The sequence below is a fragment of the Aquarana catesbeiana genome, linkage group LG13, assembly GCF_042186555.1.
Source record: "Aquarana catesbeiana isolate 2022-GZ linkage group LG13, ASM4218655v1, whole genome shotgun sequence".
NCBI lineage: Eukaryota > Metazoa > Chordata > Amphibia > Anura > Ranidae > Aquarana > Aquarana catesbeiana.
This window is the reverse complement of record NC_133336.1, coordinates 88,377,963-88,666,320: the sequence shown is the minus strand read 5'-3', so window position 1 is coordinate 88,666,320 and position 288,358 is coordinate 88,377,963. Positions and strand designations below refer to the sequence as shown.

Here is a 288,358-nt window from a genome sequence, read left to right as displayed (position 1 = left end):
GATCGGAGGTGCAGTGTGTCACAGTGACACACAGCACCTCCAATCGCCGCACTGCGAGTCCCCGTGGGCACGAGCTGGCATGTTATCCTGCTGGACATAATATGACGGCCAGTCAGGATAACAGAATCACCGCGCGGCCATTAATCTGCTATAGGCCAGGCAGGAAGTGGTTAGACTAAATCTTGGGCGTGGCTTAAAGGGGGTGTGGCTCAAAGGGGGTGTGGTTAGAGTCTGAGATGAACAAGGGATGGAGGGAGAAGGAAAGGGAGAAAGAGAGAGGGAGGGAGAGAGAAGGAAGGAAAGAAGGAGGGATGGAGGGACAGCAGGCCCAGATCCTATACCACAATAGAAATATGTGTATTCCAGAATGTTTAACAATTAGCAGATAAAGATACTACAAACACCTGGTGTTAGAGCTTCAATCATCACGGCACCATGGTTGTTATGGTGTCAGGATGATTGGAGCACATTATTTCTATTATTACATTGTAATATAAAATGAAATAGTTCAACTCACCATAATGCAAAATCAGTGGGAGCCCTGAGCGTGTCACTTGTCATCGTCACCAGATGCCATCAGTTGTCCCCAATAGAGTCCCTCCTTACATCAGGCATTCCCAGTAGAGTCCCTAGTTACATCAGGCATTCCCAGTAGAGTCCCTTCTTACATGTAGTGTCCCTAGCAGAGTCCCTCCTTACATCAGGTACCCCCAGAAGAGTCCCTTCTTACATCAGGTGCCCCCAGCGGAGTCCCATCTTACATCAGGTGTCCCCAGCAGAGTCCCTCCTTACATCAGGTGCCCCTAGTAGAGTCCCTCGTTACATCAGGTGCCCCCAGCGGAGTCCCTCGTTACATCAGGTGCCCCCAGCGGAGTCCCTCCTTACATCAGGTGCCCCCAGCGGAGTCCCTCCTTACATCAGGTTCCCCCAGCAGAGTCCCTCCTTACATCAGGTGCCCCCAGCGGAGTCCCTTCTTACATCATGTGCCCCTAGCGGAGTCCCTCCTTACATCAGGTTCCCCCAGTGGAGTCTCTCCTTACATCAAGTGCTCCCAGTAGAGTCCCTCCTTATATCAGGTGCCCCCCAGAGGAGTCCCTCCTTACATCAGGTGCCCCCAGCGGAGTCCCTCCTTACATCAGGTGCCCCCAGTAGAGTCCTTCCTTACATCAGGTGCCCCAAGCGGAGTCCCTCCTTACATCAGCTGCCCCCAGCAGAGTCCCTCCTTATATCAGGTGCCCCCAGTAAAGTCCCTCCTTACATCAGGTGCCCCCAGCAGAGTCCCTTGGCTCTGCCTCTCATCGGATAATGCATGATTTGATCTCTGCCACCATTACAGAAGACCAGCTCTCGTGGAGGCCGAGCCCGACTTTCCAAGGGGAAGAAACAAGAGGCGGAGCCTGGGTGGCTGCCAATAGAAACGGAGCTGCCACCAACCCCCCGCCCCGTGGCCTTTCCCACAACAGGTCACAAACCAGCAGCAGGCCATGGGACAGGGGGTTGGCAGCAGCTCCATTTCTATTGGCAGCCACCTGGGCTCCACCTCTTGTTTCTTCCCCTTGGCGAGTGACCGGGCTCCACGAGAGCTGGTCTTCTGTAAAATGGCGGTAGAGATCATTACCAGTGCTGACCCTGGACCTCTAGTGGCGGCTCTGGTGATTCTCTGGGAGTCAGGACAAATGAAAATTTCCCATGATTTTTCCAGGGACGACTTAAAAACAGGACAAGGGTCTTAATCCCGCGAATGTCTTGGGAAAATCGGGACTGTTGGCATGTTTGCGCATGTTACGGTTTTGACGGCCTATTCATTTCAACAGCCCTGGCTCTGGTGCCTGAGTTTAAGGGCTCCAATATTCCTCAGGTTGAGTGGGAGAAGAGAGTAGAAAGGACTGCGCACCTGTATCAGGTTCCCGCTCGGCTGACCACGGAGCTAGCGATTGTGGTGCGTCTGGAGGACCTGTTTGGAGCCAGTTGAGGCCGAGCTTCTTGTCAAGAGGCAACAGGAGGACAAAAGCCTCACCCACTTGGCGGTAGCACTTTAGAATCTTTGGAAATGCCTAGAGAAGAGGAATGTGCACAGCTGTGCCGATATATCTGCCGACTGAGAGACCAGTTTGTGGTAGGATTGAAGGCAGCGCCAGTCAGGAGAGCCCTACAAGAGTGAATCATAATGCAACCTGTCATCTCCTTCCAGGATACTATGGTGAACGTGGCTGTACAGGAACAGGAAGATGTGGAAGCAACTGTGACAGTGACAAAAAGGTATGAACCTTTACACCTGAAAGAGGAGGCTTTGGCCCTTTCACCTCTGTTAGCCATAGAGACGACTTTAAGGGAACTCGCCCAGGACATGGCCTCCTTGAAACAAGAAATGTTCACATTCAAACAGAATTTGGCCCACCCCTCTAAGGTTGAGAATACGTTGTGGAGGGACCAAGAGGAGGACTGGAAGTGCTAGTGGTGTTTGGACATGTAGCCAAGAACTGTGGTCGATCAGAATCCAAAAGTACCACCATTAATCTAGTGGCTCCCAGGGCAGAGGGACAACCCTCAGGACCATCCTTGGCCACCAGGTCCAGTAGTGAATGCCCTTGTCAATGGTCAAGAGGGCCCTTGCCTGATTGACACGGGATCTGAGGTCACTGTTATGAAGCATGACTTCTACGCCCAGCAGTTCGGGATGCAGGATCAGCTGGATACCTCTTGGCTGTATCTTAAGTCGGTCAATAACCTGCCCATCCTGGTAGAAGGTATCACCTGAGTGAAGATTCAGATCGATGACCAGACTGTGGCGTGAGCAGGGGCCGTGGTGACCCACGGCTCAGTAAGTTTAGCAGTACTTATTGTTCTGGGCATGAATGTGCTGAAGGACTTGGACTTACCCTGCTTACTGGCCAAGTTTGAGCATTTAGGCCAGCGAGCATGGAGCTGCGGTCTGCGGGCTGTCTGGCTCAACGTAATCCAGGCCTACGAGTCCTATTAGAGGGCAGCGAGAAAACAGCTGGGGGTAGTCGGCATGTTCCCCAAGAAAAAACGACTCTTGGCACCCCTTCCAGAAGTAATCTGGTCTCTGCCCATTGGGGCTCACAAGAAACGACAAGGCGTCACAGTAATGGTGGACCCCTCAAAGACTCAGTGGGAGCAGATATAGAGGTCTTCACAGACAACAACTTCCTCACCTACGTGGAAACAGCTAAACTGGGGGCTTTAGAGCAAAGGTGGATCGGTTCAAATACAAGAACCACTACAAGTCTGGAAGGCTTAATGGACGTGATGATGCACTGTCTCACTATCCAGTGGAACAAACGGGGGAGGATGTAGACTCCAGCCAGGAGAACATTGAGGTAGCCCCTGTCCTACCTACAGCAGCCACCTCACACTCCCTTAAGGAGCGAGCCACAGTCACCCGGGCAGAACCCACGGAGACCCACAACCAGGAGGAATGGGCTCTGATCTAACAAAAAGACCCCAATTTCATACAGGTACAACACTTCCTCTCGTGGCGACGTAAAACATCCTCTTGCAAATACCAGAGACTGTCCAACACAGTCAGAGTGATCCTGAGACAGTAGGAATGGCTTGAGATGCAGAATAGCATGCTTTACCGCCAGGCGCACATCCCTACTAAACAGTGGACATACAACTGGTTGTGCTTCCCCAGTCGCACATTCTTTAAATCTGTCAGGTGCTGTATGCTGCGAGTGGGCACTTTGGAGCTGACTGAACCGAGACCCTGGTCAGGAGGTACTTGCTTTGCCTACGGCTGGTTGATTGGGTCCAGAGGAATGTGAATCCTACTCCATGCATAAGGCCCCTCCTGAAAAGACAACACCCATGACTATTACCATCTCAGAGCCCTTTGAACTGGACACCATGGAGTTCCTGACAATATACAGCTCCCCTTCAGGATATCGTTATGTCCTGGTTTTTGTGGACCACTTCACCAAGCTTGTGGTGGTAGCCCTCACCAAGGTCCAGACGGCCCCGACCAGGGCTAAACTGTTTTAAGAACACGTGGTACAACAATATGGCTGGCCTAAATGCATACTCTGGGACCTAGGCCCAAACTTTGATGATCACTGATCTTTCACAGATCATGTTCAAACTGTGCCGACCTTAGTGGTAACTGGAAGTAGCATACCATGGGAGCCGTGGTGTGGGCCTACAACAACACAGTACATCAGACCAAAAGTCACAGGTCATTCTTCTTGATGTTCGGGCGATATGGCAGGCTACCAGTAGACCTCCTACTGGGCTCCCTAGAGAGTTTGATGTCCCTCACAAACAGCACCTGGTTGCAGGAGCACTGGGATCGAATACAGACAGCTAAGCAGATGGTACTGGATAGACACAAGGACTTGGCTGAGGGTTCCGCCCTTGAAAAGCTGCCATTGCGACCAGGTGTTGGTGAAAAATGCCAAAAGCAACAGAGGCAGAAAATGGGACCCCAAATGGGAACACACTCCCTATTGGGTTGAGAAACAGCACTTCCCTCCAACTCCAGTATATGATGTGATCTCGCAGGGTCCCAACCCCACCAAGAGAAGGCACCACTGCAACCTGTTGAGACCCTGTGTGCTAAATAGCGATTGCTCTTCCAAACCTGCCAGAGATAAAGAGGTCTCAGACTCCATTGATTTCCCACTAATACAAGAAGTTCTCCACTAATGGTACCTGCCTTCTCTAATGCTAGAGCCTCCGGCCCCTGCAGGCCCAATTGACCGTCTAGACTCTTCCGAGGAGTCAGCCTTGATCCTTGGGGGGGGTGTGGTGGTCCTAACAACCCTCATGTACCCAATACTCCTGAACTTCCAACAGAAGATGACTGTGTACGAGGTGACTCCACAAAGGACATTAAAGCCTGCTGCCCCATGCGTTGTAACCATGGGCAGCTTTCTGCAAAGTACTGTGGTTTAAAAAAAAAATTTAAAGCAGTGGTAAGCAGTCTTCCAGTTTCGGAAGGGAGAACAGAGTGCCCCTGCACACCGACCAACAACAGAAGGGGCGGGAGCTGACCCACTGACCAACAGAGTGAATAAGTTGTCTCAGCAAATCAGCAGGGGTTTCTTTGATCGCTGAGCATGCTGGGATAGTCTATCTATTTGGAAGGAGTCAGGTGATCGGGGTTCTTTCCACCTGGGCTGCGGCCTGGGTGGGTGTGTGTGGAGCAGCAGCCGAGGTGTAAGCCTGAAGCCTGGGACCTAGCCACGTGTAAAAAGGGCTCAGCCTGAGGGGAGCCTGATCACTGCCAGGAGGCAAGGGAGAAAAAGTTGCCAGAGGGTCAACCACTCTTGTTGCCGGTGACAGGTGTAAAGGGATGGAGTTCTGAAGGAGTACCAGAGCAGGCGCTTTACTAGCCGGGGACGGTGAAGTAAGTGGGAAAAGCTTCAGTAGAGACTCATCCAAGAATATAGCTGGTAGCTGTGAGTAAAGCTTGAAGGAGTACAGTGGGTAGCTGTAAGTAAAGCTTGAAGAGAAGTACAGCTGGTAGCTGTGAGTAAAGCTTGAGGGATCCAGCGGGTAGCTGTAAGTCCAAGAAACCCAGTGGGTAGTGTGGGTGAAGCTTGAAGAATACAGTGGGTAGCTGTGAGTTGAGCTCAAGGTATCCAGCGGGTAGCTGAGAGTCTGTGAAGTCCAGTGGGATACTGCGAGCTGAGCTTGAAGAATACAGCAGGTAGCTGTGAGTGAAGCTTGAGAAGTCCAGCAGGCAGCTGGGAGCTAAGCTTGAAGACCTACAGTGGGTACTGTGAGTGAAGTTGCTGCCATAGGAGACAGCAGTTGCTACAAGATACAGATCGCTGAATTCAGCTTAAAGGCCCCTTTTCTGTATTGCTGTCTGCCTAGTTCTAGTTTTGTCTGCGGAGTCTGCCAAGTTGCAAATGCATTTGCTTAAGGGTGTGCTGTGCCCTAACCCTCTCTCCCCTGTTTCTGTTAAGAGAAATAAAAACTCTCTTTGCTCATTTTAAAAGTGACTGGCGCCCATCTTTCCATCTTGCACTACACCCACCATGTCTAGTAACCTGCACCCTGAGGAGGAATGTCAGCTCTCCCTGACTCTAGGGGTCACCACTAGGCCTCTCGAGGTCTGGGAGACTGCTACATTTTGGCACCCAACATGTGGCATGACGTCATTTTTGCTGTGGTCGCCCCTGGCAACTACACAAGGATTTTGTCTGGCTCCGTGGGAAAGTGGCAAGTAACATCTTTATTCGACAAAAACTGTGTTATTATCCTTTTGAACCATGTGGGAAAGAACCAACGTGTCTTTTTGCTCTTGGGAGAGTGTTAAACTGATCTTTTGTCACTTTACACCAGTGCTGAACAATAGCAAAGGGGTTTGGGATGTTAAATAAGGCAGATGATCAATGGTCAGATATAGAGTTGATTTATTCAAATGGTAAACATGTCACATTACAAGAAATTTAAAAAAGTATTAAAAGACGATTTCATATATATACATAACACGAGTACTTTACATATGCATACATGCATGAACATTGAAGCAGTCCATCCCAATGACCTATCCTTGTTTGGGTAAATAAAGTACCAATCAATATGTTTGTATCCTGTCCAACATTGGTGGTGTATAATACTTATATCATTAGCGTATCATACTTGGGTGATTAGTGATTTTAGTATATGTTGGCATCCCATGTAGCTCGACGCGTTTCATGGTTAAAACCACTCATAAGGAGCAGATGCCTTTATATGTCTAAAAAGAACATAATGGCAGATCAGGTATATGGCAAAAAAGCACCATAACAGAAAATTATTCTTGGACAGGAGAGAGGATGACCCATTCCAGTCACTTACATGACACTCGAATGGGGGAGATATGCAGTGTGATGAAATGGGGACCGCTGAATTGGCCTGTCACGGGAACTGAGGTGGCAAAACCCACACACGAAGCTAGCACGCACACAATATCCCCTGGGAAGAAAGAGTCTCCATAAATAATAAGTATTAAAGATGTCTGAAAACAATCTTTGATTTGATTCAGTAATGAAGAGTGTGGGTGGTGAAGGGTGTTGAATGCACCACTATACCCAGGAGAGTAGAGGAAAAAGCCACAAGAATGTGGGGTTTGGAAAGGTGATCAAGGCTGAGTATAGAACCCACAAACCAAGAGTAGTGAAACTGCAAACTATATAGTTGATAACCAAAGGAACCAATATTGTATAATATAGACATGTTTATAATTTGAATAAATCAACTCTTTATCTGACCTTTGATCATCTGCTTCATTTAAAGTCCCAAACCCCTTTGCTATTGTATTGAATTAGGGATGGAGGCCTGTGTTCACACGGGCTTCATTTCAAGTCCCAAACTTTTGTTTTGTATACGCCAGTGCTGAAGGGATTAAGGCAGACTCCCCAACAGTTTTGGCATGCTTCTGGAGACAAGAGGCAGGCGTTGAAGCTTCTGAAGAGCATGTGAGTCAATCCCTTGGCGGGGAGGAGTTGTCACTCTGCAGAGGAGGAGAAGGAGACGCTGCTGTGTGCACCGCCGGTCTGTTTCGAGATACTGTTACCAAGCAGAGAGTATGGCGCAGTTCGAAGTCTCAATGTCGGATTGGAAAGTCTATGTACCAGGCATCACTCCTGGCCCGGGTGGGCTGAAAGAGGTCCTTACTGATGCCGGAGTGCGGTGAGTACCAAGAGATAGCCTGGCGCTTTATACGGCGGGAGGCTATGAAGCAATCGGATGTTGTGTGCCAAGTGTTCTGGCCTATCTACTAATGTTCGGCCCTGGATTACCTGCGGGCACTGCAGGGAGCCACTACTAGAGTCTCCCCAGCCTTACCCCCACGGGTGCTACAAGTGAATTGGGACAAGTGTGTCTCCATTCTAGCTCCAGAACAAGTTCCTGTGAACACTGCTACTGTCACCTTGCTTGCTGAAGTCGCTGCTCTTTCAGTTATTGTGACAGTTTCAAAGCCAGGTGCAGTGGTAAACTCCCGGGGCCACCTATGTTCCTTGATGGTGGAACCTCCCAGAGAGAAGACGACTGAGCCGGGTCAGCCTGATGCGAGTAAAGGCAGTGTGTCTGTGGGGAGTGTAAAACCTTTAGCCACTAAAGGAGCAGAATTTGGAAAGTCCATAGTTGTCAACATTGCAAAAAAAAAATGTGGGACACTTTTTTGGCTGTAGGCGGAGCCATACAATAATTAGGGGGCGGGGCATTCATTTGTAGGCATGGTTTAGAAAAAAAACAAACCGTGCACCGCCGCAAAAAATGGGCGTGGTTTACGCGAAATAGTGCGCGTGGCTTAAATGGGCATGGCTCAAGAGGATGTAGTTAGAGTCTGAGATGAATGAGGGATGGAGAGGGAAAGGGGGAGAGGGAAAGGGGGTAAGGGGGAAAGGGGGAGAGGGGGAAAGGGGGAGAGGGAAAGGGGGAGAGGAGGAAAGGGGGAGAGAGGAATGACGGGACAGCAGCCCCAGATCCTACACAATAAAAACATGTGTATACTAGAAAGTTTAACAATTAGCAGATAAAGATACTCCAAACACCTGGTGTTAGCACTTTAATCATCCCGGCACCATAGTTGTTATGGTGTCAGGATGATTGAAGCGCATTATTTCTATTATTACATTGTAATATAAAATGAAATCATTCAACTCACCATAATGCAGAATCAGTGGGATCACTGAGCGTGTCACCTGCTACGTCGCCTGCCACCAGATGCCATCAGTTTCCCCCAGCAGAGTCTGTCCTTACATCAGGTTCCCCCAGCAGAGTCTGTCCTTACATCAGGTGCCCCAGCAGAGTGCCTCCTTCCATCAGGCATTCCCAGTACAGTACCTCTTACGTCAGGTGTCCCCAGCGGAGTGTTGGCTGCAGATGGAGTGTTGGCTACAGTCTAGCTACATCTCCTCAAGAGTGGTGACAAGGGGAGAGAGGTGTGTGGGTGGAGGCATGGTGACTTTGGGGTGTTACAGGCTGACTTGGGGAAGGGTGGAGACAGGGTGGTGATTTGGGGGTGCAGGCATGATGGTGACCTGGGGGGTGCAGGCATGGTGGTGACTAGGCCGGAGGGGGTGCAGGCATGGTGGTGACTAGGCCGGAGGGGGTGCAGGCATGAGGGGAGGGGGATGCAGGCATGGTGTTGTCATGGGGGGAGGCGGGTGCAGGTATGGTGGTGATATGGGGGAGGGGGCCAGGGCTGGACTGGGACAAAAATGTGGCCCTGGACTTCATCCAGACCGGCCCAGGGCACAACACATCAGGGTACGGTACATTAGGCCACATCAGGGCACAAAGCACATCAGGATACAAAGCACATCAGTGCACAGCATATCAGGGTACAGCACACCAGGCCACATCAGGGTACAGGGCACAGCACATCAGGGTACAGAGCCCAGCACATCAGCGTATAGGGCACATCAGGGCACAACACATCAGGGTACAGAGCCCAGCACATCAGCGTATAGGGCACAGCACTTCAGGACACAGCACATCAGGGCACACGACATTGAGGCACAGGACATCGGGGCACATCAGGGCACGGGGCACCGGGCCACAAGGCATATCAGGTCACGGGGCACATCAGGGCATAGGAGATCGGGGCACAGCACATCAAGGCACAAAGCACATAGCACATCAGGGCACATCAGGGCATATAGCACATCAGGGCACATAGCACATCAGGGCATATAGCATATCAGGGTACATCAGGGCATATAGCACATCAGGGCACATCAGGGCATATAGCACATCAGGGCACATCAGGGCATATAGCACATCAGGGCACGGGGCACATCAGGGCACATTATGGCACATCAGGGCACATGGCACATTATGGGGCACATCAGGGCACGGGGCACATCAGGGCACATGGCACATTAGGGCATGGGGAACATCAGGGCACATGGCACATGGCACATTATGGGGCACATGGCGCATCAGGGCACATAGAAAATCAGGGCACATTATGGGGCACATTATGGAAAAATCAGGGCACATGGCACATTATGGGGCACATCAGGGCACCATATGGCACAATATGGGGCACATCAGGGCACATCAGGGCATATAGCACATCAGGGCACATAGCACATCAGGGCATATAGCATATCAGGGTACATCAGGGCATATAGCACATCAGGGCACATCAGGGCATAAAGCACATCAGGGCACATCAGGGCATATAGCACATCAGGGCACGGGGCACATCAGGGCACATTATGGCACATCAGGGCACATGGCACATTATGGGGCACATAGCACATCAGGGCACGGGGCACATCAGGGCACATGGCACATTAGGGCATGGGGAACATCAGGGCACATGGCACATGGCACATTATGGGGCACATGGCGCATCAGGGCACATAGAACATCAGGGCACATGGCACATTATGGGGCACATTATGGAAAAATCAGGGCACATGGCACATTATGGGGCACATCAGGGCACCATATGGCACAATATGGGGCACATCAGGGCACATCAGGGCATATAGCACATCAGGGCACATAGCACATCAGGGCATATAGCATATCAGGGTACATCAGGGCATATAGCACATCAGGGCACATCAGGGCATATAGCACATCAGGGCACATCAGGGCATATAGCACATCAGGGCACGGGGCACATCAGGGCACATTATGGCACATCAGGGCACATGGCACATTATGGGGCACATAGCACATCAGGGCACGGGGCACATCAGGGCACATGGCACATTAGGGCATGGGGAACATCAGGGCACATGGCACATTATGGGGCACATGGCGCATCAGGGCACATAGAACATCAGGGCACATGGCACATTATGGGGCACATTATGGAAAAATCAGGGCACATGGCACATTATGGGGCACATCAGGGCACCATATGGCACAATATGGGGCACATCAGGGCACATTATGGGGCACAGGGCACATCAGGGCACGGGGCACATTATGGGGCACATTATGGGGCACATAGCACGTCAGGGTATATAGCACATTAAGGCACGGGGCACGTCAGGGTACATAGCACATCAGGGCACATAGCATGTCAGGGCACATAGCACGTCAGGACACATAGCACGTCAGGGCACATAGCACATCAGGGCACATAGCACGTCAGGGCACATAGCACATCAGGGCACATAGCACGTCAGGGCATGGGGCACGTCAGGGCACATGACACATCAGGGCACATAGCACATCAGGGCACATGGCACATTATGGGGCACATAGCACATCAGGGCACGGGGCACATCAGGGCACATTATGGAAGAATCAGGGCACATGGCACATTATTGGGCACATCAGGGCACATTATGGCACATCAGGGCACATTATGGGGCACAGGGCACATCAGGTCATATAGCACATCAGGGCACGGGGCACGTCAGGGCACATAGCACATTATGGGGCATATCAGGGCACATTATGGGGCACATAGCACGTCAGGGCATGTAGCACATCAGGGCACGGGGCACGTCAGGGTACATAGCACATCAGGGCACATAGCACATCAGGGCACGGGGCACGTCAGGGCACATAGCACATCAGGACACATAGCACGTCAGGGCACGGGGCACGTCAGGGCACATAGCACGTCAGGGCACATAGCACATCAGGGCACATAGCACGTCAGGGCACATAGCACATCAGGGCACATAGCACGTCAGGGCACATAGCACATCAGGGCACATAGCACGTCAGGGCACATAGCACATCAGGGCACATTATGGCACATTATGGGGCACATCAGGGCACATTATGGGACACAGGGCACATCAGGGCATATAGCACATTAGGGAACGGGGCACGTCAGGGCACATGGCACATTATGGGGCACATCAGGGCACATTATGGGGCACATAGCACGTCAGGACATATAGCACATCAGGGCACGGGGCACGTCAGGGTACATAGCACATCAGGGCACATAGCACGTCAGGGCACGGGGCACGTCAGGGCACATAGCACGTCAGGGCACATAGCACGTCAGGGCACATAGCACATCAGGGCACATAGCACATCAGGGCACATAGCACGTCAGGGCACATAGCACATCAGGGCACATAGCACATCAGGGCACATTATGGCACATTATGGGGCACATCAGGGCACATTATGGGGCACAGGGCACATCAGGGCATATAGCACATCAGGGCACGGGGCACGTCAAGGCACATGGCACATTATGGGGCACATCAGGGCACATTATGGGACACATAGCACGTCAGGGCATATAGCACATCAGGGCACGGGGCACGTCAGGGTACATAGCACATCAGGGCACATAGCACGTCAGGGCACGGAGCACGCCAGGACACATAGCACATCAGGGCAGATAGCACGTCAGGGCACATAGCACGCAGGGCACATAGCACATCAGGGCACATAGCACGTCAGGGCACGGAGCACATCAGGGCAAATAGCACGTCAGGGCACATAGCACATCAGGGCACATAGCACATCAGGGCACATTATGGCACATTATGGGGCACATCAGAGCACATTATGGGGCACAGGGCACATCAGGGCATATAGCACATCAGGGCACGGGGCACGTCAGGGTACATAGTACATCAGGGCACATAGCACGTCAGGGCACGGGGCACGTCAGGGCACATAGCACGTCAGGGCACATAGCACATCAGGGCACATAGCACGTCAGGGCACATAGCACATCAGGGCACATAGCACATCAGGGCACATTATGGCACATTATGGGGCACATCAGGGCACATTATGGGGCACAGGGCACATCAGGGCATATAGCACATCAGGGCACGGGGCACGTCAAGGCACATGGCACATTATGGGGCACATCAGGGCACATTATGGGGCACATAGCACATCAGGGCATATAGCACATCAGGGCACGGGGCACGTCAGGGTACATAGCACATCAGGGCACATAGCACGTCAGGGCACGGGGCACGCCAGGGCACATAGCACATCAGGGCAGATAGCACGTCAGGGCACATAGCACGCAGGGCACATAGCACATCAGGGCACATAGCACGTCAGGGCACATAGCACGTCAGGGCACATAGCACATCAGGGTACATAGCACATCAGGGCACATTATGGCACATTATGGGGCACATCAGAGCACATTATGGGGCACAGGGCACATCAGGGCATATAGCACATCAGGGCACGGGGCACCTCAGGGCACATGGCACATTATGGGGCACATCAGGGCACATTATGGGGCACATAGCACGTCAGGGCATATAGCACATCAGGGCATGGGGCACGTCAGGGTACATAGCACATCAGGGTACATAGCATGTCAGGGCACGGGGCACGTCAGGGCACATAGCACATCAGGGCACATAGCACGTCGGGGCACATAGCACATCAGGGCACATAGCACGTCAGGGCCCGGAGTGACGTCAGGGCACATAACACATCAGGGCATGGAGCACATCAGGGCACATAGCACATCAGGGCACGTGGCACGTCAGGGCACATGGCACATTATGGGGCACATCAGGGCACATAGCACATGGCACATTAGGGTAGGGGCACCTCAGGAGGCACATTACCAACTAGCCAGTATGCAGAGTAGCGCAGGAAGCGTTTCTGTAGTAAATTCTCTCTCTCATGTGTCACACTCACGAGCGGCTGCTCCCCGGCGGCCCCCCCTCTCTTCTCGTCAAAGACGAGACACTGACACACACGGGGCAGAGCGGAGGGAGGATTTCCTTGTGTTCAGTGGAGAGGGGGGAGGGGTCGCTAATCCCTGTAGCCAATAGGCTTCAGTGTACAATAGAATTTTCTATTTGTACACTGAAGAGAGAAGCCGATTGGCTGCCCCTCTCCCCTGCACTGAACACAAGGGGAAACAACTTATTGACTCACTCGTGGGGCGACGGCGGCCATTTTTGTGGAGCCATTGCCGTTTTTTTACAAAAACACTCACGATTTTCTCGGGACAATCCCAAAAATTAGGGGAAAAACTCTGGAAAAGATTAAATCGGGACAAGGGTCCCAAAATCGGGATTGACCCCGGGAAAATCGAGACTGTTGGCAACTATGAAAGTCTTCTGTTGCAAGTTCAAAGTGTAATCTGCTCCTGGCTGAAGAGTTCTTAACAGTCAGATTCGGATATCCTGTCTGAACGGATCTCTGAACTGTTTTCTGATACTGTGTCTTGGCCTGAGAGATGGTCTGAAGGTGGTCAGCAGCTTGAGCCTACAGAGTAGGAAGTTCTCTCAACTATCCAAACCTCCAGTATTAGGCCTGGGTTGTCAGCATCTGCATCTCCTGTTCTTTGTCCTGCAGGTTCTTTGGAAGAGGAGCAGTGGGCTCACTGTGTTGAAACCCCTGATGCAAGTGTCCTCTTTATCCACCAGTGTATCTCAAAAGCCTTACAAAATTGCAGGCTTTCGTGTCAAATGTGCTTTAGATACTCAAGTGTTACCTAGTTGTGGGGATCCAAAAGTGCTGCTAAGATTATCCTAACTGCAAGGAATTGTTATGAGGAAAGTGGCTCAGGAGTATGGCTACTTGTATCCACATGTGCCAGAAAGTCTGGAAGCTGAAATCCAATGCAAGTGGGCACAGTGAATTGATACTGCTATTCGAGAGTACCTGAAAATTCCTGCTCACTGTGATATAATAAATCCCAAATTTAAACTCTGCGCTTCCTCAGTGATTAGCAGCTAACACAACAAACAGACTATTTGCTGAAAACGGCGGATGTATCAAAGTGTAGCGCTAATCACTGTGATCATAGGTGTGCGCAGCCTATTGTATTAGGGTGTGCACCTCAAAGCTCCAACACATATGCCTTTGTGACATATTAACTGGCCTCTTCCCCACTGGTCATCCTAAAACAAAGGAGGGCAGCAGGTGAGCACACAGGGGGACCTGGGCAGCAGAAAGAAAAGGAACTGGGACAAAAGGGGTGGCATACATTGGTACCAATCCCCTGTATTTTCCTCCCGTGGCAGCTGAATATCGGAGACAGGAAGAGGAGGAGAAGCCTACTTTCAGCTGCTGCAGAAGAAAATACAGATCGGTCCCTTCATTTCCACTCTACCTGCCTATCCTGTCCAGGTTCTGGGGGTCGGCAAGTAAGGGTCACGGCTTACCTGTCACCTGCCCACAATCGATGGGTTGCCAACTCCAGGATTAGGGTGTGTCCAGGCACACCTGGCACACCCCTTGTGCACGCCTATGACTGTGATATAAGAAAGTTGTTACCCCAACATGCCGGGAAGTATACTCATGTTCTGCAATCCTGGGACTATGGTTGCCATATCTACCCAGACTGTGCTGTCATTCACAGGCCCAATCAAGTAAATGTGCAACACTACATTACTACTATTGGATCATCTGGAAAGCCTGTTCAGCTACCTGATCCTTGTTACTATTGGTAACGCCATTTAACCATTCAAAGCTTGTGTCAAGTCAGTGTGGAACACAGCAATGTGCCCAGTTCGGCTGTATCCATTCCACAAGAAGCTGCTCTGCATTTGAAAAAATGTTGATGTGGGGACACTCCTGCCTGTGCTGTTTGCTGCTGGACTGTGCACCTGATACCAACAGTTGCAGGAGGTGCCCTAAAAAGTGACATGCTGGCCTGTGCCCTAGAATCGCCAGTATGCCTTGCTCTGGAAAGTGATATGCTGACCTGCTGCTCCAGATTGTCAGTGTAATGAAACGTCCTACACTCCGCTTGAGTGCTTTCGTCATATACTGCTTCCTCTCAGTTTGAATATAGATATCAGTTATTCCAACCACTGACAACAAACAAAACAAGACAATACTCGTTTGGTTGCTGAACATGGATTGTTTATTAGAACAAAAATACAATCTTATACAGTTGAAGAGGAGGTTACCCCCCCCTCCTGCTCATATTACTCTAACAATACACCTGTAAACAGAAACCTAATTAACATGAGCTAGTTATCTAATCATTTACCCAGACTTGGTGACTCAGAGATATGACCTTTCAGGGTAGACTTGCCCTCTCCTCACTCAACTTACAATACACATAAGTATAAACACATCCCCCAATAGCTTGCTAGGAGACAAAGGTGTGTTAATGAGCACAATAAACTATTGGGTGAAAGACCCGGGCTTTCCAGATCTCATTATTCAGCATTCCTTTCACATACATCTGTCCACTGAGTCCCAAGCTGGCAGAGACCATCATGGCCTCCTTAATAATGTCCTTTTGCATTTCATAACAGAATATCTTCCTAAATGCTTGTAGCTCCCTCAAATGCCAGGGCCCATAGTCAGTAGGCAAGAGGCTAGCATTCAGTCCCCTCCAAAAGCCTCTGTCCCGGTCACAGTCAGCATGTTTTGTTCTTCACATGTGAGGAAAAGTGATCCCAGTCCCTGGCCATGATAAAGAAAGGCTGAGATATGTTCTAAGTGCAAGCAGACTTTGTTGATCCGGAAGATGTAAAAGTTCTTCATTGTTACAGTCCCATGCATGCTTGTGTAGCTAAAGTGCTTTTGTGAAAGTAGCCATGCACACAGTCCCGGTGTTCGTTCCTAGGAAGCGGAGAACTTACTGGGAAGTTGGCTAACCATGTTTGTTGCAATTCCAAGGAAAGTGCCCATTGGACAAAGGGGCAAGTCTTTACCTATGATCTGGATCTCATGGACTTAAATGTTTACATATGGACTGTTCGAGAAGAAATAGGGGTATGAGAATTAAATAGTGTGCTAGCCTGCCAACATCCTAAATAGTATTATAGAAAATAGAAAGAGAAAATTGCAACAAAGTGCATAGAGGAGACACCCCCTTGGACTTTTTAGGGCAGAAGAAGAGTAGTGGAGAGTAAATATATGTAAAAGGCATAAAGGTGTCAACTTTATTAGTGTACAAAAATAGATGTTTAAAAACAAACACAGTTCACTCTTAAGGACAATATATCAATGAGTTGATGTAAAATTTAAACATACAATATGTATCACCCAAAGCTAACAATCCCTATTGCTGCCTCAATGAAAATTGGGTTCAGTTTAGGATTGGTAGCTGTTATTTACATCCCGACATGTTTTGGAAAATCACATTTCTTCACATATCTTTCCTTCTTCAGGGAGGTTTATACAGTTGGGTAATAATATACTTTTGTCTGAAACACAAATATGTATATATATAGTAATATTGACACAGTATCATAGCAAATACATCAAAGCATAGTCTATAGCTTATTATGCCATTTTACAAATTAACAGGGTTTAGAGTACTTACATGTTTAGACTCATTGGGGGTTTAATAGATAAAAGCAAACAGAAAAGCACATGCTGGCTGCATAAGTCCACACACACACGAAAAAAATTGTCTGTGTGTCCATAAGCTAATCCGCTGAAGCGCATTCATAAGAGACGCCTGATTTTTCCAACAGCGATCAAATTAATGCCACTGTGGGGAAAAAATATAACAAGAGGGTATTTTAAATTTGACTTCCTCTTATTATAGAAAAGGTAAGGGGAGTAAGAGAGATTACAACAGATGTAGAGACATAGAGCCATGTCTGTACATGGCCTGTCAAAACCATAGTGTTTACCTCAAGTTGAAAATCTGAGTGTGCTGCTGATATCCCAGTGGCGGCCAGTGAACTGACATAAACCATCCGGGTGTGAGCGTTTAAATACCTGATCTGTTTAAACATAAGGCAATAGAACAATCCATTCCGCCAGTACAGCTGCATGTAATGCAGCTGATTGTGGAGATCGAAGCGTCTCTCTCTGGCGGGGGGTGCACGGCGCAACCATGCCCATAAGGGCGTAATGACGCCACGCGTCACCAGCGGGCAAACGCTCACCGATCGTCATGGAGACGGTGGCAAGAGCGTGAACACACTCCTCCTGGTGCAGTGAACAAGAGCGGAGACAGAAGCTAGTCTGTCATAGGCCCATACTGCACAAGTGGAGCTTACCCGCCGGGTATCTGCGCAAGAGCAGAGCGGCAAGGGTACAGGACTAGAGACCATCTGGTGGGAAGGGATGTAATAGCAGCCAGCAAGTTTACATGGAGAAGAAGGCTGAACAAAAAAGAAGAACAAAGACAACAGAATATATGCAGTATTATTGGATGAAACATAATATTTAGGCATCAAAAGCATATAACAATGGAAACCAAAAATAACTAATATGTAAAGGAAGAGTTATTATAGTAAAAAATTGAAAAGAACAGTAAAAGCAATGTGTTATTGTAGCCAGGATGAAAAAGGATCTCATACCATTCCTGGAATTGGTTTCTCATTGTAAATACAATTGTAATTATACATCAATACCCAAATAGAGAGAGAAGACTAATCAAATAAAAGAAGTGAAAGAAAGAAAGGAAGACCTCAAAAGCTTCATTCAGAGACTATGTTTCAGAACCAAAAATCTCAAAGATTCAATTCACAGACCCCAGAGGTAAATCCAGGAAGGAATGATCAAAAATTGAAAGCCTCATTTAATCCAGGTGGTGAAGTAGCCTGTAAATTGAATATCCACCTTAGTTCACATTGGAGGAGGCGTTTATAAAAATGGCCACCTTTTGAGTGAAAGTGGATGTGATCAAGTCCCAGGAAATGAATCTTGGGAATTGAGTGGGGATGTATCAAGGCCATATGTCGGTCAATCGGTACATCCGGGTCTCATTTGCGGATAGTCAATATATGCTGGTATATTCTTTTCCAAAATACATTAATCGTCTTCCCGATGTAATAACACCCACATTCACATGTGAGTAAGTATACCACGCTAGGAGTCTTACAATTAATGTAATGCTTTGGACAAAAGTGATGTCCATTTGGTAGATATATATTCTTACTTCTGTCCATGTATTGACAATATGAGCACCCTCCACAAGAAAAGGTACCTAGCATTTTGCATATATTCCCTTTATGTGATTTGTATTCACTCATGACCACCTTATCACCAACAGAGGGTGCTCTCCTATATGTCACAGCGGGTGTATCTGTTACAAATGGAGATAGTGAGGGGTCCATAGTGAGTAAGTGCCAGTACTTGTTTAGAATTTGTTTCAATTGTTTATGCTGTGTTGTATATGTAGTGATGATTCTAATTGTATCATCAGTAGAGGGTTGTTTTTGTGTGTCAAGTAGAACCTGACGGGACAACTTTGTCATTTTTCTATATGCCTTTTTGAGGCAGGAACTAGAGTACCCTCTTTCGAGGAGTCTTTCTCTTAGTTTGTTAGCCTAATCTTTGAAAGTGATGTCATCTGAACAGTTTCTACGTACGCTAAGGTACTGACTGTAAGGTATAGATGCTAGCAGGGGTTTAGGATGTAAACTAGTCACATGTAATAGCGAATTCTCTGCTGTGGGCTTGCGATACAGCTGACTTGAAAGGCTACCATCTGGTTCTTTTTTCACAAGCACATCCAGAAATGTAATCTCTGTTGTGCTATGTGACATCGTAAAACTAAGGTTGAATTTGTTGTTGTTGATAGCAGCTCGAAACTCATATAGGAGCTCAACTGAGCCATCCCATATGAGGAACACATCATCTATATATTGTCGCCATGTAAGTAAATGGCACATATAGATGAATAACGAATCATTGGTAAGCAGTGAATGTTCCCACTCCCCCAGGTACAGGTTGGCGTACGATGGGGCACAGCATGTTCCCATTGCAACGCCCTGTACCTAGAGGTAGTGGGAACCATCAAAGCAAAAGGCATTGTGATACAATATGAATTCCAAAGAATTCAAAATAAATTCTGTATATTCAGGCTTACATTCACTAAGTTATAGCAATGAATGACACATGTATAGGAGTCTGATATGGCTGCACACCCCGGTACAAATGTTTAAACGTAAGGGGAGAATTCCCCATGGGGCTTTTTAGCAGCAAATAGGAGTCAAAATAATTTTTCATAAAAATTATTATTTTATTCACCAAGAGACAATTGGACATCAATGTGATACAAAAGTTAAAATATGAGCTCTGGTGTACACAATGCGAGACAGTTTGAACTATGAAGGGGAAGCAAACAGTGGATAATACCATATGATATAACTGATAAACAATATACATCAGAGGGTACTCCCTCACAGTGTTGATGAATTGTAATTATACTATCCGATGTTTATGAAATAATTGTAAGATTCCCGGCATGGTATACTTACTCACACGTGAATGTGGGTGTTACTACGTTGGGAAGACTATTAATGGGAGAAATCAAAAGTGCTAATTTTAAAGGCTTATATGCATGGTATTGTCATAAAAAGTGTTTGGGGACCTGTGTCCTGCCCCAGGGGACATGGATCAATGCAAAAAAAAATTTTAAAAACGGCCATTTTTTCGGGAGCAGTGATTTTAATAATGCTTAAAGTGAAACAATAAAAGTGTTATATTCCTTTAAATTTTGTACCTGGGGGGTGTCTATAGTATGCCTGTAAAGGGGTGCTTGTTTCCCGTGTTTAGAACAGTCTGACAGCAAAATGACATTTCAAAGGAAAAAAAACTACTCGTGGCTATTAATGAATTGCCGGTCCGACAATACACATAAAAGTTCATTGATAAAAACGGCATGGGAATTCCCCACAGGGGAACCCCGAACCAAAATTTGAAAAAAAAAATGACGTGGGGGTCCCCCTAAATTCCATACCAGGCCCCTCAGGTCTGATATGGATATTAAGGGGAACCCCGGCCAAAATTTTTTTTAAAAATGGCGTGGAGTCCCCCTCAAAATCTATACCAGACCCTTCAGGCCTGGTATGGATTTTAAGGGCAACCCCACGCCAAAATTTTTTTTAAAAATGGCGTGGGGTCCCCCCAAAAATCCATACCAGACCCTTATCCGAGCACGCAACCTGGCAGGCCGCAGGAAAAGAGGGGGGACGAGAGAGCGCCCCCCCCCCTCCTGAACCGTACCAGGCCACATGCCCTCAACATTGGGACGGTGCTTTGGGGTCCCCTCAAAGCACCTACGTCTGCAGTCTCTGAGCATGATAATGTGATAATGACATTGTCGAAAAGGGGCGGTGCATGAGTGACCCTAAAATGATGCCCCCCCTGAAAAAAGTTTTGCGGACGCCCATGTTTGGCAAGATAATTCAAAATTTGTAAGTACAAGGGGTCCATCCAACCAGTTAAGTTGATCGTACAAAATAAATAATCTGATTTTATTGAAATAGTTTGCCGGAGGGCATCTGAAACGTGTCTTTAAGATGTTGCATTGAGTGCGGTTGATCTCCATTAAGGTAGTCTCCTATCCTAAGAAGCCCTTTGTTGAGCCGCCATAGGAATAGCATTGGAGTCATTCCGGAGAGAACTCAAAGAGGTGGCGATTTTAATAAACGCCTCCTCCAATGTGAACTAAGGTGGATATTCAATTTACAGGCTACTTCACCGCCTGGATTAAATGAGGCTTTCAATTTTCGATCATTCCTTCCTGGATTAACCTCTGGGGTCTGCAAATTGAATCTTTGAGATTTTTGGTTCTGAAGCATAGTCTCTGAATGAAGCTTTTGAGGTCTTCCCTTCTTTCTCTCCCTTTTATTTGATTAGTCTTCTCTCTCTATTTGGGTATTGATGATTAAATTACAATTGTATTTACAATGAGAAACCAATTCCAGGAATGGTATGAGATCCTTTTTCATCCTGGCTACAATAACACATTGCTTTTACTGTATTTTCAGTTTTTTACTATAATAACTCATAGATCATGACAATGTTGTTTAGTAACTTAATATTAGTTATTTTTGGTTTCCATTGTTATATGCTTTTGATGCCTAAATATTATGTTTCATGCAACAATACTGCATTTATTCTGTTGTCTTTGTTCTTCTTTTTTGTTCAGCCTTCTTTTCTATGTAAACTGGCTGGCTGCTATTACATCCCTGCCCACCAGATGGCCTCTAGTCCTGTGCCCTTGCTGCTCTGCTCTTGCGCAGACACCCGGCGGGTAAGCTCCACTTGTGCAGTATGGGCCTATGACAGACTAGCTTCTGTCTCCGCCCTTGTTCACTGCACCAGGAGGAGCATGTCCACACTCTCGCCGCCGTCTCCATGACGATCAGCAAGTGTTTGCCCGCCAATGACGCGCGATGTCATCACGCCCTTATTGGCGTGGTTGCGCCGCGCGTCCCCCTGTCAGAGATACGCTTCGATCTTCGCAATCGGCTGCATTACATGCAGCTGTACTGGTGGAATGGATTGTTCTATTATGTCTAAACAGATCAGGTGTTTAAACGCTCACACCCAGATGATTTGTGTCAGTTCACTGGCCACCACCGGGATGTCAGCAGCTCACTCAGACTTTCAACTTGAGGTAAACACTATGGTTTTGACAGGCCATGTACAGACATGGCTCTATGCCTCTACGTTTGTTGTAATCTCTCCTACTCCCCTTACGTTTTCTATAATAAGTGGAAGTCAAATTTAAAATACCCTCTTGTTATATTTTTTCCCCAAAGTGGCATTAATTTGATTGCTGTTAGAAAAATCAGGCGTCTCTTGTGAATGCGCTTCAGCGGATCGGCTTATGGACACACAGACAATTTTTTGTCATATGTGTGGACTTATGCAGCCAGCATGTGCTTTTATGTGTGCTATTATCTATCAAACCCCCAATGAGTCTAAACATGTAAGTACTCTATACCCTGTTACTTTGTAAAATGGCATAATAAGCTATAGACTATGCTTTGATGTATTTGCTATGACACTATATCAATATTACTATATATATATATATATATATATATATATATATATATATATATATATATATATATATACATATTTGTGATTGAGACAAAAGAATAATTTACCCAACTGTATAAACCCCCCTGAAGAAGAAAAGACACGTTTTCAATGCGATTTTCCGAAACATGTCGGGATGTAAATAACAGCTACCAATCCTAAACTGAACCCAATTTTAATTGAGGCAGCAATAGGGATTGTTAGCTTTGGGTGATACATATTGTATGTTTACATTTTACATCAACTCATTGATATATTGTTCTTAAGAGTGAACTGTGTTTGTTTTTAAACATTTATTTTTGTACACTAATAAAGTTGGCACCTTTATGCCTTTTACATATATTTACTCTCCATTACTCTTCTGCCCTATAAAGTCCAAGGGGGCGTCTCCTCTATGCACTTTGTGGCAATTTTCTCTATCATATGGACTGTTCTCGCTTTACTGACCACTAGATGGTGTGAGCGTGCCACTCTGAGTGAGTTATAAGTTCTTACTGCAAAGTATCTACAGTAAATATAGGTTGCTAAGTGAGTTTTATTTTTCAGATATGCTAGAAATGTTTTGGAAAACCGTGACACTCTCACAGGAGTGGGGCCCTTTTCCACATGTACATATTTCTAGGTATAGTTATTTGCCAGGAATGTATATATATATATATATATATATATATATATAACAGTTTATTCTGTATAGATATTGCTATACTAGTAGAGTAGAGTAGAGCAGAGTAGAGTAGAGTACTATAGTGTGTTGCTAAAATGTCATATTTATTTATATTGCATAATCTTGTGTTTTCAGGTGTTCCTATATCCTCTGCATTTTCCTCGGATGAGGAGAGACTTCATTGTATACAGTAATGTTTATCTTTAATTGCAATATCGTGTAAATATTAGATAGATAGATAGATAGATAGATAGATAGATAGATAGATAGATAGATAGATAGATAGATAGATAGATAGATAGATAGATAGATAGATAGATAGATAGATAGATAGAAGGTTGTTGTTCATTGCATTTTTTCCTTTGCTATTGTGTGGTACGCTACACATAATTGTAAATAAAGCCTCATATTTATCTGTCATCATGTGAAATCCCATTTTCACCTATTTTCGTGTGGAATGCAGTACGTGTTTGTTTTTATAGTTCATCCTTCCCTGTTACCCCTCCTTATCCATTTTTGCCAGAACATCCACTCTCAGGCTTGAGAGCAATATTTTTTGTTTTGCAGACTCCAGTTTCTTTGGCAGGGGGAGATTGTAGCACCCTTGTCCTAAACAGGGCTGCTAGTAAATTTAGTTGTGCTAGGTGGTAACTAGCCTGGCTAATTTGTAGTCTTGCTCAACTGGTTTTTCTACTAAACTTGAGTTTAATTGTAATCTCTTTCTTCTGTCAATAGCATGGTAAGCTTACTACTATGGATAACATACACATGCAACCTATGCAATGTATGTGTATTGTGACTGCTGTTAGTCATATTCCACACTATAGGATAGATATTGTATACACATATGTGTCTTTTGTGATATGTGTTTTAAAATTATGATACAGGGCTGTTACTTGATCGGTGGACTGACATTTTATACAGTATATATATTATCCTGTCGGTCTCTCTCCTCTAACACATGGAGAGTAAAAATCTTCCACCTGTTTATCATTTTAAAAAATTACACTCTGTAAACCATCAAGAGATATACATATATATATATACATTTAAACCCCGTTACCCATTAGGTAAAGGGTATAGTCTCTGTAGTGAGTAAGGCAATTACAATAGAAATAACAATTGTGATACATATTTCACTCGTATTTATTCCTGCAGCCTATCACTGCAATTAGGGAAACATTTCATTGTGATTGGGTCTAACTGTGAGGGGGTCCGTCCGAGGTGACTCATACCTGCGACTACGGTGTGTTATAAAACATATTGCCATCCGTGGCTGAGCATGTTTGCTCAAACTCCGTTATTTAAGTCTTTATCCACGTTTCCTATTTTTGCTCTCTTCTCTACTAGGGGGAGGGATCTGTACCCCTTGGTGTGGGATTCCCATGCTGGTCAGGGCAGACTTGTACCCCTTTTGGGCTCTGTGCGGGGTGTTGGCACTCTGGGTAAGACGGCGTGCAGAAAGCAATGTCATGCATGTATTGTACATGATGTTGGAATTATGTAATTCAATTTCCTTTTTTTCTTTTTCCTATTTTCTTATTTGTAGCAATAAAAAACACGATGTTCGCTCTATAAATACTGTACTACAAGCTCCTGAAGAAGTGGTGGTGTTCCCCGTGAAACATGTAGAGCATTAATAGGTATTCAATAGATGGGATATGATTTGGGTGATTATCATCCCCTGCTGGTAAAACCCATCTGTAACTGTATAGAGCTGAATGTGCAAGATATGCCCTTTGGTATATATTTTTTAAGATGTTTTTGTATGGTTTTAAAAAGATATTTGTATAATAAAATACTTTTATAACATATTGGTTATGTTTAGCCTTTGTACGGTACCATGAAAGTCCAAACAGCCTCAAAACCACTCTTTCTCTATTAGAAAGGACGTAGGTACCACCCCCCTTCTTTCTTATGAACTTTTATCTATTGCCACTCATTTTCTCTTCAATAGGTGGCACTGTTGCCTTTGCCATTAGGATGATAGATTGCAGTGAATTCAGGTTATGAGTGAATATGTTGTCTCAACAGGAGTTTCTTTGGCCACTGAGCATGCTGGGATAGTCTATTTATTTGGATGAGTCATGTGATCGGGGTTCTTTCCACCCGAGCTGCGGCCTAGGTGGGTGTGCGTGGAGCAGCAGCCGAGGTGTAGGCCTGAAGCCTGGGGCCTAGCCACGTGTAAAAGGGGCTCAGCCTAAAGGCACCCCAATCGCTGCCAGGAGGCAAGGGAGAAGAAGTTGCCAGGGGTCAACCACTCTTGTTGCCGGAGGCAGGTGCAAAGCGATGGAGTTCTGAAGGAGTACCAGAGCAGGCGCTTCACTAGCCGAGGACGGTGAAGTAAGTGGGAAAGCTTCAGTAGAGACTCATCCAAAAATACAGCGGGTAGCTGTGAGTAAAGCTTGAAGGAGTACAGTGGGTAGCTGTAAGTAAAGCTTGAAAATAAGTACAGCCGGTAACTGTGAGTAAAGCTTGAGAGATCCAGCGGGTAGCTGTAAGTCCAAGGAACCCAGCAGGTAGCATGGGTGAAGCTTGAAGAATACAGTGGGTAGCTGTGAGTTGAGCTTGAGGGATCCAGCGGGTAGCTGAGAGTCCGAGAAGTCCAGTGGGATACCGCGAGCTGAGCTTGAAGAATACAGCGGGTAGCTGTGAGTGAAGCTTGAGAAGTCCAGCAGGCAGCTGGGAGCTAAGCTTGAAGATCTACAGTGGGATACTGTGAGTGAAGTTGTTGCAATAAGAGACAGCAGTTGCTACAAGATACAGATCGCTGAATTCAGTTTAACCACTTCCCGACCACCCAACGCAGTTATAATTTGTTTTTTTTGTTTTTTTTGAATATGTATTATAGCAGAAAGTAAAAAAAAAAATAGTTTCTTTTTCAAAATTGTCACTCCTTTTTTGTTTATAGTGTAAAAATCGCAGAGGTGATCAAATACCACCAAAAGAAAGCTCTATTTGTGGGAAGAAAAGGACGTAAATTTTGTTTAGGTACAGCATTGCATAACCGTGCAATTGTCAGTTAAAGCACCAGAGTGCTGTATCACAAAAAAATGGCCTGGTCAAGACGTGGGTAAATCCTTCCGGGGCTGAAGGTGTAACCACTTACAGACCGCCCGCCATCATTTTACATCGCTACTTTCAAGAGTAATATTGTTATTATGGCAGCAGCTAGTTACCATAATCCCGGTATCCTCTTCTTCAGCGGGCTGTAAGACTGCTGCGCAAATACGGTGTGACAGAAAGTATTGCAACGACCCCCATTTTATTCTCTAGGGTGTTAGAAAAAGATATATATATATATATATATATATATATATATATATATATATATATATATATATAATGTTTGAGGATTCTAAGTAATTTTCTAGCAAAAAAAATGTTTTTAACTTGTAAACACAAAATCTCAAAAAGAGGCTCGGTTAAAGGCTCTTTTTCTGTATTGCTGTCTGCCTAGTTCTATTTTTGTCTGCGGAGTCTGCCACATTGCTATTGCATTTGCCTAACGGTGTCCTGTGCCCTCACCCTCTCTCCCCTGTTTCTGTTAAGAGAAATAACAGTGACTGGTGCCCATCTTTCCATTGTGCACTACACCCACCATGCCTAGTAACCTGCACCTTGAGGAGGAATGTCAGCTCTGCCTGACTCTGGGGGTCACCACCAGGCCTCTAAAGGTCAGGGAGATCGCTACAATTATTTTCCCAATATATTTTTCCTTAGCTCGTATATTTTCTTTATTGTATACACATTGAGATTAACCCCATTGTACTATACTTATTCCATGTCTTGTGGCCCTCAGTAGAAGCCCCTACTACCCATCTTATCAAGTGATATAATTTAATATGGTTCAGAATCTTTCCATTTATCCCGCTATATATATATATATATATATATATATATATATATATATATATATATAAATATAGATATAAATATAGATATAGATATAGATATAGATATATATCTATATCTATAGATACTGTATCTATCTATCTAGATATAACAGGCGGTCCCTGGGTTACAAACAAGATGGGGTCTGTAGGTTTGTTCTTAAGTTAAGTTGAATCTGTTGGAAGTCGGAAAAGGTCAATTTTTTATGTGTAGCTGCAGTCAAAAAACAATTTTTAAGCTTTCTGGATAGCACAGGGAAGGGTTAACACCCCTGCAACGTTTGCTTTGCTGCCTGTGCCCCTGTTCAGAAGATTTCACCTCACTTTCTGTCCCAATGACAATTGGATTTTGAAAATTGTGGGTTGTTGTGAAAACAAGCCTTGGTGATAAAGCATCAGTGGAGACACCCTTTTCCCATAATAACTCTTATACCCCGTACATACGGACGGAAAATGTGTGATAGGACCTTGTTGTCGGAGAGATGAAAGCTATTGGCCACTGCCCCGTTTATAGTCCCGATGTACGTGTTTTACGTCACCGCGTTTAGAACGATTGTATTTTCCGACAACTTTGTGTGACCATGTGTATGCAAGACGAGTTTGAGCCAACATCCGTCGGAAAAAATCCTAGAATTTTGTTGTCGGAATGTCCGAACAAAGTCCGACCGTGTGTACAGGGCATTACAGGAGTGAATTTCCCTTCCTAGGGGTAGATTTCCTGTTGTCTCCCTCCGTTTGTAAGTAGGAGTTGTTTGTAAAGCAGATGTTTGTAACTAGGGGACTGCCTGTATATACAGTATCTCACAAAAGTGAGTACACCCTTCACATTTTTGTAAATATTTTATATCTTTTCATGTGACAACACTGAAGAAATGACACTTTGCTGCAATGTAAAGTAATAAGTGTACAGCTTGTATAACTGTAAATTTGCTGTCCCCTCAAAATAACTCAACACACAGCCATTAATGTCTAAACCACTGGCAACAAAAGTGAGTACACCCCTAAGTGAAAATGTCCAAATTGGGCCTAAAGTGTCAATATTTTGTGTGACTACCATTATTTTCCAGCACTGCCCTAACCCTCACCAGAGCTTCACATGTTGCCACTGGAGTCCTCTTCCACTCCTCCATAACGAGAGCTGGTAGATGTTAGCTACATTGCGCTCCTCCACCTTCCGTTTGAGGATGCCTAACAGCTACTATAGCAAGGCAGTTGTCATCTTGGAGGTGTGTTTGGGGTTGTTATCATGTTGGGATACTGCACTCAGCATCATATACAAAAATGTGAGGGGTGTACTCACTTTTGTGAGATATATATATATATATATATATATATATATATATATATATATATATATATATATATATATTATGTGTGTGTGTATATATTTCTTGTTCATACATCACGGGACACAGAGGCTTGGTAAATACTATCCTTTAGTAACTTTATTGTGGAGAATACTTTATTTACAGAGCCGCTGGGTGCTCACGTGGCGGAAAAGGTCTCCGGCGGGTCACGTGAGCACCAAGTGGCGCTGTAAAAAAGGTATTTTCCACAATAAAGTTACAAAAGGAGTCACACTGCACATTATATAATCTCTTTTCAAAACGGATTACATGTTTTTACAATGACTTTAACTAGGGCTTATTTTCGGGGTAAGGCTTATATTGCAGCCATGCCAGAAAATAACGCTAGGTCTAGGTCTTATTTTTGGGGCAGGGCTTACTTTCAGGGAAACAGCATATATATGTATACTGTATCAATATAATGGGATTTTTAAATACAGCTTACCTGTAAAATCCTTTTCTTGGGAATACATCATGGGACACAGAGGCTTGGTAATTTCTTAGTGGGTTAGATAGTACCTTCAGGTGACTGGACATTGGAAACCCAAATTACAAAGTGAGTTCCTCCCCTAAAAACCACTTCCATATAGAGAGAACCTCAGTTTTGTAGCAAAGCAATAAGTATCCCCACGTATAATCCCGAAGAGGGGCGGGAGCTCTGTGTCCCGTGATGTATTCCCAAGAAAAGGATTTTACAGTTAAGCTGTATTTAAAAATCCTATTTTCTTGTTCATACATCTTAGGACACAGAGGCTTGGTAATTACTTAGTGGGATGTCCTAACGCAATGCCCAAATTGAGGGGAGGGAGACACAGATCAGAAAAAACATAGACCGCCAACCGACAAGAGGATCTATACTGCTGCCTGCAGCACACTGCGCCCGAAGGCGGCATCCTCGTGCCCTCTTACATCCACCTGATAGAATCTAGTGAATGTATGGACTGAAGACCAAGTTGCAGCCTTGCAGATCTGAGTCATGGAGGCCTGGTGATGCACTGCCCATGAAGCACTAACCGCTCTAGTTGAGTGCGCCTTAACCTGAAAAGGAGGCATCTTCTTCTTTATAGCATAGGCCTGAATAATAACTTTCTGAAGTCATCTGGAAATAGTGGATTTCAATGCTGCCTGGCCCTTTCTAGGGCCTTCTGGCAGAATGAACAGACAATCAGTCTTTCGTATCAGAGTGGTTGCCTGCTCTTACAACATCTAGAGAGTGTAATAACTCCTCTTCCGTGGACTGCGGATCTGGAAAAAAGGACGGTAGGACCATATCTTGATTCAGATGGAATCCTAAAACCACCTTAAGTAAAAAAGTCTAAGGTGGTTGGTCACATTGAAGATGTGCTAAGAAGAAAGCTCTGTTTGATGGTCTGCGAGGACCTAGGAGCTATACAACTGGATCCATACCTCGGGCCAATACTAAAACGCCTAAGATGGATGGTACCCAGGCCTCGTGATAAGAAGAAACGAGGTTTTGCCTGTAATGTCTCTCCTTGGAGGTCTGGACTCTGGGATCCAGGCTTTGGTGTAGTAATATAACAGTGGCACAAAAAGTTTCTGGCAGAGTCTTCTACAGGTCCAGGGAAGAGGATCCTGTGAGTAGGATCCCAGAACCCTGAAGGTTGGCACAACGCTACCCGCCGTGATGGGTGAAGGCTGGAATCTGTCTGTTCTCAGCAGTTCCTGCGACGAGGATAAGTTAAGTGAAGACAATCCTAAAGTTTACACATTATGGATTATCTTCTGTGAGTAGTTGTATGTCTTACCAGGTTTCCGCCACTAGAGGGAGTAAGATTCATACCTGGTGTATACTTACATGCTTTCCAGGATACACGCTCAGTGAAGCTGGTCTGTGAATGTCGCTAACCTCCTCCGTTGCAATTAAACAAGAAAGGGGGATCCCACACAGTCCAGGGGTCCCACGCAGTCCTCTGATGGTCTCCTTTCCCCCCGCCTCGTCCCGGCCACCACCATGATGGCCCTACGTGCGCGCTTTTATAGCAGGGTCGCTGGGGAAGGAGGGTGGGTGTGGTCGCGGCGCCGTCCACATGTGGCGTGCACGGCGCACCAGTGCGCAGGCGCAAAGCTGACGTTTTTTAAAAGCCCCAAGCGCCAGAGCTCCTGTAAGTGGTGGGACACAGAGCTGTGGGTTTAGTAAGCATCCCTGTAGATCGGATCCTGGCAAACCTAAGACACCTACTCGGCATCAGGTTGTGCAGTTTGTAGCTAATGTTTATATTCTAAGACTATAGCACAACAGTGATTGCAATTTACACTAGTACCTCTGCTTTGCAGCTTAGGACTATTTCTCCTCATAAGAGGGCTTCAGGGGGAGGTAAAAGAGGCACCAGAAAATCACCGCCTACATCTAGGGGTTCTGGACATGCCTGCAGGATACCATCCCCCCCTGCAAGACTGGAGGCAGCCTCCCAGGATGAGTCTGTACCCCTGTCAGGTTTTGCAGCCTCTCCCAATGTTTCAGTTCCTGTTTAGGTCACAGAAGACGCTTTAAAGGCTGCATTGGATGGTTTAGAAGGAAGGATTACTACCTTTGTCACAGCTTCCTTAAAAAATAGCATGAAAAGGGGTAGATCCCCTCCCTCTGCTTTGGGTTCCCTATCGGATGGGCATTCTGATAATGAGGAAAGATCCCTATCTGATGGTAGGGATCAGGTGCAGTCGGACGAATCAGGGGAATTGGAGAAGCTCTCTTCTACCTCCCAGGCCCTCAAAGCGCAGGTGCAATACTATACTGAATTGGTGCAATCCACATACAGATTGCCCTCTGCTGAGGCTGCCATTTCCCCTGTTTCCTCCCTGGGGTCCCAGAAATCCCCACAGGCTGCGTATGCCTTCCCAACTCATTCTTTACTGGATAAATTGTTGTATGAGGACTGGGGTCACCCAGATAAACTATTTAATCCTCCTAAAAGGTTTTCTATGCTTTATCCGGTGGAGGAAAGTTTCACCAAGAAATGGGGAGTCCCAGCCATAGATGCAGCTGTTTCTTGTGTGAATAAGAACCTGACCTGTCCTGTGGACAATGCTCAAGGGTTTAAGGATCCAACTGACAAAAAGCTGGAAACTTTATTTAAAGCCTCTTTCTCTGTGGTGGGTGCTGGGCTCAAAGAACAAATGAAGCAAGTGCTTAGCCTCTTTTCCACTGAGGAGGCAGAGGTTTATGCAGAACTTCCTAAAGCCTTGTGTTTCATGGTTGATGCCATTATGGATTCTGCTCAGCAAGCATCTTGCCTCACTCTCCTGCTGGTACACATGTGCAGGTCCCTTTGGCTTAAGCGTTGGGCAGCTGAAGCTTCATGCAAAAAATATTTAACTAAGTTCCCGTTTCATGGAGAACGCCTGTTTGGGGATGATCTGGACAAATATATCCAGAAGATTACCAGGGGTAAAACCACGTTGTTACCGGTCAAAAGGAGGAGTAAACGTCTTTCATTTAGACGGTCTCTGTCCCCAGCCCCTGGAGCCTCATCCTCCAGGCAGTGGCAACGGCCTCCTCAATCAAATACTAGGGGAAAGGTCCAAAGTCAAGCCCAAGGGCAAAAGAAACCTTGGGGTCCAAGTTCTGGTAAACAGAACCCCAAAGCCTCCCTATGAAGGGGTGCCCCCGCTCGGCCGAGTGGGGGGAAGGTGCTGCAGTTTGCACGTGCCTGGCGGGAAGAGATTCAGGACAGATGGGTAGCCTCCACGGTGTCTCTGGGCTACAAGCTAGAGTTCCTGGGAGCTTCTGCCATCTCATTTCCTAAGGTCAAGAGTCCCCAGGGATCCAGAAAAAAGAAGGTCCTTACTTCTGGCCTTAGAACGTCTGTTATCCCAAGGGGTAATTTTAGAGGTGGCCCCGGAAGAGCAAGGCTCAGGGTTCTACTCAAATCTCTTTACGGTTCCAAAACCAAATGGAGATGTCAGACCTATTCTGGATCTAAAAAACCTGAATCAATTTCTAGACATTCGTCCTTTCCGCATGGAGTCTATCCACTCAGTAGTCTTCAGCCTTCGGAGGGGAGAATTCCTGGCATCAATAGACATCAAAGATGTATATTTGCATGTGCCAATATTTTCTGCTCACCAAAGATTCCTAAGGTTTGCGGTGGATCAGCGCCACTTTCAATTTGTGGCCATTCCTTTTGGTCTAGCTTCTGCTCCTTGATTGTTCACAAAAGTTTTAGCCCCACCCCTGGCAAATCTAAGGGTACAGGGCATAACTGCGACAGCTTATCTGGACGATTTGCTACTCATAGAACAGTCCGTAACACGCCTAAGCCACAATGTGCTCTGCATGGTAAAGTACTTAGAGTACCTAGGCTGGGTCCTCAATCAAGAGAAATCCTTCTTGCAGCCCCTAAGGAGGCTGGCGTATTTGGGCATGGTCATAGACACAGTCCAAAGCAGAGTGTTCTTACTCAGGTCAAAAGCCAGGGCCATAAAAGATTTGGTCCGGGTAGTCTCAGCAAAGAGAAATCCCTCTATCCAACTATGTATGAGACTATTGGGGAAGATGGTCGCCTCCTTCGAGGCTGTCCCTTATGCTCAGTTTCACTCGAGACCTTTACAAAATAGCATCCTCTCTGCCTGGAACAAGAGGGTTCAAGCCTTGGATCTTCCAATGTGCCTATCCCCAGGGGTGCGCCAGAGCCTCAATTGGTGGTTACTTACCAAGAATCTTTTAAAAGGAAAGTCCTTTGTCCCAGTTACTTGGAAACTCATAACCACAGATGCCAGCCTAATGGGCTGGGGAGCAGTTCTGGAAGAAGCTTCCACCCAGGGAAGATGGTCCAGAGCCAAAAAGCTCTTGCCCATCAACATTCTGGAAATTGGGGCAATTCGTTTAGACCTCAAGGTCTGGACTTTCAGACTACAGGTCCATCCTGTCCGGATACAGTCCGACAATGCCACAGCTGTGGCTTATATCAGTCTCCAATGAGGCACCAGGAGCCTGGATGCCCAAAAGGAGGTGAATCACATTTTTTTCTGGGCAGAAGGGCATATTCCTTGCCTGTCTGCGGTCTTTATTCCAGGGGTAGAAAATTGGCAGGGGTGGAAAATTTTCTAAGCTGCCAGAAGATGTGTCCAGGAGATTGGTCTCTACACCTCGACATATTTCAGACCATATGTCAAAATTGGGGTATCACGGATGTAGACCTGTTTGCATCCAGGTTCGACAAAAAACTGGAAAGCTTTGTGTCAAGAACAAAGGATCTGCTAGCACAAGGTTCAGATGCCTTAAGATTCCATGGGATCGTTACTCTCTGATTTATGCATTTCTTCCAATTCAGCTTCTTCCGCAGTTCCTTCGAAGGGTCAAAAGGGAAGCAAAGTCGGTCATTCTGGTGGCCCCCGACTTGGCCCATACGACCTTGGTATGCAGATATCATAAAGATGGCAGTGGGAAGACCTTGAGTTTTTTCGCTGTGTCCAGATTTACTCTCACAAGGCCCAATATTCCATCCTGCTTTACAAAGTCTGAATTTAATGGCTTTGCTAATGAGACCAACATTCTGAAAAGCTGTGGGCTCTCGGAATCAGTCCTTTTCACTCTGATTAATGCTAGGAAGCCGGCCTCCAGGCTCATCTACTACAGAATCTGGAAGGCATATGTTTCCTGGTGTGAACTCAAGGGGTGGCATCCTAGAGAGTATGCCATTAGCAGGATTCTTGCCTTTCTTCAGTTAGGCATTGAAATGAGGCTGGCTTTAAGCACTATCAAGGTCCAGATCTCGGCCTTATCAGTATTCTTTCAAAGACCACTTGCCTCACATTCCCTAGTCCGGGCCTTTGTTCAGGGGGCACTGCGCTTGAATCCGCCTGTAAAACCTCCTGTGTGCCCATGGGATCTGAATTTGGTTTTGTCAGTTTTGCAAGAACAACCCTTTGAACCATTGCACCATGCTTCTTTAGTTCTTCTGACAAAGAAACTGGTCTTTTTGGTAGCCATTTCCTCGGCTAGAAGGGTATCAGAATTAGCAGCTCTTTCTTGTAAGGAGCCATATTTGATTATTCACAAAGACAGGGTGGTGTTGCGTCCTCACTCGACTGTTTTTACCTAAGGTGGTTTCAGGATTCCATCTGAATCAAGATATGGTCCTACCGTCCTTTTTGTCCACGGAAGAGAAGTTATTACACTCCCTAGATGTTGTAAGAGCAGTCAATATCTATCTGCAGGCAACCACTCTGATACGAAAGACTGATTGTCTGTTTATTCTGCCAGAAGGCCCCAGAAAGGGCCAGGCAGAGTTGAAATCCACCATTTCCAGATGACTTCGGAAAGTTATTATTTAGGCCTATGCTATAAAGAAGAAGATTCCTCCTTTTCAGGTTAAGGTGCACTCAACTAGAGTGGTTAGTGCTTCATGGGCAGTGCATCACCAGGCCTCCATGGCTCAGATCTGCAAAGCTGCAACTTGGTCTTCAGCCCATACATTCACTAGATTCTATCCGGTGGATGTAAGAGGGCATGAGGATGCCGCCTTCGGGCGCAGTGTGCTGCAGGCAGCAGTTTAGATCCTCTTGTCGGTTGGCGGTCTATGTTTTTTCTGATCCGTGTCTCCCTCCCCTCAATTTGGGCATTGCTTTAGGACATCCCACTAAGTAATTACCAAGCCTCTGTGTCCTGTGATGTATGAACAAAAAAATTGGATTTTTAAATACAGCTTACCTGTAAAATCCTTTTCTTGGGAATACATCACGGGACACAGATTATACGTGGGGATACTTATATCTTTGCTACAAAACTGAGGTACTCTCTATATGTTAGGGGTTATATAGGGGAGGAACTCACTTTGTAATTTGGGTTATAAGTGTCCAATCACCTGAAGGTACTATCTAACCCACTAATAAATTACCAAGCCTCTGTGTCCCGTGATGTATTCCCAAGAAAAGGATTTTACAGGTAAGCTGTATTTAAAAATCCCATTATATTCATACAATATACGTATATATGCTGTTTCCCTGAAAGTAAGCCCTGCCCCCAAAAAAAGACCTAGCGTTATTTTCTGGCATGGCTGCAATATAAGCCTTACCCCCGAAAACAAGCCCTAGTTAAAGTCATTGTAAAAACATGTAATCCGTTTTGAAAAGAGATTATATAATGTGCAGTGTGTCTCCTTTTGTAACTTTATTGTGGAAAATACGTTTTTTACAGCGCCACTTGGCGCTCACGTTACCCGCCAGAGACTTTCTCCTCTCCTCACGGCTGACATCAGTGCCCCCTCCGTCTTCAGTGCTCGGAGTGGGGAAAAAGAGCTCCGGCGGGCCACGTGGGCACCCAGCGGCGCAGTAAATAAAGTATTTTCCACAATAAAATTACTAAAGGAGACACACTTCAGCCCATCCGCATATTGCACAGCTAGCCAGGGAGAGGAGATGAGCACTGTGGGGGTGAAAAGAGGAGCATGGGGGAGTCCAGAGGAGCCCGGGGACCAGAGGAGCATGAGGACCATGGGGGGAACAGAGAAGCAGGGGGGACCAGAAGAGCAGAGGGAACAGAGGAGCAGTGGGAGACCAGAGGAGCAAATGGGGGACCAGGGGAGCAGAGGGGGAACAGAAGAGCACGTGGGGGACCAGAGGAGCATGTGGGGGACCAGAGGTGCACAGGGGGGACTAGAGGAGCACAGGGGGACCAGAGGAGTATATAGGGTCCAGATGTGCACGTGGGGGACCAGAGGAGCATGTGGGGGACCAGGGGAGCCCAAGGGACCAGAGAAGCATGTGGGGGACCAGAGGTGCACAGGGGGGACCAGAGGAGCACGGGGGACCAGAGGAGTATATGGCGGACCAGAAGAGCATGGAGGCACCAGAGAAGAATGTGGGGGACCAGAGGAGCATGAGGACCAGAAGAGCAGGGGGGGACAGAGGAGCATGTGGGGACCAAAGAAGCATGGGGGGGAACAGAGGAGCAGGGGGGAACAGAGGAGCAGGGGGGGACGAGAGGAGCACAGAGATTAGAGGAGAATGTGGGGGACCAGAGAAGCATGTAGAGGACCAGAGGAGCAAAGGGGGACCAGAGTAGCACGTGTGGAATCAGAGGAGCATGTGGGGGACCAGAGGAGCACAACTGACAGCGAAGTTTATGTGTATTTCTTCTGAGGGTTGCTCGCAAGATATTTGTATTATTTACACCTCTAAGATGACACCCAAATCTATCTCTCGACTCCTCAACTCACCTCCTCAATCTCCACATGTATCACAAATTTACTGAGCCATATATCAGTATGGATGTCACACCACTTCCTCAAACTCAATCTTTCTAAAGTTGAGCTTGTAATATTTCCTCCTCCCCGATCTTCTCCCCATGACTTTTCCATTGAAATCAACGGCACAACCATTGATTCCTCCACACATGCCAGGGTGCTACATGTAATCCTAGACGCTGGCCTATCCAATCACTGGCCAAATCTTGCCGCCACCTCCGCAACCTTTCCAGAATTTGCCCCCTCCTAACTAACGGCACCACAAAACAACTTATTCAGGCTGTGGTTATTTCCTGCCTTGACTACTGCAACATCCTCCTCACTGGCCCCTTCTGTCTGAATCATGAATGCTACTGCTAGACTAATACATCTTACTAACCAATCCATGACTGCTGCCCTTCTCTGACAATCTCTTCACTGGATTTCTCTACCCCATCGTATAAAATTTTAAATACTAACCACAACATCACCCCCATCTCCAACCTCTTCTGCAGATATTGCCCAAATCGTCCAATCCTCCCAAGACCTCCTGCTCTCTAGCTCCCTTGTTACCTCCTCCCACAATCGCCTCCAGGACTTCTCTTGAGCCTCTCACATCCTATGGAACTCCCTGCTCCAGTATGTCCTATCAGCTCTTACCTTGTCCGCTTTCAGGCGATCTTTGAAAACTAATTTATTCAGGGAAGCCTACTCCACCTCCAACTAAGAACTATACTTGAGTCATCTCCATCAGATCATCTCCTGCAGCTATTACCACCTCCCCCTCCCATTAGATGGTAAGTTCCATGAGCAGGGCCCTCATATTCCTTCTGTATTGAACTGTATTTTAATTTTACTGTCCCCCTTTATATTGTAAAGTGCTGCGTAAACTGTTGGCACTATATAAATCCTGTATAGTAATACTAGTAGGGGATCCACCTGACAGATGCCTGTCAGCTGGAACAGAGTTTTGGGAAATTCTCACAGTGCAGGGGAATTGGCCACTGGAGGAAAATTGGCTGCCTCTGCAGCGCGGGGTCATCTTACTGAAGGGCCATTCAATTTAGATTCCATTGAACATCAGTTATTAGGGAGGAACCTGAAGTCTCACTATGGGAATAAAAGGATAAGAGTGGATCCTGCCGTGGTCAGAACGTCATGTTACATCCATGTCCACCGTGTATATTGTAGGCATAGACACCTTGCAGGTAGACTCCTCAGCTTGCAGCATATAAACACAGGAGACATGGAAGGCATACTTCAAGTAGTGTTAGTTGCAGGGCTTCAACCACAGGAGTTTCCTGTTGGGACAGAACCTTTCCTTCTTGTAGCTGGGTCTTGGCTCTCAGCATTATTAGGGTTGAGGTTTTTGCCATTTCTGTTCTGTTTCAGAGACCATTAGCCTCTAACTCTTTACGACCCTTAAAGAGGGGATCTCCTATGTAGCCTCCTTTGTTTGTTCCCCTGTGACTCTGTGTAATATCAATCTGGTTCTCTCTGTGTGTAGCGCACCCCCTTAGGAGCCGCAAGTAGAGAGGGCTCCCCCACCCTGCACAGCCAGACAAACCACATCTTAAAAGCACCCTTGAGTCAAGAACAGTCCAGTGCTTTGTTTTATGTTTTGTTGAGGGGAATAAACTTGGATAGGGGTTGGGGTATTATAGGATGCCCACTTGACTTTCAGCAAAGAACTCTTCAGGGACACAACTATTTACACTCCACATGTACACTTCTCTTCTGCCTGCTGCACAACTCTTGGTTGCAGTATTACAATTCCTAGGTCAAGCTGGCACACTGTTGGGTGATCTGACAAAAGGCTCAGTCAGAGCAAAAGCCCTTTACAGGCAGGACTATGGGCCCCTTGTTTGTGTAGCAAAGTTCTAGTGCACAGCAGTCCTCCTGTGGCTACTGATCCCAGCACCACCTCTTCAGGCACTGCCAGCCCACCCGACCGCAGCTACCCCTTTCTCCAGCCCTCTTGGCTGAACTTCCACAGACTGACTCTGCATCCATCCCTCTTGGCTGACCTTCCTTCCAGACTGACTCTGCATCCATCCCAGACTGCTCTCTCCCAGTCCTCTCAGGCATGACTCTCAGTCCTGACTGTAACACTCACCAGTCCACCTGGCTGTCTTCCTCTCTGGAGATTTGCCCAGCAGTTTTCTTCTGCTGTCCTTCTCCTGCTGCCATGCCTCCCGTCAGGATACCCCTGTGTGTCATGCAGAGGGTCCCTTCCGCACCTGAGCCCAGGCCTGAGGTCACCCCTTTAGACTAGGGGTCTACCCTCAAGGGCCACCAACAGCCTAACACTCCAGCTCCAGCTTCCACCTGAACTCCACTGCCTCAGCTGGGCTGACCCAGAGTATTTAAGGGGACTTGCCCCATGCCAACCCATCTGTTGGGGATTGGTCAGGGACCTTAGAATACTCCAGACAGCTCCTCCTCACCTCCACTCTCATTCTTCTGGAAGTTTCCAGCAAGTTCCAGAAGTAGGGGGAGGTCTCAGAGAGGCTGCCTGTGAGTCATCTAGCCTCCCCTGAGTCACTCACCCGACCCAGATAAAATACACAGTTTTCGCACCAGACAAGCCTAACAATTTACCTACACTACACAAAAATCCTACTTTAGCACACTAGAGGGTGCTACATGTGCTTCAAAAAAACAGCAGTTTGTACACATTACAGACATTCCTCCCTCTACTCTTACTCCTAAAGTAGCAAGTGTCTGAACTGGTGACCTTGTGCTGCAGTAGACGGGTTCAGGTTTTGCACAGGGACAAGGTAGGATTGAGACACAGAATTTCCTTCTTGCCTAAGGTAGTCTTCACCTTTTCCTGGGAGCCAAAGGACTGTTCTTCCTCTGTCCAGTTCCAGTTCACCAAAAGGTAATTTTTCTCCATTGTTTGAATTGGGTTGAGGCTATTGAGCCTACCTCACAGCCACTGCTTCTTTCAGACTGAAAGCCTTTTCTTCCCAAAGTGATTTAAGCTTTTCACGGGAATCAGGGAGAATTTCTGCTTTCCTTCTCTTCTGATACTTAGGGCTCATTTACATTTGCTTCAGGTTCAACACACATAAAAGCGCTTACCGCTTCAACATGCTTTTTTTATGTGTTTTTGATGCTACGGTGGTTCTTCGATGATGCTTCAGTGGTGCTTCGGTGGTGGTGCTTCGATGATGCGTCTATGATGCTTCGGTGGCGCTTCAAGTGAGCTTTGTCATTCTATGGAGGCTTTGAAGACTTGAAGCACCACTAAAGTAACATGGAGTATAATTTTTGAAGCGAAGCCAAAGCAAAGCAAAGCAAAAGCAAGGTGTAAACAGGACTGTAAGATAACTACTTTATTTAGTGACAGGGGCTTTGACTGGCATTCACAGAGCTTTAACAAAGCAGTTCCGAAGCCTTGTTTTGAAGCAAGTGTAAATTAGCCTTAAAGGAACAAATTTGGAACTCGAGGCATCTGCAGGTGCATAATACAGTATATAAAGACTACCCAGGGCTTCAGGAGGGTATGCTGTGCATTTCAATGGGAGTAATAAAGGAAAGGAATTTGGAAGAATACTACATCCCTATACATCTTTCATCATAACAGTCACTGTACATCTGTTAGTCAACATTAGTAAAAATGTACAGTAAGGCATTTCATCTCTCACCAATGACAGCATCCTTCATAGGCCATTAACGTGTCCTGTTCTATTCACACTGTTCTCACCCTGGCAGCACGATCCTCATTACCTACTCCGTTATTACCTCAACATTATCCTTGGCAAGAAGAATGTCCCTCACCACCAACTCTTCCCTCAGCCAGCAGCCTCTCTCTTACTGCCAGCTCATTTTTTCAGCCAGCAGCCTGTCCCTCACTACAAACCCAATTCTAGGATTAACAGCCTGCCCCTCATTGTGTTTTTGGCAACCTGTCCCTTGTCACTGGCATCTTTATTGGTCTAGTCAAAATTTAAAACCTGATTTTAAAGGTCCTCACTCAGTAGCTGAAACAAGTCTCCCACCATAGTGGAAAAAAAAACAAAAAAAAAACTGTGCTAGGCTGATAAATAAAGCAGCTACATACAATGTGACAAGCAAAAATACAAAATATATAAAAAATGTAGCGCATAAAAAATGTGATATGTAATCATCACAGACACCTCAAATTTATAAACCAGGTGTAGTGGAATACCACAAAGAGTAGGGTGGGGATGGGGTGAAGTCCATATGAATAAAACCAAGGAAAAGTGAAAGTCTCCAAACAAATGTGCACATAAAAAGTCACTGTGGACAGAAGATTGGGTTGGTCAATGAACGGATACGGCTTCAACCTGCAACAGCATCAAATCAAAGAATGGTAGGCATGAACTCTTACTGGATCCTGTGGACTCCCCTGTCATATGACATGGAGTCATATAGGCATTTCGCCACTCAGGGCATGTAAACCGATATCCAGACCGTCAGGGCTCGCAGATGTCAATTCCCAAAATCCTCGCGGAGTCGTCGGACGGATCTTCGCAATGGGTATAAACGAAATTCTGCCGACTAGAATATGCAGTAGGTAACGGAGATGGGGTATTTACTTCTCTCCCGGTATTATGTAAAAAGAAAAGAAGAGCTTCCCCATGCTGCAGATAAAAAAGGTGATATCTTTTATTGTAATAAAACCAGATACATAAAAACAAAGTGATCACTGTAAAAAGGCAAGGGCAACTTGAGAAAAGGTAAGGAAGCCCGACATGTTTCGACCCATAGGTCTTCTACTTCTACTTCTACCACCATAATCTCAAGATTTGTTCTGCATTTCCCGAGACCTCAGAGACTTGGGTCACCTGGTTCACCAACCCCCCATTACATCCCTGCCTCCTGCTTTTCAGGCCACCAACATAGTTTCTGCAAACTGTGGGAACAGGAAAAGGCTTGGCATCTGGTATGGATAACTCTAACTGTGCACATGACTGGGGCATACTGTGAACTTGCTGGAAACCAAAAGCAACCCTGTACTGACAATTTAAACAATGGTTGCCGCTTGACTAATTATTGGCCTGATGGAGGCCCTTTGTATAATATTTTCATCTGCTGGCCATATGGAGTATAGATGGTAAGGATTGGGTGGGGTATTCCAAAAATATCAGGCAACCATTTCAATTAAAGTGCAACTAAACTCTCTCAGTCAGCATTAATGCGTTTTTCTGTTTTTAATGATTAACAGTTAGCATTAGTATATAGATGGCAAGGTATATTACATTTTCTTGTTTTAACCTTTTTTGTTATATTTCTTCAGTTTCTTCCTTTTTTTGGCCTAGGCCAAAATTATGTCATACATCCCAGGAGTCTTTCAACTGGAGGAGGGGTTTTCTCAGCTAAGCACACCCTCCTGCCTGTATGCCTGAGCTAAGGGCAGATTGACTCAAGCAAGTAAATGCTACATGAATCATCTGCCCATACTCAAGATGGTCACAGCCAGAAATGTTAGGGCGGAGTTTTTTTAGCATGTGGTGTTTTGGAACAGTTTACTTCTGCTTTAAAGTGTGTCTAAAGATCTAAAATGCATTTTTTATAATATTTTACTATTTATTCCCAATAAAAACCAAGAAAGGAGCAGAAATTCTGGAAAGTAAGGGCTTGTTTACACTAGCTGCAAGGACTGCCACTCCTCTGAAAAGTGATCCATGCTCAGATCATTTTTTAGAGGCATTTGACAGGTGGTGAGGAGGTGATATTTCACCCCCACCCCTCCTGTTTTAACGTCTTAAATTCAACACAACATAACGGTGTGCTTTGCATGTGGTTGCAAGGCGGTTGCAACACAGCTCTAATTACTTGAATGGGTTACAGGGTATATAATTCCTACCATGGCCGCAATGCCATGTCTACACCCACAACCACAGTCTTTGCAGCTTAAAAAGGAGCATTGGAAAAGGGGGGGGGGGGGTGGTAAACACGTTTTTACTATTTCCCTACTGTGCTTTTTCCAAACAACATTTAAACTTTGCAGTTCCCTGTTTATAGCTATACATTCATGTATTCACGTATGATTATTTTAATAGTACTAACACGTCATACAGTATTTCAGTATAGTATATAATATAGCTATGGTTATTTAAAAACTCCATATAAAAAATATCCACTAGAAGGCAGTATAATACTGTTAAAACAGACCATTTAAAGCATAATCCATAATAGTACTGAAAATAATACTTCATAACAAATGCTAAATATGCGTGAGCACCTAGTCATTTAGCTCTCTTTGTGGAAGATTCTTCAATGTAAAGGTCAAGTCCCAAATACAAGAATATCTACTAAAACTAAGATAAAGTTTGGATTGATTGTGATTTGCATTACATCTAATTCCTTTTTTATGAAGATGGTATACTACTAAAGATCATTATATATATATATATATATATATATATATATATATATATATATATATATATATATGATGGCAGCACCTTATATGTTACTTCAGCACCAATCAGTCTTCATGAGGTTTTGTGTGACCGGTTTTGCATTCTTTTGTAGGATGTAGCCCAGCCTAGGCTGCCCTGTGCAACCAAACCTCAACTTTAAGGCCCAGTTCACACGTATACGAATTGGATACAGATTACACCGCATCCAATTCGCATGACATTTTAAAATACATTCATTTGAATGAGGCTGGTTCACATATGTGCGTTGCATTCGCACTCCGCATTGCATTTTCTGGGCATTGCTGTGCGAATTGCAAGCGCATTATCTTCTATGGGAACGCATCTGATTCGCAGATGCATTCCACTGTGAACAGGATAAAATACTGACCTGATCCTGATGTAAATCTGACCTGATACTGATGCAATCCTGACCTGATCCAGTTTAAAAACTGACATGCAATGCTGAACAACTGATTTTTCTCTTCGCAGGGAAACCTGAGCTTCAATTCGCACCGCACGTGCGTGAACTGGGCCTTAAACTCAGCTGAAAAGCAGCTGAGACATCTGATTCCTCTACATGGCACTGGGTTTCCCATTTTCAGCTTGAAAGTAGAAAACTTCTTTAGAAAGTATTACTGCCCCATATTAGATCACAAATAGAACAGTTCCAAAAGACTAGTTAGCCTACCTAAACTCTATAGGACATATATGTCAAACACAAGGACATCCGGGGCCTGCCAGGCCTTGTTATGTGGCTCATGTACCAGGTATTGCAGCCCGAATGTGGCAATACTCCATTCTTCCACATCCGGCTCTCACCCTCATTCCTACTCCCCGTTATTACTTGTAAACATAGAAGCCTTCTGGGTTTACAAGAGAAAGCTTTGCTCAGCGGCTCCTGGATCTAATGGATCCCTCCATGCGCGCACCCTTCACCCTGTACACAGCGCACCCCTAAACCCTGCATTCTGTACACAGCGTACTCATACCTCCCAACTTTTTGAGATGGGAATGAGGGATACCTATTAGCAAAAGTATGTAAGCATAGGACACACACCCTGCCACACCCTCTTAAAGGAGGATTTTATTTTAAAAAAAATTGTTAAACCCGCAAGCAATTTTGTTTAACACTTCTATTCCTTTATATTGGCTTTTGAAATATACAAATGCAGCAATTTAAAAATTGGATGAAAGGTTTAGCACTTGGAAACACTTTTAGAAAGATGAATAGTGCATTTTATATACAACTATATAGATCAGACCAAAATGAGGGACAAATGAGGAGGAAAGAGGGATAGAGGGACATTGTTCCAAATCAGGGACAGTCCCTCGAAATCAGAGACAGTAGGGAGCTATGCGTACCCCTGAACTCTGCTGTCAGAGAATGGTTCGTAGAAGAATTGGCACACCTGCAAATGCCCAGGCCCAGCAAAACCAAAGATTGGCACTTAGAAATTCGCCAATGCGACTGCGCATGCGCGGACGGGCGGGAACGGCCGAGGAGAATTCATGTGCCAGTGCGCATGTGCGTACACTAAAGCGAACGCAATGCATGACAGATTCTGGCGCCCAGTAGCCTATATACAGCCAGCAGCATGAGCCATTAGTTACTGGAAGATCGTCAGCTTTCCCTGTGAGTTCCTGTGTTGCTGTTGCTGATATTATTAGATTTCCTGTTACTGACCTGGCTTGCCTTTGACCTGTCTTGTTTGCATTCCTGGCTTTGACCCTTGGCTTGTTCCTGTGACTTTGCTTCTAGCTGCTGATTCGTGTTTGACCCCTGGCTTCCTTGTGACATGTTGGGTATCAATTTACTTGGCGTAACATTATATTTCACAATATAAAAAAAAATGGGCTAACTTTACTGTTGTCTTTTTTTTTTATTCAAAAAAGTGAATTTTTTCCAAAAAAAAGTGCGCTTATAAGACCGCTGTGCAAATACGGTGCAAAAAAAAGTATTGCATTGACTGCCATTTTATTCTCTAGGGTGTTAGAAAAAAAACAACATATAATGTTTGGGGGTTCTAAGTAATTTTCTAGCAAAAAAAACTGTTTTAAACATGTAAACACCTAAAATCCAAAACGAGGCTGGTCCTTAAGTGGTTAAGAAAACAGCTTGCCAAAATGATCAATAAATCTTCACTTCCCCCTTTGTCACCTTCTGAGCCTAGTTATTCATCATTACAAAAAATAAAATAAAATCCAGCTAGCAGCAAGAGCAGAAAACCTAAAAATTCCAAACTTTCAATGAAAACATTTTTTTTTCTTAAATTTCCAAATACACGTGAAGCTAAACTGCAGTGCCAAGGCACCTCTGCAAATGTACTTCCTAACCCTAATGCCTAGTACACACGGGTGGACTTTTCGACCAGACTGGTCTGACGGGACGAATCCGTTGGACAATCCGACCGTGTGTGGGCTTCATCGGACCTACAGCGGACTTTTTCGGTCAAAAATCAGACGGACTTTAGATTTGGAACATGTTTCAAATCTTTCTGATGGACTCGAGTCCAGTCGAAAAATCCACTCGTCTGTATGCTAGTCCGATGGACAAAAACCGATGCTAGGGCAGCTATTGGCTACTGGCTATGAACTTCCTTATTTTACTCCGGTCATACGTCATCACGTACAAATCCGTCGGACTTTGGTGTGATCGTGTGTAGGCAAGTCCGTCAGAAGTCCGTCAAAAGTCCATCGAAAGTCCGTCTGCAAGACCGTCGGACCTTTGATGCCGAAAAGTCCGCCCGTGTGTACACAGCATTAGGCTCCATTCACACCATGGCGTTCCTGATCGCACAATTCCGAATCTCCAGAACTTCTTTTGGGCAACAGGCATCCCACGATTCTGTTTGCACAATTTTACCGCAATTCGTTAGTCGACAATCGCAGCAAAAGCCAAAATCGCACTGCAATTTGGGTGCCATTGAAAGTAACGGGGATTGCAAATGCTTCCCACGTTTTGCAGCAATTAGGAATTACAGGCAGAATCGCAGCAATTCCTACCGCGATCAGGAACACAATGGTGTGAATGGAGCCTAAATTATATGAGTCCCAAATCAAGGACACATAATGGAATACATTGAGAGCAGGCTTATTACAGAGGTAGCCCTATGCTCCTTAGCCACTTGTGGATCTTGTGTGTCCAAAAAAATCTGATCTAATTACCTTGACTATTCCTCGGAAAAAGTGTTTCACAACAGATACATTAGGCAGAATTGTGAAATGCTTTTTCCAAGGTTATGTATAGCAGGAGCGTGACCCTGTGTCATATGTAATTCCAAATGGCGTTTAGAAAAGATTTGGCACTTGTTAAATTACTGGCAAACTGCAAGGAAAAAAAAAATCATGTTTTGCAATACTAGTAATTTTTTTTCTTTTAAATAGAACAAAACAGACATAGCCATTGTTATCAAAATTATTTATATATAAAGCTCAAAGGCAGAAGACACAGCAGAGAGATCTTTGTTTATGCTGGTTGATGGTTTTATGTTATGAGAACAGATGAAAGACAATGAATTATTTGAAAAGAAGAATGGTCGTTTGTTATGACCTTAGAATACCTGAGTGGAATCAGGTAATTAGTACGTAGAACATTTAAGTTGTTTGCATGCAGAGAGTGTAATTCGAATTTGGAGGATAATACACTATTGTTAGTACAATGGGCTCTGGTATGTTTCAGATAAACAATTTATAGATATATATAAACATTTTGGCAATATATAAAACATTTTAGCAAGTGTCCATGGGTCTGTGTCTCTAAAAAGTGTCCTGCATGTTTTCACTCGACATGTGCAATTCGTTTAGTTACGAATCAGAATTTGGACAAAATTTTCATTATTCATAGATTCGAAGGTATCTGAACCTTAAAATCACAATAGTAACAAAATTCAACAAAACCAGAATACATTTTAATGAGACAATTAATGGGGGCGTGTCCAGGATGGCGAGGTGAGCAGTCGCCTGTTCCAGAGCTCCGCCGGGGCCTACTTTCTAATCCGAGCCATCGGCACATAATCTGCTCATAAATTGAGATCTGAGGCGACCTGGAAGACTGTGCACCTGACAAGCTGCTCCCTGAACCCTGAAGGGCTCGCACAGGGGCGAGCAGCCATCTGTTTTTTAGAGGCCTGGTCCTCGTGTCTGGCGGACTTTCCTGGGCCTACAGCGGGACAGCACTGGGAGCCTGGAGGTCGGTGGGGGCCCCCTGCTAGCGGACACTCTGATTCCCTCTCCCTCTCATCACGGCCGCTGCCAGTCTAACATCCTCCGGACCGGACTTCCCCTTGCTGTGGGCACAGGGCCTACGACTTCCACTAGGCCCCAGGTGAAGCCGCGGTCTCGCGTAGAAGAACGGCCGGAGCTGTCGGAGGAAGAGACGGCGCTGACTGGCTCTCCTCTCCCTCCCATCGCGGCCGCCGACTGTCTGCCATCCCCCGGACCTGGCCTTCCCTTGATGTGGACATGGAGGCCTACTTCCATTAGGCCCCAGGTGAAGCCGCGGTCTCACCTAGAAGGGCGGCCAGAGCCGCCGGTGGAGGAGACGGCGCTGACTGAAGAACCCAGGGAGCCCTCTCTCATCCTGCTCTAGCATCACCAGGGACACTCTGATCGGACCTTCAGACGCAGGGGACCCCAGTGGATCCTGAATGAGGCGACACCAGTCGGGCGCAACGGCCGGTAAGGGGAAAAAATATAAATTCCCTCCCCAGAGATACCCCCCCGCAGCCAGCACCCTCACAAGCACCCAGACCCACTCGCAGTGTACACAGGGACTCACAGACTGCACTAATGGAGGCTGCTGAGGCCAGACCCCCCTGGCTGGCAGAAGTCATGGCAGCCATAGCCACATGCCAATCCACGCTCACTGCAAAAATAGACGCAGTGAAAATGGATGTGGGCCTCTTACGACAGGACATAGACAGGTTCCGCTCCAGGGTGACAGAAACAGAACAGAGGGTTAGCAACGCAGAGGACACAGTCGCTCAACACAGCGCAGCACTCCATACTCTCCAAACTAAGGTTAAGGCCCTGGAGTACAGGGCGGAGGACGCGGAGAACAGGAACAGGCGCAACAACCTGCGCATTGTGGGCTTGGCGGAGGGGGCTGAGGGCAACAACCCCACATGCTTTGTGGAGGACATGCTACGCAACCTTCTACCGGAGGCTTGTTTATCCCCCCAATATGCAGTGGAAAGGGCGCACAGAATTCCACCCAAACCTGGCCCTCCAGGGGCCCCTCCTCTTACCTTTATTCTTAGACTTCTCAACTTTCGGAATAGGGACGAGATCCTGAGAGCCTCTAGGAATGTGGGTGACTTACGGTATCAAAACAACAAATTGATGATCTTTCCTGACTACTCGATAGAAACACAGAAACTCAGGAAGTCATTTGACCATGTGAAAGCGGCATTGCGGGCGCGCAACATCCGCTACAGTGTCCTATTTCCAGCGCGTTTGAGGGTTCAGGATGGTGAATCAGTTCGCTTTTTTACCTCCCCCAGGGAGGCATCCGCCTGGCTTGACACACTGCCCCAGGACCGACAACCGAGAGCCTGATATGGAATTATTGTTTGTTCATGTTTGAATACACTGGGCCCTGAGCATCAATATGAGGCAGTCCAGTTGCACCTGCTTACCTGATCTTAAATGTGACAGCCTCCATGAGGGACCCACAAGTATTAAGTCAGTGCCCCTGGTGGCGTACACCAGGAGAACTTTCAAGTTGGAAGGAGTAATGTTCCTCTCTTACAGAGACTTCAGGGTACCGGATCACCACACACATTCAGATGGCGGAATTACCCCTCTTTCTTTCTAAAAAAAATCTTTTTGTTTCACCATTTTTGCCCCTTTTTTTTTTCCTTTTATTTTTCTTTTTGTTACATATATATGCAGGGATGGGCCCAGCCCAATGTTTAATTGACTGGTTTCAGTTACCCTCCTCATTGCGGGTCCCCCCGACAGATTTGGTGGTGCTCCGGCGGAGCCCCAAGTTAGAGGACAGCGACTCGGCTCACCTGAGACCCCCAAGGACTCTTGAGGGGTCGAACCGCCTTTTGCACAGGACCCCCTTTTGCAGCCGGCGTGCTGATTTTTGTTGGGATGGATGCCTGCATCAGTTTCAAGGGGTTGGGTGGGGTGGGGGGAAGGGTTAGTGGCCCCATAAGGACAGATTTATTGTTTTGGGTTAAACTTTTGTTTTTGAAAAGTTTGGTTTTGCAAAAATGTTTTATAAATGCATTGCAAATGTCAGTACTGTGTGGCCTCGTATGTTGTATCCTCCGGGTCGGGGTGGCAGCCTCGAGGGAAGAGCATCCTTTTAATTTGTGCATCCCCAATTTACCGTACAATTATGGCACCCCTTAGTATTTTGTCCTGGAACACCAGGGGTCTGAACTCTAAGGTTAAGAGATCACTGGTGTTCCAATTCATCAAAACCCACAGCCCACATGTCTGTATCTTACAGGAAACCCACTTAGTGGGTAGGAAAACTATGGCCCTAAAGAAACCCTGGATTGGATATCATTATCACTCCACGTACTCTAACTTTGCGAGGGGCGTAAGTGTCCTAGTCCATAAATCTCTCCCCTTTTAGGCTGCTGGACCTAGTACTTGACCCGGGGGGTAGATATGTGGTGGTTCATGCTCAGATACATTCTATGAGATGGGTGATAGTGGGGGTGTATTTACCCCCCCCCGGCATCGATACCTCTCCTGCACCAGGTGGCTTCTAGTATAGCGGAATTTCAAAGTGACAATATAGCTATTTTGGGTGATTTTAATGTGGCCCCCAATCCGGAGGTGGATAGGATGTCCAGCTCTGGGCACCCCCACCTCGGCTTGGCGGACTGGGCGGAGCTATACGGTCTGACGGATGTGTGGCGGTGGAGAAACCCTCACTGTAGGGCATACACCTGCCACTCAGCCTCACACAGATCCTTTTCCAGGATCGACTTGGCCTATGTGGACCGCTCGGCCCTGTCTAGAGTTAGAGACATCAGAATCCTTCCCAGGGGCGTGTCTGACCATGCACCGCTCCTCCTGACACTGGAACTGTCTCACACTTCAGGACTATCCCTGTGGAGACTGTCCAGATTCTGGGTGTCGGATGAGACGGTGGATGGACACTTCGGAGGGGCTATGAGGGAGTACTGGGATACCAATCCTGGCACGGCCAGCGCAATGACGGTTTGGGATGCCTTCAAAGCATACACCAGAGGGAGATACCAGACTATTATAGCCAGGGTTCGTAGGGAGAGGCGAGCGGACTTGTCTGACGCAGAGAGGAAGGCAGACTTGCAAGAAGCACGGTTCCTTAGGACGAAGGATCCTGGTGACTATGACATGCTTCAACTTCTGACCGGGGAGGTTGTCCGTATTCGCTCTTCCCTCACTCGAAAAAGCCTTCTCGCCCAGACACAACGCATATTCTAACAGGGGGAGAGGTCAGGGAAGCTGGTTGGCTTGGTTGTCTAGGGAACAACAGGGGGGGATGTGCATACCACACATACAAGGACCTGACGGACGCCTCACATAAGACTCAGACGAGATAAATGACAGCTTCGCCTCCTTTTATAGGAATCTCTATGGCTCTAAGGTCACATACACTAGGGACGAACTGACCGATTACTTGGAGCCCATTGACTTCCCGGTTCTGACGGTAAAATATCGTGACAACCTTGATGCCCCCATCACCACGGACGAATTACTGAAAGCTCTTAAGTCTCTCCAGTCGGGCAAATCTCCGGGTCTGGACGGGATACCCGTCGAGTTCTATAAACAGTATGCTGAGGAGCTGACGGGGAAATTACAGGCTATGCTAACGGAGGAAATAAAAAAACGATCAAGGGGTTAATATGGCGCACAATGGAGGTAGCCGAGTACATATAACTAAAAATGGTGGGGGGAAGGGGGTGGGTTGGGGGTTCCGAGAGGGGGAACTTGATGGTGGTAGTTAATGTTTCACAACAAGTTCGGGTATTAGTCCATGTAAGGATAAAATGATGCTGAATAAATGGAAGGCAGCCAGTCTATAAAAGCTAGAAGAAGCTCTGGAACAAATAAAAAAGAAAGAAGGACGGCGCCCCCTAAGCTAACGGAGGCGCAACGACTGGAGACACTTCCAAACTCATTAAGTGAGGCGGTGATTGTTGTAATCCCCAAGCCAGGTAAAGATTCGTCTCTATGCTCATCTTATCACGCCATCTCCCTAATAAACGTTGATGCTAAGCTCCTGGCCAAGGTTTTGGCCATGAGACTTAACACAGTAATAACAGCCCTAATACACCCGGACCAAACGGGTTCACGCCGGGGAGGGGAACGGACATCAACATCAGAAGGCTTTTTACCCATATGGATAGGGCGCAGGCAGAGTCAGCAGGAGTGGTGGTCTCCCTTGACGCCGAGAAGGCCTTCGACTCTGTAGAATGGGTCTTTTTATGGGGGGGTCCTCTCGAAATTTGGATTTGGGCCTAATTTTCTAAAATGGTTACGGATGCTTTACGCCAACCCCACAGCTAGGATTCGTACTAACGGAACCCTCTCTGATTCTTTCCCCCTGGGAAGGGGCACCCGTCAGGGTTGCCCTTTGTCGCCGGGGCTTTTCGCCTTGGCGATAGAACCCCTTGCCATTGCCCTGAGGGCGGAGGTGAGGGTGAAGGGAATAACGGTAGGCACAATTGAAGAAAAAGTGTTCCTATACGTGGACGACACATTACTTTATCTTGCTGATCCTAATCAATCATTGCAGGAAGCTCTAAACTTATTTGAAAACTTCGCCCGATTTTCAGGTGTCCGCATAAATTGGGATAAGTCGGTCTTGTTTCCGCTTCATCCCATGCTTCCCAGAGTGGACACTGCCACCCCACTTCAGTGGGTGGACGAGTTCACGTATCTGGGTATTAAAATTAGAAACACTACCCACGAGTTTTTGGAAAAAAATCTGCAGCCTCTCATCTCCCAACTCAAAGTAAAATGCACAGCCTGGCGCACCCTACCGCTCACCCCCGTAGGCAGAATCAATTTGCTTAAAATGGTATTTCTCCCGAAATTTCTGTATTTTTTCCGTAACACACCATCCCATATACCCAAGTCCTTTTTTAGATGCCTAGAGGGGATTCTGACCGCTTTCATCTGGGCTGGGAGACCCCCCAGAGTGGCAAAGAGGGTGCTTTACCTTCCTTTGTCAGGAGGGGGACTTGCCCTTCCAAATTTTTTGATATACTATTGGGCTGCTGTACTGGTTACGGTGCGCTGGTGGTTCTCTCAGCCCAGACAAAACCCCGCAGTTAGACTCGAGGCTGCCATCTTAGGCTCTTACGCGGCCCTGTCGAACCTGGTGTACAGGGATCCCAAGGCACCCTACCCTTTGACGACCCCAATGAAAACTACCATTAGAGTGTGGAGAGAGGCCAGGGCAATATATGCTGAGCCAAATCGCATATCTCCTCACACTCCATTTTGGGGTAATCCTGCCCTACCCCATCTCTATGATATTCCAGATCCCTCTCAGTGGGCCACACGGGGAATAACCACTCTAAAACATCGTCCTTCAACGACCTTAAACGGCAGTACTCTCTCCCACGAACTTTTGAGTTCAAATACTGGCAATTGAGACACGCGATGAGGGCGCAATTCCCAGACAAACTGACTCTGGAACCGGACTCAGTTGAGCGACTTCTGACCTCAAGTGCAATGGGGAAGCCCCTATCCACATTGTACATATACCTGACGGTAGCATACGACATTACCCCCACTCGTACTTTTGACAAATCGAAGGAGGATATTCAAGCACTGGGGGAGGAGGAGGAATGGGAGGATTGTGTCTCGACCTACATCCCAACTGTGATAGCAGCTAAGGACAGGTTCATGCAGTTGAAGTTTCTTCATAGAGCCTACTTCACTCCGCATAGGATGGCTAGAATTTATCCCCATGTTGACCCATCATGCCCTCGGTGCAGGAGAGGAGAGGGGACATTTTGGCACATGGTGTGGGCATGTCCGAAGCTCGGACCATACTGGGAAGGGGTTACAGGGGTGTTAAACGACATATGTGAAACTGAGTTGTCACCTGATCCCATGCTGCTTCTGTTGAGCTACTTGGGTGATGTAGAGGGGGACAGATACACTAAACTTTCTATAACACTCATGCTGTTCTATGCAAGGAGGGAGATAATGCTACACTGGAAGTCAGCTGAGCCCCCCACCCTCGGGTCCTGGAAGAAAGCGGTAGACTCAGTGCTGCCACTGTACAAACTTACATATGAAAGCAGGCAGTGTCCTGCTAAATTTAATAAGGTCTGGTCGGCCTGGATGGCTGCGCGTGGTTGAGGGACCTGGAGCTGGGGACCGAGTGACGGATTCCCTGGTCTCGGCTTGGGGCTTGCCCCTCCCTCCGACAGGGGGGGTCGTCGGGTCGTGCCAGATGATGATCATATTTAACCGGATGAACTCTTCGCACATGTACCGGATCTTGGGGGGTAGTGAATATGCCACTTGCTGATCCTCAGAGCTGGCTCCAGATAGGAATATCCTACGATCCCATCGGGAGACAGGGAATACGTGGATGAAGACTAGAGGGGAATTACTAATAAGGTTGCCTAATACTTGGATGTAAGTTGTAAGAATAGGATAGAATGGGTTATATGTAAAATGCGCAATATTGTTGTTTCATTGTCTCTCTATATGCTACAAGATGTACAGGAAGTTAGTAAATATGCATTTGTGAGATCCTGCACTTTAGTGGATGCTTTACCATAATGATGTAATGACTGAATACTAATTGTCGTACACTGATGATTTTGTAATGCTGATTTGTTAAATAAAAACCTTTACTGTTAAAAAAAAAATGAGACAATTAATTCATTTGTATTCATTTGTTTCATTTGGAAACAAGTTATCCAAATTGATGCAGCCCCATTTTGTTTTTTTGTTGCATTAAAGTGGTTTTAAAGGCTCAAGGTTTTTTACCTTCATACTTTCCATGCACGAAGGTAAAAAACCTTCCGTGTGCAGTGGCCCCCAGCCCCCCTAATACTCACCTGAGCTGCCTCTCAATCCAGCGATGTGCACAAGAGCTGAGCTTCTTCCGGGCCTTTCATTCCTTATTGGCTGAGACAGCAGCAGAAGCCATTGGCTCTTGCTACTGTTAATCCCAGACAGTGAGCCAATAAGGAGAGAGAGTGGGGGGCAGGGCCGAGCAGCAGCTCTGTGTGTCTTATGGACCCATAGAACCTTTAATGTCACTTTAATATTTTTCATTATTATAAAAAAGGCACTACATATGAGATGGAAACATTGCAATAAATATAGTAAGGTGAAAAAGTGAAATAAAATGATTATTCCTACTTATTGTATTTGGGTTGGATGGAGGTAGATCCATCAGGATCTACAAATCATAACATAACTGTTGTGGAAATTTTATTATGGGTGTTTTATGGATTGTTGTCTGTCTCCCTGTGTCTGATTTAACCAAGGAGCGCTCTAGCAGAGCGCACTTGGGTTAAATCGGGACCAGCGGTAAAACCGTCAGTATGAAAACCTTCTCATGGGCTTGGAGACGTGTTCTCTGTGTGTGTGGGCGTTGGGCTTTTTGCCTTCAAATGTTTATGCACATTAGAGAAACAAAGTCCGCATAACGAGAGAAACATATTATTATATCTCTGTGTCTGGCTACGCTATCCCTTTTGGATACATATCTGCTTTAATAAGAGGGCATTGATATCTGCCTTGTTAATATACTAGTACCGTATATTGACAACACCAGTAGCAATGTCCCCTCAGATCTTCTCAAGCCTGTAAGAACAAGTAGAATGATCTTACTAGATACTGGTTACTCAGAGCAGTATTAATTGGGCTCCATGCTGACTAAGATGGTGGATGTGGCTGGGCGGAGAGCAGTGTACATGCCTTAAGTGGATGAGACATGTGCACTTCTCCCTCCCACTCCCGTGGATGCCCTCCCCATTAGTGTCATTTCCTGTGTAGTGTCATTTCCTATGGAGTGTCATTTCCCGTGTTATCATTTTGTATGGAGGAAGTGATTGGCTGTTGGGGCCATGACTTTCTGTTTGTCACTTCCTTTTGTTGTCCATGAATAAAAGCCAAGAGCCTCTGCCCAGGAGAGGCAGATGAAGCAACGATGGAGCTAAGATGGTGACTGTCTGTTTACTGGGGGAAATGCGGGAGACAGGGTTTTATTGAGATGCATTATACTGAAAAGCTAGAAGGGCGCTTAATAGCGCAAAAGAGTATGGTGGTTTATCCACGATAGTTAAGATGGCAGGCCATTGTAGGAGTGAACAGAACCTCCTTCATATCGGATCAATATCTGTCCGATGCTTTAGGTAGGTTCTGCTTTGCAAAAGAACACATTTTACATCTTTTGGTATAATGCCAGGATTTTAATTGTATGTTTGTTATGTGTAAGTAACTGTATGTTGTGTAATATGTTTGTCATGCATATGAGAAATAGAAATGTATGAATTGTGATTAAAACCTTTGTATGGGATCAAGTCAGTAGTGTATATTATTTCAAGATACATGTCCCCATAATTGTAAAAATATTGAAAATTAAAATTAAAATAGTAAAGGGTTTGTTTTGAGGTTGCGCTCCTAAATGGCTGCTGCACATTCAAGTGGCCATGTGGCTGAGCAGGGGAAGAGGGCCATGTATTTCTGAAACCCCCTACAATAAGATCTGTTTCTTGAATGGGCTACGCCCTGTGGATGGTCTCAGGTTCCTAGGTAATAGTATGGGGGAGCTCTATTGTTAGCTGTTTGTATTTCTCAAAGTCTTGTTCCTGTAGAAGCTGACATGTTCTTTATTTAGGAACAAGAGTGTAAGTTTGAATCAGTGTTATTTTGTGTTTTATGTAACGTTGGGGGTTAGGGATCTGTTGTTTGATTGGATAGCCTGTGTCTATGGTTATGTGTCGCTCAATTGTTTTAGTCAGTTTTTGTGGAGAAAAATGTTGGTGTTTTAGTGAAGAAATCTTGGTTTGTGCTGGTTTTGGCGGGATCAGCAACTGCATTTCAAATGTTTGTTTCACCAAGTGGTCCGATTGTCGTTGGCCATTCTTGTAGTCACCATTAGGGATGGGCCGAACGCTCCCCCCCGGTTCGGTTCGGACCAGAACATACCGAACAGGCAAAAAATTTGGCAGAACACACGAACACCGTTTACGTAACCGGGTGGCCCGCCCCCTCTGACGCCCCGAGAAAGCCATGGGGAAGTCCCTGTGCATCAGAGGGGGTGGGGTCACTCAGGAACATCACCGTGTAGCCCCGCCTTCAGTTATAAAAGAACTGTCACCTGCGAGGACGCGTCATATGGCGGGTGCATCCCATGGAGGCGGGTTGGTCGCGGCTTTGTTTTTTGTTTTCTTTTTCAGTCTGTTGGCGGCGTGAGAGAAGAAAATGAATGGACTTCATTTTTATTTTTTTATTTTTTAATAAAGAACTTGTCCCAAGTTGTGTCTTGTCTTTTTTCACCATTTTGACACTTTTTTGTGAAATGGTAGGGGTACATTTGTACCTGTTAACATTTCACACAGGGGGGAGGCCAGGATCTGGGGGTCCCCTTGTTAAAGGTGGCTTCCAGATTCTGATAAGCTCCCCACCCGCAGATCCCCACAACCACTGGGCAAGGGTTGTGGGGATGAGGCCCTTGTCCCCATCAACATGGGGACAATGTGCTTTGGGGGGCTACCCCAAAGCATGCTCCCCATGTTGAGGGCATATGGCCTGGTGCGGTTCACGAGGGGGGGCTGCTTTCTCATCCCCCTCTTTTCCTGCAGCCTGCCAGGTTGCTGCTCGGATAAGGGTCTGGTATGGATTTTTGGGGGGACCCCCATGCCATTTTTTTTTTATTTTGGCGCAGGGTTCCCCTTAATATCCATACCAGACCTGAAGGGCCTGGTATGGAATTTGGGGGAACCCCACGCAAATTTTTTTTAAATTTTGGTTCGGGGTATCTCTTAATATTCATACCAGACCAAAAGGGAAGGAGGCTCCTATCCCAGAAGCTAAGAACCTTTTTGTTAATGGTTCCAGGTATTACACCCCAGATGGTAATCCACGCAGTGACCACAGTCATTGAGTTAGGTTTGTTTGGAGGTCAACCAAAAACAGGGTTGTACTTTCCTCAGCAGTTGTCAACATTCTCAGCTGATGAGGTAGGTGTAACATGAACTTCAAAAAGTCCACCACAGGGTTCATAAGTCCCTCCTGGACCCTGACACAATAACCGGTTTACATTCTTTACAACCAGGTGACTGGGCCATTATAAAGAAGCTTGAGGGACGAGACAACTGGATCCACGCCAGCCACTGCAAGAAGCTGCTCAACTACACCAAAGGATGAGGAGTATCTTTGTTTATTTATATTTTTTAGTTTAGTAAATTTCGGCAAGGGTAACGATGAAGATGAAGTGCATCCCAACTTATTGTTTAAAGCGTATTCTCCAACTAGCTAAGAAAGCGAACAGGACCAATTGCTGGGTCTACTCTGAATCTCCACCGAGCTTTAGTACGCCAGCGATGACAGCGGTACATGCTATGTTCATATTGGTATGAGGAGTTTTGACAAACTAGTAAAAACTCCAAACAGACACTTGCCAAAATAATTTAACAATACATTTCTAGAGGGTAAAATTAGTTATAGATTTAACAATAGCTCTGGTTCTTGCCAGCTTTGGTATCGGGACAACTAGGTAGCCCACAAGTGTGCTTCAACTTTAGTTTGGTATTAATGTGGATATACAGCTTATAAGGTAATTCCCCTAATGCAAGAGGTTCATGTATGCTGGTGAAACTCGTCCCAGCATCTTATGTCACGGCCGATTGTGAGGATCAGATGGCACGAGAAAAGGTAAGAATGGCAGGGACAGCTAGAAGGGAATTGTTCACCAACCCCGACCAGGTCTGGGCATGGTTTCCTGCTTGTACACGGTGGGGGCTTGAGCTTATGAAACGGTTGAACAATTTCTCATCCATTGTGGATGGGATGTTTAATGTAACTGTTGAAGCTACAAGGAAGTTCCCACAGGAATAATGGCAAATCAAGACCTTTTTATTAAAAGATGGCCCACGATTATCTGTTGGCATCCAAGGGGGGTTTCTGTGAATTCATAGGTAAAGATTGTTGTACCTGGGTCGGGGATACTAGTGACAAAGTTCGGGCCCATATGTTTAAGGTTTAGATCCCTGCATGGCAAAGCCAGAGCTATAGCTAGTGAAGGTTGGAAGTTCCTTTAAGGGTCTGCGAATCTTTGGGGATCTTATTTTTTATTTTTCAGGAGATCATGGCAGAGGGCACAGAGTATCCCAGACTGACCGGCCTTCATGTCCCCCTCTAAGTCACCCCTCCTGAAGAACAGAGTCTACAAGTCAAGCCATGTTTTCTTTTTCATGGACTTAAGGACTGATTAAGAAGAAGATCAAGATTCATCGAAGGACACATGGGAGCATATGACAAAAAGGAGGACCTGTTGTGGAAATTTTATTATGTGTGTTTTATGGATTGTTGTCATCTGTCTCCCTGTTTCTGATTTAACCAAGGAGTGCTCTAGCAGAGCGTACTTGGGTTGAATCAGAACCAGCGGTAAAACCGTCAGTATGAAAACCTTCTCATGGGCTTGGAAACATGTTCTCTGTGTGAGGGCGTTTGCCGGTTTGTAAGTATCAAGCGCAATGTGCTGGGCTTCTTGCCTTCAAATGTCAATGCACATTAGAGAAGCGAAGTTCGCATAACAAGATAAATATATTATTATATCTCTGTGTCTGGCTACTCTATCCCGTTTGGATACATAGCTGCTTTAATAAGAGGGCATTGATATTTGCCTTGTATATATACTTGTACCATATATTGGCAACACCAGTAGCAATGGCCTCGCAGATCTTCTCAAGCCTGTAAGAACAAGTAGAATGATCTTACTAAATACTGGTTACTCTGAGCAGTATTGAGTGGACTCCATGTTGACTAAGATGGTGGATGTGGCTGGGCGGAGAGCAGTGTACATGCCTCAAGTGGATAAGACGTGCAATTCTTCCTCCCACTCCTGTGGATGCCCTCCCCTTTAGTGAAATTTCCTGTGTAGTGTAATTTCCTGTGTTATCATTTTGTATGGAGGAAGCGATTGGCTGTTGGGGCCATGACCTGTTTGTCACTTCCTTTTGTTGTCCATGAATAAAAGCCAAGAGCCTCTGCCCAGGAGAGGCAGATGAAGGAACGATGTAGCTAAGATGGTGACTATATCTGTTTACTGGGGGAACTGTGGGAGACAGGGGTTTATTGAGATGCAGTATACTGAAAAGCTGGAAGGGTGCTTAATAGCCCAAAAGAGTATGGTGGTTTATCCACGACATAACGAATGAATCCGAAATGAATTTCATTCCATTCATTGTTATAATTCAGAGATTCTGATGGATCCACCTCCATCAAACCCAGAGTGCATAAGTAATCTCTCAAAATAACAGATTAACACATAATATGAATATAGCCACTCTTTAGAAAAAACTTCCAAAATACAAATCGATTCAAAACAACGAATATGCTAAACCAAATCTGAATATAGGAAACAAATTCCGAAAAGGAATCATTCTAACATGACGAATATGGTGAAACAAAATAATTACCTTAAAGCGGAGTTCCACCCAAAAGTGGAACTTCCGCTCATCCGATTCCTCCCCCCTCCGGTGCCACAATTGGGCGGGGGGGAGGTGCAGATACCTGTCTAATACAGGTATTTGCACCCACTTTCGGGAATAGACCCCCGCGGGAGTCACGCTCCTCCCCCCCCCCCGCTGTCTCCTGGGAAACACACAGGTCCCAGGAGATAGCGGGGACCAGTTAGGATGCACAGCGCGACTCGCGCATGTGCAGTAGAGAACCAGGAAGTGAAGCCGCAACGCTTCACTTTCTGATTCCTTCACCGAGGATGGCGGCTGCCGAGACCCAGGCGATTGATCGGCTTCGACTGCCGACATCACTGGACCCTGGGACAGGTAAGTATCCATTTATTAAAAGTCAGCAGCTGCACTTTCAATCCAGCTACATAATTCTGCCTCTAATTTCAGCGATGTCCATTGTGGAGAGGCCCATTTTGCAGACATACAGTTTGCAAAGTCCACAGCCGCTTGACCAGTTCTAGCAAAAATTAAGCACTGTCATGTTAATTGTAATGTACATGTTCTGGGCACAAAAGAAACCATTTATTACATTTCGGATTCTATTCAAGTAGCAGGTTTGGAAGAAATTTTAAGGACTTTCAAACAAAATCAGTTGACTCAGACAAGATTGAATGCTCTGACGAACAATTTTTCAGAGCTTCCATGTGTACATTCAAATTCAATTTTACCTATGTATGACCAGCTTTAGTTTCCAGAGCAAGCCCACAGCTGGAGCTCACCTGCAGGAGCAGCTCCAGAATCTGAGCTGGCAAACATTGAGCACTGCGAACCCTACATTAGGTATTGGGATGGTAATTATTATTGTGATTTCACAGTCAATAATATGGTGCCATTGTAGGCGCTGTTATCTCACTACTAGTATTTTGATGTCACAGTCACTATTATGAGCAATTTGGCAGTCTGTATTGCGAAATCAGTCATTATTCAATTTCACAACTAGTATTATGCCATTGTGGGTATCATGATGTCAGAGCTAAAATAAATGTCATAATGGTTTCACCATTCAGTTGGGCCTATGGTTGCCTGACGTCTTAACACAACCCTGTGAGTGTGCATACTTTAGAAGTGAGCAGACCCTCCCAGGGGTGACTCAATCTCAAAAGACTAACATCGATCAATAGACACTATCTCCTTATTGACCTGACTATAGTATACTGTAATGTGAGTTAATGTATGTTGTACCGTCTTATTGCTTTTGGTTCTCTGAGATCGATCTTTACTGGGCGAGACTGATAATGTTGCTGTTAATGTGTCAAAGGTGTCAGATAGCCAGTTCACTTCAAAGAAAGAATATAACTGAAGCTTTACAGGTTTCCCTTTTCTTTTTCTGTCTATAAAGAGCCAGTATATGTTTTGTATTAGATTAAAGTAACTGGCTCCAAAAATCTTTGTTCACCCCAGGGCTTTGGTGACGTATGCAGATTGTTAAAGTAAACTAGCTTTTTTTGTTTTTAAAGAAATAGGAAGGGAGGTCTCTGAGTCTGATCATAAACCTGATCATGATCCATGAGATGTAGGGGGTCAGACTGCTACCCAGACAATATGAATTAAAACAGTATAATGGAAAGGTTCCCTCATGGGTTTTTTAGCAGCCAAAAAATTATTCAAAGATCATTACTTAAAAATTCTTTATTGTATCAAAAAGCAATTTGACAGTTACATGTGAGTTGAAAAAAATCGTGCTCTGGCATTCACATGAAAATGACGAAGGGAAACAACAGGAAGTGAGAGGAAAAATGATGAACTGTGCCCTAGCTTGGTCATTTTTCCAGTTTTATCCATAACCCAAATAGGGAAAGAGAAAAAATAAGGGAGGAGAGAAAAAAGCATTAGAATCTTTATTTTTTTAGTTTAGGATAGAGTAGCGAAGGGTTAACAACCCTGTCAGGCTTCTTTTTTCCATCTTTTGTATCATTGGGGAGATTTCTGCTAACTTCCTATCCCAGACTTAGAGATGGATGTTAGAGGAAATCTCCCAAGATGAGAGGTGTGTCAAATAGACGATTTACTCTTAACTTTTATTCTGGGGACAGCTGTAACATTTTGAATTTCCCACCAGTGGGGGCAGAGACAGCAAAAAAAATTTGGCAGAGCGTCTAACCCTGGCCCATACCAACCACAAAAATGCAAAATTTCCCTTGTGCTAGTGTGGGCTGTCATGGTTGAAATCCTCTGTCCTTTGGCCACCTCGCATACACCACAGCCATACTCTTCTGGTGCCCTATGGGGGGTAGTGTAGAGCCAAAGGACCGGTCATCAAGAGTGCCAGCTATGCCTGTGCTTTTCATCCCTCTCCTCCATTTACAGAAGCCGCGCTATAGCTTCCGTTAATAAAAAACTATGAATGGAGGACAGCTGGTTGGCTGAAAAGTTTACCTAGTTCATTCATAATGTGCTTTTCATTCATGGAAGCTAAAAGGTCCCTTAGCTCTAATAACCCCTGTACCACTGAAAGATTATCATAATGGTCGGGAGGAGAGAACAGAGGATTACAATTAGGACAGCTGGCACCAGCCCAAGGGACACTTTGAATTAAACGTAAGTACTGACCCTTGGGCTGATTTTTTGTTTTACCTAAACTTATGCTTAAATTGAGACATTTGGCAGGAAAAATCTTTTGATAAAGTTTCTGTCCCTGTTTGATTGAATACTTCAGCAGTACAGGCGGTCCCCTAGTTACAAACATCCAACTTACAAACGAAGGGAAACAACAGGAAGTGAGAGGAAATCTACCCAGGAAGGGAAATTCATTCCTGTAGGTTATTATGGGGAAAAGGTACCTGCTTTATTACCAAGATTTGTTTCCAGAACAACCCAAAATTTTCAAAATCCAATTGTTATTGGGACAGAAAGTGAAGTGAAATCTTCTGATCAGGGGCACAGACAGCAAAACAAACATTACAGGGGTGTTAACCCTTCCCTATACTATCCAAAAAGCTTAAAAATTGTTTTTTTGGCTGGAGCTACAATTTAAAAATTTACCCGTTCAATTTCAATACAAATTCACTTTAAGAACAAATCTACAAACCCTATCTTGTTTGTAAACCAGGGATCGCCTGTATATTAGCTCAATAAGTAAATCACAACATTTAATTGGTTTCAGTGGCATTTTTGAAAACTGGGAATGGATAACTTTTAATCATGTATTTTTTTTTAAGATGCAGGTTAGCTAATAACAATAATTTCAAAGCTAGTTTGAAATGTCTAACCTTTACATTTTAAAAATGAACCTCCCATAAGGAATGGCTTTCTTAAAAGAGAACTCCAGGACCGATCTTTGAAAAAGAAAGAGTGGGAGAGATAAATGTATTAATTCATTTACCTCCATGCTGTTCTTTTCAAGATACATCTCTCTGAAAACACTATATTTAAATATAGTGCTGCTGCTAGACTAATACACCTTAATAACAGATCCGTGACTTCTGCTCCTCTCTGCCAATCTCTTCACTGGCTTCCGTTAGCTCAACGTATAAAATTCAGAATACTAACCACAACATACAAGGCCATCTACAGCATTGTCCCCAGCTACATTACCAACCAAATCTGCAAATATCATCCTCTTCTCTCCTACCAAGACCTCCTTCTCTCTATCTCCCTTGTTATCTCCTCCCATGCTCGCCTCCAGGACTTCTTCAGAGCCTCTTCCATTCTCTGGAACTCCCTGCCCCAGTATGTCTGGTCAGCTCCTACACTGTCAGCCTTTAGGTGATCTTTGATCCCTGTCTATTCAGGGAAGCCTACCTCCACCTAAAAAATGTGCTTAAGTCCTGGTTCACACTGGTGTGCTGTGTGATATCGTATGTGATTCGCACTGCACTGCAGTGCAAATCACATGCGATGTCTGTGCATTACGAATTCAGATTGCATGACTGAATTTGCATTTGGACCAAAGTCGTGCAGGACCCTTTTTTGGTACACACCAGAATCAGATTGCATGGGTGTGAACACCCATGCAATCCGATTCATGTCCAAACTGATCTGGGGGTAAACTGTTGGCGTTATATAAATCCTGTATTATTATAATAAAAATAATAATAAATATTCCTGAGTGGGAATAACAGAGGGTTTGTGACAACAACCAAAACAATCAAGCCAGATACTTTGTATATTTTACATACAAGAAATGTTAAAGGTGCCAAAAAATTAACTTCTCATATTATTTAAAAAACTAGAAATTTTACTTCATAATGAAAAATATTTCATATAAGGATTTTATATTAAATATTTTAATTATGAAATACAACTTTTAAATTTAATAGGAGAAGTTGCTTATCTGGCACTATGCTGCCCCAACGGGGCATAGAATTGATGTAGACTGTTTTTCTAACCATTTTCTATGGACGTTTATATTTAGTTCACATGCTGCCATCTAGTGACCTTTGGTGGTAATGCACTTGTTTTCTTATGTTCTTTTTCCCTGATGTTATGACACACTTCCTTTATATGTAATGTTCCACCCTTCTTCCTGTTATTGTACTTCCTATGTCTTGCAGCTACAAGCCACAAGTAGCAGGGCACATGATTTCTGCATAGTAAGCTACAGACAATATCATCTTTTGACCTCATAAATACTACAACCTATTCATCTGTTTGTATCCTGTCATCTGCTGTAACCTGATGTTCAGAATAAAAGCACCTTTGTGGATGGAATCAGTATTTAGTGAGTTCAAACTATCTGATGAGGATTGTTCTCAGTGATTATATCTTGTACAGGCCAGGCATAGAGGTCTCACAAGAGATAGGTCACAGCAATCAGAGTCAGAATAGTCAAAAGATGTATAGAATTCCCACAGCCTGCTGTGTATATATCTGCAATCAAGCTCAGTGCCATCCGCCATCTTGCGAAGCACATGGTCTCACAAGTTTAATGCACCTCACGTGAATGTTAAAAACTGTTTCTCTACATTGAACTGTGTTACCCCACTTGTCTAAGCTGCTGTTTGTCTTAAAGAGACAGTACCATTTCTTGCAAAAATGTGAAAAATGTCTAGACAAGACTCTGAGCACCCTTTTGTGGCTGAACTAATGCAGATTCATCATGCCTCGGAACCTGCAGATTCTGCAGATATTGCCGAACAGAGTGTAAGACCCAAATGTACAATAAAACCTACACAGAAACTCAGGGAAAACTATGAAACCACTAGAGATGAGTTCTCCAGCAATCTGTCAGACTTATGGGACAGAATTTCACACTGCATGTCAGTTTTGTCACACTTTAATGATCGACCAGCTGAACTAAGAGACTCTTGCAGGACTGTAATATGGAGGACTCCTCAGCAGAGCTGACCAGGGCTGATGCACTAAACCAACAAAGGGATCTCTTAGTGCAAAAAGCCCAGTGTAAGGCAGAACTCCTCATTGCTCAACTGCAGAAGACCAGATCTCACAGATCCACAGCAACCAAGCACACTACACGTTCTTCTAGATCCTCTCGCTCCAGAAGTTCAACATTAAGCGATAATAGAGGCCCGTGCTGATGCGGAATCAAAAAAAGTGCAAAGCTCCTTTGCCAGAAGGGAAGCAGAACTAGAAACACAAAAGGCAAAGATGAAAGCTCAACAAGCAGAGGCAGATTCCCAATTAAAGACACAAAAGGCAAAGATGAAAGCTCAACAAGCAGAGGCAGATTTCCAATTAGATTCCCAATTAAAGATCCTGCAAAAGGAAAGGGAGGAAGCAACTGCCCTAGCAAGGCTGAGAGTCCTCGAACAAGCGATGGGAGAAAGTGCTAACTCAGACTGGTCCATCCCAGCGAAACTGCAAGACCCAGATGAACGCATCAGTGAATATGTACTAAAGCATAATGTTTGCAATGATACAGAGCTATCTCCTGTACGTCTTACTAACAACACTGTTCTGACTCTCAACACAGAGACCTCTCAGCTCCAAATGCCTGAGCCTCTTCAAGTCTACAACACAAGTGCATCTATGCAGCAAACCGCATCACCTCTTGCTGACAACAAGGTGACTTCCAGTGACAAGCTGCAGCTCAAGCCACAGCCAGCACAAGCCTTAGGGACTACACCACAGTTAAACGCTCTTGCAATATCATTTCATCCTGGTAAACCTCACCCTACTTCACCAGAGAGCTTTCACACCTGAGGGGTTCCACAAGTTACTTTGGCACCGAAGAGTGAGAGACCAGACTTGAATGACTTTGCCAGATATATGGTACGCCGTGAGCTCATTAACACTACCCTCTCAAGGTTTGATGACTGTCCGGAGAGCTACAGGGCCTGGAGATCAACTATCAAAGCTGCTCTTGCTGATCTCAACCTTACTACTAAGGAGGAACTTGATTTGCTCATAAAGTGGCTAGGGCCAGAATCTGCAGATCGTGTTAAAAGACTGAGAAAAGTGCATGTTGACCACCCAGATGCAGTTCTTGTTGCTGCATGGGCAAGACTTGAGCAAGCCTATGGTAGCTCTGAAGCCATAGAAAGCGCTCTATTCAAGAGACTATAAAACTTCCCAAAAATAGGGAACAAAGACTATCGCAAGCTCCAAGATATGAGTGATCTTCTCATGGAGCTGAAGTTGGCAAAGACAGACCCACATCTACCTGGACTAAGCTTCCTGGACACTGCTCATGGTGTCAATTCGGTGGTGTCTAAAATGCCATACGGCCTGCAAGAGAGATGGGCACAACAGGGCTCAAGGTACAAAAGAGACTATAACGTATCTTTTCCTCCATTCGCATATTTTTGCAGGTTCACCAGTGATCAAGCCTGAACGAGAAACGATCCCAGCTTCAGTTTCAGTGAACCCAACTTGCCTGCTTCATCACCATCATCCTCACCAAGGTATGATAACACAGCAGCTAAATGTAGAGACTTTAATAGAGCAATATCTGTTAAAAGGACGGACATCTCACCACCCGTATCCTCTCCTGCTCACCAGAGCGATTCAGATGACAGAGACAAAGACCCTAAGCCTCACCCCCTAAAGAAATGTCCTGGGCTTAGGGCAAAGACATTACAAGAGCACAGGGAGAGACTTCAGAAACTTGGAATATGCTACAGGTGCTTTGCTTGTTGTGGACATTTTGCTAAAGACTGTAAAGTTGTCATCAAGTGGACAGAATGCAGTAGCGACAGACATGTTACAGCTATGCATCCGGGCCCACCCTCAGACAATTCACAGCGGCCTCCTACCTCCAGCCCTGTCTCAAGTCATGGCGGGGAGCAACAAGGTCATGCTCCAGCCACAGCTAACGTTTCTTCTTCATGCACAGAAGTCTGTAGAGAAGGCTTAGATCACAAATGCTGTGCTAAGATATGCCTAGTTAAGATATACCCAAAGGGTAAACCTGAGGAAGTTAGTAGGATGTATGCCATAATAGATGAGCAAAGCAACAGATCCCTGATAAAGCCTAAATTCTTTGAGATCTTTGGTATAGAGGGACACGCATCACTGTATACTCTCAGAACCTGTTCTGGTCGTGAAAAGACCTTCAGTAGAAGGGCCGATGGGTTCATGGTCTCTCATATCAATAAGGAAGAGGGCATACCCCTACCAACATTAGTCAAGTGAGGCCAGATACCAGACGAAAGGGAAGCAATTCCTACTCCAGAGGCTGCATATCACCATCCTCACTTGAGGCACCTTGTTAATGAAATTCCTGCAATGGACATGAATGCTGAAATCTTGATCTTGCTATGAAGAGACATTGTCAGAGTACTCAAAGTATGCAAGCAGTGCAGTGGACCTAATGATGCCCCTTACGCACAAAACCTTGATCTAGCCTGGCTAATCGTGGGGGACGTATGCTTGGATCAAATGCGTTTGTCATCCGAGATCCACAAACAGTGTCCTCGCCATTATGAAGTAAAAGAGTGGCCTCTTGACATCATCCAAGTACCTGATGTCACTCCAAACCTTTGTGATGATAACCTAGGTACCACAGTGTTTTGTACTACAAGCGATCACAACAAAATAGCCTTGTCAGTCGAAGACAAAGAGTTCATCAAAATAATGGACAAAGAACTCTTCCAGGGTGACTCTTAACAGCTGGGCCGCACCATTACCTCTTCGTGCTGCAAGGGTTAAACTCCCAACCAATCATGAACAGGCTCTATCCAGATTCAACTCACTTCAACGAACACTACCAATAGACCAGTTTTCAAAGTGTGAGTCCTGAAAACAATCTCTACATTCCTTAGATGGAATCCGTATACCACGCTGCTACACTTCTACCTCCCTTGCCACAAGTCAGAGGAAAGAGCTTCACATCTTCTCAGATGCATCTACTGAGGCCATAGCAGCTGTTGCTTACCTCAAGGTAAGAGATTCTTCTAATCAAGCCCACATAGGGTTTCTGTTTGGGAAAGCTAAGTTAGCACCTAAGCCTGAACACACGATTGCCAGGCTTGAACTTTGTGGGACTGTGCTAGCTGTAGAAATAGCAGATTTCATACTGCGTGAGCTAGACATTCATATAAATGACAACAGATTCTACACAGACAGCAAGGTTGTTCTGGGCTACATATACAACCAGACTAAATGTTTCTATGTCTATGTCAGCAACCGTGTAGAGAGAATCAGGAAATCATCTAAACCTGAACAATGGCATTATGTTCCATCTGAAATTAACCATGCTGATCATGCCACCAGTCCAGTGTCTGCAAGTGTTTTTGCAAATTCTTCTTGGTTAACAGGTCCTGAATTCCTGCTAGATCATCCAGAAGAAACCACAGCTGAGGTCTTCAGTCTTTTAGAACCTGACAAAGATCCAGAGACCCCAACTATCCTTACCCCAGCTACTCTTCTTACCCAGAAGCTTGGGTCTGTTCTTGTTCCACCTGGAAACTTTAAAGCAGGAAATCTGTGCTATGACCAGTGGAAATGAGTACAACTCCTCGCCAACTGCTTCTGGAATCGTTGGAAGATGGAGTATCTTTCTACTCTGCAAGGATGCAGGAAATGGCAACAGTTGAACCATAACATACAAGTTGGAGATCTTGTTCTGCTTAAGGACCAGCAAGCTGAAAGAATCCAATGGCGCATGGGACTTATTGCCACATGTAGCAGGGCACATGTATTCTGCATAGTAAGCTACAGACAATATCATCTTTTGACCGCATAAATACTACAATCTATTCATCTGATTCATCTGTTTGTATCCTGTCATCTGCTGTAACCTGATGTTCAGAATAAAAGCACCTTTGTTGATGGAATCAGTATTTGATGAGTTCAAACTATCTGATGAGGATTGTCCTCAGTGATTATATCTTATACAGGCCAGGCATAGAGGTCTCACAAGGGATAATTCACTTCACAACAATCAGAGTCAGAATAGGCACCTTTAAAGTCCCTTACATGTAAAATACACAAATAAAGTATCTCTGTAAAAACCTCTGATGAGAATTCAGTGGTACCGATAGCTCACTGCTCAAGGAAAAAGAGTCAACAATTACTGCTGAAAGCGTATAACTTTTCAGTGTGTGGTTTGAAAGAAAAAATATTCTGCATCATTTTGGGCTTAAAGAGGACAGAACTCTTTAATCCCAAAATCGAGGTGACACAAGGTTCAATGCATTTTGGGTTCACCACACCTGACTGTTGAAGCATTTCCTTATTTCAGGTTATGTAGTCTCTCAACCTTTCAATCCCTTAGAGACCTGTCACCCCGTCTAATATAAAGCCCTGATGAAGGGGGGTTATTGTGATCCTGGAAAAAACATTGCCTGAAACATAGTGGGATTGATTTAATAAAGGCAAACAGACCACCCACTTTGCAAGGGAATTTCCCCCAGAGCTTAGTGAATGAGGTTGAAGCTTTGCTGACATCCATCATCCAATCATGAGCAAACATGTTTTTTTTATTTTCCCTACATGTGATTGGATGTTTTTTGCAAAGTGAAGCTTCACCTCATTCACAAAGCTCTAGAATAATTTGCCTCTAGTAAATTAACCTCATTGTGTCATTGTGATTAAGGAGTAATAAGCTTAAATTTCTGGCCTCCAAGATGATTATTGTGGTTTTGATTTTGAACAATTGGATTCTTCCCAGGGTGCTCCCTGTGCCCCCTGGTATATGTGAGCTTCTTCAGTCAGGCATTATGCTTTGTGAATCAAGCCAGCCACCTAAGATAATGAAATAAAACAGCTTAAGATCCAGGTCCTAACAGTCGTAGCCCCAGCAAAAGGCAGGCACGGGTAAAGGACTAGTCGCCAGTATTGCCTGGTCTTCCTGCATGTGATCTTTTCTCATTGCAGACTTACCATGCCTTCTGCATTTGTCTCTGATGGAGGCAGCCATCTTTGTAGAGGCAGGGTTTTGCAGGGTAGAACTAAAGCCAAGTAACTCTATAAACTTCGATGCAGAGTACTGGCAATCGTGGGAGTAGTAGTTTGAGACGGCAGCAATATAATGGGGCCAGTGGACTCCTTATACTATAGATCCCAATATGCACTGTGCAGTAGGAGGAGTGGAGAGGTGATATTTATTAAACTACCCAGGAAAGTTCTTCCTTTTGGCACAAGGGAATTAGAGAGAGAGCACCTCTGGCTATTAACCTGCCAGCAGGAGACCATATCAGCGATGATCCAAGCCTCAGACTGGGAGTGAGGGCACCCAAGGGCAGCGCAGCACTGCCCACATAACAGCACCACTGCTACAGGGAGACTGAAGTGTCCACTCACCCTCTGCTTCTCACTGCTGATCACATGAGGCTTTTGGGGAGAGACCGAGTGGGCCCCCCTTCTACAGTGAGAGCTCACAGCAGCATCCTGAGAACTGGTGAGAGGGCTATTCACCCCTTGCTGATACTGCTAGCAGGGACTGAGCCACTGAGAGCAGGACACCAAATGTACCCAATCAGTACCTCACGTATTCTAAACCCAGACTTCACCTATACCACATTATACTAACCCTTTACAGCAGGGGTGTCAAATTCAATTTCATCTCCGCCGCATCAGCATTATGGTTGTCCTCAAAGGGTCGGTAGTATCTGAAAGACTAGAAGTCCAGATAACCCCACTCTCCCTTACATCAGATGTCAAAAGCCCCCCCCCACCATAAGAAGTCAAGACTCCCCAAACCTCCCTTACATCACAGCGCACCCCACTTACCTGCTGCCTGGAAGAAGCTGGGATAGGAACTGGGAAGCAGAAAGTGCGGGTCTGGAAGAGGACCAGAGGAGGGTGCGAGTCAACTGCCTGAGTCTGCTGAATGCTGCGACCAGGGGGGGCAGAGATAAAGGCATGATGTGGCTGCACAGAGACGTGCATGATCTGTAGGAGTTCTGTCTCCCTCTCTGCTGCCGATTTCTGAGACAAGGTGGGGGGTGGAGATGGAGGGGGTGCCCCAGCTGCTGGAGAGGTGCAAGGGTCACATGAAATGGCCTGGAGGGCCAGATTCAGCTCACAGGCCTTGTGTTCGACACATGTGCTTTACGGCATTTGAACCACTTCAACCTTGCACATGTGCCAAAACAATACTGCACCTATAGTGTATGCAGGTTAACTGGACTGTCGTTAAGTGCACAAAAGTCGGTTCCCAATGCTAGCTGGAGGGAAGAACTTCTCAATTGACTGCCACTCCCATAATAACTATTCTGCAATCCCCTTTGTTCCCCTCCCTTACCATTCTCCTTTTTTTTGGACAATGCATACCCAGTTGGTCTATGACTAGCATTGCCATCATAAATGCACTCTGCCAGTATAGTTCCAGCACTCAGTAGAGTAAACTTAACTACTACTCATTGATGCACTTGATTTGGCCTTGCTAGTGTTTTTGCTTATCTGGATGCCATATGTCACCTTATGCATAGTCCTTATGGTGGTCCTTGTGGTATTACCATTGTTAATCCATTTTATGCTTGTCTAGTTAACAACCATATTCTGTGACAATATATTAAATTTGCCATTACTGCCTGGTTTAGCACCTATTTTCTTTGATAAAGCACGAATAAGTTGGGTACTAAGTATTACTTTCAATGATTTCCTGTGATATTGTATATTTGTACACTCAACCTGGTATGTTGGGGCTGAGATCTTGAAAAGGTCAAGGCAAAGAACAGAGGACCCATCCTAATCAGTGGTTTCTACGGGGGTAGTGCTACAGACTTAAAACCTAGTACTCATTATTAAAAAATTTGACAAATATCTAATTTACCCCAAATGTTCAAACCATGCTGAAATGAGAATGACAATAATGGTATAAAAATTCTTGAACGACAGAGGAAAGCTTCCCTCATACTTAGCTACATTCCAGCGTAGAATCAGAAGTGGTGTAATGTGCGTGTGACCATTCTTTTAGCTAAGCCTTACAGAGACATATGTTTGGAGTGCCAAAGAGTTTTCATTCATTGTTCATACGTCTCTTTGTTCGATATATACGATCAGATTGCTACAACAAACTACATTCCAGATGTAATGGACTACATTCCAAGAAATAATTCTAATACTGGTAAACTGTATACTGTTATTCACTTATCACTATCACAGAAATTTTAGTTTATATCTCATAAGAAAAATCTTTTATTACCCTGTATGCGATCATTCTTTCTTGTTTGCGAAAACTATTTCCGCTGCCGTTTCCATCTCCTTCCAGGTTGTGATTTGTTTTTTAACATGCGCGGTCTTGCTTATTTTATTTTTTTTACAGACGAATACTGTAATAATGAAACAAAAATTGTTAGTTCTAATGAGAAACATTTTCCAGCATGCCCCTTTAGAAATTTTCATCTGAACAGTCAACATCGGCTCTCAAAAGCAGTATACTAAAGAACAGAAAATTGAATGATTGTTTTGATTATAGATATTTTTTTCCGATTTTCTAATAACGTGTACTAGGCTTTAAGCTTGCCATAGATCGATAGAATTTCTAATGAAAATTATTTGGAAAATTTGTATAAATTCTCAGTACATTCAAATGTTATTTGAAAGATTTAATTTAGCTTTTTACATTTGATTTTGGAATGAATACACTTTACTGAACAAAAACCACATACACTGTTAAAAATTTGTTAGTTCGAGAAAATTTTCCATCCTGCTCCTTCGAACTTTCTTGCTGAAAATTAATGTTGATTTAACCCATTAATTAGAAGAACTAACAAACTTCTTAGAACATTCTTTTACCAAGAATTTCCATTTGAAATTCTACCCATCTATGGCCAGCTTAACAGTCAGGCAGCAGTGCCTTAAATCTCACACTGCAGATATGCAAATCTGAGGCTCTAGGCACAGGGATGCCTAGTAGCACTCACGTACTAGTACAACTTTTTTAAAGAGGAATTCAAGAAAAAAGGTAACCATTTCTAAATGTTCCTCATAACAGCAAATCTTCAATATTTGAGTTCAAATCCACATTGAAGGAAACAAACCTTGATGGTCGGTTCATACCATGCCCACACAGGAATCGGACATGCAGTTCTATGCGGTCTGATTTCAGCCTATCCACTTTGAATGGACTAAATTTGCACTGCACCAAAAGTAGTGAATACACTACTTTTAGATACACTGCAACCAGATCGCATGGTACTTTTGTACCATACGATCCGATGCAGGCAAATGCACTACGTTTTTGACCTGCGATTGGGGTGTCATTGATATACTATTGACACCTGTCGCAGATCGCATCTGCAGTACACTAAACAGCCACAAAACTCAGGTTTCCCGCACCACTTTCTGGTTGAACTGGGCTTGCCATTTTTTGTTGATGTCACAGAATACTGTATAGTAGACATTACTGACATCTACAACTTCAAACACAAGTTCTTGCTATTGATATCCTTTAATTAGAAGAAGTTGCCTTCATTGTACCATTTATAACAGGTATTGCTGCAGCTCACAATATGTTGGTTAAAGCAGATGTAAACCCTAAGGCCCCGTTCACATCTAAACGTACTGGAATCACGAGATTCTGCCCACGATTCCAAAATCACGGAAGAACATGGGAGGTGTTTGCGATGCCATTATTTCTTAATGGCACCCCACACACGATGCTATTTTGCTGTGCCATCAAAACAGCGGCAAAAGTTGCAACAGCAAATGCTCCTGGCTCTGTGCCAAGATTTGGTACATGAGCTTCTTTGGAGCAGAAGGATGCCCACTGAAATAAATGGTGTGTCAGGTCACCTTGAGGCTAGGTGACAGATGCACTCTGTAGGAATCAGGAGTGCACCGCTAGGTAGTGGACTCTAGGACTGACTGCTGCGGATTGAACCCTGGGAGGTTCAGGAAGCAGGTCTACTGGATCACTAACACAGATCCCACTGGGAGCTAGAGCATAGATTCCCCAGGGCACGGAGTCTAAGAGCCAGCAGGTGTTCACCAGAGCCCCTAGTAGTGAGGATGGACTGAGCTGCAGTCTGGCTCTAGGTCGCGGCTCCCAGGGTCTCACAGCTCATGCTCACGGTAGACTACAGGAGAAAAGAAAGGAGGCAGCAGGCTGGAACAAGGAAAGTAAGGAATAAGCCAAATGTCAGGGCGACTAGCAGACAAGGATAAACATAACATGCCAAAGGTCAGGGTCACAAGCAGACAGGGAAAGTCGAGAACAGGCCAAAGTCGGTAACTGGAATCAGACGTAGGAAACACAGCAAGTACACATGAAAGCTAACACACAATGGTTGATCAGCACTGCTGGCTTGCAGTGCACAGGTTATTATAGGGTTCCCTGACAGGAGCTGGGGTGGAGCCAGGTGAGGGTCAGCTGGTGTCTAGAGATGAACACATGGAGACAGGTAAGCTGACAGACAAACTCTATTGCATAACCATGACAGTACCCCCCTCTTATGAGGCCTCCCCCTCCCCCGCCTGGGCCCTGGTTTAAAGGGAATCTCCAGATGAAACCTCCTCAACAGATGAGGCGCAAAGATCTCAGATGCAGTGATCCAAGACCTCTCCTCAGGACCAAACCCTTCCCAATGTACGAGGTACTGAAGAATGCCTCTATGGTGCCGGGAATCCAGAACTTGACTAACCTCGTACTTAAGATTATCCTCAGAGACCGAAACCGAGGTAAGGAGAGGACAAGAGGACTTATTGGGGCTAAAGGCTTCTTAGGAATGGGTAAAGGCATAAGAAGACCATCATGAGTCTGAGCAGGGTCCACCAGACCCTTAAAGATCAGCTGGACATCCAGCACAGGATCAGCAGACTGGGCAGAAATCAGTGGATCCCTGAGACCAGGTTGGATAGAAAGTGATGTGCCACAGAAGTCAAGCTGGATAGCTTCACTGGGCATAGGCTGAACTGGTGCAGAGGCCGATTGAATAGCATTGCCAGGTGCAGCAACCACCAGAATCGCATCACAGGGCGTAGCGACTGTGGAACTGGTGGACGAGTCAGCCTGGGTGTGCGTCCAAGGGGGTCCAGGAACAGGCAAAGGTAAACGACCATGCAAACTGGAGTGAATGAACGGCTCAAGTTCTTAGGTGGGCTCCTCATCCAGAGTGCCACATGACCCAGAGAGTGCCTCAGCCCGACTATTGCAGGAGACATTCCAGGAATCGCTATATGCAGCCGGAAGAGCAGGAGATACTGGGATTGTGGCAACAGGAAGTTTCTCTTTTGGGGTAACCTTGAGTAGGCAGGAAGAGGAACAGGAGGAACCCCTAGCCAGGATCCGTCCAGCAGTCCAGTCAACGTGTGGAGAATGGAACCGTAACCAAGGAAGACCTAATATGATAGGAGATGAAGCCTTAGGTAAGACAAGGAAGGATATCCATTCCTGGTGGAGTGTCCCTACCGACATCTTAACAGGGAGGGTCTGGAAGCCGATAGGACCCCCTGGGAGAACAGTGCTATCAATCGCCAAGACCACCAATGGTGTTGAAAGGGGCAAAAGGGCAAGTCTTATGGAAGATGCAGTTTCCCAATCCATGAAATTGCCAGCGGCTCCGGAATCCAGATGTGCCGAGACCGAACGAGGGGAAGCGCCGACATGAAGGAACACAGAAAGAAGAAGACGAGAAGGTGAAGGTGATATTTCAGGGTCTAATACTCCACCTTCCAGATGTATTAGCCCTGAGCGTTTTTCCAGACGAAGAGAACAAAATGTCACAAAAATGACCTTTGGCCCCACAATAGAGGCACAGACCCAGAGTTCTGCGCCTAGCGCGTTCTTCAGGAGACAACTTGGTCCAGCCCAGGTGCATAGGTTCCTCAGCGGGCAGGGGGTGCTCCTCGGATCGAAGAGAAGGGACTGGGGGCTCAGACTGCCTAAGGAACGGAGAGTGCTGGTGTCCTTTTTCCAGGGCCCTCTTCTGAAAGCGAATATCGATCTGGTTACACAAGGTGATGACACCATCCAGATCAGTAGGATCTTCCTGCTAATTCATCCTTCACTCTATCAGAGAGGCCATGTAAAAAGGTTGCAACTAGGGCCTCATTATTTCAGCTTAATTCAGCTGTGAGGATACGGAACTGAAGAGCATACTGTCCCACAGAAGCGGACTCTTGATGGAGACGTAAAAGAGTGCTAGCCACTGAGGAGACATGACCCGGTTCCTCGAAGATATTCCAAAAAAGTTTAAAGAAATCAGACAGGCTAGAAAACACTGGATCATTCAGTTCCCGCAGAGGGGCAGCCCAAGCTAGCGCCTCGCCGGACAGGAGGGATATAATATAGGCTAATTTCGCCCAATCGGACAGGAAGTTTTGGGGCTGAAGTTCAAAATGAATTGTGCACTGGCTAAGGAACCCCCTGAAAGCCTTGGAGTCCCCAGAGAAATGGGCCGGAGCTGGCAGTTGTAATGAATGTGTGGCTGCGACTGGTGCGATAGGTGCAGCAGCAGATAGCGGTTGAGTTTGTTGAACCAGGGGTCCTAATGAGGCCTGAACCTGTTCAAAACGGGATGCCAAATCCTGAAGGAATCGCATCACCTGAGTCTGATGCGATTCCTGGGTCTCAAGTCTGCGAACTAAGTCCATGGCTGATCAAACTGTCAGGTCACCTTGAGGCTAGGTGACAGATGCACTCTGTAGGAGTCAGAAGTGCACCACTAGGTAGTGGACCTTAGGACTGACTGCTGCGGATTGAACCCTGGGAGGTTCAGGAAGCAGATCTACTGGATCACTAACACAGATCCCACTGGGAGCTAGAGCATAGATTCCCCAGGGCGCGGAGTCTAAGAGCCAGCAGGTGTTCACCAGAGCCCCTAGTGGTGAGGATGGACTGAGCTGCAGTCTGGCTCCAGGTCGCGGCCCCCAGGGTCTCACAGCTCACGGCAGACTACAGGAGAAGTGGAAGGAGGCAGCAGGCTGGAACAAGGAAAGTAAGGAATAAGCCAAATGTCAGGGCGACAAGCAGATAAGGATAAACATAACACACCAAAGGTCAGGGTCACAAGCAGACAGGGAAAGACGAGAACAGGCCAAAGTCGGTAACTGGAATCAGACGCAGGAAACACAGCAAGTACACACGAAAGCTAACACACAATGGTTGATCAGCACTGCTGGCTTGCAGTGCACAGGTTAATATAGGGTTCTCTGATAGGAGCTGGGGTGGAGCCATGCTAGAGGAGAGATTATAAAAGCAGTCAAGTGAGGGTCAGCTGGTCTCTAGAGATGAACACATGAAGACAGGTAAGCTGACAGACAAACTCTATAGCATAACCATGACAGTGTGTCATTCCAAAAACGCGACACAAAAAAATACAAAGTTAAAAAAAACGCGGTGCAGCAGCTGTCACTGCACTACACTTAGGTGTGAATGGAGCCTTACTGATTGTCCTGTGGTTTGCTAAAGTGTGTGTGTCATAAACAACTGCCATTTTTTCAGTTTTTTTATCCTTGGTTGCATCTCAGTGTTGATCTTCTGCAGCCTCTGCCTTTTTTGTTTGTACTCGCAATGGCTGCATGACATTTCTCAGGATGGGTTTCCTGATGGAGACAATAGTGAACAATGTCTACATAATGTGTGTTGAAACGGCAACTTGTAGAAGTCCATCAGACAGGGGGACAATTCAGGAGCACGATTGGGAGAAAGGGGCATTTGGGAGTGTCGTCACCCAATAACAGTAAGTGCCTGAACAAGGAACCTTGGCATGTATTATTATTTTAATGAAAGCTGAAGATTTAGAAATATTGAAAATTAGTTTAAAAATTAGAATACCATGGTAATGCTCTTCTGAGGATTTAGGCAGGCCATACATGGTGCTAATTTCTTTTCTGCAACCTAGGGTTTCAGGAAAGAAATTTGCACGATTCCCCCATCAACACAGTGCTGACAGGGGAATCCCTCCTGCCGAGCAATTGTCTGGCGGGGTGGGTGGGGGGTAAGCTGTCCCTGCCAGGAGAAGACAGTGATTATCACTAGCAGCCAATGGCGTCCCTAGGGGGGGGGGCCAGAGGGGGCCCTGACCCCCCCAACATTATGCTGTGCCCCACCATGTGCCCCCCCCAAAAAAAAATTTTTTTTTTTTTTTTACAAAAAAATCAATGTCTAAGAGGGAGAGAGTCCCCAGTCAGCTCCTGCGGGTGATTCCTCCCCCCTCCCTCTGCTCACTGACACTGCATAATGTGAGTGCTCACACAACCACGGCCGCCCGATCTGCTCCTTCACCTGCATCCTCATTGTCAGGGAGAAGAGCGAGTTGCAGGAAGGACTCCACCAGGACTCTCAGTTACTGAAAAAACAGACTGATTTCTCCCGTCCTTAGGACAGGAGAACCAGCCTGTAAATTCCAAGAGATGCCAGACCAGCGCTGTCAATAGCAGGGGCAGGACAGCAAGAGGAGGCTGGGGAACCCCACAGTGGCAGAACACCAGGGCCCGGTGGCAAGACAACCTTTGCAACCCTGATAGTTCTCCCACTGCTTTGGATCCTTATATTTTCTTGGTATGCTGGTGACATATATCTCTTGTTTTCTGCCACCCTGGGGGGCCCCAATACAGTAGGAAGGGAGCTCACTGCAGAACATGTGAAAGGGCCCGTTGTGGGGTCGTAGTAAAGGGCCCCAGTATATATATATATATATATATATATATATATATATATATATATATATATATATTTATATGCATTTTATAGTTGCCCCCTACTTTTGTCCCTGTCCCCCCATGTGCCCCCCCTAAATTTGAAAGCTGGAGACGCCACTGCTAGCAGCTATAGCAATAATTGAAAGACAATAGAGCAGGCTAGTTGTACCCAAGTTGCTTTATCGATCAACTTGGTACATTCAGCTTGCCCATTAACAGTTCAAATTTCGGCCAGTTCCTGCCAAACTGGCCGAGATCCAAACTGTGTATCCCCGGCTTTAGTGACCTGGTTTACATATGTATATGTAAAGCTGAAATTTACTCCACAAACTGACTTAAAGCATGGCTCCCCCCCTCCCCCAATTATCCAGCAGCTCCACTAGGTAATGGAAGCCCATTCAGGGCTGCCTGAAACTGGGAAGAAGCAGCTAACCGCAGAGGACCAAGATGGCAGCACGAGACACTGGCTGGTTCGCTGCAGGATAACATTGAATCCACTGGGTAGGTCAGTAGGTTTATTTAAGAGAACCCAGCATGCCAGGTAAGGGATGGGATGGAGACAGGGAAAGGAGTAAAGTTCTTCTTTAATAATATGCAAAAATCATATCAGCTAAGAGCTGATTTTGTTTACCCCATGACTATAGTTCTCCTTATGGTAATGTCATAACACTAAGCTACAAATGCTTGAGGGTAAGAGTCACACAGAAGATAGTTCATACAGTATCTAGTTTGGTTGACACCAACTGTACGTTCTTAAACACAAACAGCAGGCTTGTGAAGAATGAAAACCTTTGTTGTGATTCAAGTAAATGTTACACGCATACTGTCCTTCTCGGCTTTCAGAAAATTGTGTAGGTAGAATTGGTTCAAGGTAACTGCGCTTTTGTATTGTACAGAACTAAGATGAATCAGTACACTGTCAGTATTTCATCACTGATCCCTTGACAAATGGAGTGTTTTTATAAAACAGACTTTGTAATATCAGAGCAATGATGTAAATGGAATAAACCTGTATTATTGCATAAATATGCAGAGTATTCCATCTCTCTAGGCTTCTATAGGCTTTATGGTAAGGAACCCTCATTGCTTGACAGACAATAAAAGCAAATGCCAAAGTCCATGCATGTGCAGGACTCTGTTTATACAGGGTGAAGGAGAGTGCACTGCACAGGTTTATTACCCAGAAGCACACTTGCTCCTGGGATCTACAACTGCAAGACCATGATGTTGCGATAAGTCCCTACCTGCCAACTGAGTGGGAGTCCGCCTAGGTTCAGCCTCTCCCAGGTGCAGTTCTACATCTTAGCTTGCTAAATGCACCAACAAAGGTGGGGAGCTCCTTCTGGTGGTCTTTTGGGGCTGAGAAGTTCTCTAACTAAAGACATCAGAACCTCATGTGGTGCACCTGAGCTGGTTTTTGGTTGCTGGAGACCATGCTGCATGTGTTTCTCTGCACACCTGAGCTGAATCCTAGTGCTGGAGTTAGTGGTGCCTTTTCTTTTCTCCCACAGGTTCGCGCTATCCCTTTTTGTTTTTCCTCCCTTGCCTCTACCTTCATTACGCTTCGTCATTTTTCCTTTGTGGGAGTAAATTGGGTTTTTTCTCTTTTGTCTGCAGTTTTTTCCTTTCACCTATGGCTTTTCCTTTGACCAACATGCATGCACGATCCGATCCAGGTTTTGTGGCTCAGCCTTGTGCATTACCCAACTGGTATCTTTAATAGTGGATAAAAAAAATTATACTCACAAACAATTCATGTCTGCTATGGACTTTGATACACTTTTATCTGTTGTTTGTGAGTATATATTTTTTTATCCACGATTAAAGATACTACTTGGGTAATGCACAAGGCTGGTGCGCTCGCTCTACTTTGTTCTTACAGTGTTCCACTGGGGTTTTTTTCCTGACCCCTAGAGGGCAGCAAAGCCTGTTCTTTCATTGGAGCCACCTAGAACCTGTGTTACACCTGTCACGGAACGTCCCACACTCCGCTTGAGTGCTTCCGTCAGTATACCACTTCCTCCCAGTCTGGATACAGATATCAGATATTCCAACCGCTCCCAAGCATAAAACAAGGCGAGACTTGCTTAGATGCTAACATGGACTGTTTATTTAGAATCAAAATTACAAGATTTTATATGACGTTAGAGGGGGTTACCCCCTCCTGCTCATATTACTCTAACAATACAACTGTAACCTAATTAACATGAGCTAGTTTACTAAATCATTTACCCAGACTAGCTGACTACGTCTCCTCGCGCATTGACTATTCAACACACATTACCATAAACATCAACACAGGGTTAATTAGAACAAACAACAATGTGTGGAATACCCTTAGAACCTGTGGTAAGCCAGACTAGGCTCATTTACATTAAACACATTATAGCAGACATCAGACAGGTGAGTGGAGTTGATATTAGCATCTCCTCACAGTATGTGTTCCAACAGTATGACTCAGTCACTATTGCTAATATGGCAAATACAGGGTCCTCAGAGTCTGTGTGTCCTGGGGGACAAGGACCCGAAGCCAAAGTAACAACACATCAAGGGTACCCCAAATGCCAGGGCCCATAATCTGTAGGCAAGTGGCTCACCTTCAGTCCCCTCCAAAAGCCTCTGTCCCGGTGAGTCTGTCACAACACCTATCACTATTACATTACTCTTGAGCGCAGGAGAATATTGCTGTTCTCTCAGGTTTTATGGCTGTTCCTGGTCTCAGGGGCGACTTTTTCGTCCATGCATGCACTGTGCAGGGGGCCTCATGTGGTGGCCATCTTTGTTCAGGCATGTCTAGGCTCTCGTATGTGGTGGGTTTTTCACTAAAAACATCTTTTGTTTTCCCTTGCTTATGCTGCAGGTGACTGGGGGAAGAGGAAGGTGGTTTTGGCACATGTCTATGATCTGTTTGCTTCTTTCTCCGAGTCTCCTTTTTTCTTTCTGTGCAGTGCTGACATCCTTGCTCCAAAGGGAACTTTCTGCCATATAGCCAGGACCTCCATGTGCTCAGGTACGGACCATCAATCTGGTAAGAAGAGGAAAAAGAGTGCCTTTCCATGAGCCTGGCCTTCGTCTTCTGGTGCAACCTAGGCCGCTCTCGCTTAAGGTCAAGCTAAAAGAGGGTTGCCATGTCATGACAAGTCCAGTGCGTACAGCAGTTCATCCAGCCCCGCAGGTCTCGCCCAGGTGTAGAAGGTTACCAGAGAGTGTTGGTATTCCTCCTTCCTGCTGGGCCTACACCGCGGATCTATTACCAGACTAACATGGCTGTGGATATTACTGCAGAGATCTCTCTAAGGACAAAGGATGTTATGAGCCAGTAAGTAGTTAGTGAGTCTCTGAGTTCTCCAGCCACCTATGCCAGCAGACTCTGGGCACAACGTCAAGGATGTAGCCCTGCAGATGAGTTCAGGCATCACAGTTAACAGGCCCCAAGCCCATGACAGCCATCTTTATTCCCAGCTCTAAGGGTACCTTTTTTCAAGCAAATCACCCCTGCCTTACACCTGGCTTCACCAGTGGTAAAAGAAGGTCAATTGGCCTCCTTGAAAGGCTAAGCAGGTTTACAGTGTCTCTTGGGTCCAGTCATTCATAAGGGCAGTTAATATGATTGTAAGGCTTCGCTTTTTAAAACAAAAAAAAACCAAACATGTCATACTTACCTCCACTGTGCAGTTAGTTTTGAACAGAGTGGCCCCGATCCTCGACTTCTGGGGTCCCCCAGCGGCGCTGGTAGCTCCTCCCCACATCGTATAATCCCCTAGGTGAAGCGCTCTCCTGGGGGATTACCTTGCGGGCGCACTCCCGAGTTCAACGTATAAAAAGTGCAACGCAAAAAATATGAGAATCTCAGATATACACTGAAAATAATAAATTTATTTTAACAGCGACTGTGCAAACATCATGCAAAAATCATAAAACTAGAAAAAAATAAAATAATATATAAAGCCAAAGACGTGGTGTGTACACAATATTGATATAAGTGAAAAGTCATTAGATAATGGAATTGTCCTGGATGACATATATAGTAATCACAATCACGTTGTAGTAGTCCATAAAAGAAAATGCTGGAAGTGATCCAAATAAAGTGAAGATAATATACAGTGACTATGGTGAAAAAATTGATAGAAGATCCATCACCTTATATTCTTAGAGGCTTACCAGAGGGATTGGACACAGATGGGTGTACACACACTGGGTCAATCAAGCTTGTAAATGGTGGTCCCGGAAGGCAGCTGCCGCAAAAGACACAGGTTCCGAGGGATCAGAGAAACTTCCAATGATGTGTTTAAAAGAGTTTGCCCAAAAACATCAGTGGTGTATAGAAAAAGGAAACAGGGGAGCACATAGCGTAATTCCCTAAAAACTCATGACATATTTATTGAAATAAAAGAATATCACTCACATTTCTGAAGATAAAAAAGCGCTTTGATAAAAACAATGGCAGTATCAGTGGCATCAGTAGTCCATCCCGATGCGTTTCGTCCTATGGGACATCATCTGGGGTGAAGATTCAGTCTCTGTTGGCTGTGTCCCCGATCAATAAATTGATGGATATCTGAGAGAGAGGCACGGAACTCTTGTAAACCAATAATTGCAGGACTGCGTGGCAAGTGTAATATAGTTGGTACCCAGAATCGCGAGGTCACCATCACCCACGAATTGCTGAAAGAGCAGATTATTAGTGCTCTTGGTGAACTTAGAGTGTTACTAAACCTAAAAACGTTTTTTTACCTTAATGCAATCGGATGCAGTGAAGAGGAAGTGGGGGGCGGGCCTAAGTCCATAGACACACAAGTCGGGAGCGTGCAGACTACTCTCTCCCTATAGCCAGCGGCTGGCTATGGTAGTCCTAAAAAGAAGAGGAGGAGCCAAGATCGCCGCCGGGAACCCCAGAAGAGGAGGATAGGGGCCACTCTGTGCAATACCACTGCACAGAGCAGGTAAGTATAACATGTTTGTTATTTTTTAATTTAAAAAAATATGACTTTAGTAACACTAAGTGCTCGGCGGATTTTGTGGATGAAGTAGCGTTTGTTGTTATCAATGTACAAAAACATACTTGGGGGCACACCCTAAAATGCTTTACATTCAAGATGGTGCTGCTATAAGACCAAAAACAGTACAGAACATATTACAGTGCACACATACAAAAATGACATTTATCCTGCAAGGCTAGTTAAAAACACCTGAACATATTCAATAATACGGGGGTTTGGTCACACTATATGGTCATATAGTGCTAAGCCCACTTACTGTGACAAAGTACCCCGAATTAGTGGGTCCTACCCTAGTAATAGAATGAAAGAACCTGTGTCTCAACCATGGGAGATAAACTCCTCTATGTGAGAGATCTGAAGGGATTCCTCCTATGCAATGGTGGCCACTAATAAGAGGTAGTGAAGAGGGGGACGGGGGGTTCCAGCCAAGAGACCTGGTCAGGGTCCATGCAATATACAAAAACATACTTGGGGGCACACCCTAAAATGCTTTACATTCAAGATGGTGCTGCTATAAGACCAAAAACAGTACAAAACAAATTACAGCACAGTGAGCACACACATACAAAAATTACATTTATCCTGCAAGGCTAGTTAAAAACACCTGAACATATTCAATAATACGGAGGTTTGGTCATACTATATGGTAATATAGCGCTAAGCCCACTTACTGCGACAAAGTACCCCGAATTAGTGGGTCCTACCCTAGTAATAGAACAAAAGAACCTGTGTCTCAACTATGGGAGATAAACTCCTCTATGTGGGAGAACTGAAGGGATTCCTCCTTTGCACTGGTGGCCACTAATAAGAGGTAATGATTAGTCTTATTGGTGGCCACCAGTGCATAGGAGGAATCCCTCATAGAGGAGTTTATCTCCCATGGTTGAGACACAGGTTCTTTCATTCCATTGCTAGGGTAGGACCCACCAATTAGGGGTACTTTGTCGCAGTAAGTGGGCTTAGCACTATATGACCATATAGTGTGAGCAAACCCCTGTATTATTGAATATGTTCAGGTGTTTTTAACTAGCCTTGCAGGATAAATGTAATTTTTGTATGTGTGCGCTGTAATCTGTTTTGTGTTGTTATCAATGTTCCCCTAAGGCAGTGCTGCATTCAGTGACACTGAAGAGGGCTATAAAGCTCAGTCCTTGGTCGACAAACCAGTCCTCAGGCATAAGGTGGTCATAAGGTCCTGTATGATAAGTTTATACCCTGATCAGAAGTGACTATTCCAAGAGACTCAACGCTGCTCAACACTGGGTTTCCTCAGTTTGCTGTAGAGATGGATAGTGCTTGCAGTCAGTTCTTGATTGCCGCATAAGTGTTTAGGTTTCATAGAGCGGCACACATCCTTGGAATGTCGAACACTCTTTATAGGTCACGTTTAAAAGTCACATGTACATCCCAACGCTAAACCACTATTCCAAGAGCAATCGGTAGTCCGGGTTTCCTCCTTATAGTAGGTCGAAGCTCCGGTGAGTTCTCTCTGCTAGTTTGGTCCACTCTACACTCCAGGACTTAAAGATCCTTTTACCAGAAGTGAAAACGTCAAGAGCGAATGGAAGGATGTACAAGGGCACCTTTCTGAAGGACACACAGTGATGATCCTTTTCAATTCCTTCATCCCCTACAGGAGTGTTGTTGACACGAGACCCCTCCTCCGAGGCTAGTGTGGTGGAGGCCAGGGTGGCCGATTGTGTGCACAGATGGTAAATCCCACTTTTTGGGACCTGTAAGCACCTTCTACAGTAAAACTCTGTTGCTTTTGGTACTTCAGACATCACCCTCCAGAACATTTCTCCATCCTGCCTGAATAGCACATTCCGCTCAGGAGGTGGATGTCATCTCTGAGTACATCAATATTATATGACTGCAATGGGGAATGATTCTAAAGCTGGGTAAACACTACAGTTTTTTTCATGCAATCCAGCAGGTGACAATTCTGGTCGGAGTCGCTGTACTAACCATGCAAGGTTATTTAGTCCAGCGATCTCCCCCGCTGAGCTGCTGTGTTCTGACAGGGGGATGCCCCCCCTGCCAGAACACTCCAATGAGCGTTCCCTGCCATTGGCTAAGAGCGCTGATCGGGAGTCAGTCAGCTGATGGTTTTTCAAGCATGCACGCCTGGCTCCTGTCGGACAGAACGACATACACACAAGCAGTTTTTTTTAGCCAAATGTTTCCCAACATTTGGCCCGTGTGTACGGGGCTTTAGTCCTACCCCAGAGAGAATTAATTTTATTCTCCTCTGTGTCTCATACAAAGAAGACCAGAGACTGGTGTTGAATTTAAAGAAACTGAGTCTTGGTGGGAGATGGACCTCCAGTTCATGTGTCTTCCTTTTTAGGGCTCTCCACCTCATAGATGACCTTTATGGAGGTCATATCCTCTGTGCAGCCCCGCTGAGGAAAGGGGGGTGCTTTGAGTCCATCATTACTTGGGTGGCCTACTACTTCAAAAGTCTTCTGGCCAGCCTGAAATGTTTTGGCTGGATAGGTGTCAAGACAGTTGGAGCAGACCTGACTAGTTATTGATACAGAGGCCCAGTTCAATGCTTAAGCTTGTACTTTTCTCCTCCTTCTCAGAATGGGCAAAGCAGTTGTCAGCTTCCCAATGCAGAGGTCTCCTGGAAACAATGATGTTTTACATCCCCATGCTACCCTGGACACACTGGATTTTATAGACGTTCTAAAGAAGTTCCTTTTTGCAAAGCAGAAGGCAGCATTTGAGCCGATTCAAATTGCTTCTCCTCAGATGTGCAGGATCCTCTGGTGATGGGTTTGTCAGGGGATCCTCACTCAATCCCGTCCAGTAGGGTAATTATCCTGGACCAATGGCAGGTTCCAACAGAAGTGGAACTAACATGTCCCTGACCAAATGTAATCTTCAGGGGCCATGGACGGTGTACCTTCTGGGCACCCAGGATGCCGAAAGGAACTATTGCACCAGGTGTTTTTGGTTCCCAATAAATGGGTCTTTAATCGGAAGATCTTGCCCATACCACTTAAATATGGGGCCTCCTTCAGCTGAACCTGTTTTCATCGCCATCAAATCACAAGGTGCCTCTCTTGCTACCCTTACCCAATGGTGGAGGAAGTGGAAGCTCTCACTCACCCAAGGAATAGTCACCTAGCAGATGTCTTTCCTCTACTGCATTTGGTCATGATGTTCCAGGGGAGACTGTTGTCTGAGGGTCTCACTCTGATAGCAAGCATGCCCAATTGGCCCATAGGCCTTGGGTTTACCCTAGCCATGGAACTCAGTCTGGACCAAGCACTTCAGCTACCAGTGTTTCCGTAACACCTGTCCCAGTCTGGACTGGAAATTGAGAGGGAAGGATTGGAGAACTTGAGCTGTACTTTGGAAGTGGTTTAATCCTGACAAGGTTCCAGAAAAGATGTCAACAACGCTATTTACGCCGAAGTCTGGAATGGGTTCACAGTCTTTGCAGCTGACCAGAATTTTGATCCTCACAACCCAGAGGTTGCCCAGTTGCTATAATTTCTTCACATGGGTCTGGAATTGGAGCTCAGCCTAAATCCATAGGGGTTTAAATTTCAGCCATTTCAGCTTTCACCAGGGAAACTGGACAGGGAAACGTTTCAGCAGGTCAGTTCTGAGACTTTGCCCTGTGGAGGAATATCATTCTCCAGTGGATTTTAATTCTGGTCTTGGATTTCCTTGCCAAGACTCTTTTTGCATCATCAGAAAACAGTCCTCAGTGGGACATTACTCAAGTGGCAGTATTCCTCGATAACTTCAGGGAATAACATAAAGGGGAAAAGTATTGGATCTGCAATTACTTAGGACTCTAGTCCTACATCTTATTCCTAGCGGACAAGTTGGTGCCTATGCTACTTGAGCACCTTTTTTTCTGTGGCTTCTGTTTTAATCTTACAAAGTGGCGGCTCCATTCTTTCCAGCAGAGACAGCACCTAATCTACACAAGTTGGATGTACCAAGTGTCTAAAATGCCTGCCTTCAAACCGCTTCCTTGTTAAAATCCTCCAGGAGGCTGTTTGTGTGTCCATTAAGCAGGTTCAGAGGAGGAAGCTACAGGAAAGCTTTGTCATCTTGGAGTGTCAAGGTCATCCAGAAAACACACAGACAAGAGCCTACAAAAGTGATAGAGGCTAATTCTTTAACCACTTGCCAACCGCTGCACGCTGATATACGTCGGCACAATGGCAGCAGTGGGCAAATGGGCGTACCTGTACGTCCCCTTTAATTGGCGGGGCTAGTGGGCGTGCGCCGCTGCGTACAGCGTGACCGTGCCCGTGGGACTGGCGGACTCGATGTCAGCCGGTCTCCCGTCGATCGTGTCACGGAGCCGCAGAACAGGGAGATGCCTATGTAAACAAGGCATTGCTCTGTTCTGCCTAGTGACATGACAGAGATCACTGCTCCCTGTCATCGGGAGCAGTGATCGCTGTCATGTGAGTAGTAGCCCAACCCCCCCACAGTTAGAATCACTCCCTAGGACACACTTAACCCCTTGATCGCCCCCTAGCATTTAACCCCTTCCTTGCCAGTGTCATTTACACAGTAATCGGTGCATTTTTATAGCACTGATCGCTGTATAAATGACAATGGTCCCAAAATAGTGTCAAAAGTGTCCGGTGTGTTTGCCATAATGTCGCAGTCACGATAAAAATCACAGATCGCCGCCATTACTACCAAAAATATGTAGAAGAATACATATCAGCCTAAACTGAGAAAAAAATTTGTTTTTTAATATATTTTTGGGGGATATTTATTATAGCAAAAGTAAAAAAATTGCTTTATTTTTAAAAATTGTCGCTCTTTTTTTGTTTATAGCGCAAAAAATAAAAAAACGCAGAGGTGATCAAATACCACCAAAAGAAAGCTCTATTTGTGGGAAAAAAGGAAGTAAATTTTGTTTGGGTGCAACATCGCACGACTGCGCAATTGTCAGTTAAAGCAACGCAGTGCCGAATCGCAAAACGTGCTCTGGTCAGTTTGTGGCAGCTCATGCAAAATGTCTATGGAGACATTGCAAAGCAGTGGGCTGGTTCCTGCAGTGCATCTGTCTCAGGGGCTAAAGGGAAGATCCAGGAGCTCATTTGTCAATGGACTTCAACAGAATGACAGTCCAGGCTTCCATGTCCATGAGGTTTGATAAAACATTTTAGCCCTCCCTGTTTAGCTCGTTATTTATCACATATGCTGCCATGTTGGCATCAGGAAAACGTAAAATTGTATCAAATACTTACGAAAATTTTCCTTTTCTGATGCCAAAACATGGCAGCGTACGAACCCTCCCTTTTTTGATTTTGCTATTTTTACGGAGAATGGGGGAGGTTGCACTAGCTTTCCTTTTATATATTTAAATAGGCCCTGTGGGTTTATATAGAGGTGAAGCTATATCACATGTATGCTGCCATTGATTGACTCCAAGAAAGCAAAATTACGGTAACTATTTGATACAATTTTCCGTTTTCCACCTGGCAGCATTTTCCTTCCAGCTGTACAATCTCAGTATTAAATGGATTTTAAAACAAAGTAAAGTCTAGTACACATGGGCCAAATGTCAAAACCGGCCGACATTCGGCCTGTGTGTACTGGAGTAGATCAGGCAGAAGCTGGCTTCTGTCGAAGGGGCATGACTGGAAAAGTGCCGCCTTATCTGTGCCTATCAGTGCCGCCTTAACTGTGCCCATCAGTGCTGCCTTAACTGTGCCTATCAGTGCCACCTTAACTGTGCCTATCAGTGCCCATCAGTGCAGCCTATCAGTGCTCACCAGTGCCGCCTCATCAGCGCATATCAATGAAGAAGAAAAATTACCTGTTTGCAAAATTTTATAACAAACTATGAAACATGTTTTTTTTTTCAAAATTTTTCCTATTTTTTTTTTGTTTAGCAAAAAATAAAAATCCCAGCTGTGATTAAATACCACCAAAAGAAAGCTCTATTTGTGGGAAAAAAAATGATAAAAAATTTCATTTGGGTACAGTGTTGTATGACCGCGCAATTGTCATTCAAAGTGCGACAGCGCTGAAAGCTGAAAATTGGTCTGGGCAGGAGGGGGTTTAAGTGCCCAGTAAGCAAGTGGTTAACCTGATTTTTTTTCTCTGTATATCGAGGATCAGACTTTCTTGGCAAGCTTTAACCTGCTTACTGGCAGTGAAAAACCTCTTGATGCTAACACATAAGGATTTTTGTATAGAATAGACAGCATGCAACCTTTAGCAGGGGTGCGTTGGGGAAAGTTAGTGTGAAGGCTAGCCATTGAGTACAGCACTGCTCTCAGTGCTAAAAAAAAAAAAAAAAATCCAGTGCCAATTTTCTGGCAGCGAAATCTACTTTATTAGTCTTGTGAACCACAAGGAATGTTATTGGCAAAACGCAGTGCTGCAGCTCTTGGCCAAGAGTCAGGAAGATGGTATCTCCTGAAGAGGTAGTGCTTAAGGTAATTTAGTTTAATGATACCTAAACCTGAATGTTAATAAGCACTTGGTTTTCTCAAACTCTATAGCATCTACCAAAAAAAATTAGAAGGCAAAATTACTCATTAAAGCCTAACGCCAGCCAAAACCTTTTATTTTGGTTTGCATTGAATGGGGGGAAGAGTTAGGTCTTGTTCACATGGGTATACTAAAGCATACATCTGTGGGTGGGCCGTTTTTACTCTGCAATCCCATTGATGTCAATGGGGATACACGGGCTGCACAGACATAGCCGCTACCCTAATTTGACGTCCATGCAGGTGCACGGCCCCAAATGCAGTCAGTGTGCGTTTTGGACAGGGCACTAGCACAGATGTCAAATTGGAAGCAGCTGCTGTGTCCATGCAACTGCTGTTTCCCAATGGAAATAAATGGGAGTGCCTACATGGGGATACAGTGGGGATCGAAAGTTTGGGCACCCCAGGTAAAAATGTGTATTAATGTGCATAACGAAGCCAAGGAAAGATGGAAAAATTTCCAAATGGCATCAAATTACAGATTAGACATTCTTATAATATGTCAAAAAAAGTTAGATTTTATTTCCATCATTTACACTTTCAAAATTACAGAAAACAAAAAAAGGGCGTCTGCAAAAGTTTGGGCACCCTGCAGAATTTATAGCATGCACTGCCCCCTTTGCAAAGCTGAGACCTGCCAGTGTCATGGATTGTTCTCAATCATCGTCTGGAAAGACCAGGTGATGTCAATCTCAAAGGTTTTAAATGGCCAGACTCATCTGACCTTGCCCCAACAATCAGCACCATGGGTTCTTCTAAGCAGTTGTCTAGAAAAATGAAACTGAAAATAGTTGACGCTCACAAAGCTGGAGAAGGCTATAAGAAGATAGCAAAGCGCTTTCAGATGTCAATATCCTCTGTTCGGAATGTATTAAGAAATGGCAGTCATCAGGAACAGTGGAAGTTAAAGCAAGATCTGGAAGACCAAGAAAAATATCAGACAGAACAGCTCGCAGGATTGTGAGAAAAGCAATTCAAAACCCACGTTTGACTGCACGATCCCTCCAGAAAGATCTGGCAGACACTGGAGTTGTGGTACACTATTCCACTATAAAGAGATACTTGTACAAATATGGTCTTCATGGAAAAGTCATCAGAAGAAAACCTCTTCTACGTCCTCACCACAAAAATCAGCGTTTGAACTTTGTAAATGAACATATAGACAAACCTGAGGCATTTTGGAAACAAGTTCTGTGGACCGATGAGGTTAAAATAGAACTTTTTGGCCGGAATGAGCAAAGGTACGTTTGGAGAAGAAAGGGCACAGAATTTAATGAAAAGAACCTCTGTCCAACTGTTAAGCATGGGGGTGGATCAATCATGCTTTGGGGTTGTATTGCAGCCAGTGGCACAGCGAACATTTCACGAGTAGAAGGAAAAATGGATTTAATCAAATTTCAGCAAATTTCGGATGGTAACTTGATGCCATCTGTGAAAAAGCTGAAGTTAAAGAGAGGATGGCTTCTACAAATGGATAATGATCCTAAACACACCTCAAAATCCACAGGGGATTACATCAAGAGGCGTAAACTGAAGGTTTTGCCATGGCATTCACAATCTCCTGACCTCAACATTATTGAAAATCTATGGATAGACCTTAAAAGAGCAGTGCGTGACAGACAGCCCAGAAATCTCAAAGAACTGGAAGACTTTTGTAAGGAAAAATGGGCAAAGATACCTCAAACAAGAATTGAAAGACTCTTGGCTGGCTACAAAAAGCGTTTACAAGCTGTGATACTTGCCAAAGGGGGCAGTACAAGATATTAACTCTGCAGGGTGCCCAAACTTTTGCAGACGCCATTTTTTGTTTTCTGTAATTTTGAAAGTATAAATGATGGAAATAAAATCTAACTTTTTTTGACATATTATAAGAATGTCTAATCTGTAATTTGATGCCATATGGAGATTTTTTCATCTTTCCTTGGCTTCGTTATGCACATTAATACACATTTTTACCTGGGGTGCCCAAGCTTTCGATCCCCACTGTATGTGGAAACACCTGTGCGTCTTATGCGGGCAAACACAGCCTGCTCACAGGCGTATGCTATAGTTCACCTGTGTGAGTGAAGCCTTAGGGCCTGTCAGGTTTTTACTGCATTTGTGTCCCTATTGTGGATAATTCCCATCTCTTCCTATGAGGACATTTGGGATTGTATTTCTAAAAAAAAATTGCAGAGCTGCTCATCCTGTGAAACTGCATGCACATTTGTTCTGTGCAAATGGAAGCAAAAGTGAAAGTTTTTTTAGACTATTTCCCACCATGTTAAATTAATTCATATAGAATAGAGCGACTCAGGAAAACACCGCAATGCAGCCACTAGCTGGAGCTAATGATGAAAGTGGAACTACACTGCATTTGAGCACCACAAACCAAAGATTTTATTTACGGTAATTAATTTTTAATATTCAAAGCAAATGCGCCCATTCATCCATGTCTCCATGCTTAGAAAAATACCCCTAAGATTTCTGGCTGTGGCCATCTTGAGTAAGGGCAGATGATTCATGTAGCATTAAAGCTCCTTCTCCCCTCCTGAAGACTCCTGGGATGTATGACATCATGTGCCTAGGCATGGAAACCAAGAAGTAACTGAAGAAATGTAAAAAAAAAAAAAAAAGTTTAAAACAAGCAAATATGATATACTTTCCTATCCATTTACTAAAGATAGCAGTGAAAGCATTAAAAATAGTTAATGTTGATTGAGTGAAGTCCCACTTTAACCTCTTAAAGCCGACGACTCCTGGCCCTTTAAAAGTTTTATGTCATGGCTTAAGATCACGTTACTGCTGTGATTGGCTGTCACGTCGGTCACGTGGTTCGAAAACTTTCGGTTAGGTGACGGTAACTGTGCTGGAAGAGCGCAGTGTGTGCACGCTCTCAGCACAGGTGTATACACAGAAATTCATGCAAATATGCGACCCCTTGGCGCTAAAGACCAGGCCGCATATTTGCGTACGGCCGGCGCAATGGGGTAAAGAAATAAACACTTTTTTGTCAGCACCATCTAGTGGTCATAATGCTGTATTTTCATGATTCACTCTATTCTGCATAAATAGAGTTAAAATAGCCTAAAAACATTTGGTTTTTCCCCCATTTGCACAAAAATGTTCATAGGAATAAAGGTGAAAGGTGGGGCAGAATTTCCCCATCCCGACACTTATGGGATCATGACAGACAAATAAAATTTTAAGTTTAATAAAAATAAATATATATATATTATATATATATACACGCTTACCTGATTGGCAGTTGATTTCTTAACCAATGAAATGCTGTCTAGCACGAGCAGGTATCCTATATAAAAAGAAAGAAATGCGTCACTAGCAGGCAGAGAAGAGAAGAAGACAGAAGATAAATCGCTGTACCTGCTGCTATGGAGTCCTTACTATGCCGGATGATGGATCGCGCCGCCGCCGAGGATGGGGATGCCTGGATGTGTCGCTGCCTCTCTATGCTTATGTCAGCTTCATTAACCGATGTCCAGAATGATGTTTCCCGTGTGGCTGTGGATGAGTTTGAAGCTTGCGGGGATGGTATTGTGCTTTGTGGACCTGGGATGCCTTCCTATACTCTGCCCGCTCCTCCTAATTCTGGTTCCAGGTCAAACTCACAGGCTGTTTTTTCTCCCTCAGGTCCGCCTTCAGCCATTGCCACTTCGGGCCAGCCTGCTGAGTGCGTCAAAGCTCTGCCCGCTGTTCAGCTTGATGGACAGGGTGATGACGCAGTTAGGCCTGGAAGATACTGCATAGGACATTGAAAAGACCTCGTCGGTTCGAATCCCCTGTAGGTCGTGTACCTGAAGATAAAGGAAAAAGGAAAAAAGGTAATGACATTATTACAAGGGGTTCTCAAAGTGATACTTCTATTTCAAAAAGTTGTACAAATAGAAAATAAGTCTCCACTTCTGGTTTGCAGTCTTTAAAGGATGTTGATTTTCATCTTTCTGACTATGCTAATTTTACAGAAGTGGGATGTAATACTGGTTATTTGGATGCAATGGCATTGCGCCCTGTGTTGTCTGAAGCTCATAATGCATCCATCCCTGCTTCTATTCCTGCAAGTGGTGAGTCAGACAATGTGTCTCAATTAAAAGCAATTTTTTCTTTGTTTCAAGATTTAATTGATAAATTTACAGCAACTCAAACTGTACTTTCAACTAATGACAATTTAAACTCTGAAGTTGCTCAGGTATGGCTTGCTCCTTCAGAGGGAGATTTGGTTGTACCATCAGCGAATGTTAGTATTGAGCCTTCTATTGCTTCTGGTTCTTCTGTTATTCCAGATGCTGGCGGGAAGTTAATACCTGCGAATTGTGACCTTTGGGTTTCCATCTGAATAGTGCATTGAAAGAAAAGATTTGGAGGGGTGATTATATAGACATTTTGAGTCTACTCCCTTTAAATAAAGAATTTAGACCAGATAGGAAGGATGGTGATAAATTTGATGATGATAAGAATAAATCTCCCCCCGATCATTTAACAATTGGCTGCAAGCATTTTGCATTTATTCCAGTGTGCTCGGTGAAAAACGTCCTGACTTATGCTGCGGTTTATTCCAGCATGTTGAGAGAATACTTGAGGCTTTTGAGAACTTTCCAAGCCTCTCTTGGTTTGCATATGATGAATCATTCCGCAAAAAGTTGTCGGTGCATAGATCAATGAAATGGGGTGTTAAAGACGTTGGATTATGGCTGATCTTTTGATTTCACAAAGGCACTTTCCTAAACCTCAAATGCCTACTGCGCATAATTATCGACGTGGAGTTTGTTTCCACTTTAATGATGGGCAATGTAAATGGCCCAACTCGTGCAGATATAAACACGAGTGTAGTCTTTGTGCAGGTTCTCATCCGGCATCACGTTGCTTTAGAAAATCTTCTGCTACTGTGTCGGTATCTGCTAAAGAGCCCTTTCTCAAAAGCAACCTCTCCAGTGAGGCTCACAAATGTGTTGCCATGGCTCCGTCAATACCCAGAACGTCAGAAAGCTAATATTTTAGGTGATGTTTTTTTGTTTGGTTTTATGCTGCCTTCTTTTCATGGCTCGGGTTGTGTGATTTTTGAGAATCTCAAGTCTATTGTTTTGCATTCTAATATTGTGCGTGATAAATTATTGAAGGAGATTAGTGCTGGCAGGATTGCTGGCCCTTTTCAGGATCCTCCTTTTCCTAATTTTCATGTATCCCCTTTGGGAATTATACCTAAGAAGGAACCTAATGCTTATAGACTCATACACCATTTGTCTTATCCTTATGGGCTTTTGTTGAATGATGAAGTTGTTCCCGGTTGTTATTCAGTTCATTATGCCTCTTTCGATGATGCTTTACATAAAATTAGAGGAGTTGGTGGTTCGGCTTTACTTGCTAATGCAGATATTAAATCGGCATTTTGTCTACTGCCCATACACTCTTCAGCATTTTATTCCCTTGGTTTCCGTTTTGAGGATGAGTTTTATTTTGATAGTTGTCTCCCCATGGGGTGTTCTCTGTCCTGCCATTATTTTGAATTATTCTCTTCCTTTCTTGATTGGGTGGTTCGTAGTAAGACTGGTTTAAATTCAGTTTTACATTATCTAGATGATTTCTTGTTTGTGGGTAGACCTGAATCTGATGATTGCTTGTTTCTTTTCACTGAGTTTAGTATTGTTTGCAAAGAATTTGGTGTTCCTTTGGCAGAAGAAAAGTCAGTTTATCCCACTTCTTGTTTAGAATTATAGGCATTCAAATTGATACAGTTGCCATGGAATTTGGACTGCCCATTGATAAAGTTTTGCGCATTCAAAAGTTGTTAGTTTTTGTCATGTCTCAGACGAAGGTGCGTTTGAAGGTATTACAGTCGTTGTTGGGTTTACTTGCATTTGCGTTCTAGATTATGCCAATAGGTAGGGTTTTTTCTAAGCGTCTTTTTCATGGGATTTCGGGTTGTTCTTCTCTATCGCATTTTGTTTGTGTTACTTTTGATATTGTGGCAGATTTGAGGGTATGGCTTGAATTTTTGCGTACGTACAATGGTTGTTCAGTGTGGCGATTTCCTTTTTGTTCGGCGTCAGCTTTACATTTACATACTGATGCAGCTGGATCGCGTGGTTATGGTGCATTTTGGGATGGCCATTGGTTGGCTGCTGTTTGGCCTGATACGTGGAAATCTAGAGGTTTGACGTCTAATAATGTTTTGTTGGAATTATTTCCAGTTTTAGTGGCTCTAGATCTGTGGGGTTTTCAATTGGTTAATAGACGGATATTAATTCATTCGGATAATAAAGGCGTAGTTTTTGCTAGAAATTGTTTATCGTCTAAATCACTATCTGTTATTTCTGTACTACGACAGATTGTATTTAGGTGTTTGAAGTTTAATATTTGGTTAAAAGCTGAATATTTACCTGGAATTGAGAATATTATAGCAGATTCTTTGTCCTGTTGGCAGATTCAAGACTTTCGAAGGCTGGTACCAGAGGCGGATCAAGTGGGTCTAGAATGACCTCCGCATTTGTGGACTTTGGTGTGACCCCAGTCATTTTGGCAATTAAAAATTCCATTGCACCTTCTACATGGTCTTCATACTGTTCAGCGTTGAGTTTATGGCATTCCTTTCTGGCTTCATCTAATTTGGCCCGTGATTCTTTTTCTGAGGATTTGGTGTTGTCATTTTTGGATTATTTAATGTCTTCGTCTTATTCGTACATAGTAAAGACATTGGCTGGGATATCCTTTTTTAAGCATTTGACAGGTTCAGCCCCCTGCATGCAATTTTTTGCTGTCAAATGTGCTTTAAAGGGATATCGTAAGAACCATATGCTTGCGGACTCCAGGTTGCCGATATTGCCTGATTTACTGTTTAGGATTGGTGATTTTACCAGCAATGTCTGTTTCTCTCCATTTGAGGCTCTATTATTTATTTATTTAGTTAGCCTTTTACTTGTGTTTTTTCGGGGCTTTTAGGGTTTCTGAGCTATTGCCTATGAAAATTGGGGATGGCTACGGTATTTTGTTTGATGATGTTTATTTAGAATCTAATTCTCTTTCTATATTGTTCCGAAAAAGCAAGACTGATTCTGTCGGGAAGGGACGTTGGATAAAATTTAAAAAAATATGGGATCTGGGGTTTGTGTTTTGGATTTGGTTCATAACTATCTACAGTTATGTCCGCCTGTTTCTTCTTCCTTGCTTCTCCATGAGAATGGAACACCTTTAACTGTCTATCAATTTAAGGCAGTGTTGAAGAAATGTTTGTTGAGCCTGCAGTTGGGTCATCTCAATATCACTTCTCACTCATTCCACATAGGAGAAGCCACAGAAGCAGCTAAGCTTGGTTTAAATGATGAGATGATTAAAAGTATTGGTAGATGGAAATCTAACTGCTTTCGTTCTTATGTTAGACCTAATGCCTCTTTTTAATTTCAGGTCACATTATCAATATATGGATTATCGGCCATTCTTTTGTATTTTGAGCCAAGCATAGAGCCGATCGTAGGAACTATGGTTCTAATCTCAGTTTGGCGTTTGATGCATTTAAAGTTAATTGGTTTGGAAGAAAAGGCATGCAATGGAGAATGCTTCGCGACTCCTTATCTCGCTTGCATGAGAGGTGGCCAATGCCTAATGTTATTATTTTACATTTATCGGGAAACAATGTAGGTAAATGTAATACCTTGGAGTTAATTGCTAAGATGAAATTGGATGTGCAATGTCTACATGCTGTTTTACCTAATACAACTCTGCTTTTTTCAGAAATAGTGCCTCGTTTGGCTTGGCTTATTTCTTCAGAGTTTCGTTACTTCGAAAAAATTTGCAAGCACGTAAATAGAGCCATGGCTAAATTTATGCCCTCTGTAGCTGGTTTCTCTTTCCGGCATATTGTCTTAGAAGGAGGGCTGCCAGGCTTTTACAGGTATGATAATGTCCATTTATCTGACATTGCTCTAGACCTTTTCAATCTTGATATGCAGACCTGTGTTGAATTGGCTGTCGCCCATTGGGTGTGCCAGGCTCTTTAATTATGCCTGGCGTGTGGGATGTTGTTTTAATAAGTTATGTAATAGCTCAAACTTATAAATAGCTGAGCTATATTTATTATTACATATATGATACATGTTGGAAATTGTACTTAATAAATTTAAGTGAAGTAGTTATTTATAATTAAAAGTGTTAATAATATTTAATTATATTATACCTATAATAAAGGGCCACGGCCTATTACACCACAGGTGCTGCAGTAGTGTGTTTTATTACTATGAATGTTCTGTCTATGATCCCATAAAGGTGAAAGGTGGGGCAGAATGTCCCCATCCCAACACCTATGGGATCATGACAGACAAATAAAAATGCGTCACTAGCAGGCAGAGGAGAGAAGAAGACAGAAGATAAATTGCCCCGCCCTAACCCCCCCCCCTTTTTTTTTGTCGTGGCCCCTGTTATGAGGTTTTGTCCCTTTCATTGAAAGAGGATGTTCATTTGATGGTTGCTGTCTATCTGTTGTAGGGTGTTGTTTTAACCACCTCAATACTAGGCACTTAACCCCCTTCCTTCCCAGACCAATTTTCAGCTTTCAGTGCTCTCACACTTTGAATGACAATTACTCAGTCATGCTACACTGTACCCAAATGAAATTGTTATCATTTTGTTCACACAAATAGAGCTTTCTTTTGGTGGTATTTATTCACCACTTCATTTTTAATTTTTTGTGATATAAGCGAAAAAAGAGCAAATATTTTGAAAAAAAACCCCAAAATTTTCTACTTTCTGTTTTAAAAGAAATGTAGAAATGTATTCTGCTACATGTCTTTGGTAAAAAAAAATTCTGATAAGTGTATGATCATTGGTTTGTGTGAAAGTTATAGAGTCTACAAACTAAGCTATGCATTATTGAATATGTATCAATCCTAATGCACTGATGGCCCTAAAATGTCAGGACAGTACAACTACCTCCCAAGTGACCCCTTTTTAGAAAGAAGACAGTCTGAGGTATTTAGTAAAGGCCCGTACACACGATCAGACTTTTTGATAACAAACATGCAAATTAGCTGTTTTGGAGCAACATCCAACCGTGTGTACGCTCCATCGGACAAACTTTTTCTGTTTCCATCGGACTTTTGTTGGCTGTGCGAATGGACAAACTTTCCGGCAACAAAAGTCCGATGGAGCAAAGTCCGATCGTGTGTACACAAAAGCATCGGACTTTTGTACAAACTACAGTACGCGGCCGCGAGAATGTTTCCAGCGTGAACCCATAACGCTGGTTCTCGGCGACAGGGTACTGTACATCTTGCGCTGGCTGCAATAGGAAAAACACATTTTCCTCTTGCGGCGAGCACGAGAGAGAATTCCCCTCTGGGGGCATACCAGGCCCTTAGGTCTGGTATGGATTTTAAGGGGAACCCCCTACGCCGAAAAAACGGCATGAGGGTCCCCCCAAAATCCATACCAGGCTCTTATCTGAGCACGCAGCCCGGCCGGTCAGGAAAGGGGGTGGGGATGAGCGAGTGCCCCCCTCCTGAGCCATACCAGGCCGCATGCCCTCAATATGGGGGGTGGGTGCTGTGGGGGAGGGGAGCACCCTGCGGGCCCCCCCACCCCAAAGCACCTTGTCCCCGCCTCTTCCCGACAACCCTGGCCATTGGTTGTCGGGGTCTGCGGGCGGGGGGCTTATCGGAATCTGGGAGCCCCCTTTAATAAGGGGGCCCCCAGATCCCGGCCCCCCACCCAATGTGAATGAGTATGGGGTACATGGTACCCCTACCCATTCACCTAGGGAAAAAAGTGTCAATAAAAAAAAACACACTACACAGGTTTTAAAAGTAATTTATTAGGCAGCTCCAGGGGTCTTCTTCCGACTTCGGGGGTCTTCTGCCGACTTCGGGGGTCTCTCAGGCCTCTTCTCCCTCTCTCCGGTGTTGTCTCCGTGCTCTCTGGTTCTTCTCCGGTGCCTTCTTCCTTCTGCCGGGCTCCTCCGCTATCTTCTGCTCTTTTGCCGCTATTTTGTAGCGGAGGAGCCTGGACATCTGGATCGTCTTCTTCCCTCTTCTCTTCCAGAGATGTTGACACGACGCTCTCTCCGGCTGTAATGCTGTCTGTACGCTCTGCTATGACTTATATAGGCGGTGACCCGCCCCCTATGACATCACAGTCCCGGGGCATGCTGGGACTGTGAGGTCATAAGGGGGCGTGGTCATAGGATGACATGACCACTCCCCCTTTATGACCTCACAGTCCCAGCATGCCCCGGGACTGTGATGTCATGAGGGCGGGGTCATAGCCTATATAAAAGTCATAGCAGAGCGCACAGACAGCATTACAGCCGGAGAGAGCGTTGTGTCAACATCTCTGGAAGAGAAGAGGGAAGAAGACGATCCAGATGTCCGCGCTTCTCCGCTAGCAAAAGAGTGGCAGAAGATAGCGGAGGAGCCGGCAGAAGATCCAGACACCGGGAGAAGACGCCAGAGAGACCCCCGAAGTCGGAAGAAGACCCCCGAAGTCGGAAGAAGACCCCCGGAGTCGGAAGACCCCCGGAGCTGCCTAATAAATTACTTTAAAAACCTGTGTACTGTGTTTTTTTCTTGACACTTTTTTCCCTAGGTGAATGGGTAGACCCCGACAACCAACGGCCAGGGTTGCGGGAAGAGGCCCTTGTCCTCATCAACATGGGGACAAGGTGCTTTGGGGTGGGGGGGCCGCAGGACGCCCCCTCCCCCAAAGCACCCACCCCCCATGTTGAGGGCATGCGGCCTGGTACGGCTCAGGAGGGGGGGCGCTCGCTCGTCCCCACCCCCTTTCCTGACTGGCCGGGCTGCGTGCTCGGATAAGAGTCTGGTATGGATTTTGGGGGGACCCCCACGCTGTTTTTTTCGGCGTAGTGGGTTCCTCTTAAAATCCATACCAGATCTAAGGGCCTGGTATGCCCCTGGAGGGGAACCCATGCCGGTTTTTTATTTAAAATTTGGCGTGAAGTTCCCCCTCAAGATTCATACCACAGTGCCTAGCATTGGCCGGGATCCAAGTCGGATCCCCGCACCAGTGTGAACCCGGCTCGCAAGGTGTCAATCTCACCAATAAAAGTGGCGAGATTGACACAATATCAGACAACAATAAAGAAGTTGACCAAAGGGTGGTGGTAAAGAGCTGAAAAAACACGTGATTTGGTGAAAGTTGGCTGGAAAAGTCCTGTCGTCTGTATGCAAGACAAACTTCTGGCCAATGCCCGTTGTACAAAAATCCAAGGGAAAGTTTGTACAAAGTCCTATCGTGTGTATGGGGCTTAAGAGGCATAGTGAATTTTTTGAAGTTGCAATTTTTTTCCCCACAATGCTTTGGAAAATTAAGAAATATATATATATTTTTTTTCTTCACTAAATTGTCATATTTACAAGTTATTTCTCACAAACGGTGCAGGCGTAATTACAATTACACCCCAAAATACATTCTGCTATTCGTCCTGAGTATGGCGATACCCCATGTGTGAGACTTTTCCACAGCCTGGCCACATACAGAGGCCCAACATCCATGTAGCACGATCAGGCGTTCTAAAGAAATAAATTACACATTTCATTTCCTGACTACCTATCACATTTTTGAAGTCCCTGGAGCACCAGGACAATCAAATTACCCACAAAATGACCCCATTTTGGAAAGAAAACACCACAACTTATATTCTATGTTCTATATATTCTATTAGGCATAATGAGTCTTTTGAACATGTCATTTCTTTCCACAAGTTTTTGGAAAATGTGGAAAGAAAATGAAAACCTAGTTTTTTCTCACAAAGTTGTCAATTTAGATCTTTCTAACACATAGCATATACATAGCCGAAATGACACCCCAAAATACATTCTGCTACTCGTCCTGAGTATGGCGATACCCCATGTGTGAGACTTTTCCACTACTTGGCCACATACAAAGGCCCAACATGCAAGTAGCACCTTCAGGCTTCTAACACACAGCATGTACACACCAAGAATTACACCCCAAAATACATTCTGCTGAGCAAACTGGTTTTAGCAGGCAGGAATACCGTTCCAGAGCAGTCAAAGCATTTGTCCAGACAGCCAAAGGAAATGTCCAGGAATTGTCCAGGCAGCAAACAGATATGGAAAAGTATGAACATGGTTTAGTACAGTCCAAGGTTTAGCAGGCAGTTCAGGTGGCAGGCAGAGGCATGGCTAGTTCAGGTGGCAGGCAGAGGCATGGCCAGTTCAGGTGGCAGGCAAAGGCATGGCCAGTTCAGGTGGCAGGCAAAGGCATGGCCAGTTTAGATGGCAGGCAGAGGTATGACCAGTTCAGGCGGCAGCAGGCAGCACGATAACATTGGGCCTTGGTCAGGTAAGACCTGAGGACAGGGGTAGGGGCTTCTTCCCACCCAAATCTCAACGAAGCCTCCGAGTCTCCAGACCCTAATCTATGAAAACTAAAAACCCGGACAAAAACGTTTACTCCACTCAGAAAATCTTTTCTGGAGTCCCTCACATATGTGAGACCCCTATGCTGTACAGTGGCAGGGCAAATGATCAGTTCAGGAGGCAGGCAAAAAGCATGGTCATTTAACAGGCCGAGGTCAATTCACGTTGAAGGCAGAAAGCTGTTTGGCAGAGGCATAGTCATTAACAGTCTGGGTCATTCACAGAAATGGCAGATAGTGGAAGCTGGAAAGAAATCAACTTCACTACTGATAGTGTAGTGAAGTATGATAGCTCCGATAGCACTTTCCAATACAGAGGCCTGGCTGGGAGGGACATTGGGGACAATAGTATCGGGTGTCATGGCGAATTCCTCTACTTGAACACACACGACATTTTTTGGGGGGTTTGCAACCTGTTTGGGTAAGAGGGAGGATTTTGGGAAAGTGCCTTTCATGGAGTCTGGCTAACGCATCAGATCGAATTAGATGAGGAGCTTGGCCATGAGGATAGAGAAGGGCTGTGATAACGTCTTCTTTGAATTTCAGATAGGTTAGGGAACTTTGGGTGCACTTAGAAAAAATAATATATGAATTGAACAGGGCTAGTTGCATCAATTAAATGGCAACTTTCTTGTACCAAAACAGTGATTTCCTGGTGGCCAAGTAGGGTTGCATCATCTGGTCGTTCATATCCACCCCCCCCAATGTATAGGTTTTACTCATGCACACATTTTGGCTTCTGGATGGAGCCTTTTCTTCTCTGCAGTTCCACCAAGGTGTCATCATGCATTGTGGAAAGGATGTAGACATCTCTTTTTTAATCTCTCCACTTCAGCGCCAATACCTCTTCAATCCGCATACTGCCCATTTCACCCTGTTTAACTTCTTGGCGATCAATCTCTGTGGTAAGCCTTTGTGGTTGGTCCGTGCTGTCCCACAGGCCACAAATGAAAAGTGGGAGACTTGTGTAGAAATTGTCTACGTATAAGTGGTAACCTTTCCCAAGCAATGGTTCGATTAGCTGCCAATTTTGCCACTTGTTCCCATGTAGGTAGGGCATCCAGGGGGGTTTAGCTGTCTGTCTTTTCCCTCATAAATGATGAAGTCATATGTGTAACCCGTGGCCCTGTCACACGCCTTATAAAATTTTACCCCACGTCTGGCTCTTTTACTGGGGAGGTATTGCTATATTCCAAGTCTTCCGGTGACGTGTACTAGGGATTCATCTACACAAATATTTATATCAGGGGTAAACATCTACTTGAAGCTGGCGCAAAAAAAATTGAATAGGGGCCGAATTTTGAATAACTTATCATAACTGGGATGATTTCGAGGGGGGCATTGGGCATAGTTGTTGAAATGTAAAAATCTCATAATCATCTTGTAACAGGTTCTGGGCATCATTGACGAATAGACCAGCATGTGGTGGATAGGTTGGGTAGACCAGTAGGCATGGAGTTCATTTTTTTTTTGTCAGCCCCATGCTAAGGGGTTAGGCTATGGAAAATTTTAAATTCTTCCACGGTGAGGGGTTTCCAAACAAAGGGACGGGCATATGAAGAATTTGGATTGTTGGCTATATGTTGGCTGACGTATAGATTTCATTGCTCCACAAAGTAATTTAGGAGATCATCAGTAAAAAATAAGTGAAAATAATAAATTGGGGTTACGTTTTCTGACTGTATGTGAGGGCCTGGCTGGGCTATAAAAAGGGAAATTACAGGTTCTACTGACGTATCGGGCAGCCATGTTGCATACAGTAGAACACCTGGGAGGCTAGTATGGGCCCTGCCTCGTTGATGGGATGCTCCGTTGCTAGCATCTGGCCTATCCTCTAGGAAGGTTGCAGAACTGCTGGTGGATGCCTGCCTATCCCGGAGTACTGCGCTGCTGGTGGATGTCCTGGAGTGCTGCACTGCTGGTGGATGCCTGCATATCATCCTGGAGTGCTGCACTGCTGGTGGATGCCTGCTGGTGGATGTCTGCTCATATCTCCCGATTCTCCTTGTTAGAATTCTATCTTCCTCGGTTTCCATCTTGGAGCCACTGCTTTCCACTGGCTCATAGTCGCTATCCGAGTCAGACGGAGAGAGTTCCCTGCTACTCTCGTCCGACATACTCTGGAATATCTGGAGAGCCTCCTCCGCACTGTAAGTCTTTTTGTGATGTTGGCGGGCAGATGTGCCAGATGGCGGACGGCAGATGTGTCAGATGGCAGGCGGCAGATGTGTCAGATGGCGGGCGGCAGATGTGCTAGATGGTGGGCGGCAGATGTGCTAGATGGTGGGCGGCAGATGTGCCAGATGGTGGGCAGCTAGATGTGCCTAATGTTGGCGGGCGGCAGATGTGCCTGATGTTGGCAGGCAGCAGACGTGCCTGATGTTGGAGGGCGGCAGCAGAGGTGCCTGATGTTGGCGGGCGGCAGATGTGCCTGATGTTGGCAGGCGGCAGATGTGCCAGATGTTGGCGGGCAGCAGATGTGCCAGACGTTGGCGGGCAGATGTACCTGATGGCGGTCAGCTGATGTGCCAGCTGTTGGCGGGCAGATGTGCCAGTTGATGGGCAGATGTTCACTGTATGACAAGTGTTTTCACTGTTTTAGAGACACTGTGTTTTGGGGACACTAGCTGGGTGATCAGTGGGTAAACAGCAGACAAACAGCTAAAAACTCACTGATCTCCTGGCTGCACCACAGATTGCCTCTTCCTCTCCTTACTGACAGGCTCTGTGTGAGGAGAGGAAGAGAAGAGAGCAGTTACAACTGCTCTCCTATTTACATTACATGACGACTGTGATTGGACACAGTCGTCATGTGATCAGGAGGGCCAGTCACATGGCCCTCCTGTCTTGTACTCCTCGCCTGTCTCTGGGGGGCACAGGCAGATTGGGATTGTGCTGCTGCACGGGCACGCAGCGGCACGATCTCCTGTCAAATGACACCCCTCCCCCTGTGTTTACATTACGATGGCTGTGATTAGACACAGCCATCGTGCGGATCAGAGGGCAAATCACAGTGCCCTCCTGCCGCTCCGAGATGAGGCATGTCCGGTGACACGCGCGCATCGGGATCGCGCGGGTGCAATCCTGCTCCTTCTGAAGGACGTTCAGGAACGTCCACTCAGGAGAGAGCTCCCACCCGGCCGTTAATGTGCAGTGGCCGGGTGGGAAGTGGTTAATAAGTTATGTAATAGCTCGAGCTTATATATAGCTGAGCTATATTTATTATTACATATATGATACATGTTGAAAATTGTACTTAATAAATTTAAGTGAAGTAGTTATTTATAATTAAAAGTGTTAATAATATTTAATTATATTATACCTATAATGAAGGGCCACAGCCTATTAGACCACAGGTGCTGCAGTAGTGTGTTTTATTACTATGAATGTTCTGTCTATGATCCCATACACAGGTTTACACCCCTAAGTGATAGAAAATCATCCCAAGTGCAACCCAGACAAAAACAATAGATTAAATTCCTGAAGAGGAAGCAATGCATGCTCCGAAACATGTTGAGTTTTACTGATTTTAATACATTTGGGACTTGTTTATCTAACATTATTGTGACCCTTCTCCTTCCTCTGCACTGTATAGACTCCCCTTATCCAATAGAATAGATGTTGAGTATGGTACACCCAAGCTTGGGATGTGTTGTTAAAGACCTCTTGGAAGTCAGCTGTGGATTCCTGCAATGCAAGCGTGTTACCTGGGACACAAATTGGTGTTTTCTCAGCCATTAGCTAAGGTGAGCTGCATATATTGATTTCAGTTTTCCTGTTCACCCATCAATGTGCTCCACCTTTGCTTTGTGTTTCAAAAACAGTAGATTAGGAAAGAACCAGCATTTTGAACAATGCTGTTATTGTTATTTGTGCGTTTATGTCCTGCTAACAACTGCACCCCGATTCCTTATGCTTGTGTCACAGGGAGAGGAAGTTAGGGAAAAGCCCACCAATAGGATAGCAACACAATAATAGCTATTGGACAGAAATTGTAACCCTTTTCCATAATATCCAAAATCAAAAGCAAATTTTTGGTTGTAGTAAGTATTTAAATATCTTCATATTATAAAATTCAAAAACATATTTCTTACATCACAAGAATATTCTCAATAACCACAAGTAAATGCTTGAACAGATATTGGAGATGTTTATATGGTGACACAATTTGGAGTACAACCTGTAATCATTTATAGTGACATCAGAAGAATAATTTCCAGTGAGGGACACAGAATATCTCAGAGCAAAATTGCAGCTATAAAACCACATTAACACAGAGGCAATAAAAGGAGGACCTGTCTCTATGTAGTAAAAATGCTAGAAAGTTAGATTATACAATAGTGTGTAGACACCAGAAGGTATAATATAAAGTATTTAGTGTAACTCCATCTGAAAATGATTGCATGTTAGTTTTTTTATGCAGGTCCATTAATTATCCACTGACCCGTAGGGACACAAACTGTAAAATCACCTGTCTTCAGGTATGTATGGAATGTTTTACAGTCCTTACCAGCTGTCCTGCCAACAGGCAAAAACCACATCATAACCCATTGGAATAGTGAAGAATTCAAAAGACTGTACACACATGTATGAAAAGACTAAATATATATTATTGACAACGTTGAAGACCCTGCTTTCATCTCTTACATATTCTCATATTGGCTATAAAATCCTCAATCTGTTATTCCTGTTTCCAGGATTCATAAGATAGTGAGAGAAATAGATGTGACCACAGCCAGGACCCCTGACTCTCAAGGCCAGAATGTGCCCTCCTCACATACCCCTCCCCAGAATTTTTTGGCATTTAAAACCGATACATTTAAAATGTGTACATTGAAATTGAAAACAAAAAAAAGCAGCTAAGAGAAGGTTAGGAGAACAAGAGAATGTTGGTGGGCTCAAGACTTTATAGGCACAATAATGAAAATGATATGTAATTAAAATTCTATTTTATTTCGAAATTATTTTTAAAAAAATGGGGGGATAGGGAAAAAAATAAGAAAACATACACAGTTTACAAATTATGCACTCCATACACAGCTGGATGGTTTAGGTAATAAAGATAAACAAAACTTTAGAACCAACAAGAGACATGCAACTTATTGAATTTTAATTACATATCATTTTCATTATTGTGCCTATAAAGTCTTGAGCCCACCAACATTCTCTTGTTCTCCTAACTACTTAATATAAGACGTGGCACCTGTAACTTATCTCGTATCCGCATGACCACTATGCGCTGATACGCTTTTAATCTATTTAAGCTAAGAGAAGGTGATGAAGGAGTGAATAAAAATAAGGGTTAAACTTAAACTACAAATTTTAGGGTTAAAAACGGATTAGGGCGAACTACCAATTTTATTCAGCAATTTGTCTCTTTTATAAAGCCACTAGAATCAAATCTGATATCAAGCTTTTTTATGCTAGAAACATGAATAGGCACAAATTTAAAATCTTTACATGCAATTGATTACTAAAAAAATTGCAAAAAGCAACCAGTGAGACTGCTTTAGCAGTTTCAATTTATTCCTTCTATTTTCTCTGCGGAAAATTGCTTCTACCTGTTTCCTCTCTATTTATCCTATTTTCTCTCTGCAACTCTGCTTCACTTCATACCAGTTCCCCTGAGGAAGTCATGTGACGAGACATAACGTGTAGGGCGTGGCCAGAGTGAATAGCAAACCGGAAGTCACGTGAGAGGTGTTCAAACGCCAATGTTTTTATCTTACTGCACTTTTTAACTGTTATTGGTTAAGGCATTCATTTGTCTTTAAATAAACCATTGATTCTTCATACGATTTACGCTATGAGAGGCACTTTATCTATTTTATTCTTATATATGGTCCGGAGTTGTTAGCGATACTTCAAGAGCCTGTAACCTGGAGCCTAGATTCCATAAGGCTTTTTATTCATTATATTGAGCTGTTAGCTATATTTCAAAAGCCTGTAACCTGGAGGTTGGCTTCCATAAGGCTTTTTATCCATTATATGTTCTGTGAGCACTGAGCAGATATTTGAAGGCGTGGGATTTTCTTGATGGAAGTTCAACTAACACGGACTATATCTTATATAATTTATGTATCCACTGATACTTGGACACTTTCTTTGGATTTATTGATTGATTCATTTGTCATATCTTGGCATGAGTTTATAAACAGTGACACTTGAGAAACTGCTCAATATCACTTTATTTTACTTAGTTTCAATTTATTCCTTCTATTTTCTCTGTGGAAATTTGCTTCTACCTGTTTCCTCTCTATTTATCCTATTTTCTCTCTCCAACTCTGCTTCACCTTATACCAGTCCCGCAAGAGGCCATCGGTTAACCCTCTCTCATTTCCCTTCATCTGCTAAAGAGACCACCAAATCTGCAGTAGTGCACCCTCCAAGCCAGAGGCGTAACTAAAACCTTCAAGGCCCCGGTGCAAGAAACCATGAAAGGCCCCCCTGACCCCCGGCTGGGGCCCTTTCCTCTGGACCCGAGGCCCTTAACTCCTGTCGCAGGGCCCTTTATTGAGGTCCTGTAGTGGGACCCTTTCACATGTTCTGCAGTGGGCCCCCTTCCTGCTGTCTTGAAAGCCAGGGCCCAGTTCACAAGGGCGACCTTTCCTACCCTGGCAGTTCCACCACTGATGCATTTTAGTTTTTGTTATTTTATTTATGGGCAGCAGGACCTAGGTCAGTCATAGTAGGTGGTCGAGTGTAATTAACACTTTGTTGACCTTCAAGGGCTTCTCTGCCCCTATCCCCTCTTCCGGGACTTGTAGTTATGCCTTTCCTGGATCCCCTTCTCCCAGGTCCTCTGCCCCCTCCCACTGACTGGTGTATGGCTCAGGAATAGGAAGGCAGGGCCGGCTTGGTGATGGGGTTACCAATCGCTACTCCCTTCCCCACTGACAGGTTCTCTTTACCCTTCCCACTGGCCAGTGAAAGGTTCAGGGACAAGGGGGCAGATGAGGCTCAGTTACAGGGGGGCGTGGTTACCAGTCTGTAATCCCCTCCCCCATGACAGATCCTCATTACCCCTCCCACTGATTGGTATAAGGCGCAGGGACAGAAGAGAGAGTGGGTTTCAGTGACGGAGGGGGTGGGGTTACCAGTCTGTAATCCCCTCCCCCATGACAGATCCCCATTACCCCTCCCACTGATTGGTATAAGACGCAGGGACAGAAGAGAGAGTGGGTTTCAGTGACAGAGGGGGTGGGGTTACCAGTCTCTTAATTTCCTCCCCCCATGACAGGTCCTCTTTCCCCCTTCCACTAATTGGTATATGGCTCAGGGACAGAAGGGCAAAGCAAGCTCAGGGACATGACATGGGGTTACAATTAACATACCAGTCTGGCTCATGAGTGCTCCCGCCATGCTGTCACTGTGCAGGGGGGATGGGGGGCTGCTGTCTGCTCCTCTGCCACATTACCACAACATCATATGTCACTCTCCACCTCACGCCCCACCCCCTCTAATGCTCCCTCGCACTGTGCTGGGTACTATGGATTTCTGCACAGGGGAGCCACATGGGCCCCATTAAGCATGGGGCTGGGTCACAATTGAAACCCCTGAGACCGCTATAGCTACACCCCTGCTCCAAGCTCCCTCCCACTTTCCTACATCTTCTTAAAGCGGAAGTAAACCCATCCATAAAACAATTTAATTTCCTTCAATTGCCAGAAATGTAACACTCCCATTGGTTGTGCTCTCAACCAAACTGTCAAACCATCCAACGGTTGGTGTCCTAACTGATCACATGTGCAGCATCATGGCAGTTGTAGATAAAACAGAGGCAAAGATGGTTCCTTTGCTGAAAACGATAGCGGGGTTACTTACACTTTAAGAGACCATCTCTGCGGCAATCCAACATTCAAAGTCTCTCCTTCTTCCTTTTATCTTAAAGGCATCAGTTGCACTGTAGTCTTCCTCCTTCCTCTCTCTTCCCAACATCTTCTCCAGTGAAGACCCATTTTGCTGCAACTCAGCTGCAAGATCTCCTCTTTTCTAGTTATCTTCTCAAGTAGAGAGGCATTACACTGCAGTTCAGCTTCCAAGCTGTTTTTTCCACCATCCATCTTCTCAAATGATCACATATTCTGCAGCCCAGACTCTCAGGAGATTACTAATCAGTATTTCAGATGTTTCTTAGTAGAGCTGTTGGTCAGTTTACATCTACCTGCTAACTGCTCAAAAATTTTCAATATTGGTCAACGCTCAACACGCATTCTATAGGCTTTCTTTTTACGCAATGGTCATAATCTGATAGTATGCCATCCTAATAGAGCTTTGACTTGGATTAAATTCTCTTTTAAGTAAACAACCCTTTTCTGATTGAGTTACAAATATGCAGTATTTATTGCAGCGATGACTGTATTGCAACTGAATAGTACCTATTTCTAAAAACCCAAAACCATAGGAAGAAAAAGGTCCACATTTAAGAGCTTGTTCACACCAGCCCGGCATGATCCATTTTAGCATGTGGGATGGTGTCCATCTTGCACTGGCTGTGTCTTATATATACGATTGGTTTTTTTTTTACCTTTATTGAAATGTCACATTTCATTCATTCTAAATTTCCACATCAGAAATGAACTGAGGCTTCAGATGGGCTCTGCTGCAGTGAAAAAAATGCAGAAAATGCTACAATTTTTCACCTCTGCTCTGTTGTGGTATGAAAATAAGAGGAGCCCTGCGTTAAGCAGTAACACATTCAATTCTCCACATGGCGTGAAAAAGCTCTTAAGAATATTCTATAAAACAATATGGGTTGGTATGTTTGATTTTTTTTCCAAAAAGCTCTCAAAAGCACAGAATTTCAGGCTTATGAATTTGAAAGTCTGAGTATTATGAAAGGATTAAAATATTTGGTTTAGAAAATAAACAAGAAATAATAGAATAAGTCAACAGTCAGTGAGCAATATGCAGAGTCACCCACGGATGAACCTGTTTATTACGCTTCAGGTGAATGGCAGCTTTGCTCTCTAACTCGTATTACATGCAGTCCAAAGTCATTCAGTGAATTCATTCTTAGCTACAATTGTCAATGTATGAGAAAAGCTAGCTCAATAAAAGAAGACATGAATAGAGGAGATGTGAGGCATAGCAACCAGCACATTTTTATACTAGCTAGAGCAGTAGAGGAAGCAACAGGCAGGTTTGGTGTAGGCAAAACCTTATTGTCTACTTATTTTCAATGAGGACCAGTCCCAACTGGGCTTATGCAGAAAAAAAGGACCTTCAGCCTTTAAAATCTTTATGTGGGCTTTGGGCTTCTTTAAGCTTTACTACCTTTGTCTGCAGATGATACTTCATTGTAAGTGTAAGTCATAAAGTTTTGACATCCAAAAGTTTCTGCCTTGTCAATAGTGTCACCTCACAAACCACCTCCCAAGAATGTTCTACGGGGCCAAATAATAGAACCTGGTGGTTGTCTAGATTCCCTTTATAAATGTGGCTCGGTTACCCGACACTGATACAGCGGGTAAAATAAGTATTGGACACGTCACTATTTTGCTAGGTAAATATATTTCTAAAGGTGCTATTGACATGAAATTTTCACCACATTCAAAACAAATAGCGTTCAGAAATTAAGCTATGTGTAATAAAATGTAATGACAGAGGAAAAAAGTATTGAACATGCTAACTGAAATTTATTTAATACTTTGTACAAAATCATTTGTTGGTAATGACAGCTTCAAGATGCCTCCTGTATGGAGAAACTAGTCGCACGGATTGCTCAGGTGTGGGTTTGGCCCATTCTTCCACACAGTCTTCAAATCTCTTTCCATAGATTTTCTATTAGATTCAAGTCAGGTGTTTGGCTGGGCTATTCTAGCAACTTTATTTTCTTTCTTTGAAACCAATTGAGATATTCCTTGGCTTTGTGTTTGGGATAATTGTCTTGGTGAAATGTCCACCCTCATTCCATCTTCATTATCCTGGTAATCTTGGTAGATGGCAGCATATTTTTATTAAGAATGTCTGGGTACATTTTTCCATACATCCTTCCTCCACTGACATGAGGTTTGCCAGTAGCGTATGCTGAAAAATACCCTCACACCATGATTTTCCCACCTTCAAACTTCACTGTTGGTATAGGGGTGTTTTTGGGGTGATGTGCAGTGCCATTTGACCTCCAAACATGGTGTGTATTATGGCATCCAAAGAGTTCAATTTTGGCCTCATCTGACCAGACTTTAGTCTCCCAGTATTTCACAGGCTTGTCTAAATATTATGCAGCAAACATTAAACAACCTTCAACATGCTTGGAGTCTTGCATGGTAAGCGTGCATACAGGCCATGGTGGTTGAGTGAATTACTTAATGTTTTCTTTGAAACAATTGTACCCACTAATTCCAGGTCTTTCTGAAGCTCTGCACAAGTGGTCCTTGGCTCTTGGACAGCGCTTCTGATAATTCTTTTCATGCCTCTGTCAGAAATCTGAGCACCTGGTCGTGGCTAGTTTATGGTGAAATGATGTTCTTTCCACTTCTAGATTACAGCCCCAACAGTGCTCACTGAGACATTCAGAAATCCTTCTGTAACCAATACCATCAGTATGTTTTGGAACAATAAGGTTGCTAAGGTCTTGAGGGAGCTCTTTGCTTTTACCCATAATGATAGGTTTCTTGTGTGACACCTTGGTAAAGAGACACCTTTTTATAGGCCAGCAGTTGAGACTGAACCAGCTGATATTAATTTGCACTGACAAGGTGTAGGCTTGCTTTCTAATTACTGATAGATATTAGCTGGTGTCTTGGCTTTCCATGCCTTTTTGCACCTCCCCTTTCTTCATGTGTCTAATACTTTTTCCCTGAGTCATTCCATTTTAGTACACAGAACTTAATTTCTGAACTAATTTGTTCTGATTTCTTTGTATGTATGGATTGCATGGGTTGTTCCCAACATGTGGTGAAAATGTCATCTCAATAGCACCTTTAGAAATATATTTACTTGGAAAAATAGTGACGTGTTCAATACCTATTCTACCCGCTGTATCTCAGGCTGGTAACAAGGCAGCAACTTCAGGTGACCTCTGACAGTAAAGCAATTTTATCATAGTACGTAAAGCTAAATAAGGGTTGAAACACCCATTTCATAAGCCCGTTTAATAACTGAGATGTGAAAAACTACATCCATGCATAAGCTTTGCTGTGATTTGTTCTCTTTTAAGTAGACCTAAACTATAGCTGGATGTCTTTTTGTTTGGTAAAGCACTATACATCAATTAGCAACTTTGATGTTATTCACCTATTTTTTTTTTTTTTTACCCATTTGCATATAATTTCTGCTGATCTTCTCCAGCCACTCCCTGTCTACATGCACTCGCTTTAGCTATACATAATTTCTCAGAACAGGCTTCTTGATAATGAAAATGTGCATCATGCCTGTGCAATGTGTGTGGGCATCACACCTAGTTTAGTTTTCACCAGGAGCATACGTGGTAAGGAGCATAGTTGTCACCCAATAGCAGAAAGTGCCTGAACAAGAATGATCACTATGAGTTTTTTAAGGAAAGCTAAAAATGTTAAATTATGGAAAACCACTTTAACGTAATAAAGATGAATTTCCGGGTATGGTAATTTTAACATAGTTGCATTGGTCCAGCTTGGACCAATGTAGGAATGTATGTGCCATACCAGTGGGATCCCTGTGAAACATGGATATCACTGTAGTAGACATGGCTATAAGAAAATGCTGCTTTTCGCTGCTTATAATCATCCCTTGTGTAGTCCTTCCATGACTTTCATGGTTGACCAATTTTCACATATATGTAAAATGCTTGGGATAAAGGGGGATGGTCATACTAGGAGTATACATGCAGTTCTAATTTCCTTTTTTTCATTGTCCCCAGGTCATTAGAAATTACAAAATCTATTGCAGTTTAGTCCAGGAGAACCTAATAAAGAAAGATGACAGGTATCTTGCTTGACCAGTATACGTCCATCTTAAATGATTCCACTGCCACAGCCCAAGAGGTAAAAACTGACAGCGATCTTATACCAGCATCCAGCCAGTCTGGATTTTTTCTTATATTCTGAAATGACCTTTTTTTTTTTTTTTTTTTTTTTTTTTTTAAATGAGGATCAAAGCTCCTATACCATCAAAAGCTGCAAAGCATTGTAAAATGACACTCTAACCATTTAAAACATATTACATCAAACATACAGCTTACAAACTTACTGTGGTAACAAACAGGCACACCTGACAGCATAAAACACTAATGCGCTAAGCCAGATTTTTAAGTGTACATGTAGCGTAGGACCTCTAGTAGTAAAATGGATAAAAATACACTCTGTACAGTATTAAAGTAGTATCATTGATTGCAAGGTAAAACTATAAATTATCTAAGTTCAGTAAAGGCAACATCGGAAATATCCCATGATTAAAGACGTGTTTCATCATAATATGACAGAAAATTTCAGTCTTGGTGCAAATCTTGTCTTATCAAAGAGAGGATCTAGGAGTCAATGGGTATAAAACATGTCCATGAATCTGCAGTAAAATGAGTGTATGGAGAAACTATGTATTGTAAGCATCGTGATTCCAAAGTTAAAAAACATCTGTAGTTCCATCCCAAAACATAAAATCCATCACAGTAAACGTCAAAATGTCTTAAAAATCCTAATGTAGTGATCGGGTGCTTAGTTGCTTTGTCCTAATCAGGATGCAAGGCTCGACAAAATATCAATTAAATTGTCAAATCCATAAAGGTATCCATCTTCCCGGTTTCCTTCTTGCCAAGATATACGGTGGTTCAGGGTTTGTCCTTCAGGCAGGAGTGTTGTTTTTCCAAAATCTATAAGCCATACGTTACACTTTCCTTTTTTGTCGTGAACAAACAGCAAGGAGCTTCCGATCACCTAACAAAAAAATGTTTATTCATTAGTAGCATTATCAACTGACATTTTATTAAAAATAGCTGTAGGTAGGAGAGAAGAGAATGGATATGCAGCTAAATACTTGAATATTAGTAAAAGACATAAAGAAGAAAACAATTCCTAAACTGGAACCATAGCCTTACAATGAAACATTGTTAACAAGCATTTTTTTTTTATTATTGCAGAAGAGACTCTATGGCAGTGGTCTCCAAACTGTGGCCCTTTGTTTACCTTTATCTGGCCCCTGGGGCATTATTTCCCCCACTGTCAGCAACAGTGGGGCAAAGTTTCTCCCACTGCCCCCAACGATGTGACACTATTCCTCCCACTGACACCAATGTTGGGGGAATTATTCCCCCCACTAAAACCAACAATCGGGCACGATTTCCCCCATAGACATCAACGATGGGTCAATATACCTGCCAGGGACACCAATGTGGGGGACACTACTCCTCCCACTGACACCAATGGTGGGGCACTATTCCTCCCATTGATTCCAATTGAGCACTATTACTCCCCTAATAACGATGGGGCATTGTTTACTCCCACTGACATCAGGACATTTTCTACTCCCACTGGCCACAGTCCGGCCCCCCTAAAGTTTGAAGGACAGTAAGCTGGCCCTTTGTTTAGAAAGTTTGGAGACCCCTGCTCTATGGGGTTGATTTACTAAAACTGGAAAGTGCAAAATCTGGTGCAGCTGTGCAAGGCAGCCAATTAGCTTTTACCTTCAGCTTGTTCAATTAAGCGTTGACAATAAATCCTGGAAGCAGATTGGTTTCTATGCAGAGTTGCACCAGATCTTGCACTCTCCAGTTTTAGTAAGGCTCCTTTCACACTGAGGCGCTTTGCAGGCGCTAATGTGCTAAAAATAGCCTACAAAGGGCCCTGAAAGAGCCGCTCAATGCAATCCAATATGAAAGGCCCGAGGGCTTTCACACTGGAGCGGTGCATTTGCAGGGCAGTCTAAAAAGTCCTGCAAGCTGCATCTTTGGAGCTCTGTAGGAGCGGTGTATTTACCGCTTCTAAAGCGCCCCTTCCCATTGAAAACAATGGGGGAGTGCTCCAAACCCGCCTGCAAAGCAACCCTTTTTCGGCTGCTAGCGGGGGGGGTTAAAACCCCCCCTCTAGCGCCACTAAAACGACGGTAAAGCGGCGCTATATTTAGCGCCGCTGTACCGCCAGCGCCCGCACACCTCAGTGTGAAAGTAGCCTAAATCAACCCCTATATATCTCTTCTACAATAAAGCTCTTGTTCTGTCCAACATGTGCGCATGTGTAGGAGTCACGTCATCCTGGGCCAATAAATTGAAATGGCTGAAGACTCCCAACCCAAAAGAAGACCAGGCAAATAGGTCAGCAGTGGCAGGGGCCCTCACAGATGGTGCATTGTTGGAGGAGGAGTAAGTTCAGTGGACTATAGTTCTACTTTATCAGGCAATCTGGAAGTTTCTGGCAAGTCGAACGGCTTACCTGGAATCTCCCACTGTGGCTGCTCCGGTACAACCTGTGTTACAGGCCATCCCTGCTGCTGCTCCAGTCTCTGCGCAGGCACCCGCCTCGAGTATTACCTCTAAAAAAGGTATGTCTGGTTTTGCTCCACTCCCCCAGCGATTTGGGGACTATCCAGTCCAATGCAGAGGGTTTCTCAACCAGGTTGAAATATACTTTGAGATGCTGCCCCAGGCATTTCCCACGGACAGAAGCAAAGTAGGTTTCATGATATCTTTGCTTTCTGAGAGAGGCTTGGCCTGGGCAAACCCTCTATGGGAGATGCAAAAACCTGTGGTCTTGAGTTACCCTGAGTTTGTGGCTTCATTTAAAAGGGTATTTGACGTTCCTGCACGCTCCGCTTTTGCTGCCAAGTGCCTCATGTCCATCAGAGTACAAGAACTGTTGCCGATTACGCCATTGAATTCCGTACTCTGGCAGCAGAGGTTGCTTGGAACAACGAGGCCCTCGTGGCTGCTTTTTCTCATGGTCTCTCGTATACCATCAAAGATGAGATAGCAGCATGAGATATACCCACTGAGCTGGAGAAGTTGATCACGTTTGCCATCCTCATTGACTCCAGACTCAGCAAAAGACTCCCTTTTAAGGAGCGCTTGCAGAAGCCTCCTGTACATTTGTCTCCAAACTTTGTAGTCCCACCCTTGCCTCCCTCACGTCCCATGCCTCCTGGGACCGAGTGGGTCTGTGAAGATGAACCCATGCTCTTGGGCTTCACCTTAGGTGGCGTTGTTTCATCCCCGGTTATCGATAAGGATAAGCCCCTGGTTTCAGTTACCCTTTCTTGGGCTGAGTTGTTCGTCGAGATACAGGCTCTAAATCGACTCTGGGGCTGCAGGCTTGTTCATTGATGCTGCCTTTGTATCGAAGCACTCGATTCCACTGCAGCTGCGTGACACTCCACTTGCTATTGAGGCTCTTGACAGGAGACCTCTACAGCCTGCCCATGTGACTCATGAGACTGTTCCGTTGTCCATGGCCATAGGGGCTCTACACCATGAGATAATTAAATTCCAAGTTATTTCCTTACCTAAGTTTCCGCTGGTTATTGGTTATCCTTGGTTACAGAGGCACAACCGCTCTTTTGATTGGCTCTGTGCTGAGGTTCTCTCCTGGTCACCACAATGCAGAAAGACATGCTTCCAGAAGGTAGCCAAGGTCCTGTGCACCTCTTCGTTCTCCTCCCTGCCGGACTAGTACTGCGATTTTAGTGATGTCTTTGACAAAGGTCAAGCCGGTAGTTTGCCTCCACACCGGTCGTATGATTGCACAATTGACCTTCAACCTGGTGCCATAACCCCTCGTGGCCGGGTTTACCCCTTGTCGGCCTTGGAGTGTAAGGCCATGGAGGAGTATGTTGCAGACGCACTTTCTCCAGGTTTTATCTGCAAATCCTTGTCTTCTGCTGATGCTGGTTTCTTCTTTGTGAAAAAGAAGAGTGGTGAACTGAGACCTTGAATTGATTATAGGGGTCTCCATGGTTTCACAATTAAGAATGCCTATCCGATTCTGTTGATTACGGAGTTATTTGCCACCTCAAGGGAGCAACGGTTTTCACAAAGCTTGATTTGAGAGGAGCATATAATCTCGTGAGGATTAAGGAAAACAACGAGTGGAAAACTGTGTTTAATACCAGAACAGGCCATTATGAGTACCTCGTAATGCCTTTTGGCCTTTGTAACGCTCTGGCAGTTTTCCAGGAATCTATTTATATGCAGTTACGTGTGGTGGTTTATCTTGACGATATCCTCATATTTTCCAAGTCCCTGGAGAACCACTACACAGATGTCTGTCGTGTACTTCAGAAACTAAGAGAGAACAATCTCTATTGTAAATTGGAGAAGTGCGAATTCCATCGTGAACAGGTTAAATGCCTGGGTTATGTCATTTCCACTGCTGGTTTTTGAATAGACCCAGAGAAACTTTCAGCAGTCCTACAGTGGCCCCGACCCATGGGTTTATGTCCTCTGCAGTGTTTTCTTGGCTTTGCCAACTATCAGAAGTTTGTTCGTAATGTCTCGTCTCTGGTCAAGCCCCTGACTGATATGACCAGAAAGGACGGTAACCCACAGAGTTGGTCTCCGGAGTCCATTAAGGCCTTTGAAAGTCTCAAGGCTGCCTTTGTTTCTGCTCCTGTGTTGGCACATCCTGTTCCTACGTTACCTTTTATCCTTGAGGTTGATGCTTCTGAGACTGGAGTTGGCGCCCTTCTGTCTCAACATCCTACCTCAGAGCGCTATGCATCCTTGTGGATACTTTTCCAAGAAATTGTCACCTGCCGAGTGCAGTTACGAGATTGGTGACAGAGAGCTGTTAGGGATTATTTTAGCCCTGAAAGAATGGAGACATCTCCTCAAAAGGTACCACGGTGCGGGTTCTCATTCTTACTGACCATAAGAATCTCACATTCTTCTCTGAGGCTAAACGCCTCTCTCCCAGAAGGGCGCGATGGGCTCTTTTGTCTAGTTTTAATTACATTGTCTCATTCTTACCTGGTACTAAGAATGTAAGGGCTGACATTTTGTCATGACAATTTTCCTCCACTTCCAAGATGGAGTCGGTTCCGGTTCCTGCGATTCCTCCTGATCGTATTCTGGCTACGGTTCGCACCTCACTTCTCCTTTGGGTGACAAAATTCTTGCTGTTCAGGTCCATGCTCCTCCTGAGAAACCTTGTGACCGCTGCTTTGTCCCAGAGAGTCTCTGTACTGCCGTGCTCCAGACTTACCATTCTCCCAAGGCTGCTGGCCACTCCGGAAAGAATCAACTCTTTTGGGCCAATTCCCAACAATTCTTGTGGCCTAGTCTACGTGTTGATTTAACCGCCTTCGTAGCTGCCTGTTCCGTGTGTGCTCAGAGTAAGACTCCACGACACCTTCCAGTAGGCCTCCTACAACCCATATCCAGTGGAAAGAGGCCCTGGACCCACCTGTCTATGGATTTAATCGTGGAGTTACCAAACTCAGTTATCCTTATGGTTGTTGACCGGTTCTCCAAAATGTCCCATTGTATTCCACTTAAGAAGTTGCCCACATCTAAGGAACTGGCTTCCATTTTTGCTCAGGAGATATTTCGTTTACATGGGCTACCTGGGCTACCCAAGGTGATTGTCTCAGACAGGGGTAGTCAGTTTGTGTCCCGGTTCTGGCGAGCCTTTTGTACACGGTTGGGAATTTAGCTTGCTTTCTCCTCTGTATATCACCCGCAGTCTAATGGGGCTGCAGGACGAGCCAATAAGTCCTTGGAGCAATTCCTATGTTGCTATATTTCTGACCATCATAACTGGTCAGACCTCTTGCCATGGGTGGAGATTGCTCACAATAGTGCCTTGAATTCTGCTTCCCGATTGTCTCCGTTTATGGTGAACTATGGTTTTCTACCTTCCATGTTGCCTGACTCATTTGTTCCGCAGAGTATTCCTGCATTAGAGGAGCATCTCTGTGGTCTTTGTTCCACTTGGACACAAGTCCAGGAGGCTTTGCGACATGCTAATGATAGGTACAGACTCCATGCTGACCGCAGACGCCTGTCTGCGCCTTCCTACCAGGTTGAGGACAGGGTCTGGCTGTCATCTTGAAACCTCCAACTTCGTGTTCCCTCTCTGAAGTTCGCACCTCGGTTTATTGGGCCTTTCCGTATTCTTCGCAGGATTAACCCAGTGGCTTACGCATTAGACCTTCCTTCTAATATGCGTATCTCGAATGTATTTTATGCATTTTAATTCCTTATTAAAACCTTTGGTCTGCAACCGCTTTATCACCTCTGTGCCTCGTCCTCACCCTGTACAGGTTGAGAACCATGAGGAGTATGAAATACACACCATTGTTGACTTCCATAGGCGCATACAGTACTTGGTGCATTGGAAAGGGTACGGTCCGGAGGAACACTCTTGGGTCTCATCCTCGGACGTACATGCCCCTGTCCTCCTCCGTGATTTCCATAGACGTTTTCCCCTCAAGCCTGGTGGTCCTCCGAGGGGGAGGGGTACTGTCAGGGCTGGGCTCAGCCCTTCCTTCTCAAAGGTGGCCGCTCAGCTGTGCTGTCGGCTAATTGCCAGCTCCTAAGCTCTCCACAGCGACTCACCTGTTGATGATATTCTGCTCGTCAGTCCTGCCTACTTAAGCCGTCCAGTCCAGATGATCTCTGCCTTCGCCTTGGTCACATCTCTAGAGACGCTCTCCTGTGTTCCTGTTAAAGACTTGCTTGGCTGACATTCCTTCTGGCTCCAGATCCTGCTTGCTGTTCTACTACGTTCATCTCTGGCTCCCTGACATTTTGGCTTGTCTGACTATATGTTCCGGTTGCTGAACTCTGGCTATGTTTTGACTATGTTTACTCTGTTTACCTTTTTCTATTATTATTATTAAACAAGTGTGATTTAACTGTACTTCTGTCTCAGTCTGATTCATGGTTCCTGACAACTGGGTAGACTGTAGGTCTGCGATAGCTCTTGGAAATTTTTGAGGCGTTGTTGATGGAAAAGGTCTTCTATAGTGCAAATTCCTGCAGTGGACCAGTGCTGAATAGATAGGTCTGGGGAGAGTAGTTGCATAGAGAGGATTGGAAGAAGCTGCAAGGCGTTGTGGATTCCTTGAGAGGTTTGATGTAAGGCCTTCCAGACTTAGGTTGTGGCATTTACAGTGGGTAGGAAGGAACAAGGTGTACAGATGTTCATCCATATAGCTGCCAATAGCAGGTGTGGAGCGCAGGAGATTGCTGTTGACTAAATTTGAAGCCATAAAGGAGGTAGTGCGATAGGACCACCACTGTTTTGCTTGGTCTAGGAGGACTGCTTTGTAATACCGCTGAATATTGGGTTCTCCCAATCCAGAGAAAGCTGTAGGTGTGCTTAAAAGTGAAGCTTTTAGACAAAGCTTGTGAGCTGCCCAGATAAAGAAATTAAGGATTTGTTGAATTTTGGTGAGATCCTTTGGTAGTAGTGGTAGCGGTAGGGTCCTAAAAAAGTAGAGGGTATGCGGGAGCAGAAACATCTTAGCCAAGGCTATACATCCGGCCCAAGATGAAGTAATAGACATCATGGATGAGCTTATGGATTGAAGTTTCTGGAGTAGAGAGGAGAGGTTTGTTCAGAGAAGCATGGAGGAAGGAGATACCAGTTGAATGCCCAGTTATGTCATAGGTAGGTAGGTGTAGGAGCCCAGGAGAAGGGTGATATTATGGTAATGTCCAGTTTAAGTGAGGGAGATGCCGATCATGGATGATTTAGAGTGGTTCAACTTGTGCATAGCTATCGAATTAAAGTCTGCTAGTATCTGGCATTAGGGGGGCACTGAATGAAGTGGATCAGTAAGTGCAATGATGATGTCATCCGCATAGAGACCTATTTTATGGGGGGGGGTGTCCCCAACTGAAATCCCAGAAATGAGAGGGTTGGAGCGAATTGCTTGAGCCAGGGGTTCGATCACCAAGGCAAAAATCAGGGGCGAAAGGGGACACCCCTGTTGACAAGAACAGATTTTGTTGTACCTCCTTCCCCGCAAAAACTTTGGCACTGTAATGATGTTATGATGCTGCGGTATGTGAATAGCTACACCCAGATATGTTGTTTTTTACATGCAAGCACTGATGTAACCAAGGATAGGAGGAACAAATTCCTGCAAAGTGAGGAAAATATCCTCTTTGATAGTTGGCACCTAAAAAAAGTGTCCACATCCTGTTCTGGCCACAACTCAGAATGCTATATTTTCCCTCTTATTCCTGGTGACAGTGGACACCAGGACAAACTTGCTCACAGCAGCATGCCATGGATGGCAAGGAAAACCTAATAGAGGTTCCAAATCCTCACCATTTTATATACACAGTGCTGAGCAAAAGTTTTAAGCAGGTGTGAAAAAAAAAGGGTTGGAGCGAATTGCTTGAGCCAGGGGTTCGATCACCAAGGCAAAAATCAGGGGTGAAAGGGGACACCCCTGTTGACAAGAACAGATTTTGTTGTACCTCCTTCCCCGCAAAAACTTTGGCACTGTAATGATGTTATGATGCTGCGGTATGTGAATAGCTACACCCAGATATGTTGTTTTTTACATGCAAGCACTGATGTAACCAAGGATAGGAGGAACAAATTCCTGCAAAGTGAGGAAAATATCCTCTTTGATAGTTGGCACCTAAAAAAAGTGTCCACATCCTGTTCTGGCCACAACTCAGAATGCTATATTTTCCCTCTTATTCCTGATGACAGTGGACACCAGGACAAACTTGCTCACAGCAGCATGCCATGGATGGCAAGGAAAACCTAATAGAGGTTCCAAATCCTCACCATTTTATATACACAGTGCTGAGCAAAAGTTTTAAGCAGGTGTGAAAAAATGCTGTAAATCAAGAATGCTTTCAAAACAAGAAGTGTTAATAGTTTATGTTTTATCAATTAACAAAATGGAAAGTAAATGAACAGAAGATAAATCTGAATCAAATCAATATTTGGAGTGACCACTCTGTGTTCAAAACAACATAAATTATTCAATTCTTCTAGGTACACTTGTACACAGTTCTTAACCACCTCAATACAAGGCACTTTCACCCCCTTCCTGCCCAGGCCAATTTGTAGCTTTCAGAGCTCTCACACTTTGAATGATAATTACTCAGTCATGCAACACTGTACCCATATATAATGTTTTTCACACAAATAGAGCTTTCTTGTGGTGGCATTTAATCACCACTGGGTTTTTTATTTTTTTGCACTACAAATGAAAAAAAAACCCTGAAAATTTTGAAAAAAAATATGCCTTTTTCTTAGTTTCTGTTATAAAATTTTATCATTTTACTTAATATATTTTGACTAAAATGCATACTGCTACTTTTCTTAAATAACCCAAATCAGTGTATATTTGGTCTGTGTGAAAGTTATAGAGTCTACAAGCTATGGCGCCAGTCATTGAAAATTGATCACACCTGATGTACTGACAGCCTCTCTCTTTTCTTGAGGCCCCTACATACCAAGACAGTACAAATATCCCTCAAATGACCCCTTTTTTGGGAAAGTAGACAGTCCAAGATATTTAGTAAAAGGCATGGCAAGTTTTTTTAAGTTGTAATTTTTTCCCACAATTCTTTGGAAAATGTCATATTGACAAGTTATTTCTCACACACTGCATAGGCATACTTGCAGTAACATCCCAAAACACATGCTGCCACTCCACCTGAGTATTGTGATACCACGTGTGAGACTTTTCCACAGCCTAGCCACAGACAGAGGCACAAAATCCAAGGAGCACCTTCAGCCATTATCTACGTTAAGATCAGGCATTCTTCTAACGCTTTTTATTTACAAGTAAAAATCTGTATTTTTGCTAGAAAAGTACTTCGAACCCCCAAAAAGTATATATTTTTGTAGCCTAAATATATTTTAATGATTTTAAATGCACACAAAGACAATATAATGTCTATAAAGTGAAAGAAAACCCCCGCACCAAAAGTGAACAGTTTAAATACAATGTATCAATGTTGCAGCTGTTTCAATTGTGTGATATATGTGAAAAGTGATGCCAGAGGAACTAATCCTAAAACAAACAGCACTAGCAATAGAACTACCAACTCCCACAGTAGATAAAAACTGTCAGTGACCATACGATTAATTACATGAATAAAAATGTGCAAATAAATTCCAATCATGTTGAATTAGATGAGTTTTCCATTAAAATAAATGTGCTCTTTGTGGAAGTGTCACACAATAATGAACCAATGTTGATAGTGCTCCCAAAGATGCATGTAAAAAGTGAAGGTCCTACTCATCGAATTTAGTTGACCCTCATTACCTTACGATAAAAGAAGTCAAATTCGCTGTACGGTCTCATTGACCAGAGGTTTACAGGAGCCAGCTCCCGTCACTGCCTGATAATCCGTGATCCCGGTGAACAACCCAGAGGAATCAGCCCTCGCTCTTCCACACTAGGCGAGATCTAGACCGCAATACGATCAGTGGCTCCACTCACGTGCTCCGACCCTGAGCGGATGGTCTTTGGTAAAATATTAAATATGGTGTTGTGCCGGGTAAATAGATACCAAACGTGTCACACTTTAAAATTGTGCATGCTTGTGAAATGGCGCCAAACTTCTGTATTTAAAATACTCCATAGGCGACGCTTTAAAAGCCTTTATTGGTCACCAGTTTAGAGTTACAGAGGAGGTCTGCTAGTAGAATTATTGCTCTCGTTCTGATGTTCACGGCAATACCTCACATGTGGTGCGATCGCCATTTACGTATGCGTACAGGACCAACAGGTGTGTTTGCCTTTGCACGCGAAACAGGGTTGCTTTAAATTTTCTATTTATTTATTGGTGGGACTGGTACACTGACAGATGTTTTTTGTGCACTTGTACACTATGACAGATGTTGATCGTTCACCGGCGGACACTGACAGATGTTGATGTTGCATTGGAACACTATTGCATCAAGCTCTCATTGCGCTCAGAGGGGAGAACTGTCACAGAGACATGTGTCCCTGTTTACACTGTGAAGGCTGTAATTGGACACAGCCATCACGTGATTGGTGGGAGGGGCAATCACAGCGCCCATATCCCGCTGTGTGTTTGGTTGTGTCAGAAGTTTACAGCCATCACAGGATCACGCCGCACCCATTCTGTCCACTCAGAACAGTAGAGCTCCCACCAATCCGTTTATGTACATTGGCTGGGTGGGAAGTGGTTAAAGGAGCCCAACATGTAGGTTGTTACAAACGTCTTGAAGAACTAACCACAGATCTTCTGTGGATGCAGGCTGCGCTCAAATCCTTCTGTAATCCCAGACAGACTAAATGATGTTGAGATCAGGGCTCTGTGGGAGCCAAACCATCACTTCCAGGACTCTTTGTTCTTTACACTAAAGATAGTTGTTAATCACATTGTCTGTATGTTTGGGATTGTTTTCCTGCTGCAGAATAATTTTGGGGCCAATCACACGCCTCTCTCATGGTAGGACATGATGGATAAGTATCTGCCTGCATTTCTCAGTATTGAGGACACCATTGATCCTGAACAAATTTCCAACTTCTTTTGCAGAAATGCAGCCCCAAACTTGCAAGGAACCTCCACCATGCTTCACTGTTGCCTTCAGACACTCATTATTGTACCACTTTCCAACCCTTCAGTGAACAAACTGCCTCCTGCCACAGCCAAATTTTGACTCATTAGTCCAGAGCATCTGTTGGGTTGCTTAGCCTTATTTCCATGCCCTATACATGAAAACATAGGAACAGGGGTGCAGAAAAATGGCAGCAGGTGCTCTGGACTGATAAGTCAAAATGTGAAATATTTGGCTGCAGCAGGAGGCATTTTATTCCCAAAGGGCTGGAGAGAGGTACAATAATGTGCCTGCAGGCAACAAAGATGCATGGTGGAGATTCATTGCAAGTTTAGGGCTGCATTTCTGCAAACAGAGTTGAAGATTTGATCAGGATCAATGGTGTCCTCAATGCTGAGAAATACAGGTAGATACTTATCCATCATGTGAAATAAAAAAGCACAGTTCACTGTCCTCTTAAGAGGAATCTTGAACAAACAAAATACTATGCCCCAAAATTGAGAAAAAATAAAGATCATCAATCATAAATGAAAATGGAAACTGTAAATAAACAAATGTGCACATAAAACAACTAAAGGTGAAAGAGTCCCACAAGTGAAAAGGTACTTTGTTAGAATTAGCCCGGTAATTTCCAATCTTCAGCAGTGTTCACACAATAAACCACAGTGTACACAGCACACCCCACCAGTATTCACACACTTCTTACCAGAGAAAAAGATCCCCACACAGAGATCAATAGGCACCTGGATGAAATCCCCGTCATGATCACATAGCAATCTCTAAAATAAAGGTGTGCGATTGGCCCCATATTTATTCTGCAGCAGGCAAATGACCTCAAACAAGCAGCCAATGTGATTAAAAGTTATCTTCAGGGTAAAAAAAGAACAAGTCCTGGAAGTGATGGTTTGGCCCCAACAGAGCCCTGATCTCAACATCATCAAGTTTGTCTGGGATTACATGAAGAGACAGAAGAATTTAAGGCAGCCTACATACACACGATCTGTGCTTAGTTCTCCAAAAACTGGGTGCAAATATACCTAGAGGAATTGATGCAGTTTTGAAGGCATAGAGTGGTCACACCAAATATTGATTTAAATTTGGATTTATCTTCTGGTAATTCAGTTTACAGCATTTTTTCATAACTGCCTAAAACTTGCACAGTACTGTACAGATACTATATATATATATATATATATATATATATATATATAGTAAGTTTGGGCTTTAGATATACTTAAATTCTGCATTTTTAATGGTCATCAATGAGTTAATAAAATAAAAACATTTTTGTTGTGAATTTTAGTACTCTGTATTAAAAACAAACAGTTTTCTCACCTCATGGCATTTAAAGAAATCTGAAGACTCTACAATTGTTCTGATTTCCTGCAGTCGATTCAGATATTTATGCTGCGGATGATAAAAAAACAAACACATTACAAATATATTTTGACTTTTACTCTAAGGCCTCATTCACACGAAGCGGACTCCGCTTCCATGGAGCCCACCTCGGTCCGCCAGCTCAGCGGGAGATCTCTCCATTGATCTCTGCTGAGCCGGCGGATGACAGGTCCCTCTCTGTTCACTGAGCGGGGAGGGGCTTGTCAGGCGCCGCTGCTGCCTATGGAGGGATCGGATGAAAACGGACAGCATGTTTTCATCAGATCTTACGATCCGATAGCGACGGATACGGACGTAGGATCATCCATCTGCTTTTAGCGGATCGGACTGGGGCGGGTGTCAGCGCTGACATCCGTCGCTCCATAGGCTAACATGGAGCGCCTGTTCAGGTCCGCCGTCAAAACTGACAGGCGGACCTGAACGGTCCGATCGTGTGAAAGGGGCCTAAAACAGTGTGAAGAGCAAAAATGATATAAACTGCAAGCAAATCAAACTTTGGATTACTGAAGTGAGAGCCATGTGAAATTCTACTTTGCATATAGCGCGTTATGTGCTTTATAGCCCATGTGTGAGCGGCCCCGAAGTCTTCTGGGACCTGTCATGTCCCAAAAAAACTTCAGGAGGGAGGGCGGGCAGAAGGAGAACTTCCGTTTCCGATTGTCTAGAAGGTTGGAGCGCAAGTGGGAGCAGATGCCTGTCAAAATCGGGTACCCACCCCCCCTTCCCAAAAACTCTATTTCACCAACAGGAGCAGGGGAGAAGGCCTTAAAGCAGAACTTTCCTTTTTGGGTGGAGCTCTGCTTTAAGTCATAAAATCCTAACTTTCCTTAATGGCACATTTATACCAGAACAACCCTGGAGGCTCGTACAGTGGAACAGAAAAAAATTTAGCATCTTCCTGGACTGACCATTGAGTTTCACTTACTAAAGGAAAGTAGACTTCACTTTGCAAGGAAATTTCCCCCAGAGTTTAGTCAATGTGATGAAGATTTACTTAGCAAAGAATACCCAAATCACATGCAAGGAAAATATAACAAAGAATTTTGGCTTGCAAATGATCAGATGATGGACGTCAGCTGAGCTTCACCTCATTCGCTAATCTCTGGGGCAAATTCCCTTGCAAAGTGAACAGCCTATTTGCATTTCATAAATTAATCGCATCATCTCATTGTAGGTTAAGGATAAGTAGGTGGGCTTTTGTACTAACAGACAAACAAAGGGAGCTTAAAAAAGTTAATAATTTATAGAATGGAACAGCAACATGTGGTGACCAGTGCCAGAATATGTATGTAGGCATGTGCAGTCTATCTTCTCCACTGCAGGTGATGCTTGTCCATACATGCAATGCAGATGGGAGAAGCTATGCTTCTCTATGATTTCCATGTGACCCTGATCCCTGAGTTTGGCGCACTTTATGTGAGTGAACAGACTAGGGACAGGTTCTCCATCTGACAGGGACAGTGGCAGCAGTAGGTAAAGGTTCTGGTGGGGTAGGGAAAGGGCAGGGACTGCGTGTATCTCTTCAGGAAGTTTACAATTTGGGTCGGACTGGCCAGGCTACCCTTTGCTCCTCGTGGCAGACGCATTTGGCATCCTTGAGTCTTCTGACAGCTGTTAATTCTCTGTATGTGAATTGTGGCTTCGGCTGGCTGAGCTTCCCACCAGGCCTGTTTGTGCTGTTGACTTCTGTTGGAAATCAGCACTCCATGTGTGTTTACTGCCTGTCACACCACACTGCACCTACCCAACATGTATTCAACTCTGTTCAATATAATTATCACTAAGGTTAAAGCATTTTTGGAAGTTTCATCAACATTTCTAATTAATAAGTCCTCCTTTTTTTGAGCTTTATCACTGTTGGCACCCATCTGTTCTTTGACTAAGCCTAGATTTTTGCTTGCTTTGAAGTTTTATTTTGCAGAACCAAACCTAAATCCCTGTATTGATCAAGCTGACTTTTGCTGAATGTCATTTCCAAACCCCTGAATGAGAACACTTCAGTTGAGATCCATGAGCTTCTATTTTTTAGTTCAGAGATTTGGACTTTGGCCATGTTTTAGAGCACATAAATTATTTGTGTGAATTCTGACAAATTAGCATTAAAGCGTATCTAAACCCAAAAAACAAAAACAAAATGTAATCCAGTGGAGCTTAACAGTCCTTAGATGTGGTGGCTGCATTGATTTTTTTTTCCCAGGCTTTTTTTCTTCTATTGCTATTTTCACCTGTGATCCTTCCAGTTATATACCATACTTCCTTTTGTAGGATGACTCACTGCACTGTATCTAAGGAGAGGCAGCATTGTTACCCTAAGCTGCTCTCCTGATTTGGACTAAAAATATTCCTCATCTAAATAACACGGGAGGAGATGTTTTGTAGTTCAGAGACAATGGTGGGAAAAGCTGATAACTTTTCAGTGAAAGGGAGTTTAAAAAGACACGCGGCCATTCACTGAAATTGGAAGAGAAGCGGTTTAACCTTAAACTGCATAGAGGGTTCTTTACTGTCAGAGTAGTAAGGATGTGGAATGCTCTTCCACAAGCAGTGGTATCAGTAGGGAGCGTCGATAGTTTAAGAAAAACTAATAGATGAGCACCTTAACGATCACAACATACAGGGATATACGATTTATTATTGACATAAACTGATGTACACTAACACTATGGACGCAAATGCTGGATTCGGGAGCACGCCTGCAGGGTAACCCTCTCGGGAGAGCGCTTCTCCTAGGGGGTTATCTCATGTGGGGAGGAGCCGAGAGAGCCGAGGGACCCCAGAAGATGACGATTGGGGCCACATTGTGCAAAACTAGCTGCACAGTGGAGGTAAGTATGATATGTTTGTAAAGGCTCGTTTTTAATTTTTTTTTAAATAACAATCACTGTAAAAGGCTAAATATCTTATTAAAGTGGAAAGTGCAATGAAACTGGAAAAGCAATAACTAACCAAGCTTATGAAACTTCCCTGTTCATGTCATTTAACCCCACCACAGGAAGCATGTAAAATGTGGCCATCACTGAAAAAAATTACTTTCTAAATAAGTGTTACAGTATATCAACTAAATTAAATAAAAACACACAAGATTTCATTTTAGGCTGTTTAACAAGGTAACTTACCAGTATAACTTTGTTGCCATCAATAAATCCAAGAAAAGCTTTATGGATTTGGTCTCTTGATTTTGTGGTCTTGAAGTTTGTATTGCATGTCCCATCACCTTTCTGCAGAAGAAAATAAATGTTTTAAGAAAGATTTCAGTTTCTCAATACTTCAAAATGTACAGCACTGTGGGTGATGGGCAAATCTGCCAAGACAAAAGATGTACCCTAAAGTCATAGTGACTCTGATACTGCGAGACCTGCCAACAGATTTATGCAGCTAAGATGACTATCAACTTCACTGCATGCATATATATATATATGCATGCAGTGAAGTTGATAGTCATATATATATATATATATATATATATATATATATATATATATATATATATATATATATATATTTTTTTTTTTTTTTGGGTGTATGTAAAAGGTAAAATAATATTAATAATCAAAAATAATAATAAACATCATACATAGTCTGGCCAAAAAAAGACAAGTCCATCTAATTCAACCAATAAAAAGAAAGAAAAAAAGGTACACATACAGTATATATTGTGCTCCTACTTTCCTGTTTGAGCGGACAATATGGTGTATTTTACACTTTAAAATCCTACGTACATGGTGTTAGCCCTGCCAACTTCTGATGGATTACAAAATACACAGCTCTCTCCTCATCATTTCCTTAAAGTGATACTAAAGTCTTGTCTTTTTTTGTTTAAAAATAACAAACATGTTATACTTACATGCTCTGTGAAATGGTTTTGCACAGAGCAGCCCAGATCCTCCTCTTCCCGGGTCCCTCGCCGGCGCTCCTGGGCCCTCCCTCCTGCTGAGTGCCCCCACAACAAACAGCTTGTTATGGGGGCACCCGAGCCGAGCCGCTGCTCTGTGTGTCCATTTAGACACAGAGCCGCCGCTCGGCTCTGCCCCCTCTGATTCGCTTGCTGACTTTGATTGACAGCAGCGGGAGCCAATGGCGCCCACTGTGTGTTTCAGCCAATCAGAAGGGAGAGTACTGAGCAGCAGAGTCTCTCGTGCAACCTCGCTGGATCGAGATGGGCTCATGTAAGTATGAGGGGGGATGCTGCACACAGAAGGTTTTATATCTTAATGCACAGAATGCAACTCTTTCATCTTTTCCATGAGGACGGACTGCATGGAGCCAGCTAAACTTACACTACATGTTCAGAGGAAATCCTAATCCTTCTGAGGTTTATCCCTAGCCAGGGGTCACATCTCCACAATACAGTGATAATTGGTGAACAGCGTGCTTAATCCAAGCGAAGGTGGTGTGCTTTTCCTTTGATGGTTCCACCCTGAAAGGCCCCGACCGGGTTAAGGTCGCAAGCTTCTTTAAGCTTGCCGTTTGGTAAGCGTGCATTCTTATCAATACCACAGTGGTGCGGTGAAGGACATATTGATTTATTTGTATTTCCACCTATCTACGCTTCCCACTTTATCCACTATTTATGATCGATTTTGGATAGGACTTTTTTACCTTTGTTTATTATGTACTTTTATATGAACTTTGAAGCCTATCTCAAATTTGGGTCTAATATTTAACTTATCTGATTTGGTTATATCATATACACCTTTTTTTTTGTCACAGCGCTGCTCTTTTTGTATTTATTATGTAATGTGTGTATCCCACTTTCAGCGGCTGCTCTTGTGTTTGGCTTTGATCAGTGAATTGTCACTTTTTGTTTTTTCAATTTTGTTTCTCTCAGTATGTTTTTTACGCACTAGTTTCCGTTTACAGCGCAGTGATTTGTCTTTTCTTTTTACAACTACTTTAACCACATATACAGGCATCTACTGCAAGGCTCCGCTGTTCCTGGATCAACCAGCGTGGTGAATGGGTTTATGCTGGGTGATTCAGGAACAGCGGAGCTTTGCAGTAGATGCCTGTATATGTGGTACCGCATGTAACCTTTTCCATGGTGAAAGGAATCTAATGGATGGTTTGAGAAACTCCCTATAACCTCGGCCACCAAGCAGCACCCAAGCCAGATTTACTTATGTTTACCCCGTGTTTGTTTTATTATACAACCACATGAAAATTAGTGAGCTGGGTACGCTGTGTAATCCTTGCCATATATAGATCACTTTGATAATTGGCAATACATCCTTGCATCCTCCACTGCATTCTGGACACCTGTTTTTCTTGCACAATTTTTGATTTCTACTATGATTATAATGATAATATATGCCTAAGCTCCTGAAGAAACGTTCTTACGTGCAACATGTAGAGTTGAGCTACAGCACACCTCCCACCATCCAACACCAAGCCTGATGTAACAATTTAAATGTGCCTAGTATATGGTTCTTCATGAATAGACAGTTCAATATTATTGTTGGTGTATTAGGCGGTGTGCTATGTGTCTATTAGGCAACATTTCTTTATTGTGAATGGAAAACATTTTTAACATTTGTACATTTTTATAATATGTAATAAAGATAATTGAATTTTATTAACATTTTTACTGTGGTGCCTTCAAAGTCCATCATCAATTTTTCCATTTAATACTGATATCAGTACTATCTACTACTACTGAACCTGGGGCTGCTTTAAGATGATAGTTTTAACAATCCCTGATCTCTTCAAAGGGTGGTCCACCTCCTCCCACATAGTCCTATTGGCCAGTAGTGTTATCCATCATAATTACATAGCAGAAAAGGAAAAAAGATGTGGCTAGGCTGGCTTTGCAGTGTAGCATACAGATATACAAAGCCAGTAGTTGTATTCAGGCCACCACATGAAACCCATAAACTGACATTAGCTTTGATTTGGCTGACCTTTTAAATTGCCATGAAGCCTGAAACAAAAACTGACATTTCCAGAAAAGATAGTAATAAAACAGAACAGCTCATCAGAAAAAAAATAGCAAATACAAAGTGCTGATAAGCAGTGGTGGTATTTTCCTGAGGCTCAAGTATGTGCTGCACATTTGAGTGTAATCTGAAATGACTCATTATATGGCTTAAAGTGGTTGTAAACCCTTACAACACACTTTTATCTACAGGTAAGCCTATATTAAGGCTTACCTGCAGGTGCTGTAAATATCTCCTAAACCTACACGGTTTAGGAGATATTTACAATTCCCCGTACAAGGATTTCTTCTACGCATGCGCCGACCTGGGCATGCGCCGACCTGCGCATGTGCCGTGCCGTTCCAAGTAAAGGTCATGCCGTGACCCCAGAAGGAACATGGACGCTTCCAGCCGGCGAGGAAATTCGGGACATCGCAGGCTTCGGTTTCAGGTAAGTGACACATAATGGGCTACTATGCGATGATCCCTTTGCAGGGAAACAAAGAGGAAGTCATCAGGGTTTACTTCCTCTTTAAACTATGCCAGAAACTAAGAATGCTTAGAGAAATAGAAGTGTTAATAGTGATATTTTTACCAATTACCAAAATGGGAAAAAAAATGAACAGAAGAGAAATCCAAATCTAATCAATATTTGTGACCACTCTTTGTGTTCAAAGCAACATCAATTCTTCTAGATATACTTGCACACAGTTTTTGAAAGAACTCGGCAGGTAGGTTTTTCCAAACATCTTGGAGAACTAACCATGAATCTTCTGCGGATGTAGGCAGCCTCAAACCCTTCTGTCTCTTCATGTAGTCCCAGACAGACTCGATGTTGAGATCAGGACTCTTTGGGGGCCAAACCATCACTTCCAGGACTCCTTGTTCTTTACACTGAAGATAGTTCTTAATGATATTGGCTGTATGTTCGGGGCTGTTAAGCTGCTGCAGAATACATTTGGGGGCCAAATCACACTCCTCCCTTATGGTATGACATGATGGATAAGTATCTGCCTGCATTGCTCAGCATTGAGGACACCATTGATCCTGACCAAATCTCCACCTTGATTTGCAGAAATGCAGCCCTAAACTTGTAACGACCCTCCACCATGCTTCACTGTTGCGCCTGCAGACACTCATTATTTGTACCACCCTCCAGCTCTTATGGGAACAAACTGCCTCCTGCTACAGCCGAATATTTCACATTTTGACTCATCAATACAGAGCACCTACTGCCATTTTTCTGCAAACCCAGTTGCTATGCTTTTGTGCATAGTTGAGTCACTTAGCCTTGTTTCCATGTCAGAGGTATGGCTTTTTGGCTGCAGTTTTTCCATCAACACCACTTCTGGCCAAACTTCTCTAGGCAGTAGAAGTAAGAGAAGCATAATGTGTCTTTCCTTTGCATTAAGTTTCTTTGGCCGACCATTGTGTCTACAGTTCTCAATGTTGCTGTTTTTTGTGATTCTTCAAAGCTCTTCTTCAGAGCTTGAACAGTACATATTGAAAAACCCCCGTCTGCTTTGAAATCTTTGCCTGGGAGAGACCTTGCTGATGCAGTATAACTACCTGTGCTCAGTCTTGCCATGGTGTATGACTTGTGACATGCACTTGCTTGGTATAATTTGTTAATCATACACCCGACTAGAATCCTACAAAATCCCTGACTTTGTGCAATGGTACAAAATGTGCAAGTGAAAGAATTGATGCTGGGGGACCCCCAGACAAGGGGTAGACAAAGGGTAGTCAAACCAAATATTGATTTGATTTAGATTTTTCTTCTGTTCGCTCACTTTGCAAATTGATAAAAAAAAAAAAACAAAAAAAAACAATTAAAATATATATTTTTGAAAGCATCCTTACTTTACAGCATTTCTTCACACCTGCCTAAAACTTTTGCACAGTACTGTATGTTTAAAAATACTATGTGGAGGTGTGTTTTTTGTGAGTAACTGACTTATATAAACCAATAGTTATTTCAAATACAGTTGAAGAACATAAATGGGTATACTGTATATGCGATTCTCAAATGTTTCATGACCTGAGTTTATCTGACCACATATGCTAATTTTTAGACTCTTTAGTCTCTGTTCTTCTTAGTGTTAATGATTAGGGATGGGCGAACGGTTCAGCCTGAGCATAAGTTCGGGCCGAACATTGGGTGTTCGGATGTTCTGCGAACACCGAACAATATGCGGTGTTCGGGGAAACTTCGGAATAACGTTAAAGTCTATGGGACACTAACATGAAAAATCAAAAGTGCTCATTTTAAAGGCTTATATGCAAGTCATTGTCATAAAAAGTGTTTGGGAACCTGGGTCCTGCCCCAGGGGATGTGTATCAATGCAAAATGTATTTTTTTTAAAAACAGCCGTTTTTTCGTGAGCAGTGATTTGTTTAATGCTTAAAGTGAAACAATAAAAATGAAATAGTCCTTTAAATATCGTGCCTGGGGGGGTGTCTATAGTATGCTTGTAAAGTGGCACATTTTTCCCGTGTTTAGAACAGTACAACAGCAAAATGACATTTCTAAAAGAAAAATATCCCACGAAGTCCATTCATCTTCTTCTATTGCTTCGCCAATGGAACAAAAAAAAAAAAAAAAAAACCTGCCACCGATCCGTCTCTATGGGAGGCGGATCGGTGGGTTTTTTTTTTCTAAATTTTTCAGTCTGTTGGCGGAGCGATAGGAGAAGACGAATGGACTTCGTGGGAAATTTTTATTTTTTAATAAAGGACTTGTCCCAAGCTGTGTCTTGTTTTTTTTTTTTTTTTTTTTTAACATTTTGACACTTTTTTTGTGAAATGGTACGGGTACAATGTACCCGTTACCATTTCACACAGGGGGGAGGCTGGGATCTGGGGGTCCCCTTGTTAAAGGGGGCTTCCAGATTCCAATAAGCCTCACCGCCCGCACACCCACCGGGCAAGGGTTGTGGGGATGAGGCCCTTGTCCCCATCAACATGGGGACAAGGTGCTTTGGGGGGCTACCCCAAAGCCCCCTCCCCATGTTGAGGGCATGTGGCCTGGTACAGTTCAGGGGGTGGGCGCTCTCTCATCCCCCCCTCTTTTCCTGCAGCCTGCCCGGTTGCGTGCTCGGATAAGGGTCTGGTATGAATTTTGGGGGGAACCCCTACGCCATTTTTAAAAAAAATTTGGCGCAGGGTTTCCCTTAAAATCCATACTAGACTTGAAGGGTCTGGCATGGATTTTGGGGGGGACCCCTACGCCATTTAAAAAAAAAATTGCTGCAGGGTTCCCCTTAATTTCCATATCAGACCCGAAGGGCCTGGTATGGATTTTAGGGGGACCACGCAATTTTTTTTTTTTTTAATTTTGGTTCGGGGTTCCCCTTAAAATTCATACCAGACCCAAAGGGCCTGGTAATGGACTGGGGGATCCCATGCTCTTTTTTTTCAATGAGTTTTATCTATATTGCTGAGATCTGACAATTCATTACATCCGCGAGCAGTTTTGAATGACAATTTTTCCTTTAGAAATATCATTTTGCAGCGGTACTGTTCTAAACACGGGAAAACTGCGCCACTTTACAGGCATACTATAGACACCCCCCAGGCACGATATTTAAAGGAGTATTTCATTTTTATTGTTTCACTTTAAGCATTAAAAAAAAATCACTGCTCCCGAAAAACGTCCGTTTTTAAAAAATAAGTTTGCATTGATACATGTCCCCTGGGGCAGGACCCGGGTGCCCAAACACTTTCTATGACAATAACTTGCATATAAGCCTTTAAAATGAGTACTTTTATTTATTATATTTATTATTCATGTTCGTGTCCCATAGACTTTAACGGTGTTCGTGTGTTCTGCCGAATTTTTTGCCTGTTCGGTATGTTCTGGCGCAAACCGAACCGGGGGGTGTTCGGCCCATCCCTATTAATGATCCTTTACAAATATGCTAATGCCCACCACAGTGGCATAAAAACTCAATCGCAAACTAGGTTCTTCTACAATATCTCTTAGGACAGTGTTAAGGTATCTGTAGTAGAATTGCCAATCGGGTCCAAAAGCCATGACTATTATAATGGATGGAGAGTGGGCGAGGACAGCTGGCACTGGTTCAAAGTCATGCCCTTAAAGGCTGTCGGTAAGGCAACTAAGTGGATTCCAACAATATTGTTCAGTATCCTTCCTGAACTTAGTGTGGCTCTGCCCCGTCAACTGAAAGCCGGCAATGGCCCACTGTCAGCTGACTCTGTGCCGCAGAAGGATATTGGTAAAAGTACCCTTGTGACCCAAAAGAGAATCTTTTAAACAAAGTATTATACTATTTGCCTGAAATTATAGAGTAAAACAATATCCCTGGATTTCCCATGGCCATTTATTTGAGGCAAAATAGAGTCCAAATGGGAAAATAATTTTACTTTTCATACTCAAAGATTCTGATCATACTTAAATTGTCTTCTGTGAACGGCTTTCCTTTAGGGAAGTACCGTATGATCTATGAATGTGTAATACAGTTTTGCACATGTGATCCCTATGGAGAAAATGAGGCAAATACAGTTGTGTTTTCTGGACAGCCTGACCTTTATTCCTTCAATCCGAAAGCCCAAGGTGGACGTTGAGCTGATAGTCTCTCTCCACTGCATGTATCTGGGTTTAGTCACACCTTGTTGGGCTTTCTCCTCCTCCGTAGGGGCATGAGGATCCACCTCAATCATTTTTTTATACATATCCTTTCTTAGCTTTGGTTTTCCACGGGCTTTCGTCAACTCCTCCTCCAAATATGTCCTGCAGGAAACATAGAATCAATATGGTTTACTTTTCTCTGCTGTTAACTGGGTATGTGGAAAACATGACTTGTGATAGTATGTACCTTTATGTAGACCCATTGAGCACCTGGCATCACTGGAAATTATTATTATTATTATACAGGATTTATATAGTGCAAACAGTTTGCGCAGCGCTTTACAACATGAGGGCAAACAGTACAGTTACAATACAACTCAATGCAGGAGGAATCAGAGGGCACTGCTCATTAGAGCTTACAATCTAGGAGGGAAAGTCAAGTAATACAAAAAGGTAATAACTGTGGGGGATTATCTGACGCAGAAAATAAAAGTACAGTTGTTAGGTGGAGGCAGAATAGGCTTCTCTGAAGAGGAGGGTTTTCAGGGATCGTCTAAAAGGAGAGATAGACAGATTGGGGTAGGGAGTTAAATAGGATAGGAGAGGCTTGGGAAAAATCCTGGCGGCGAGCATGGGAGGAAGTGATGAGGGAGCTAGAGAGAAAGAGGTCATGGGAGGAACAAAGAGAACGGGTAGGTTGGTATTTGGAGATTAGGTTAGTGATGTAATTACCTCAACTTGCTACCTATAGGCAGGGACAATGCGGCTGAATTGTTGAAATCAGGTAGTCTTAACATGGCACAGCCAACTTAATAAAGAAGGTATTTATATTTAAAAATCTAGAAACAACTCCATTTTAGGATTGTGGGCAAAGACACGCAAATCCTTCTTTTGTACCCCTATGCCAACTGTTCATGTAGAACTAAGAGTGTAAAAAACAAATACCGCCAAATATTACAGAGCCATTTATTATAAACTGCACACAGCTGTAAGGCCCCTTTCACACTGAGGTGCTTCTAAACTGCCAGTAAAACACTGAGTGCTTTTGAAGAGCTTTTCAGGTGCTTTTGAAGAGCTTTCCAGGTGCTTTTGAAGAGCTCCAGATAAGCAGTGCTTCCCCTTTTGGGTGGACCTCTGCTTTAAGGCAAAACAAAATATTCAGAAATAATTAAACCATAAGAAAAGCAGCAGCAGCATACATGTAATGGCATTTTCTGTTCTAAATGCCCTTCTTCGCAGAAAAGATAACAATCCACATAGGATACCAGCCTTTGCGGCATATGGACTACTAAATCAATAATGATGATTAGTTATTAGCAGCTGGAAACTTAGTTCTGAGAGCTAAGAGACTTTTGAAGCCTTCATGAAGGAGAGAACCAAGTAGACACAAACCTTACTAAGACTGTGTTTCTCTATTTCGGTTCTCTTGTAGGCAGTGGCGCCCCGTCCATACGGGCGCAGCCCCCCTAATCTACATGCATGGCGTCGGACGCATGAATTTCAACTGGGGTTTTTTTTTTTAAGCACGTGATTAGAGCCTGAGACTCGAATTGGCTTCAAAGAAGGGTGGGTATTGAGAACCAGCAGCCACTGCTTGTAGGCCTCATGGGTTTTGGCTTGTAAGGGCATTATGTACACAGACCTTTTACAAGAAATGTGAAATATTTTCAGCAAGCTTTGGGAGCTTTTCTAAAGTCCTTATAGCACCCTTTGGCTCCAGTTTGGGAAAGTGTAACACAGATCATACAAGGGAACAAATTCAAATAAGCTGCTTGCTGGTTTTCAGCAAGTTTAAAGTGGTTGTAAACCTCAGATATGAAATATGAACAAAGCACATCCCTATTTCTGTCCGCTGCCTCATTTCTCTTTTATAAGGATGAGTCACTTCTGTGTGAAGGTGGGGGGGTGTCCACCCCCTCCAATCAGCTCTCAGAGATCTTCTCACTGATGTAACTTCAGTTTCCTGCCCCCTGCTTTTTAGAGCTGAGAGATTCTGTGTAAATTCTGCACTTTGAATTAATGTAAGGGTAAGCCCGTTTTAGGCAAACAGGTACAACTTATGTCGAAGGATTTGTTTCATCTCTGTGTATCACCTGAGGCCAGTCACTTCACTAGGTATGTGTGAAGGTTTACAACCATTTTAAGTAGTACTGCTAGCAACTTGTATAATTGACAGTCAGAACTTCCCTTATGACACCCCCTGCTTATATAATGTGTAAAATGCTGTATTGGACATTTTAGTATTTGTTTGAATTATTTATGAACAAATATATTATTAGATCATTACTAAAAACAATTACAAAAATAACAGATGCAACTATGTACAGTTTACACCCACATCTCAAAGCCAGTATAAAAGCTCTTCAGAAAAAAAAAAAAGTGCTAATTACCTGACCGGATATTCCTTGACAAAGGTCATACTTTCATAACATTCTGCACAATAGCAACCTTCCCCATGCACTTCTCTTTCTAAATAATAAACTTCTTTACTGTAAAAGGGATGTTGTAGCTATTGTTTCTCATCTATTTTCTGTGTACACAGGGTACAGAGAGTACAATGTGACAATTATGCCAGATATGCTGACTTCCAGTTATATGTATGCTAATATACCACTATTGTGAATAATCAAAACCTCAACAGCTACATATCATATTGAAAAATCACTTGAGGTAGTCAGGAAAATTGTGCAATGTGCACCTTTGTGCCTTGTAATCAGGCCCGGACTGGGACAAAAAATAGGCCCGGGCATTTTGGACTAGGCAGCCTGACCACTGGGGGGAGGGGGTGGAGATGGGGGGGCGGGCATTCGTGTATGGTGGTTGTGACGGGATATTCATCCTGAGAGACAGCCCCAGTCCAGCACCGAGACAGCCCCAGCCCAGCAAAGAGACAGCCCCAGCCCAGCAAAGAGACAGCCCCAGCCCAGCAAAGAGACAGCCCCAGCCCAGCAAAGAGACAGCCTCAGTCCAGCAAAGAGACAGCCTCAGTCCAGCAGACAGTCCCAATCCACCACCTTAACTGCCGCTACAGAGCGGGACTTTGGCTATAACACACACTGGATCAGTTCAGTGCACTAACCATCCTCCCTGTGCAGCCCTCACAGTGTGCCGACAATTGTTAGGAGAGAGGCTGCCATTGTCCCGAGGGAAGGTATATCTCCAGCGGCTGGCCCGGGAGGTGTCTGTCTCCTGCAGGTACTTCTCTCCCGCCTTCTTCTGCACATCCTAGTTTGCTGGCGCCGGCTCTGCTGTAGGCACGGCCGCATAGCGGGAGGTGAGCGGTGGCCGCGGTCTGTGTTAGCCCTGTCAAAACCGCGGTCACCGCTTATCTCCTGCTGTGAGGCCTGGTCATCAACAGGCTGCTCTTCTTAGGACATACAGCCAGATTGTTGCTAAAACTAGCTGCACTTTACAGCTAACACCCCCACCGCTTCAGTGTGAAAGGTGTCTCTAAGAGAGACTGACCAAAGCATGCTTTCATCGTGAATAGTTTAAAATATTGGCAGGCAGGATACAGAAAAAAAAAAAAAGAAAAAAAAAACATTGGCAGGTTGTGACTCACCTTTCTAGTAGTCCAGGCTCTTTCACGACATCAGGCAGAAGGGGTAAGGAGCTGTGAGCTGGGAGACGTGACATGCAGCCCGGCAGCCCCCGGCCCACCAAGCACATGCCCGGTGTGCCCTATGGCCAGTCCAGGCCACCTTGTAATCATGGGCTGCAAACTGTGGCAGATATACATAGATCTGCAACAGATTTATCACTGGAGATAAAGCGAATTTGTATTAAGATGCCCAACAAATGAAGAGTTAGGAAGCGATAAGGGGCAGGTTTTATTCTGACCCAGTGCTACTTTGAAGATACTCAGAAGAAATTTACAAATTAAGCTGTTTAACCACTTCAATACTGGGCACTTTTACCCCTTCCTGTCCAGGCCAATTTTCAGCTCTCCGTGCTGCCGCACTTTGAATGACAATTGCGTTGTCATGCAACACTGTACCCAAATTAAACTTGTATCCTTTTTTTGAGAGAGAGAGAGCTTTCTTTTGGTGATATTTAATCACCACTGGGATTTTTTGCTACATAAATGAAAAAATACCAAAAAGTTTGAAAAAAAAATGTTTTTCTTAGTTTCTGTTATACAATTTTGCAAATAAATATTTTTTGTCCTTCACTGATGTGCGCTAATGAGGCTGCACTGATGGGCATTGATGAGGAGGCATTGATGGGGTTGCACTGATGATCAGTGCCCTCATATCAGTGTAAATATTCTATCAGAATTGCCGGTTACTAGCTCTCCTCTCCTCGCGCTGCGATTGGACACAGCTGATCACGTGGTAATGGGCCGGTGTGATCGGCCCTTTACCACGATCTGTGATCAGCTGCGTCTGTGTGATCAGCTACGTCTGTAGGACACAGCAATCATGGAGCATGCCAGATGCGCGTTGTTCTGGAAGGATGTTTAAAGAACAAGCACAAAGGGAGGAACTAGGACTGGGATCAGGAACCAGTGGAGCAGATGAGAGACAGCAGGATACAGAATCAGGACAGGAATCAGGATCAAGAAAAATCAGCAAGCAGGTATCTGGCCAATAGACAAAACACTAAAGCAAAGATGCAAACCAAGGGAGGGGTTATATAACTTCCCAGCAGCCAGAATCAGGTATAGCCTATTACTGGGATCTGCTGGCTGTTGGGAGACACTCGTTGGTGGCCACCAGAACTCTTCAGCTCTGGGAACCACAGTGCCACCAGCAGGTGATTCAGGTCCTGCAACATCTTCAACATAAGAGAACAAGTCCAGTTGAATTTTAACTAAACTACTAAAAGATAAATCAGCTTGCAGCAAGGAGCCCTAATAAAATTGAGTCTATGGATATTTGAGATAAAGTATAAGTAGCATGTTTGAGAAATTTACACAAATTGCGTGATTTTAGCTCATATCCATTATGGTCTAACTGTAAACAAATATCTAGAGCAGCGGTCTCCAAACTGTGGCCTAGGGGCCAGCTGTAGTCCTTTGCTTGCCTACATGCTGCCCTTTATTCCTACTACGGATAAAAGACACAATTCTGCCAACTGACATCAACAATGGGGCACCATTTCTCCCACTGACAACAACATTGGGGCATTTTTCCTCCCAATAATACCAACCATAGGGGACTGTTCCTCCACTTATACCAAAAGGGGCAATGTTTACTCCCACTGAGGTTTAGGATGTTTAGAGACTCCTACTCTAGAGCAATCAATATAACTGGCATGCAAGTATATTTCAACAAGGCTCACTGGTGATAAAGCTAGACAACACTCAGTATTTTATCAATCATTCTGTTTTTACATTTCATCAAATTACAGCAGTCAGAACAGTGAAATTGGATATCTGCTTTTTCACTATATAGGTTACTTTGAACACTGTGGTTTGACATATCAAAGTTCAGGCTATACAATCCCGATATTTACATTTTTGATGGATGCTGGAGAGTGAAAGCTGAACTCCCGCCCACTCTACTTCTCATACACCAACTCCCTCATCCCTCCCTAACCTATGGCTGGCATAAAAACACTGCCTACTTAAATGCTCCTTTTACTCACCTAAATACAGTATTTGGTCACATGGCATTTGGTTCCAGAGTCTTATTTTCTTCTGTGCACAGGAGGTGAGGTCCTTGTCTGTGTGTCCACGTCACTCCCTGCATGATGTGGACACTTTCTACTAGCTGTCCAGGACTATGTTCTTTTTAGGATCCAGAAGATTGTGTGCAGGTGATCATGTTAGCACGAGATGCAGGGGGGGGATCAGCCAGTACAGGTATACTTGTAGCGCTGAATTACGAATCACCAGGACCTAGAAACAGCAACAGCAAGGGGGAGAAATTGGTCTTGCTTGGACAATGGACTCCCTTTAAACTACCTGAGTTTCTTTTATCGCTAAGGAACTTTATTGGTGACATATCTACACTTGAGTTCTGGTGTCTGCACATCTGCAGTGGCCATTATGAGGGATTCCTACTTTATTGGATTTTATTTTTATTTATTTTATGTTATGAAGAATGCAATAAGAGGAGCCGGAACGCAAAATGCTAGGCAGGTACAGCCAAAACTCCCAAGTGGACAGAAACAGTGTTGGAAGTTATAGCAAGAACAGTTGGCATATCAAAGACATATACCACTTTTGTTTTTTCTGCTGTATAACTGAAAATTTTTCAATTCAAAATTACCTAAAGCAAAAAAGAGACATACTGTACCACCAATACAATTGTGCTGTCATGTCTTTCTATTCATTTTAACTCTTTCCAACACATCTTTAGAACATGCAACAGAACACACAGCAAGGAATCACGATGTACTATGTGTGTTGTGGTGAAAAAAATAGGGCAAGATCAATTTCTCCTCTTTGGGGGCCTATAAAAAAAAATGTATGGATGCAGTAAGACAGACCATTTCGGTGCCTGTTTTACTGTAACGCAGCCTGACATGAATGAGCCTATAGGAAACCAAGGGCTGACTCAGCCTACCAGGCTCCACCTGTAAAATACCACTTTTGCATGTATTCACACTTTAAACAGAATGAGATTACAGCTGTACAGTTAATGAGAATTATTATGATGATAACATTATATTACATTTATCACATTGTTATTATACATGATTGTAATATTATGATAATTCCAGAATATCAGGGACTGTGAAAGCGCATTACACAATATATCTTCACTACCTTACCCATAGTTCTTTGCTTTATTTACTATAGTTAGTATTTATTAACAAGGGATTCCCTATATAAAAGTAAACATCAGAGAAAAAAGTTAGCAGTCAGGCTAGCATTCTGCTTTGCAAGTTATGAGGAGTGAGATAAGGAAATTGACCCCATCACATGTAATAAAAGTTATGTCAACAAAGGAAAGTATCTACGTTTTCCATATTGTTGCAATCAAAGTTAATTTGTAATTGCTGTTGTCAGCTTGTTAAAGTCTTTTGCTATTTGTTCCTGTTTGGTCTTGAATGTGAATTTTATGGTTGAGTAAATTATAGGTGTGATCCTACTACACCCACACTAACTACACTTAAACTACTTGCATGATATAAATATAATCATTATAAACAGAGTCAGACTTGGTACCAAGGGCTCACCAGAGAAAATACAAGTGGGCGCCCACCTTAGAGCAGCAAATGTGGTGTCTTATTGGGAACAGTCGGTATGAAACACTGTATGCGGGGCATGGATATTGTGATAGACTCACCCTGGACAGAGGCTTTTGGAGGGGACTGAATGCATGGGCCCTGGCATTTGAGGGAGCTACAAGCATTTAGGAAGATATTCTGTTATTTAATGCAAAAGGCCATGATGGTCTCTGCCAGTGTGGGACTCATAGGAGTTGTATGTGAAAGGAATGCTGATTAATGAGATCTGGAAAGCCCTGGGTCTTCTGTTCTCTACTAGTCTGGGGGGGTCTTTCACCCATCATTAATTGTGCTCATTAACACACCTTTGTCTCCTAGCAAACAAGCAGACAGGCTGACCTGAAAGGTCATATCTCTGAGTCACCTAGTCTGGGTAAATGATTAGTCAATTAGCTCATGTTAATTAGGTTTCTGGTTACAGTTCGTATTGTCATCCTGATGTATATATATTTGTGAGAGATCTCAAATAAATCAGTTCATGTTCAGCAGCCAAAACGACTACTTGGTTGTCAGCGGTTTGGAATATCTGATATCTATATTCAGACTGGAGGAAGCGGTATATGACAAAAGCACTCAAGCGGAGTGTGGGACATTTTTAGTTACAGAAATATTGCTAGACATGCCTAATGTTGACAGGATTACACATGCTGTCTAGTACATGACATCAAGCCAAGTGGCTGAATAGTCATTGACCCCAGCCATTCATAATTTATACACGTGCAAAGTTTAATGAATTTATTTCTATACAAGCATATTATAGGAGCATCCTCAAAAATTGTTTTTGGGCAGCACTAAGGGTTATATTGTCAAAGATATCCAGTAGGCGCCACTTAGGGCTACCAATATTAGGTATCACCAAAGTGGATAATTTTATGACCAAAAGGGTTATTTTATCTTTTAACAGGCTCTTAATTTTATCTTTTTTATTTTTGCCTAGAGTTCTGTTCTAGTCTGACTTGCAAAATCACCAGTAGTAACCACAAGCAACATTGCCAACGTTGGGTCCATCCAGACAATCATATGAAACAATCTCACTGATGACTTACTAGGAGAACAGTTATACCCCATACTGTACTGCCACTGGCCAACTCCTGGAAGTGGCGCTGGTACCTTAGCAGCAGCATGCACAGTGAAATGCTTGTCTCTGAACTACCATCAATTCTGTAAGGCAGGTAATGGTAACCTTCATCTTTGAATGAGAATCTTAGCTATGCCAAGTAACAAGCTCTCTTTAATATTCACTATTTCCTAAACTATTATCTGGGATCAGCAGTCAGGAAAGTTAATAAAACACATTAGATTAAGCTGGACATTCATATCTTAAATGTATGTTTGATTTGTTGTTGCGTACAAAAATTTTATTGGAGCTTAGAAAGTGTCATCTCTGGTTCAGTGTGCTTCTCTATGCAATGCAGGCAGATGGAAAGTAGAGCTCGTTAAGAATCGAGATCGTGATTCTTTCCCCCTTCGCGATCTTAATGAAGCATTTTCCCGATTCTATGCAGAGTTCTCTGCTCAAGCCGACAGCTGTCAAAAAACAAAAACCAGGCAGTCTGCCAAGTTTCACAACATTCCTCAGCTGCTGAGCTAACTTTAAACATTGTAACGTTTTGTTCATTAGAACAAAGGAATGAACATTGGTCTGTAAATGAGGGAAGTTTAACCACTTAAAGACTAAACCTTTTCTGACACTTGGTTTCAAGTTAAAATCATTATTGCTTGCTAGAAAATTACTTAGAACCCCCAAACATTATATATATTTTTTTAGCAGAGACCCTACAGCAGGCATGTCCAAAGTCCGGTCCATGTTCCTTTTTAATGTGCCCCCCCCCCCCCCCCCCCCGGTAATTTGGAGATATATATATATTTCTTTTGTGGACCCCAGGGTCACAAAAGATAAATAATGTATTTATCGGCGCTGCCTCGGAGGGGACAGGGAGGGGACAGGGAGGGGGCGGGACAAGCGGCGTCAGATTACATTCAGGAAAATCTACTGTTTACTCAGCGGCTTCTGTAATAGGAAGTCCCATCTCCTGGGCTGCCATTGGACGACTGTTCTGTCCATCATAGGAGGCGGGACTTTGTATTAAAGAGGCTGCCATGAAAACATGAGATTCTCCTGTATTTAATCTATTGGCGCTCGTCCTGCCCCCCCTCCCTGTTCCCTCCGAGGCTGCAGATGGACATCGATCAGGCTGCACTGATGACAATTGTGAGGCTGCATTCAGGGCAATTGTGAGGCTGCATTCAGGGCAATTGTGAGGCTGCATTCAGGGCAATGGTGAGGCTGCATCATTCATGGCAATGGTGAGGTTGCATCATTCATGGCAATGGTGAGGCTGCATCATTCATGGCAATGGTGAGGCTGCATCATTCATGGCAATGGTGAGGCTGCATCATTCATGGCAATGGTGAGGCTGCATCATTCATGGCAATGGTGAGGCGGCATCATTCATGGCAATGGTGAGGCTGCATTCATAGCAATGGTGAGGCTGCACATGGGCACTGATTAGGCTGCATTGATGGGCACTAACCCTTATTTTGCTTCACAGTTCTTTATTTAAAGTGTAAGTTTTTTCCTGAAACTTCCCTGTTAAAGTGAAGGCGTGTGATATATGCCGATAAATACGGTATATCCAATTTCTTTACCACACACAGCCACAAAGGCAAGAGAATTCTTGTGGGCAGGGTATTTGTGCTCGGACAAACACACTTAGACCGAATTTTAATGGTTCAAAGAATGTCAGGCAAAATAGTCGTCCCTCATGCATGTTCACTTTATCAAATCTAGCCCACTTTGAAAACGTTTGGACACCCCTGCCCTAGAGAATAAAATGGTGGTTGTTGCAATATTTTATGTCACACTATATTTGCACAGCGGTCTTTCAAATGCAATTTTTGGGGGAAAAAATACACTTTAATGAATTTAAAAAAAAACTAAACAGTAAAGTTAGCCCAGTTTTTTTGTATAATGTGAAAGATGTTATGCTGCGAGAATCGTGATCTTTATTCTAAGCAAAAAAATTGTGATTCTCATTTTTCCCAGAATCCTGCAGCTCTATAGGAAGGGTTGGCAGGATGCTGTACATACATTCTGAAAATATCACAGCACCCTGCATCAGTACTTCTCGTAAAAGTCCTCAGCCCTGATGTAAGCAGTGGGCTGGCACTTGGGAGGAGGTATGGCAATATCAAAATGCCTTGATGGGTGGATGTCGGTCTGGAGGAGTGGGAGTTTTTAGGCAGGCTGTATTTGCATGCAGACCATCCTCGTGATTCCTAGTCTGCATGATTGAAAGAACTGAAATCCAATAAATGAAAGGGGCAAGCCAAGAATATTATGGCTGGGGAGGTAAGGTCTAGGCCAGTGGTTCTCAATCTCAGTCCTCAAGTACCCCCCAACGGGCCATGTTTTGGGAACGTCCCTTAGATAAAATAGCTCTTATCAATACCATATCATTGATATTGATTTAAACCAGCTGTGCAAAGTAAAGGAAAACCTGAAAAAATGGCTCGTTGGGGACTGAGGTTGAGAACCACTGGTTTAGGTTAAGCTGGATGTCCTTCAGCTAGGAAATGAAGTGGGCTGTACCTTTCTTTATACAGCTTCTAATGCAAAATTTGGGAGAAGCTCACAGTGTGCAGTGCAATTAGAGTAAGGAACTTTAGTAAGGCCCCATTCACACTTCATGTAGCAGGAAAGTGAGTTTTTTGCATGCTGTCCTATGCATGCCAAAGAAGCAACAGAACCTTTTCGGGCATGGAGTGTCACAGATTTACTTCAAAGTAAAATGCATGTCTGCTAGCTGCATTTAGGGTGCCAATAACAATTAATGGCACAGCAAGCGTAATGCACCTTTCCTGTGCGTTTTGCTGCGTGTTCAGGAAACCGGGTGTATGCAGCCTTAAGGAGAGGAGCCTGTAGAACTGTTCAAGGCTGGAGTTTAGCTTTGACCATGGGTGCCACAGGAGGGGGCAAGGGGGGGTCAAGTGCCCCCCCTGGAAGCGGGTGCACAGGGTAAACTGCACCCAGGCGCCACAATCTGAGGCAGAGGAGGGGCACTGAAGCTGTCAGTGCTGCTCGGCTCCTAACACAAGATCTGCACACACAGATCCTCTCAGTCTCCAGGACCTTCAGGCAGCTGCATGGGGGAGGGGAGCTGATGTTATCCCCTTCAGCTGGAGCCGGAAGAAGATCTACCATGCTGCTAAAATTAGCTCAGTACACAGGGGGGATTGTGCAGAAACTGACCTTTGGGGGTGAAATGATTGTACTGGGGGGAAGACCGCTGCTACCCCCCATGTCATATGCAGTGCAGTGACCACCATGCGATGTATTGTGCCCACCATGTGCAATGACCACCATGTGATGTACTGTGCCCACCATGTGCAGTGACCACCATGTGATATGGTGTGCCCTCCGTGTAATGTGCTGTGCCCACTATGTCATCTGCTGTGCTGTACAGTGCCCACCATGTAATGCGGAGTAGAGTGCCCTCTGTGCAATGTGCTGTGCCCACCATGTAATGCGGAGTAGTGTACCCTCTGTGTAATGTGCTGTGCCCACCATGTCATGTTCTGTGCTGTAAAGTGCCCACCATATAATGCGAAGTAGTGTGCCCTATGTGCAATGTGCTGTGCCCACTATGTCATGTGGTGTGGTGTACCCATATGTTATGTGGTGTGCTGTGCCCACATGTGGTGTGGTGTGCCCACCATGTAATGTACAGTGCCCACCATGTAATGTGGAGTGATGAAAAAAGAGTAAGAGGACTAAGTAAAGAGGAGTCTATTCTATAGGGGACCTGCCCTGGCCTGCTCTAAAGGGGATCTATATGAGGGACCCTGGCCTGAGCTTTATGTGATAAAGAATGACTAAGCCCCTCCCCTTCATGAGATTGTCAAAAAGGGGCGGAGAATGGGTGACCTTAAAATTATGCCTCCCCCTGAAAAATGTTAACATCCTTAGGGCCCTCTCACACTGGGGCGGGGGCGGCGGTAAAGCGCTATTGTAAGCGGCGCTTTACCGTCGGTATTTGGCCGCTAGCGGGGCGGTTTTACCCCCCACTAGTGGCCGAGAAAGGGTTAAAAACCACCGGAAAGCGCCTCTGCAGAGGCGCTTTGCTGGCGGTATAGCCGCACTGTCCCATTGTTTTCAATTGGCAGGAGCGGTATACACTCCGCTCCTTCACCGCTCCGAAGATGCTGCTAGCAGGACTTTTTTTCCCGTCCTGCTAGCGCACCGATCCAGTGTGAAAGCCCTTGGGGCTTTCACACTGGAGACAAAGCAGCGGCACTTTCGGGTCGGTTTGCAGGCGCTATTATTAGCGCAATAGCGCCTGAAAACCGCTCCAGTGTGAAAGGACCCTTACTGAAATAAAATCCAGGACTCTGTGCTGCTCAGTCATGAGATGTATTATCACTAACAAAAAATATACTTTGAAAAGTATTACTGCACATCAACTTGGACGCTATGAATAATGGAAAATTGTACAATGAGTAACTTTTGACAAGTAGGTACACTATATCTTTGTAGAAGAGACCTCCATGAGTCATATTCATGACCGTCTTCCCTTAACTGTACTTACTATGGCAATCATGTATAAAGTGGATTATTTGTGGCCTTGCTTTACAATATTCAGTGACTCTGCTATTCACACACAAGTCTTTAAAATGTCATTGTGTGGGCAGAAAGAGGATACGGTAGAGAAGTTGATAAATACACATATAACAAATTAGCCAAACATCAAGAACAGTCAGCGAGCAGAAGTGGAAAACGCATTAATAGGCTCCCACCTGATCCCCATTTTACAGTCCATAACACATGGCTCATCAAAGCTGTTGAGAAGGTCATCTAACTGAATGTAACTTTCTTCGTCTCTCTCCGTCACTCCATGGTAGGTGGGAACACAGGAGGCCAGAATGTCATTCATCAGCAGCTCAAAGCAATTCTTCTCATTTTCAGAGTAACGTTTTAAAATGGTCCCCCCGGCTGCTGCTTTGAAGCTCCCTAGGAAAGAATATTTAAAATAAAGCGTTATTTGGACATCACAAATGCCAGATGTAATGATTTGTTTGCCATCTTTACAAAGTGCCTATTATCAACAACGAAAAAACATTTAAAATCGCCTTACAGTATGTTGTGTTGAGCGATCCATCTCTCTCGCCCTACACAGCAAGTAGCAGGAGGAGGCACATTTTTATGACAATGCAGTGCTTTTGCAACATTGGTTTGTCAGGTGACTGATGTGAAATGGTAGCAGCATTAGTTGTAGGTCTATGTGTTCAGCTCCCAACTCCTAAAAGTGGACCTGCACTCAAAAAAGGCAGATTTGTGGTTATTTTATTGTGCCTAAACAGGAAAATTTAACTTTTGTCTTGATTTCCCCTTGAAAAATACCAGTGCACTTCCTGGTGTGTGAAGGTGCCTGTGCACTCTTGCATACCCCCCCAAAATTTCTAAGGAAAGAGCGATCCCTATTAAAAAGGAGAAATATAGCCAAAGCTATTCTGGCTGTACTTCTCCTGGTTATCACAGGAGTGCAGTTCATTCTGCACTCCCGTGACCTGTTTTCAGCTGACAGTGGGCTAAAGCCAGCTGTCGACTGAAGTCACTCAGCTCATCCAAGCTAAGAAAAGATTCCAACTTTACAGTTGGGATCCACCCAGATTCCGGGCAGCGGGCTCAGCCTCTCAGCTCGAGCCATTGAGAACCTGAGCCAGCCACTCCCTCTCCCTCCACAGCCTGGTGCCTCAGTGAGTGAAGACTAAGGACTGAGCAATCAGTGGTCTTGGATTGCTCAGTTCTAAGTCTTAGAAGTGGAGGGGGACAGATGCATGTAATCCCAGACAGACTCAATGTTGAGATCAGGGCTCTGTGGGGGCTAAACCATCACTTCCAGGACTCCTTTTTCTTTTTCACGCTGACAATAGTTCTTAAAGAGGTTGTAAACCTCAAAAAAAAAAAAAAAAAAAAAACCTGCAAGACAAAGGCTTAATGAGCTAGTATGCATCGCATACTAACTCATTATGAAATACTTACCTTAGAACGATGCCCTGAATCAGCGCTGGCACACCGCTGACCGGGCCAAAATCTTTCTTTCCGGGTTTGCGGGCTCCAGCGCAGTGATGGGCCAGAGCCACAATGACGTCACATGGCATGGGCCCTGAAGAAACGGTATGAGTGGGCCACTCCTTCAGTGTGCATGCACCGATGCTGTTGGCAGCAGCGTATATAGTGAATATCTCCTAAACCGAGCAGGTTTAAGAGATATTTACAGTACCTACAGGTAACCCTTATTATAGGCTTACCTGTAGGTACAATTAAAGATGAATACTTTACTTCCTCTTAATGACATTGGTTGTATGTTTGGGGTGATTGCCCTGCTTGGCATGATGGACAAGTATCTGCCTGTATTTCTCATCATTGAGGAAACCAGATGTTTAAACAACCTACCTGCTGAGTTCTTTCAAAAACTGTGTGTAAGTATACCTAGAAGAACTGATGTTATTTTTAAAGGCAAAGAGTCGTCACACCAATTATTAATTTGATTTGGATTTCTCTTCTGTTCATTTACTTTCTATTTTGTTAACCAATAAAAATAAACTACTAACACTTCTATTTCTGAAAATATTCTTAATTTACAGCATTTTTTTACACCTGCCTATAACATTTTCACAGTATCTTATATACTCGGTTGTGCTTTGATCAGCACTTGCAGCTAGTGTATATCCAGAAGAATGGGCTGAAGAATCTGAGAAAGAAATTTCCTTAGTCTTCTCTCCAATGATCATTCAAACTGAACTTTGTAAGTTTGCTGCAGCTCACAAGGTGATTTGCAGAAGCAGCAGGTGAGACAACATTCAAATTAGGTTTTGGAGAAATTTTAGTATTAAAAAGGAAATGTTATTTTTAAAGCTGAACTCCAGGAATTCGACCACTTTGTAAAATGTGCTGCATTACTAGGAGTGAAGTACAACGAGGTGCATGCCACCACATGGACATATCACTTTCATTTACATCTGACAGTTTATTGAAACCCCTGGGAGGATAGCTATCACTAAACTTCCAGAACTCTGATGCTGAACCTTCTAGTCTCAGCTACTTCCGCTGCAGAGTTTCATGCAGCCGCTGTGCTTTGTATTATGTGAATTCATTCACAAAATACAAAGGCTTCTGTGAATGAGCAGCAGACGGGAGGGGTGGGCAGAGATGCTGTGTGAGAGAAGACAGTGTTTCTTCTGTAAAAAATACATCTGTGCCCTTTGTTTTAATACAGCACACTACAACATATGATCATCACTACAACATATGAACATCCATCATTCAATGAGGAAATTACCCACAGCTACATGATCATCAAAAAGCATTACTTTCATGTTGCAGTTTGCCTTTGATCTCACTTTTATTCACAATCAAACATAACATATGCACTTGGGGCACTGGAGGTTAAACTGCATTCATAGCTTTAAAAAAAGAAAAAAAGAAAAATAACCTTATTTACCAAATCCATTTTCCAACCTGAATCATTCTCTGAGACGTGCAGTAGAGCTGCACGATTCTGGCTAAAATGAGAATCACAATTTTTTTACTTAGAAGATGGATCACGATTCTCTCACGATTTTCGCGGCGTAACATCATCTTTCACATTAAAACAAAAAAATTGGGCTAACTTTACTGTTTCATTTTTTTTTTATTCATTGAAGTGTATTTTTTCCCAAAAAATTGCGTTTGAAAGACCGCTGGGCAAATACAGTGTGACATAAAATATTGCAGCAATTGACATTTTATTCCCTAGGGTCTCTGCTAAAATATATATAATGTTTGGGGATTCCAAGTAATTTTCTAGCAAAAAATATTGATTTTAACTTAAGAAACAAGTGTCAGAAAAAAATTTAGACTTTAAGTGGTTAAACTTCCTACATTTACAAAAACTTGGCAGACTGCCTGGATTTTTTCTTTACACAGAAGTTTATCCCTTTGATCTAAGGAGGAAGAGTTAGTTACAATGTTTCATGTTAAAAACTTGGCAGACTGCCCGGATGTTTTCTTTTGACAGCTGAGTGAGCAGATAAGACCTGGTTCACACAGAGGCCACTTGTCAGAGGACTTAGCCGCCTGACAAGTCGCGTTCCCTTCTGTACAATGGAGTCGTTCTAATAGGAGTGACTCAAGTCGCTCCGACTTAGAAAAAGGTTCCTTACTACGTTTGGGGCGACTTCAGGTGACTTGCATTGACTTCTATACAGAAGTCATTTTGCAAGTCACTGGTGAAGTCGTGTGCAGGTCACCTCTGAGTCGCGCTGCAAGTCGTGCTGCCCCTGTGTGAACCGGCTCTAAGTCTCTCCACTTTTTATATGAAAGAATCGGCAAACTCTGCAATAGAGATCGTCAGGGGGGTTGAATCAAGATCACAATTTTTTAACGAATAATTGTGCAGCTCTAACGTGCAGTCACACAAACAATAGTTCTGACTACTGAGATTATTAGCTTATCATTAGCTTATTCGGCACTTCCATTAACTGAGAGTAAAGCCTTGAGGACCCAGCTGTGTTCCCCAACTTGTCCTAAAGTCTAACCCTGGGCTTTACCCCCCCCCCCCTTGCATGTATAATGCAATGCTTATATTGGGCATCATGAAACCCTGAGGAATAAGGACATAAGAAATAACTGCACAGGAAAAGAACCAAAGAGAAGGTAAGTTATGCAGTCAAAGCTGCTTTTTTTTTATCTAGCTGGGGCACCATTTTTTATTAATTTAGCCTAGAATTTAAATGTAATGAGTAGCACTCCCTATGATAATACTGGCACAATAAAGAAGTCAGGTATGTAACATTTTGCGATGGCAAGCCATAGATGAATCGATTTTCTTCCCTTCCACCATGATGCGGGGCCAGTTTTACCTGCTTTGACAATAAAAGTCTGTTGTTCACAAAGCGCAGCAGCTCAGGTTCAAATTCCACAATCTGAGAGAGACAATCTGAAAGCAGTCAGGCACTGCTTTCCTTCTCTTGAGCAAACACAAAATGCACTGGATACTGTGCCATGGGTGGACCCTGTGTTAAATATTTACAGTGCCTTGATAAAGTATTCATACCCCATGACATTTTTCACTTTTACATTTTTGGTTGTAACATGACAAAATGTATTTTTATTGGGATTTTAAGTGATAGACCAACACAAAGTGGCACGAAAATGATAAATGGTTTTAAAATTATTTTTGTTTACAAATAAATATCTGAAAGTGTGGCATGCATTTGTATTCAGCCCCCTTTACTCTGATACCCCTAGTGGAACCAATTGCCTTCAGAAGTCACCTAATTAGTAAATAGAGAATAGTCTTGGCTCTCGGCCACTTTCGGCTCCTCTCGTAGTCCCGCCCGGGATGAGCTGTGAGCGGAGCTGAGCGCCGCCCATATACATAGATAGCTGAGTGTACTCGGCTAGCTCCGCTCACAGTCACGCCCAGTCCCTGTGTTTATCATAGGGCGGGACTGGGCATGACTGAGCGGAGCTAGCCGAACCTAGCCGAGTACACTCGGCTATCTATGTATATCAGCGGCCGGCGCTCGCTCCACTCACAGTCAGAGGGGGATCGCAGGGGATCGGCGTATAACACGCACCCGCGATTTTCCCCTGATTTTAAGGGGAAAAAAGTGCGTGTTATACGCCGATAAATATGGTATTTATTTGTAAAAAAAATTTGAAAACCATTTATCATTTTTCCTACACTGCACAATTATGTGCCACTTTGTGTTAGTCTATCATATAAAATCCCAATAAAATACATTTACGTTTATGAGAAAATGTGGAAAATTTCAAGGGGAATGAATACCTTTTCAAGGCACTGTATATGTAAAATAAACATTCATACATATCGCAAAATATACATAAATATATATATATTATATATACACACAATCGAAATAGAACAAAACAAAATATGCCTGTCTGATATGCCTGTGTTATACCTACATTATCAACATGTTCAAAACAAAAAAAAAAAAAAAAAAAACACAAAAGTTTCCGACCTCCTCTAAACTCCAACCACTTTGCTTGAGTGTAGGGAATAAATCCCACACCTGCTGGAGATGAACACTGGCTCAATGCCACCAAAGTAAAGGCACCTTGGATTTATGGAGAATTCCCATCATAATTCTAGTAAGGTGCCCTGTAAGGTTGTGATGCCAGGTTAGTGGTGCCACACAAACAAGTTTGCCAGTGTGGAAGATTTTGACACATTGGTACAAAAGGGGGCACGAAAGCAGAGAGCACTCTTTTCAGCAATCATATTCTTCAAAAAAATATAAGCCGTTGTGATAAATTGTGTCCTGTCCTTAAAAAAGGTCAAGTATATAGTTGTTTTTAATGTCACTGATTTGAATCAGATTGTTTGTTCCTGTATTCAATGGCTTGGTGTAGATTAATTGCTTTGTTTCCTAAGCAAGATTTGTAGCAGAAAGTAAATCATTAACCACTAGCCAAGGTTACAAATATGAAATGCCAGGTGCTCCCTAATGTTATTTTATGTGTATTAAACCCCAAACCTACACGTAGGCATGGAGCAAAACAATGGAACTGATATCAAGTGTGTCTTGGCTAAAATGAGAAGTTAATTCCACAACGACCAAGAAAAATCATTAAAAGAGAATCACAATGTTTTGTACAATCTGATGGATCACCCAGACAGAACTAGTTTATTTCTATCTAATGTTATCAACTAAATGACATATTAAGATCCCTCACTGATGAGAAATGTGGCAAAATAGTAATAACAATGTCACTGAAGACAGGCTGAGTAATGCCAGCTGGGATTTTTATCACCTTCAGCCCATAAACAGGCTGGGGTTTATTGTTTATTCACTGGAAAAACTACATTGACTACATTGTCCCAATGCTGCATAGTTGGTAATCCAGCCCAATGTTTAGTGTTCTCCCAACTGGGAGGAAAGGTACCAGTTTAAGATAATAACAGCTGCTGTGTTAAGACTGACAAGTGGGCTGTCATTGCATAGGGTCTGCACACCAAGAAGAAAGCAAGAGGTGTTATGGAGACCTGTTGAGCTAAAGCACAGTAAGTAGTCCTAATTAGCTCATCCTGTTTCAAAAGGTGTAACAGGCTTCAGGTGGGATAGGCCTATTTATTGCCACCCTTAAGCCCCATACACACGATCCGAATATCGGACGAATGATCGTCCGTTTTTGTTTGCCTGCTAATCTCACATCGAATCTGATGAGTTTACTAAAGTCCCGAAAATTCCCGTACGACAGAATAAAAATTCGGAAACGATGTCATGTGTTGCAATGCATTTGTATTGCATTTTCGAACGATAGCTGTACCGATTAAACGAAAATCGTACGATCGGGCATCGTACGGAAAAAATTTCCGTGCATGTCCGATAGAATAATATCGGATGAACTGTCCTGATCGGCTCTCGAAAGCTCTGTACTAACGATCCGATTATCGTACGATCGTTTCGAATGCGGCATTTTTCGTACGATTTTCGGATCGTGTGTACGGGGCATTATTCTGTAAATGATTTTCTCTCAGCACTTGTTCAATAGGCATGCTGACTACATTTTCAGATAGAGACCGCCACGAAAGGCAAAATCTATTGTGCATTACAGAAATAGAAATAATGCAGTTGTATATTAAGAAAAAAAATGGCTCCTATGAAGAAGAAGGAAAAGGTCCCTGGAGGTGCCTGGCCACACCTGCAGTACCTGCTTTAATCGGTAAAGTTTTGACTTTAACTGACAGTGACAAAGCTGACAGTATTGTTATAGAGCGTTGTTGAAAAGTGCAGATAGGAAGATAATTGGGTTATAACAGTAAATGAAATGGAGATGATGAGATGAGGGGATATTTCTTTTTTAAAGGATAAGTTCACCCTTGGGAACATGTAACATGTTCCCACGTCCAATCTGAGCCCTCTCTTTGAAAGCAGGTGGGTGATCTTCTCCCTGCGCCCACTGTCACTATTTGAAAACCAAGCGGACGTGTGAGTCATGTGCATGAATGAACTACAAGTACCGACACCCTTTGTGGGTGTCAGCTTGTAGTTCTCAACAAATTACCAGGGTGCTGTGGAGCGCTTTAGGTAGTTCAGGGATTCTTCCCTTTTTTGTGAGACTGCCTGCCCGTACGATGTATGGGCAGACAGGTTGCACTGACAATTTGTAGGAGTCCTAGTCTTAGTGCAGCCTATCAGTGCTCATCAATGCCCATCAGTGCCACCTATAAGTGCCCATCAATGCCTATCAGTGCCCCCTATCAGTGCTCATCAGTAAATCCTATCAGTGCCCACCAGTGCCTCCCATCGGTGCCCCCTATCAGTGCCCCCTATCAGTGCCCCCTAGTGCCTTCTCAGTGTCACCTCTCAGTGCCCCCTCTCAGTGCCTCCCTTCAGTGCTCATCAGTAAATCCTATCAGTGCCCACAAGTGACTCCTATCGTTGCCCCCTAGTGCCTTCTCAGTGCCCCCTATCAGTTCCCCCTAGTGCCTTCTCAGTGCCCCCTAGTGCCTTCTCAGTATCCCCTATCAGTGCACCCTAGTGCTTTCTCAATGCCCCCTATCAGTGCCTCCCTTCAGTGCTCATCAGTAAATCCTATCAGTGCCTCCCATCGGTGCCTCCTATCAGCGCCCCCTATCAGCGCCCCCTATCAGCGCCCCCTATCAGCGCCCCCTATCAGTGTCCCCTATCAGCGCCCACTATCAGTGTCCCCTATCAGCGCCCCCTATCAGTGTCCCCTATCAGCGGCCACTATCAGTGTCCCCTATACGTGTCCCCTATACGTGTCAATCAATGTCCTCTATCAGTGTCCCCTATCAGTGTCCCCTATCAGTGCCCATCAGATAGGGTTTTTTGATTGGGCAAAGCTTTGCCCAATCAGGGCACAGTATAAGATGTTTTCTAAGGAACGGGACCAGGAAGCTGGCCATGGTGTCCTTAACAACGATAACTCATCAGCTGAGTTAGAAAAACAAAACAAAACGGCGGGTCTGGTATGGATTTTAGAACCCCACGCCAAAATAAAAAAAAAATGCCATGGGGCCTCCCCCGCCCAAATCCATACCAGACCCTTATCCGAGCATGCAGCCTGGCAGGCCCCCTAGATCCTGCCCCCCCATCTGAATGACTATGTAAAAAAAAAAAAAAAACAAAAAAAAAAAACCAGACACCGGTTTTGACAATTCCTTTATTAAAAAATAAAAAACAAAAAAAAAGTGCCCCCCAATGTAAATCCATCGTCAATCACGCCGCCTGTCGCACCCAAAAAAATGCTCTTGCCATCCATGGAGGCTGGCCGCATGGACCGGTCCGTGACATCAGAAGGGGGCGGTGCCACCAGGTGTCGTAGCCAGGTGGCCCTGCCCCTTACCTATATAATAACTGCAGCAAGCGGCCAGCCTTCATGGATGACAGGAGCGTTTTTTGGTTTTTTTTGGAGTGCGGCGGGCGGCCTGATTGACGATGGATTTACAATGGGGGGACACTGTTTTTTTTGTTTTTTATTTTTTAATATAAAGGAATTGTCAAAACCGGTGTCTGTTTTTTTTTTATAAAGGAATTGTCAAAAACTGTTTGTGTTTTTTTTTACTTTGACAATTTTTTGTTGAATGGGTAGAGGTACCCCATACTCATTAACATGGGGGGGGGGCGCGTAATCAGGGGCCCCTTGCCTGCAGATCCTCACAACCACCGGCCACGGTTGTGAAGTTAAGGCCCTTGTCCCCATCAACATGGGGACAAGGTGCTTTGGGGTAGGGGGCGCTTGTCCCCCCCCTTTCCTGACCTGCCAGGCTGCATGCCCGGATAAGGATCTGGTATGGATTTTGGGGGGGGGGCACGCCGTTTCTTTCGGGTGCCAGCAATTGCAACTGCGTGTCATTTTAAATGTGATTTGAGTATTTTTTTTCTTTAGAAATGTCATTTTTGCTGCAGCATGTTCTATGTATGCTACAGATGCGCTACTTTACAGGCAGACTAAGGGGACCCCCAGGCACTATATTTAAAGGAAATTTGTTTTTTATTGTTGCACTTTAAGCATTATTAAAATCATTCCTAAAAAAACAATCATTTAAAAAAAAATTTGCATTAGTACATGTCCCCCAGGGCAGTACCCGCACCCCCATACCCCTTTTATGGCCAATTGCTTACATATAAGCCTTCAAAATGGGGACTTTTGATTTTTCCTGTTCGGCTTCCATAGACTTTAATGGGATTCGTCGTTCAGGTTAAAACATTTCCCCTGTTTGGGAGTTCTGCTGCGCACCAAACAGGGGGGTGTTCGGCCCATCTCTAATCAACAGTAAACTGAATGAGTACATGACTTATTTTTCTGTGTGCCTTCCTTTATTGCTCGGTCTCCAGTCTGGTCATATTTTTACATGAGACTCAACAGCTACTTCTAAAAAGTTTAATTTCTTGGAGAATGACCCACGATGGCAAATAGACTCTTCACTGCAGGCTGCAAAGGAATTCGGCCTCAAAGCTTAGTGAATAAGGTGAAGCCCTGCTGATTTCTAGCATCCAATCATGTGCAAATTGTTCTTTTTTTTTAGGTTTTATTTACAAAGGATTGGGTATTCATTTCATAATAAAACTTCAGCATATGCACTAAGTTCTGGGGAAAATCCCTTTGCATTGTGAACAGTTTGCCTTTAGTACATCAACTCCAAAGTCATCAATGTAACCCTAGGTAAACTGTAACACAATGTCCAATATACCAAACGGCTTGCTGCATGATGCATAAATTATGACTTTCATAATACAGAAATAGTTACATGCGTCACAAATGAAGTCATACTTGTAATTATGTTACTACTCCTGGGAATTCATACAGTTTAGAAATGATCAAAATTATCATTTAAAATTCATAAGTACACTGTAACTCAGTGACATTTTAGGGAAAATCCAAGATGTTTAAAACAAAGACTCATTGACAATGCCATTAAAATATCAAAAAGATCATTTATTATGAATTTTCACTTTCCCAAGCAACCTACTGAGCAGATGAATGTGTATGTAAACACCAACAATAAACTTCCCCTTGTTCCCTGTTGGTCTGCCACTGAAAGAGTTTTGTTATATCAATTTTAAGTGCAAAAAACAAAACTGTTGATCTTGTCGGAAATTCAAAGTTGTCCTGCGTCCTCTGCATACTTCTTGCATGATCTCAAACAGTCTAGTTAGCCCTCCTAATTCTTATCTTAGGACTACAAGTTAATTAGTGCCTATGCTTTGGGGATGAAGACAGTCAGGGTGATTAAGTCAAAAGGAAATGGGCAGGGCTGGCACCACTCAGTCCACAATAGGAAATTAAAGAAGAACCCTCACCAGTAGTTAACGCGGAGCTCCACCTAAAAGGGGAAGCACCGCTAGTTCGCACCCCCCCCTCCACTGCCACATTTGTCACTTTTTGGGGGACAGCTGGTGCCTGGTTTTGACCGGTACCCGCTCCCACTTCCAGGAAAGATCACTGTGGCGATCTTAGAGTATGTCTGGCTCCTCCTCCTTCCCCCGCTGCCTTCTGGGACACACACAGGTCCCAGAAGATGGCGGGACCATTCAGAAAGCGCAGCGAGACTCAAGCATGCGCAGTAGGAAAACTGGCTGTAAAGCCTGAAAGTGAAGATGCTGGCCCCTGCACCCAAAGCCGATTGAAGAATCAGCTAGGGGTGCAGACATCACTGGATCCTTGGACAGGTAACTATCCTTATATTAAAAGTCAGCAGCTACAGTATTTGTAGCTGCTGACTTTTATTTATTTTTTGTGCATATTAAAAGGCAGTTTTAAAAAAAAATAATAAACATGTCATTCTTACCTGCTCTGTGCAGTGGTTTTGCACAGAGCAGCCTCCATCCTCCTCTTCTATGGTCCTCTGCTGGTGTTCGTGGCTCCTCCCTGCTGCCGAGTGCCCCCATAGCAAGAGCTTGCCTCGCTCCCAAACAGCTGCTCTGTGTCTCCATTCACACACGGAGTGCAGCTCATCCCTGCCCTCGCTCTCTCCACATTGGCTCACTGGCTGGGATTGACAGTAGTGGGAGCCAACGGCTCCAGCTGCTGTCTAAGCCAATGAGGAGGAAGAAACCCGGTTGAGCCACTGCTCTTGTGCACAATTCTGGGTCAGGAATGGGCTCAGGTAAGTATTGGGGGTGGGGGGTGCTGCACACAGAAAGTTGTTTGAAGCGGAGGTCCACCCATCCCTGCAAAAATTAACGCCCATACTGCAGCTGCTGACTTTTAACATTAGGACACTTACCTGTTTTGGAGTCCAGCGATGTTGGCACCGCAATGGGTGCTGCCGCCGCCATTGCCGGTAAGGGAACCCAGTAATGAAGCATTATGGATTCACGCCAGGTCCCTACTGCGCATGCACGAGGCATTGCTGCGCCCTCCTACTGGCCCGGTGGCGGGGGAAGGAGCTGAGCTGCTGACGTAGTTTGCAGCAGCCCAGTCTCCCAGAAGTGGAGACAGGATACCTTTCAAAGACAGGTATCCGCTCCCCCCTGAAAGGTGTCAAATGTGGCACCGGAGGGGGGGGGGGGGGAACAAATGAGTGGAAGTTCTACTTTTGGGTGGAACTCCGCTTTAACTTCATGCATAGAATGCATGAAGGTAAAAAAAAACCTTCAGCCTTTACAACCACTTTAAAAGAAGCACAATTTATAGCCTTGCATGATACATGAAGTAAGCATATTCTCCCAGTGTATGCTTGGTGTTCTGGTTTCTAGCCAACCCCCCTCCATGCGAGGTTAGTTCAGCGATCTCCCCCCGCTGTGCTGTTGTGTTCTGACATGGGGGATGCCCTCCCCGCCAGAAAACTCTGATCAGCACTCTGCCATTGGCTGAGAGAGCTGATCAGGAGTCGGTCGGCTGCTGGTTTTCCAGCATGCACTTCTGACAGAAGCTGGCCGAAGGACTGGCTTCTGTCAGAAAGACATACACTCGGGCAGAAAGTCAGCCGTTTTTTTTTTTAATCCGGCAAATGTCTCCTGACGTTCTGTTTGTGTGTACGGGGCCTAACTCTAGACAATTCCAGATCTCCCTGTAACGGTTTCTGGTTCTGTTTGTACCCACCTTGCACATTTGGGTGCTCCTACCTACCTTGGGGTGTTTCCACCCCACCTATTTCATTTTCCATAATCTGAACTAAATTACAGATATAGCAGAAGCAGGTACATTCACCTGGCAGCATTAGGTTGGAGGAAATCCGGTGAAGCTATCGTATCACAAGGGTCCACAGAAGATTTTATTAACCACAAGGTTATTTAATTTCCCAACCTTTACCAAATACTAAAATATCATTTTTGGGTAGATTGAACCATTAAACTGAATCTTTCAGTATACAATAATTATACTTCTGATTATTTCTGGTGTAATCGGAGAGCATACACATCACGGTTTCCTTCTCTGAATTAAAGTCCTTTCCATTCTAAAAGTTAACCCACCTTTAAAATTCAAATACCAAAGTCTCAGCAGACAACAGGAGCTCTGGAATGGGACAAGGGTTTAGCTCTGTAAAGTCAAGCAGGAGTCGAGGACTATGGAGACAACACGCCCAGGGTCAAGGGGCTCATCCACTTTGAGGATCTAAGAAATACTTGCAGACCCCTTTCCTACGCCTGGTTGTCAATCACAAATGTTTTACACACCTTAGATCTGTGACCAGTTAAAGTGTAAAAAAAACACAATTTTTTTCGGCTTTGGATGTGGCAGCAAGGGATTAGAATACCAGGTTTTTATTGCTGTCTGTTTCCCTGTTAGGGAGATTCACCCCCTCTATTTGTCATGTTTACTGTTATCTTCAAAAGTAGAGAAAAAAACATTTGGGGTTGTCCCCAGAACAGGAATAAAGGGGGAATCTTCCAATGAGAAGATTAATCTACTGATACTGGGAGACAACTTCACTTCACTGGGGGACAAATTTAGAGATCCCGGGGATCTCTTGACTTTAGAGCAGGGGTCTCCAAACTTTCTATACAAAGGGACAGTTTTCTGTCCTTCAGACTACAGGGGGGGGGGGTCGGACTGTGGCCAGTGGGAGTAGAATTTGTCCTGACGTCAGTGGTAGTAAACAGTCCCCCATCTTTAAAACTAGGGGGAAGAATAGTGGCCCATTTTTGGTGTCAGTGGGAGGAATATCGCCCCAAGGGCCGGATAAAGTCAAGCAAGAGGCCGCAAATTGCAGACCACGGCTTTAGAGGGATTTCCTCTAATTTCCTTTTTCAGCTATGGCACTGGAAGTGAAGAGAAATCTCCCAGAAGGAACACAGATAAAAAGAAAGGAAAGTGTGTGTGTGTGTGTGGTTATAACCCTCCCTTACTCTATCCAAATTGAAAAGAAAAGTTTTGGCTATAATTCTATTTTTAGTTTAAGGGAGCAAGAATGTGTAATTTAATTTGCAACATTTTTAGAAGCTCAAAAAAATTAGACACCACCTGGAATTTAGTACATTATATACCTGGCACCTGGGATATGTCCAGTCCATGTAAAAATGAACTTAACAAATGCCAGGTATGTTTTAATCAAACATTTGTCCTAGTACAACGTGTTCATATTAGCACAGTAGCAGCAGTTAGGGTAACACCCTTACAATTATTCTACTTTTTCTGCAGAATTAACCTTTACACGCCCAAATGAACATTTAAAATGTGTGACAGTGATGCATATCGAGAAAAATAGCTTGCAATTAGTGAATACAGCTTGTACAGTTTTGTAGAGGTGGTGTGCGGACTGAAAGAGGAAGGCATCATTAAAGTATAGTGAAGGCATAACAAGATCTTATTATGCTTACATATTAGTGTGTTATCTGGACAGTATTATCTTTTTTTCAGAGGTTTTCACAAGAGGTCACATGACCACTCTGTCTGCTCCTTCAGTGTAGCAGGGATAAGATGGCACCAAAACTTCCAGTGATGACATCATCAGGTCCAATACTCTTGTACTACAGAAGAGAAGCAAGTTTGGCTGTGATTGGCCTGATATAAAAATGGCCAGCCAGAGGAAGAGAACACATATTTCTAAGGTACAGAGGTTATGAGAAAAGGGTGACAAATCTGTGGATAATTCCACAGGCACCTTACAGAATGGTCACCCTTATATAGGATGGAGATCATTAGCACTTTCACTGGCAGAATAAACAGGTAAAAAAATGAATAAAAAAAAAAAGTGATATATAGCACTGAACTCCGTAAAGATGCAGTGATTTGACTTTTACTATTGCAATTTGTGGATTCTGCCTGTACTCAAACTGGAACTTCACCCTAAAAGGGAAGTTCCACTTTAACACCTCCTTCCACCTTGCTCTCCCACTTTTGGAGTTGTATTTTTTTGGGGGGGTGGGAAGAGAGGGGGTACCTAGTTTTAGCAGGTACTCGCTGCCTACTTCTGCTCCCCCTCCCCTACCGCCTGCAACCTTCTGGGACATATCACACGTCCCAAGAAGCTGTGGGACCATTCACAAAGTGCAGCACGGCTCACGCATACACAGTGGGAAGCCGGCTGTGCATTTGCAAGGAATCACAGCAGGCTTCCCTTCGTAAACATGCCAGCACTGGGGACCCAAAGAATGGCAAAGAACCGGCCTGGGTGAGGACGGCCCTGGATCCTTGGAAAGTCAAGTGTCTTTTTTTTCCAGCAGTTAAAGCATTTGGAGCTGCTGACTTTTAATTTTATTTTTTTTTGTAAAGACTGAAGATCCTCTTTAAATTAATTTTTTTTCTTGTTTGCAAGATCTTTATTCTCCATTTCAAGATCCACATGTCAACATTAATAGCCTTGCTGTGAGATGCAGAAGTAAAAAAATAAAACCCAGGGGCTGAAAAACTTCCTTTTTCAGGAGAAAATGCTGTGTCAGGTTCCCTCTAAAGCTTTTGGGAATCAACTTTCAGTTTGAACGTGATCTCTATGTTGTAGTTCACATGTGATCATACAATTGGAACTCACTCTCACTGGTTCCCAATCATTAGTAGGTACCAGAGCTGTCTCACAGTGTCAATATCTAGCAGTCGATGGAAGAATGTAGATTAATTTACCCTCTGCACAGGGCTTTCTGTAGGGAAACCCTAATCTACAGACTGCAGACAAGAAGGCAGGTAAAGAGTCCACATGCGTCTTTGATATCCCGAGGAAAATAAAATTAGAAGAAAAGCGGTGTAACCTTAAACTGCGTAGAGGGTTCTTTAGTGTAAAGAGCTGTAAGGATGTGGAATACTCTTCCACAGACGGTGGTTTCAGCGGGGAGCATCGATAATTTAAAAAAACTATTAGATAAGCACCTGAACGACCACAACCTACAGGGATATACAATGTAATACTGACATAAATTCACACACATAGGTTGGACTTGATGGACTTGTGTCTTTTTTCAACCTCACCTACTATGTAACTATTATGTAAAAACAGATACAGGTTGTAATCTGCAACAAATTGCTAAAATCCCTGTAATCTTTTTAAAACCAAAAGTTTGTTGGCAAAGAATTTAGAGATTACACAGAAAACGACTTTTGTACATATAGTGACAGAAACACTGTTACTATGAAACGGCAGTAAATTACACTGGGAGAGCCAGTTCTGGCAGTAGATAGCTCAGAACAAGTAGCCTAGTGAAAGACTCTGAAAAGTTGGATTTAGTAGACAAAGAGGAGAGTCTGGAATGAGGAAGTGCTCCTGTGTGACACCAGTGCTGTTAGGGCAGCAAACAAAGTGGCCACTCAATAGGTGGGTTTTCAGGACAAGGCCATTGTGTCCAGGCCAGGACTGCTAAGGGAACCATCATAAATAAGACTAGAACCCGAGAATAGGACGCACCAAATGTGTGTGTGTCTAGAGCAGTTTGTGCCAAGGACGGAGGGGCACCTATTCCAGTTGAAGTGCAATCAGTGAGACGATGTCACCAGAGTCAGGATTTAGTGAGTGTTTTATATGCTGCAATTACAGAAGTTGGGGAGCGGTTTGCATGGATTCAATAGGTTACTTCTTTTTTCAAGAGGTCACTTCGCAATAGAAGCATGGTGAGAAATGAATTCTTTGTGGTCTTAGGCTGCTGCCTTTCTAATCACAGTGAACACACTGCTCAACAGATAACCCTCTTTTAGGTATAGAGCAGTGGTGGCTGGTGCTCAAAATTTTTTGGGGGGGCGCAAACAAACTGAGAAATTAAACCGTTAGTAATGCAGGACTGTAAATAGCCATTTATCAGGTGATTATGTATCATTGCCGCTAGATAAAACTGTGCCCATCAAATGCAGCCTCACTGTGCTAATCACAGTAGGCCAATCACATCCACATTTCAAGTAAAAGAAAATAAAACCACTTATCATAAGGTGTCCTGATCAGAGCCCCCTTTTACGTCCGGTGTCCCAGAGTCCCCCTTTACAACAGGTGTCCACATCAGCATCTCCTATACATCAGGTGTCCTCAGAGTCCCCCTATACATCCGGTGTCCCAATCAGAGTCCCCCTTTACAACAGGTGTCCCCAGCAGCATCCTCCTATAAATCAGGTGTCCTCATCAGAGTCCCTCTTTACATCAGGTGTCCCCACCAGAGTCCTCCTTTACATCAGATGTCCCCCTTTACTTTAGATGTCCCCAGAGTCCTCCTTTACATCAGATGTCCCCATCAGAGTCCTCCTTTACATTAGATGCTACCATCAGAGCGCCCTTTTACAGTAGATGTCCCCATCAGAGTCCACTTTTACATTAGATGTACCCATCAGAGTCCTCCTTTACATTAGATGTCATCATCAGAGTCCCCCTTTACAGCAGATGTCCCAATCAGAGTCCCCCTTTACAGCAGATGTCACTATCAGAGTCCTCCTTTACATTAGATGTCCCCATCAGAGACGCCCTTTACATTAGATGTCCACATCAGAACCCCCCTTTACATTAAATCTCAGCAGAGTCCTCCTTTACATTAGATGTCCCCATCAGAGCCCCTTTACAATAAATGTCCCCATCAGAGACCCCCTTTACATTAGCTGTCTCCATCAGAACCCCCCTTTACATTAAATGTCACCAGAGTCCTCCTTTACATTAGATGTCCCCATCAGAGCCCCTTTACAATAAATGTCCCCATTAGAGTCCTCCTTTACATCAGATGTCACCACAGAGCCCTTCTTTACATTAGATGCCACTGTCAGAGCCCTTCTTTACATCAGATGTCCCCCCTCTTACTCACAGCTCTCACACAAGTCACTTTTAATCCACCTTCAGATGGCCGAGATGAGCGAGAAAAACTGGAAGTGAAGGCACAGGACCCGCCAATCACACACCACAGCAGGGAACAATGCTATAGAGGGAGTGTTCATGGCGCAGCGCTCAGTGCCCAGAAGACTTTCTAAAGAAAGCCAATAGAGCATCTTGTTTGCAATCACATGATTGCAAACACGTCATGCTTCCCATAGCAGCTGTGTGTCCAGCGCCCTGCACACACTTAAAGGGCCATTATTTTTCTTTCATTTTTTTTTCCCCCCAGTGATTGCAGCACGTCATGTTTTTCATACACCTGTGTGTCCGGGATCCCGCACACACTTAAAGGGCCAGTATATATATATATTTTTCATGATAAGTAGCTTTGGGGGGGGGGGGGGCGGCACCCCTGCGCCCCCTATGGGCGGGCCACCACTGGTATAGAGTTAAGCCTCATACACACTAGTTTTGTTTAACATAAAAAAAAAAACTAAAAAAAAAAAAACTAAAAAAAAAAACTGACAGCCCAGGTAGGAGCCACTGTACTAACTATGTGATGGTAGTACAGCGATCTCCCCTGCTGACCTATTGTGTTCTGAGAGGGGGACAGGCTCCCCGCCAGAACTTCTCAGTCAGTGCTCTCAGCCATTGGCTGAAAATTAAAAAAAAAAAAAAAAGAAAGAAAAACAAACGCAGCCACCACATCTAATGATTGGTAAGCTGCAATATATTACATTTTTGGTTTGGGGTTTAATAACACGGAAAAAAAAGAGAGGCCTTCCCCCAAAACACGTTGGCTGGATTTTGTTCAATAAAATGTTCAAGAAGAATGCAGAAAGAATATAATGCAGGGATATAATAAGGAAAATGTGTACATATTGATAAGGAAATAAAGGAACTGAATGACAGATTAAAAGAATTTAAGGGATTGGATGTTTTTGAACAAGCAAGTGAAGATATAACAACACACAATGAGACATTCCGTAGAAATACAGAAGACAAAAAAAAGATCATAAATTTGAACAGGAGAAAAAAGTTTTTTGAACTCACAAGCATATAGTTAGGTGAGGGAAACGAATATTCCACAATCAGTTCATTCATCAGTGGAAGATTTAACACAGGAAGAGATACAGTATATCATCAAAGCATAGGTCAAAAAACTAGGTCACAGAATAAAAAAGTAAAAAAAAAAATAAAAAATATAGTATGGTAATTTTAAACCAAAAAAGAACAGGGGCAAGCAGGTTGCTGAACTGAAACGCGGTAACTCATGTTTCGTTTACAGGCATTTTTCATATTTGGCTATTTTGGAAAAAAAAAAAAAAAAAATTATATATATATATATATATATATATATATATATATATATATATTTTCCAAACGCTTCTAAAACGCAAACGCTAAATGACGTCTATGCAGACGAAACGCGTCGGGTAGGACCCCACTGTCGCCACTTCTTCACAGCGCTGTTTTTTAGACACTTTCCATGTGAGTGTATACTTTAATTTTAATAAATTGTCATTTAAACGGATGTACACTATCTGGCCTATCCTTCTCTTCCTCCATTTGCTGCTGTCGTTGTTTCTTCCAACACGGATTCGAGGGACACGACCTTTGGGCCTGACCACGTTTGGTGGAAGTCATTCCACCATCCCTGCTCTTCATAACTTACTCCAGCCCAGCACCACCTAAGCCTGATTGACCCTACCTGGCGTATGCCTTGTCGGGTCCACCAAGTCTGGTAAGCCTCTTCATTTTCATTGGTAGTGTGTGGGCTTCTTCCACAGAGGATTTGTACCCTGGTTGAGACTTGTTCCAGAGGACTTTATATTCCATCTTCTCTCCAAGGATGTTTCTGTCAGCCCTTGAACTTTGAACTGCCAGTTCTTAGACTACATTTTTTATCCCTTCCCTTAGCGCTACACTTATTTTGTCTTCTTGCAATTTTTACACTTGTTGGTTGTGTTAGCTGCTTCCCATCCCCCCTTTTAGGTAGCGCAGAATTATTGTGTACATATATCTAAACGCAAATGCGGCAAAACATTTTAATTGTGGGGGTTACTATCTGCCAGGTTAAATCGTCAGGAGAGGTTGCAAAAACAACCCGTGTACATTAAGCCTTAGCCCTTTATTTGTTCATACAGCACAAAAAGGGCCTGGAAATCATGAGGAAGTTTCCTAATGAACTGGAAATTTCTGAACTTGGCCATAATTCATTCTTGCTTACATTGCTGTAATTGCTTATAACACATAATGTGGCTGATTTTTTTTTTTTTGTCAAAGCTTTATTGAACAAGAGGAGGTTAGAAGCTGATTGGCTACCATGCACAGCTGCATCAGATTTTGCATTCTCCAGTTTTAGTAAATCAACCCCAATGTGTTTCTGTTTGAAGACCAACACTACCTTCAGAAGCAGGGGACAGCAATGAACGCTGCCTGGGCCCCATTGTACACTAACCTGTATCGGGGGGAATCTGAGTAAGAGGGGACCTTTGGTCCAGGGATGACCTCATAATGTATGTGTGCCTTGTATTATCATGGCATTATCACTAGCTCATACAATGTATACAGTCCTGTGAAAAAGTATTTGCTTCCTAATTTTTTATTTTTTACATATTTTTCACACTTACATGATTCAGATCAACAAACAAATTTTATTATTACACAAAGAAAACCAGAGTAAATACAAAATGCAGTTTTTATAATGATAATTTAATTTATTAAGGGCAAAAAGCTGTTCAAACCTGCCCAGCCTCATGTGAAAAAGTAATCCCTATTGGATTCAGTGGGGAACAGCACCTAATAATTTGTATTCAGCCATGGATTGCAAAGCTGAGTGCACAGCATGAATGGAAGTGGGAGGGGAGAGAGGGTATTACAAAGGTGTATTTAGTTTAACCTTAGCAATGGTATACCGGCCATGCCCCCTCTAAGGGTGTTCCTATTCAGGAATAAATTAATCCAGGACCACATGGTCTAGAGTGTCCCTGCCAGAGATGGTAGCTTCAGCAATACAAGTACCAGGATATGACAGCCTGAACAGGCACACATGCAACAAGACCAGATCTGCAGGCTCCACAATTAGGTTACCTAGTTCAAAACCTTCCTCCCAAATACTTTGCCATCAGTGGTGTGTCAGTCATAAAAGGGCTTCTTAAAGCCACCCAAAAAGGGGAAGCTCTGCTTATCTGTCTCTTCTCCCCCTCTGGTGTCACATTTAGCACCTGGGGGGGGAGGGGGGTGAGTACCCGGTTTTGACAGGTACCAGCTTCCACTTATGAAGTTCAGCCTTCCTCCTCCTCCCACCACCAGGCCATTGGGTAAGTGCAGCGTGATTTGCGCATGCGCAGTAGGGAAACGACTGTGAAGCCGCAGGGCTTCGCTGCCGGTTTCCCTTAGAAGCAATGGTGGCGGCAGCACCCAAGAGCCAATAGAAAAATCATCTGGGGTGCTGAAATCACTGTATTCCTGGACACGCAAGTGTAGTAATAATAAAAGTCAGCAGCTACAGTACTTGTAGCTGCTGACGTTTAATTTTTACTGAAGGAACCTGGACCTCCTCTTTAATATGAGGCAAATGGTAGCAAACTACACTCTTCCCTCAATATGTGTGCTGGCAACCTTAGCAGTGGATGACCCGAGAACTCAGGCAAAGCAATTATCAAGACTAACAAGACTAGAGCTATAAAAACATGCCTTGCAGGGAAGGTATTTATATGATTTTAGTGTTTGTAATATTTTGTTCTGTTTGTGTCATTGTGCAATGTATTTTTTATACAAATTAAATAAAATATAATTAAAGGTTATAGCAAAGAACGGCTACTCAGAAGCGCTTAGTGGAGAAATTGCACTTATATGAGAAATTTGCTAAAAATCTTTTGTTGGGATTGTGGTTTATACTATTCATTAGGAAGCCTCATGCACACTGGACTTTTTGCAGCTGCTCCTAGGGGTGCCTGGCATTTTTTTTCCTGCCTGTAATTGCCCTTGCATGTTATCCTATGTGTCCATGCACACAAGATTTTTAGCATCGTTTTGTGGCAGGCGCTTTTTGAGCCAGAAAAAAAAACCCACTGTCAGTGTGTCCAGGAGCAGCAGAGTTTTGGCAGAAAAAATGTTTAACGTGTGTAAACGCTAGGTACGTTTAGTGCTTGATCATTAATTCATTTCAGTGGCCAGAATCAATTATTATTCTGGCTAATGAAATGAATGCCCAAGCCCTTAATGCCTGTAAAAGTGCCCAAACGCTTTATTGAAGCACAGTGGCTTTCACTGAAGTTGACAGACTGGAATGAAAATGAATGAATGAACATAATGGGAGGAGAGCAGAGTCAGGTGACCTGTAAATGTCAAATTACTGGGTTTCCTATAAAAACAAAGCTCTCTTTGTTGCATTAAGAAGAGAGAACACGATGGGGCAATGTAGGTGTTCCATCAGAATCGGCGACCAATTCGATTAGGTAACGGAAGTGACGTTCCGTCATCTGCGCATGCGTTCTACCCCTACCATGTTTGCTAATCTGACAGAACACCTGCAGTCAGAAGAAGGCAGTGGACATCTTACTACACCCAGCTACGTCTTGAATTGCACAGTAATTTTAGCAATAAACTGAGCATATATAAATATAGTATATTGATATCTGTGATGCTGTTAGGATGTTTAATTTTGAAAGCCTAAAGGTTTAGTGCTGAGCAGTGAGGGGTGTACCAACGTGGCCTCCGCCTCCTTCCTAAAGCTGGCATCCAGCTTCTTTCAAAATTTAACATCCAAACAGCATCAATGATGTCAACATACTATATTTATTTATACGCTCACTTTATTGCTAAAATTACTGTAAAATTCAAGACATAGCTGGGTGTAGTAAGATGTTCGCTGCCGCTTCTTCTGACTGTAGGTGTTCTGTCATTTTAGCAAACCCGGTAGCGGTGGAATACATCGCAGATGGAATGTCACTTCCATGACCTAATCTGACGGGTCGCCGATTCTGATGGAACAGGCTTCACACCGTGGCCTGCATGGTATAAATGAGTCATAAAACGTTGGCTGTGGTGTGCGTACCTCAGCGGAGTAGAATGAAGAGATAGGGCTGAAAGCACGATTTGGGAATCTAACTCAATAAGTCCATGCCTGGCAAGAAACCATTAAGAAAATAAACCGTTCCACGCAAATGGATAGAAGTTCCCTTGCAGGGAATTCCACCATCACTAAACCACTTGAAGACCAAGCCATTTCTGTCACTTTTTGTTTACAAGTTTAAATCAGTATTTTTTTGCTAGAAAATTACTTAGAATCCCCAAACATTATATATAAATTTTTTAACCTTGGCACCCCAGATGTTTTGGAACTACATTTCCCATGCTGCTCATGCACTCTGCAGTGTAGTTGAGCATCATGGGAAATGTAGTTCTAAAACCATCTGGGGTGCCAAGGTTCGCCATCACTGCCCTAGAGAATAAAATAGTGATCATTGCAATATTTAATGATCCAAGCTATGTGCTTATGCTTTGCGCAGCTGTTTTTTAAACACAATTTTTTTTGGGGGAAAAAAATACACTTTAATGAATTTTAAAAAATCCAAAAACATAAAATATAGCCCACTCTTTTTTGTACAATATGAAAGATGATGTTACACTGGGTAAATAGATACCTAACATGTCATAAGTTACGATACTTAAAAATCTCGATAGTCGACCTTTTAAATATTTTTACAGGGTGTCTGTTTAGAGTTACAGAGGAGGTCTTGTGCTAAAATGAATCGCTCTCACTCCAACGTTTGCGGTGATACCTCACACGTGTGGTGCGAACACCTTTTATATGCGTGCACGACTGACGTATGCATTAGCTTATGCGCACGAGCATGGAGGGATGGGGGCACTTAAAAATAATTTTCTCCTTATTTATTTTATTTTTTATTGTTACACTGTCCCTTAAATTTTTTTTTATCACTTTTATTCCTATTACAAGGAATGTAAACATCCCTTGTATTAGAAATAAAGGATGACAGGTCTTTTTGGAGAGATCTGGGGTCAATAAGACCCCAAATCTCTCCTCTACCATTAGTAGGTAACCTTTATGGCCAGCCGCCTGACCTGTTGGATCGTTTCTCTGGCGCACCGAAAAAAACAGTAAGCCCGAGAAATACCAGTGAGCATCGGGGTGGAGGGCCCCTCCCGCTGCTTCGGAAAGCGATCCAGCGGCTAAACAGCCGTTCGGACCGCTTTCATGAGAAAGCCAGCTGCCAGTTGAAAAAAAAATACCGGGGCTATAGCGGATAGCTTCAGCCATAACTCTCGGGAAAACCTCTGGCAAGCCGCAATGTATATATACGTACTGCGGTCAGCAGGTGGTTAAACACAAACTTAAACAGTTTCCTGGCTTGCTCTGGCAGTACCACCGCTTAGGCCCCAAACCTTGGTCTTTGGTTCTTCCCTCAGACTCTTTCTCACAGCACCTCTGGGCTTACGTGTCTCTCTCAGCTCTCCCCACCTTCAGGGTCCTTCTCAGTCCTCTCAGAACTCTAGGTTCGCTCAGTCGTTTTGACTGTCAGTCTTCTAGACAAGGAAACTCCTGTCTACAGCATAAAGTACTGTTTCATGAGTGAAGCACATCAGTCTCATAATGGGAGCCATGGACTATGCCAAACATAAGATTATAATGGCTGTGAGCACCTGCACACACAGCCTTCCGGTCTCTGGCAAGACTTGGACACTGGGTTGGAGGCTTGTTCCCTCCCAAAGCTCTTTGAATCCTCCAAACTCTGGAACCCAGTCCAGGATTTATAAAACCCAGAGAAATCTGAAGAAAAAAAAAAAATCTATATTCTGGAGCCCTGCACTCTGCATTGTGTGAACCCTTTGTCACTTTTACTTACTTTTATTTACACAGTGTCACGAAATATATGCATGCAGTCTACAACACACAATGTACCAAATGCTTTAGGGTCTATTTTTCAACAATCTATCACCAGAAGTTTCAATATCTAGGAAAACAAGTGTTTTTCCATCATAAAGAATAACTCATTCAAAATAAAATCATGACTGCTTGTGTATCTACAGCTTTCTTACCGTTATGACCAGCAAGCTGCACCCAACGCCTTTTAAACGGGCTGATAATAGGAATGTTCACAATAGTTCTAAGCTTCTGCCATGATTTATTCTGCAGGAAAAACAGAAAAACAATAGTTAAAAAAAAACATAAATCGACAAGTTACAGTCTCTGGTAAATATGTAAATGTTCCGGAAGTTGGCAACACGTGTGAGATTCTCCTACACATCACCCGGTAGAAAAGGTACGATTATTGGATTTGTGGTGAAATGAAAAACGAGTTAATACCTCCTGGTTTAATATGAAAAGAGTTGGCTCAAAATTAAAAAGCATTTATTTTAATTACACAGGTCTTATAATAAAAGGGAATGTGTGAAAATCGATTTTCCAGTTTATATTTTCTATTGGAAAGAATGTGCATTAAACCATTAAAGTGTATATGATTCCTGTTGTTTTATTAGTTTTGAATGGAGTGGTAAAGACCCCTGTCAATCTTTTTTTTTTTTTTTTGGCCAATTGTGTTCCTTCAGGGAGATTTCAGTTTTTTACTGTCCCAAAGACACAGCAGGAAGTGAGAAGAAAACTCTTCAAAGAGAGGCAAAGTCTCTTGGACAGGTCTCAATAAAACAGGTCATCGCATCTGAAGAATTCACCTTTCCCCTGTTCCTGTACAACTACTATATGGCATTTCTCATTACTTAAAGTGGTTGTAAACGGTTGTAAAGTCAGAAGGTTTTTTATCTTCATGCATTATGCATGAAGATAAAAAGCCTTCTGTGTGCAGCAAGCCCCCTTAGCCCCCCTAATACATAGCTGGGCCCCCTCGCTGATGTCCACAAGCCTCTCGGCCTTACAAGACTTTCCCTCCTGATTGTCTGAGACACAGCATTGGCTCCTGCTGCTGTCTGTGCAAAGTCAGTCAGCCAATCAGGAGAGAGAGGAGGCGGGGCTGGGCCGCAGCTCCATGTCTGAGTGGACACAGGGAGCTGTGACTCGGCTCGGGTGCCCCCCCATAGGATCACAGAAGAGGGACCTGAGAAGAGGAGGATCCGGGCTGCTCTGTGCAAAACCACTGCAACAGAGCAGGTAAGTATAACATGTTTGTTATTTTTATGGTAAAAAATAAAAAATAAAAAACGAGACTATACAATGACTTTAATGTACCAGAGACAATGGTCACGAGGGCAAATAGGGGGTAAATGTCCCTAGTAGGGAAACAGACATCAATAAAAGACAGAGACTAACAATTGCCTACTCTATAGATTTGTCTATCGACCGAGAGAGTGTAGCATGGTCCAGAGCCTAATGCCTCGTATACACAATGAGATTATTGGACCAATAATCATGTTTTTTTTTTTCTGCATGCTAGTCTCATATCGAAAATAAAGAGTTTACTAAAGTTACGAAAATTCTCGTACGACAGAATAAAATTTGGAAGTGATGAAAGTATTGTAGTGTATTTTCGAATGACAACAGTACTGATTAAACGAAAACCGTTCGATCTGTATAGTATGAAAAACATTTTCAGGCTCGTCCCATCGGATAATTTTGCATGCATTGTAATCGGGCCCCGAAAGCTATGTATTAACGATCAGATTATCGTACGATTGATTCAAAAACGGTATTTTTCTTACCCACGATTTTCTGATCGTGTGTACGGGCCATAAGACAGTTTTGTTATAGAGACCCTGCCACCAACTTAAAAAATGCATATAAAAGCACAGAAATGCTTACTAGTGGGGTTTTTCCTCTCCATAAACAATTTCTGATTCACTTGCAATGTGCATCTGAACTATCCTATAATACTTGACAACTCCGGGAAGAATCAATCTCCTATCACAACCCCCTTCCATCTTGCATGTCACAGCTCTCTCCTGTTCTAGGAGTGTTTCATCACTGTCTGTGCTGGCCTAGCTCCTTCACTCCCTTCCCCTAACTCCTTACATAACCTTTTATGCAGTAACAGGGGAAGGTAAATGCTATAGAGTGCTACTTGAGCAACAATTCTGAGTCTGTTGGGCTCCTGGCATACCATCCAAAATGGAAGCATCCAGAAGCAATCTCAGGGCTTTTGTGGGGGGGGGGGGCTACACAAGAGATGCCTTTACAGGTAAATTGCATATACAAAATAATGTTAAATGCACATATAATCTTGCAGTAAGATTTTTGGTGAAATGTTTTATTCTAGTGACAGGGACTCTTTGAAATTATCAAATCTCCAATGCACAAATTTTATTTGAATAATTTCTAGTTTCCAGTACATGCATTACAATGCAATAATATATTGCCAGTTGCATATATTACATTAAACAGAGAAACCTGCTATAGCCACAGGTCAGGCCCAATATACATAAAAAAGGGAAATGAAGTGAGGTGACAATTATGGGAACCTTTGATGTATAAGTATATATATAGTATCTCCCAAAAGTGAGTACACCCCTCACATTTTTGTAAATATTTTATTATATCTTTTCATGTGACAACACTGAAGAAATGACACTTTGCTACAATGTAAAGTAGAGAGTGTACAGCTTGTATAACAGTGTAAGTTTGCTGTCCCCTCAAAATAACTCAACACACAGCCAATAATGTCTAAAACGCTGGCAACAAAAGTCAGTACACCCCTAAGTGAAAATACCCAAATTGGGACCAAAGTGTCAATATTTTGTGTGGCCACCATTATTTTCCAGCACTGCCTTAACCCTCTTGGGCATGGAGTTCACGAGAGCGTCACAGGTTGGCACTGGAGTCCTCTTTCATGACATCACGGAGCTGGTGGATGTTAGAGACTTTGAGCTCCTCCACCTTCAGTTTGAGGATGCCCCACAGATCAGATGCTCAAATGGGTTAAGGTCTGGAGACATGCTTGGCCAGTCCATCACCTTTACCCTCAGCTTCTTTAGCAAGGCAGTGGTCGTCTTGGAGGTGTGTTTGGGGTCGTTATTTTGGAATACTGCCCTGCGGCCCAGTCTCCGAAGGGAGGGAATTATGCTCTGCTTCAGTATGTCACAGTGCATGTTGGCATTCATGGTTCCTTCAATGAACTGTAGCTCTCCAGTGCCGGAAGCACTCATGCAGCCCCAGACCATGACAGTCCCACCACCATGCTTGACTGTAGGCAAGACACACTTGTCTTTGTACTCCTCACCTGGTTGTCTTCAGCAAACTGTTTGCGAGCTTTCTTGTGCATCATCTTTAGAAGAGGCTTTCTTCTGGGATGACAGCTATGCAGACCAATTTGATGCAGTGTGCGGCGTATGGTCTGGACACTGACAGGCTGGGCCCCCACCCCTTCAACCTCTGCAGCAATGCTGGCAGCAAAAATACATCTATTTCCCAAAGACAACCTCTGGATATGATGCTGAGCATGTGCACTCTACTTCTTTGGTCGACCATGGCGAGGCCTGTTCCGAGTGGAACCTGTCCTGCTAAACCGCTGTATGGTCTTGGTCAGTTTCTGGGTCTTGGCAATCTTCTTATAGCCTAGGCCATCTTTATGTAGAGCAACAATTCTTTTTTTCAGATTCTCAGAGAGTTCTTTGCCATGAGGTGCCCAGTATGAGAGAGTGAGAGCAATAGCACCAAATTTAACAAACCTGCTCCCCATTCACACCTGAGACCTTGAAACACTAAATGAATCACATGACAACGGGGAGGGAAAATGGCTAATTGGGCCCAATTTGGACATTTTCACTTAGGGGTGTACTCAATTTTGTTGCCAGCGGTTTAGACATTAATGGCTGTGTGTTGAGTTATTTTGAGGGGACAGCAAATTTACACTGTTATACAAGCTGTACACTCACGTGTTTACATGGTGTGTAAACACGTGAGTGTAATTTCTTCAGTGTTGTCACATGAAAAGATATAATAAGATATATACAAAAATGTGAGGGGTGTACTCACTTTTGTGAGAAGCTGTAATTATAAAGATGGTACACCCATACTGCTGGTGTTGCAGATCAATCCTGCTTCTCATTCAGCGATCTTTAACATGGGGAACCCAAGTCATTAAAGCAGAGAAATACTCTCTTAAATCATCATTAACTATTTTAATACTCATGCTACTAGTCTTTACTTGCTTTAACCTTTTTTTTTCAATTTCTCCAGTTGCTTCCTGGTTTCTGGCCTAAATAACATCATATATGCCAGGAGTCCTCATTGGCATTTTTTTCTTTGATTTGGAGAGGGGGACTTTCTTAGCTAAGCACACCACCCTGCCTGCGTGCCTGAGCTATGGGCAGATTGATTCCAAGAAGTAATGTCCTTACTCAAATGGCCATGGCAAAGTCAGCCATACCAACCTGACAGAAATTCTAACGGTGTCCCATTCTATGTGCAACAAAAAAGTTTTGGCTAGAGTTCCACTTTAAAGATGAACATGATACAAGGTAGATGTTTTTGCTGATTTTCTTCGTAAAGATGCAAGATCTAATGCTGCCAACATCAATTCTTTTTTGACTACCCATTGGGTTACCGACCTAAAAAAAAAAAAAACGTACATGGCTAGTAAAGTCTCCGACGTCTCAATTCATCTTCTTCATATTGGTTCCAAGCAATGTCTCTTTAGGTAGGGGATTAGTCCTGTAATCTGCATATATAAAAACTAGCAAAACTAGCAATGGCAGCTGCCCTATTTCTCATCTCTTTGGTTTTATTTCAAGGTTGAAATGGATACTTGTAAAAAACATCCATGTGAACACAAACATGAATTCAGAAGGCTCTAATGCAACTTGTTGCACATTTCCAGCACACAGTTTACTTCTGGCAAGAATAAACAGAAATAATTACTGAGCGTAAGTATGACAAATCTAAGACAATCTGTGCAACAAGCCGGAGTCGGAGTCCTTCGGTTATTATAAATCGCTTTGACAATAAAGTGACCCTGTCGATAGTGTTAGAAAAGTGAAATAAGGCCATCTTATAAAGGAATAATAGGAATACTTTACCTGTTTTGGGGGGCAATCTTTTAACTCTCTTGAAAAGCTACAAGTGCCACTGTAGACTGACCCTTCTAGTTGTGTGTGGGTTGGAGTGCCCTCCTAGTGACATGAACACTTTAAGTAAACGCTAACATTTCCGAGAAGGTAGGTGTTAAGGCTCGGTTCACACTACAGTGACCAGAAAGTCATGTGAATTACGGTGCAACTTTGTCAGGCAACTTCCTTGCGATTTGCTGGCAATTTGAATACTACTTGAAGAGACTTTGAAGCGACTTCAAGAGACTTTCTGGAAATGCCTGGGTAATCTTCCTGTAATGCCAGATCCAAATCACATCAATTTGGATAAGGATCCGACTTGGAGGCGACTTCCATTAAAGTCTATGGGCACAAGTCGGATAGAAGTCACCTTGAAGTAGTACAGGAACCTTTTTCTAGTGCTTCAGTAGTTCTAATTAAAGGGTTACTTAGCCCACAACAGTAAAATCAGTCTGTATATGCAGTAAAGTATGCTTGTTATACCCACTGTGGAACCTAAGGGGTTAATCATATGCATTGTGTATAAAGGCTGTGTGATCCTGTCCCTCTTAACCTCCTCCTCTAAAGCGGGAGTCCGGCGACCAATCTTTTTTTTTTTTTTTTTAGGTCATTAAGACACTTTGCTAACCCCAAAATAATACTCACAGTTTGGGTGTAATATTTCCGACCCTGTCTGTTTTCGTACTAAAGAATAACTTAAAAAATGTGATGCTGGCTGTTTCCATCTTGCTTGTGGGCATGTGAAGCCCACAAGCATTGATTTCCTGGATGCAGTGAGTGCTGTTCATTCACAGCTTGTTCACACGCATGATCATTGTTTCCGCACTGAATCTTGGGAAGCCTGACACTAAGCTCCCAGGAGACAGTGCGGCGCCGGGGAAAGGCAATAAACACGCCTACTCCCATGGGAGGAGAGACAGGAAGTGCCACAATAAAGTACAATATAAAGGTAATTACAGCGGTAAAAAAAAAATTTCGTGCGGCATTTGAACATCTATGCAATTAACTGAAGGGGGTAAGATTAAGTTAAAAATTTGAGTGGAACCCCACTTTAACTGACTCCAACCCATCTACTGATAAAACAGAGCATTAGGAGTCAGACTGCACATGCTCAGTTTGGTGTGTATTGAGAGAGAGTTTTTTTTTTTCTTGGGAGAGAGCATGTGATCAGCACAGGGCTAATCAGCACTGTCCAGATAGAGGATCAGGGGAAAATGAAAACTCCTACAAGCTTTAACCATGCACTGATACAAGTCACAAGACTGCTATATACTGCTGATGAGAAAAGGTATTTAGCAGCTTATATTTACTAAAACTATTGCATTTCCATTTTCTGTGTACTGTGGGAGACCAGATATAGTAAATGTAGGGTCCTGGGTTTAGTAACACTTTAAGACAGCTCTCATTGACTAACATGCGAGTTCACGTCACACAACTTGAGGACTCCCAATTTGGATCCCAAGTTGCAGCAGTGTGAACGGAGCCTCAGGCCCGGTTCACACTAGTGCGATGCCAGACATTGCACGTGATTCACACCGCATTGGTGTTCAGATCACATGCGATGTGATTTCAGCCATACAAACTGTATGGCTGAAATCGCATCACATCCGCACCAAAATGGTGCAGGACCCTTTTTTTGGTCCACACTGGAATCGGATCACATGGGTGTTCACACTTATGCGATCTGATTCCTACACCATTTCACAGTTCGCACTGTGATCTGCTGACCAATCTGGGGGTGTCATTAACTTTACACTGACACCCGCAGTTGTTCGCAGATCTCAGTGTGAACCACTGTGTGATTCAGGTGCAATGCGGGAACCCGTAAAGTAAAGGGGTAACAAAGTGCCTTCAGATAAGATGCATAAAACCTACTCCCTACAACCAGTAGTGTATTTAGGTTTTGTGCTACCCTAGGCCTGACTAAGCTCGTGCACCCCCTAATTTAAATATGACCCACCCCTTCCTGTCAAGGCCACACCCCTGAAATTTTTGAGTGTGGACACTAGTTCTGAGGGCCTGGGGGGGGCAATGGATTCCCTTAATTTGCATAGATTACTTTTTGATTGGCCATGGGGCAGGAAGTGAAGGGAAATCTCTGCAATGGGACAGGGATGGTAAAAAATAAACTGACAGGGGCTATAACCCTCCCTTATTCTATGCAAAATGAAAAAAAAAAAAAAAAAAGTGTTGCCTATAGTTCTACTTTAAGCACAAATTTCTGAAAATTTTATGGAGAGGACTAAGAAGATATATCCATGCCAATGGTGCAGCAGAGAACATATAGCACGGTGAGGAAGGTTTGTGGTCCAGGATGATAGGACAGTCAAAATTAGAAGCGGCAGTCCCCCCCACAGTTGCAGAATGCCGGTTGCCGCATGTCGGAAGCAGTGCGGCCGGTTTCTTGGGGGCATTAGACTAATTTGCCTCTCAGCCCTGTTCGCCCTAAAAGACTGGCGCTACATTAACAGTGTAGCGCAAGCCGGGGGGGGACTCTTTCCGTGCTGCCCCCCTGCAAAGTGCTGCCCTAGGCCTGGGCCTTGTTGGCCTAGGCCAGGATACAGCATTGCCTACAACCACACACACCACCTGCACCCCCTCCTGGGGCTCTGGTAATGTCACGCAGAATCTCAAAATTGGCATAGCACATGGCTTGCAGACTCTATCGATCGATCGATATAGAGATAGATATATCTATCTATCCATCTGTATAAAATTGGTGTAATATTATGTACATGTAATAATGTTCTTAGATACATTTTCTATGGTTCTTATTTGCTCATTAGTGAGCAAATATACAGAGTGAGTTAAGTTCTATCCTTAGTTGCCACTACCTTTCTAAAGCTTTCTTTCCTCTCCATGCAACGGAAACCATAGAACTGATATAAGATAGCTAAAATGATGTCTAAAATAGCTGACCTATGCCCGCTATGTACAACCACATATTTATTCTCTAACAAAATGACAAAACGTATATCTATATCCTATACAAATGCTTTCATTCTTATGTTACTCTAGTCCTGACCAATTAAAACATCAGTGGCTAATGGATTATGGGTAATAGTCAATTATATGAAACACCAATAGTTGTCCAGAACTTGACATTTTCCCACTAGAATAGTCATGAGGAAAACATATACCAGTTTACCTTATTTTCGAGGCTTTGCATCACACTCATGTCCATGACCCCAGGATCTATCATCTCAACCTCCCGTTCAGTATCCATTTTTTAAACTACCAATTCTATAAAACTACAGAGGCAGATGAGCTGCTCCTCTTCCTCACCATCGCGTGTGGGTTCTCTGTCTTTGGGAGACAACTGACCTTTTAATATATAACTTTCCCCTAGAGTCTATAGCCTAAATAGGTCTCCGCCAATTCTGTTGTCCTATTAATCAAGCATTGTAATTATGGCTCTCTATTGTCAGGATTTAAAATAGTGGGGGAAATAGATGAAATAAATTAATGCAGTTCCCAATGGAACCAGAAATCTAGGTCTGGGTAAAATCTGTGTCAGCTAACACTCATTTGAGATTAGGCAAAGTTCTGAGAACTCGCATAGGATGCACTTACTTAAATCAAGAGTCATGGTAAATATTAAAACAAGAAATAATTTAGCCCAGCTATTCATACAATCAAAATTCGTTCAATAATTTATTTGTATTTTTTTGCAAGTACTGTATAATCTAAAATGTTTTTATGTAAACTTCTCTGATCCCCCTCATACCTAAGCTAGCTGAAAGTGGACATGTACTGCAAGCCAACCATGTACCATTGCATTGCGAAATGTGGTTGTCCTTACATGTTTTAATCAGTGGGGGTCTGGAGCATTATGTTTTACAGGCAGCTTACAGAAGGTGGAGTGCATGGACTTACTGGTTGGATAAGAATTCAGTGGACAGAAGCCACACAAAATGCAGTCTTGGAATACTACTCTCTAGAGCTCTGGTACTCAACCTGCAGCCCGAGGGCCACACGCCACCCTTTGCAATCAGCCGTGGAAGCATTCATTTGTAAAGAGCCTATAATGACAGTGAGCTAGCGTTTTTATGTAGCATGTCTCTAGACCAGGGGTGTCAAACCCAATTTCATCACAGGCCGAATCAGTATTATGGTTGCCTTTAAAAGGACCAGTTGTATCAGTAAGGCCTCATGTACACTACTGCCAGATGTTTAGGAGCAGTTGGGCATTTTTTTCAACTGCTCCTGAACTCTCCTCTATGTTATCTTATCAGTACGTGTACACAGAGTCGTTTATAGTCGTTTCTAGGCAGTTGAGTTTAGAGGCCTTTTTTTGAAAGCCCAAAAAATGAGTTCAGACACTGAGTTTAGAGGCATTTCAAGCGCCAAACGCTTCTAAACGTGGCTAAATGCGGTAACTCATGTTTAGCCGCATTTTGTTTACAGGCGTTTTTCATTTTTGGCTATTTAAAAAAAATATATATATATTTTTTTCCCAAACGCTTCTAAACGCAAACATGGCAAAACACGCCATGTAACCGCGAAAAAGCGAACATTTCAAACGTGGGTTACTATCTGTCAAGTTAAATTGTTCAGGAGAGGTTGTAAAAACGTCCCGTGTACATTAAGCCCAAGACCAAATACATTTATACAGGGCTTTTTTCTCAAAGAATAGGTGCAGGAATTCAAACACATTCCCCCCCCTGCCGAACCGCATCAAACTGTGGGTGTGGTTAAATTGCACCAACAGTGGGAGGATCTTAAAAGGGCAATAAATACTAGGAGTGCATTATGTGCAGAGTTTAGTGGTGCCCTATACAGAGATTGCAGTTTCAGGGGTGAGCTACATACAGAGTGCTGAGTTTTGGGGTGGGCCAAGTGAAGAGTGCAGAGTTGAGGAGTGTGCTACAGAGTACAGGGTTTAGGGGTGTGCTATGTGCAGGGTTCAGTTCTCTTTCACAGGCTGTCCACATCTCACTTCCACCCCTCCTCAGCTCTGACCTCTGCACCACTCTCCCCCATCCCCCACCTCTGCTGCTCTTCCTCCATAGGCCTTATTTCACCCCCTCCACCAAAAGTTTCCTTGCATCTCACCTAGCTGGTCCGGCTCTAGTACCCTGGCAGTGTAAGCGATTCCGCCTGGTTGGCATCTGTGCACCAGACACAGATGAGGATCACAGTGCAGCTTACCACGTAATGTCCCATCCCACACTGCACCTCCCTCGTCCCCACCATGAGTGCAGGGCAGCCAGGGATCTGTAAGAGGAAAGCGGTCCTTGTAAATACAGAAGGCTTCTGTGTTTACAAGTGACAGTGGTGAGCAGGGAGCGGAGGGTGAGAGTTGGAGGTGGCTGGATGAAGTTCTGCCAAGTTCTGGCTTAAAAAAAGGCCCTGAGTGCGATGGCCACAGAAAATGGCCTGGGTGCTGGATTAGGCCCATGGGCCCTGTGTTTGACACATCTCCTGTATTTATCTTCAGTCTCCAATCACCCCTTTTGCATGTTCACAGTATCTGATCTTCTCCTTTATTACATAGTTAGTCTGGTTGAAAAAAATTCACACGTCCATCCGGTTCAACCAACAGAAGGGAAAACTTTTTTTATACAATCCTATATACACAATCCTATACCCAAAATTGATCAAGAGGAAGGCAAAACAAAAACAATAAAGCATGATCCAATTTGCTCCATCAGGGTACAAAAATTCATTCCTGATCACCCAAGAGGCAATCAGACATTCCCTGGATCAACTTTACCTATAAATGTTAGTATCCAGTTCTATTATGTGCATCTATGAAAGAATTTGGACCTTTTTTAAAACAATCTACTGAGCTATCCAGAACCAGCTCTTGAGAGAGTCTATTCCACATTTTCACAGCTCTTACTGTGAAGAAACCTTTCCGTTATAAATCTCTTTTCCTTCAGAGGTAAAAAGTGTCCCCTAGTCCTCTAGGATGACCCCAAAGTGAATAACTCTACACCAAATTCACTATGGACAGCTTATGTATTTATACATATTGATCATATTCCCCCTTAATCTCCTCTTCTCGAGAGAGAATAAATTCAGTTCAGATAATCTTTTCTCATAGCTGAGCTCCTCCATGCCTCTTATCAGTTTGGTTGCCCTTCCTCAGTTCCCCAATATCCTTTTTGTGAACTAGTGCCCAAAAGTGAACTGTATATTCTAGATGAGGTCTTACTAATGATTTGTACAGGGGCAAAATGATATCTCTCTCTCTGTGGAGTCCATACCTCTCTTAATACAAGAAGGGATTTTGCTCACTTTGGAAATAGCAGCTTGCCATTGTTTGCCATTGTTAAGCCTATGCTCTACCAGAACACCTAGATCTTTCACCATTGATTCCCCCAGTTGTACTCCCCCTAGTATGTAAGAAACATGCATTTATCAACATTATACCTCATTTGCCACATATTTGCACAATTAAACAGTGCACTGAGGTTGGCTTGTAAGTAAGAGACCTCCTGAAAGGATGTTATTTCCCTACATAGCTTGGTGTCATCTGCAAACAGTGAAATAGTACTTTTAATCCCAGACCCTTTATCTTTTATAAATATATTAAAAATATATTAAAAAGTAAGGGTCCCAACACTGAACCTTGGGGTACACCATTAATAACCTTAGACCAGTTAGAGTTAAGAATCATTAACCACTACTCTCTGAATGCGATCTTTTAGCCAGTTTTCTGTCCATTTACAAACTGATTTTTCCAAGCCTGTAGATTTTACATTACACATTAGCCATGTGTGGGGAACTGTGTCAAACGCTATATATATATATATATATATATATACATACATATATATATATATATATAAAATTATATCCACTGGCTTAATATATAAAATAACAGAGCTCAACTCTTTTAGGACACATGGGTGTATGCCATCTGGTCCAGGTGCCTTATCCACTTTCATTCTAAATATATGTGTGGACCATATTAATTTTGAGCCATAATGGTTCATTTGGGGCTGTGACAATATGATCCCCATTATGGAATTGAGCCCCCCCCCCATGCTCCTTTGTGTAGACAGAGCTGAAGTAGGTAATTAATAAATATGCCTTCTCGTTGTCCCCAGTCACCCACTCTAGATTATTTTGTAAAGGGCCTACATGCTCATACCTGACTTTTTCACTATTAATATCTTTGAAGAATTTTTGGGGTTTGTCCTACTTTCTTTTGCAATCTGTCGTTCGCTTTGAATTTTTGCAGCTTTGATTTCCTTTCTACATATTCTGTTATATTCTTTGTAACATTTAAATGAGGATAGTGCTTCTTCCTTTTTCAATTTTTAAAAACCATTTCCTTATTATTTATAGCTTTGGCCGAGAGCCACATAGGCTAAAAATGAAACCTTTTAAACTTATTGCCCATGGGAATATACTTTGCAGTGAGTTCACATACAGTCCTTTTGAAGAATTCCCATTTCTGTTCTGTGTCCATTGATGCTAATATTCCCTCCCAATCTAAGTCTTGGAGAGCAGCCTGGGAAAGCTTGCTCTCCTAAAGTTAAGTGTTTTTATCTTTTCAGTATGTGTTTGTTGGTTACGGCTAACATTAAATGAAATCATGTTATGGTCACTGCTACCCAGATGTTCTTTAATACAAACATTAGTAATAAGCTCAGCGTGGTTAGAGATTAACAGGTCCAGCAGAGCATCATTTCTCGTTGGGGACTCTATGAACTGCTGTACCATAAAATTGTCTTAGATTTATACATATTTGCACTTTTATGCCCCGTACACATGGTCTGACATTGATCGGACATTCCGACAACAAAATCCTAGGATTTTTTCCGACAGATGTTGGCTCAAACTTGTCTTGCATACACACTGTCACACAAAGTTTTTGGAAAATCCGATCGTTCTGAACGCGGTAATGTAAAACACGTACGTCGGGACTATAAACGGGGCAGTGGCCAATAGCTTTCATCTCTTTATTTATTCTGAGCATGCGTGGCACTTTGTCCGTCGGATTTGTGTACACACGATCGGAATTTCCGACAACGGATTTTGTTGTCTGAAAATTTTATATCCTGCTCTCAAACTTTGTGTGTCGGAAAATCCGATGGAAAATGTGTGAGGGAGCCTACACACAGTCGGAATTTCCGACAACAAGGTCCTATCACACATTTTCCATCGGAAAATCCGACCGTGTGTACGGGGCATAACTGTTCCAGTAGTGCCATTTCTCCGGTCAATTTCAGGGTAGTTAAAATCCCCCATTATTATCACTGTCCCAGCCCTTTCTATCAAGCCTCAGCAGACTTTTGCCTTTGGTGAACAAACACTTTAATTCATTATTACAATTTGCTCTTGTGTTTACCATATCTATTATGTCTGATGTCTTGGCCAGTAATCTGTCATATATTGAATAATATGTGTGGACCTTGGGCGCTGTCAGGGGCCACAGTTGGGACCTTGCAAGTTGACAACCACTGCTCTATAACCTTTAGCAGAGTATGTGAATCCATATGCCTAAAACAGTATGGAAAGGTGTCTGCATACAATAAACAGTGTGATTGGACACCAGAAAAATCAAAAGCACCACAATGGAAAAAAAAGAGAAACCTGCTTTCATGACTTCTGGTTCTGACCAACTCCACCTCACTATTGGTGCATCACTATGTTGGTCAGCATCATAAACCAATAGGCCCTATTTACACCGATTTTCTGCTTGAAACCCATAGCAAGCTCTACATGCTCAACAAGGCAAATCCCATTCATTTCAATGGACCCTGTTAACATGTGAGCATTCTGTCACCGGTAGCAAAACGCCTGTTGTCCAAAAAAGTACATGAGCTTCTTTTTGGCAGACTAGAGGCAAATAGGCTCCATAGACTGCAATGGGAACGAGTGTTTTGTTGCACATTTTCTGCTCAAACAGCAGCTGTCCATCCCTAGTCCCTCCACCTCTCCTCCCTCTAGTGCTCTCTATTGCCTAAACAAAAACATCTGAAGCTGTAAAATGCTTGTAATACACTTCTAGAAACACTCAAAAACTCTCAAATAAAACTGCCTGAAAACTGCTCAGATGTGAATGCAGCCTTAGTGAGACAGAAAAGGGACAAACAAGTATTGTAGAGTCAGCAACCATGCAGGCTTGATTGGTGTTCCCTCATTTGAGTGCCCTGATTTTCTTGCATCTGGGCATACTCTACAACAGTGATCGCCAACCTTTTGGACCTCAAGGACCATTAAAAGTCACAATTTTGAATAACGTGGACCAGTAACATAAATTTTACATGCCTTATACACACAATGCTACAGCTCTCTGAACCTCCCCCGACCCGCACCGCTGCCTTACACAGACTCCTTTCCCTATCCAGCCATGTGCTTGAGTTCCGTGCTCCCTCACACAGCCTGATCAGCACTGCCATTGGAAGTCCCCTCCTTCTTCACCCCCGCTCTCTGCACTACTCCTGATGCCTCCCTCTGAGTTCACAGGAGCCGGGCCTACAGAGGAGGCATTAAGTATAAATGTGCGCTGACAGTATTGACTGTCAGCGCGCATTGAGAACAACACTGGAAACAACATTGGGCGATATGCATCTGTGACAATGTTGATTTGCAGCAGAACCCCTGGGGACCACCAAAACTTTCCTGTGGGCCGTCAGTGATCCATGGACCACTGGTTGACGGCCACTGCTCTACAAGATATTAGAGGAGCATAGATCTGGTGGGACCAACTATAGTATGTAAGTGTCTGTTAGATATTTTTATTTTGACACCCATTCACTTTAAAGAGGATCCATAGCCTTTCTACATCTCTTTTTAGATATAGACATAAAGAAGTACAGCTAAAATGTAAATAATAATTTCACAGTGTGTTAATATTTTAAAAATCCTGTTTTTATGTACAGTTTGTGACTGCATTTGCAGCTGGGGTCAGCCATATTTTCTTTGCTTTCTGCTTATTTTCCTATCTCATAGAATACATTTTTCTGAGTGCTGTCTCTAATGATGACCCAAACCTACAATACACCTGGTAGCCAGAGACCATGTCAACCTTGCCTAGACTGTGACTCATGCTAGCCATACACATGTAGATTTCTCTCATTCAACCCTGTGAGCTGAGTAATCACATGATCCTCATCAATGCTAAGCCACCTGGATGAACAAATCTGCACTGCTGGCTATTGTATTGAGACAACCGCAGCACTCTGAATATCTAGACAGTGACTGCATCTGACTGGATGCAGTTGCTGTTTGGACGACAAATTTCCACCTGGCTCCTTTGATTTTTCAATTGAAGCCTGTTGAGCATCGTCAAATTCAGCATTAATCAGCTAAAATACAAGCTGTATATAGCTAGTCTCAATGAAGCTCAACACAATGGGGTTGATTTACTAAAACTGGAGAATTCAAAATCTGGAGCAACTCTGCATATAAACTAATCAGCTATCCAAAACTTAATTGGACAAGCTGTAGTTAGAAGCAGATTGGTTGCCATGCATAGGTGCACCAGATATTGCACTCTCCAGTTTTAGTAAATCAACCCCATTGTTTGTTATTCACTATAAGAAAGAGGCATCTGCTTGGTAAAAAGTATCATGTAATACTACTACCCTATTAATTCCATGTGAACTGTGATTGTTAATGACAGGTCTACATTAATAATAAAAGGTGATTTTCTTGTTTGCATACTACAAATACTTTGCCTGCATGTCCGTACTTATCATTCACTTTATATTTCACATCCAAGTAAATGAAATTCAGAGTCTGATCAAAAGGACAACTGACGCAATATTTCAGTATGCTTGCAGGTATACTTGCAGAGTTCACAAAGGTTTCAGTGTTGCACAATTCCTTTGTATAGGTTTATATTTGTACTATAATTAAAAGCAACATTCCAGCTATTGCACACAGATACTTTCCATTGCTATATACATCGGGTCCAGGGGAGAGAAAAAAAAGTTGAAAGAGCTTTAACCTGTGCTATGCACAAGCAGGGCGTTCACTTCAAAGTCGGCCCCTGCAACAGTTTATACCTGCGTTCCATTCATCCTCTCTCTCCTCTGTTTTCCTACAAGGGCGAAGCACAGGCACACAGCGCATGCACGTGCAATCCGGGAGCAGCGCAGTTTCAGCCCATTCATTTGAATGGGATGAAATTGTGGTGGACTGCACCAAAAGTAGTGCATGCACTACTTTTAAAAATGCACAGCAACCAAATTGCATTGTACTACTGTAAACCAGGTGGGCATCAAGCAAATCTGGGAACAGATGCCTGATGCTAAAAAGGCAAAACCTTGGTGATCTAGTAGAATGTGCTTTTACAGGAAGAGGTGGAACCTTATGATAGGCATAAAAAAATAATAATCACCCATTAGTAACCCCTCCCCCCCAACACTAAACAGTTAATAAAATTTTGAAAATCCTTACCATTGAGGAGAAAAGTCTAATTGAATTTTCATGACCTGATCTCTGCAATTCAACAGATAACAGCATCTGCTCCATCAAGGAGGAGGTGAAAAGGCAGGGATTACGTCATACCCTCTCCTCACTCTCTCTGCGGTAAAAGGAAAACTACAGTCCCCATCATCCACAGGAAATTGTAGTAAATGTGGGTGGGTACACTAGGCCTGTACACGTTGAATGTGTCTGAGAGTCCCGGTCTGCCCATCACAGCAAGTGGAGCTGAACTACATCACTGCTTCCTGGAGAAAGAACTACAGAAGGGATTTGCCAAAACCAGTGGCTGGGGGAATAGGAGGCATAGAAGCCGCCGATCTTACAAACAGGAAACCAAAGAGAATTAGAAATTTGATTTGAAAAAGAATGGGCTATTTCAGAGCAACTCCTGAGTGAACCAGAAAATGGATGACATGTTCAGTGAAGGTAGGAAATTAGCAAGAAGGACATGTAAATAAGGTTTTGCCCAGAGTTCTGCTTTAAACCAGGAGACTTGAATGATGAGTTGCCTTAAGCCACCTGGGAATGGTGGTATGAAAGGTGACCCCTACGAAGCCCTCAGGAATGACATAGAGGTAGCCAGTCAAAGGAACAACTGCACGCCAAAAGGCTAACTGCTCGTTCAGCCCAGGGAGCAGTCCAGCAATACCTTACTCCTCCATTTTTGAGGGTTCCCTCCATCCATGTGACTGCTACTGTAAAGCATCCTCAACTGGGGTCGCACTCATGCCTCCTCCGCATACAAAACAGGGTTAAAAGCAATAGACAGTGAAGAAGAGAAGAACTGGGGCAGGGATAAGGTAAGTAATTCAGCTTATTCAACTCCCCTAGACCCATACAAGCATTTAATTAGAATTTTGTCTAATTCCCGGAGTTTTATAAATGCAATATTTTTGTCTGGCTCCTGGGGTTGTCTTTAGGAGGTTTTCCCTATTCCTGGGGAATTCTGCTCTGCCCACACTTCCTTCCCTTGTTGTTTCCCCATATGTGTCCTCCCCATTTCCCATTTCAGGTCGTCACCATCCTCTTCTCTGCATCCAAAGTCTTTCAGCATCCACCCAATCAGTCCTGAAGAAGCAAGCATATCTTGCGAAACGTGTTGACATTTGAGTATGGAGCAACACACTACGAATTTCATCCAATTTTGACTCTATTGGTGGACTCCAATATATTCTGTAACTCATTGTGTATTTCTGGTCTCCATACTAAAGGATTTGGTATCTGTTGACTCTTTTGTAGATGGAGGGTGCTTTTTTAACATCCCTTCCCCTATTTTTTAATATTGTTGTATTTTAATGTATGGTATATCCAATAAAATTAGTATTTTTTTTATATTTACCGCCTTATGCTGTGCCTACAAAAGCGGTTGTTTTGAGAGGCGAAGTTGGCCTCTATTTCTGTTTTATAAATGCAGTAGCACAGTAATAATAGTCATTCACAGTGACTACAGGTTCATGCATGTTGCATTAAATCTTAGCACTACCATATTTCATATAAATGTTTCAACCTAAGAATACCAAAACACTTTCAACCATACTCAGTAAACAGCTCAAAAACCACTACCTATCAGAATGAACTATACTGATGTAAGAACAGTACAAGGTGAAGTCTTTGCTATGGGATTGCATGTGGCACTTTTGACTTTTCTCCTTGTATTGTTTGTATTGTAAAGTAATACTGCAGCAAAATGTTTGCAGCCTATTGTTTTGGCATCATTTTTTATACTATTAAATAAGGTGTGCTTGGCTAATCAGATACACCTAAGGGTGAGGCCATAATGAGTAACCCAAGGAATGCAGTCACAAACAAGATAGCACTGGTGGAATAATGAAAATGGTTTATTTCTTTGCAATACAGTACTCATTGCAACTGTTTGCAAAAATAAATAAGTATGAACCAACAGATATGCCTTCTTTAAAGTTGCTAAACCCACAAAAATCAGTGTGTATATGCAGTAAAGAATGCTTGTTATACTCACTGTGGAACCTAAGGGGTTAATCCTAAAAAGGCTGTTTGATACTGTCTTCTCTGATCCTCCCCTACTTCAACTGTCCCCAATCCATCTCCTGATAGAACAGAGCTTTGGGGGCACTCTGCACATGCTCAATTTGGTGTGTATTGCTAGAGAGTTTTTTTTTTTTTTTTGGGAGGGTGCATGTGATCATCACAGGGCCAATCAGCACTGTCCAAGCAGAGGGTTAGGGGTCCTGCAGCCTCACAGGACAGTCAGAGGAAAAGGAAAACCTCTCCTACAGGTTCTACCCAGACATTGATAGAAGTTACAAGACTGCTATATACTGCTGATGAAAAAAGGTATTTAGCAGTTTATATTTACTAAAATAATTGCATTTCCATGTTCTGTGGGAGACCAGATATAGTGAATGCAGGGTCCTGGGTTTAGTAACACTCCAAGGGCTTTGTTCACAACAGCAACTGAGATGAATACACAGCTGCTGTTGTGCGCTATCACCACATCGCACTGTTTACATCTTTTTGTTAGAACTTATCACATGTGACATTTTATTCTGTTCTATTGTCAGAAGCACAATGTGCTGCAGTGTATTGCATTAAACCATGCTGAAAAAGTACTGCATACACCCCCTAACCAATCAGCCCACCTCCCTCCGCTGTATGATATGTTTAGGCTATGGTATGATAAACTTCACTGTATAAACATCCTTACCCTTTTCTGAATTGTTTTAATTATCATAAAGATTGTATATATTGTTATAAAGATTGTATATATCACAAGATTTTTGAACTTGCTTGAACATCAGTATTTCTGGCCAAATTTCCTTGCAAATATTTTGCGCATATTTGCACATATTTGTATTTCCACGCACAAGTACACGTATTTCCATACATTTATATGCATACATACATATACATTTTATACACTTATATGCATGTTTATGCACCTGTGTACACAGGCACATTGGAAACAATGGGCTGCATTTTAGATCAGTAAAAACAGTCTGTATGTCTAAAAAAGTTTTTAGACAGCAGTGTGCAAGAGCCCCTATTTTAAAGAAAAGTTTGCTTCCAATGCTTATGTAAAAATATCTTTTAGTTCCAACTATCCTACTGTTCAGTGCCCCTAGATTTCGTATATGTATATATATATATATATATATATATATATATATATATATATATATATATATATATATATATATACATATACACATACACACACATATATACACACACATACACACACATACACATACGCACACACACACAGTTTAAAAAAAGTTAAGTGCAGGATTAAAAATATAAACAAACACTAATACTCACTGACGTAGAAGCAGCATTGATGCGCTTCTTGCCGGCTCTACACTGAGAACTAAGCGATCAAAGACCACTGATCACTCAGTTCTCAGATCTGCTCTGAACTCAGGCTGTCAGTAACTGCTCTATGCTCTGCGCCTCCAGCGCCCACTAGAATGCCAGACTGCGTAGGGGGCAGGGGCAGTCTCCAATGGCATGCTGGGAGGCTGAGCTAGCTGCCGGTCAGGCATCTGGGTGGATGCCGACTTTATTGTTGGGATTGCGGCAGAGCCTGGACCAGCTCTGTGACATCAGCCAACAGTAGGCTTTAGGCTACGTTCACACTGTTGCGATAAGACTGTCAATGCGATTAAGTACTACTACTTGGATGCAACTTTGATAAGACCTGTATATTCTATGGGCTCAAAAGTTCACTGGAATTGCACCAAAGTAGTAAAGGAACCTTTTCCAAAATTGTTCTGTGCTGAGTCACATTGATGTGAACGGTCACCATTGAAAACAACATAATTTCCCTCATGTGATTCTGTGCGACTTGTGTGCAAGTCACATCTGAAAATGCACTAGAGAAAGTATGTCCACTAGCTTTGGCCATACTTCACTTTTAAAACCATATAAACAAAATTCGTTAGAGTTTTTTATTATTAAAATTACCTAATGCACACCAAAATCATAGGAGTCAGCTTTAGCAAATAAAGAGAGCATTTACGAATATATTTATATATAGCACTAAGTTCTTTTTTTTTTTGCATATTTGAGTCTTTGTCTGCAAAATGAAAATAACAATACTGGAAACTATGCAATTTTTTCCCAGTGAGCTGAAAATATAATGCAGAAGGGTGAGAAGTAAATATGTGTATCAGAAAATGAAGAGGAAGTGGTTAAGAGAGGATTGCCAATTCTAGAAGGAAATCCCTTGTTTTGTGGCATGTCATGTCAAAATGTATTTCTTAAAATGTAGACATCGTACTGACCTAATAGTGTCAAATAAGTAACATCTTAGCACCATATAATGCTGAGGAGTACATAACCACAACTAATAATAAACACACAAATCTTTAAACACTCTTTGCATTATTGGTGGTTTAAAATAACTATACCAGAAAATGTACACACATCATAGTGCACAAGGCAAACACATAGGACAAGTTGTTGCAGCAAAACATTGCACAATGAGCAGCATCAACCTTGATTCTTTGGGTTTTCTACGCCTGGCCCTTGATTAGAGGCTGCAAGGACATGTGATGTGTCTCTATGACCGTCCTGTTTTCTCCTCCACGGTCATGGATAAAACAGAGCACAGACTGCAGAAATAATGCTCGTCTTCAAACTGCCCTCATAAGCATTCTACAAATGTACCCTCAACGCACAGCATGGAAATCCGCATACTTCAATAACCTCCAATCAGGTCCTAGGTCAAATACCCTGGGCCCCTTCCACACCCACTACCAAGAAAAGTATATTGCCAACTGTCCCGGATTTGTTGGGACAGTCACGCTTCCTTGCAAGCTGTCCCTCTACAGCTCAGTCCCGGGCTTTGTCTAGGGATCTGGGCTGCGAGGACAGCAACAATGTCATTGCTTGTAAATACATACACCACCTGGCAGTTTATGTATGTATTTGGAAGCTCCGAATGCCCTTTCTTTTCTTCCCCCAGCAAGTCTCCTGCACTCTCACACTGAGCCCTCATTTATTCCGATCCTCCCCCAATCTCCAGTGCTGCCCTCCTGAGAGAACCCAAAGCTGAGCATTGCTACTGCTGGCTGCTAATGACAGTGTACAGGGAGGGACCCGAGCTGAGCTGATGCTCTGAGGAAAGGTTGTTTGGGGCGGTACAGTTTGGAAAATAATTCTTGGATCCCCTGCAGATTTTGTAAGTTTGCCCACTTACAAAGAAATGAAGGGTCTAGGATAGGTGTGTATATATATATATATATATATATATATATATATATATATATATATATATATATATATATATATATATATATAAAATTATTTTTTTATTTTTTATTTTTCTTAGCAGAGACCCTAGAGAATAAAATGGCAAGCGTTGCAATATTTTATGTCACACTGTATTTGCGCAGCGGTCTTTCAAGCGCAATTTTTTGGGGGAAAATACACTTCAATGGATTAAAAAACAAAACTAAACAGTAAAGTTAGCCCAATTTTTTGTGTAATGTGAAAGATGATGTTACGCCGAGAATTGTGATCTTTATTCTAAGAAAAAAAAAAAGTGATTTTCATTTTTTCCAGAATCGTGCAGCTCTATTGGAAGCTTCTGATCATATGACCACTGACAGCCAATCACAGCGGTCAGATGATCGGAAAGTCTGCCTCCCGGCATTTAGATCCCTTTACAGTGCCAGGGGGCAGTGGCAACAAGTGGTTAAGGCAATTTTCACAGAAATGGCAAAAAAAAAACCTCTAAAATACAGCACCCAGTTCTCAGTTATTGTTAGTTAATATTTTAACATTTTTACATTTCCATCATTGCTAACCAGGCTTTCCCCTCTGGCTTTTATTGTTTAGAGAAATAAAGGGAAAGCAAATACAGCCTATGGGCAAGTTAACACGTTATTTCAAATAGCGTCACATTTATCTTACTTTATTGCCTTGCAATTGCCTGATCAAACAATAGCACCAGGTTGTGATGACACAGAAGTCATAACTGTGAGCTTAATACAGAAGCCTTGTCAGAGCTGCTTTCTTACTAAAAGCCCAGCAGGTGTCAGCTGGTGAGTTTCCTTTCTTCTTTTGTTCTGTGAAGTCAACCAAGGTAATTTTCAGAGCACACAATACATAAATAGAAGCTCTGCAAAGTCATCATCTGTACCTGACTGTACATACTTCAATGTTTTAATATTACATAACTTAGAGCAACAAGGCACCAGTGGGAACCATTTGCTCCCGCTGCTCTGAATTTACAGCCAGTAAGCCAATGAGGTGATAGAGGGGGAGGGGCTGTGTGTGTCTGGACATACAGAGCAGTGGCTTGGGAGTGAGCCTGCTTGGGTGCCCCCACAGCAAGCTGCTTGCTGTGGGGGCACTCAGCAGGAGGGAGGGTCCAGAAACGCCGATGGTAGACCCCTGCTCTAGGGAAAACTCCTGCACAGAGCAGGTGAGTATGATATGTTTATTTTTTTATTTTATTTTTTTTAAAACCAAGCCATTAACATCACTTTAAAGAAAAACATTTTATATGCGTCAGGGGAATGTGCCTGGCAGTTGGGCTTTAAGGGACCCTTACGCTCTCATCCCACCTCCAGTGAAAAACAACCAATTACTGTGCATATTAGGTAAGCAAAATAATAGTTGGGCACAGAAGGTGGTTGGAGAGGAACTTGGCAATTAACTTTCCTGCGGTCAGTATTTTCCTATTTGTGCACCTAGGTTTTGGGAGTTTAGGGGCACCTGAAAAGGCACTTGCAGGTACCTAGAGGTACATACTTCCCAATAACAAAGGTGTTTTACTAGTTCTTTTAGTGCACTTACAGTTGTATTTATAGGAGTTGAACAAGTAAAATAAGCTTGCATAGCATACAATACGTACTGTATAGTAGATAGAAAGAGGTGATAACAGCTAGCAACACAAGTTCTACCCTTCCTGGAAACTCCCAAGTAAGAGATGTGGCATTCCTGTGATGTCTTCCGTACACCCTTAACGTGCATTTCCACTGAACAGCGGCACTTTGTAAATATAACAATACTATAAAGGACACTGACTAACGATAATAACTTGTTTCTAGTCTAAGAAATCACCAAGTGTATACTATTGAACAATATGAAAAAAGAAAAACAGGTGTATCCTTTCTTCACATCCTGTTTGTACCACAACGGCAGCTGGTGTTCGCTATAATGTAACACACGGTGTGCCAGAATAGTCGGCCTGGGCCTTTGCTCTCCTTCCAGGCTTGCTGTCACAATTTTCTACAAAGGTTACGAAAAAAGGTCAAAATACAAGCAATACAATTGTAGGCAAATACACCTCCTCCCCCAAGCACAACCCAAAATGTGCATGCCTAAGACCTTCAAACATATGTGTCTATGTACATTCTGATCTCTGTGAAATAATTAGCCCAGAAATTCCAACATACCCGACAGCCATATTCCTAATTTTTGGCCCCGAGGTCATGGACAAATGTGTTTTTGGCATGTGAGATCCCGATTAAGGGACTCTGCAGAACTAGTAAAGTAGGCTCAAACTATGTTAAAGTGATTGTAAAGTCTCGGGTTTTTTTTCCTATAAAAAAAACAAACATGTTATACTTGCCTGCTCTGTTGCAGTGGATTTGCACAGAGCAGCCCGGAAACTCCACTTCTCGGGTCCCTCTTCTGTGATCCTGGCCGCTCCCTCCCGTTGAGTGCCCCCACAGCAAGCAGCTTGCTATGGGGGCACCCAAGCTGAGTCACAGCTCCCTGTGTCCTTTCAGACAAAAAGCTCAGCCCCAGCCCCTCTCTCTCCTGATTGGCTAGCTTTGATTGACAACCAAATGAGGGAGCCAATGGCTTTGTCTCAGCCAATCAGGAGGGAGAATCTCAGTTGGGACACTCGTGGACATTGCTGGAAAGAGGGGGACCTCAGGTAAGTGTTAGGGGGGTTGCTGCACACTGAAGGCTTTTCATCTTAATGCATAGAAAAACCTTCTGACTTTACAACCCCTTTAAGAGTAAGGTTAGGGTTAGAGCCAAGAGAATTGGTGGATTAACCACTTCAATACTGGGCACTTTCACCCCCTTCCTGCCCAGACCAATTTTCAGCTTTCAGTGCTGTCGCACTTTGAATGACAATTGCCCAACACTGTGAAATTTTTATCACTTTTTGAGACAGAAGAGCTTTCTTTTGGTGATATTTAATCACCACTGGGTTTTTTATTTTTTGCTAAACAAACGAAAAAACACCAAAAATTTTGAAGAAAAAAAAAGTCCTGACAAGTTTGTTTACATGTGATCAGCTATGATTGGACACAGCTGACCACATGGGAAAGTGTTGCCAATCTCTTCATGGCACACTGGGAGGAGGAGACAGTGTTTAGGAACAGTCCAAGTCAGCTTGTATGTTACAGGCGATACATTGATGATTTATTCATGATCTGGGAGAGTCATGTTGCCAGTCTAGAGTCATTTATGCACAGACTTAATAACACCAAGAGCATCACCCTTATCTGGAACACAGATTATGAACATGTTTTTTTTAGACCTTGAGGTATTTAAAGAGCTTAAACCATTTCAGAACACGGAATTATTTTAAACTCGATAGGAATGGTTACATTTCTTTGGACAGTTGTCACCACAAGTCTTGGTTATGTAACATTCCGAGGAGGCAACTCCTCCGCATTAGAAGGAACTGTTTGTCAGAATTGGATTATCTGTCCCAATCACATATTTTGTTAGATAGGTTCCAACAAAAGGGCTATAAGAAAGAGGACAGAGGGGGAAATCTTAAAAGTTAAGTGTATGTATAGGGCTATACTGGTATCTGGACCACAGAAAACCAGCACAGCCAATCGTGATTTCAAACTGGTGTTCGATTATAGTGTACAGTATAAACAACTTGAAAGGATTGTCAACAAACATTGGGGTATTTTGCTTAAAGATAGAGATCTGGTTTAGGTTTTACCTGCCTACCCTCAGTTCATTTACAAGTGGGCTCCAACACTCAGGGATATTATTACCCCGGGTGTGGTAGATCCTCTGGTGATAATGGAGAATCGTTTATTCTCATTTCTTTCTGGATTTTACGCATGCGAGCGTTACTCGGCATGTAAACCGTCTAAATTTAATAACTAAAAAACGTAAGGAAATTTCCACCTCCATTACTAATAGAAAATAACGAGTACTTATTACCTGTAGTACTCGTGGGGTAGTCTATAAGCTGGAGTGCAAGTGTGGCTCCAGTATATAGGCAGAACCTCTAGGTCACGGAGTGTCCGAATAGGGGAATGTGTTAATAATATCAAAAAAAGGTCTTAGGTCACATACTGTGTCTAAACATTTTCAAAATTGTTATGATAGGGATCCCAGTGGTTTGAGATTCTGGGGTGTGGAGGCACTGGAGAGGAGGTAATTTCAATAGACACCTAAGCCAGAGGGAATCGTTTTGGATATTTGAGACAAAGGTACTGGCCCGACAGGGTTAAAAGTTGAGTTTGACCTATACTATTTTATTTCTGATAGATAATTCTGTTTAGCTTGTGTTAAATATTCTTTATATAAATAGGTCCATGCATTTTATATATTATTGTGATATGTACATTTAATAATATGTGAGGGATAGCATTGACTGGTCTTTTGTATTTATATTTGTTTGTTTTTATACATTTAGGATTATTCCTTTTAGGAAATGTAGTTTTACTTCATACCCCTTTAGGGAATGTGGTTTTAATTTCACACTCTGTGAAAATAGCAATCCATTTGTTCAGGTTAAACAGTGACAATGCCGTCCGCTGGCCGGGCTGTGGGTATATTGCCATCTGAGACCGGACAGTGCACACAGAGTTTGTAGGCGTCTCTGGTCCCCTTGGTAATTTTTTTTCTTTATTTTGCATCGGGTGACCAGGCAGTTCCACCCCCGCTGACAAAGTCCCGTAGGACGTAACGTGTACAGGAGGTGGAGCTGCTCTAACTGACTTACCCACTGGGGCTAGGAATACTCCAGCATTTACACTGATCATCCATAACTTTATGACAACCCCCACCTAATATTAAGTAGGTCCCCCTTTTGCTACCAAAACAACTCTGACCTGTTAAGACATGGATGCCACTAGACCTCGGAAGGTATGCTGTGGTATCTGACACCAAGTCGTTAGTAGCAGATCCTTTAAGTCCTGTAAGTTGCGAGGTGGGGCCGCCCGTGGATCAGACTTGCTTTTCCAGTATATTCTACAAATGCTTAATTGGATTGTGATCTGGAGAATTTGTAAGCCAAGTAACCACCTGAAAGTTGTTGTGTTCCTTAAACTATTCTTGAACCCATTTTACAGTATGGCAGGGAGCATTATCCAGCTGAGTTGCTGGAAGAGTAGGATGCAGTAGTGCAAGGCATTACGCCAGGTTCAAGAAGGGCCTTAGCCTCATCTGAGAATATGAACATGTTCCAATAGATTCGTGTTTTAGAATAAGTCTTAAGCCGATTGTGAGCAGAAAGCACCAGGTCCTCCATTTCGTTTAACTCCTCAACTCTTGTCAGCCACAAAGAGACAGAGGGGGGTTGCGGATCCTTCCACCTCAGGAAGATACACAATTTGGCGGCATTAAGGAGGTGGTGTAGGATTGATTTTTTTTGTAGGTTTTGACAGGAATGTCTGAGATATGAAGAAGAAAGGATGGTGTGACAGACCTAGCCGGGACAGAGGCTTTTTGAGGGGACTGAATGCTAGCCTCTTGCCTACCGATTATGGGCCTTGGCATTTGGGGGAACGGTGCTCTTTGTGAGTTGTATGCCTGGGGACCCTTGAGGTGGTGTTACTTTGGATTCAGGTCCATAATCCCCCAAGACACACAGACTCTGGGAACCCTTCATATGCCATATTAGAAACAGTGACTGATTCATACTGTTGGGACACATACTGTTAGATGCTAATTTCATCAACTCCAGCCACCTGTCTGTTGTCTTCTATAATGTAAATGAGTCTAGTCTGGCTTGTCATAGCTTCTAAGAATCTTTCACCCATTGTTGTTTGTGCTAATTAACCTTACTATTGAATGAAGGAGTTCTGTGTTGAGATGTATGATAATGTGTAGTGTATTTACGAAGTCACATCGGCTGCTTTAAGGGATTAGTTAATTAGCTCATGTTAATTAGGTTTCTGGTTACAGTTGAATTGTTAGCGTAATATGAGCAGGAGGTAGGAACCGCCTCTTTAACTGTATATAAGACTTGTATTTTGGTTATAATAAGAGAGTCCATGTTCAACAACTAAACAAGTATCGTCTTGTTTTGTGCTTATGAGCAGTTGGAATATCTGATATCTATATTCAGACTGGGAGAAAGCGGTACATGACAAAAGCACTCAAGCGGAGTGTGGGACGTTGCGTTACAGATGGGTCATCTGGAAGGGAAAAATCTATTTTTTTTCCTACTTTTTGTGAAATTCGCTGAACTTACAACCAGAAGCATGCTTTTTTTTGGCAGGACTAATATAGAGCATCGTCCCCCTTTCCTCCTGGCATCTCCAACAGAGACCTCCGACAGCAAGGAAGTATTGATAAAGTGCTACAGGCATACGGTACTACCTGGTAAGAATTTAAAAATTTGTATAATACCGATGGCTCCTCCCTTTAGTCACATGTAGCATTGATATTAGCAGGGCAGGGGACTTTGAGGAACATTTTATCTATTCATTTGTTATATAAATGCTGGGGTATCTTCCTAACACACATTGTAACTCAAAAATTGGCTCGGTAAGCTGCAAAATGAACAGAACAAGTCCAGTTGAATGTGACTATCTACTACTAGCCATTAGGAATGAGCTCGATGTTCGGGTCGAACGTAAGTTTGACTCGAACATGGGGTGTTCGCCGAAGAGCAAACATTATGGGGCGTTCGCGGAAAATTTGAGCGCCGCGGAACGCCCCATAATGCACTGTCACAGTCAGCACAGCATGGAAAGAGATGCGACAGTCAAAGAAAAAAACACTAAATGCAGCGATCTGAAAGAATGATCAAATAAGTTCCAACGTATTACTGTATGTATAAACAGTGCTATTTATTCCATAAAGTTAAAAAATGGTTGAACAGTCAAAGTTTAAAATAAATGGTAGTGAACGTTACCAGGACCTCAGAGTGGATAGGGGGAAACAATCATCTGGGAGGCTTGCCTGGAGATGGTTTGAACATCAATCACCAGCCAATGAAATGGAGGGGAGAAAATTCAGTTCCCAGAGAGGGAGCGTACTGGCTGCTGGCTGCCAGCTCCAGGTGGATTCCACGGCTGGATGGTGGTCAGCAGGATGGATAGAAAGGCAAGCTGTGTGATGCAAAACGGCCCCAGAGGGAACAACCAAGCCAAGCAGGGTCGATATTCTCACCACGCCTATGTGCCTTCTGTGACGTCACTGCTGTGACGGAGATGAAGGGGAAAGGTGTCCTGAAGTCAGTTGTGTAAGCGTCCACTGTTCTCTTGCCATGACTTGCATGTTTCGTGCTCATGCTCTTTGTCAAAATCATGCTTTAAAATCACACAGTGTATTGGCAGGTAAAGCATGGAGCATGTCGGAAAGGGTGACAATGCTGGATACAAATTTACAGGATATGCAACCTTTTTGCCACCTGTCTACAGGAAGTGGATTCCAATTCACTTCTCTAGCAGGATCAACTAGTATTTTTTGGGACTAAATGGGCATAAAGGCCCTGCCTTCCCTTACTTATAAAACCAAGCCCTGCTGCTTACACTGTGTATTGGCAGTACGCAAAACTGGCAAACAAGCATTGCAGTCGCCAGAAGAGTGAAAATTAAAAGTTGATGAACCATGGCTATTCCATGTGGTCAGGGCTTGTTCACAAGGTAAGGCATGTAATAATCTTCTGAAAAAAAGTTCTCACAGTATATTTCCATTTACGAAACTCATAGTCATAAGGACAGAATAAAAAGCAGAAATGACTTTCTTATCAGTTTCCAAGTACAGTACAAAGTCCTCCGCCACATCTTTCAAATTTTGAAAGCAGCGCATTTTATCCAGAGAATTAAGGCAGGAAGAATGTGGCCAGGTTCTGTGTAATCAGGCCCAGCCTCTGGACAGGTATGTAATGTCAACACAGCTTATTACATTCTTATCTACATGGGGCGTAGTATTTACCTTTAGTAAAAGCCACATCCTTTAGTAATCACCCTCTCCACTGAGTTAGCCACCTTAATGATGATTGCCTTCAGGTAGACACGTGTTTACAGAAAAGCCTAATCTCTTCTCGCTTTCACTGTCCCACTTATGATACACTTCAGGTATATTTCGACAAATGGCTGAAAGGTTCTTAATGACCACATTGTAAATCTAACTGCCCAGATAAACTGATAAAGGAGACTTGCAGTCAATAGAACGTCCCCAGGTGGACCTGGAATTCCTCTAAGCTAGGGGTGTCAAACTTAATTTCATTGCAGGCCACATCAGCATTATGGTTACCCTCATTCCAGCTAAAAAAAAAAAAAAAAAAAAGCCCTGGGTGCGAGACTGCTGAGATCTTTTGGCCTAAAGGCAAAGTTTAATTTAAAGAAAGAATCAGCACAAGTAACAGTACTTACAATCAATTAGAAGTGTTCCATGCTGACGCTGCAGATTTAGTTAATAACTCCCATCCTTTGACCCTCCACCTATCCCTGCAGTGCAGCCATAATCTTCCAGTGTGGCGGAGGTTAATAAAGATTAAAAGTGCCAACTATGCTTGCCCCCTCCTCCATTCACAGAAGCTGAACTATAGTGTGATGGGAGGGCCCGTGGAACCCAGAACCTCTTGGAAAGGTTGGGAAACCCTTGTTTCAGCTCCCCATGCACCTCTTATGTCTAAGTCACCCTGTGCCATCCTGGCACAGGGTGACTGAGAAAATATGTCTTGGATTACTTAAAATGGGACAGTAATATTTATCCACAATATCTCCCAGGATATATGTAAAGACTATTATTGGTTTTTTTGATTCTGAACTCAACATCTTAGTTGAGAGAGCTGATCACATTGGCCTCTGTACAATGTAGGAGATGGGCCGACTCCTGCTGGAGCTCCTGCTATTGTGAGAAGGTGTCCTGCGTTTATACTTATGATAATGTATAATCTACCGTGTGAAGCTCGGTGACGTCTGACCTGTAGTGAAATCCTGATTAATCATAACAATGCTCAGGAGGGCACGGAGTCAAATCAGCTGCTTTAAGGGATTAGTTAATCGGCTCATGTTAATTAGGTTTCTGGTTACAGGTGTATTGTTAGAGTAATATGAGCAGGAAGGGGGACCTCCTCTTGTACTGTATATAAGACTTGTATTTTGGCTCTAATAAACAGTCCATGTTCAGCAACTAAACAAGTATCGTCTTGTTTTGTGCTTGTGAGCAGTTGGAATATCTGACATCTATATTCAGACTGGGAGGAAGCGGTATATGACGAAAGCACTCAAACGGAGTGTGGGATGTTTCATTACATATAGCGTCTATGAATGAAGAAGGCGGGCCTTTCTTTCATCTACCTGCCCTCCATTCATAGGTTGCTTTTCATTCATGGAGCCTATAGTACAGCTTCTATGATTTGAGAAGTGAAAGATAAGGGTGCTACAGATTATTCCGCCTGCACCGGAAAGTCATTAAATAACCCCTTCCTGCCCCCCCCCCCCCCCCCCATTGAACAAATGGGCCCGAGGAAGTTTTTTTTTAATCTGCAGACTTGGCCTTTACAGTGCATTTGGAATGCTTTTCAGTCAGCATTAGGGTATTGTATCACCTTCACACGTGAGGTTGGGGAGAGGTAAAACCATGTGGTAGAGGCACGGTTTTAGCACCCCCGACAGCCCACCTGAACACAAACATGCAGCTGCAGCAAAACTTAACGTGCATTTTGCTATCGGCTGAAGATGTCACCACCAAGTGTGACTAATGCAGTTCTTTTGCTCCGGAACCGCATGGCAAATGCCTGAAAATGCTTGTGTCGGCACTGTGGTAGTATGACATATATAGGGTTAAATCAGGTGGCGGGGAAGTGAAATGACTCACTGCCTGTCAACACCTTTGAAAAGCAATCTGAGCATGGGTCACATTTCAGAGGAACAGAGATGCCTGCCACACTTGTGAACGAGCATTAAACCCCCACGTGTACAATCTGAGCAGCAGCCTAGCCAAAAATACCAAGATGAAAATGAATACCTCATAAAAAAGGTTTAAAGAAAACCAGCTTTCACTGCAATTGTCTGCTACAATCCAGAGATTTCCCCTGCAATATTTTTTGCTTCCATTAGATGTTCTCATTCAACCCCTGGCCCTGACCCAAACTGACTGGACAATTAAAAAATAAGCTGCTTAGTCATGAGCTCATTTCCGTCACTCTGCTTTCTCTTCCTATCAGCATGCTTCTTGTCAGAGCATCAACTGATTGACTCCGTCTTTAGCTTCTTCCTCTCACACTTCAGCTCTGCTGTACAGGAACTGCAGGAAGCGGATACCAGGTCACATTCAGGTACTCACACACCACTTGTAATGAAAAAAAATATATATTTAATTATGTATTTATTACAAAGCTGCATTAACTTGTGCCTTTTATATCTGCATGTGTCTGTGCATGATGCCCCTGGCAGAGGAATAAGCAGTGCGCTCATTCTGAATAATTCATTCTAAAAATATTGACCCAAAATAAAATCTCTTTATATATTAAAAAATTGAAAAAAAAATACTCAGGCAAATCAGTCAGTCTTTAGTGTATTCATGAACTCTGGCCTCAAGGTGAAAATAAAGCCTAAAAAAAAGAAAGCCAATGCAGTCAACACATTTAGGAATCGATAAGCTGCAATGTATTACATTTTTTCTTTTTGGAGGTTGGGGGGTGGGGTGGGGGTTAATGTTAGACCAAAGATTTCAAACTATCAGGCACCATTGCTTATTCAAACACCAGAACATTTCCAGTCATATCATAACTCATACAAGGTGTAACAAAGAGTTATAAAAGTTATACAACAATCATATGACGCCACATTATTTTAATGGGTCTATTAGAAACATTATAGAACACCACTCAAAAGAAAAAAGCTTTATGTACTGTATATAAAGACTGGCTGCTATTTTAGACATGCATTAACGGTGATTCACAAGTTCATTGTCTATGAAGAGTTACTGTACACATAATTTAATAATAATACAAATACAAACACCCCACTGCACTCACCAACCACTCAGCAGCAGCTGATTAATGGCCCCCCACTTGGGGCAAACCTTTTTTGGGACATTCTGAATTCATACCTAAAGCTTTACTGCTCTATATATCTGCAGTATACGATTATGTACGGCCCCCTTTCACACAGGCGATCCAATCAGGTCTGCCTGTCAGTTTTTCAGGCAGATCTGATCAGACCCTCCAGTCTCTTCAATGGAGCGGGGGGATGTCAGCAGACACATGTCCGCTGACACCTGCCGCCATTCCAATCGATCCTGTCTACCAAAAACAGGTGAATGGGGGACCTATTTCCCATCCGTCTGGCAGATCAGATAGAAATGTACAGGCAGTCTGTTTCCATCCGATTACCCCATAGACCGGGGGTCAGCAACTTCTAGATCCTGATCTACCTGTAGATCGCGGACAGGTGACTGGTAGATCGCGGTCTGGACTTGCTGAACTGCCATCCCAGAGCATCACACAGAGTCCAATGCAGAGGGACTACTTGTAAAGTTAGAGCTGTAATAGGGAGAAAAGATCCACATAAGCTGATGCCTCCTCTGTAGTGCTGGCTCCTGTCCCATGCGGAGTGATACCAACTCCACTCCACCTCTTATCCTGGCTAGTGGTCTCCAGAGTGGTGCCAGCAGCAGGAAAGAAGAGATCTTCAGGTCAGTGTGAAGCAATACACTGGGCATAATAGTAAAGGGGCTGCTTTCACACTGATGTGCTGTGGTTTACCCACACCACGGGTGCAGTGCAGTGTACCTGCAGCTTTCCTGCACTTAGCTATAGACTGCTATTATATCCTGCGGGTTTGGTGCACTTTCTGAAATGAATGCGGGAGTTTTAGTGTGCTTTCAGAAAGTGCACCACAACTGCAGGATATAATAGATGTCTATGGCTCAGTGCAGCTAACCCACGAAAGTCACAAATGCACTGCGCTCCATAGACCTCAAGTTTACACAGGCATTCCCTGAAATCGCGTCGCATTTGCGTCAAAATCGTGGTCGCAGCAGTGTGAATGGGGCCTAAAGTATATGTTGACCCTCACCTTGTAAAACAATCCATTCAGTTTAAAATAGAAATAAAAGCCAAAACATTTGTGCATAGATATTTAAAAAAAGCATTAGAAAAACTTCCCCCCCCCCCCCCTTTTTTTTTTATAAATGATCAAATTCTCCCTGTTCTCAGCTGCATAAGAGCTGGGAGGAGGAGGAGGAGAAGCAGCAGCACACTGCGCTTCCCAGTGAAAGGCTGTGCAGCGAGTGAAGGGTCAGGACAAGTCTAATCATTGGAGGAGAGCAGGCAGAGTTCCCGGCACAGCTATAGAACTGACCACAAGCTCTCTGGTCTAGTGTGGTCAGTTTTTAATAGGAAAGCAGAGGGACTGACACCAGGGATATCACATAAAGGAAGCAATACAAAGCGAACATGTTATTTTCTTACACACGTACATGATACAGCAGGCACATATCAGGAATATTAAATATTGGGTTTACATACTCTTTTTAACCCTTTCACTGCCATGTCGTACAGAAGTACCTGCAGGTGGCCAGGTTCGTAAGGACCTCATTTCTCCCTCCCCTCTAAGCTCATGGTCACTTAAATAACCATAAACTTATAGCAGAATTGTTCAGCAGACACTGCTGAACAATTCTATAACTCTGATCAGCGGATTACTATCTGCTGATCAGAGTTAATAACCTCAGATGTGACCCCCCCCACACACCCATGCCGCCTCTTCCCTGCCCCCTGCTTCTCCACCTCCCACCGCTCCCTTCCATCTAAAACTACTCCCCCCACTCTCCTCCCCTTCACCCTCCTCCTTCCCCCGCCAAGCACAGGATTACCTCCTCCCCTACACTGGATCTGACCTCCGGCAAACTGAATCCCCTGCAGCTACCATCATTAGCCGGCATCCCTCCTCTGCCACTCCCTCCGACTTCAGGTGCTGCTTGGGGGGATCCAGATGTGTTCCCCCTGCCAGTCAGATCGCCCTTGTACTACCCCTACACCCTCGATCCATCGCTGCTAAGAGCGGCATCCCTCCTTCCCCTCCCGCAGCTTCTGCCTGGCACTAAGCTCCGGCGAGCTGCCAGGCTGGGGAGCATATGCGGGGGGTAGAGCGGTGCGTGGGGGGAGTTGGGGCTTGGTAAACATGTGGGTGCTGGCAGCGCTCACTACAGAACGCTCTTATATGCCCACTGACAGCTGATCATAGCAAACCGCGAGTGTTACTATGCATGAGACTGTCAGTTTATGAACGATGAAGAATCTCTACACAGATTCCTTATTTCATTCATGTAAAGTGCTGCAGAGAAAGGGACTTTCTCTTTCTCGAATAAAGAGATATTGGGGGGGGGGGTCTGTTTAGACAGATATCTCACCAAAGACCCCCCCCCCCCCAAAAAAAAAAAAAATGTATTGAAAATATAACATAGTAAGACCCAGTGACTTTTTTGGGGGACAGCAACCCCCTGACACCAATGATGGGGCACTATTCCTCTCCATAATACTAAAGATGGGGCATGCTTTACCCCCACTGAAGCCAGGACATTTTCTACTCCAGCACCTATAGTCTGAAGAACAGTAAACTGGCCTTTTGTTTAGAAAGCTTGGAGACCCCCATTCTAGGGTATGATCCAGACCAACACCTCGCAAGTTTTTCCTGAGTTTGTCTGTAGTGGACCACCCTGGAGTGGTGTGTGGTCTATGTGGATTTTTAGGCTTTGGGGCTATGTAGATAATGTATGTGGACAAGGTAAAAAGGGATGGAAATCAAAATCACTCCTAGGGGGGGGTGAAATTCCTCCCAAGAAAAATTCCTAACATGAGTAACTGATGTTCGTACACAACTTAGAAGGCCTAAGTACTCAGTATGGTAATCAGAAAAAGGAATTCACACAAAACAATGCCATATATACCCTGTCATGTTGAAAAATTGCTTCACAACCAGTAAAACCACTACTACATTGTCTAAATGACAAGCTGGAACTGTTTCGGAAAACATTTGAACTGTACTTTCAGGAAATTAGTGAAAGTAATACATCAGATAAGAATTCAAAAACATAAGGGCTGTGCAGTTTTTTTTTTCTCTTCTCATAACTAGGATTATAGCTATACAGTACTTGGTAGGAACGACAAGAGCTTGTAAGGAAATCTACGGCAAAAAAAAAAAAACAGTTATTGCCAACAGCTTATCAGATGTTTGTGACAAGATGCCTGCACGTACTTGATCAGTATCTTAGGTATTTGCTGCATGGGTAGTAATTACAGTATCTAAAGTGTCACCTGATCAGGAAGAGGAGAACGATTGTTCCAGGATGAAGTCACCGTTGCTTGTGTCACTCTTGAAGAGTATTTCACCTCATCTTGTCCTGTACGGACGGCCATACACAGAGCAAATTTCTGTCCTGCAACAAAAAATTTGCTCGATTCCCCGTATCAACACAGACAGTGTTGATGCAGGAATCTCTAATGGTGGCCCATTGTCTTCTTCAGGGGGTCGGCCGCCCCTGCCGGGAGAAGACAGTGATTATTCATAGTGTCTATAGCAGCCACTTACAATAATCGCAAGCAAATCCGGCAGGCTGGTTGTACTCGAGTTGATCAATCAACTTGGTATATTCAGCCTGCCCATTAATGGTTCGGATCTCGGCCAGGTCCTGACGATTTGAACATGGCTATGGCCTGCTTTAGTGAAGGAAAATCCAAATCTATGGGACAATTGCAGAAAAAAATAAATAACTGAAAAGGGGTTTTATGTCATTCCCACTCTATTGAAAACTAAAAATATTTTTTTCTTAAGATACACTTTAACCTTTTCCTGTTGGCAGTATGCACATACGGAGACCCGGCTTTAACATGGACCCTCCGCGCATGTGAGTCAATTACTTTTCTGTGCTCACAGCGCACTCACTGTGTCCCCTCAGCACAATAACTAAGCCGTCACAGGCTTCTCCTGATGCATACTTGTGATCGGAAGCTTCCAGTCATATGGTCACTAACAGCCAACTGCAGCGGACAGACGATTGGAAAGCCTGCCTCCTGGCATTTAGATCTCTTTATTGTGTCGGGAGGCAGCGGGGGGTTAAAATGGTTCTAAAGACTGAATGTGTTTTACCTTCATGCATTCTATGCATGAAGGTATAAAAAATATTCTCTGTGCAGCAGCCCCCCCCCCCCCTCCAAATAGTTACCTGAGCCCCATCACAATCCAGCCATGTGCACGAGAGCCTCCGGGGATTCTCCCTCCTCATTGGTTGCTTGCTCAGGGGGCACGGGGCCCAGGAGCGCCAGCAGGGGACCCGGGAAGAGGAGGATCGGGGGTGCTCTATGCAAAACTACTCCAGTGAGGAGGTGGGGAAAGCCGTCCCTGCTGGGAGAAGCCAGTGATTATCGCTATAGCAGCCGTTTGCGATAATCGCAAGTGAATCCGGAAGGCTGGTTGTACCTAAGTTGAATAATCAATAAACTTGGTACATTCAGCCTGCCCATTAATGGTTAGAATCTCAGCTGGTTCAGCGGAAACCGGCTGAGATTCGAACCATGTATGGCCAGCCTAAGACTGGTTCTCACTGAGACAAGAAGATAGGATCAATGTCCCCAATGAGGCCATAGAGAGCAATAGAAGCATACAGAGCTTCTACCCAGTGGTGGCACGTCCATATGGGACGCACGGGCGCTGCCTCCCCTAACCCATGCGCCCGGCCCCTAATCTCCATGCAGGGTGCCAGACACATGGATTTCAATAGGTATTTTTTTTTAAGGCACATGATTAGAACACGAGGCTCTAGTCGGCTTAAAAAAAGGGTGGGATCGGGGCGCAGAGCACTGCACCCCGAGCCCACCCACTTGTGTGACAATAGTGAATATTCAGTATTGCCTTCCTGATTCTCCTCCTGGCCAATCAGGAAGCGGCCGTGGGTCCTGAGATTAGTGAGTCTCAGGACCCACTTCCTGTTCACTTGGGAGGAGAAGGAAACCCCCCCGAAGTGAGGTCTCCATGGACGGCTCGGACAGTGGCGGGAGGAGGAGGGGAGCTGACAGTGTCATCTTGTGTGGACTCGTCATCTGCCTCCTAATGTAAGGAGGCCCTCCGCCTTCCCGTCTGTCCGACCGGGGGGGTTGGTGGTGCCGGTGATCGCCGCCTTCATGTCAAGTTGGTTTGCCACCCCCCCTCCCCAAATATTGAGCACCATCCGCCACTGCTTCTACACCTTCCCCATTCTATCCAAAACTGAAAAGAAAAAGGTTTGCTCTCTGTGTCCTGTAAGATTCACCCCTCCTTTTTCCTTGGTGACTAATGTCATTGAAATGTGAGGGGAATCCATATTTTTAGGAGTTGTCACTCTAAAAATACAGCATACACCCGTGGAATTTGACAGGTCAAATCGCATGACAAGTCGTAGCCTATTGCCGGCAATAGCACCGATGCAATCGGTGTGACGCCGACTTTGGGGCACCCCTCCGATTTGCAAAAGTAGTTCCTTCACTAAATTTGCCAATTTCGGGTGCGACTTTAATAGACATATGTGCATGAAGCCACACAGATGTCTCTCAAGTCGCACACAAAATCGCACTAAAATGTAGCTTTGAAATCATGTCAAAGCCGTGTTCAATGTGAACGAGGGCCAAAACCTAGAAGATGATTGGTTACCATGCCCAGCTGCACCAGATTCTGGGTGAACCAGTTTTAGTAACTCTCCCCCTAAGGATATAATTTAGTGCAACTTTAAGGGGCATATGGGGTATAATTTTAATGGGCATAGGTGAAGTTACTTTTTAGGAAAGCACCCTTCTACAACACGTAAAGGGCTGTCTGGATTCTGGCTGCAGGAGATCACAGAAACATTTCTACATAGTAGAGCTGCATGATTAATCGTTAAGAATCGTTATCGCGATTTTTTCCCCGTTATGATCTTGACAAAGTATTTCCCGATTCTTTCTATGCAGAGAATTCTCTCTGCTCTGCTAAAGCTGACAGCCCCCAAAAGAAAGGAAAAAAAAACGTAGTTTGCCAAGAATCACAACATTCTTTAGCAGTGGAACTTAAGTATAAACATTGTAACGGTTTGTCCTTTAAATCAAAGGAATACACTTTGGTGTGTAAATGAGGGAAGTTTAAAGTTTAACCACTTAAACACTAAACCTGTTTCTGACATTTGTTGGTTTCAAGTTAAAATAATTTTTTTTGCTAGAAAATTACTTAGAACCCCCAAACATTGTATATATTTTTTTAGTAGAGACCATAGAGAATAAAATGGTGGTTGTTGCAATATTTTATGTCACACTCTATTTGAGCAGCAGTCGTTCAAATGCAATTTTTTGGGGAAAAAAAATACACTTTAATTAGTTAAAAAAAAAAAAAAAAAAAAAAAAAAAAACACAGTAAAGTTAGCCCAATTTTTTTTGTATAATGTGAAAGATTTTACCCCGCGAGAATTGTGATGTTTTTATTCTAAGCAAAAAAATTGTGATTCTCATTTTGGCCAGAATCGTGCAGCTCTACTACATAGTATTACCAGTTCATAGATTGGTTTCACTTGTCAGGAATTGCTGCCACATGGGTCACAGTGACATGCAAAAGTCCCAACTGCAACGTCACAACTTTTGTCACTATCACATGTCTGTGACCTGTGGAGAAAGTCCCATTCATTCTCTTCTAAATGTTGCAATACATGTAGAGGGGAACTAGAGGATTATACAGTAATAGGTGGATAGAAATTCAGCCTGTTCCGCAGGGACTGGTCAAATTTTGATCCATCTATGGTTGTCCTTGCTCCAGAGAAGTTGATATAACGATCGGCTGCTCTGAAATGGGACTGCTGGAAAAATTTCACTAGTTCAGCGCATGAAGCCAATCGCAGTGGAGTCACCGCTGTCAGAATACAGTAGAGCAGTGGGGAGGATGCATCCATCCACCATAAACATCGTTATTTATATTATATTATTATATATATATATATATATATATATATATATATATATATATATATATATATATATATATATATATATATATAATGTATGTATGTAATATATATATATATATATATATATATATATATATATATATATATATATATATATATATATATATATAGATATATCTATAGATCTATCTATCTATCTATATATAAATATCTATCTATCTCTTTATATTTTGAAATTGCTTACACATTTACTTCCTAGAATAATCTGATAACCCCATCAGCAAAACAGAATGTCGGCCATGTAAATGTAGAAGGTGTCTGTCCTATGGGCATACTTTGTAAGTACAGTCAGATACGAGTGCCTGATCATCCCAGACCACAGTCAAATCATCCAGCCTGCAAAGAGAATCCCACAGTTCAGCTGGGATTCCTTCATTTGACTGATTATGTACAGAGCAGGAAAACTGGCCCCATATGTAAAGGAAAACAGGAGGATTTCCATTCACAAGGAAATGATCTGCTTCACAAAATCCCAAAAAACAAAACAAAAAACACAACAACAGACATGATTGGCTGTCAGCTCCACAGACAAACCTTGTATCACCTTAAAGTGATTATAAAGTCTCATTTTGTTCCCTATAAAAATAATAAACATGTTATACTTACCTTGGATCCTCCTCTTCTGTGCTCTTGACCCCTCCTTCCTGTTGAGTGCCCCCACAGCAAGCAGCTTGCTATGGGGGCACTCAAGCCGAGCTGCAGCTGCGTGTGTCCATTCAGACATGGATCTGCGGTTCGCCCCCGCCCCCCCTCTCCTGATTGGCCAATTGACTTTTATTGACAGCAGCGTGAGTCAATAGCACCACTGCTGTGTCTCAGCCAAACAGATGGCCGAGACACTCGTGGACATCGCTGGACAGAGATGGGGCTCCGGTAAGTATTAGGGGCGGCTGCTGCACAGAGAAGGATTTTTATATTAATGCATAGAATTCATTAGGATAAAAAACCTTCTGACTTTACAACCCCTTTAAGCTGGCCCATAGAGGAGTGCAGTTTTTTTTGTTAAACCAGCAGGTTGAACAAGAAATATTGACCCGATTCCCCCATCCACACAATCAAGGTGGATAAGGGAATCCTCCTGCTATGTCTATGTATTCTAAAAACGGGGAGACTTCCCCACTTTCACAATAGACTGATCAGCACTGCCAGCTATAATGTGCAGCACTGATTGAGAGGGAATACAGAGCGGCTGTATGGAAGTTGATCAGTATATCGACTTCTGTACAAGCAGTGCCCATACATGGATCACAATTTGGCTGGTGCCTGCTGAACTGACTTAACTTCGATCCATCTATGGGCAGCTCTACCAATGATATCACCTTAACAAAAGATGGAAAAAGCACAGAAATCAGAAAGCAGTCAGATTATGGTAGTTACCTGCTCTTTATAAAGCTGAACTCTATGTACATATAAAAAGACAAAAACTAATGCAGCTCTGTCATTACGACCACAGCTTTAAATGGACATATCAGTGCCTTAAAGTGTTACTAAACCCAGGACCCTGCATCCCCTATATCTGGTCTCCCCAGGACCCTGCATTCCCCTATATCTGGTCTCCCCAGGACCCTGCATTCCCTATATCTGGTCTCCCCAGGACCTCGCATTCACTATGTTTGGTCTCCCCAGGACCCTGCATTCACTATATCTGGTCTCCCACAGAACATGGAAATGCAATTATTTTAGTAAATAAAAATTGCTAAATACCTTTTCTCAGCAGCAGTATATAGCAGTCTTGTGACTTCTATCAGTGTCTGGTTAAAGCTTGTAGTAGGAGTTTTCATTCTCCCCTGATTGTCCTATGAGGCTGCAGGACCCCTGACCCTCTGTCTGAACAGTGCTGATTGGCCCTGTGCTGATCACATGCACCCTCCCAAGAAAAAAAAAACTCTAGCAATACACACCAAACTGAGCATGTGCAGAGTGACTCCAAAGGCTCTGTCTTATCAGGAGATGGATTGGGGACAGTGGAAAGAGGGGAGGATCAGAGAAGACAGGATCAAACAGCCTTTTTACAAAAAGTGCAGGAATAACCCCTTAGGTTCCACGGTGAGTATAACAAGCATGCTTCACTGCATATATAGACTGATTTTACTATTGTGGGTTTGATCTGCTTTAGCTTCCTGCAGTTCCTGTACAGCAGGGCTGAGGTGTGGAAGCCCTGGAAGAATTTGAAACCTTGGAAAAAAGTGGAAGATGTAGCTAAAGGAGAAAATCGATCAATGTGTTGCCAACAGGCATGCTGATAGGAGGAGAGGGCAGAGTGACAGAAAGGCAATCTCACCACTGTGCTTCTCCTCCTTTTACTGTCCAGCCCCAGGACTCTTGTGTCCAGGATGACGTGGGCTCAAAGGAAGTGGGTTGAATGACGCTGGCCATCAGACTGAGGACATCTAATACTGTGGGGAAATCTCAGGACTGAAGAAGAAGATTGCAGCAAAAACTCGTTTTTGCCATTTCATTATTTATTGGGCTATTCCTTTTTATTTTTGGCTATACTTTGCCAGTTTCCTGACAGCAAGGCTCATTTTCAGAGTTATTGTCCTGAGCAAGAATAAAGAAATGCCATCTGAATACATTTGAATTGGTGCACGTGTGCAGGTCAGTGAGTCTCAAATGATTGATGTTACTGGATAAGCTTGACAGCCAGGCAAACTGGATTTTCAGAAGGAAAGGTCAGAAATGTCAGGGAACACTACAGGTTTCCTTTAATAGAACCAATTTAGGTATCAGAGCTGAACATTTGTTTGCAGACATGTAACAAAGACTCTGTTTTGAATGTACACAAACTACTCAAATATGGAAAACATGATCATCAAACATAATGCTTCATGGATCACTGCACAGGAACCAGCACGGATCCTGGAAGATGCTTGTAGTAATGCGCAAACCAGTGACAGCACAGTGCTGGCTGATTAGCTTCCCTGCCATCAGGAAAATGTCAGCAATCACCTACAATACATCACATGGCTATTCTTCCATGGATTTAAACTAGGACATAGGGCTAAATAAAATGCAATATATTATTTTAATAATGAGAGGCACATGAAATGACTTAAACTGATTAACATGAAGGCCCCTTATACGTGGGGCTGTCTAGCTGCTGTGCGTTCCCTCCTGATGTTTTAGTGTGCCTGGGAGGAACAAGTGCTGCCTGCAGCCTGTCAAAGTCTATGGCAGCTTGCAACTTGATGGGGCGAATGCTGTACTAAGAGATCGGTGCTCAGCCCCATCCAGCTTCAGCCAGCCCCAGACTTCGACAGGCTTCACCTGTACATCCCACGCACACTAAAACACCAGGAGGCACACACCGCATCTAGATGGCAACCCAAGTGATTGTTCAATGTGGCCCATAATCCCACATTTGTTCTGCTTTTAATTTTCTCCAGTTTGTTTGTTTTTTATGAAATTTGGGAGAAAGAGTGTTTTTCTCAAACTTTCAGGTTTGCAAAATGCATGTCAAATATAGAAAAACTGGTGTGTGTGTGTGTGGGGGGGGGGGACCACAGAAGTGAAAGGGTTAAAGTGAACCTGCCACCAACCTGCTAAACAAGCTAAATACACAATAAAAATAAGGTTACCTTCTGAGATAAGAAATCGACAAATGACGTAAAAAATGTTGACTTTTCCTGTAAGATTTGTGATTGGCTCTCCCCCTTGGACCTTTCTCAATGCGTGGAGAGGATTAAACCCAATCTCAATGTTTACAGGGAACTCAAGATTTGGATTCAACTTCAGATGCCTTTTTTTATGTCTGGGCATGTGGTTATGTGTATTTGTAGACATTTTTTTTTTTAGTTTTGTATAGAGTGGGGAAGGGTTAGACCATCTGCTGTGTATTTATTGCTGTGTCTATCCCAGTTGGGGAGATTCCCCCAACTGACGATGACAATGTTCACCCTAACACATAGTGAGGAAATACATAATTTTATAGTTGTCCCCAACAGAGCTAAGGCCCCATTCACACTGGAGCCCACCAAGGGATCGGCCCAGTCAGCAGTGGATCTCTCTGCTGATCCCTGCCGAGCAAGCGGATGACAGGTCCACCTGAGTCCTCAACACAGACACAGCCCACTGTCCTCTATGGGCTGCTGGATGGAAACAGAACGCCTATCCATTCTCATCTGACCCGCCGGACGGATGGGGAACGGAACCCCACCCGTCTGTTATTAGCAGACAGGATCAGATCGGATGTCAGTGGGTGTCATCAAACACATGTCAGCTGACGGTATCTCTATAGACAGCAATGGATTGCCCGATCGGATATCGCTATAGACAGCAATGGATTGCCCGATCAGTTCCGCCTGAAAAACTGACCGGCAGACCCAATCGGTCCATCAGTGTGAAAAAGGCCTAAGGGCAAATCTTCCAATGGGGACATCTGTTGGGGAGGCAACTGTCTAAAAGGGGAATTCCCTTCACTTTGGCAAGCTTCCTGTAAAGTGCGGTTGGGTATCTGGGACAGGAAGTAAAAGGGAAATCTCTCAATGATACACAAAGATAAAAATAATAAACTGGCTGGGGTTTTGACCTTGACTGTACACAGCCTCTAATCCCTGCTTTTGTATTATTCACAATAGACAATCTGAATTTGTGACAGATTGAAAGATTCATTAAATGATCAAAGTAGTGACAGCAACTCAGTCTCAGAATGCAGTAATGTTGGTAAAGGTGGCAGGCCATGGATGTGGTTTGGTATGTATATTACACCATGTAATCACACTTTACAGAGAAAACCTTTCCATCCCTAATCCAACCACAGAAACACCCACTCCGCTTGATTCATCTAGAATACTGTATACGCCATGTACCACTTATCTGTCTGTCTGTCAAACAATTTCAGTCCTTTCATTGTTTTTATCTCTAACAAAAAAGTTACTTACAGTAGTATTAAACACAAAAAAAAAATAAAAAAATAATAATATATTGTATATTACCAATTCTTAAATGTGGTGGCTGCAATCGTTTTTTTCCCCCTATTTACCAGGTCACCAGGTGATCCAGCCATGACATACTTCCTTTCTTATGCCGCGTACACACAACTGGTCTTTCCACAGAAAAGGTCAGACGGAATCATTCCATCGAACATTCCGATCGTGTGTGGGCTTCATCGGACTTTTTGTTTGGAAAATTCTGACGGACCTAGAAATAGAACATTTCAAATCTTTCCAGCGGAAACAGTTCCTATCGGGAAAACCGCTTGTCTGTATGCTGTTCCGATGGACCAAAAAAGACGCATGCTCTGAAGCAAGTACAAGACGGCAACTATTGGCTACTGGCTATTGAACTTCCTTTTCCTAGTCCCATCGTACGTGTTGTACGTCACCGCGTTCTAGACGGTCGGACTTTGGTGTGATCGCGTGTACGCAAGACAGTTTCAGCGGAACTCCATCGGAAAGTCCTTCAGAGTTTATTCTGACGGAAAGACCGGTCGTGTGTATGCGGCATAAGTAGTGTCTGCATTCTGGATGAAGTAGTAAAGCAGACAACCATGGACAGCAGCATGGTTAGTCTGGAGAGAGGGGAGCGTTTCACTATCAGATTTAGATGGACTTTACTAACAAATAATACCGACAGGGGTGCTTACAATGGCCATTTTTATTTATGTATGTAAAACATTTATCTCAAAGAAAAAATGGTTTGCTGTAACTGCTTATAAAGTGTTAGCTGGAGTTCAGCTTTAAATGGTTTGTCTCAACCCTCTGCCACTTTTGCTGGACAGCTTGGTCTGTTAAAATAGGTTGAAAAATTACACAGCTCTCCAATCACAGGGGAGCATGAGCTTCACTGACTGTAATGTTATAGTTCTAACTCAGGGGCGGGGGCGGGGCGTGTCTGACCTCTGCAGAGGGACCACTGCTTCCACATGGAGAGAAAGGCGCTCACTCCGCAGGGGACAGGCTTTTCTACTTAGGCTGTAGTTGCTTTAGAAAGAAATCAAATTGTAAGACTGTGAGCACCTTTTGTCTAGATGCATCTGGAATTTATTTTTCAGGTTTAAACTGAGAGATCAATTAGGCTTTGGGCAGACAATGTTGTTAGAATACTTATATATGTTTCTTTAAAGGCTAACTAAATTAGGGGAATTAATTTAAAGGAGAAGTTTAGCCTGAGCTTTTTAGACTGGGCTTCTCCTATGGGTCACAGGAGTTCAATCCGTTTGCCACTCCTGTGACTCGTTTTCAGCAGAGAGCGATCTGAAGTCCGCTCTCCGCTGACGTCACTGCAATCAGCCGAGGCAGCGCGTCATCCCAAGTTCCGAAGTCTGGATCCGCCAGCTGCCTTAACTGATGGCAGTCTCAGCAAGCCGCTGAGACGGCCACTCCCCACCCCTCCACAGCTCAGCGCTCCAATTAGCATAGAGGAGCAGAGCAGGAGTGATGTTGACTGACAGTCAGCATCTCTCTGCTCGGGGAGGAGTGTGAACCGAGCTATCGGCAATGTTTGATGGCTTGGTTCTAAGTGCAGAGACGCCGGGCGACAGCTGCAGCATCGGTCTGATGCTGCATCTACCTAGGCAAGTAAGAATATAAGAAAAAAAACACACTTCTCTTTTAATGAAGCTAAAAAGGTATATATTGTTCTGCTATTAAAAGGCGTACAACCAAAGGTCGTTTGGTTGTACTTCTCCTGTGGATCACAGGACTGCAGTTCATTCTGCATTCCTGTGACCCATTTTCAGCAGACAACAGGCTAAAGTCTGCTGTTTGCTGACATCACAGAGCCGGTCCCAGCTCAAGCAAGATCCCGACCACATGGTCAGGATCCACCCAGAACCCCGGATCGGCACCTGGCTCAGCCTCTCAGCGAGCCGATGAGAGCCTGGGCCGGCCGCTCCTTCCACAGCCCAGCGCTCCAGTGAGCGGGGGGGGGGGGGGAGCAGAGAGCTGATGACTGACAGTCACCAGCTCTCTGCTAAGGGAGCCCTGAGAACTGAGCGATTGGTGGCATTTGATCGCTCGGTTCTCAGTGTTAGAGCTGGTGGGGGACAGATGCAGCATCAGAGCACTTCTGCATTCAGCGAGGTAGGCAGGAATCTGCAAAAAAATGGATTTCCATGCTTCTCTTTTACAGCTGGCTTATATAAAAATCAAGCAATCCACAGCATGAATAAGAATCACGCAAGCAATTATGGCGAATGATTGTGACGTAAGCCCATCAATGTACAGCTGATAAACATTTATGGACAGGCAGATACTACAGTATTATCCTAGATAAGAAAAGGAATGACTCTGGAAATCTGTTACAAAGGAATCCTCTATGATCAACACATTCAGCAGGACGATGACGACAATGAAAGTCAATTGATTTTGTTGCAGAAATTATCATTTGTTGTCACTACTCTTCATGTTCTATTGCTACTGACAGACAATAAGCACTATTCCCTGAGTCATACACAGGATACAATGTGCGTCGAGTTCTACCATTAAAAGCCTTTGTGTTCGGGATTTCATTTATCAAGGCTATGAGAAGCACAGCTAGTAGAGGAAAAATTTACAGCTTTTCATAAGAATTCTGACCTTACCTCCCACATTCTTTAAAATAACAAAATAACTTGATGTTTACAAAACTCAAATCTCTCCAGCTAAAGCAAACACCTTAGAGATCATGTCCCGATTCCTGCAGGCTCCGGATTCTTCTTCTCCTCTCCTACATACCTTCACTGTCAGCATGTTGTCATAAAGCAAAGCAATATGCAGTACAACTTAAAAAAATATTCATGCTGATGGAAAGCATTATTCTAAAGAAGTATTGCCACAAATATGAAACCCCCGGGGGACCCCGTGCACATCACACTTGTTTTAATTTCAACCTGAGCAGTGGTTATAAAATGAGATGTAATTTTTTATTCTAAACGGGGCTGGCTGTAGCTCCTCCCTGGGCTGAAGCCAAAATTATGGGTGTTCCTATGAGGGATTTACAGCCACCACTGAAGCCCCTTCTACATTCTGTACCCAGTCTGTGCCTTCTCTTCTCCCATACATGTACCTAAAACTCTAGCTTTACTGAGCCCAGACTCTTCAGAGGAGATTGATTATCAATCTGTTGGCTTTTTTTTTTTTTTTTTTTTTATCGTTAAAGTTCTTAAAGCGGGAGTCCGGCAAAAATTTTTTTTTAGATGTCAGCAGCTGCAAATACTGCAGCTGCTGACTTTTAAAATAAGGTCACTCATCTGTTCCGGGGTCCAGCGATGTCGGCACCCGAGACCGAACCGTCCCTCGTTCTTGGGGGGTGCCGCCGCCATTCTCAGTGAGGGAATCAGGAAGTGAAGCGTTGCAGCTTCACTTCCCGGTTCCCTACTGTGCATGCGCGAGTCGCGCTGCGTGTTCTCAATGGTCCCCGCTATCTCCTGGGACCTGTGTCTTTCCCAGGAGACAGCGGGGGAGTGCGGGAGGCGGCATGACTCCCGCAGGATTCTATTCCCGGAAGTGGGTGCAGATACCTGTATTATACAGGTATCTGCACCCCCTCCCCCCTGAAAGGTGCCAATTGTGACACCGGAGGGGGGGAGGAATCCGATGAGCGGAAGTTCCACTTTTGGGTGGAACTCCGCTTTAAGTCAAAACGTGTTTTACTTTAATGCATTTCCAGCATTAAAGTCATTGTACAGGCTCTTTTTTTTTTTTTTTAAACAAACATGTTATACTTACCTCCTCTGTGCAGTTGGTTTTCCACAGAGCAGCCTGGATCCTCCTCTTCTGGGGTCCCTCTTTACTGCTCCTAGTCCCTCCCTCCTTTGAGTGCCCCTCAGCCAGCAGCTTGCTACAGGGGTGCAGCCAAGCCGAGTCAGAGCTCCGTGTATCCATTCAGACACAGAGCCCCGACCTGGTCCCGCCCCCTCTCTGCCCTGATTGGCTGACTATTGACAGCCGCGGGAGCCAATGGCACCGCTGCTGTTTCAGCCAATCAGGAGGAGTTTACTGGATGGTTTAGGGAATTGTGGACATCACTGGAGAGAGAAGGAGCTCAGGTAGGTAATTGGGGGGTGCTGGGGAGGCTGTTACACACAGGTTTTTTTATCTAGAATGCATTAAGATAAAAAAACCTTCTGCCTTTACAACTTCTTTAACCTCCCTGGCGGTATGATTATGTCAGATTTTTGCGTCTAAAAGCGGTACATAGTTTTGCATAGAAATTTGGCGTTTTATATTGTAGGCCTGTAATTCTTAGGAATAACTCACTTAAATCTGTCCAAAGAGTCTAGTAGACGTCCCAGCTTTGATAAAGTTTGAAACATGCATCATAAAATTATAATATAATAAACTATAAATAATTATCAAAAATAATAATATAATAAAAATAAAATGTATTCAATAATGTAATCAAAAACACTGAAATGTGCTCAGTTGCAGAATTGTCGCTGTCATCACTTTCAGTGTTTGATGACGAATTTCCCCACAAATCACTATCGCTCAAGTCGGCAAGTGTTCTAATTTACTATCACTGTTTTCTAGCTAAAACCACTTTTGACGTAAAGGGACACTTTTTGGTTACCATGGACAATTTCAGGTTTCCAGGCAGAAAGAACAGTACGGTATATATTATATAAAAGTGCATGCAGGGCACCGGACAAAGCACTAGGGACAAAAGGGAGGCGAAATGATTTGATACAGTAATGTAATCTTACAGTGTACTGTATGTGTTATGCATTTTTCACTATTTTGCATTTGCAGCTGGGCTTCGCCCCCGTGCGTCACAACGCTCGCAGGGAACAGAGCCCGGAACACAGTACATCAGGTGAAGGACACAGCGGGAGGACATCGCAGGATCCTGGGGACAAGGTAGGTAACTTTGCCAGGATACTGCGATGTAATCCTGAGTGTGGCTCGGGGTTACCGCTTTTGGTAATAAAAATTTGCCCCGAGTGTGGTCGCCAGGGAGGTTAAGGTAAAAAAACATTTCACAGATTGCTGTCCTCGCCCACCTCCCTACTTACCGGAGTCCTCAATCGCAGTGCTGTGCATGGTTGGATCTCTTCTCTCCTCTCTTCACACAGGAACTCAGGCAGCAGCAGGACCATTGGCTCCTGCTGCTGTCAATCAGATGCTGCGACAAGGAATCGGGGGGGCAGGGCAAGGCCACACTGTGTGTCTGAGGAGCGCGGCTCCCACAGCTCGGCAGTGCCCACACACGTGTGCCCCCATAGCAAGTGGCTTGCTATGGGTGCACACAGAGAAGAGGAGGAGCCAGGAGAGCCAGTGGGGGACCCCAGAAGAGGAGGATCGAGGCCTCTTTGTGCAATACCATTGTCCAGAGCAGGTAAGAACATGTTTATGATTTTAATTTTAAGAAATGCCTTTAGTAAAACTTTAATTACAGCTGCTGTAAAACTCACAAGAAAACAAAAAAGTTGACAGCTTGATAATCTAGCATTCCGCTGCATACAGTATACAGCACTGTGTTCCAGCAGCAGTACAGGGACTTCTCAGCCCGTTCCCAGAACAAAATCTCGTCAGACTGGGTGCTGCTCAGCCATACACAGGAAGCCCTATATTTTTATAAATGATTAAAAGGCTACCTCTCTGGCTAAGGTAGCAATTGCAATGTCATCCGAACACCTTTCCACATCAGCCAATCAAAGGAAGCCTTGTACTCATTTATAAAAAAAAAAAAAAAAAAAACAAAAACAAGGCTTCTTGTGAATGGCTGAGCAGTGCTCAGCCTAACTCAACTTTTCTCCAGGAACGGGATTGGAAGTCCTCATACTGCAGCCAGAACACAGAGCTGTATACTGTATGTAACTGATGCTACATACCGTTTATATGGCGCACACAGCAGCCGCATTTCTTAGTGATAGAAATAGTTTGTTTGGGCCAGCTTAGCTCAAACAACTATTATGTGACTTAGGCTGGCCATACATGTTCAATTTACTTCTACGATTTTCCTTTAGAGCCCTTGCACACTGGGGCGGGGGGCGGCGTCAGCGGTAAAACGCCGCTATTATTAGCGGCGTTTTAACGTCGGTATGCGGCCGCTAGCGGGACGGTTTTACCCCCCGCTAGCGGCCTAGAAAGGGTTAAATACCACCGCAAAGCGCCTCTGCAGAGGCGCTTTTCCCGGCGGTATAGCCGCGCCGTCCCATTGATTTCAATGGGCAGGAGCGGTAAGGGAGCGGTATACACACCGCTCCTTAGATGCTGCTAGCAGGACTTTTTTTACCGTCCTGCCAGCGCATCGCTCCAGTGTGCAAGCCCTCGGGGCTTGCACACTGGAATGAAAGCAGCGGCACTTTCGGGGCGGTTTGCAGGCGCTATTATTAGCACAATAGCGCCTGCAAACCGCCCCAGTGTGCAAGGGCTCTTAGCTTTACCAAAAACCATATAATATGAAGACAAAACTAAACAACTTTCAATTGTATCCAATTAGACAGGCCCCTGCACTACATAGTTTAAGGTAAGTCTAAAGGAAAACTGTGGACTTTCAATGCTGCAGACATTTTTCTGAACCCTTCCCCAGATCTGTGCTTCGATACAATCCTATCTTGGAGGTCTACAGATAATCCCTTGGACTTCATGGCTTGGTTTGTGCTCTGACACAAACTGTTAACTGTGGGACCTTATATAGACAGGTGTGTGCCTTTCCAAATCATGTCCAATCAACTGAATTAACCACAGGTGGACTCCAATCAAGATGTAGAAACATCTCAGGCTGGGTTCACACTGGTCCGACAAACGCTCCGACATTGGGAGCTCATGTCGCATGACGTGTGAAATTTAATGTTTCCCTATGGGAGCCGTCCTAACTGGTCCGACACAAGTCGTTCCGACTTTAGAAATGCTCCCTGTACTACTTTGGTCCGACTTTGATCCTACTTCAGCCTATTGACTATCATTGAAGTCGGATCAAAGTCGGATTGCCGTCTCGCATGATACGACTTCGGCATGCGACTTGTGCTCAGATCATCTTGAGGGGGAACTCCGCGCCAAATTTTAGATAAAAATCCGGCATGGGTTCCCCCTCCAAGAGCATACCAGGACCTTGGGTCTGGTATGGAACTTGAGGGGAACCCCCTACGCCGAAAAGGCGGCGTGGGGGGTCCCCCCAATCCATACCAGACCCTTATCCGAGCACGCAGCCCGGCCGGACAGGAATGGGGGTGGGGACGAGCGAGCGCCCCCCCCCCTCCTGAACCGTACCAGGCCGCATGCCCTCAACATAGGGGGTTGTTGCCTTGGGGGAGGGGGGCGCGCTGCGGCCCCCCCACCCCAAAGCACCTTGTCCCCATGTTGATGAGGACAAGGGCCTCTTCCCGACAACCCTGGCCGTTGGTTGTCGGGGTCTGCGGGCGGGGGGCTTATCGGAATCCGGGAGCCCCCTTTAATAAGGGAGCCCCCAGATCCCGGCCCCCCACCCTATGTGAATGAGTATGGGGTACAGCGTACCCCTACCCATTCACCTAGGAAAAAAGTGTCAATTTAAAAAAAAACACTACACAGATTTTTAAAGCATTTTATTAGACAGCTCCGGGGGTCTTCTTCCGACTTCGGGGGTCTCTCCGGTTCTTCTCCACGCTCTCCGGATCTTCTGCCGGGCTCCTCCGCTCTCTTCTGCTCTTTTGCCGCTCTTTTGCTAAAGCGGAGGAGCCTGGTCTTCAATCTTCTGCCTTCTGCCTTCTGCCCTCTTCTCCTGATGTTGACACGACGCTCTCTGGGGCTAGAATGCTCTCTGTGCGCTCTGTTCTGACTTATATAGGCGGTGACCCCGCCCCCTTATGCCGTCACAGTCCCTGGGCATGCTGGGACTATGACGGCATAAGGGGGCGTGGTCATCGGGTGATGACCACGCCCCCTAAAACGTCACAGTCCCAGCATGCCCAGGGACTGTGACGGCATAAGGGGGCGGGGTCACCGCCTATATAAGTCAGAGCAGAGCGCACAGAGAGCATTCTAGCCCCAGAGAGCGTCGTGTCAACATCAGGAGAAGAGGGCAGAAGGCAGAAGGCAGAAGATTGAAGACCAGGCTCCTCCGCTTTAGCAAAAGAGCGGCAAAAGAGCAGAAGAGAGCGGAGGAGCCCGGCAGAAGATCCGGAGAGCGTGGAGAAGAACCGGAGAGACCCCCGGAGCTGTCTAATAAAATGCTTTAAAAATCTGTGTAGTGTTTTTTTTTAAATTGACACTTTTTTCCTAGGTGAATGGGTAGGGGTACGCTGTACCCCATACTCATTCACATAGGGTGGGGGGCCGGGATCTGGGGGCTCCCTTATTAAAGGGGGCTCCCGGATTCCGATAAGCCCCCCGCCCGCAGACCCCGACAACCAACGGCCAGGGTTGTCGGGAAGAGGCCCTTGTCCTCATCAACATGGGGACAAGGTGCTTTGGGGTGGGGGGGCCGCAGCGCGCCCCCTCCCCCAAGGCACCACCCCCCATGTTGAGGGCATGCGGCCTGGTACGGTTCAGGAGGGGGGGGGGGGGCGCTCGCTCGTCCCCACCCCCATTCCTGTCCGGCCGGGCTGCGTGCTCGGATAAGGGTCTGGTATGGATTGGGGGCGACCCCCCACGCCGTTTTTTCGGCGTAGGGGGTTCCCCTCAAGGTCCATACCAGACCCAAGGGCCTGGTATGCCTCTGGAGGGGGAACCCATGCCGGTTTTTTATTTAAAATTTGGCGCGGAGTTCCCCCCTAAAGATTCATACCAAACACAGTGCCGGCATTGGCGGGGATCCAAGTCGGATCCCCGTTCATTGAAAGTCGGACACATGCCGGCTTCATGTCGCAGGGCAAAGTCGGATCCAAAGTAGGACGGCTGTCGTGTCGCACCAGTGTGAACCCAGCCTCAAGGATGATCAGTGGAAACAGGATGAGCCTGAGCTCAATTTTGAGTGTCATGGCAAAGGCTGTGAATACTTATGTAGATGGGATTTTTTTCATTTTTAATTTTTAATAAATTTGTAATGATTTCAAACAAATGTCTTTCATGTTGTCATTATGGGGTATTGTTTGTAAAATTTTGAGGAAAATCATGAATTTAATCCATTTTGGGAAAAGGCTATACAAAACGTGGAAAAAGTGAAGCGATGTGAATACTTTCCGGATGCACTGTATTTGCCTGAGCCCCATCTCGATCCAGTGATGTTGCATGAGACACAGCAGTGGGTGCCAAAGTGAGCCAATGAGGAGAGAGAGGGGGCGGGGCCAAACCACAGCTCCGTGTCTGAATGGACACACAGAGCAGTGGCTCAGCTCGCATGCCCCCAAAACAAGCTGCTTGCTGTGGGGGCCTTCAGCGGGAGGGAGGGGCCAGGAGTGCAGGCGAGGGACCTAGGAAGAGGAGGAACCACTGCACAGAGCAGATAAGTAGAACATGTTTGTTATTTTTAACCACTTCAGTCCCGGAAGATTTTACCCCTTTCTGACCAGAGCACCAAATAAAATTCACGTCCTTTTTTTCCCACAAATAGAGCTTTCTTTTGGTGGTATTTGATCACCTCTGTGGTTTTTATTTTTTGTGCTATAAACAAAAAAAGAGCGACAATTTTGAAAAAAAAGCAATATTTTTTACTTTTTGCTATAATAAATATCCCCCAAAAATATATTTTAAAAAAAAACTATTTTTTTCCTCAGTTTAAGTCTATATGTATTCTTCTACATATTTTTGGGGAAAAAAAAAAAAAATCGCAATAAGCGTATATTGATTGGTTTGCGCAAAAGTTATAGCATCTATAAAATAAGGGATAGTTTTAAGGCATTTTTATTATTTTCTTTTTATTAGTAATGGCAGCGATCTGCAATTTTTATTGTGACTGCGACATTATGGCGGACACATCGGACACTATTTTGGGACCATTGTCACTTATACAGTGATCAATGCTATAAAAATGTACTGATTATGGTGTAAATGGCAGGGAAGGGGTTAAACACTAGGGGGCGATGAATCCTAACTGTGGGGGGGAGGGGCTACCTAGGACATGACAGCAATCACTGCTCCCGATCACAAGGAGCAGCGATCTCTGTCATGACACTAGGCAGAACGGGGAAATGCCTTGTTTACATAGGCATCTCCCCATTCTACCTCTCCACACCGCAATCGCGGGCCACCAGAAAACATCTAGCTCCCGGGACCCGCGGCGTGTGCGTGCGCCCGAATGGCGGCAAATTTAAAGGGACGTACCTGTATGCCCATTTGCCTGCCTGTACCATTGTGCTGAAAAAAACAAGACTTTAATCTCACTTTAAAACAAACAATATAACAGGTCCGCAGTCTATCAAATGCCCTGTGAAAAGCAATCCAACACAACACGCTCGTCAGAGGGCACAGCTGGGGTAAACGAGGCCTAAAAAAAAAAAAAAAAAAAAAAATTATAACTCTAAACCATCTTAAACTGATGTCAAGTTCAAGTTGGGTGCACCTGGAAAAAAAAAGCAGTATTTGCCTGTCAACATAATCCCGCAGGCTTCCTTCACATCTGAGCGTCGCATTTTCGCACTACATGCATAGGGCAGCCTGTTCATTTGAATGGGACGTGTGATAAATGCACTAAAGAAGCTCCTGTACCTTTTTGGGCATTGCGCGTCATGCATTTTGGCACTCTTTGGCCGCATTTGGGGTGCCATTAGCAATGAATGGTATAACAAGCATGACGCACGTTTTTTCTAGCATTCATGAAAAGCTCAGACATGAATGGAGCCTAACACACTTGGAACAAATATGCAAGTAAAGTCAGTACTTTTGATATGAATAATCATTTCAGGTCACTGGAGAATCAACATGTCAAGGAAATACCACGTTCAGAAGATCAGCAATGGCTGCACCCGTATATCCCTCCTCACAAGATTCCTTTAAGGGTTTCCCCTATTTACATTTGTTTTACAGTAACATAAATCAGCAAACCTTTTACCATAGAGCATTTTCAAAACAAGAAATACTATAGGAGATAGGGGTAAACAGAAGGGTAGAAGAACAGCATAAAACGACACAAATACAGAACTAATCTAATGAAACAAAGGGACCCATGTAAAATAAAGAACAATAACATACCTATGTAAAGCAATTTAAAGAAAGAGGTCTCAAGCAGTTTTTTAATTGATGTCTTCTGTTGTCTGGGGACAAAGACCATCTAGTACTTTGTCCCATCTTCCTAGATGCTAAGGCCAGCTGTTCGATCAGCGAGGGCACCCCCCATGGCCATGGTCATCTGAACACAAAGCTTGCAAGGACAGAGAGCACTTTTGTATGTCTCCAAGCAATTGAGAAAAGCACTGTCTGTCAAAGTAGCTGTCTCCTTGCCAGTCTCCTTGCCATTTGGACAGTCGTGAGAGGAGAGGTGCCTTGTCCAACCTAACAGCTACCCTTAGACAGCACCTAGAAAGACAGGACAAAAAGTACTACTTGTACTCAGTCTCTTGAAGATAATCAAGGAAAGGTAATGGAGGAAAGCGGAAAAGTGACCTGGGGTGTGTCCCATGGTCACCTGGTCAGTATGCCTAAAAGGGGGCAAAAATAAACACAGTAGGATGAGCATGAAAAGGAGGTTTATTTGAAACAACTGCACAACAGATTAATCAGCCCAGCGTGCAAATGCATGGGACATCTCATAGTTACATAGTAGGCGAGGTTGAAAAAAAAGACACAAGTCCATCAACTCCAACCTATGTCTGTGATTATATGTCAGTATTACATTGTATATCCCTGTATGTTGCAGTCGTTCAGGTGCTTATCTAATAGTTTCTTGAAACTATCAATGCCCCCCGCTGAGACCACCGCCTGTGGAAGGGAATTCCACATCCTTGCCGCTCTTACAGTAAAGAACCCTCTACGTAGTTAAAAGTTAAACCTCTTTTCTTCTAATTTTAACGAGTGGCCACAAGTCTTGTTAAACTCTCTTCTGCGAAAAAGTTTTATCCCTATTGTGGGGTCACCAGTATAGTATTTGTATATTGAAATCATCTCCCCTCTCAAGCGTCTCTTCTCCAGAGAGAATAAGTTCAGTGCTCGCAACCTTTCCTCATAACTAATATCCTCCAGACCCTTTATTAGCTTTGTACTTCTTTGTACTCGCTCCATTTCCAGTACATCCTTCCTGAGGACTGGTGCTCAGAACTGGACAGCATACTCTAGGTGCGGCCGGACCAGAGTCTTGTAGAGTGGGAGAATTATCGTTTTATCTCTGGAGTTGATCCCCTTTTTAATGCATGCCAATATTCTGTTTGCTTTGTTAGCATCAGCTTGGCATTGCATGCCATTGCTGAGCCCATCATCTACTAGGACCCCCAGGTCCTTTTCCATCCTAGATTCCCCCCCCAGTGTATAGATTGCATGCATATTTTTGCCACCCAAATGCAGCGACGTGTGGATCTGGAATATACATATATATATATATATATATATATATATATATATATATATATATATATACATACATACATACATACACACACACACACATACACATACACACACACACACCCCGATACTGGGAGCAGGCTCCCAGCGGGGCTCTGATCGCTATAACCGGACCCAGGAGGGGGAGAGTAGCGGCACCTGGATCGGGCTGTGCGGTGTGCCCCAGTGATCGGGAGGGGAGCCTCATCATCCCACCATCCGAGCAGGGAACAATAGTGCCGCCCCCGGAGGAGAGGAGCCCGGGACCGCCATCCCCCAGAGGGGAGCTCTCCAGCACCGGCGATGCCCGGGACAAGTTGATGGGCTCTGGGGTAGAATAGCAAGTTACCTTCCCCATAGGAGCGTGGAGCCCGGCTATGATCCTTCTCCCAGCCCTGTAGCCACCTCTCCAGCCCCTAAGACAGCCCAGCCACGTAGAAGGACAACAACCCAAGCCGCCCACCTTGACCTTGCTAAGCCCCCTGGCCCCCCAATGCCCAACACCATGGCCTGAGATAGTCCTGATGGGGGAGGCCCCCTACCCCGCCCATAGACCCCCCAACTAATACCTGTATCCCGCACGTGAGAGCGGGCAGAAGGGGAGCCTGCTGCAGTCGCAGGTCTTCCCTGTCGAGACGAAAACACAGAAGTGATGTCAGAAAGCTGGGGCCAGAAATGACGCTGTACACATGATAACGTGAAGAGAAACGCAGACGGAAAGGGGAGGAATAGGGGCAGATATTTATAGGGCGAGCCTCCTCCTACAAATTCAGGCTGGCCTGCGGCCAGCCTTCCTACATGTACTCTGTCCTCTTGGGATCACAACACATAATAAAAAAATCAAAGACTTCTTATTTAAAGAACATCTGTTCCTTTACTGCGGGGGTCTCCAAACTGTCTAAGCAAAGGGACAGTTCACTGTCCTTCAGACTTTAGGGGGACCAGACTGTGGCCAGAGGAGTTGAAAATGCCTTGGTATCAGTGGGAGTAGACAATGTAAAATGAAAGTAAAAATTACAAAAGCACCTGTGGACAATAGTGCCCCATCATTGATGTCAGTGGGAGAAATGGTGCCCCATTGTTGGTGTGAGTGGAAGAAGTAGTAACCCATCATTGATGTGAGTGGAAGGAATAGGGCCCCATTGATGGGGTCAGTGGAAGGAATATTGTCTTGTATCAGTTGGAGAAACCGTGTCCCAAGGCACTGGTGAAGGCAAGCAAAGAGCCACATATGGCCCACAGGCCTCAGTTTGGAGACTACTCCTTTAATGAATTGCTCCCCACAAGAAGAATAGGGCTGTGGCATGCTTGTGAGAAAAGGGCCCGGCAGAACTTTGGACAAAACACTGTGTGACTCCAGTCACAGTTGCACAAGGAATATCATTAGACTGGGGTTGAAGGTAAGTATGTAGATGGGCTGCACTCATGAGGGGCAGGTAAGTAATAAAAGGAAACCTGTATCAAAAGCCTTTTTAATATGAAAAAAATATATATAAAAATATACCACACATATAATCACATACTTTATTTAAGGCAGAATATCTGCAAAATAATGGTCTATTTAAACTACCTACAAGGCAAATTCTTGCACAACATACAAGAACCTTCAAAAGATGAGCCGAAGTAACAACTGATAACCTCAAGTCAGAAGTAAAGTAGATCAGAAGTGATGAAGATCAATAATGCACATATTAGCAGTAACTCTGTTTTGGACAAAACATTTACTACCACCTGGCCTTCCCCAGGCTAAAACAGTGCTTTCTTAAGGGAATTGTAGTCTTCTATGGCAATCCGACAAGCCATACAACACAAGGCCAAGGTAAAGGCATGCACTAATCTCCTAACAAGGGTTTTGTAGATACATATTCGTAATGTAAAAACAGTCCTTTTATCATTTTCATATTAGCAGTTTCAGAACACATTCCAAAAATTTACTAGCAGTCAGAATGTCCCGGCTCCTGCCCCATTTAAACAGATGAGAGATTTGCGCTCGCTCTCTCTAGAGTTTCAGTGAAATAATGAAGCTTTTTTGAAGACCTGATGATCTAGAAGTCAAGGTCATAATAAAGTAACTTTTGTCATGTGTACTTAGAAGCAGTAAAACTACTGAAGACACTTCATCAACCAATTACCACATATGTATAAATTGTTTTATGGATTACAGGCACACACATGAGCAAACAATTTCTAAATAATACAATATTAAAGCATTTCATTTAAACAAAAATGTAATTTAATCTTATTCTAAAACCACCATAGATACAGTATTTGATAGTAGTTGGTACTTGTCCTTGTGGACTAAGTCACACTGCTCTGCAAACTAATCTTTACAAAATATAATAAACACCTAGCTAAAGGGGTTTTTAACCTAATACATTCTCTGCATGGCAAAAGGGGGGGTCCTAGCATTAAAGTACCTGATATACAGGGTGACTCTGCAGGTACTAATAAATCACTTGTGCCAACGTCCCCAATACTGAGTTAAGAATATCAAAAGACTGAAAAACTTTTGGGACTTTAAAGGCACAACTGTAGTAGACTACACAAGGTATATAAAAAAGTTTTTGAATTTTATTGATAACATACAAAAAACAAAGAGAGTAGACAGGACATAATTAAAAACACATCAAGTCTAGACATACAACGCATATCATGACACCATTGAGGATCCTATCCTGCAGTTTTGTGTGTATTCCTATATATTCGTATACAATTAAGTCATAATCCAAGTAAAGGAAAAAGGTAAACTTCCCCTAAAGAGTTGAAATTGGGGGAGCACTGCAGGTTTGGTATTCCCAGAATGGTGTATTCTCCAATTGCTCTACATGTTTCACGTTGACAAGGAACGCTTCTTCAGGAGATAGAGATTCAAATAAGTGTATAGAAGGGAAAATTGTTCACATAGATGGATTTGGTCAGTGAGTCGCAAAAAGCGATCGAAGTGGGAATGTATTGGTAAAAATCAGACAGGCAGCAAACAGACACCAGGGCCTCCCAGATATATCACATCAGGTAGTTGTAGATAGGGAGAGCTCGTATAGGCTACAGTTCCCACAATAAAGGACAGAGGGAAAATCTGGGGGTGCACCGCTCTGCTGGGTTGCTGCCTGTTGTATGTCTCGAACAACCCAGCAGAGCGGTGCACCCCCAGATTTTCCCTCTGTCCTTTATTGTGGGAACTGTAGCCTATACGAGCTCTCCCTATCTACAACTACCTGATGTGATATATCTGGGAGGCCCTGGTGTCTGTTTGCTGCCTGTCTGATTTTTACCAATACATTCCCACTTCGATCGCTTTTTGCGACTCACTGACCAAATCCATCTATGTGAACAATTTTCCCTTCTATACACTTATTTGAATCTCTAGCTCCTGAAGAAGCGCTCCTTGTCAACGTGAAACATGTAGAGCAATTGGAGAATACACCATTCTGGGAATACCAAACCTGCAGTGCTCCCCCAATTTCAACTCTTTAGGGGAAGTTTACCTTTTTCCTTTACTTGGATTATGACTTAATTGTATACGAATATATAGGAATACACACAAAACTGCAGGATAGGATCCTCAATGGTGTCATGATATGCGTTGTATGTCTAGACTTGATGTGTTTTTAATTATGTCCTGTCTACTCTCTTTGTTTTTTGTACGTTATCAATAAAATTCAAAAACTTTTTTATATACCTTGTGTAGTCTACTACAGTTGTGCCTTTAAAGTCCCAAAAGTTTTTCAGTCTTTTGATATTCTTAACATTCTCTGCATGAACGTTGGGGGAAAAAAAAAAAAACTTGTTCTAACCCGCCTTCCTCAACCTTCTCACCCCAGAAGAACCTCTAAAAACAACCCGGAGATCTTGGGGAACCCCTATTGAAAGTAATTCATCTGGGGGCAATGCAGGAAGAACAAAACCCTTAGGCCTTTTTCACACCAGTGGACCAGTCTGTTTTTCAGGAGGACCTGATCAGACCACCCATTGATCTCTATATGTGTCTGCTGACACTTGCCGGCATCCGATCCAGGCCGCTAAAAAACAGACAGATGGCAATACAGTCGTCATATGTCCGGCGGATCATATTGGATGACATGCAGTCTGTTTCCATCAGGCTGCCCACAGAGGAGAGTGGTCTGCTCAGCGGGGATCAGGGGGACAGATCCCCCGCTGAGCAGACGGATCCACTTGGATGGATCTGCTTCATCTGAAAGGGGCCTTATAGTGGTGGTGAAGTGTCACATCAAATATACAAATGGAGAGGAAAAAAAAAATTTTTTTACATAGCTTGCATAGTGCGGAGGCTCACTCCTTGCCACCAAAACACTGGTGCTGTCACACGAGAGGAAGAACCATATGCTCCTTATAGCCATACATCTGTGTATGTCACTTCACTTTACAGAGCCAAACAGAAGCCAGCATAAAAGAGAATCTTTGCTTTGCCCTGAATAGACAAAGCATAGATTCCAATTAAAATAACCTATGGCATTCCTCTTGCTATCCCTTCCAACAATACCCGTATATAAAGGCGGTTGTATGCCTTTTACTGTTCATTACCTAGAGTAGATAGCAGCTGTGAAAACTCTGCTGCATCCTTACTGCCTATTTACCAGCAGACTGCAAAGAGGTGACCAAGCTGTATTGCTTAACTACTTGCTTACTGGGCACTTAAACCCCCCTCCTGTCCAGACCAATTTTCAGCTTTTAGCGCTGTCACACTTTGAATGACAATTGCGCGGTCATGTAACACTGTACCCAAATGAAATTTTTATCATTTTTTTCCCACAAATAGAGCTTTCTTTTGATGGTATTTGATCACCTCTGCGGTTTTTAGTTTTGGTTAAAAAAATTGAAAAACAGAATTAAAAAAAAAATATATATATATTTTTTTATATTTTGTTATAAAATTTTGTAAACAGGTAATTTTTCTCCTTCGTTGATGTACGCTGATGAGGCGGCACTGATGGGCACCGATAGGTGGCAGTGATGGGCACTGATGGGCGGCAGTGATGGGCACTGATTGGGCACTGATTGATGGCAGCACTGCTAGGTGGCACTGATTGGCACCACTGGTGGGCATTGATAGGTGACACTTGTGGGCATTGATAGGTGGCACTTGTGGGCATTGGCAGGTGGCAATTACAGATGGCACTTGCAGGCACAGATGAGGCATATAAGCCTCCTTCCTCTTCGGGACCGATGTCCCTTTGACATAAGCCGGTGATCGGCTTTTTTTTCGAAAAAACGATCACCGAGCTTTTGTTTACATCATGTTATTGACAGCTGATCACATGGTAAGGGGCCGGGATCAGCCCCTTACTCGGATCTGTGATCATCTGAGTCTCCGTGACTCGGTGATCACACCGCGCGCCCTGCAGGGTGCGCGCGGTGTGCGTGCACAGGGGAGGACATCCCATGACGGCCTCCCGGAAATTGAGGCCCACGCTGTAGCCGTCATTCGGCTATGGCCCGGACCTCAAGTGGTTAAAGGAGAAGTATGGCCAAAGCTCTTTTGGCTATACTTCTCCTGTGGGTCACAGGAGAGCCCTTCGTTCTGCACTCCTGTGACTTAAGCCCTGTACACACAGGCCGAATGTTGGACGTCATCGGACGGTTCAATAAAAACTGCCCAACATTCGGCCTGTGTGTATGGCAGCTGGTCCAACAGAAACCGGCTTTGATCGGCTTCTGTGGGACAAGCATGGTGGAAAACCAACAGTCGAGTGGGCTCCCGATCAGCGCTCTCAGCGCAGATCGGAGTGTTTTTTTTTTGGGGGGGGGGCGTCAGAACACAACAGCTCAGCGGGGGAGATTGCTGTACTAACCTTGGGTGGTTAGTACAGTGGCTCCAACCTGAGCTGCCAGTTTTTTTTCCATTGAACCCGCTAGGTTGAATAGACAAAAAAAAAAACTCATAGTGTGTACCTGGCGTTGGATGCAGCCACTGTCAGCCGACGTCACAGAGCCAGACCAGACTCTGCAGGCCAACTGGCTCGGCCTCCCAGCACACCAATGAGAGCCCAGGCAAGCCGCTCCCAAAACCTCCAAAGCCTGGAGCTCCTGTGATTGTTGGAGGGTCACCGCTCTGTGCTAAGAGCAGACCTGAGAACTTAGTGATCAGTGGTCTTTAGTTCAGTTCTCGTGTAGAGCTAGCGGGGAACAAATCAATGCTGCAGCCATCTAGGCGAGTATGTAGGTTTATTCTTTCACATAGAGAAATATCTGGTCACCGCCTTGACTCCAGTGTCTGGCAGGGCTGTTATATTCTCAGAACTGGATGCAGAGCAATAAAAATCATTTGACAGATAGAACTGGTGTATAAATTTCATCTCTGTATTTTCCAATCGGCCTAGAGTTCAACTTTAAAACAAGAATGATGGCTAACGAAAAAAAAAGTATACAATCGGTCCTACAAATCAATCCTCAGAGCAGTCCCAGCAGTGTAAACTAGATACTCACACATTGACATTAGAATATATTTCTATCACACTGAAGATCTATGGACTAGACTATAAACTTTACAGCGCAGAATATGGCGCTGTATAAACAAAAGTCAATGATCACAAGTATGTGTTCAATACATTAAATTGCTCAGCTGCAGCATTCCAATTGTGGCACATTCGGCTACATGACAGGTGGTTAAACTTCAATTGCTTCTCTAATTTGCCTATGCTAATACGGGCTGTTCTGTTCCCTCAAAGAATTGGCGTGAGTATAAAGACAACAGATTGTCAAGTAGACGCTTTGTTGCTGGCTGTATACAAATAAAATTGAAATCTGTGCTGCACTGAGGAGTTCCCCGAGTTCCCCGACATTCAAATGTTCTCAGTTTACAAATATTTGAACAGTAGCGGCTCATGACTGAATAACGCACAGGCAGTAAGTGCCCTGCAATGGAGGGAACAAACGTGCTCCCGTCACCAGCAATGGGAAAATGAAACGAGATTCCAATACAGCAAAACAAATCTAACATTCTGATTCAAACACCTGACCTCCGGAAGTTTTACCCCCCCCTTCAAGACCAGGCCTTTTTTGTGATACCGCGTTACTGTAACTGACAATTGTGCAGTCATGCATAAATTAAATTGAAGTATTTTTTTCCCACAAACAGAGCTTTTATTTGTTGGTATTTGATCACCACTGGGTTTTTAATTCTTTGCACTATAAAACAAAAAAAAAGACCGACAATTTTGAAAAAAAAATATATAAATTTTTTTCACTTTCTGCTATAAAACATATCCAATAAAGATTTTTTTTTTAAAATCTAATTTCTTCATCAGTTTAGGCCAATATGTATTCTGCTACATATTTTTAGTAAAAAAAACTCCCAATAAGCGTATATTGATTGGTTTGTGCAAAAGTTCTGCAAAAAAATTTTCATATATACACTGGAATGTTTTTTTTTCTACTAGTAAATGGTGGCGATCAGCACTGGCTGGGCTGGCTGGCCTGTAGTTAAACATCTAGGGTGATCAAAGGGTTAAATGTGTTCCTAACCAGTGTTTTTGTGTACACAGTGTTCTGTTTTTACTAAAAGCCCTTGCACACTGGGGCGGGGTCGGCGGTAAAACGCCGCTATTATTAGCGGCGTTTTACCGTCGGTATTCGGCCGCTAGCGAGGCGGTTTTACCCCCCGCTAGTGGCCGAGAAAGGGTTAAATACCACTGAAAAGCGCCTCTGCAGAGGCGCTTTGCCGGCGGTATAGCCACGCCGTCCCATTGATTTCAATGGGCAGGAGCGGTATACACTCCGCTCCTTCACCGCTCCGAAGATGCTGCTGGCAGGACTTTTTTTTACTGTCCTGCCAGCGCACCGCTCCAGTGTGAAAGCCCTCTGGGCTTTCACACTGGATACACAGCAGTGGCACTTTCAGGTCAGTTTGCAGGCGCTATTATTAGCGCAATAGCGCCTGCAAACCGCCCCAGTGTGCAAGGGCTCTTAGGGATGTGCTGGATTTTATTCCCTGCTTGCAAAATCCAGCACATCCCTGCTGACAGCATGGAGGTCTGCATTGTTTACATATGCAGAGCTCCATCCAATGTGTCTCCTCGCTGATCAGCCGGTGCCGGTAGTCATCCATTGGCCAGCACCTGCTGATCCACTTCAGCTAGAGCTGCTATAGGGCGCTGGGCAAGAGACACTGTAGCCAAAAGACATTTAAAGAAGAACTCCAGGTATAAGCAGCAATTTTAAAAATGTGCTGGCTTATCAGGGGTTAAGTCCAATGAGGTGTATGCCAACACGTTGACTTTTCTCTTTTATTTAGTACATTTTTACTGAGCCCTGGGACTTTCATTACACTTCTGGTGCTCCTACGCCGGATCTTTGGGTCTTGGATTCTGCAGCTGCTCTGCCCGCCCTGCCTCTGCTCTTGCCCAACCGTGGAAAGCTTTGTAATATGTGTGCCCAAACCATTCACAAAAATGGTAATGTGGCTGCTGTGTAGCAGAGAGAATTTCTCCTATCAGAGGGCAGGGAGTATAGTGATAGCAATGACAACCCATATACTTCCCGCATGACAGGATTTGGAGAATCTTACCTTTTTTTAGCAAAAAAATAAATGCACCTTATTGCAAAAAAACAAAAAGGTCAACGTATTATTTTTGCTTGACACCTGCAAAACATTGCAACCATGATCAGTGGATCGCGGCTGCAAGACTCTTCCTCCAGCTCAGGTCTATACCAAGATACGGGCCTTCAGTTAAAGAGCTAAAGGAAGTATCCAGGGACTACAAGTGCACTGAGTTCACCGTGGTTTTTCTCCACTACAGTCCTCTGGCATGGTGGAAGATGAGACATGTAGTTTTCCATGAATGAATGACACGGCTGTGTGGGCGGAGCCACACTGGGCTGCGCTGAATTCAAATTTGACAGAAGCCTGATTCTGTAAGTAGGAGCGGGGGATGTCTGTGAACCCTTAGGCTCCATTCACACATGTATGGCTTGTCATGCAACTTTGGACATCAAAGTCACATGACAAGTCGTTCCCCATGTTTTGACATTGCAGCAACTTCAAAGTAGTTCATGCACTACTTTGGTCCGACTTTCATGCAACTTGAGGGCCATAGACTTCAAAGTTAACCCTCAAATTTTGCATGAAAGTCGCACCTGAATGTTTTACTTGCAACAGTTGTGCAACAGTTGTCCATTATCACAGGTCAAAGCCAAAGTCGTATCCAAGTTGCACCCATCCAAAGTTGCACTCCAAAGTCTGTGCAACTTTGGAGTCGTACAAGTGTGAATGGAGCCTAAATATGGCGGTAACATTAAACATTCCCAGGAAGGTGGGGTTAGCCTTTAAAGGGGTTTATAAATGTCACCACTGCAGTCAGAGGTCTGAAAACCTTTTATATATCAAAAAATATACTGCGCTGTTGCTATAAATTAAAGTATATAAAGCAGCCAGCACAGCCAAAGACAAATAGCAAAAAGTAACCCAAAAAGAAAATGCAGCACTCACATATACAATTATAAAAAGTAATGATAATTGCGTGACAGAATATAACAAAGTATACATGTGAAAACACAAATGAGATGGAAAACAAAAAATAATACGACAATAAGAAAACAAAAAATAAATGAATAAATAATGTCCATCAATGTGAAGAAAAAGAGTGTACAAAACGGGAGGGGAAGGGTTGAGTCAAAAAAGTCCTGATGTAAATAGACGCTATCAGTAAGTTGACATCACTGGGGCATCAATGGAAACATGAGGCGTCAATGGAAACATGACAGAAGGAAGATCTTGCAAGGAGAACCACCACCAACTGTGAGAAGGCTTACCAGAAATAGTGGACTTAAAGGGGCAAATACCTCTTTAAGTCATGCAGGCTTGTGGTGATAATCACCGTTTGAAGTGAAGGCAATCACAGATCCAGGTCACCACGATCACAATTCCAGGTCTAAGCAGCACTGGCCGTCAGCAAGTTCACAGTAAAACATATGAGTGAAGTTCATATGGAGGGAAGGAGGACCAAAGGATATCCACGTACTCACACGATGAAACCAAAAATTAAAGAAAGGTTCCACATTGTGTGATATCATTTAAAAAATTGGTTTCATAAAAAGAGGGTAAACAGGAACACTCACATTTCAAATGTAGATTAAAAAGCTCTTACAGAGACATGGGATAGCGCAAGGATGTTGGCAGGACTTGAACCAACGCGTTTCGTCTACTTAGATGATGTCTGCATTTTTGTGCAGAATGTTGCAACTCACTACACTGCGTCGCAAAACGCTGCAGAGCATAAGGGTGAATACAGAGCTGAGGGGTCAGTAGTAAGTGACACATACACAATAATTTTTAATTTCCCAGAAGCTCAACAGTGATTCTACAAACTGTCACCTGATTGGGGTTCTCAATCACAGTGAAATCCCTTCTTTAAAAATTGGTCGTGGCAACCAAGTGAGTCATTTTCCTTCAGAAGGTGGGTGGGGCTAGCAGAACTGTGACTGGCTTTGGTGGTGGCCAATCACAGTCCTCCTCCTGGAAACAGGGACCGCCCCCCTAGCAGAACTGCACCCAATCTCTTCCCCATCACAAGAGCTGACAATCACAGCTACAGCAAAGTTAGAGAACCAAACAATGTTTCGAATCTTTTACAATGTGTGGGGCACAATGCCTTCCCCCTCAGTTCAGGTGAGGTGTGGGGAACTGTGATATTGGAATGCATTAGCGTCTCACTGACACTTGTAAAGTCCTCAGTCTATTTTCCTTTAGTAAATCAACTGAAACGTTCTCAAAGCACGGCGTGATTTTGAATAAGTTTCCTGTACTACTTTGGTGCGATTCCAGCTCACTTTTGACCCCATAAAATATGCAAACTACATCAAAGTAGCATGCACTTTGCACTATATAACTGCACCGAAAGTCAAAAACTGGATGGCAGCCGTGAGAAACCTAGCCTAAATAATTGGTCATCCTTCTCATAACAATCAAAGTTTACTTAAGAACAACTTGCTCTCAGTGCATGCCTTCAAGATATCCTTTATAGAGCCAAGTATTAGCATTAATAAAGCCAGAAAAACAATAATTAAAGTGTTACTTAACCCACAACAGTAAAATCAGTCTGTATATGCAGTAAAACATGCTTGTTATGCTCACTGTGGAACCTAAGGGGTTAATCCTCTGCATTGTGTAAAAAGGCTGTTTAATCCTGTCTTTTCCTGTCTTTTCTGATCCTCCCCTTCTTCCACAGTCCCCAAACCATCTCCTGATAGTACACAGCCCTAGGAGGCACTGTGCACATGCTCAGTTTGGTGTGCGTTGCTAGAGAGGTTTTTTTGTTTGGTTTTTTTTGGGGAAAGTTCATGTGATCGGCACAAGGCCAATCAACACTGTCCAGACGGAGGGTCAGGGGTCATGCAGCCTCATAGGACAGTCAGGGGAGAGTGAAAATGCCTCCTTACAAGCAATAACCAGTGCTGGGCCAGACAATAATAGAAGTCACAGGACTGCTATATGCTGCAGATAAAAGGTTTTTAGCAGTTTATGCTGTGTACTGTGGGAGACCAGATATAGTCAATGCAGGGTCCTGGGTTTAGTAACACTTTAAGCATGATGTACAAACATATTAACACACATTTCATGCCTCCTGTGCAGTGACCAGTGACTGCCTCCTGCACACCATTATTAAAAGGGGTTTTTTAAGGTTCAATTTTTTTTTTTTTTTTATAAAAATAACAAACATGTTATACTTGCCTGCTCTGTGCAAGGGTTTTGCACAGAGCAGCACTGATCCTCCTCCTCTGGGGTGCCCCACCAGCGTTCCTGGCTCCTCCTCTTCATCGGGTGCCTGCACAGAGAGCCGCTTTCCAGTGGGGCACCCGTGCGGGCGCGCTCACGAGTCCCGCTGCTGCATCCACTGACACAGACAGCAGGACTTAGCCCCGCCTCCCAGCTCCCGTGTCACTGGATTCGACTGACAGCAGCGCTGCTTTAAATCTATCCAATGAAGACAGAGACAGCGGCTGGAGACGCTGGACTTGTGCACATCACTGGAACGGATGGGCTCCGGTAAGAAAAAAAAAAAAGGGAGGGGGGGGGGTTGCTATGGGGGCAGCAAAGAAGGTTATTCATCTTAATGCACAGAATGTATTAGGGTGAAAAACTTTGAGACTTTACAATCCCTTTAAAGCTGAAGAGCTGTCATGTTGTTGGTTAGTTTCTGTTCTTCAAGTGACCCAGATCCAGTAATATGAAGTGGAGGGATGGGGACTCCTTGTAGCTGGCAGTCAGGCACCTTGGTTCTTGACATCCAACCTAAACTTCAGCATGCTATAGAGGAGAATGGGCAGAGTTTACACTAAGGCCTCATGCACACAGGGCATCTGTTTAGCCACCCTGGGACTCCTGGCAGGAAAATAGCTGCTTAAAAAATACAATTAGGTGCACCTAGCGTTTTTTATGCTTTTCAGCGCCTCTCTTGAACACGCCTTTGGTGGGTTCTTTTTTTTCAGCCTGTAAACTCCAATGTGTGCATGGACACATCAGTTGGGGGATTTATAAAGACTGGAGCGTACAGAATCTGGAGCAGCTGTGCATAATAACCAATCAGCTTCTATCTTCAGCTTGTTTGATTAAGCTTTGAAAACCTTCTGAGGCTGCAAGCAGGTAGATTCAAAAGTCTTTTTCTATCATAGAATATCCAAGAGATACAAGCAGTTACCAAGCGTAAAAGCAAAATATGTACGAAGATGCTGCTGTCAAGTTGGTACCATTGCATAGGGCTACCATAGCCACTGGAATCACAGAGAGACAAACCCAATATTTAAGATGAAAAAATATTTTGGCAGGGATGGACAGATGGATACTAGTGAAAGTGGCCCAATTGGTGTGATTGTAAAGTAGCCATCATCATAGAAAACCAACAAGAACGTTTGAGGATCCAACCAAGGGGTAACCAACATGTGTGGCTGGCGGGCATTGCGACTTTCTATGATAATGGCTACTTCACAATGGGTGTACCACTGTACTATGGCTACATTTGTTCTCCACGGTCCCACACTATGTAGGAGTAGAACACCCTGTGTTGAGTCTATGGCAGTGATGGCAAACCTTGGCACCCCAGATGTTTTGGAACTACATTTCTCATGATGCTCAACTACACTGCAGTGTAGTTGAGCATCATAGGAATTGTAGTTCCAAAACATCTGGAGTGCCAAGGTTCACCATCACTGGTCTATGGGATGTGTAGTGTGCATAGCGTAGTGCACATGACCACAACTAATGTGAACGAATCATTCCAAACATTAAGAAGTGAGGGAGAAGAGAGGTTCAGGAGCTCACAGAGGACAATTTCATGAAAAATAGATTACAGGACCTTTCTGTAGTGGATGTGTATGGATCTTTTTTGGAGAATAGGGATATTGTAGATCAGATCCTTTTCCTCTACCCTGTATAAAAAGAAAGCACAACAAATTACAGCCAAGGTAAACGTTCTTCATCCAGCCCAGAGTACCCGGACACATATCTGAAAGGATCCAATGTCAGAGACTGCAGTGTGCCAAACCAGACGAATTACTGTTCATGTCAAAACAGCCCGCTCTACCCCAGCAAACTGTATGCTCAAGGTGTGTCTCATTGTATTCGTGATTCTGCTGACAACAGAAATTCCAACTTATACAATATTGTTTGTACAACATCCACAAATGCCAAAACTTCAACACTAAGGGCCCTTTCAGACGTGCGGATCCGTATCCAGCCAGCCACTTGCTCAGCGGGGATCACTCCATTGAACCCCGCTGAGCCGGCAGATGACAAGTCCGTTTTTACACATTGTGCAGGGGCAGACCTGTCAGAGAGAGCGCTCTCCTCTATTGGGGGGGGGGGGAATCGGATGATTACGAACCGCCTGTCCGTTTTCATCCGATCCGCCAGACGAAAGGAAAATAGGACATCCATCCGTCTGGATTGGATTGGGGCGGATCGGATGTCAGCGCCCTGCTGACATCTGTCGTTCCATAGAGATGTAAAAACTGTGAAAATGTGTGAAAGGGCCCTAATACAATTATTTAATTCCTTAAATGTAAACTATATCCTTAATAGTGTATCCTTGCAGAAAACATTTTTTGGATACGTTACAGGAAGGCTTACACACTCTGTCAGGTCTTCATGGCTTCCTGTGTCCCCATTGGGGAGATTTACCACGTCTAACGACTACCATCACTGTAACAGGAAATGAGGGGAAATCAAAAATTTTAGAGTTGTCCGCAGAAAAGAGGGTAAATCTTTCAAAGGGGGCACCTGTTCCAGGGACAACTAAGAGGGGAACTGCCCTCACTTTGGGAGCATAAAATATACACTGGCAGGGCATTGAACCCTTTGCCATCCCATCCAAAAAATAAACACAGTTTTGGCTATATGCACACACAATATAAAACAAAAATCTATCAGCACAAATATGTTTAAAAAATTGTGACCTAAATCACCTCTTCAATAATAAATACCAGTGGGCAATATTGCAAAAATACCACACAAATGACACACAGAAAATACCCCTCACACCTGGCTGCTGCATACACAGAAAATGCCTTCACTTCACATAAATAATATCAATAACAAAACAGTGTAGCACTACCTAAATTACCAAAGCAACTGTAAATAAATCCTCATGGGAATAAATGATTAACTTGCAGAATAGCAAGATACTAAGTGCACAATCAAGTATTCGTGTACCCTATTTGGGAATGATAAACACTAACAAAAAATAATCACAGTGAAAGTGACACATGAAAACATCAAAATAATCAATAAATCAAAAAAATTGTGATAAATGTCCGAAAACAGTCCTCCAAAATCTTCTGAATGAAAATGGCTTTCACGCGACAAAACACCAATATTGCAAAGATATTCGAAAGTGCAAGTGCTCCCCTCCACCTCCAATATCCTAGCCGCTCACCTCAAAATCTGACCCCAGTTTTACCAGCAGGTCAGAAATAGCAGGTTCCCTCTCAGGGATACAAACAGGTCAGCTGAACATGGAGCTCCTATATTATCCGTACTGCCACAGGCTGATTGTATGGATATCAGCCAGTAAACACTCCCTCAGGACGATCCAGTGAACATTGGAATTAAAAAAGGCAAATCTAGTGATCTCTGTATACCAAATGGTTTATTTCATAAAAAAATATAGAACATTTCTCACAAATGCAGCACTTAAGCAGTGCGGAGCTCAGCAAGCATAAGAAATGGCAAGATGCTCGCGGGATGACATCACCACTGCGACTCCTCCCCGTATACGCGTTACGTCAAATGGGCGTGACTTCTTCAGTAAGGGGTGGAAACTGGACGTCTCACTGCTGTTTAAATAGACTAACACTTCCTACTCAGGTGCAATAAATCATCACTCACCGTTCCGGCTCATCACGCACCCCCCGGCCGCATGACACGCCAAACCAGGCTGACACCGGATACAGGAAGCGATGAAATGGCACCTTCTCACATGGGGACACCTGACAGGGGAAATACAATTATTCCTGAATCGGGCTAATATTATACAAATATCCATTATTAATAATACCGCTGGTGACTCCATCATACAAGCATCTTTACTACAATAACATGCAACATTTGTAAAATTACACACATACATTTTCATCAACAAAGATAAAAATAAAATTTAATTAAAATAAAAATAAAACCATTAGCTTTATTTTTACAAAACATATAAAATACCTAAAAACTTAAAGATTACTAATAAAACAGTTCAGGTTGAAGTCCACATTCAAACCCCTCGGCCAAAGAACCTTATTTTCATAAATCCAGAAGGATTCCCTTTTGCTAAGTTGTTTGATGTAATGACCCCCCCTCCAATGTTTTTCCACCTGTTCAATACCCCAAAATTGCAGTGAACTTGGGTCCTTATTATGCACCAATTCCATAGCACAGCATTTACTAATATATATATATTCACCTATATATTTATTATCTTCTGTAGTATTATATGTATTCTATGTGTCAATTCCTATATTACAGGCTGGGATACATAAGATATGTCCAGCCACTCCTCTTACATTCCTTCCATTGTTGCCCCCCTCCACCACCATATATCCTCACTGCCCTGTCACCAGAAAATCATTACCCCACCAGGTGACCAGCAGAGCAAGGGCATTATGACAGCACAGAACTGTGGGTATATGGTTGATGGGGCAGAGATATAAGCCATTTGTGCTTAAAGGAGAAGTCCAGCCTGAGCTCGTTTGGCTGGACTTCTCCTAGGGGTCACAGGAGTGCAATTTGTTTTGCACTCCAATGACCAGTTTTCATCAGAGTGGGCTGAGGTCTGCTTTCTACTGACGTCACCAAGTTCAGTCCACGCACTGCGTCATCCTGACTTAGGAAGTCTGGATCCACCAGATACCTGGACTGATGGCAGTCTCAGCCTCTCAGAGAGCTCCCTGCCCTTCCACAGTTCAGTGGAGGAGGAGAGCGGGAGAGCTGCTGATTGACAGTCAGCCGCTCTCCTCTCGGGGAGCCAAGAGAACCGAGCCATCGGCGATGTTCTCAGAGCAGAGACGCTGGGGGACAGATGCAGCATTGTTCAGATGATGCATCCACCTAGGTAAGTATGATTAGGGAAAAAAATCCCAAACCCATACTTCTCCTTTAAAGATTAAAAGGACATGATTGGAAAAAAAAAGCGTCTGGACAGACCTCTGCATTGCTACAGAGCGTAGGGCAGGGGTCTTGAATTAAAATTTACAGAGGTTCGGTCAGCAAAATAATCCCCCCTCCACCAAATGATTTGGACCAGCGCACAAAGCAAGGTTCAGAAAGACATGGATGAACGAGTTTGGGGTGAAGGAATTTGACTGGGCTGCACACCAGGACTGATCTCAACCAGACAGAACACCTTTGGGATGAATTGGAGCGGAGACTGTGAGCCAGGCCTTCTCGTCCAACATCAGTGCCTGACCTCACAAATGTGCTTCTGGAAGAATGGTCAAAAATTCCCATAGACACACTCCTAAACCTTGAGGACAGCCTTCCCAGAAGAGTTGAAGCTGTTATAGCTGTAAAGGGTGGACCAATTTAATATTGAACCCTACGGACTAAGATTGGGATACCATTAAAGTTCATGTAAATGCAGTGTCCCAATACTTTTGGTAATATAGAGCATATAATTTAAGAGTGCGAGAGGACATGGAAACCAAAAGTGACAGAGAAAGGAAGATGAGCAACACGCTTCAATGTAAAAACGACTAACTAGTGCTCACACGTATCAAACATGGCTGTGGTGTAATCCGGCATCTGCACAGACAACTGGAAAGTAATATACCTGGCCTGACCTCAGATCCTAGGATCACATCTCTGCTGTAACTGGTCAGAACCATTTTATACAGAATAAGGGAAAATAAATAGTAAAGTAAATATGTGAACAGAAAGTCTGGATTTTTACACAAATCTGTCAGTTAGGTCCCTTTAAAGTTCCGTGTTCTGTAAAAAATGGATATGATATTCTTCACAGCAAATTTTTGTTGAATTTTCTTCTGTACCTTTACCAAGTTCTGTATCCATCATTCACCTGATCTGACTTCTACTGATACCAATACCAATAGGCTCATTCTCTTACCAAGGTCATGTCACTCTAGACTTCATCTCTCCCGGAATCACCTCTCTTTTAGAATTAGAACTTATTGTAGCAGTCAGAAATGTCATCATGTATACACAATGCATGCTTTACAGCAACAGACCTCAAGATTCCTCCATCCATCATACAGCACACCTTTATGTCACAACAACATCAGAATAATTGACTCATGAGAATGCCAATTATTTACACAAAAGAACATTTGACACTACAGTGAACTGGGGGCTAGACAGGGGTATTGAATTCAAATTCACATAGATCCGGTCAGTACAATTTTCTTCAAGCCGGGGTCCGAGCCTCATATTAATGCTATGACCCAAATCTTTCATATCACAGCCCCTCCCCACCCCTACATTACAGTTTCCCCTTTACATCATTATCGCCAGTCCCCCTCCTTATATCACAGTATGCCCTTTATATCACAGGGCCCCCTTCATATCACAGGGCCCCCTTTATATCACAGTACGCCTTTATATCACAGGACCCCCTTTATATCACAGGACCCCCTTTATATCACAGGACCCCCTTTATATCACAGAACCCCCTTTATATCACAGGACCCCCTTTATATCACAGGATCCCCTTTATATCACAGGACCCACTTTATATCACAGGACCCCCTTTATATCACAGGATCCCCTTTATATCACAGGACCCCCTTTATATCACAGGACCCCCTTTATATCACAGGACCCCCTTTATATCACAGTACGCCTTTATATCACAGGACCCCCTTTATATCACAGGACCCCCTTTACATCACAGTACGCCCTTTACATCACAGGACCCCCTTTATATCACAGGACCCCCTTTATATCACAGGACCCCCTTTATATCACAGGACCCCCTTTATATCACAGTACGCCTTTATATCACAGGACCCCCTTTATATCACAGGACCCCCTTTATATCACAGTACCCCCTTTATATCACAGTACGCCCTTTACATCACAGTACCCACTTTATATCACAGGACCCCCTTTATATCACAGTACCCACTTTATATCACAGGACCCCCTTCACATCACAGTCTCACCTTTACACCACAGCACCACCTTTTACATAAAAGGGCCCCCTCTTTACATTACAGCACCCCCTTCACATCACAGCCCCTCTGCACAATACAACCACCTTTACAATACACCCCCCTCTTTACATTACAGTGCCCACTTTACACCACAGCCCCCCTTTGCATCAAAGTTCCCCCATTTACATCACAGACCCCCCCATACAATACTAATCAATCAAAATACAACTGAATTCAAGACCAAAGCATCTCAGCACTGACAACTGATGCAAAACAAACAATTATTTTCTACCCTGTCCAGTCGACACAGTTTGATCCAATCAAATCTAAAATGAATCTAGAAATCGATTGGAAGGGAAGACATTTCTTCTTTTAAATGTTTGCTAATTCAATCATTTCAAATTCTGGGGACTGTCCAGTAGCCATTACGTGACAGTGGGTGTTGAGTGCGTGTTATCTGACACAGATCAGTCCCTGCTGTTACCTCTAACCTTACTTACTATAAAGTCACAATGTTATAATGAAAGTGATCAATGGCTTAGGGGAGACTGAAGATTTGTTTCTTCCTGTATCAGAACTAAAACATTGTTCTCCCAGATTGCAACTCTCAGCAATAGGTAGAAAAAAAAAAAAAGATACATGCAAGAAAGTTTTTACTGATTTATTCTTAAAGTTTAACCAGATGGTCAGGTTTATTTCCAGCCTATATCAAGAAGCTTAGCTTATACAGCGGCCTGTCTAGTTTGGAACAGTATAGATAGCAGTTATCTGAAAACTAGAACCTTCTATCACCCATATGCAATTTCCACTATGCCAACGAGCCGTCACCTGTCCGTTCTGTCACCCAGTGACCTCGGGGTGTTGATCTACGTCATAAGAATATAACAATCAGCACTCCTGTGCACACATTAGGTGTTGGCGTATTTACACGGTATACCAGCCACTGTTACACACATACAAATGTAGCAGTTACATCATCTCAGGCACTGCTTGTTAGTTGTGTGTAATGTATGTCTGCTGCACAGTACACAATGACTGCTGGCTCAACAGTATGATTTTCAAATGGCCAACCCAAAAATACTACTAGTGTATATAATAAGCACCAATATATCTTTGATTTTCTACAAATGAAACTGCCTAACAAAAAATTGTTCTTTATGGGCAAACGTTGGTTCTCTGGCTGTTGTAGAACTACAAGCCCCAGCATGTCCTGCTGATAGGAAGTCCACAATGGCTGCAGAGACATTACCTGACCCAAAGTCCATGTCCCAATTAGAGTGACTTAGGGTCCTTTCACACTGGGGTGGTTTGCAGGCGCTATTGCGCTAATAATAGCGCCTGCAAACCGACCCGAAAGTGCCACTGCTTTCATTCCAGTGTGAAAGCCCCGAGGGCTTGCGATGCGCTGGCAGGACGGTAAAAAAAGTCCTGCTAGCAGCATCTTCGGAGCGGTGAAGGAGCGGAGTTTATACCGCTCCTTCACCGCTCCTGCCCATTGAAATCAATGGGACGGCACGGCTATACCGCCGGCAAAGCGCCTCTGCAGAGGCGCTTTGCGGTGGTTTTTAACCATTTCTCTCCCGCTAGCGGCCGCATACCGACGGTAAAGCGCCGCTTACAATAGCGGCGCTTTACCGCCGACGCCCGCCCCAGTGTGAAAGGACCCTAACAGCTAGCAGCCAGGTGGCACGTCATACACAGGGGGGCATGGTAGCCAATCAGCTTCTAACTTCAGCTTGTTCAATTAACGTGTCCCTAAACCCACATACTAAAAAACTATCAACAAATGGTGTATTACATGCTGTTCATATTCACTCAGTCACTAGGAGATTCGTTTTCTGTATTCTGCAAAAAAAAAAAAAAAAAAAAAAAGAATGATCCTGCTGTTCTCTATGTCCACCTTCTGTTAATGTCCCTGATTCAGCTAAGAATTTGGCAGCTGTGGTGGCAACTCTGCACATGCTCAGTTTTCAGTGTCTTTCTATGCTGAGCACTTCCTCCCTATCACATTTGAGCAGCCCATGTGACTGTAGAGTAATATATGTGGGTGTATTCACAGTGGTAAATGACAGCCCAGTCCACCCACCTCCTCCATGCTCACTAACAAGGGTAGAATATTACATGTAGATTGAGGGAGGCTTCACCTCCCTCTTATTCTAAGACACAGGCTGGAGGGACGTGAGGCAGCCTGTGACTGGCAGAAATCTGCCCACACAATGTTATTTCCACATATTAATAAATATTTTATTTAAAATATATATTTGTATGAGGATTTAAAACAGTTAATCAATGTTAATAATTTATTTTTACTCTGGATGCCAAAGGCTGTTTTTTTTTGTTTTTTTGTTTTGTTTTTTGAACATGTGACCAACAGCAGAGGACTAGAAGCTCCTCCTGCTTATGTTTCCCTGCAGAATGGCTGGGAGAGATGTGGGTCATATGACAGCTGTATATCAAAATAAAATAATTAGAAAATAAAATAAATAAAATAAATTACAGTGTCATCATCCACATACAGAAATAGAAGGGAGAATGTAAATTAAACTATGTGTGTTTAGTATCAAATTAAAGAAAAAAATAATCTATGCAGAGCTGCACCAGATTTTGCACTCTCCAGTTTTAGCAAAGACATGCTGGTAGGTTAATTGGCTCCTGTCTAATTTGGCCCATGTACTGTATGTGTGTGCATGAATTTGAATTAGGGATTAGAATGATAGATTGCATAGATTGTAAGCTCCTTGAGGGCAGGGACTGATGTGAATGTACAATATACATGTAAAAGCGTTGCGTAAATTGACAGTGCTATATAAGTACCTGTAATAAATAATAATAGTAATTCAACCCAAAAGTGTCAGTGGTTTTTGGCTGCAGATGCAAACTTACTGCAAACTGAGAGTCACATGCTGTTTGATCTTATTTCCCAAATGAAAGCATGTTTAATAGATATTATTACATGTGAAGAAGGTGACATTGCAAGATACAGTACAGTACATGCCTATGCTCTTAGGAGGAGTGGAATTTTGTCAGGCAGCAGCCAACATGTCAACAGGTGGCAGAACGCAGGTGTCACTTCTACAGACAACCCCCAGCTGCTGTGGAACTACAACATCCAGCCTACCCTACTAGTCTGAAAGTCACAGGTCTGATGTGAAGAGAGATCTTAGAGCAGGGGTGTCAAACTCAATTTCATCATGGGCCGCGTCAGCATTATGATTGTCCTCAAAAGGGCGGGTTGTATCTGTAAGATTAGATGTGCAGCGCCTTACATTAGATGTCAAGAGCCACCCCACCATCAGACGTTGAGTCCCCTACTCTCCCTCACATCACAGTGCACCCCCTTTCCTTATGCTTCTGCTGGGAAGAAGCTGGATGCATTGCTTGAAAGTAGAAAGTAGGGGTCTGGAGGAGGACCAGAGGAGGGCTGGAGGTCTCCTGCAGCTGGGAGAGAGGTGTGAGGGCCACATGAAATGGCCTGGAGGGCCGGATTCGGCCTGCGGGCCTTGTGTTTGACACCTGTGTCTTAGAGGCACTTGGCAGGCAACAGCCAGAACACCAGGAAAGGTGAAATCACGGACCTCAGCCCAGCCTGATACACGGTAATGACAGAGACTGGCAGTGCCCAGGCACCACTCATAGGCAACCTGTGATTTTGCAGCTATTCAGCACCAAGTCTTGGCAGGCTGTGACTTTTAGTTCCACAAGTACTGGAGAGCTGTTTCCCCAATATGGACAACATTTTCTAAATTTAAAGAAGTTCTAAATTCAGGACACCTGAGAGAAGCCAGTCCAGATGACACGAGGTCACTGTCACCATACGTCACCGCCTGGGAACCTGTGACTCAGAAACCTAGTGGTTGGCATGGCAGGGTGGGACACAGTGCCACAACTCCTATAGGGTTACGGAGTTCATCATCAGACAGTGTTCCCTGAAGGACTCAGGGCACCTATCCAACTACAGCCAATGTGACATAAGACATACAATAAGCATCATTGCCCAGACAGCACTCACACACAACTGGTGGCTTTGTTAGCCTTCCAGAACTCAAAATAAGGCATTTTTCCAGACTTAGCGATGATTTCTGCTAGAGGGATCCTGCCCATCTGACAGCAGCCAGGTGATACATTGTCCCCACACAGCACCCCCTGATAACCCGGCTCAGCAGAGAGAGGGACTGACGGGGCAGGCTGTGATCCGGGTGTCAGAACTAGTGCAGTGTCACTGGCTGCCTCATCTACTCAGCGTGGTATCTGTCACACCAAGACCAGCCCATCATCTCACACACAGTGTGTATTGTCAGAAGCTGGCAGTGCCCAGGCACTACTCACACACAACCTGTAACTTCCCAGCTATTCAGCACTAACAAGACCAAATCTTGGCAGGCTGACACTTCATGTTCTACAAACACTACAGAGCTCCAGGTTTCCCAAATAAGGGATCATTTTAGTTCTTGGAGGAAACCACGGGAATCCGGCAGCAGCCAGCCTGGGTGACATAGTGTTAGTGCCATGTACACCATGCAAGGATGAACCTAGCCTGCACCCCGACAGCTGTCCCATCATATCATATACAGTATGTTGTGTCAGAATCTGGCCAATCACAGTCCAGCCCATCCTATCCCATACATTACATATTGTCAGGAGCTGTCCAACCACAGCTATCCCATCATATCATATACAGTACATATTGTCACAGCCCAGCCCATCCTATCCCATACAGTACATATTGTCACAGCCCAGCCCATCCTATCCCATACAGTACATATTGTCAGGGGCTGGCCAACCACAGCTATCACATACAGTACATATTGTCAGGAGCTGGCCAACCAGCTTACCCATCCTATCCCATACAGTACTTATTGTCACAGCCCAGCCCATCCTATCCCATACAGTACATATTGTCAGGGGGTGGCCAACCACAGCTTTCCCATCCTATTCCATACAGTACATATTGTCAAGAGCTGGCCAATCACAGCTGTCCCATCACATCACATACAGTATGTATTGTCAAGAGCTGGCCAATCACAGCCATCCCATCATACCACATACAGTATGTATAGTAAGGAGCATGCCAACCACAGCCCAGCCCAGCCTATCCCATACAGTATGTACTGTCAGGAGTTGGCCAACCACAGCCCATCATATTACATACAGTATGTATTATCAGGAGTTGGCCAACCACAGCGGTCTTATCATATCCCATACAGTATGTATTGTCAGAAGCTGGCTAACCACAGCCCATCACATCATCAATAATATGTATTATAAGCATCTGGCCAACTAGAGCCATTCCATCATAACACATACATTATTTATTGACAGGAGCCAGTCAGCCCATCATATCAGACATGTATTGTCAGAACCTGGTAGTGCCAGGGAAAATGTACTACAACTGGACCATCTGTGTATTGCAACCAATCAGAATCTACCTTCAGCTAGTTCAATTAAGCTTTAGGGCTGGTTCACACCAGATGCAGTCCAGTGCATTTTTATTCTGCATCAAAAATGCATGCACACTGTTTTCCATTGATTTCAATGGCACTAGTTCACACTAGTGCAGTGCAGCCAACAAAAGAAGAACATGCTACATTTTTTTCTGTATGGTACGCATCTAGAACATGGCAAAATGCATCAAAACACACTGGAACGCACATGTCCTGAATTGAGATTAAGAAAAAACTCACTAGAACGCATGCAGAAACACATCCACAACACAGAAATTGTGGTGTGAACTGGCCCCTAAATATGAAATCTAGAAGCGGATTGGTTGCCATAGATTTTGCCTGCTCCAGTCTGAACTGTCAGAAGGTAGCAGTGACAGACCACCTGGGACTTTTCAGCACTAACATCTTGGCAGGCTGGCCCCATTCACACCTGCCCATTCTAGGAGTTCACAATTCTATGCAGGTTCCCAGAACGTGTGAAATACACAAGACATGCTTGCGGTGCCATTAGTTTTGGACAATTCAGTGCAAAACCCACCATAAACGCCCGGTAAAAAAAATTGAAGTGAAAGGTCCCTCCTATGTGCACCTTCCTACTACTCTAGGTGTGAATGGGGCCCTAGATCCACAATGACTGGGGTGTGCACAGGGCCGTCTTTAATATTGATTGCACCCTGGGCAAACATTTCGCTCTCCACCTGCTCTGAGAGATATAAGAAATAGCAGCTAGACTCAAAATCAGTTTACTGAATCAGATCAGGCAGCGATTGCGATGGGTTGCCAGAGGTATCATTACCGCTCACTGACTGGCTGCTATAGGTTGCAGCACACGTTATGGCTCACTGAATATTTGCTAGAGGTTGCAGCACGATTTCTTCTTGTTGATTGGTTGCTAAAGATTACTGTACATCAATACTGCTTACTGATTGGTTGCTTGAGGTTACTGCACATTATTACTGCTCACTGATTGGTTGCTAGAGGTTACTTCCAGTCTGACTATTTACATATTAATGCCACCGCTATTTACATATTAATGCAGGTTATTTACATCACAGGGTCTGCAGGTGAGTCATCTGTACATGGCAATAGGGCAGAGCTGGGCAGCATTAGTAACAGAACTTCACACTGAGATATCGGGACACAGCACAAGACTAAAACTAGGACAAGGGAATTTAAACTGGGATAGTTGGCAAGTACGAGGCAGCTGCTTTTGGCCCCACAACAATGATGGGGCACAGGGCAGCTGCCCCTTTTGCCCTGCCTTAAAGATTGCCCTGGTGGTGCAGGTTTGTGATGTGGAAGGTGACAGTCCAGGTGGGTCTATGTCACTGCCATCATGTAGAGTGGTTTGCAGGGCCCCCCAGCCCCACACTGACAAGGCTCTGCCCCTTCCCCCCGGGGTCCCACACTGACCAGGCTCTGCTCCTCCCCTGGGGTCCCGTTCTGCTCCTCGCCCCCTGTGCCCCTCCCCTGGGGTCTAGCACTGACCTGGCTCTACTCCTCGCCCCCTGTGCCCCTCCCCCCGGGGTCCCACACTGACCAGGCTCTGCCCCTCCGCCCGGGGTCCCCCACTGACCAGGCTCTGCCCCTCTGCCTAAAGTCCTGTACTGACCAGGCTCTGCCCCTCAGCCTGGGGTCCCGTACTGACCAAGCTCTGCCCCCCCCCGGGGTCCTGCACTGACCAAGCTCTGCCCCCCCCCCGGGGTCCTGCACTGACCAGGCTCTGCCCCTCCCCCCCGGGGTCCTGCACTGACCAGGCTCTGCCCCTCCCCCCCAGGGTCCCGCACTGACCAGGCTCCTCGCCCCCTGTGCCCCTCCCCTGAGTTCCCCTACTGACCAGGCTCTGCCCCTCCCCTGGGGGTCCTGCACTGTCCAGGTTCTGCCCCTCCCCTGTGGTCTCCTACTGATCAGGCTCTGCCCCTCCCCCAGGGGTCCCGCACTGATCAGGCCCTGCCCCTTCCCCCCAGGGGTCCCGCACTGACCAGGCTCTGCCCCTCCCCCCAGGGTCCCGCACTAACCAGGCTCTGCCCCTTCCCCTCCGGGGTCCCGCACTGACCAGGCTCTGCCCCTTCCCCCCCGGGGTCCTGCACTGACCAGGCTCTGCCCCTCCTCCCTGGGGTCCCGCACTGACCAGGCTCTGCCCCTCCCCCGGGGTCCCGCATTGACCAAGCTCCTCGCCCCCTGTGCCCCTCCCCTGGGTTCCCCTACTGACCAGGCTCTGCCCCTCCCCTGGGGGTCCTGCACTGTCCAGGTTCTTCCCCTCCCCCCGGGGTCCTGCACTGCCCAGGTCCTGCCCCTCCCCCCGGGGTCCTGCACTGACCAGGCTCTGCCCCTCCCCCCGGGGTTCCGCACTGACCAGGCTCTGCCCCTTCCCCCGGGGGGCCCGCACTGACCAGGCTCTGCCCCTTCCCCCGGGGCCCCGCACTGACCAGGCTCTGCCCCTCCCCCCGGGGTCCCGCACTGACCAGGCTCTGCCCCTCCACCCGGGGTCCCGCACTGGCCAGGCTCTGCCAATCCCCTGGGGTCCCGCTCTGCTCCTCGCCCCCTGTGCCCCTCCCCTGGGGTCTCGCACTGACCAGGCTCTGCTCCTCGCCCCCTGTGTTCCCCTACTGACCAGGCTCTGTCCCTCCCCTGAGGTCCCGCACTGACCAGGCTCTGCCCCTCCCCTGAGGTCCCGCACTGACCAGGCTCTGCCCCTCCCCTGAGGTCCCGCACTGACCAGGCTCTGCCCCTTCCCCCGGGATCCCGCACTGACCAGGCTCTGCCCCTTCCCCCGGGGTCCCGCTCTGCTCCTCGCCCCCTGTGCCCCTCCCCTGGGGTCTCGCACTGACCAGGCTCTGCTCCTCGCCCCCGTGTTCCCCTACTGCCCAGGCTCTGCCCCTCCCCTGAGGTCCCGCACTGACCAGACTCTGCCCCTCCCCTGAGGTCCCGCACTGACCAGGCTCTGCTCCTCGCTGTGCTCCAGGTCCACGTTGCCTTGGCTCTTGCTCTCGGAGTCGCTGAGTAGGTCATCCTCGGAGTCCTCCAGGGCAGAGGAGGATCCGGTGGAGGAGAGGGACGTGCTGGACACGGACAGTCTCCGCTCAGCCAGCTTCAGCAATCCGTCCGTCCTCATCCCGTCCCAGGTAGGCAGCTCCAGCAGTACGGGGCTGGAAGGCGGCGGCTCCTCGGAGCTGGTTACCATCAGTTGGGGGATAACGTGGCTCTGCCAGCAGCCTCTCCTCAGCTCCTCGGAGACCTCCCCGTTACTCCGGTGCCAGCTCCCGCTGCCCATCCTTCTCCTTCTCCTGGGCTCCCTCTGTCCGTCCCGCTCCGCGGAGCAGCGAGCCTCGAAGTACAGCCGCAACTCTCCGACACTCAGCCGCTTCCGAGGGCTGGGAGAGATAGGGGGCTCCCCCGAACCCCCGGCATAGTTCATTCCGGTCTCACTGGTTACCTCTGTGGGAATCATCCAAAACTTGAACTTGCGGGGGGGGGGATAGCAGACAACGTGCTATAGGGGGCTGATCACAAGAAGTGACAGCTCCAGCCGGCTGAAGACTACTTACTACTCACTTCCTCCTTCACAACCTGGGACTGGTGTGTGTGTGTGTGTGGGAGGGCACAGCCTGGGTTCCTGTACTGAGAGACGACAATACAGGTCCTACTCTCATCATTACACATCTATGACAACTCAAACAGTCCCACTAACACAGCTTCACTTACAACTAAGGACTAACTTTCCCCCTCCTTTTTAGACAGAGTAAGGGAGGGTTGTAACCATAGCTCCCAACTGTCCCTGATTTCAAGGGACTGTCCCTGATTTGGAGCAATGTCCCTCTGTCCCTCATTCCTCCTCATTTGTCCCTTATTTTGCTCTGATCTATATAGATGTATATAAAATGCACTTTTTAGCTATCAAAAACACCTGACTGATTTTATTTGGCATCTGTGTCCCCATTGGGTATATTTCCCCACTTCCTATCCCTTAGCAAAAATAGGAAGTCAAATGAAATGCAAAGAAAGGGAATCTCTAGTTGTCGCCAGAACTAGTGTCACCATTGGGGAGATTTCCCTTCACTTCCTCTACCATTGCCAAAACAGGAAATGAGAGGAATTCCTTCCAAAGTGAGTTGGCACCAGAACTGTCCCCAAAGTGTCCCCATTGGAAGACCTCCCAACTTTCTGAGCTGGGAACTAGGGGCACCTATTAAGCAAAAGTATGTAGGCATAGGACACACCCCCTGCCTACATACTTTTGCCTATAGGTGTGGTTAAGACCACTTCAATACCAGGCACTTTCACCTCCTTTCTGCCCAGGCCAATTTTAAGCTTTCAGCGCTGTTGCACTTTGAATGACAATTGCGCGGTCATGCAACACTGTGCCCAAATTAATTTTTCAAATTTTTTTGAGACAGAAGAGCTTTCTTTTGGTGGTATTTAATCACCACTGGATTTTTTATTATTTGCTAAACATACAAAAAAAAAAAAAATTTAGAAAAAAATGTTTTTCCTAGTTTCTGTTATAACATCTTATAAATAAGTAATTTTTCTCCTTCACTGATGTGTGCTGATGAGGCGGCACTGATGGGGCACTGATGAGGCTGCACTGATGGGGCATGAATGAGAAGGCACTAATAGGCGGCACTGATGAGAAGGTACTAATATGCAACACTGATGGGCACTAATATGCAGCACTGATGGACACTGATGAGGCTGCACTGATGGACACTGATGAGAAGGTACTAATATGCAGCACTGATGGGCACTAATACGCAGCACTGATGGACACTGATGAGGCTGCACTGATGGACACTGATGAGAAGGCACTAATATGCAGCACTGATGGGCACTAATACGCAGCACTGATGGACACTGATGAGGCTGCACTGATGGACACTGATGAGAAGGCACTAATATGCAGCACTGATGGGCACTTATAGGCAGCACTTATGGACACTGATAGGCAGCACTGATGGGCACTCATAGTTGGCACTGATGAGGAGGCACTGACAGGCATCACTGATGGGCACTAACAGGCAGCACATTGATAATCAGGACATTTATGATTAGTGCCCTGATTGTCCATGAAGATGTCCTTGCTGAGGAATGCCACTTACCAGCTGTCCTCTCCTCACGATAACTGGCATTTCCTGTTTACATTGTGATCAGCTGTGATTGGACACGTCATATGCTCTTTACCGTGATCAGTGATGCACTGTGTCCCAGCGCATGCGCTGCGCGAAAAGGAAGAATGAGTGTGCTCCCACCTGTCCATCATTTCACTATACAGTGGGCGGGAAGCAGTTAAAGGAGAATTATCCAAAAAAAAAATGATTAGTAAAACCCACCAGTGCTATTTTTTTACCACTATTATTCCTTTATATTGGATTTTGAAATTTACAAATGCATTAATTTAGAAATTGGATGAAAGGTTTAGCACTGTAAAACTTTTTGATAGATAAAAAGTGCATTTCATATCCAACTATACAGATCAGACAAAAAGGACATACCTTCGAAACAGGTCAGTCAGCAGGGACCCTGGTGAGGTCCTCCTTGAGCTAAAAGCTTTGGCAAAGCCAGGAGATTGTTGCCACATGTGGTGGCCAGAAGATCGCATGCACTACCTAGATTATAGTGTGTAAATGTCATTACAATTTAATTTTTTGTCATTTAAACTTGATTTTACATGAATTGTACAAGGTATATTGAATAAAATTCAATATGCCTAGTACAATTATTCATGTAAAACCAAGTCTAAATGACAAAAAATAAAATTGTAATGACATTTACACAATACATTATATCGTAAATATTCATAAATATGTGTTTCTCTCACCTATAGCATCAAGTTTACGAAGCACTCTTAAGTCTCCTGAGGAAGCTCTTTCAGGCAAAACATGTAGAGCAGAAGTGGCTGCATTGTTGTATGAATTGCATGTTATTGTGATAACTTTTATTATTAATCATTTTAAATTTGATATTGAATAAAATATGTATTTGTCAGGATACCTGAGGTCAGGTGACAGTTGCACACCGTTGGGGTCAGGAGTGCACCGCTAAGGTTGTGGACCCTATGGCCGACTGCTGCGGATGGAACTGGGTGGTTCAGGAAAGCAGGTCCACTGGAGCACCAGCACGGATCCCACTGGGAGCTAGAGCATAAGATTAGCCAGGGCGCAGAGTCTAAGAGCCAGCAGGTGTTCACCAGAACCTCTAGTGGTGAGGATGGGCTGTGCTGCAACTGGCTCCAGGTCGCGGCCCCCAGGGTCTCCCAGCTCACGCTCACTGTAGGCTACAGGAGGATAGAGAGGAAACAGCAGCCCAGGACAACAAGATATAGTCAAGAGATAAGCCATAGGTCGGGGAAACTAGCAGACAACCATAGACAAAGAACACGCCAAAGGTCGGGGTAACAAGCAGGCAGGTATAGTCAAAGAACAAGCCAAGATCGGTAACAGAAACAGACGTAGAGCACACGGCAAGCAGGAGACAGGAAACCAAACACACAATATTGCTCGGGCAAGGCAGGCTTGGACAGCACAATGTTAAATACAGGGGTCAAAACAGGCTTAGTAGAGGGAGAAGTAGCGATGAACTTCGAGGGATGTCCTTTAAGAGACTCTGTAAGGAATCTTGCTAACCCGCTTCCTGGGCGACTACTCAACAGCAACAGAGCGCCAATTCGGAATATGTGGTCCCAAAGATACGTCTGCTTATGTAAACAAGGCAGATTGCCTTTCTGTCAATACAGAAGGCATGGATGCTGTGTTTCTGTAAAGCAGTCAAAGCACCTCCCCCACTACATTGAAACATTAGCTAGGCACACATTTAACCCTTTGACCGCCCCTTCCCTGCCCGTATCATTAGTACAGTGACAGTGCAAATTTTTAGCACTGATCACTGTATTAGTGTCACTGGTCCCTAAAAAAGTGTCAAAAGTGTCAGTTGGGTGTCTGATTTGTCCGCCACAATATTGCAGCCAGTCCCGCTATAATTTGCTGATCGCTGCCATTACTAGTAAAAAAAATAAATAAATAACAATATCCCATAGCTTGTGGACACTATAACTTTTGCACATAACAAATCATTATATGCTTATTGGGAATTTTTTTTACCAAAAATATGTAGCAGAATACATATTGGCTAACTTGATGAAGAAATTTGATTTTTTATATTTTTTTATTGGATGTGTTTTGTAGGCAAAAGTAAAAAACATAGTTTTTTTTTTTTCTAAATTATCAATCGTTCTTTGTTTATAGCAAAAGCTCTTTTTTGTGGGACATAAATTTTTTTTAGGTACAGTGTTGCATGACCGTGCAATTGTCAGTTAAAATAACATAGTGCCGTATCACAAAAAATGGCCATGTCATGAAGAGGGGTAAATCTTCCAGAGGGCAAGTGGTTAAGACAGATTAGGATAAACTAAGGTTTAATAATGTGTTAGGGACAAATTTTATTTAAAACTTTTTTTTTAGTTGTCATGCTGCTTTAACTGACCTCATATGCAAATCAAAACTCATCCCTTTGATCTGCAGATGAATGAAACAGAGTAGATGCAAAGTAACAATAATACTTTGCATCTCTCTGTTTTGTTTCTAACCAGAGGTGATAAACAGGTGTCAGATGATCCTAGTTTTGACAGCAGAAGCTTCTATAGGCCATTAGGAAGTGCTGGCACTTTTTCTGCTGAAATGGCTTGGCATTCAGGATGCAGGCTTTTAGAAGGAATGTGTGAGCACCCCTATGTCCTTGCATTTTTTTACCTGTAGCAGATTTATTTTAAGCATTTGTTAACCGATTCAGCCCCGGAAGATTTCACCCCCTTTCTGAGCAGAGCACTTTTTGCGATTCGGCACTGTGTCACTTTAACTGACAACTGCGCGGTCGTGCGACGTTGCACCAAAACAAAATTGATGTCCTTTTTTTTCCCCACAAATAGAGCTTTCTTTTGGTGGTATTTGATCACCTCTGCAGTTTTTATTTTTTGCGCTATAAACAAAAAAAGCGACAATTTTGAAAAAAACGCATTATTTTTTACTTTTTGCTATAATAAATTTCCCCAAAAATATATAAAAAAATCATTTTTTTTCCCTCAGTTTAGGCCGATATGTATTCTTCTACATATTTTTGGTAAAAAAAATCGCAGTAAGCGTATAGTGTTTGGTTTGCGCAAAAGTTATAGAGTCTACAAAATAAGTAGTTTTATGGCATTTTTAATTTTTTTTTATTAGTAATGGCGGAGATCTGCGACATTATAGCGGACACATTGGACACTTTTGACACTATTTTGGGACCATTGTCATTTATACAGCGATCAGTGCTATAAAATGCACTAGTTACTGTGTAAATGACACTGGCAGTGAAGGGGTTAACCGCTAGGGGGCGATGAAGGGGTTAAGTGTGTCCTAGAGAGAGATTCTAACTGCGGGGGGGATGGGCTTCAAGTCACATGACAGGGATCACCACTTCCGATGACAGGGAGCAGTGATCTCTGTCATGACACAAGCCAGAACAGGGAAATGCTTTGTTTACATAGGCACTTCCCCGTTCTGAGGCTCCGTGACATGATCGCTGGGAGACCGGTGGACTCGCTGTACAGGGGGGCACGCACGCGTGCGCCTGCTGTCCCCGGCTCTTAAAGGGGATGTACAGGTACGCCCATTTGCCCACCGCTGCCATTGTGCCAACATATATCGGCATGCGGCGGTCAGCAAGTGGTGTATCAAAAACCTGCATGAACGCATAACCATGGCTATGAAGGAGCCCTGCGACACACATATTATTGAAGCATCCTGATGTTTAGGCAGGGCTGCTAGTAAATTTAGTTGCCAGGCTATAGTTGCTTTGGCTAATTGTTAGGAGATCAATTGATTTCCCCCTAATTCTGGAATTGCTGCACTTCTCTTTTCTGTCACTAGCTGGCAGGGTAGCTGGTGACATTGGATAAGACAAGTGTATTTTCTTGGCTCCCTTGGCCTGCTGGGAGAACCTATTTATTTGGGTGGAGTCAAGTGTTCGGGGTTCTGTGCCACCTGGACGGCTGTCTGGATGGACTTGTGTTATGTTTCCCCGGGATGCTAGGCCATAAGGACATCTGGTTGCTAGGCTGTCTGAGGGCCTAACAAGAAGCAGGAGAGCAATGTAGGGTTGGGACTACAGGCTTGTAGTCCAACCAGAATTAACGATTCCGCTGGCCGGGGAACCAGTTGAGGTAGAGGGGAAGCTGTCGCCAATAAGGGACCATCCACCTTGCTACCAGGGACCACAATGAGTGAGCTGTGGCCAGTACCAGAGCAGACTTCTCGCCAGCCGGGGACGGTGAAGAAGTGGAAAAACTTCAGCAAGTGCCAAGTCAGGGACCCAGCGGGACAGCAAAGGTGACACTGTGGAGCATCAGTGAGTGCCAAGCCAGGGACCTAACGTGTCAGCGGGGGTGAAGCTTGAGGAGTATCGATGAGTGCCAAGCCTGGGACCCAGCAAGGAAGCCGGGGTGACACTTGAGGAAGATACTGAGTGCTAAAGTGGAAGAGCTCAGGGGATCCAGTGGCTAGTGGATCTGTAGTCTAGTAAGAGAGAGGCTGGGAGCTCATTGAGTGAAGACCCACAGTGAGTGAGTGTGGGGTAAGGAGAACTGTTCGTGTTGCAAATAGTTAAATATCACCACTGCTAGTAACAGCTACAAGATTGTTGCCATAGGAGACAGCAATCCTACCTATACAGAAGTGATGTCCGGCTGGAAGCCTTCACCTGTATAGCTGTCTACCTATAGAAGTCTCGGAGTCTGCTAATTATCTTTGCATCTACCTAAGGGGGTCCTGGCCCTAACCCTCGCTCCCACAGTTCTGTTCAAGAGAAAAGAAATCTCTTTGCATTCAAAAACTATCTGGCGCCCACCAGATCATCTTTCATTATACCCACCATGCCTTGTAACCCACTCTACTCTGAAGGATGTCAGCTCTCCCTAACCCTGGAGGTAACCATTTGGCCTAAAGAGGCTCGGGACTGCTACATTATTATACATATAGACATTTATCCTGGCTCCCTTGAAAATAGCATTGACTGATTTTAATGCAGTCTTTAGCTGCATCTGGAGATTATATCTTGTGATTCTATTAAGCATTGTAGTAGCAGCAGACAGTAGACTGACCGCTATTCAGTATGGGTTAATGAAAGAATGTGGTTGCTATAGGGATCAAGAGCAGTTCTTGCTTTAGACATTTAAACAAAGGATAATGTGATAATGATTTTTTTATACCATCTAGTGAGATCCTTCTTGAAATAATCTCATACTCTACTTTAAAGCTGGCCAAACACAAAGTGAAATTCAAGCTGTTGGTGGCCCTGTCAGCACCCTTCCACCTGACATCCTTCCACCTGAAAATCGAAGGAGCTGGCTGGAAAATTGTCCGCTGAACAGCAGCAGCATTCAAACAGATGCAGCCACTGTTTGGGTATTCTGACACCTGTGAGTGCCAGCTGTCAAAATACAATAGAGGACACGGGAGATTTCTCCACTCTCATTGTTTAGCAGAAATGGGGAACCTATAGGTTTCTCTGGTTCAGCCCAAGGAATCGAATGAAAGAAAGCTTACAGTGTAAGGCCAGCTTTAGGTAGAACCTGAATGGTTTCTGTGGCAACAAAAATAAAAAAGGTATTGATACACTACTTCTTTACAGGTTATGGCAGTTTTAGGTGACCTTTCACATTCTTTTCCATTATTATAGGTGTAACCTATCTTAGAATAAACCTGCAATTAACTGACAGACCAAAACATTGGCAGAGGTGATGGTGCAAGGCCCTGCCAATGTATTAGTAGGAAGGAAGACAACACAAGGTTCTTACGCATACAGTTTGAGGGGCTCCAGTTCTCCAGCTTCAGTTCTGAGCTGAGAAAGTTGTAATTCTGGAGCTCAAAGACTTAAAGTGGAACCTTACCCATTACAACTTTATGAAAAAAAAATAATGTTCTATAGCAAGGAACAAACATTCCACATTAATAATTATGCTACCAAAATCAATGTGTTCTGTACATTGCCTCCAGCATTGCTCCTGTTTCTTCTTGCTGGAGGCTGCCATTTTGCTGAAGTCCAGAGCCCCTGAACAGCAGAAAATCATAAAGTGGAACTAAACCCATCGATTTAACGGTTTCAAAAACAGTTACATTCCTGTAATGCCGGGATTGCTAACTGTCACATTTGCTTGTGTTCTCAACCAAACTGTCAAATCATCAGATAGCTGCTGTCATAATGGATCACATGTGGAGCACCATGGCAGTTGCAGATCAAACAAAAGTAGCTTCCTGGGCTATAAGGATAGAAGAGTTTAATTCCGCTCAGCGGTGCCTAAAAATTCCTAAAAATGGAGAGCAACTGAGCATGTACAGAGCAGTATTACTGTATTTTTAACAGTATAGACACTTATTTTTAATATTTTAATATACCTGCAAAAGGGGGCAGCCTGAACTGATCTAGCAGGACTTTATTTTCTGTCTAAAGTTCCACTTTCAAAGAGTTTTGGGAGGGAAGAAGTCCCCAACCCAGCATCCAGGTCTTACCAGTGACCCTCAGGCAACATAGCAACTGTACAGGGCTCTCCAGCCGGGAGACAGGAGGTCTCAGCATAGGATTCAGGTGGGCTTCTATCTAGGGTTCAGAGTGTGAAATTCTGGGGCACAGAGGTGCAAGTAAGAGAGCTGTGAGAGAGGCTCAGAGCCTGGGTTCAGTTCGATGAGGTGTCTCAAGGCAGAACCCTGTACAGCCAGGTGGGCATTTTTGTTTGCTTAAACGACTGTGTGGGGAGTCTGGGCAGAGACCGACTCAAAGATGATGAAGCCTTGAATAGGGATGGGCGAACGGTTCGGCCCGAGCATAAGTTCGGACCGAACTTACGTTGTTTGGACGTTCGGAGAACAACCGAACAAATGGGACATTAGACCGTTTGTTCGCCCCCCCCCGAACCGACCACAATGCATTGTGGCGTTGAACAGTGCATTGCAAGCCCTGATTGGCTGAAGCAGTGAAAGCGTTAGCCAATCAGGGCACAGAGCACTGTCAGAGTCATAATTGGACACTGTCATCATGACTTTATCCAATCATGGCTCATTCCCGCCCCACAGTATAAAAGTATTCTTTCAATGGCAGCCATTTTCAGTGTGATTTTGGTGTGGAGAGAGATAGAACAGGGCTCTGGTTAGTGCTATTAGTTAGTGTGCTATACTGTGCTATTTTGCTTCAATTGTCAGTGTAGAATATTAGTTTATTGTCAGTTTGGGGATAGTGTGAGTGTAGTGAGGAGGACCATCATTCAGCTTTTCATAGTGTGCAGCTAGAGTAGGGACAGCTCAGATAGTTTCACTGTAGTGTAGTGAGACCGTGTCAGTAATTTTGACATTAGTATATAGCTAGAGTAGGGACAGTTCAGATAGCTTCAGTGTAGTGACGGTTGAACACCGTCTATTTGATTGCGTTACTGACAGTTTAACGCCATATCGTATTGCGTGCGTTACTGCCAGTTTAAACCCATATAGTTTTGCGTGCATTACTGCCAGTTTAACGCCATATTGTATTGCGTGCGTTACTGCCAGTTTAACGCCATATAGTTGTAGCGCTGGTAGATTTGCGATCTACCATATGTTAGGTAAATTTAGTAACTTGTTCGTTAAATAGGTTAGGTTTGCCTCTGTTCCAGCTTGGCTGACATTGTGTGTGTTTCCATGCTGACCGGTGGGTGTCGCTGTTATCACTGGGCAGTGTTGGAGAGGCTCGTCTGTCCCGGAGACAACTCCGTGGAGGTGGTCCTCCGAGTTGCATTCTGGGGGAGGGTATTTATGGGACAGACGCCATGTTGTGGGGGTTCATTTTACAGCCACCTGCTGGCCCTCCTGGCTGACAGGTATGCGTTAGAGAGCAATCTTGTGGTCCTCCGTTCCGGAGGCCCACATCGCTGTGGCGCAGGGGTGGGCCCAGAAGCTTGTTTGGGGCCTGCCACAGCAGCCGAGGAATGGTCCTGAGCTGTCTATCCAGAGTGAAGAAGCTGGACAATCGAGGAGATCCCAGGGGAGGACCCGTCATGGAAGGATCACGCAGCGTGCTGGTCTGGAGAGGGGCCTGGTGACTCGGTTGGAAGACGTATCCTAAAAGTAACTATACAGCATAGTGTTGCCGGGTTGGCTTAAAGGTTCAAGCACTGTGACTGACGTTCATTGCAGAAAACCAATACATCCTGTGGCAGAGGATCGTACTGGTTTATCCCAAACAAGTCTGTGGCAGAGACTTTGTTCGTGCTATGTACTGGCTGCTAGGCAAGTGAGAGAGGCCTATCCAGGCGAGCAAAGAGTGTGTCCCATGAGGGGAGCGCATTCTATTGTAATATCCAAATCCTACCAGGACATTTGTCAAGAACCTTACAAGAAGATATTTGAGTTTCTTCTGCAGTTTCCCTTCTGCCTCTTTCCTGCTACTTCCTTAGTAAATTGTTTAATAAAGCATTGAAAACGTACTCAAGTGTCGGTGCGTGTATCGTCCAGAGGTAAACTCAACGGAACCCTAGACCCGGTGACGGTAAAACAGAGGGAAGGAGAGTGAAGGTAACAAGCCCGCTTAAACCACTCCGTGGAGAGTTATTGCTACATAGTTTTGTGTGCATTACTGCTAGTTTAACGCCATATAGTTTTGCATGCGTTACTACAAGTCTGTGTGCGTTACTACAAGTTTAACGCCATATAGTTTTGAGCGTTCCTGCCAGTTTAACGCCATATCGTTTTGCGTGCGTTACTGCCAGTTTAACGCAATATAGTTTTGCGTGCGTTACTGCCAGTTTAACGCCATATAGTTCTGCGCATCACTGTACGTTTGGCGCATTATAGTGCAGTATATTATATTGTATCCGTGGAGTGTGTCTGTGTAGTGTGAGTACCTGAAATTAAAGGGCATCAAACACCTCTTTACATTGATTAAAGTGCATCTACGTACAGATTTCAACTTCTCCTTTACATTTGCTTATAAGCACCGCTCCCCCCCTCCCTCCCAATAATGTTTGGGAGAACAACAAGGAGAGGCAGACATTACCTTGGCACTGTAAGGGGGCCAGCAACAAATGTGTCCACAGGCAAAGGTGGATGTGGTGGTCAGTCCTCAGGCAGGGCATCATTTCCTCTGTTTTGTGAGTTTGCCCATGCTATCCAGCCACAGCATGCAGAGGAGGTGGTGGATGGGCTTACTAAACCTTCCTCATCCTCCTCATCCTCTGTCACACAAGCAGAGACAAGTGTGCAGTCCCAGTTGCCAGAGTGGGTAAACCTGCCTCCTTGTCCACATCTATTCCTGTCATAGCCCTAACATCAGCCATTGAGGAGTCAGATGAGTTATTTGACCACAGCGTCAGCCACTTGCTCCTTGATGATGCCCAGCCATTACTGGATTCAGATGCTGGTTCTGAAGTTGAGGATGACAGGAACATGAACCTAGAGAAAGGGAGGAACACTGGTAGACAAATTGGCATTCATGTTCCCCAAGCCGCAGCGTATTGCCAAGTTTTCTCCAGTGGTAATGATGAAAATGGAGGAGATGGAGATGATGATGATGAGGTCACTGATGCGACTTGGGTGCCAGATAGAGCAGAGGAGGAAACTGAAGGTGAGGCAGCACAACCCCAAGGAGGTCGGCATCAAGAAAGAGTAGAGAGCAGCCACCCTATTCCATCACATTCTGTGGCTGTTATCTCCCGGCCTACTCCCCACAGCTCAGCTGTCTGGGCCTTTTTCAGCACATCTGCAGCAGATCGCACTGTTTGCTATCTGCAAACTCTGTCATAGGCACATCAAACGTGGCAAAAAAAACACTAACCATTTGGGTACCACATGCCTAACAAGGCATTTAACGTCCAACCACTCAGCCCGTTGGCAAGAGTACCTAAAAGCCACACAAAAGGGGCACAAATCTGTCCCTCCTCCTCCTTACCCACTTCAGTCTGCCCCTGCGATACCGAGTCATTACCTTTCAGCAGCCTCCACTGACAGGGATGATGGTATAGCACAGGGTGTCCAAGGTCCTAGCAGCTCATCTACCAGTAACACACCACCAGCTTTAGACTGTAGCCGGCAAATTTCTCTGCCCCATCTTCTGCAGCGGAAAAAAAAATACAGTCCCTGCCACCCACATTCTTGCTTTCATCAAGATTATCTCTATAGGTCAGGGATATGCAATTAGCGGACCTCCAGCTGTTGCAGAACTACAAGTCCCATCAGGCATAGCAAGACTCTGACAGCCACAAGCATGACACCCAGAGGCAGAGCCATGATGGGACTTGTAGTTTTGCATCAGCTGGAGGTCCGCTAATTGCATATCCCTGCTATAGGTATACGGTGGGAAGGCGCCACCAACACCCAAAGACCATTTTTAACACACCCGTTACTTCTATCCAAAGTGACACCAGAATGTATCCAAAAATTCTCTAATCTTGTTCCCAGTGCACTACATTGTGGCCTCATCATACACACTGGCTCCCCAGCTGTTGCTGAGCAAAATAAAGGCAGCTTGCAGGAAAAATGTCATTTTTTTTGGCTTTATAAATTCAATTATTGCTGCAGCATATTCTAGACATGGTACAGATCTGCCACTTTACAGTTAGACTAAGAGGAACCCCCTGGCACTATATTGGAAGGAATTTTTCATTTTTAGTCTTTCACTTTAAAAATAAAAAAATCACTGCTCATTTAAAAATGACGTTTTTCACAAACTTTTTTTTTTATTGATCCATGTCCCCCAGGGCAGGACACCGGACCCCTATAACCATTGTATGCCTAATTACTTGCATTTAAGCCTTCAAAATGGGCACTTTTGATATTTAACTTTCGGGTCCCATTGACTTTAATGGGGTTCGGTGTTCAAGTCCGAACGTTCGCGGTGTTCGGAAGTTCTGGACCGAACCGAACAGGGGTCCATTCGGCCCATCCCTAGTCTTGAACAATTTTTGGTGAACTGGTGTAATACTAATAACCAGGGCTGAGACAAGAGGTGAGCAGGAGGGGCCGCTGCCCTGGGCACTGTGGTATCATGTGAGGTGGGGGTGCACCACAAGGAGATTGGAGGGAGGAGATTTTTGTTGGAAGGGGGAATTTGGGGGGCTGCAGGGGGTAAAAATAGTTCTAGGAGGGGAACTTTGGGTGGTTGCTAAGAGTGGTGACTTAGGGGGATTTGTGTTTGGAGGGGATGGTGGTAAGAAGATTTGTGCTAGGAGGGGAATTTGTGCTGGGAGGGTTTTTTTGTGTGGGGGGGGGGGGAGAAGATGTGTACTAAGAGAGGAAATTGGTCTTTATTAGATATAGCAGTCAACAAAGGAAAGTTTTCTTCTGCATCTAATAAAAAACATTCTGGACACTTATTACTGGGTTAGTGCTTCCTTCCTTTCTTTTCTTCAAAGGTTTCTGCAAGGACCACCTGTAAGAATGGGAAGCTGCCAGCTAAACCCACAAACGCATACTAGGAAACATCTCCACCAAAATAAATCTCTACCCAAGGCCTCACACTCCTCCTTTGTTTATAACACAAGCATGGAAACAGGTGAAAGTCATGCCTTGAAAATCATTTTCATAGAGTAAAAAAAAGAAGCTAAGACATGGGAGTGCCTCAGTTTAACAGGTCTAGCATATTTTTAATTGTCAAAATGAGACTCACAGGAGTATCCAATGCATTTCTGGGGCTCACCAGTCTCCCTTTATCAGTGCTCTGTGATCCAGTCTGCACCACAGCCACTCTATGAGATCTCCATACATCATCCTTCTTTAAGAAGGAAGAAGACATCCATGAACGCTCCTTTATTATACTCACTACCTACTTTGCTTTGTCAAATGAGTGAGGATTTGTTGGCCACTTTTGCATGCTTTGTATATACTGTAGTTAATATTTTACTAACTGAAATGAATACTTGTGTTGTCAAACTGAACTTTTTTTGTCTAGTCTGGAATGCTGATCTGCCACAGTTGAAGAGATGATTAATGATAAAATGATAAATAAATGATATTTAATCAACTGCCGCAAGCAATTGGTCTATTGATCCCACATGAACTGACATGTCTAACCACGTAAGGACCGAGCCTCTTTCTGAGATTTCTTGTTTACAAGTTAAAAACAGTTTTTTTTTGCTAGAAAATTACTTAGAACCTCCAAACATTATACATTTTTTTTCTAACACCCTAGAGAATAAAATGGCGGTCATTGCAATACTTTCTGTCACACCATATTTGCGCAACGGTCTCACATGCATACTTTTTTGGAAAAAATACTTTTTTTTAATAAAAAAATAAGACAACAGTAAAGTTAGCCCAATTTTTTTTTATATTGTGAAAGAGAATGTTACGCCGAGTAAATTGATACCCAACATGTCACACTTCGAAATTGCGCCCACTCGTGGAATGATGACAAATTAAAAAAATTCTACAGGTTGCATGTTTTAAAGCGGGGTTCCGGCCGCTATATGTTTTTTTTTTTAAAACTCAGCAGCTACAAACACTGTAGCTGCTGACTTTTAATAAGGACACTTACCTGTCCAGCGAGCCCACGATGTCGCCCCCCCGAGGCCGATCCGTTCATCGGATCAGCCGCCGGCGCCTCCATCTTAACGAAGGGAAACAGGCAGTGGAGCCTTGCGGCTTCACTGCATGTTTCCTTCTGCTCATGCGCGAGTCGCGCGGCGCTTTATGAATGGCCCCGTTGCTTCCTGAGACACACACAGTTCCCAGAAGGCAACGGGGCTGCTCACCGAAGAGGAGGAAGCGCCGCGGAGTAGGAAGAGGCAGATTAGGAAGACTGCCTAGCAACAAGGGTTTCAGGTAAGTTAATAATTTTTTTTTTCAAATGTTTTTTTTTTTTTTTTTTTTTTACGATTTTTAATGCTATTTTTTATTTTAGGGTGGCCCTCCACTTTAAGTCACAGAGGAGGTCTAGGGCGAGAATTATTACTCTCACTTTACCGATCACGGCGATACCTCACATGTGTGGTTTGAACACCGTTTTCATATGCGGTCGCCAGTCACGTATGCGTTCGCTTCTGCATGCGAGCTCGTCAGGACGGAGCGCGTTTAAAACATTTTTTTTTTCATATTTGTTTTACCTTTTTTTTATATTTTTACACTTTTACATTTAAAAAAAAATTGTGTGACTTTTATTCCTATTACAAGGAATGTAAACATCCCTTGTAATAAAAAAAAGCATGGCAGGACCCCTTAAATATGAGATCTGGGGTCAAAAAGACCTCAGATCTCATATTTACATTAAAATGCAATTAAGAGCTATGGGCCCCTGCAGTGATATGGAGACAGGTGAGGGCCATCTTCACCTTACTGGTCTCCATACCCAGCAAGGGGACAGACACGATCGCCTCTGCCGCTGCCGACGGCTCCGGTAAGCGGCGGAGGGCACCGGATCGCAGCGGGAGGGGGGGCCCTCTCCCGCCGCCGATAAACGTAATCTCACGGTGAATCCGCCGCAGAGACCACTTTTATCTTAAATTGGACCGGGCACTGAAAAGGAGGATACCGGGGTTATGGCAGCTAGCTTCTGCCATAATAACGAAATCCTCCTTCAAAATACTGACGTAAAACAACGGTGGGTGGTCCGGAAGTGGCTAGAGAGAGGTCACTTTTTATGGTTTATATGGTTTTATAATATATAGTTGTTTGTCATTCGCAATATTGGCTGAAATCTGGATTGCCTCTGAATTGGAAAAAAAGTTAATTTAGTTCATGCAGGAAGAATATGCGCTGCACATTAAGACATTGTTAATAAGTTATTTATTGTTAGTCTTAGTAAATTGTTAATGCCTACAAGCTAGCAAATGCCAGTCTTGCAAAATAAAAACAAATGTTTTTAAAGATATTTAAAAGCATATTAGAAATAGTGCTATATACAGTAGAGGAACAAGATTTTTGTGCTCCAAGGCAAAGTTGTCTAAGTGCTCCCCACCGGTGAGCTGAATCTCCATAAAGGAATAGCATTTGGGCAGCTTGGAAAATCCAACTCTTAAAGCCCAACTCCAGCCAAAACATTTTATTTTGTTATGGATAGAGATAGAGCTGAAAAAGGTTAATGTCCCTATCCATGCTTTTATTGTTGTCTGTTTCCCTTTAGGGGAGATTTCCTGTAAAGACAGGTTATGGTGACAAATCTTTCCATTGTTTAATCGTGTGTGGACAATAAATTCTTAAACCAATTTGGACTGTGAAAACTGGATTATAATAAACAATGAAGAAAACTGACTTTTTTCTAATGTACACTTAAATAGAAGAAGCTGTGATAGAAGGCGAATCTTTCAGCATATTGTCTGGATGTACTGTAATCCTGTAGTTATTAGCAATTAACATACCTCTATTTTGCTCGGTTGTAATGGACCTTCCTTTAAAAGCTGGTCATCTTTTGAAATCAATACACATTCGTACACATTAAGTTGGATTTCTTATATCATGAAAAAAGTGCTCTCCTACAAGCGCCTCCACTCTGCTAGGGTGGTCCTGCAGCTTCTTCTCCACCTTACTCCAGAAGTATAAGCTTCTGCTGCACCCAGCCCCCCCCCCCCCCCCATGCCGGGAGAACACAATGGCTTCGTGGGGGGGATTCTCCTGTCAACACTGACTGTGGTGGGGGAACCTGTGGTTGCAAGAAATAAATTTGCTCTGTCTATGGCTTGCCTTACTTTCTTATTGAAGGGGATTGGCTATTTTTGGTGAGCCTTCTTAAATACTATAGGCGGCTGATATTAAGATACAACAATGAGAATAAGAAAAAGATTCTGGGCAGCCGCACTCCATGCCAGGAGAACACAATGGCTTCGTGGGGGGGATTCTTCTGTCAACACTGACTGTGGTGGGGGAACCTGTGGTTGCAAGAAATAAATTTGCTCTGTCTATGGCTTGCCTTACTTTCTTATTGAAGGGGATTGGCTATTTTTGGTGAGCCTTCTTAAATACTATAGGCGGCTGATATTAAGATACAACAATGAGAATAAGAAAAAGATTCTGGGCAGCCGCACTCCAAAAATGTGCCTTTATTCGTGAAGGATGTAATCACAAAACCATATCATAGCAGAATGGACAGAAGAACTGACGCGTTTCACACTATCAAACAGTGATTAAGCACTGTTTGATAGTGTGAAATGCATCAGTTGTTTTGTCCATTCCACTGTGATATGGTTTTGTGATTACATCCTTCACGAATGAATAAAGGAACATTTTTGGAGTGCGGCTGTCCAGAATCCTTTTCTTATTCTCATTATTCTCATTCCCAGCAGGGTACCCCCCCCCCCCGGTTGGACCCACCATCCCTGATCCCTCCTCCTGGCACCCCCCCCGGGTCACCACCGCAGCCGCAGTCTAATCACCATAGGCTAGCTGCTAGATTCTGTGGGACAGACCACGGCTGCGGCTTAGTTTCCTGCAGCCAGCCACTCATCCCCCCCCCCTTTTTGTCCAACAGAGCCTGCACCCCTCCACACCCGAATCACCCCTCCCGCCATCACTGAACATCATCGCAAGGGCTCCAGTATCTCACCAGAGGCTACTCCAACTCAATCATCCTAGACGCAGCCACCGCACCACCTACCAGTAAGTAGTGTCTGATCCCCCCCCCCCCCGTCGTCCGCCGGACCATCCTAAAGGTAAGCCACCAGGGGTACTCCATCAGTTGATCCAGGGGCCAGTCCGATCGCCCCTCAGGGGGTCAGGAAGGAATTGCTGCATTATTGGCCCTCGCAGCTAGGGGTTTTTCGCCTTCCTCTGGATCAACGACAGTGGGGTAGGCAGCCGTACCTCCTCTAGTACCTCCGCACCCACACCAGTCCATCGCCACACCACTCCAGAAGCAGCGGGTAGCCATCAGACCCCTCCATCTCCCCGCAAGTGGATCATCACCACATCAGTACCACCATCAGAACACCTTTCCTACTAGCAACAACATCCTCCTCATCATGTGCAACTTTAAATACACAGCAGACACCATCCACAGGCTAAGAAACACCGCCGCAACTTTACCGATCGCCACTCAAAAAAGACTAAAAAAAGAACAATTACTAAGAACCAACCCACAATCAACCAGGAAATGCAAGGAGACACCGATCCAACCGCAACAACTAGCATGCGCCCTGATCAACACCAGATCTGCAGTCAAGCACAGGCTGGAAATCCACGATTTCGTCATCGAAAACAACTTAGATTGCCTCTTCATTACAGAAAGCTGGCTAACACCTGACTGCAACACCATCCTAACTGAACTGGTGCCCGAGAACTACAGTATCCTAACCGAGCATAGAATCGGAAAAAAAGGAGGAGGCCTAGCAGTGATCTTCAAATCTCATCTTGGGTTCACCAAACCAAACGTACAGAACTCAGTGCCTTTCATGGAAACACTCTCACTGCACCTCCAAACAACACCTCAAGACACCATTCACATACTACTATGCTACAGACCACCAGGACCAAAGACCAATCTTCTCACGCCGCTCACTGAATTCTTCTCGATGCACACCTTGAAAACCAAAAACCTGCTGGTACTTGGGGATTTTAACCTGTGGGCAAACTCTGCCCAAGACCCCACCGCAACCGCCTGCGTCAACCAAATGGAAGAACTTGGCCTTCAACAACTGATAAACTCTCTCACGCATGGTTCAGGACACACTCTAGATCTCATCTTCAAACAGAATATGGACATCAACCTATTTGACAACACTCCACTACCATGGACGGACCACCATGCTATCAAATTTAAAATCACCACTAACACCATCCTCCAAAAACAGAAACACGTAACAGCAACACACTGGAATAGATCTCAGAAGAAACTTCACTCTGATCTCTTCAAAACTACATTATCGAACAAAATTCTTTTGCTAAACTCAAACCTCTCAACAGAACAAACGCTCAACTCCCTAAACAATGTATTACTACAAACAGTAGACTTCGTGGCGCCAAAACGTAGAACACTCATCCGCAAAAAAAACTCAAGCTGGTTCAATGGTACTCTCACCCTACTCAAGCAAGAACGTAGAAGAGCTGAAAGAGCATGGAGAAGAAATCCTACCAAGGAAAACCATGCTAACTACAAAGCACTCACGGGGAAATACCACAAGGCAATCTTCAAAGCCAAAAAAGAACATTTCTCAGACACCATCTCATCCGCCTTAAACCGTCCGCGGGAACTTTTCAAAATAGTGGCTCAGTCTATGAACCCGACCTGCTTAGAGCCCCCAGGAAACGATACTCAAGAATTCTGCAATGAGTTATCAGATTTCTTCATCGACAAAATCAACAACATTCGGAAATCAATCCATCAGAAAACAACGATCACCCTCACTGAACCAAGGCAAAAAGAGGATAGCGACACAAACATCACTCAACCACCGAATTTCTTTTTGTCCCCAATCACCATAGACACAACCAAAAACATCATCAGAAGTCTTCGAGACAGCACATCACCGAACGACATCATCCCCACTAAACTGCTTAAAGAATGTTCCGACATCTTGGCCCCTATCCTAACACAGATCATAAATCAATCATTCAAAGAAGGGACTGTGCCAACCTCCCTCAAGCAAGGCATCGTCAAACCTCTGCTAAAGAAAGCCAATCTCGACCCTAAGGACCCTAACTGCCGCAGACCAATAACTAGCCTCAACGCCATCTCCAAGATTATGGAGAAAGCGGTAGTACAACAGCTACAACGCCACCTGGACACACACCTCCTCCTGGACCCTCTGCAATTAGGCTTCCACCCAGGCCATGGCACAGAAACAGCACTTCTCAAAATATGGGACAACGCTCTTGAAGCAGCAGATGACGGAGAACAGAGTCTCCTGGTACTGTTAGACCTCAGCGCAGCATTCGACACAGTGAACCACAATACTTTACTTGTCCGCCTCGCTGAAGTAGCAGGAGCTACAGGTTCTGCTCTAAAATGGTTTACATCCTTCCTAGAGAATCGCTCCCAGACAGTGAAACTAGGAACATTCACCTCGGAAACCCGGACAGTCTCCTGCGGAGTCCCTCAAGGATCACCCTTGTCACCAGTACTATTCAACATATACATCCGCCCACTTCTCAATATCATCAGGAAAATCGATCTTTGCTTCCATTCATATGCTGACGACACCCAACTCTACCTTCGTATCAACGGACAAAAAGACCTTCATCAGCAATTACAGAAATGCCTCTCCTTAATAGACGACTGGATGACCACTAGCTCCCTCAAACTCAACGGATCAAAAACAGAACTTCTTCTCCTACAAGCTAACAAAAATCCCAAAATAAAGACTACATGGACACCTCCCACCATCCTTGGACAGACCATCTCCCCAAGCACCAAAGCCAAGAGTCTCGGAGTCATTTTTGACTCAGGAATGACAATGGATGCACAAATAGGATCAGTGGTGAGCGGATCCCACCATCTCCTCCGCCAACTACGTAGACTCATCCCCTTCATCCCAGAAGAGGACAAAGCAGCAGTTGTGGGAACAATCATCAATTCCCGACTCGACTACGCAAATTCGCTCTACGTAGGACTACCCCAATATCAGCTTGCGAGCTTACAACTCATCCAAAACACGGCGGCAAGACTGTTAACAGGAAAAAAACCCTGGGAATCCATCTCCCCCTCTCTAAAGAGCCTACACTGGCTAACCGTGAAGAAACGGATCACATTCAAGACCCTCTGCCTCACCCACAAATGCGTACAAGGAAACGCCCCACCATATCTCCGTGAGAAAATAAAACACTACACACCGAATCGCAGTCTTCGATCAGCTAACCAAAACCTCCTTACCATTCCCAAATACCGCTACAAAGCAAAGGGAGAACGAAGATTCGCAGTCCAAGGACCTCGACTATGGAACACTCTTCCTACCAACATCCGCATGGAAGAAAACCACCTGGCCTTCAGAAAAAAACTAAAGACCTTCCTTTTCTGAGAAGCTGACATCAGAGAATGCATCCAGCGCCTTGAGGCGATTCAGTTCTCATTTGCAGCGCTTTATAAATCATTCATTCATTCATTCATTGCTATATGCATTGCCAGCACCTGTGGAATCTACAATTTGAATCTAGAGGAGAGGTTCTTTCCTGTCTGACCTACCTCGAGCGGTGATATCTTTTTCTCCATTAAGATACAACACTCATTGGTGGAATGTTATTTTGATTCACTTGGTGTTTAAGTTTTTGAGATTGAAGCGTATCTGTAGCAATGAGATTAACTATCAACGAAAGGCTTCAGATATGTTTCGATGTTTTGAGGATAGAGGCTACTCTAAATCTGTTCTACATAGAGCCATGGGGATCGCAGATAAAACCCCACATGAGAATTTGTTACAGGAAAACACATTTTCCTCGCATACTAAAGTTCCAGTTTTTTCTACTCCATTTAGTATGGAGTTTAATAAAATTAGGAATATTGTCCTAAAATATTTACCAGTTTTGTCTAATGAACTAGCTTATGCTCAAATTCTGTCAAAAGGGGTCATGACTGTATCTCACAGAGCCCCCACTTTGGGTGGGACACTATCTCCTAGTCTTTATAATAGCACTAAAACATAGTCTCATTGGCTCCAGTTTAAAGGCACATTTTGGTGCGGTTCTAATGGACATTCATGTTGTCCCTATATCCTAAAGGGGGACACCATGCAGGCCACTGTAACCGAAAAATCAGCTAAAATCTTGTCATTTTTTAAGTGCAACACCAGACATTTAGTGTATATTATCACTTGTAAATCATGTAAAATTCAACACGTTGGTCGGACGACCAGCAGGTTGCGGGATTGCCTACACGACCATCTGTACAACATAGAGAAAAATCATAATACCAATGTCGCAAGGCATTGGAATGATAAACATCAGAAGGACGTATGTAAGTCATCCAAGCTGTAGAAAGGGTAGTGTTGCCAGCTAGAGAAGGTGACAAATTCAGGATTTTTTGCTAAAAAGAGGTATATTGGATATTTTTCTTTAATACAAGGAAGCCAGCAGGCTTAAATTATGAATGAGATGTTTCCCACTTTTACGAGTAAATATCCATATATAATCATGCGGAATCCTATAAGGTAATTTTTAATATGTTTTTATCAATGTTTCGGCTGTGTAGCTGGTTTTACCACTATCATCATCTTTTTTAGAGGAATACCCGAGAGGTGCTGTTATATATATATTTGCATTGGGATACTTCAGTATTTACACGGGGTTCCACTTTACAATATATTATCTTTAAGTGACTTGCTGGTAACCGTGCTGGTTGAATTTTATTGTAGATTTGGTATTCTTATATTATTTTGAATTTTTCATCTTTTACTTTTACATTTTCATTTTTGCATGTCCAGACTAAGTACAGTTTTTCAGCAATGTCACAAGCTGTCTGCTTTACCAGTTATAGTTTTTTCTCTTTTTTTGTATTTTGAAAAACTATAGTTTGCTTTTTTGGTTATATGGGATATTAATTTTATATTTTTGATTGCATGGTTTTCTTTCATATAAATTATTACCCAACATAGTATAATCCAAATTAGTAATACTTTTGATTGTTTATGAATATACTTTGTTCATTACATATTTTTATTTTCTATTTTTGTTTTTAGGATTTTACATGTGAGGTGTTTTTTCACTAATGGATTTTTATTCATGAAAATTTAGAGCCCATCTTGCAAGTTTTGGTCTCATTTGATTTTACTACCAACAAAGGGTTACAACGTGGGTTTCAGCTGTTTCCATTACCATTGGGTGGACCTGAACCATCACATGATTGTGTGGGCATCAATATGTTCAACAAATCAAACATTTTTTTATCTGTATATATATCACTGTTGTTCATGTGTTATTTGGCTATGATTAAGCACCAGTTAGAGTGGTGTGAAACGCGTGAGTTGCTGTACATTTCATTCTGCTTACATGGGCTATCCCTTTAATAAAAGTATTTTCTTGGAGTGCAGCTATCCAAATTATTTTTGCTCACATGGTGTTTAAGTTTGTTACAGATATTTGATCTATACCATGAGAGTTTTTCTGTTCTAATACTGGTGCGAGTATATCTTGGGATTCACCTGATCTGAATTAGGCTTTACATGGCCGTAAAAGACACATATACTGTGTTTTTTTATTTATTTCAACACAGCTGCGTTGCTTTCAAGGGAGTCATTCAGACATGTGTGTAAACATAAGCTGCTTTCAGATCCATAACACAGAATCCAAAAATCTGCATCTAAGAAAATGCGATTTACGCGCTTACACATATAAACGTATGTATATGCATTTGTACACATGTACATTAAGTCTAAACAAAGGGTAAAAAATAAATTATCATAAAAACAAGTTAAGTACGCATATGCATCTTTACGCAAGTATTTTACTGATCATTACGCAGAAACTTTTCTCCTGGAAAACACGTGTAATAACATCAGTAACATGTTTACAGCCATGTGAATGAGGCCTTAGAGCAAGGAGGTCCTAGTGGGGATATGGAAGGATTGGTGGAGAGAACCCAGGCCTGGGAAAGGATCTATAGCGGATGCCTGTTTGACTCAAAAATAACGAGTCGGTATATTTGGTAAGCCTTTTATCTGAATGATCTATAAAATAATTTTGGAAGCAATTTTATTTTAGTTCATAAGTGAATATAATACCAACAAAGATTAGGGTACTGGTGTCAAAAATACTGCATTATGGAGATTTTTTTCACTTTTTAACATAAAACTCTGAGCCAAAGAAGCAAAGAGAAGCAGCATGGAGTGGAAAACTAGTATAGGATCCATTTGGGGTCACAAGGAAGAAGTGTACATCATATTGGGTATATTTACCCTTTTGGGAAAACGTACACTTGACCTACTTATAATTAGGTGGCCAACATATTCTGGTGAGTCTCCAAGTTGTGAACACTTTGAACACATAGCGCTGGAACTTTATTTTGTTAGATTTTTATGTCACAGTTTAATATTTAATTTCACATATATTATATTTTATTTCACATGGATTCATTGTTATCACTTCACAAGAATCAGATTATATCACACTTATTGCAACAAATTTATATAAACGCTAGCTCTGATATTAATTTTGTGTTATTGGGGAGGACTGGGGAGTATGATCTCTATTAGTTGCTGTCTATATTGGCTATTGGGATATTTAGGCTATTCACAGTGCGTTCTTTTATAATTTGAAGCTTTCACCCCAAGGCCTCTTTCACACATGCAGCAGTCCCTTCCATCCCTCTATAAAGCAATCCACGGTGGAATGCTCTTCAAAGGCAGTTTGCATGCTTTCACAAGGTAATACTTCTGCCTTCTGAATGTTTCCTTTCTAAGCAAAAGGGGAGTTTTGCATAGAAGTATTGCATCTCAACTGCAAGCCAAGCATTTGGCTTGTGGCTGCGCGCAATCCTTTTGACATCATTTGGAAAGTTTGACAGGCACTGCCACCTGTCAAACTTGACATGCCAAGTAAAAAAATTGCCAAACCAGGAAGCTACGCATCAAGGTAGCGGCAATACATACTCATCCCAGTTGCGGCTATGTTCATTTGGTGGCAGGCCACCGGGGGGGCAGTTCTGTTTATTCATTATATTTTAAGAAACTCCCACTGTTGGATGCTGTCTGGCCATTTCCACTGCTCTCTCCGTGTAGCAGAACTTGTTTTTCAACTGTATCCCAGAGTGGCATACATTCCAGGCAAATTATTTGCTATGGGTATTACTAAAATTTACATATTGTTTATACTGTTTAAATATTAATTGTCCACACAGGATTCAGGGACTCGTTATTGTGTGTGAATAATCAGTCAGTGCAATCCTCTTTAGTTAATCAAAAATTGGTGCTCAGTGAATTGCTAGCCAACACCTATAATTGATTTAAAACGTATTATGTAAACGGATATCCAAAATTGTGTAGCGCAAATCTCCTAAAAAACTATAAACTATAAAGTGCCAATAAAAGGTATTTACAAAAACAGTGTACATGCACCCTATTAAATGTGCATAGTAAAAAAACAACAAAAATAATATGGTACTTCTCTCTGTGTATCATACACACTCGTTACTGCCTGGTTACTTTGGCTGTCTTTTCATAAGGTCTTTTTGGACCAGGTATGATCAGTAGGGATGAGCTTTAATTGGCCGTTTGCCCGTTCGTTGAAAACCGAACATTATGGGCTGTTTGCGCCAAATTCGAGTGGTGTGTAATGGCCCATAATGCACTGCGGGAGCGCAGTGCATTGTTGTATGATGATTGGCCAGAGCATGCACCATAACCTGCATGCTTTGGCCAATCACAGCGCTCTCAGCTAAGAGAGCCATAATTGGCCAATGGCAGGGTGCCTTTTGCCAATCATGGCTCAGAGGGACTAAGTCCACGCCCCACACTATCTAAGGCCGCCTGCACGTCGGCTTCATGTAGTGTGTTGTTGGTGTGGACGGAGAGAGAGTGTCATTTAGATTGAGCAGGCAGGCAGGCAGATTATTCAGTTAGCTGCAGTGTATTTAATATGTATATATACAGTCTCGTGTATATATATATATATATATATATATATATATATATATATATATATATATACAGTATATCCACTTTATCCAGTTTAGCTAGATCTGACTGCAGTCCGTTCCTGGTGTACTGTTTCTAATATACTTCAGGCAGGCAGGTGATTCAGTTAGCTGCAGAGTATTTAATATAAACATATATATATATATATATATACATATATATATATATATATATATATATATATACAACTCTCATATATATATATATATATATATATATATATATATATATATATATATATATATATATATATATATATATATATACACTGTATCCAGTTTAGCTATATCTGACTGCAGGCCACTCCATACAGTGCACCCATAGCTGTTATTAAGCTTCTGTTGGTGTACACAGTATTGTGCACCCCTAGAGCAGTTGCTACTACTTTCCTGGTGGTGTACACAATACGTACAGTGCACCCATAATTGTTATTATACTTCTGTTGGTGTACACAGTACCATGTACCCCTAGTGAAGTTGCTACTACTTTCCTGGTGGCTTACACAATACATACAGTGTACCCATAGTTGTTATTATACTTCTGTTGGTGTACACAGTACCGTGCACCCCTAGTGCAGTTGCCACTACTTTCCTGGCGGTGTACACAATACACACAGTGTACCCATAGTTGTTATTACACTTCTGTTGGTGTACACAGTACCGTGCACCCCTGTGCAGTTGCTACTACTTTCTTGGTGGTGTACACAATACATACAGTGCACCCATAGTTGTTATTAAACTTCTGTTGGTGTCCACTGTACTGTGCACCCCTAGTGAAGTTGCTACTACTTTCCTGATGGTGTACACAATACATACAGTGCACCCATAGTTGTTATTACACTCCTGTTGGTGTACACAGTACTGTGCACCCATAGTGCATTTGCTACTACTTTCCTGGTGGTGTACACAATACATACAGTGCACCCATAGTTGTTATTAAACTTCTGTTGGTGTACACTGTACCGTGCACCCCTAGTGAAATTGCTACTACTTTCCTGGTTGTGTACACAATACATACAGTGCACCCATAGTTGTTATTACACTTCTGTTGGTGTACACAGTACCGTGCACCCCTAGTGCTGTTGTTTCTACTTTCCTGGTGGTGTACACAATACATACAGTGCAACCATAGTTGTTATTAAACTTCTGTTGGTGTACACATTACCATGCACCTCTAGTGCAATTGCTACTACTTTCCTGGTGGTGTACACAGTACACAGTACAGTGTAGTGTTTTTTTGCTGAACAAAATTTACAGCATGTCCGGAAGGCCACCAAGAAGAGGCAGACGCTCACAGGCCGTTAAAAGAGGGCAAGCAGGCTCTATGTCGACAGTGCTGGTCGTGGACAAGGTGCATCCTCAGCACGTGGGGCACACTTGTCCTTTTTTCCTGCAGCTAGCCGTGTTATTGAGCCACAACATGCGGAAGAGTTGGTGGAATGGATAACAAAGCCGTCCTCATCCTCCTCATCCTCTGTCACCCAGGCTCAGAGTAGTTTGCCTGCTAATGCAGCTGCCAAAGCGGCCTATTCCATCTGCTCAATGTCAACAGTCACTCCTTCCCTAGCCCCACCATCATGCACGGAGGAGTCCCCCGAACTATTCGTCCACAGGTACATGCTGCAGGAGGATGCGCAGCGATTTGAAGGCTCTGATGATGGTACCCAGGTTGAGGAAGGGAGTAACGTTAGCCTAGAGAGAGGGGGTGCCCAAGAAGGTCAAGAAAGGGCAGTCATGTTCTCCCAGCTGCAGCATACTGCCAAGTTTGCTCCAGTGATGAGGAGGGAGGGGGTGATGAGGTCACTGACTGCCTGATAGAAGAGAAGAGGAGGAGGAGGCACATCTCCAACGAGGTAAAATGCCCTCCAGGGGGCAGCTTAAGGCAGCCACCCTATTGCATCACAGGCTTCAGCCAGGAATGGTTGTATGCGACAATGGCACCAACCTCCTCTCCGCCCTCCGACAGGGACACTTGACCCATGTTCCCTGTTTGGTTCACATCCTGAATTTGGTGGTGCAGCGGTTCTTGAGCAGGTACCTGGGCTTACAGGATCTCCTGAGCCAGGCCAGGAAAGTCTGTGGTCATTTCCACCTGTCATATAATGCCAGTGCTCAGCTGGCTGACATTCAAAGAGAATGCAACCTGCCCAAGAACCGACTCATTTGTGACATGCCCACCAGGTGGAACTCAACATTGGCAGTGCTGCAGCGGCTGCACATGCAGCAGAGGGCCATCAATGAGTACCTGTGTGAATATAGCACCAGGACAGGGTCAGAGGAGCTTGGCTTTTTTTTGCCACGCCAGTGGCTACTGATCAAGGATGCATGCATTGTCCTGTCACCATTTGAGGAGGCCACGAGGATGGTGAGCAGTGACAGTGTGTGCATCAGTGATACTGTCCCTCTTGTCTTCCTTTTGGAGCTCACGCTTCATAGAATAATGGACAGGGCACTTGAGGCAGAACAGGCGGAGGACTTCCTTACCTCTCAAGGCCCCCTTTATCCAAATACTAGTATTCCTGCAGGCCCACCGATCACACAGGAAGAAGAGGAGGAGGATTGTGTCAGCATGGAGGTGGTGGATAACACTCAGCATCAGCAGCAGTCTTCAAGGGATCGTTTGCAGTCCCCAGAAACCCATGGAGTTGTTCGTGGCTGGGAGGAGGTGGTTGAGGATCATGTGATCCTTAGTGATCCAGAGGACTCCGGATCGAATGCCTCTGCAAACCTATGCTGCATGACCTCCCTGATCCTGCAAAGCCTGCGAAAGGACCCTAGAATTCGTGGTATCAAGGAGAGGGATCATTACTGGCTGACAACCCCTTTTGATCCACGTTACAAGGGTAAGGTTGCAGAACTTATCCAGGCTTCGTAGAGGGAGCAGAGGATGAAACATCTTCGGGAGACCTTGCAGAAAGGTTTGTGCAATGCGTTTCCAGAGCCTGGGAGGTTACAATTTCCTGGTGTTGGACAACGTGTTGCTGTGCCTTCGTTCAGTCACAGAAAGAGTGGTGGAAAAGGTGGCCAGCTGACCAATGCCTTCAGGCAATTCTTCAGTCCTCAGCGCCCAGGTCTGATCGGTTCCAGCAACCATCTCCAGCTTCTGAATTACATGGTGCAATAATATCTAGGGGCAATATCAGACTTGGAGACCTTTCCACCAGAATATCCACTGGGTTACTGGGTCTTGAGGATGGACCACTGGCCAGAGCTTGCTCAATATGCATCGGCTCACATTCATAAAAATGAATCAGTCTTGGATCACCAGCTACCAAGCACCTGATGCTGATGTAACCGAATGATTTTTCTATGGATGTGGGATCCCTTGAAGACTGCATATGCTGAGTGACTATCCTATTATGCTGAGTGACTATCCTATTCCTCCTCAATTTTCATGATGATAGCTTCTAAGAATATTTTCGGTTCAGGGCACCACCACCACTACCTAGGGCCCAAATTTTCTGCCCCTGTTTAACAGGGGCACGTAATTACAATTGTTGATCAAATATTTAACAGCAGGGCTCATTCCTGCACTCAACAAGAGTATTGGTGAGGGGTTGCAGTGTTGTGGCACCACCACCACTGCCTAAGGCCCAATTTTTCTGCCCCTATTTAACAG

The 288,358-nt window shown here is 44.0% G+C and overlaps 1 protein-coding gene across 1 annotated transcript; it reads right to left on the bottom strand.

Annotated features, from left to right (window-relative positions):
- Positions 1 to 111,511: 111,511 nt before the first annotated feature.
- ITPKA (inositol-trisphosphate 3-kinase A) lies at positions 111,512 to 259,840 on the bottom strand. The gene is made up of 7 exons (XM_073609129.1): positions 259,145 to 259,840; positions 175,374 to 175,464; positions 150,907 to 151,120; positions 137,889 to 138,093; positions 130,545 to 130,646; positions 127,366 to 127,437; positions 111,512 to 115,467 (listed from the first exon to the last, which is right to left on the bottom strand). The coding sequence occupies exons 1-7, from the start codon at positions 259,655 to 259,657 to the stop codon at positions 115,267 to 115,269; spliced, it is 1,398 nt and encodes a 465-aa protein (XP_073465230.1). The 5' UTR covers positions 259,658 to 259,840; the 3' UTR covers positions 111,512 to 115,266.
- Positions 259,841 to 288,358: the final 28,518 nt, after the last annotated feature.

What these genes read in the sequence shown, in the direction of transcription:
- ITPKA (XM_073609129.1), bottom strand. Translation starts at nt 259,657, where the DNA reads ATGATTCCCACAGAGGTAACCAGTGAGACCGGAATGAACTATGCCGGG. An exon ending in TTCGGATTGAAGGAATAAAG is followed by an intron (nt 130,647 to 137,888) that starts GTCAGGCTGTCC and finishes TTTCTTCTGCAG; the next exon opens with AAAGGTGATGGGACATGCAA. An exon ending in ATTTCTTTAAATGCCATGAG is followed by an intron (nt 115,468 to 127,365) that starts GTGAGAAAACTG and finishes TTTTTTTGTTAG; the next exon opens with GTGATCGGAAGCTCCTTGCT.